We start from the raw sequence: 288,358 nt of genomic DNA, 5'->3' as shown, positions 1-288,358 counted from the left end.
GCAATGATGGGGCACCCATTTTGCTGGTGCCATTGTATTGCACGTGGTATGTTTCTGGAACTAATAGCAATAATAATGGCTTCCTGATCGTGGCAATAGTGACATGGTTCTGGAGCCATAGGTTTCCTGACCTTATGGAGACACAGCAACTCTTTGATGGCTTGGCTTTGTGATGTGGCTTTGAGAGTCATTCTTGAAGGCTCAGCTTAGCATCTGTTTCTACAGCTCTCCTAAATGATTCTCTAAGCCATTTTATACCCTGTAATAAATTGCTTTCTCCTTAAACTAGCCAGAGGGGCTTCTGTTCTCTGAAACTGAACCCTGACCAATAAAGAATGTAGTACCAGGAGTGCTTAAAGGCAATAGCATTTCAAGAAAGTGGGAAACTCAAGAGTTATTAGATAGCCTGATTGCATTTGAAAGCAGTGATGATACTGTTAGTATTAGATGGGATGTTGGTAGTCTATGGAGCATAATGGTGAACCAATCAAATTATCACAAATGGGCATCTACAATGAAGTGTCTTGATGGACCAGTTAGCTGCTACTACAGATTATTTTGGCATTAATGATAAACCCAAAAACTGTGGAGTGGGATTTCTAACTGTGCTCTAGAGGTTTAAGAAATGAAATGGCAATCTCAGGATTTAAATTCTAAGCTCAAAGAACAGAGGACTATGAGTTTCTGTTCTCTATGTCAATCTCCTGTTTGTTGACATAGAACTGACATAGCTGAAAATTAAAGTCTGACCCTTTGGGTTATTAGATTACAACATATGCTGAACTCACAGTCTTGTCAGGTCACTTTTATGAAAGTTAAGGGTATTTGATCACAGGGAGACCCCTAGAATAGAAATGGGGATATTTGAGTGAGTTCAGATGACTCTAGGTACTTCACCAATGAGCCTTACTTGCCAGTGGAAGTATGCTATTTGATGAGGCTGGTTCTGCCTTGTTTGAACATCCTGAAGCTTCTTGCAAGGGGATGTCAATTTTCATCAGGTACCACCCCTACCATCTCCCATTGCTTCGAGACCTATAACTAGAGTTAAATCACAGAAGGCTCCAAGGGTACAAATACAAGTCTGAACAGGGAGGAAATAATTGCAAACTTTTGCTAATTCATTATGGCAGAAATCTGCAGAATATGTGTAGGAATGTATTTTGAGGAAACTATACCTTGGAGGAAGGGATGTAATTTTACATTGGGACAAATTGATCAACACCTGAATACTTACCAGAGATTCTGGATTCAATTACTAGCTTGCCCAGTTGGAAGTGGCTCTTTTTTTGCTCTGTTAACTGAAGCCAAGGCTGAAAATTAGCCCATATTAAATGAAGTTGATATGCCTTGGTCCTTGGTATAATATAGAGTAAATACTCCAAAAACTTAAGAAAATAGAAACATTGGAGTACATTTATGATATATGACCCACTAACCTACTCCTAACCATGTCCCCCAACAGGACCCAGGGGATGCTCTCTTCACCCAAGGCAGTGAAAAATATATTGATGAGAGGAGCCTTGTTGTTTTTGACACATGCTACAGCGGTAGTCTTCAGCAGACCAGGGATAAAGGTGGGAGACATGGCCAGTGAAAGGACTTTGCTAATTTCAATGAGAATAATGGGATTCTAGAATGGCAAAGACCAAGCAGCAACACTTAATGACAAGATATGGGGTGAGCATGGCTAACGTGATAGAAATATGGCTAGAGATGTAATCTGAATGTTTTGACCTGCAGAGAAGTTTGGTAGTGGCTAATTGTTCTTCAGTTTCCTTTTGGAAATAAATGAGCAGCCTACTAACTTTTACTTGATCTGTATAGCCAAAATATATGTCTGGAGAACAGAGATCTACTTTAAGTCATTGTGATGGAGATTCATGGCCTCCACTCAGTTTGCAAGCCTGAGTCAGTTCACATACCCAGACCCTTGAAGGGTAAGCGAGGTACACTTGAGGAAGGACACTGAAATACCATAAGCATTTAGTAAATGTTCTTTCTGGCCTTCCTTTTTCTTTCTAGCCAGAGGGGCCTGTGGCCATTTATTAGGGTAACCATGACTGGGCAACTGGAAATACCCATACTTTTCAAAGATTGGACACTGATGCTGAATTCACACTTATCCAGGGCCACTGAGAATATAATGTCATCCACTAGTCAGAGTCAGGGCTTACGGAGTCAAGAGACAGAATTTTATACTGAATCCATCCACAATGGGTCCAGTGGATCTGCAAACAATCACACGATTATTTCTTAATGAATGTATATTTACAATAGCCATACTCAGCAACTGACAGATCTACAACATTTGCTCCCTGACCAGTGTAGTAAGGGCTATTTATGGTAGGAAGGGCCAAGTAGGGTTTGCTTTATCTGTCAATACTGTATCCCTGGGGAAATCAGAGATGAGTGCCCCCCCCACACATGAAGGATGTGTGTGGTTATATGGGAGGTTGGAGAGGGATTTGTAGGACATCCTCATTTAACTTGCCTGTTTGGCTTGTGCAGAGGGTATATGGATCTTGGAGAATGAGTTGATTATCAAAATTTAATCATTAATCCAAAACAGGATTAAAAAAATCTTTTTATAGTTTATTTATCCTGAGAGAGAGATAGCATGAGTGGGGGAGGGGCAGAGAGAGATGGAGACAGAGAATCCTAAGCAGGCTGTGCTATCAGCACAGAGCCCAATGTGGGGCTTGAACTCACAAAACCCCAAGATCATAACCTGAGCCGAAACCAAGAGTCAGCCACTTAACTGACTGAGCCACCTGGGTGCCCCCCAAACAGAATTTTTTTAAAAATGTTTATTTATTATTGAGAGACAGAGAGACACAGAGCATGAGCAGGAGAGGGGTAGAGACAGGGGGAGACACAGAATCCAAAACAGGCTCCAGGCTCTGAGCTGTCAGCACAGAGCCCGACGCGGGGCTCGATCTCACAAACTGCAAGATCATGACCTGAGCCGAAGTCGGTCACTTAACCAACTGAGCTACCCAGGCGCCCCACCAAACAGAATTTTTTAAAAAGCTAGATAAATCATCTGCAGTATACTGTGAGAGGATTTTAAGCTGAGGAATGTAGCTACGGGGATAATTTGCTTGTGTTGCTTTGAGGGATCCAGTGCTACAGAGCTCCCAGTGTCACATGTATCAATCTTACTTTAAATAGCCAAAGAAATGGATTATGGTTGGTAAAAGCAGAAAAAAAAAACTTATTGAACTGTTAAGCTCATGGATCCACTATGAAGCTCCCCCCACCCAAAAGGGAGACTAAAGTCTGGGCATCCAAAAGCACTTTAAGTCCCACCTCAGAACCAGAGTGTTAATGTGAAGATGCCGCTACTGCCACCAGAATGTATTCTCCACTTTCCATCCTGCTCTGAGATAGATTAAGAAATTCCAGGCAGATGCACCTCATTAATCAATCCTTGGTCACGTGGCTACATGAGGTAGGGATTCTGGGAAAGTAAACATCTGGTCTTTTACATGGTGGGCAGAAAACAAGTGGTTGTTGGGTGGAGCGTGGATGTGACTATAAACAGCATGAGGGAGTTTTGGGGGACAATGGAACTGTTCTGTATTCTAATTGTGGTGATGGTTACAGGAATATATACCTGTGTTAAAATTTATAGGCGTGTACAGCAAAAATAAGTTAATTTATTGTATGATAATTAAAAGAAAACCACACAACTATGGCCTCATGACTAGTTGCAGAAATGAGGACTACATTAGCTACCCTTAGTTTCTCCCTTTTCCTTTAAGGTACACAATTATATATAACAATCAGTTTATTTCCCTACTTTTCCTCTACTGTTTTATATAATGTGAGTTTAATGGTAATTACCTTTTTAGTTCACATGTTACAGGATATCAAGGTGGGATCGGGATTGAATTAGGACAAGTGGATATCACTCATCTATGGATCCAAACGACCAATAGAAACTCGAAACTTCCCTTAGGAGACAGAATTAATGTATTTTTGTTTGAGGATTTATGTTATGACAGGCAGCAGCCTGCCATTGATGCTATTAGCTGTTATGTGTGAGTATTTGAAGAAGGGTACGATGCATGGTAAAGAGGTAGATAACACAGGTGCTTGTAGTGGACAGACTCTATGGTGCACTCCCTATGATCCCTGATTCCTGGTATACATGCCACTGTGTAATCTTCTCCCCTTGAGAGTGGGTAGGACCTGTGATTTCTCTTTAACCAACAGAATATGGCAAAAGGGATGAGATTATCACCACTGTGAGATTACATTATAGAAGATACTCTCATTCTAGAGACACTCTTTACTAGACTAAGTGGCCATTTTGGGAAAGCCAAGGCAAGGAACTTTGGGCAGCCTGAAGAAGTTGAGGCAGATGCTAGGAACTGCGTGAAGCCTCTAGTTGCTGAGGACAGCCTCTAGCTGACTACCAGCAAGAAGCTGGGGCTTCCAGACCTATAACCATAAGGAAATAAATTTTGTCAAAAGCCTAAGTGAGCACAGAAGTCAATTCTTCCCCAGTTGAGCCTCTACATGAGAACCAGCTTGGCTGACTCCTTGGTTGTAGCCTTGTGAGAGCCTAAACCCAGCACGTAGCTAAGCTGAGCCCAGAGTTCTAACCCACTACAATGGTGAGATTAATAAATGTGTGTTGTGGTAATTTGTTACACAGCAATAGAAAACAAATACGGTGCTCAACGTCCATTCTAGCCTCTCAATGTGCCTTCTTGTATTGCAGAGGCGAAAAAGCTAAAAGGGTATTTTCCAGATTCCCTTGCCACTAGGATTCTGGATACATTATAGGCCAATCACATGCATACTCGTGAGACTTGAATAGCTGAGGGGAGGTAAAGGCTATGCTTGCTTCTGCCATTTCTGCTGGTAAACATGGTTGTGAAGATGTTTTCTTGCTCTATTGTAATTTAGTCACTAGTTTGTGGGTGGTGAGAAGTGGGATGGTTGGCATCTCTGTTGCTGTGTAAATCATAGCAGGTGGGGCATGGATCTGTAAGTAGCAGCTGTAATGTTGGCTTTTCATCATGGTAGCAGGAAATAGTTTCCTAATTGTAGAAGAATTAGCAACTCCCTTGGTGGCCTGGTTCTGTGGTATAGTTTTGGAAGTTGTTCTTGAAAGCTCAATTTAGATCAGTCCTCTTGATAATTCTGTAAGCCACTTAATGTCTGGTAATAAATCTTTTCCTGCCTTAACTAAACTAATTAGAGTGAATTCTGTTCTCTGCAACCTAACCTTAACTAATAAAGGATAGAAGTCCTCAAGTGATAACTAAGTATAAACAAAAATACATCATAATAAATAACAGTAATATCTTTAAGCAAACAATTTTTCATGTTTACTGTAATAATTTGTAATATTTATTTTTATAAAGTAAAGCCACGTCATAACATTTAATTTAATGCATAAGGTATAATGCAGCGGTTCAGTTTAACACAACTACATAAGATTTTTAATATTAAGAACTCATTTTCTTAACAAGGTAGCAGCTATAAAACTATGTAGTCATCTTATTTCTCCTGCAGACTCAGAAAATAAATGTTTGCCTTTTTAACTTGCATTTATAATCATTTTACAATTCAAAAATCTAAGTATTCAATTTTAATGAATATAGGCTAAAACACAATACTAGTAATCTTTAATATTCTGACTTTTTAAAATCATATCAAATATTAATAACATATGCTCTTAGAAAGTATCTTTTTTGTAAATATAACTGACAAAATATTCAACAAAGTATGTGCAACAGTGCCTTTGTATATAAGCATAGAGCCTTATGTCTTTAGAGTCTATGTAGTATAATTTAACAATCATTGCAAAATAACAGATGTATGATAGTTTATGTATAAACTATTAACCAAAGTCTAAAATTTGAACACATTTCAGCAAATCATTTCTGAGAAAAGGCATAGATGCTTATTTACCAACTCTGTCTTTAGGTGATAATGTTCTAGAAAAGGTTAACCAAATCATTTTAAAGATAACACTAGTAAGTGTTTGGCCAAGCCCAATTTATGAAATTTTCAAAGGGTCAATTAAAATTCTTGAATCTCTTTGAAAATAACATATTCTGTGGTGATGAAACCCTTTGTGTTAGGCCTTGTTCACAGTGGACTCTTGTCAAAGGCTGACTTATACCAATTCCTTCCAGAAAGGGAGAATGTCTTGGGTTACTCTAAAGAATTTCTGCTCTTTTATTGTTTCACATCTGAAAAGTCAAAGGGCTTAAAACCAAAGCCTTTTGTGAAGAAAGAAGCTCCACTGGATAACTTCTCCCCATAATTTCCTAAGTCGATTTATTAATAAATTGCTCTTGTCAAAAACAGCACAGAAGATTGAACAGGTATGGTTTGCTTGTCTTTTTTTCTTTAAAATGCTAACAAAGCCCATTATCTCTAAATGGACTTTCACTGTAATGACTGAAATATAAGCAGCATAAAATACTGAAATTACACATCTAAATCAGATAGATGGTCAAAACTTTTTAAACAGACACCAGCAATTACCTTAACTATCATTAAACATAAGTACTTTATGAACTTGCCAGACTAAAACAGTAATTCAGTCTATCTTATGTAGCTTAAAACATGACTGGTGAAAATTCAAAATCTACAGCTAGAACCAAAGCAGTCACAGCTACTCTGAGACAAATGCCACAAACAGCAGTGTTTCAAGTAATTGCTCAGTCTAATGAGACACCTATATACTTAACTGAATTGTTTCTTAACCCTTCTGAAGAGACTGGCTTTATCTGGCTTAAAATTAAATCCAATATTGTTTCTCCTTATATGTGCCCAGAATTTTGGACTTGTTCTTGACTTGTTTTTATCAGTCAGCAGCTGCTGAACTGCTCAGGTAGGAAGAATGTAGAAGTTACTAAAAAAAACATTATTAGAAAAATGAATGAGATTAACTTCAAAAAGTTAATATTATTTCAGTTTGATAACTTGAAAATGAGGTCCCCATATGGTAATCACTTAGATAATTAAGGCTATAGATCTAAGAGCCTGGATTTCTAAAGCATCATAATAGGAACTGAGGCAATCTGGAAAGTAGGGTTTATCAGATGACATGGCAGCATCACTAACACTCAAACATAACATTACATTTTCAAAATCATCACTAATCCATATGTAAACAGCAGCACAAACTAGTAATTTTCTTACTAAAAGTGATACGGTAGTGCCCTCTGGTGGTAACATTTAGCATATTCCCCTGATACTACATATCATGTGAACTATAAAAAGTTCCTTTGTAATGGAGAATATCAAAAATTAGAGATTACCACAAAGAAATGAATCATTGTGCTTCCACATATCTTTTTTTAAACCTTAAAACATATTGGTAACAAGATAAATCCCTGATTCCTATTCCCAAGAATTAAGCTGAAAGCTACAGGAATCTTAGTAAACTTGTCTATGACAGGCAATTCCTGTTAAAAGAGATTTACATCTTGGTTCTGAAACTTAACTGAGAGGTTTTTGCATTTTCGAGTTTCACTTTTACATCTATGGGTTTCTCAAAAAACCTCACCAAAGCTGGTTCATTCAACAAAGACGCAAGAATCTGTTCAAATGCAAATGACCACTGAGGTTCTTCCCTCAGAGAGGAGGGATCTTTCTTCAAGTGGCTCTCTGTTTTCCCCTCACTGGGTCCTCCAGAAGCACAGGCTGTACCAGAGAATTCTTTGGCTGATGCTGTAGGGCTATGTAGTTTCCTTCCAACTTCTTCCATCCTGAGCAAAAGGCTAGTTACAACAGCAATGGCTTGATATAACGACTCTTCTTCAGGGTCCCCATGAAATAAGTTATACAGAGTCTTTGAAAACTGAATGAATTGTGACTGAAAGACACAAGTTAGAAATACCACGTTTGATATTACATTTAGCAAAAAGAAAGAGAACTTAGAAGTAAACAGTCTCTTTTTTGGAATTTGTACTATTTAACCTTCACCACAGAAGTTACAAAAACTAATGATTAATCTCCAAAAAAATCTTGGTTCTAGAAAGATGGGTATGAACCATGCAAGAAAATTCCATTTAAGTTTTCTTATGTGTTGCCTAGTAGCAGTACGTTGTATATGTATATTATATATATAATAATTCCTGGGCAACTTACCTACCAGTATTCCCTCAATGTTAGGTGGTTCTTAAATAGGCAAATTCTCCTATTTCCCCACATGCGAATCGTTCATTCATTGACCAATCTTTTTAAAAAATGTTATTTATTTTGGGGCACCTGGGTGGCTCAGTCGGTTGGGTGTCCGACTTTGGCTCAGGTCACGATCTCACTATCAGTGAGTTCGAGCCCCACGTTGGGCTCTGTGCTGACAGCTTGGAGCCTGGAGCCTGCTTCAAATTCTGTGTCTCCCTCTCTCTCTCTGCCCCTTCCCTGCTCGTGCTCTGTCTCTCTCAAAAATAAAATTAAAACATAAAAAAAAATTAATGTTATTTATTTATTTTTGAGTGAGACAGAGAGCAGAGAGGGCAGAGAGGGAGAATCCCAAGCAGGCTCCGTGTTGCCATCACAGAGCCCAAGGAAGGGTTTGAACCCATGAACTGTGAGACCATGACTTGAGATGAAACCAAGAGTGGAACGTTTAACCGACTGAGCCACCCAGGTGCCCCAACCGATCTTTTTTTTAAGTTTATTTATTTATTTTGAGGGAGAGAGACAGTGCACGCAACAGCATGAGCACAAGTGGGGGAGGGACAGAGGAAAAGAAAGAATCCCAAGCAGGCTTCATGCTCAGTGTGCACAAAGCTATACACAGGGCACAATCTCACAACCCTGAGATCATGACGTGAGCCGCCGAAATCAAGAGTGGGATGTCTGACTGAGCCACCCAGGCACCCCTCATTAACCAATCTTAACAAAAGGCTTAAGGATGAGTTTTCCTTGATCTCTCCAAAGGGCTAGAATGGGCAGCTCAAGTAGGACAACAAATTATGGAAGAATGTTTTGGGAACTATGTAGTAGTACAAGGTAGTGCTACAGAGCCCATTTAGACATGTTTCTCTTTATGTATTATTATTATTATTCTTTTTTAATGTTTATTTTTTGAGAGAGAGAGAAAGAGAGAGAGAGAGAGAGAAAGAGAGAGAGAGAGAGAGAGAGAAAAGAGACAGAGTGCAAGTGGGGGAGGGACAGAGAGAAAGGGAAAATTCAAAGCAGGCTCCAGGCTCTGAGCTGTCAGCCCAAAGTCCAACATGGGGCTTGAACCCATGAACCGTGAGATCATGACCTGAGCCGAAGTCAGGTGCTTAACTGACTGAGCCACCCAGGTGCCCCAGACATGTTTCTCTTTAAAGGCTGAGGTGGGACCCAAGTAGAGAAATAAACTGGTTTGTTTGGTAGTTGCCCCTAGATAATCCATAGACGTTGCTAATAGATATTTGAGAATTAAAAAGAAAAACTGATTCTAACACAAGAGTTCCATCCTACTAGAAAAATCTATCTGTAAATAAAAAAAGCAAATACAAAGGATATACTTAATAAAAATAAACAGTACCAAACTTTTAAGTTTTATTTTTCTTCCTTAGTTTGTAGTACTATTTATAAAAAATTTTAGAATAAATACCATACTGATTCATTAAAAAAACTTATTTAGCTACCAAATTACCTAGTCCATGAGGAATACTGTTATTTGACAGTTCTTATTTTGGTAAAATTCTGGGGATCTTCAGTATATAAACCAACACATTGTAATTTAAAAAACATAAGAACATAAACTGAATGACCAGTATTTAAGATAGACATGGATTTAGAATTGTGTCAAGTAGTAGTAGTATTGTTTGAGCACATTCAAATATAAGATGATAAGACACCAGTGTGTGACCTATTTTATTAACTTCTTATCCCTAGTACCTAGCATTGGGTGTCATCTAGTAGGCACTACAAAAATGTTTACTGAATAAATGAATGCTTCTAATAAAGCTGGAAATAGGAAACACTGAAATATATGTTTATACATACATCTTTTCTATAGTCACAAATGTTGTCATAGCAGAGGAACTATCCTGAAACTAAATACATTTAAATGCTTAACGCAGAAAATCATTTTGGGGCGCCTGGGTGGCTCAGTCAGTTAAGCATCTGACTCCTGATTTAGGCTCAGGTCATGATCTCACTGTTTGTGAGGTGAGCCCCATGTAAGGCTCTGCGCTGTCAGCTGTCAGCACAGAGCCTACTTGGGATTCTCTCTCTGCCCCTCTCCCACTTGCATGTGTCTTCTCTCTCTCTCAAAATAAAAACATAAACATTAAAAAAATAAAGTAGAAAATCATTTAAAACTTTGCTCCTACTCTTCTGTGCTCATCTGAAACTTAGAGATGATACACAAATTATTTAACTATTTTTGTAATAGCATGTTAGCAATTTTTAAAGTTGGTTACACCCACATTCATAAAAAAACAAACAAGAACCTAGCATTTTTTCTCTTTGAAAATACTATACCTGATTCATTCTTGGTAAATCCTTAATGCTTTCTTCTTTTTTAGAAAGCTCATCTTGCCATTTACTTAGGTATGCTTGAATATCAACTTTTCCTTTGCCTGAAAGAGTGGAATAAAACCATTTCATAATGAACAGCCCACTGTATTTCCCCAAATCTCAGAAGGAATAACTATGATTGGAAGATATTTCATTGAGATATAAGATTCCACCTTTTAATAACCCAGGAAATTATCTGAATTTACCTTTTATTTCATCCACTGGCTTTCAGAATACGTATTCCATTTCTATTAAACTAAAACTTTTACTTTGGGAAGGCTGGGGACTAGGGAAGATGTGAAGAGAGACGAAGAAGGATGCATTTTAGATTAAACAGTATACCCTGGCTTGACAATGTAAATTTCATGTAGATGTTCTGATGCATACTATTAAGTTTAAAATAGCTTCTATATGATGTTCTTAATATGCAGATTCTGAAGTGTTATATGGTGGCTTTTCTTAAAAAAATTCAAAACACTACTTATCCATTCATTCCTTTGAAGAGTTTAATCACAGTAATTAATGTGACTATTAATAACTTAAGATCCATTGGAAAACTAGGTAGATATACAGAACCTTAGGGAAGGTGTCATAATTTAAATAGATCTTTGGCAACTCATTATTTTTTAACTAAATGTTACTCAAAAACATAAAAAGAATGATGGATTTTTTTAATGCATTTGACAGCCTTGATCAAAATGTTAAATGTGCATATTAGACATAGTATTCTCATACTTCTATGAATTTATCTATCCTAAAGAAATATGTATAAAAGTATCCTATAATGTATGTATAAAATGTCTGTTGCAACACAGTTTGCAATACAAATAATTGGAAACAACCTAAATGTCCATCAATATTGGGCTAGTTATTGAATTATGGCATGATCAAATCAAACAATGGAATACTCTATACCCATTAAAAAAGAATAAGACAGATCCAAATGTACTAACATGAAAAGATATCCATGATATATCACAAAATAGAAAAAGCAAATTGTAGAACAGTATTTATGGAATGTTTCTTTTTTTAATAAAAAAGAGAGGTCTATATGTCTTTGTGTATACATGGAAACAAGTCTGGAAAGGATACAGAACAAAATGTTTTCACATTTACTTCAGGGTAGAGTTCAGTGGGAATATAAAGATTTCTGTTTAAATTTCTTTTAGAAGAATTATCTATTACTCTTGTAATTAAAACTAAATATTTTCGGGGCGCCTGGGTGGCTCAGTCGGTTAAGTGTCCAACTTCAGCTCAGGTCATGATCTCACGGTCATGAGTTCGAGCCCTGCGTCGGGCTCTGTGCTGACAGCTCAGAGCCTGGAGCCTGTTTCAGATTCTGTGTCTCCCTCTCTCCCCCCCCGTTCATGCTCTGTCTCTGTCTTAAAAATAAATAAACGTTAAAAAAATTTTAAAAAAACTAAATATTTTCAAAATAGTAAAATTAAATGAATATGGGTTATTTACTATAACTTCTGAGACTTAAGTATCAAGACAACAAAGACTAAATTGTTAAACTGACATCAAAACAGCAAAAAAGCTCTCAGGACAAATCAATAGCCTTTAAAGGGAATCCACTTTGTGCCTTTGCCACTAACTATTCACAAAAACAGTAACTTAAACTAAATGATATTCCTAATCATAGTACCTTTTTCAGGGCTCTTTTTTAGTGATTCTGCTTCCTTCACATTTATAGGCTGGGAAACTAGAGGAAAGGAACACAATTGAATTTTTAAAAATATTTAATAAGTAAATACCTTTTGAAAGTAAAAGAGTATTTTATATAAAAAGGCACATGTTATTTTCTTCAATTCAGGAAACCAATTTTAGCTGCCATGACCTCCTATCATCAGAACACAAAGTATTCAAAAGCTTTTATAGTTGAAAGAACACTGGGGAGACTCTATACGAAAAAAAAAATCTAAAAGTATACCAAGTTTAACAAATATTATTTATTTCTGGGGGGGGATATTTTCTTCCCTGTGACCTACTTCAAACTAAACTGTATTACTTTTATTATTAGGGAAAAAAGCATGCTGGAAGTCAGAAGACTGAGCTACAGTCCTGATTGTAGCAGTAACTCATTGTGAAATCTTGCACAAGTCACTTCTCTCTGGGCCTCAGTGCCCCTATCTATATATAATTAAGGGATTTGACTAGATGATTTGTAAGGTCTCTTCAAACTTAGTGTTCAAACACTTAACATATAGTAACTATAAACATACATTAATCAGGACTTATCCCTCTGTAACACATTCATGTTTATGAAAAAGAAGCAAAGGACACAAAAATAAGTGCATAACACTTCCAAATTATGTCTTGGAGACAGATTCATCCCTGTCTCCTACACCTACAGTGATTTATAATAAGTATTCACTGTTTGAATAATAGCTATGACCTTCAATCATCAAAGATGCTATTGTCTCCACTGTATTTTAACAAGGCATGAAAATGATCTGATACATTTTAGAAATTTCTGCGATGTTAAGTAGAACAATTCTGCTACGTAAGTAGAAACAAAATGCATTTTCTAATCCTCCAGTAGAATAAACATTCCCTAAATGAAAACACACTTTAATCAGTCAAATATTTTGGGGGTATTTACCATGCATTTAGCACTGTGCTAAGTGTTATGGTTGCACAAAGGAAATATAAAGTACCATTAACTCATATTTTACTAATGGTAGCTGGGTAAAAAATACTTAAGCCAGGAAGATCTCTATGAGTGACTAATCGTCAAAACAGATAACATTTTTAACAGATATTTACCATGAAGCTGACTGAAATAAAGTAAGTCTTCTTTTGAAAGTTCATCTCCTTTTGAAGGGTCCTTAGATTTCACTTCAGTATAAGCTGAAAACAGATAACCCAATCAATTTACTAACAATAAGGGACAGCAGTGGGTCCTATAATGGGGTCAAGTAAATCTGGGGGCAGAGAGTTAAACAAAAGGTCTCAATAAGACAGACGTGAAGAGATGTGGAAGTAATACTACTCTATAGCAAATAATAAGAAGTTCTTATCACTTTTAGTTCTATTCGTTCTCTTACTTTTTAATAGTTTTCTGAGAGCCATTACAAGTTGAAATAAGAAAATGTGGCATTTTAAAATCTCTGAAAATGTGACCTCATTTAAAAACATCTTTGGTAATAAGGCAAACATGAAGTTGAGTGCTGTAACCTACACAGTGGTTTCTCTATTTTTGATCTTTCTACTGAAAGTATATTCATTCCATGGCAATATTAGACACTCTAATAATAATTTGACTTGACAATGCAAAGTTCTTAATAATTAAGTTATTAGGTGGTTTTTCTTTGGTGTTTAATGCTCTGATTGTGATAGGAGTGTGTAAAGGGTAAGAGGTGGCTTTTAGATTTTTGGTCTGGTAAAGAATGGTTCCTGGCTATCCTGGGAAGGCTCTCAAAGAAATCCCAGGTTTAGCTTAAGACAAGTTATGAGGTGCTGTTTGCTTGTGTAAATTATCCTTTCTAAACTAAATGGTACCTTTGCAATGTTCCTTTAGCTTAAAACTTAAGACTGTTTTCCCAAAATATGGATCAGGTTTGGGAAAGCCAGACTCTTAAGGTCAGTGGAAAACACTGAATAAACTGGAATGGTATGGTAACATTAGGGGAGTATGGCAGAATAGAAAGAAACCTAAGCTTTGGAGTCAGACCTCAGTTTGAATCCCAGCAGTTTATTAGTTATGTGATCTTTGGCCAATAATTTAATCTTTCTGAGCCTTAGTTTCCTTATCCTTGGAAAGATAGTACTTCTCAGGGACATTGTGAGAATTAAGTAAAAGAACACATGTAAAGTAAATGCGTCAACAGAGAAAGTGTTCAATAAATGGCAGCTTTTATTTTGCTTCCTTTTCCAAATGTTTAACATCCTTGCTGCCTAGTCTCATTTTTTCTGAATAATTTGTAGTATCCCACAAGTTTGGCAATTTGTCTAAAGTTAAATTCTACTCCCCAATAACAACATCACATGTCAGTATTATACCAATATTCAAATGATAGGTCGTTCTTACACATAAACTATCAAGTTGACCACTAACTGAGAGGAAGCTTATGGACCCTTCTGTTACACAGAATCTCTTCTACAGATTTCACTGTAACTACCTATCAGAAAAAGTACTAGATATATGATCCATGGGCCACAATGAAGCAATGACCTTAGATCATATTGAAAATTACATTATTTATTAAAATTGAGTATCTACCATTATATTTGTTAAAATGGAATCAATTGGAGCACCTGGGTGGCTCAGTCAGTTAAGCATCCGACTCTTGATTTTGGCTCAGGTCATGATCTCACAGTTGTGACATTAGGCCCCATGTCAGGCTCCATGCAAAGCTTTGCATGGAGCCTGCTTAAGATTCTCTCCCTCTGCTACTTCCCTGTTTGCACTCTGTCTCGCTCTCAAAAAAAAAAAAAAATGGAATCAACTCCTGTATATCATTAAAGACTGTTAAACTCTTACCTGGAGGAATATGCAGCTTAAAAAGCAGCTTAAGCTTATCAGTGAAACTTCCATTGTACATTGTATCTGTTTAATAAAATTCAATTACAAATAATCATGTTTTCAAAGAACATTCAATCAATTCCAGCAACAAAGATTAATTAAGATACAGGTATTAGCCAGTAATTAGGACTCAGAAACTTTGTCACTTAAACTAACAATTAAACAACCACCCAGTCAGCCAGATTCTCTCTTTCAAGCGTATAAGTAAAATATACTTTATCAGAGAAAAAATGCTCTCATGCTGATTTCCCTTCCCCCAACCTAAATCTTCTTTTTTTCTTTTTAATGAGGCCTTATGCCTCATTTGAGGAAGAGAATTCCTCTTTAACGGGCAATCCCTGATAAGAAAGTATGCTGGGGTGTCTGGAAAAGCAAAGGGTGTCTGGAAAAGCAATGTAACTGGTGAACTATCTACAGGCACAGCATGTTTGTTGGATATTTCTCTACCACTTTTCTAGGTTATGTGATTGGATTTTTACTGAGGGGGAAACTCCTCCTGAAGCCTCCATGTGCCTGAATGGGGCAAGATATGGATATTTTCTTCCCTTGTGTTAACCTTTAAAACAACTATATCTAACAGCTTGCTTTTCTGAGAAGACTGGGTCAAAATGAGACCAATATACTTATATTTAGCAAAAGGTCCACTTATTGCTCAAGTTGGAGATAATGTAACTCAGGCTGATAAAATCTGACTAAATTGGCACTAAAAGGCAGTACTAAGTATTTCTAGGGGTACCTTTATTTCTTGCTTTAAAAAAGAAAATTATTGTGGGCGCCTGGGTGGCTCAGTCGGTTGAGCGTCCAACTTCAGCTCAGGTTACCATCTCACAGTTCATGAATTCAACCCTGGCTTTGGGCTCGCTGCTGTCAGTGCAGAGCCTGCTTCAGATCCTCTGTCTCCCTCTCTCTGACCCTCCCCTGTTCATGCACTCTCCAAAATAAATAAAACTTAAAAAAAAAAGAAAATTATTGGACATCATCCTACCAATTGCAGAGGAGAATTCTTTGAAGTTTATAAGGCAGTCAGAGTTTTCATCCAACAATCTGAATGTCCATAAGGCTAGTGAGTCTTTGTTTGCAGAATGAGCCCAGGGACTCAACAAGTGATATAACACTCTGAACTGCTGGCAGTCAATCTGATACTGTTCCAAATATGGCAGACTGGGGTCATGGTACTTCAATACTGGACAACCCAAACACCAATAATAAGAAAAAAACAGCTCTTTCTATTAAAAACAAATAAAAAGAGGAAAGTCATTAAATCATAAAAAGCAATTTTATAAAATTATTTTCTTTTAAGCATGTCTACTAAAATAAAGATAAAATATTTAAAAGTGGTTGTGGTAAAATTTTGCTTAAAAAGTACTACTTTTCACTTGAAGAAGAACAACAGTACCTTAAAGATGACATAAAGTTCATCCAATTCATGAAGGCTCAATTTCACATCTTGTGATACAACACGCAACTTTAAAAAGATTAAAAGCAATTTATAATTTAACACTTCAGTACTAAAATTATTGAATCCATTTAGAAAAATCTCCCTCTGCAAGAATAATTTTCTTCTAACTTTTTAAAAGAATAACAAAGACAAATGTACAAATTTTGCCCTTTAAAAAGGTTGTACATAGGCTATAGTTCAATTATACTCTGATATGTACTTTGGTTCAACTCTGATATGTACTTTGATCTTCATCCCTTCATACCCAGAGATCACTGCCAAAGGACATCCATTTAATGTCTATAAATATAAGTAACAGTATTCTAAGTCTCATTCCATATATTCCTCTCTTGACACATAAACAATGTGTCAAAGTCATCAAATGGGGTTGTCATTAAGCACTTCAAAGACACTGGGAGAGGTGTGCATTCCCTATCTGTGCCAAAAAAACCTATAATCCAAGAAATAATAAGCTTAGAAAATATGTAATTTTATCCTACTCCATGAAGAACAAGCACCAATGGTACAACGATTTGGGTATTTAAGAAATTTAAAAGAGTAAAGATAAAATATAGAATTAATAAAATAGTGGAAATGAAAAACAACTCACTACGCTCAATAAATAAAACAAAAAGCTGGTTAATTTAAAAAAAGTAAAATAGACAAATGTGGCAAGTGTGATAAAAGAAAACACAAATAAACATCACTGAGAAGTAAAATTATAATATAAACATAGGTATAAACATAGGTCATTAAAAGTGTTCAGCACAGAGGTAGCATTAAATATCTATTGAATGAATTCTTTAAGCTTTATATCTATATATTTGAAAGTCTAGATGAAATGAATAATTCTCTAGGACAAAAATTACCAAAATTAACCCAGAAAGAGCAAATTCTGAAGAGACAGAACTGAAAAGGTAATAAAAATCTGTCATCTACCAAAAGGCAGCAGATCCAAATAGTTTCATAGGCTCAATTCCTCAAACTTTCAGGTAATTGTTAATTCCTGTGTGATCTAAACTATTCCAGAGCATAGTAAAATATAATTTATTCCAAAATTCATTCTATGACGTGAGCACAACTCTCATTAGAAAACTAAAGTTAGCACACACAAAGAAAACTGTAACCCAATGTCACTTTAACAAAGATGTAAAGAACACAGCTAAACTATTTAGCAAAATTATCAAAGCAGAATATTAAAATAATAATACAACATGACCAAACAGAATTCATTTCAAAAACCCAATAGAAGGATATTAGGAATTCCTTAATATAACTGACTACATTAACAAAGCAGAAAAATATATAAACTCAACATATGGAAAAATCTTTTGATCAAAATTAACACTCAATACTGATTTTTAAAAAAAGGTCTGAATCAATAAGGCTCCAGGTCAACAGGAGTACAGTTGACCCTTGAATAACATGGGGGTTAGGGGCGCTGACCCCTTGTGTACTCGAAAATTGACATGTGACTTTTGACTCCCCGCAAATTTAACTACCAATAGCCTACTGTTGACCGGAAGCCCTACCAACAACATAAACAGTGGATTAACACACATTTTGTATGTTATATATATTATATAATGTGTTCTCACAACAAAGTAAACTAGAGAAAAGAAAATATTAAGAAAACCATAAAGAACAGAAAATACATTTACGGCACTATACTGTATTTATATATATAAAAATCCATGTGTAAGTGGACCTGCACGGTATGAACCTATGTTGTTCAAGGGTCAACTGTACTTAAGTTTTGGGAAGTCAAAAGTTACATGTGGATTTTCATGTGCACAGTGAATCGGGGCCCTTAACCTCTGCATTGTTCAGGGTCAACTATATAGCATGTCCATACTATGGTATACTATTCAGTATGTTAAGAAAAGTGAGGTAGACCTATATGTACTGATATGCAATAACTATGATATATTTTTCAGTGAAAAAATTAAGTTGCAGAAAAAAGTAACTGGTATGATCTCATTTAAAAAACTGTATCAACCTCCCCCCCAAAACAGACACATTTATGTCTATAGATACATACTAAAAAGATCTGGAAGGATATATACCAAACAATTTTAATACTGGTTACTCCTGGGCTAAGGGACTTTTACTTTTTTAAAAAAAATTACTTATTTAAATTCAAGTTAGTTAACAATACAGTGTAGTATTGGTTTCAGGAGTAGAATCCAGTGATTCATTGCTTACATATAACACTCAGTGCCCATCCCAACAAGGGCCCTCCTTAATACCCATCACCCTATCAACAAAAGGCAACAAGAGCCCAAATATCCATCGACTGATGAATGGATAAAGAAGATATGGTATAAGATGTGGTGTGTGTGTGTGTGTGTATATATATATATATATATATATATATATATATATATATATATATAATGGAATACTACTCAGCAACCAAAAAGAATGAAATCTTGCTATTTGCAACAATGTGGATGGAATTAGAGGGTAGTATGCTAAGTGAAATAAGTCAGTCAGAGTAAGATATATGATTTCACTCATATGTGGAATTTAAGAAACAAAACAGATGAACATAGGGGAAGGGAAGGAACTTTTATGTTTTTACATTTCTGTTATGTTTAAGTTATTAATAGTGAAAATGTATTACTTATTTTTTAAGTTAATATATAAAACCCAAAACAAGGGGGCTCTATGCTATGTCACAGTAATATCACTGAATTATTTGAGAGCTAAACCCAGAATCTTCAGAAATGTTCATCTTCCCAGATTGGTATCTCTGAGGATGTGGCCATTAAGCAAGTAAGTTTACAAAAACAATACATGCTTATGATAAAAGCTCAATCAGTACAGAAGGATACATACAGCAAAGTAAAACTCTCACTCTTCCAACCAGCAATCTATTAATCCCATTAACCAGAGACAACCAATATTAACAGCTTCTTATGTAGACATCCAAATATTAAAAAGGAGAGTACTTAGAAACACAGTTTTATAGCTTTTTTTACCTTATCTTAGGTTTCTAAGGATAATAAAATATATTAACAGTAATGACTACTGACTATGTAGGTCAGCTGTTCGCAATGATGAAGCACGTCAAAAATATGTTATGCTTAAATGCCTGTATCACAGCATTCAATATTAAAGGTCAAATAACAAAACACTTTGGAGAAATCAACATAATTCCATTAGAAGAAAATAACTTACTTCCTCTCAAATTTACACTAAGCTAAGCTGTGGCAAGAATCTAGCTCAAAAGTTTAGTTATATTCATTTTCTTCACATGGAATGTTAATTTTTTAAAGGAAGTTGGAAAAAAATGTTAATCCAATTGGCTTTCCCCCCATAGGGAAGATACTCACCACATTCTGCTTTGTTGTTTCCTCTAGGGTCTGTATGACATACAACCTATTTCGACAGCGCAAGCTGTGTATATCTTCATAGCGAATATTACCATATTTCTGCAAAAAAATGATTTCAGCAGATACTCATTCATAATAAATATCTGCTTTTCTTACACCTGAATTTCATCAGACTCAATTCTCAGAGGCCTTGGTTCTATTTCTAGCTATTTTCCTAACTTGTTCAGTGGTTATGCAAATTTTCACCTCCCACGTTTCAGTTGTTCTATAGATTTACTGGAGAGAATTCAATCTACTATGTGTCTAGACTATGTATAAGAACATTGGAAAAATTCTTAGTCTCTAGGAAGAATTTTCACCTTTTTATATGGTGATAGATATTTATAAGTGGTCATTATCTGTGAAAGCAAGTGAGAATCATTTCATTTAAAGATAGCAAACTGAAGCAGGTGAGTCTATATGACCTAGGAAGAGTTGATAGAACTCATTTTTATACAATGGAGCACTACTTAGCCATAAAAAGAATGAAATCTTGCCATCTGCAACACATGGATGGACCCTGAGGGTATTATGCTAAGTGAAATAAGTCAGAGAAAGACAAATACTACATGATTTCACTTATAAGTAGAATTTAAAAAATAAACAAAACCCAAACTCATAGATGCAGAGAACAGAGCAGTAGTTGCCAGAGGAGAGGGGAGTTGGAGGGGGAAAAAATGGGTATGGGGGGATCAAGAGGTACAAAGCTCCAGTTATAAAGTAAGTCCATGGAGATATAAAGTACAGCATAGGGAATACAGTCAATAATATTGTATTAACTTTGTATGGTGACAGATGATAACTACACTTACTGTAGTGATCAGTTCACGATGTATACAATACAAATGTTGAATCAGTATATTGTACACAGGAAATTAATATAATATTGTATGTCAATTATACCTCAATAAAATAAACAAATGAAATTGGATTTTAAATTATATCTTTAGTTGTATTATCTTATTCTTGATATACCACTAGAGATATAACTATAGTACTGATCATTTAAACTATGCTATGTAATTATATTTGTGGTATAAAAAAAACTTACCTCATTTGACTCTCTAATCAAATCTGTAATATCCACTTTAATAAGACTGCTTTTCTCATCACTCACATTTGAACCCTGCTGAACACTTGAAGGCAATGGGCTATCCTTATTAGTGACACTGTCAAAGAACCTATCCAAAAGTGACAGTAATACAAAAATTAGTGGAAGTAAAATGCAGAGAAAATGATAGCTAATTTCTCCCTAGTTAGAGGTTAATGTCAACTGATAGGACAAAGGGTGGTCTTATGAAGAAGTGGAATCTGAAGATGGTTAGTAATTAGGAAGACAAGGGAGAGGGGAATGGGATGGTGAAGAAATTATTTCAGAGGCAAAGAGGAGAGCATGAGGAAAGCAAATAGGCTCAGAGAGTACTCAGCAAATACCACATAGCCTAGTAAGGATGGAATACAGGGTATGTAGAGGCACGTAAGGAGAAATAAAAAAGATACATTGAGGTCCTAACGTAGAGTGTTCTGAATGCCAGAGTGTTTATATTTTATTCTGTACAAAATGGTATTTGATGCACCCTTACAATAGTGACCCATTCATTTAACATATACGTACATAGTGTACATGTGCACGTGCGCGTGAGCACGCATGCGCGCGCGCGCACACACACACACACACACACACACACACACACACAAAGTGCTCCAATATAAAATAACATTCACAGAAAAAGTACTGGGAAAATAAGGCTCAGTATACCTGACTGAAATTACCTGAAAACCAGAATGATCTCTCCCACTGGTTTTTAACATTATCAACTATTCTTCCCCCTTCAAACTACTTTTACACAACAATACTTTATAGCTCAAACTGGGACTATGAAAGTCCCAGCGTACTGAATCAACAATATTAGTGTAAATGTGTATGTTACCAAGTGACTTACTTCAGAGGGATCTGCTCTTACTATATCTTATTTTGAAACAGAGAAGTGGACATTAGTCCTAGATTTTTCATACAACTAGCTTTGTGACACTGGGCAAATTGTTTAAAGCTTCTAGGGCTATTTCCTCATCTGCAAAACAAAGGGACTGAACAAGATCATCTCCAAGGGGCTCTCCAGATTTAAACGTTACGGTTCTGACAGTACCTGTTTAAAGTTGTCATAGCTTCAGCATCATCTTTACATGTGATCAGTTTGTCTAAATTATAGTCAAGTATTGCCAATCCCAGTTGTAAAATGGCCTTTATTCCATCATAGAAGAAACAGTCCACCACATTCACTGCACTTTCAATAGGCAGCACACTAATAAAAAGTGTGAGGAACCATGAGAGAGAAACTGAGGAAAAGAATGTCATATCAGTCATACGTTCTGTAAGTTGGGGAAAGTGATCCCTGATAAGTTCTTCAAAGACTGCCTGATCCACCAAGGCACCTGGTGAGCATAAAAAGAAGTTTAAAAATGAATCCCCTTCAAAAGGATTTGTTTCTGATACCTTCCCACTTACTAGTATGCCAATATATCTCATTTCTATTCCTTCAATTATGAACTTCTTTAGTGCCTTTCCTATATTTCATACATCTCTTTATCTGCTAGTAAAGTGTCATGAATCAAGAAGCACTTGAGAAACTCAGTTCAAATTCATTTGAACAGTAATTTATTCAATCTTTTGCAGAAACCTGTAATAGGCACCATAAGAGATACTCCAATTAATGAAATAGCCTCATCTTCAAAGAGCTTAATATCTAGAACTTCAGATCAATATACAAATAACTATAATGAAAGAACTTTAGATAAATACACAAATAACTATAATGAAAGAATGAAATGCAATCAATAACCCAGCCATGATACTGAAGGCGTATGAGTGTACAAAGTTGAAACCACCTACAGCTTTAAGGTAGAGTATCAAAATCTGTAAATATTTGATGACTGAAGAAAATATTATACAATTAACAAACTAAGAACTTGACCCTTCTTTTAAACCTTGAAAATATCAATACAATTCATATAAATGTAGAGATTTCAAGCTGGTTAAAATCTCTCTCTCATTAAGTAATTATTAAAAATGTTCCAGTAGCTCTGGATGCTTCAGATCACCACTGTTTTAGCAATACAGAGATAGTCAACTTAAAATTTCTATTTCTTATTAAGAAACAGACCAGGCATTTTATCTTAAAAAAGCAACATAAGGGGCGCCTGGGTGGCGCAGTCGGTTAAGCGTCCGACTTCAGCCAGGTCACGATCTCGCGGTCCGTAAGTTCGAGCCCCGCGTCGGGCTCTGGGCTGATGGCTCGGAGCCTGGAGCCTGTTTCCGATTCTGTGTCTCCCTCTCTCTCTGCCCCTCCCCCGTTCATGCTCTGTCTCTCTCTGTCCCCAAAAAAAAAAAAAAAAAAAGTTGAAAAAAAAAAAAAAGCAACATAATAAAAAAAACTTTCCAATCATATATTCAGTACAAAAAGTTCTTCTCATGAGCATATCAGTGAATGTAACATTTTGATACTGCTTACATTTTGTGTATTTCAAAACCTAATTGATCAGTTCTTCCACTTGATACATAAATTGGTACATAATTACAAGAGACATATAAATTGTTCAGAAAAAAATATGTGCTTATATATGGGATATGTATGTGTGTGTGTTTACCAATGATTCGACGGTTAAAATAATCAGGCAACATCCGTTCACACACAGCAACCAGAAGCCAAAAAGCTTCTTCCTCTTTTGCATACAGAAGCAACACTGAAGTTAAAATGTTCATTGCCTAAAATTGACAGAAAAATAAATAAATAAATACTGCCTGGGTGATGATTACATTTCTTTTTCAAACCCTAGTTTCAGTAATAAAAACTATGAAAAGTAATCATAATGGAAACATAAGCACTCTGAGCCAGTCTAAAGCAAAACAAGGTAAAGTCTGGCTAACATTTGCAATCAGTTACTTTATACAGTAAATTCAAAGAAAATGAAGCAGTAATATGAATATAGAACAAAATACGCAAAACCTCTATAATTTTACACTAAATTCAGTGAATAAAGTATCTTAATTATTGCAAATCTGGAAAAACACATAATTTTCAAGAACATATTAAAACTGGAGAAACAAACTTCATCTGTATTTTCAACTGCCTACAAGAGAACATCTCTTAAATATCAATCATCCTCAATTGTGTTCAAAACTAAACACCTTTTCTCATTAAACAGGATTCTCTTCTTTGCTATCCTAATTTTGATCATGCTCGAAACCCTTTATCTGCCACATCCAATGTGTCTTTACAGCCTAGTTTCTTCTTATAAAATGTCTTTTTGATCTGCTTTATCCTCTCCATTCCACCCTAACTTTCTCCTTATAATCTATCTTGCATACAAATGTCAGATCATTACTTTTACATTTAGCCACAGGAGCTTGTTATGAAGGTAATAAACCCTTAATGTATAGAATCTGGAAAGAATGGAAATGTATGAAGGAAATTAAATCTCCTGTATCCTACCTACCCAGAGACCACCACTGTTAATAAGTTGATGTACTATGTGTGTGCATATGTGTGCTTTCCTTCCTTTTTCCCCTTCTAAAGTTTGTTTTTTTTTTCACTTACCATCTTATTACACATTCTCAATGCCATTAAATAATTCTAAAACAGTGTATTTAATGACTATGAAATAATCTAGTAAGTTGAATATACTATAAATTATTCAACCATTCTACTATTGTTGGACATTTATTTTGAATCCAATTTTTCACTACTATATGTAACACTGCAATGAATGTCTTTGTATACAAATCTTCAAGTATGTTATTCTTTTTTCAGGAAAGATATACATAACAATGAAAGTATTCAAATAATACTATTTTTAAATGACATGATATTACTACCAAATTATATTCCAGAAAGACTGTACCAATTTATATTCCTGACCAACAGTGTTTGAATGTTTATTTCACTGCTCCTTTGTCAATACTAAATACTGAGAATTGTAATAATTACAATTGGTCCTTGTTGATTTGATGGTGAAAATGTTGATTTGATAGTTTTGAGTTTTTTGAGGCCAAACTTTCTCCTTTTTATACTTTATTAATCCATCTGTACTTTTGGTTCTATGACTAATCTTTTCATGCTTGTTGCTCATTTTTATATTTTAATACTTTTCTTATAGATTTGTGTATTAAGTATGTAGATTCCTTGCCAGATCTGGCACTGTATTTGACCTCAAGTTTAGTTTTTACCCCATCAATTTTCCTGTTCAAGAAGCCATAATGGCTTAGTCTGTTAGGCATCCAACTTCAGCTTAGGTCATGATCTCGTGGTCTGCAACATGGTTCAAGCCCTGCGTTGACAGCTCAGATCCTAGAGCCTGCTTCAGATTCTGTGTCTCCCTCTCTCTGCCCCTTCTCTGCTTGTGCTCGGTCTCTCTTTCTCTCAAAATAATAAACTTTAAAAAGTTTTTAAAAAGAAGCCATAATGGGAGGGGGGGTCAGTGAAAATGGCAGAGTAAGGCCCTCTGAAAGTGCTCTCCTTTATATAAGAAACAAGAACACTGGTTCGGGCGCCTGGGTGGCTCAGTCGGTTGAGCGTCCAACTTCAACTCAGGTCATGATCTCGCAGTTCGTGAGTTCAAGCCCTGCGTTGGGCTCTGTGCTGACAGCTCGGAGCCTGGAGCCTGTTTCCGATTCTGTGTCTCCCTCTCTTTGCCCCTTCCCCATTCATGCTCTGTCTCTGTCTCTCAAAGATGAATAAACATTTTAAAAATTTTAAAAAAAGAAACAAGAACACTGGAAAATACTGTCAGAATCAATTTTTCAGAACTCTGAAAATTAACCAAAATCTTATAACAACTCAGAAAGCATTTGTTTAATAAAATGGCTGAATCTCAGTAAAAACAGTGAGCTCTGTGGCATTTTAAATTGCCTGATACACATACCTCCTCCTCAGCTTCACATTAGCCTTAAAAACCAACACTCCAGCAATTATAGTAAAAACACCTAGCAGCCACTGCAGGGACCAGGCAGGGCTGGAGCTCCTTCAGAGCCCCATTTTCACATAATTGTCATTATTTGGCCTGTCTGGTGGTTTCCACATGAAGACTCCACTCACAAGGCTGTGTTTATTTGACCTGACACAGCGTTCATGGTAGGCAAACCCTTCTTTCAGTGTGTTTGTTGAAAACAATTGGAGGCAGTTGTTGAACATGCGGTTTGCTGAGGCAGTGGATAAAAGTTGGGTCAAATAATAGGCTAATAAAGGGTCAAAATGAAAAAACTGGGGAATGAGATACCCATAGGGGGCTTTGTAAGGCTCTGAGAAATTCCTGGGAACCTAGAAGGCCATGTGCACGATATGGCTTTATGCATGCCCAGAGCTGTGTGTATGCTCAGGAAAGAACAGAAAAGGCCCTAAGCTCTCACCTCTGGTTAATCTTGAAGTTCTACACAAGTAGGATGTGATAGAGAATAGAAAAAATAGGGAAAAATCAACACAACCAAAAGTTGGTTCTTTGAAAAGATTTTTAAAAATTGAAACAAACAAACCCTGAAATACCTTTAGGTAGCCTAACCAAAAAGATAAAAGACAGAGAAAGGGCTCAAATTATTAAAATCAAGAAACAGAAACAGAGAACAGTACTACCAATCTTAACAGAAATAAAAAGGATTCTAAGGGAATATGCTAACAAATGAGATAACCTAGATATAAAATGGTTAATGAGATAACCTAGATATAAAATGGTTAATTCCTAGAAAAACACAAACTACCGAGACCAACTCAAGGAGAAACAGAAAAATCTGAATAGACCTATAAGAAGTAGTGACTGAATTAGTAATGACATAATTTCCTGCAAAGAAGACTCTAGGAACAGATAGCTTCACTAGCAAATTCTACCAAACATTTAAAGAAGAATTAACATCAATCCCTTATAAACTCTTCAAAAAAATAGGAGAGGAAGAAATACTACTCACCTTATTCTATGAGACCCTGATACTAAAACCAAAGAGGTATCTTAACCAGATACCATTTTATTTTATGAATAAATGTAAAAATACTAAGCAAAATACTAGCAAACTGAACCCAATAACACATAAAAAGGATTATAGAGCCAAGACCCAGGGAGATTTATCTTGGAAATACAAGGAGGGTCAACATATGAAAATACATCAATGTAATACAGGACATTAACAGAATAAAAGTAAAAAACCACATGATTATCTCAATAGACAAAGAAAAATGGTTTGACAAAATCCAACACCCTTTCATGATAAAAACATTCAACCTAGGAGTATATAAGAACTTCCTCAACTAGTCCCATCAGCCATAATGAGTCAGTACAGTTCACATGGCTTTTTGATCAAAAGCAATAAAACCTGCTTATTAAATTCAGACTTCTTCTTGGCTTGAAAGATTCTCCATGATTTTGTCCTACACAAACTTATTTACTTCTTGATTCTAACATAAATCTAGCCAGACTGATCTCCGTGGTAGGCTTATTCTCACATGAATGGTATCGCTCATATTGTTACTTTAACTCAGAATAACTTTCCTTGTGCCCTCCATGTTTCTAACTTTGCTCTCATCTTTTAGAAGTCAAAAGCATGTGCCACCTACTTTGAAGGTGCCTCTACACTACTATATATAGATAACATTGCGGACTCTGTGAGTATAAGTTGTTTGAGAAAAGAAGTGCCACACTTTTTTTTTTTTTTTTTACCTCTCAGAGATCCTAAAATATGCTAAATATTGTAATTTAGGTGATCCATTCACTTAAATTGTTTTTCAAAAAAATTCTCTATTGATAAGATTTAATGGATAGAATTGATACATAATCATTATAAGTGCTCATCCCACTATAAAGGAATATGTGGCTGATAGTGCTAGCTATCCACCACAATCCAGTCTCCCTTCTTCCATAGTATCTGGATATATACATGCTCAGTCACACTATAATTTGCAGACTTTTTTGTAAACAGGTGTGGCCAGAAGACTAAGACCTTCCAACAGAATGTGGATGAAGTGATGTATGCGCATTCTAGGCCTACTAGCCAATAAAATCTATAATTGTTTCTCCATGCTCTCTCCGGTTTCCTGTGAATGGTAATGGCAATGAAAGAGCATTTTGGAAGCCATGTTTTGAAGATGACAGGGAGTGCTCCAGCCTAAGGCCCTGAATAATCTCATGAACGAGAGCTGCCTATTGACTTAAATACTTGCTCTTCTGTTTATTCCTTTGAGGAAACTTCTATTGTGTTTAAGCTATTACCTATTTGAGGTTATTTGTGTTAGCAGTCTAGCATCCCTAGTTAATATAGTGTGCTCCTAAAGGATTTTTTCAATGATTCCCCCACTGTCTACAAAATAAAATTCAAACTCCTGACCTCTCCCAATCTACCTGATATTTTTCCTCTATCTACTTAGCTTCATTCACCCTACATTTCTAAGAAACAAAACATGGTTCTACATACATTCTATGTTTACCTCTATCTGTGTTTGGTTACACTGATGCCTCCACCTGGAACATTCTTTCATTCCAGCTCCATACATCCAAAATTCACCAATTATCAAGACCTACAAATGCTACCTCTTCCACGAAGTCTTCTCAGATTCCTCCAGATGAAAATAATTTATCCCTATGATAAATCCTGATAGAACTTTACATTTCTTTAATAATTTGTCCCACTTGCTTTTTATTTGCCAATGAATATGTTTTAATACTTACTCGTTTGTATACTTTCAAGGGCAGGATCCTTATAGGATTCATCTTTATATAGTCTTAAGCACCTAGCACAGTATCTTTTACAGAGCAGGAATGCAATAAACACTTGTTAAATGTAAAAGAAAAATGAAGTAATGAAATATCAATTCTCTTAAGCATTCCCGCTACCATCTACTTAGATTAAAAATAAGCCCTTATCAATCTCAGCCCAACCTTTCTTATCACAATTTTCAAACAGAGCTATATTTGATATGACTTTACCATTTGGAATATGTACACAGATGGGCTCATACTGAAGTCATACCTGGCAGTATCCAATTTTGGGATTCCTGTATGCATAAGCAGTGAGTACCCGCCTCAGAGCAGATATGCCAGTGTCACTCTGAAAGGCTGGGTGTTCAGGCAGGGAGCGACGCAAATCACGTTCAATTTCTTCAGTAGCCAAGTTGCAGGTCCCTAAGGACTGCTCAACCACTTCAGCATAATAGCCAGGATTAGCAGCCATTTCATTAACAGCACCTGTAAAGACGACTGCATTAACATACAAAAGAAGAGGAATGTAATAAGGCCAACACTTGCATATATACATAAAGAATTGGATAACCTTTAAATTTAGCTTTATACTCAATTAATATCCTAGCACAAACAAAAGAAAAGGCTTCACTAGAATATAACATCAGGACACCAATTTAAAAAATATATTTATTTATTTTTGAGAGGAGGGTGTGAGGGAGACAGAATCCAAAGTCCGCGCAGAGCCCAAAGCGGGGATCGATCTCACAAACTGTGAGATCCTGACCTGAGAGGACACTTAACAGACTGACCTACCCAGGCACCACCCCCAGGACACCAATTTTATCCAACAGAATTTTCATAAACTGTTTTTTTTCCCCTTAACTTTCCTTTGACACTAGAGCTAGAGATATTACCAATTAGCCATATCTTGCCTAATAAACTAATTTGCTCAGACAATGGATGTGTGGATATATAAGTAAGTACACATAACTACCTTATTCTCTTTGACTAGTCTGAACTCATGAATAAGAGTTTGTTCTAGCCATCTTTGTAATTGTTTTTACTTAGTGCATAACTCCTAGAAGGGGCATGGCTAGTATCTGTTAGTAAAGTGAATAAATACCTGAAAAAAGCATCCACAGCTCTCCTCTTAAGGTCTCTGGAATCCCTCTTACAACCAGATCTCGAGTCTTTTTGGTCCGAAACATGCTAACCCCACGCCCACATTCTGTAAACAGGATGTTCCATGACTGTTCCTTCATTTTTTCTTTCAACTGTAACAAAAAATCAAAGCAACTAAACATGGTGACAAATGAACTTCTTTCAAATAACTTGAAAACTCTCTTCACTGTGAAGTAATACCCGTGGAAATCAAGAACAGAGAAAGTCAAAATCAGTATTCACAGAGAGGCCAAACACTGGAGCACTGTTCACAAATCTTTCAAATCCACGTGAGTCTAATAGATGTATTTTACTATTTTAATTCTTACCTAAACTCATATAAAAATGGGAAAAGCATTACACTTCAGAGGTAAAACTTTGAACCATTATTCTCCCCCACTCACCTCAATTTTAGAATTATTGGCAATCTATGCATATAAAACATGATGTTCAACTTTCATCGTTTATCTTAATTCTTGTTAATAGCCCTTTTTTTTTGAAAATAGCATTTTTATGTGATGGAATGAAATAAGTCACACAGTAGTACCTGCTGGAAAACCTTATCAAGCACCAAAAGAAGATTTCAGTTGTGGTACCTTCTAGTCTGCTCTAAGATTTTTATTTTTGATAAACTGTTTCAGTCCATAGATTTTAGTATTTTGTTTTCCTACCATTTTGGAATTAAGATTCTCCAAATTCTGAGGGTGAAATACTGTCATTAAGGCTTCGGTGTTCACAGTTTTACTGCATTCTCTCTGACATGTCAAAGACTGTACCTCAATATTATCAGATGGGTCTGTAGAATCAGAACTAATAGGAACCTAAAAAAGAAAAAATGTAATTGTCCCAAACGTATGCTTAAAAGTTTCTGCAAGAAGAAAAAGTGCTCATGTTTTATCTATCATTTATAAAGCACAATCTGTCTACATAATAAATATTGAAGCAATGTCTCAGAGAGACATTGTTTTTCTTTTGAAATTAGAGATAGCAAGAAATTAGTGTCTGGAACAGCAAACTCAAGACTTCAGTGAGCCCACTCCCCTGTAAAAACAAAATATTGGCAAAGAATTTTAAAAAATACAAGTTCAGAACACTGGAAATGAACCAAAGGCACAGAACGAACTGAAAAGCAGAGATACAACTAAAACTAATGAATCTCAATAGGACATCAGACTCTGTGAAGTTTTAACATGAGGCTATTCTCATCATCCCTCCCTCCCAAGCTCAGAGGTATGGTAGCCATGAAAGCCTGCATTAACACAGCCAAAGGATCTTCTGGAGCTTCACTAAAATCTCCATCCCCAGAACACAGTCAATATTTTAACCAGACTAGCAGCTCCCTAGAAAATCCCCATTCTCAGGGTATTGTTATCATTTGATTTAATTCAGAACTCAGGTCTGTGAAAAAAGCCCAGTCCCCAGGGTATTACAGATTCCTAAGGCTATGATTTCAGTTTGGGGGAAACTGGAGCCTGGCTAAAAATCTAAAAGGAAGATCTAGATAACCATAGGGAACTTTGAAAGATTCTAACATATTCTTGGGGATCTAGAAGTACGTGTAAAAGTACAGGGGTGTGAAACTGGCCAGGAAAGAAACGGGACAGGGGAAGGCCCCATTTGCTCAATTCTGGCCTATTTTAGAGGTAAGAAGTGAAAGATAAGGCTGATTTAAAAGCTTCCAGAAGTTTGAGGTATACCTTCACACAAAGATTTCCTTTGCAAAAAGTAGAAAACTTAATGGTTCACAGCATTTAAGGAGCTCACTGACCCATCACTGGCTGGCCACTAATTTATACTGACTAAAGGGGGTAATCAGAGAAAGCCAGGTTTAAAAATAAAAACAGGAACTATTTTTAAAAAGCAACCAACAGAAAATGTCTTTGAGAGGGCCCAGTTCCTAGATTTTGTAAACTAAGAATGTAAAGTAGCTATTATAAATATATTAAAAGAATGAAAGGAAATTATGTTAAAAAAAATAAGGACCCACTTAAAAAGTGGGCAAAAGATCTGAATATAGACCTCTCCAAAGAAGATAAAAAGATGACAAATAATCATATTAAAAAGATGTTCAATATTGTATCACTAGGGAATTGCAAATGAAAAAAACAATGAGATACTATTGGCTATTAAAATGGCTAAAATCCAAAACACTGACAAGAACAAGTACTTGCTGCTGAGGATATGGAAAAAGAAATTTCATTCATTGCTGATGGAAATGCAAAAATGGTACAGCCACTTTGGAAGATGGTTGGCAGTTTCTTACAAAGCAAAACATAGCCTTACTATGATATGATTGAGGAATTGTGCTCCTAGGTATATACCCAGCTAGTTGAAAACGTATGTCCACACAAAAACCCACATATGAATGTTTATAGCAGCTTTATTCATAGTTGCCAAAAACAGAAGGCAACCAACGTATCCCTATTAAAGGTGAATGGATAAACATTGTGGTATATCCAGACAATGAAATATTTTTCCGCAATAAAAACTGTCAACAAAACATAAAGAAATAAAAAAAATCTGAACTTACTAATAACATGTAAGGACACTGAATCTGTAATCCAAAACCCCCCACCAAATAAAAGTGCTGGATCAGATGGTTTCATGGGTGAATTCTACTGAACATTTAAAGAATTAATGCCAATCCTTCTCAAATTCTTCCAAAAATCTAAAGGGGATGGGAACAATCCCAAACAAATTTTACAAGGCCAGAATACCCAATACTAAATCCAAATAAGAACACAAGAAAAGAAATTATAAACCAAAATCCCGATGAATAGAGATGCAAAAAATTCTCAGAATCATACTAGCAAATCAAATTCAATAACACTTTAAAAGGATCATACACTATGATCAAGTGGGATTTATCCCTGGGAGGGAAGGATGGTTCAACATACACAAATCAATAAATGGCATACATCACATGAACAGAATAAAAAATAAAAAACATGATCATCCCAAAAGCCATCAGACAAAATTCAATGTCCTTTCATGATAAAAACTTTCAACAACGTGGGTATAGAAGACACATACCTCAATATAATAAAGGCCATATATGACAAGCCCACAGCTAACATCATGATCCATGGTAAAATGTTGAAAGCTTTCCCTTTGAGATTAGGAACAAGATAAGCCAGCCTACTCTCACCACTGCTATTCAAAATAGGACTACAAATCCTAGCTAGAGCCATCAGTCAAGATAAAGAAATAAAATGTATCCAAATAGGAAAGGAAGAAGTAAAATTGTTTCTGTTTGCTGATTAAAGGATTTTGTATACAGAAAACCCTAAAGATTCTACCAAAAACTACTAGAAGTGATAGAGGAATTCAGTAAAGTTAAATACAAAATCAATGTACAGAAATCTGCTTCATTCCTATACACTAATAATGAAACAGCAAAAAATGAAATTAAGAAAACAACCCCATTTACAATTGCAACAAAAATAATAAAATATCTAGGAATAAAATTAACCAAAGAGGTGAAAGACTTGTACTCTGAAACCCATAAAACACTGATGAAAGAAATTCAAGACAACACAAAGAAATGTAAAGATATTCCATGCTTATGAGTTGAAAGAACAAATATTGTTAAAATGTCTGTACTATCCAAAGCAATATATACACTTAACGTAATCCCTATCAAAATACCAACAGCATTTTCCACAGAACTGTAACAAACAATCCTAAAATTTGTATAGAACTACAAAAGACTTTGAATAGCCAAAGCAATCTTGAAAAAGAAAAACAAAACTGGAAGTATCATAATTCTAGATTTCAAATTATATTACAAAGTGGTAGTAATTAAAACAGCATGGTACTGGCATAAAAATAGACACACAGATCAATGGAAGAGAACAGGACACTCAGAAATAAACCCACAATTATATGGTCAATTAATTTTGACAAAGAAGGAATGAATACCCAATGGGAAAAAGACAGTCTCTTCAACAAATGGTGTTCGGAAAACTGGACAGCCATAGCAAAAGAATGAAGCTGTATCACTTTCTTATACCATACACAAAAATAAAGTCAAAATGGATTAAAGACCTAAATGTGAGACAGGAAACCATAAAAGTCCTTAAAGAGAGCACAGGCAGTAATCTCACATTGGCTGTAGCAACATTTTTCTAGACATGTTTCCTGAGGGAAGGGAAATAAAAGCAAAAATATGGTTTTAAGGTATGTTCCATCTATCCCTACTTTCTTGAGGGTATTTTGTCAAATGCTTTTTCTGCATCTATTGAGAGGATCATATGGTTCAGATCCTTTCTTTTATTAATGTGGTGTATCATGTTGATTGATTTCTGAATATTCAACCAGCCCTGCAGTCCAGGAATAAATCCCACTTGATCATGGTGAATAATTCTTTTAATGTACTATTGAATGTGATTTGTTAGTATCTTGAGAATTTTTACATCCAGGTTCATCAGTGATATTGGCCTTTAATTCTCCTTTTCAGGGGGTTTTCGAATCAAGGTAATTCTGGCTTCATAGAAAATGGTGCTGGGACAATTGGACAGCGACATGCAGAAGAATGAAACTGGACCACTTTCTTACACCATACATAAAAAATAGATTCAGAATGGATGAAAGACCTAAATGTGAGACAGGAAACCATCAAAATCCTACAGGAGAAAACAGGCAGCAACTTTTGACCTTGGCCGCAGCAACTTCTTACTAGACATGTCTCTGGAGGCAAGGGAAATAAAAGCAAAAATGAATTACTGGGACCTCATCAAGATAAAAAGCTTCTGTACAGTGAAGGAAACAATTAGCAAAACTAAAAGGCAACTTACAGAATGGGAGAAGATATTCACAAATGACCTATAGGATAAAGGGTTAGTATCCAAAATCTATAAAGAACTTATCAAACTTGGGTGCCTGGGTGGCTCAGTCAGTTAAACGTCCGACTTCAGCTCAGGTCATATGATCTCACGGTTTGTGAGTTCAATCCCCTCATCAGGGTCTGTGCTGACAGCTCAGAGCCTGGAACTTGCTTTGGATTCTGTGTCTCCTTCTCTCTCTGCCCCTCCCCTGCTCATGCTCTCAAAAATAAATAAACATTAAAAAAAATTTTTTTTTAATTTTTTTTTTCAACGTTTATTTATTTTTGGGACAGAGAGAGACAGAGCATGAACGGGGGAGGGGCAGAGAGAGAAGGAGACACAGAATCGGAAACAGGCTCCAGGCTCTGAGCCATCAGCCCAGAGCCTGACGCGGGGCTCGAACTCACAGACCGCGAGATCGTGACCTGGCTGAAGTCGGACGCCCAACCGACTGCGCCACCCAGGCGCCCCAACATTAAAAAATTTTAAAAAAAGAACTTCTCAAACTCAACACTCAAAAACAAATAATCCAGTGAATAAATGGGCAGAAGACATGAATAGATACTTTTCCAAAGATGACACCCAGATGGCTAACAGAGACATGAAAAGATGCTCAACATCACTAATCATCAAAGAAGTAAAAATCAAAATCACAATGAGATACCACCTCACACCTGTCAGAATGTCTAAAATTAACTTTGGAAACAACAGTTATTGATGAGGATGTGGAGAAAGGGGAACCCTCTTGCACTGTTGGTAGAAACGCAAACTGGTGCAGCCACCCTGGAAAACCATATGGAAGTTCCTCAAAAAAATTAATAATATGGGCACCTGGGTGGCTCACTCAGTTAAGTGTCTGACTCTTGATATCGGCTCAGGTCATGATCTTGTGGTTCATGAATTCCAACCCTGTGAATTCCACCTCTAGCGCAGAGCCTGCTTGAGATTCTCTCCCCCTCTCTTCCCCTCCCCTGTGTGTGCTCTCTCATAAAATAAACTTTGAAACAAATTAAAAATAGAACTACTCTATGACCCAGCAATTACACTACTAGGTATTTATCCAAAGGATACAAAAATGTTGTTTCAAAGAGGCACATGCACCCCAATGTTTATAGCTATATTAACAATAGCCAAAAATGGAAAGAGCCCAAATGTCCATCAACTGATGAATGGATAAAAAAGATGTGGTATATGTATACAATGGAATATAACTTGGTGATAAAAAAAAAGAATGAAATCTTGCCATTTGCAACAACGTGGATGGAACTAGAGTGTATTATGTTAAGAGAAATTAGAGAAAGAGGAGTATCATATAACTTCATATGTGGAATTTAAGAAACACAACAGATGAACATAGGGGAAAGGAAGGAAAAATAAGATAAAGACAGAGAGGGAAGCAACAATAAGAGACTCTTAGAGAAACTGAGAGGCTTGAGGGGAAGGTGGGTGTGGGAATGGGCTAAATGGGTAATGGGCATTAAGGAGGGCATTTGCTGGGATGAGCACCTGGTATTATATGTAAGTGATGAAATTAACACTACAATGTATGTTAATTAACTTTAAATAAATAAATTTTTTAAAAATTAAAAATTCTAAAAGGCCAAAATAAACTATTGGGACTATGTCAAAATAAAAGATTTCTGCACAATGAAGAAAGCAATCCACAAAACTAAAAGGCAACCTACTGAAAAGCAGAAGATATTTGCAAATGACATATCTGATAAAGATTAATATCTGAAATATATAAAGAACTTATACAGCTCAATACCCAAAAAACAAAAAATCGGAAACAGATAAAAAATGGGCAGAAGACATGAATAGACATTTCTCCAAAGAAGACAAACAGATGGCCAACAGACACATGAAAAGATGCTCAACGTCACTCATCAGGGAAATGCAAATCAAAGCTGCAATGAGATACCACCTCACACCTGTCAGAATAGCTGAAATGAACAACACAAGAAACAAAAGGTGTTGATAAGGATGTGGAGAAAATAGAGTCCTCTTGCACTGTTGGTGGGAATGCAAACTGGTGCAGCCACTGTGGAAAACAATATGGGGGTTCCTCAAAAAGTTAAAAACAGAACTAGTCTACAATCCAGTAGTCACACTACTGGGTATATTTACACAATAAAATACAAAAACACTAATTCAAAAGGATAAATGCACCATGTTTATTGCAGCATTATTTACAATAGCCAAACTATAGAAACAGCCCAAGTATCCATGGATAGGTGTATGGATAAAGAAGGTGTGTGGGTGTGTGGGTGTATATGTATTTACTGCAGCATTATTTACAACAGCCAAACTACAGAAACAGCCCAATTGTCCAAGAATAGGTGAATGGATAAAAAAGGTGCGTGTGTGTGTGTGTATGTGTGTGTGTTTATTATTTAGCCATAAAAAAAAGAGGAATCTTGCCATTTGCAACAACATGGATAGAGCTAGAGGGTATAATGCTAAGTGAAATAAATCAGCCAGAGAAAGACAAATGACATATGATCTCACGCATACGTAGAATTTAAGAAATAAAACAAATGAGCATGGGGGAAAAAGAGAGTGAGACAAACCAAGAAACAGACTCTTAACTATAGAGAACTGATGGTTACCTCAGGGAAGGTAGATGGGGGATGCGGCAAATAGGGGATGGGGATTAAAGAGTACACTAGAAACAAAATCCATTTCCTAGCAAACCCGTATACTGACTGGTATTTTGTACATATTCTTATTAAACCTCTAGAAATGGGTAAGAGAGACTAGAAAACCTTAGAACTCTGACATATATCTGAAAAGATGATAAACTCATTCTGAAACAAAATCCTTTCCTGATAACTGAGCATACCCAACTCCCAGAGGCACCTGAGAGTTTTCAGGGAAAAATTCCAGTTCTTTAGGTTTAAGACACACAGATAAATTGAAGAAAAAAGATAAGCAGTACATTAAATCTAACACACAGACTGAACCTGAAATGGAATGAGACAGGGAAAAAAGTGACATAAGCAAGAATATGGAAGCACTGGGAGAGAAACTATCAGGACTGATCAGATTTTACCTGTGTCCTGACATCAAACTAAGGAATATCCTGGCTGCACACCTGAAGAGAATGAAAGATTATAAAGTTGGGGCAAGAAAATTCTTGATGGTCAACATGAAGATTCTGTGTCTGGAACTGAGATATATTTTTTTTAATTACATGTTTTAATTGTGTTTTTCTATTATCAAAGAGAAAGCTAGTCTTATCAATACTGCATTATAATGGACTGAGCATATTATTTTTAGTCTCTACTACGGAGAGGTAAAAGCCTCTATAATCCAATCCAAATGAATAACATAGCCAGTAAAGCTAATGTTGATTTTTTTCTTCAAAGTTTTAATTAAAATACAATAGATATAATGTGATAAGTTTTATCAATCTATTAAAACATGAGTTTCCTAGGCATTAAAAATGAAAATTTGAATTGAAACTATCTACATTTCTATAAAGGACAGGGGCGCCTGGGTGGCGCAGTCGGTTAAGCGTCCGACTTCAGCCAGGTCACGATCTCGTGGTCCGTGAGTTCGAGCCCCGCGTCGGGCTCTGGGCTGATGGCTCAGAGCCTGGAGCCTGTTTCCGATTCTGTGTCTCCCTCTCTCTCTGCCCCTCCCCCGTTCATGCTCTGTCTCTCTCTGTCCCAAAAATAAATAAATGTTGAAAAAAAAATAAATAAAGGACATACTAAACATCAAAATCAAGCTTTTAACCACCCTTTGCCAAGAATATTTGCCTTCTCTAATACTTTACTAGTAAATAGCTTTGCCACTATTTTGCTTTGGGCTATATTGTGTAAGTAAGGCTGAGCTACTTGATATTAAAGATATTCAGACTGGTTTAAAATTGCAGTCTCTCTACAGCAGTAAGAGGAGAATCCTTTTCAAGGCCTTATTAAATTCTCAAATATAGTTTGAGTTATTAAAAGCCATGTTATGTGAAAGTACAAGATACGGTCAATAGTCAAAAAAGATCAAATGGTAATAATTTTTTTTTAGTGTTAGTTTTTTTTAATATGAAATTTATTGTCAAATTGGTTTCCATACCATACCCAGTGCTCATCCCAACAGGTGCCCTCTTCAATGCCCATCACCCACTTTCCGCTCCCTCCCACCCCACATCAACCTTCAGTTTATTCTCAGTTTTTAAGAGTCTCTTATGGTTTGCCTCCTTCCCTAACTTTTTTTTCCCCTTCCCCTCCCCCATGGTCTTCTGTTAAGTTTCTCAGGATCCACATAAGAGTGAAAACATATAGTATTTGTCTTTCTCTGTATGACTTATTTCACTTAGCATAACACTCTCCAGTTCCATCCACATTGCTACAAAAGGCCATATTTCATTCTTTCTCATGGCCAAGAAATATTCCATAGGAGTTCCTAAAAAAGGACGATTTTCACTTCTGCCTTATGGTGTGACCTACAAAATATAATTTCTTTGGTTTTAGTCTTTTTAAAAAAAAATAAACCTAAGTATGAATAGAAAAGATACTATGAATTCCTTCTTAAAGAATGGACCATACAAAACACAAAGTTTTATTAAACAATGATTTAATTGGTATATAATTACCTCTGTGCTAATATCATGATATGGAGCTGAAGCTGCTCTGCACTTGAGTCTGAATTTTGCCACCAGTTGCTCAAAGTCTTTAACTTCACTGAAGCGAAAAGCCGTCTTTCCTTTGATGCTAATGATGACAGTTTTGGTGGAATCATTTGTCTTATCTATAGCTAAGACCTGGGGGGTGAAAACATTATAAATGAATCACATTCTCCCTTGTTGCTGACACTTTCAGGCAAATATGTTTAGCTTACTCTTTTTGAGAGACGGAGACAGGGAGAAGAGGAGAGGGAGAGAGGGAGAGGGAGGGAAAGTGGGAACACACCTGTGCAGGTGGAGGAGGGGTAGAGGGAGAGAGAATCTTAAGCAGGTTCCACATCCAGCGTGGAGCCCAAGGTGGGGCTCAATCTCACAATCATGACCGGAGCCAAAATCAAGAGTGGGACGCTTAACCAACTCAGCCACCTAGGTACCCCTTTAGCTTACTCTTTTGAGACTAAAGTCTTGGTCCATGGTATGGCTTACTAAGAAATAGACTTTGTGGGGGCAGTGCCTGGGTGGCTCAGCCAAAGCATTTGACTCTTGATTTGGTTCAGGTTATCATCTCATGTTTCGTGAGACAGAGCTCGGAGTCAGGCTATGCACAGACAGCGTGGAGCCTGGTTGGGATTGTCTCTCCCTCTCTCTCTACCCCTCCGCTGCTCATTCTCTCTCTTTCTCTCCAAATAAGCAAAAAAAACAAGCAAAATTTTTAAAAAAGAGAGAGATAAGGGCGCCTGAGTGGCTCAGTTGGTTAAGCATCCAACTCTTGATTTTGGCTCAGGGCATGATCTCATGGTTTGTGAGATAAAGCCCCATGTCAGGCTCTGTGCTGACAGCATGGAACCTGCTTGGGATTCTCGCTCTCCTCTCTCTACCCCTCCCCTGCTCGCTCTCTCTCAAAAAATAAACTAATTTTTTTAAATAGACTTTGGGTACTAGTTGCACCACTGACACAGGTAACCTCAGTGCAAGTTACTTCACTTCTCAAGGAAAAGGTCTACTTAACGTGTAGTCTTTAAAAATGACAGTACAAATGTAAAAATTCAGTGCTATAATGCCGACAATTTATTCCTAACTTACATAAGAGCTATCAATTCTATTCTCTTTGACTATGTGTACCAAACCTAATAGTCTAAGTTTTGGTATTCATGTCATAAATGCCTGAGCATGCTCCACCTTGAGTCATCCTAAACCCTTATCTGATTTATAAATTTTTATTTTTTTTATTTTCACTTTTTTTTTTTCAACATTTATTTATTTTTGGGACAGAGAGAGACAGAGCATGAACGGGCGAGGGGCAGAGAGAGAGGGAGACACAGAATCGGAAACAGGCTCCAGGCTCTGAGCCATCAGCCCAGAGCCTGACGCGGGGCTCGAACTCATGGACCGCGAGATCGTGACCTGGCTGAAGTCGGACGCTTAACCGACTGCGCCACCCAGGCGCCCCTCTATTTTCACTTTTAATAAGAGCTCTTATTCTAGTACTCTTTTCCTTAAGAATGGTGCCCTTATCATGAAAAATAAACATGACTTGAAAACATGATTATGTAAAAATTAATAAAAGGATAGTGCATATAGAGGTTTTAATAACTTATAGAACGAAAGGATATTTCACTCTGTGAATGATAGCATTTCAAACTAAGAACTGATAGGTAACCAAATTTATATTACCTCTCGTAATGGAATAATTATACTACATAGACTGCCATCCTGGCTAGCAAAGCAGATATAGTTTTCTGAGATGCACATTTTTCCATGAGTGTTAAAGTGGCTGAATGGTATCCATAAGCAACATTCATGTACTTCTTTCAAAGCCTCTTCTTTGGGGAGCCTAAAAAAAGCACTGAACTGCTCACTGTGGGCTCGATTTTCCAGACCTCTGTAGACAAGAAAAAAGGGGGCTCAAATAATGACTTCTAAAATGTACACATGCCATATTGATTAATCTAAATGTACTTTAGAGCAGAAAGATTAAATACTACATGCTATGTTCTTCAACAAATTATGAAATGGAAGAAACATTGATTCATAACAAATTCATTTTTTTTGGTCCCTTTTCCAATTTTGTTCTACTACTAGATTACAAGGCACAAAAGTTAGAGATGACACAGGACTTCATCTGTTAAGGAATGATCTGAAGGATTATTATTATATTATTACACATCCATAATATGCAAATATGGCTAAAACCAACATTGGCAAACAATTTTTATATGTGGTTACCAGAAAATCAAGAGTCACCCAGTTCAAATAAAATAAAAATGAAAAACAAAAAATGAAAAAAGAAAACTTAAAAATGAAAATTTATGTGGCGCCTGGTGGCTCAGTCGGTTAAGTGTCCGACTTGAGCTCAGGTCATGATATCACCATCTGTGCGTTCAAGCTCCATGTCAGCCTCTGTGCTGACAGCTCGGAGCCTGGAGCCTGGAGCCTGCTTCGGATTTTGTCTCCCTCTCTCTCTCTCTGCCTCTTCCCTATTCACACTCTGTCTTTATCTCTCTCTCAAAAATAAATAAATGTTAAAAAAATAAAATAAAGAAAATAAAATTTAAAAAGTGAAAATTTATGGCATCAAAACTTACACAAGAAGAATAGTGTATAAAAGATAATGTTAAAAATTAAGTGAAGCAAACATTTAAATGAATGTTTTAAAAAATCCAAAGTAGAGGCAAGATAAAACAACACTGCTTGCACAGTATTGGGCAAAGGATAAGCATCAACAAATAAAGATGACTTGTTAACTGATATATAAATATATGAATAAAAACAATTGCTTAAAATAGTACAATTTTTCTAGAGGCGGTAAACACTTGTGTTAAGCAGCAATGCCATCTGGGGTTGTAAGTAAATTATGCAAGCTCTAACTCAAAGACAACAAAGTTAAAACCAAATTCATCATTCCAGCATATACTATTTGAATATGTGGTATTTCATCATGTCTTTCAAAATAATTCTGATGAACAGAAAGCCACATTAATTTTAACCTCACTGAAATTATAATTTGGTAGGTTATTTTATTATTTTAAAAGATGAGGTCTATTTATATAAATGAAAAGTGCCCATGATACATTGTTAAGGAGGGTAGAAACCAGACTGTGGAATAATATGTGATGTTTAGTCCCAATCATGTTTTTTGCAAATATTTTTTAATTAATGCATTAAAAAGCCTGGAAAGATATACACTGAACTTAACTATTGCTATTGTGCTTTTGTATTGTTTAAATTATAGAAGTAATACATATTTGTAAAAACAATAAGCCAAAACAATAAAGATATTCAATTTTAGAAAAAAGTCATTTGGATACTAAGTCTAAATAAGCTATTGTTCTTCTTAACTTACTAGAAACAAGGATTTAGATACGTATGATTTTCAATAAGCTCTCTTAAAATGCACATAGACAAAAATGAATATCCTAGATCTCATTTAAATAATACAGACTTGGAAAAAATAAAAAAAATAAAAAAATAAATAATACAGACTTGGTAATGAATAACTCCTTGATAGACGGCCATTTAGAGGATATTCTGAGGGAAATAAAATAGCTAAAAGTTTTATTTTTATGGTGGCCAATCAAGGAAGAAACTACAAAAACAAATGCTCAACTATAATATAAACAGGATTCCTAATCCTTATAGAGTTCTATTTATAAATCATACACATGAGGACCTGTAAAGAATTCACCACGGTGATCTATTTTCCAGAAAAGCAGACACGCTCACAAAGAAGTCCTCATGTATCCAGATTTTAGAAATGGTTTAGAAATAGGCAAGAAGAACAACTATACCCAATTAGGGCTACGTAGTAATCACACAACCCTCTAGAGGTCACTTGTTCTGGCCCATCCATAGGACTGCAGCTTAGGTTCCTCTCACAGTTTCCCATAGTCTACATCCTTGTGCTGGGAGCCAGAAGCTGCATTCACTAGCTGTTTCTAGATCCTCTCTTCTCTCCCTCCCCTTTGGCATGCACGTTTCAGTCAACTGTTCTAAGTGTTGAGCAGTACAAAAGGACTCTGGTCCATTTCAGCAAACCAAATATAGTGGCAAAAAGCTATCAGAGATATTTCTCATGCAGACATTAATAATGATTAACATTTATCTAGGGTTTTATATTTTATAAAGTGCTTTCACACATTATACTGTTCATTCCTCACAAGTGCTCTCTGAGGTAGAAATGATAGATGAGTAAGAACTAAGGTCCTGAGAGATAATGCCTTGTCCAAGGGTGGCTGTACTCTTCTAAAGTCCAGGCTTCACTGACTCCACTAACTTGCCTCTTCAAAAAAAATGATACTGTCTATAAATTATGTTTAAAAACAAACAATACATTTTTACAATATCAGACCTAAAGCTGTCTAGACTACTCATAGAGAAATTTAAACTAACTATGCATATAAAAATCTCTATATTTCTAAAAGCACTCCAGGGAAAATCCTACTTGGATCTCAATAATTTTCAAACCTAACTTCTATTACTTCTAAGGATTAAACTCAATGGAGGGGATACTACTTGTAAAATGCATCTGAATAAACTAAAGAAAACCCACACATCAATGATTCCAAAGAAAAATTATCATATAACATAGAACACTTAACTTTTAACAAATCTTTTTTTTTTTTTAATTTTTTTTTTCAACGTTTATTTATTTTTGGGACAGAGAGAGACAGAGCATGAACGGGGGAGGGGCAGAGAGAGAGGGAGACACAGAATCGGAAACAGGCTCCAGGCTCTGAGCTGTCAGCGCATCAGCCCAGAGCCCGACACGGGGCTCGAACTCACGGACTGCGAGATCGTGACCTGGCTGAAGTCGGACGCTTAACCGACTGCGCCATCCAGGCGCCCCAGAACACTTAACTTTTAATGATAATCAATGTTGTTATTCTTTGGTCAAACGATACTTTAAAAAGTATTAATTAAGCTTTGAATACCTCTTGGTGATTTGTAGAGGATCATCAAGGATAGGGTCATTAGCAAATGTTTCCTTATCAAAAAGTCTCTTTATAGCATAGTTTGCCAGCTGTTCCATAAGAAGGTATGTTTCATTAATATGCAAAAACATTGAAAAGTAGTGATTCTCTCCTTGGGAACACACATGAATACTCTCTGTTAGTATAACATTTGAAGTCTTTTCAAGTTTTGAGACTGCATCCCAGGAGATAACAAGTTTTACTGCAAATAAGAATTATAAGCAGGTATAATTAAATTTCTCAATACTGATTAATGCTTATCAATCACCTCTTTTAAGACAATAGCTAACCACTTGAAAAATGCTGCAAACTAAAATACTTTAGACTTCAAGATTAGTTCAAATTTTGAAGCATAACCATTACATACAATAATTGGTGATTCTAGGAAGAGATACAATTTTAAAGAATTTTTTAAAAAAATGTTCTGATTTTATATTTAAATCTGTTACTTTACAAAATTGCATTACCACTGATGCAAAAGCTATATGTGTGCTATGAACATTACTGTTTGATTCTTCTTTATAACTATGGGCCATTAGGTATTATGGCTACTACATTTATATTGCAAATTTAAAACATGGACTGCAGAAAGTAGATAGTTTAGAACAATAAAGGAGTTATATGCCAGGTCACCATCATCATTTAATATCCATTCACTTCCCACAATATGCAAGGCATTCCATACATACTTCTAATGGCTCCTATGTTAAGCAACCAGTTAAAAGGATTCTTTCTCCAGACGAAGTGAATTTTTTAATGTACAATTACTCTTAATATCAATCCTATTACTTTATATACAACCTAACAACATCACAGAGTTGATAGGTCAGTCAGCAAGTTCAAAGCCATGGTAAGCAACAGAAACCACTTACTTTCTGATCCCAACAAAAAAGAATAGAAGCTCAGAAAGTTGGTGCTAAGATAGAGCCAACCCTGACAAGGGACCCGTCCTTTCCAGTAACTGCATGAGTAATAGGTCACTAACTTCTCCTGCTCTGGTAAACCAAAACATTTTTCAAATTTCAAAAGGGCTTCTCGAAATTTCTCAGGATCATCTTCTTTTGCAAAAGAATGTTTTCCCTCTTCAGCAATTAATCCCTAAAGGAGACAAAATATTTTTTGAAAATTACTAGCTACCAACAAAAATACATTTTATATATTTAAACAGTTCATTGACTAAAACTGTGTACATCTACATAGGTACATATGTGTACACACATGCTTCTCTCAGGACAGAGGTGAGCAAATTTTCTTAAATTTTCTAATTAGTCTTTTTCTAATGCCTCACAAGGAGCTACCACAAATATGGGTGCTAAATATTTTTTTGAATAAGTGAAGGGTTCATTCAAATTCTAAATTCAAGAAATAATGATATGAAAATATCCCTAAGAGTACTCACAAGGGCACTAAAAACTAATCATTGACTTTTATAATTTTCTTTAGCACTGATTCTGACATTCATAATGTGTACTTCCGCCAATCCTGAAAGGTTATCAGTGAAACAATGACCTTTCACATAGTGTTTGATCCTAAAATAAGAGGGTCAAAGATTTTAGTATTCCATCTACAAAATATATCCATCACTTACTCTTATCTTTCCTTGTACAAAATTAGTAATATCTTCATTTGAATCAAACACAGATAAGGTCTTCATGATATTTTGTTCCAACCAATCCCAGTGTTTGGTTATTTCTTCTCTGTTGGCTCCTGATTCATAACGAAAGAGAATAAAAGACTGAAGGGAAACTTCACATCAAAATTGCTCTTGATATTTACAAGCTTACTTTAAAAAGAAATAAAAGTATATCTGTTCATTTTCAAAAATGATCATAAAGGAATAAAGATATTAATTACATTTATTCTCTATTTCATCTGTATATGTGGGGATAAATACTATTTTTCATTGTTAAGTGAAAGAATAAAATATTTAATGAGAACGGAAAAAAGTAAATACAACTCATGAGAAAAGACAAAATTCTGAAAACAAGATGCCAGTAACTGGTGCCCACAGGAACTAGTATTTTTTAAGAGAATATATAACGTGCCAGTAACATAAATATATATAATTTAATCCTTGGTCTTCACATAATACGGTTAGTACTGTGCATATAATCTGTGTGACTACAAACAGCATGCACATAATACTATGTGAAATGTGGATTTCAGCAGTGGCAACTCTACTTATATTAGAAGGTAAAGCCTTTGTTCAGTCACCCTTTTCATTAAAGGGCCTAGTTAACTTAAAGCAGTTTCATCAAAGAGGTTAGAAACCTTACTACAAGTAAGTAAATCCGTGTGACCTGCCAGATCAGTATTAGGTGGCTTGTTGAGAGTCAGATTAAATATTAGGCTCTGGGTACCTTTGGCTTGAAGAACATTTCAATATCTGTAAGTCTTCCCTGATTACTGCATAAAGATCTCACCAGCACTGTGGATTACAAAAATTTCACTCAAAAGAAACATCTTGACTTTTAGTATGTTTTATGATATATGGAAGTGACATATTAACAAATTTACTGAAACTGCAAAACTGCCCATTTCCTATAATCCAGTTAGAAACTGTATTCATGTTACTAAAGTCACAGTACCATGTGTAATAATTTTCTTTAAGGAATCACAAATACAAGCCATGGGAAAATTTTAAGTCTTTTTTGGGGTCCTTTAGGTCTAAAGAAAGCTTCATTAGTAGGTAATTATTTTATTTCTGCATCATGTTAATTTGGGGGAATAAGTGATATAATATCTGCCCCTTTTTGAAGTAGAATGGACATTTTTCCCTAAATAATTTCTACCAACCAGATTTAGAGTAGAGCTTACAAATGTCTCATGATGTCAGCAGGTATAATGTCTGAGAGCCAGGAAAGGGGTGCCTGGGTGGATCAGTTGGTTAAACATCTGACTTCAGCTCAGGTCATGATCTCAAGGTTTGTGAGTTCGAACACCACATCAGGCTCTCTGCTATCGGTGCAGAGCCTGCTTCAGATCCTCTGCCTCCCTCTCTCTCTGCCCCTCCCCTCCTCATGCTCTCTCTCTCAAAAATAAATAAAACCATTAAAAAAATAAGATCCAGGAGAAAACACTCACCAGCATCACTAAAGACAATATATAGTAAGATGCAAAAAACAAGCCACATATCTTTAAAAAAATTGTTACGCTGTATGTTCACACATATGAACTACCCAGAATCCACGTTTTATTTTTTTATTTTTGAAATATGATTTATTATCAAATTGCCTAACATACAGTATATACAGTGTGCTCTTGGTTTTGGGGGTAGATTCCCGTGATTCACCGCTTACATACAACACCCAGTGCTCATCCCAACAAATGCCCTCCTCAATGCCCATCACTCATTTCCCCTCTCTCCTGCCCCATCCCCCATCAGCCCTTAGTTTGCTCTCTGTATTTAAGAGTCTCTTATGGTTTGCTTCCCTCTCTCTCTGTTTGTAACTATTTTTTTCCCCATACTTTTTAAAAAGTGTATCTACTTGAGAAGAAAGGGAGGAAACAAAAGAAAGAAAAAGGCAGGGGCGCCTGGGTGGCGCAGTCGGTTAAGCGTCCGACTTCAGCCAGGTTACGATCTCGCGGTCCGTGAGTTCGAGCCCCGCGTCAGGCTCTGGGCTGATGGCTCAGAGCCTGGAGCCTGTTTCCGATTCTGTGTCTCCCTCTCTCTCTGCCCCTCCCCCGTTCATGCTCTGTCTCTCTCTGTCCCAAAAATAAATAAACGTTGAAAAAAAGAAAGAAAAAGGCAGTCTTTCAATATTAATAGGCCGGAAATCTGGGATTTTAATTTAAACCAACATCATAAAGGCATAATAAAAGAAGTAAACTATTAATGTGGGTTTTTACAAAAATCTTGAGTTGTTTTGTTAGGAAGGATATCCTAATTCATTTTCTATCTACAATATATATATATTTTGAGGCATTTGAACTATCTCGGCATGAATGAACATGTAGCATTACCTGTAAGACACCCCTTTTGTGAGAAAGTAGGTGTGTAAATAAAAATGTTTCAATTTGGGGGGCTTATACTCTCTTTGGGGGCAATTTTTAATTTTGCACTTGATTCCCTTAATCTGAGTTATCAGAGAAAAAACGAAGTATTTCATGGGAAGTTCTCATCTTCTCAGCAGTTTGGTGAAGCAGATGTAAGTTGAAAAAAGGAATCATGTAGTAGGAGCACTGACCAAAATTTGCTGGAACACATGCTTCAGGTCCCTCACACTAATAGATTTTTTAAAAAACCGTAATAATCTATAATCCTGCTCTTGTCTCAATATAAAGTTGCACATTTAACTCATTTCTAAATCAAAACTGGGGAGTATAAATAAATGAAAATATTTAATTTTTAGTACCCTTATTTGTTTGAATTTTATGTTTTAAAAACTGTACTCACCACATGCAATTGACAGGTAAACTTGAGAATCGGGTGTCTGGTGTAGGATGCGAAATGGAGCAACTTTAGCAGTAGAGTCTAAGACTGAATCAAGAGTCCCAACCAAAAGCCCTGTTGTAATAAAGAGATTGTTGAAATAAAGATTTTACAATACATAAAACTAATATCACTTCATCTGACAAGCAACCAATGGATTAATCTTTTTTAAAATTTCTAGCCCAAAGTTTCCTTGTGAAGATTTTGCTTAAAGAAAAAATATACTCAGGACAAAGAGACTACTGTGCTCCAATGTGAGGAGTACTGGAGAAAATTATCTTCCAATAAAAAAATAAGTCCATTTCATTGTCCAAATCTCACTATATATTTATAGCACTTATATCCTCCATAAGATTATGCATACAGCAGATAAGAATGTAGATTCTGGTACCAGAGATTTCCTGAGTTTGAATACTGGTTCTGTCACTTGTGCCAAACTGAACCAGTTATAGTTAACTTTTCATCCTCATTTGTAAAATAAGGGGGTTAAAATGGACCTACCACAAAAGGTTGTTGTAAAGATGAAATGAGTTAGTATTACATATAAAAATTAGAACAATGCTTAGTACATAGCAAAACATTCGATGTTAGCAAATACTATTTATATTAGAAAATCTTGGATATTTAAACAAGATAAAACCTTGACTAACTAAAATGTATAGGAAGGGAATTTTCTTTTTACCAATTCTTAATTTTTTTTTAATTTTAGAGATAGAGGGAGAGCAAGTGGGGGAGAGGGGCAGAGGAAGAGAGAGAATCTTAAGTAGGCTCCACACTCAGTGTAGAGCCTGATCAGGGGCTTGATCCCATGACCCTGGGATCATGACCTGAGCCGAAATCAACAGACACTCAACTGACTGAGTCACCCAGGTGCCCCCTTCTTTAATAATTCTTAATTTCTCAATTTGGAATTCAAGGTTTTTGATCAATTAGTTCCAATTTAATTAACTGATTATATTTCCTACTCCTCCCTAGAACAAAGTTTGATGCTCTCTTTAACAATCAACTAATTTCTGTTAGAATCTTTGCTAAGCAGTTCTCTTTTTACCTATACATGCTAATACAAGTCTTCTAGCTCAGTCCAGCTAATCCAAATTCTACATTTTTTTTCAAGACCTACTTCCCATATAAAATCTTGACTGGCAGCTCCAAGCAATAATGTGTTCTCTTTCCCCTGATTACTTATAATGCTTAAAGTCTATACAACACAACCAGCATTTTGGTTATTAGGCTAGTTATTACAGCTATTTTCTAAATGCTTCATATATATTAACCTAGTCTCCTAACCTAGATTATTAGTTCTTTGAGGACAATAATCATGTCTTCTACTTCTGGGTTTGTATTCACCCTTTTAACATATTGCTAGGCACAACAGGAGCAAAATTTCAGTAGGATGGCTAAAATATCTAAAACTACCTTCCTTTTCTGGAAGCTTTGATTGGTTGAGTGTTGGTGTTGTTTTATAAGCAGTTCTCTTTAATTTAGCATACAGATTTTTGGGGAAAAATTTAAATCAATTGTAAAATAGGCTTTTTGCTATTTTCCTATCTTTACCCACTTAAAAGGAGTTAAGATTTCAAGCAAGCTTTGAATGAGAATATAGGTAGGTTGGCAGATGTGTGGTAGGAAGTTATTTATTATAAGCATTGAGGGAGGTAAATTAGAAGATTAGGAGATAGAATAAAGAGCTAGACATCTGCTCAGCTGAAAGGAAAGAGTAAGAGAATGAATGTAAGAATCAATAAAAAGTAAAAATAGGGGTCACAAATGCAGCATATCAATTAATCTGACAGAGGGTAAACTATTTGATAGTGGGGGTAAACTATCAAGAAAGATTTTGGCAATGGCAACAGGTACAGATTATAGACAGAAAAGTCATCTGATATCAAAAAATCTGGTATGAATTGAAGACTTAAGAAGTAGAAATAAGAAAATCCAGACAAATATTCTGAAAGAGGGGGTACTGGGGAAGAGAGAATGGGAATGAGGAGAGACAGAGGAAATTACTGTATTTCACCTAATAATGACAAAATTCCTGAAGGGTTTGTAGATAAAAGAAATAAATAATTCTATCACTTTCAGCCTGAAAAGGGGACTGTGAGAAATTAGATCTGGCTAAGAGATCAAGGATAAAGAAAAAAAAGTAGGAGCTAAACATTGCAGATAGCCTCTTCAGAGCAATATGATTGAAATTATTAAGGAAATGGAACAAAGGAGAATGTTCTCAGGTTGAAGACCAGAAAGTGAAGATATTCAAAAGAAAGGTAAAAGAATGAAGTAAAAGAACCACAAGAGGTAAATATCTTCAGGCTGAAAAACAAAGTCAAGTATATGAATCTCTATGTGTATAAATATACAAATAACAATGTGACAAAATTGTCAAAATAAAGGTATTATAAGTTTAAATAAAAGCATATATTAAACAGCATTGGTTTGTGGTGCCTGGGCGGCTCAGTCGATTAAGTGTCTGACTTTGGCTCAGGTCATGATCTCACTGCTCCTGAGTTCAAGCCCCACACAGGGCTCTGTGCTAACAGTTCAGAGCCTGGAGCTTGCTTCAGATTCCTTCTCTCTGCACCTCCCCTGCTCACTATCTGTATCTGTCTCTGTCTCAAATATAAAATAAAACAAAAAATAAAAATAAAAATATAAACAGCACTGGTTTAGCTGCTAGATTTGCCTTCTAAGAATTTAAAATCTAAAAATTTCAAAAATTGATTTTCAAATTTGTGAGGAAATCATTTATTTTGCTTTTACCACATTTTTAAAAAATACAATTTATTGTCAAGTTAGCTGAATACAGTGTATATAGTGTATACAGCATGCTCTTGGCTTCAGGAGTAGATTTTCATGATTCATCACTTACCACATTTTAAATAAAACTAGCTGAAATTCTATTTCCTTGTTTACACACAATAGAAAAAGTAGTATTAGAAGAATAGGAGAGGGACACCTGGGTGGCTCAGTTGGTTGAGCGTCCAAATCTTGATTTCGGCTCAGGCCATGATCTCAGTCCCAGACTGAGTCCCAGAGCAGGCTCTGTGCTGACAGCATAGAGTGTGCTTGGGATTCTCTCTCCCTCCGCCCCTCCCCTCCTCTCTGTCTTTCTCTATCTCTCTCAAAATAAACAAATAAAAAAATACCATGCTAAAAAAAAAAAAACAATGGGAGAAAGAGCAAACTGGTTTAAAAAAAAAGTTTGGCTTGGGGCGCCTGGGTGGCTCAGTTGGTTAGGCATCTGACTTTCGCTCAGGTCATGATCTCATGGTCTGTGAGTTTGAGCCCTGCATCAGGCTCTGTGCTGACAGCTCAGAGCCTGGAGCCTGCTTCGGATTCTGGGTCTCCTCTCTCTGCCCCTCCCCCACTCACACTCTGTCTCTCTCAAAAAAATAAGTATCAAAAAAAAATTTAAAAAAATAGTTTGGCTCAACTGAAAAATAATGGGTGGAGTGTGGATGTGTGAGGAGGCAGGAAAGAAAGGAGAGGCCAGCATAATCATTCTGAGTAACACAGTAATGATTAATTCTGATAGAAAGTGTGAGACTGGGGACAAACCAGTCAAAATCACTGGCAAGAAAGGTCATTTTTTGCAGCAGCAGCAGAAATATTTGCATTATAAGTGCCTTACACTATGTAGAAAGGAAACTGTTCCATTTTTGTAAGTGCATTAAATCAGCATAAAACTATACAACAAATAATTTGGAAGCTAGTGCTACAATACATTTTTAGTCACCTGGAAAACCCACCTCATTAAGCTATAATCATCATCAAGTCCCAGCAAGTCAATTAGGATTTAATATGTGCTAATGTCTGGGTTGTAAAAGTACAAGAAAACAAGCAGATAACTTGGGGTTACTTTTCTATGTACACACAGGTTTATTATCTGACAGCCTGAACATCCAAGGTCATGAATCAGACTACACATGGGAACTTCTACAGTTATAGTAAATTGGGAAGAAAACAGACACTGTCAGCTACATGACAGAACAAGAGATTTAAAAATATAAAGAAGTTCAAATCATCCTTTGAATGTCTATATTGAGTAAGGTACCACTGCTCCAGACCCTCGTAAATGTCTATGGGGTTTTGATGGCACCCAGCCATACAAGTAACACCAAACTTCCTAAGGATATTCACCATCATAATACTTTTTATTAAATGGCATAGGATGATAACAAAAAAGCAAGGTTCTACCATTTTTCAAAAATAGGCTATTTTCAGGTAATGATTATTGTTCACAAACCAATTATATATTTTTTTTAAAGTTTACTTATTTATTTTGAGAGAGAGAGTGAGACCGCGAGCATGAGCCAGGGAGGGGCAGAGAGAGAGGGAGAGAGAGAATCCCAAGTAGTCTCCATGCTCTGCACAAGCCCGCATGCAGCACGTTCTTAAAACTGCAAGACCATGACCTGAGCTGAAATCAAGAGTAGGATGCTCAACCAACTGAACCACCCAGGTGCCCCAACAAACTAGTTCTTTTTAGCTGGACAGAGATAATAGCACCACTGAGATGAAAAATATCCTAATAGGTTGCCTAGTCCAAACTCTAGCAAATTCATCTACTCCATAGTATCTCTGATAGAAAGCCTGGCTTACTCCTTTATAACTCCAGAAAGTTTACATCTCCCAAGGCAGCCTATAGCTTTGGTGGGACTCTCCATTAACTGCAAAGTCCTTTCTAAAATATGAAAGGATTTATATATCCAAATGTTACAGTCAGTACTAGCTTTATGGGCTTGTGACCTGTCCATAGGGCCCCATGCTCAAAAGGGCCCCTGCTTAGTTAAATGCTATGCTGTCACTGTCTTGAAATTCTTCATTTTTGAACAAAGAGCTCTGAATTTTCATTTTGCACTGGGCCCCACAAATAAGCTAGGTCATCCTAGTTGATAGTAGTTATCTCTGGGCTGCAGGATGATGGGTGATCATTATTTTACTTTATACCTGTATGTATTTTTGGAAACTTTTACAATGAATATTTAACCTTTCAGATAAAAAAAATAAGCCTACTTCTTACACACTTTTAAAAAGGAAAAAGGAAGGTGCTTCTCAGGATAAATAAATGCTATTTCCCTGTAGCATTTGGGGCAATGCAAAACATATACTTTATTCAACACGATGGGTCTTCAGACATCATAACTATCTTGTCTCCCCTTGCTTATTCTTCTCCTAGCTTAAAATATTCCTAGTTCTTTCCATTGTTTGTTTTATGAGATTGTCTGGGCCTGTTATTTTTTCTTCTACCATTCTCTTAACATACCTATTTCTCAAAGTTTCTTATAAAATGTGCCATTCAAACCTGAATGCCAGATATGGTCTGAACAAATGCAGGTTTCTTATACTGTGGGCTCCATGGTTCTATTAATGCAGTCTAAGATCATACTAACTTTTTAAGCCACTACATCTTATTATATTAAGCTTGTGACCAACTAATCTACTTTGATCTTTTTTACAAATATAAGCACCAACCTAGATAGTCTCTGTCCTGTACAGGTGATTTTAAAAAAAAATAACCTAAATGCAATTTACATTTATCCATGTTAAATTTTATCCCACTAATGTCAACTGAGCATTCTAACTTGTCCAGATCTTTCCGAATCTTGATTTTTATTTTCTATGACCATGATTCTCAACGAAAACTTCGAACTGGATTCATTTGGAGGAGTATTTGAAACTACTCAAGCTCAAGTTTTGAAACTACTAAAGCCAAGAGATTCTAATTCAATTTATCTGAGATATGGCCTGGGTACTCTATTTTTCCCCTTAACTTTAGATCATAAAAATTTTCAAATGTACAAAAATGGAGAAAATAATATATTGACATTTCTGTGTGCCTATCACTTAATTTCAATAATTATGAACATTTTGTCAATCTTCTGTCATTTATCCCTTCCTGAAGTCATTTAGTTTTTTTTAAATTTTTGTTTTTAATGTTTATTTATTTTTGAGAGAGACAGAGACAGAATGCGAGTGAGTTAGGGGCAGAGAGAGAGGGAGGCACAGAATCCGAAGCAGGCTCCAGGCTCTGAGCTGTCAGCACAGAGCCTGACGCGGGGCTCTAACCCACGAGCTGTGATATCATGACCTGGGCCGAAGTCGGATGCTCAACCAACTGAGCCACCCAGGTGCCCCTCATTTAGTTTATTTTAAAAGGTTCTTGGTTAAATATAACACACAGCCAATGCTGAGATAACTGACCTATGGTATTAATTGTCCCTTTCAATTTTTAGACACTTGCAAATTCGGTATACATTTCTCTTTTGTATTAGGTCAATGATAATGACAAATAGGTAGGACCCCCCCCCAAGGGCTGAATGTTGGAGACACTATTAAAACAGCCACAGCTTGGAGACAGTACTCATCACCAATGTACTAATTTATTTTTTTTTTTTTTTTTTTTTTTTTTTTTTTGACAAATGAAAGCTCTTTATTTTATCTCTCCAACATCAAAGGTGAGTATTTTGAATCTTTTTTTTTTTTTTTTTTTTTTTTTCTCTATATTTATTTATTTATTTTTTTATTTTTTTTTTTAAGTTTATTGCCAAATTGGTTTCCATACAACACCCAGTGCTCATCCCAAAAGGTGCCCTCCTCAATACCCATCACCCACCCGCCCCTCCCTCCCACCCCCCATCAACCCTCAGTTTGTTCTCAGTTTTTAACAGTCTCTTATGCTTTGGCTCTCAGTTTGACAAGTGTCTCTTTCTGCTTGTAAACTAGATTTAGGGCACTGTGTAAGGCAACACTGCTTTAGTGGCAGAAGAGTCATTTAAATGAACTTCTTAATTACAAGCAAGATTTATTTCCATTCTAAGTAAAATGTCTGGTTATAAATTTTGGCCATAGAAATGATTGCTAGAACTTTATAGTGGATTCTGTATCTTGTCATAAATTGCCATGTTTACAAAGCCAAACAAGTACTCCTTTACTGAATTTTTTATAATCTCAACTTCATTAAATGTTAATGACCAAACTAGTAAACTGCCAACACACTTAGTAGGAAATACATTCAAATAGGAGAAAGTAGTGTTTTCAGTAGAGGTTGTGGGTATTCTTGATTCTATTGCTTTTGTTACCAGATCTAAGTCGTTAAAACGGGACTGTGAATGCTTATTTTAGAATAATCCAATAGCCACAGTTGGCATTTTGAAAGCTGCCAACCTTATACTAAGAGTTTTGGAAAATTAATAAAAGTAACTCTTCTTTGTCCTATTTTCCCTCTCCCTGCATTCTTTTAAAGACATTTACTTGAAAACTAGGTATATGTAAACACTCATTTCCTTTCTCAACCAAAATCTTTGTTCATTAAAGGATTTCGTAATTTGTATAGGGAAGTAACTGATATCACAAATGACAGACTATAATGTCATGTGGGGAAAAAGAATGCATGAATTATCAATCAAATGGAACCACATTTCTCAAGATTAAAACATAGGGAAATGTGAGAAGTGTTACCATCTTTATTTACAGCACTTTCTTACACTTTAAGACTTATCAATATACAAAAAAAGAGTAACCCTCAAAAAATTAAAGACAATACAACATCTGAATTCCTAGATGCAAAGCAACAAGTAAGCATGGCAGCAAATGAATAAACTCATAAACAGTACAGCACTTTAAAAACATTATTTAGAAGACCTGAAGCTGACCATTATCTTGGTTAGTATAAAACAAAAGGACAACTAATACAATGATAAAAAAAATCAACAAATGTGATTATCCCTTGTTTTAAAACTTCACTTCTTTATAATGGAGTAAGGGAAGAAAAAAGACCATTTAGACTGGGGTAGAAAGAAGAGTGGAGATAAAAAAAACAACAAAGATTTAATTCTCAAGGACCTTTAATTTTCTATCTCAGGTTTTCCTATTCTAGAGATGAGGGCATTATTTTTCAACAACCTTTTCTAGTTGCTAAGGGCATTATATCTTGAGTCTCATATTTCCAACCACAGATAAATGAATCTGGAATACTTGCTGTGTCTCCAACGACTGCCCTCTTTTGCTTTTACACTATCAAATTATTTGTCCTGCTGAAAATGTCCTCCTCATTTCTCTCTACCAAACCACATCCCAGATATTATTAGTTCTCATAGATGGGTGATTTAATTCAAAAAACAATACAAACTGGTTTTTGACAAGATGTTCCTCAGATGCCACACTGGAATTATGCCACCAGAACACCACCTATGGTTATTAATTGCTGCTTTTAGGAAATCTTTGTATCATTTAACAGGGCATCTCAAACGCATACTTTACACCAGATCTGGCCTTGGAAAATTGTTTTGAGGGTTTCAAATACCCCTCATTCATGACTATAAGTCACCAAAACCAGGCTGATATTATTGCTGACTACCTCAGTAATTATACATTTGTTTGCTTACTTGTTTATTATCTGTTTATCCTACTAAGTTATAAACTCTGTGAGGGTAGGAACTATTTGTTTTATTCGCTATTGTATACCCAACACCCAGGACAGTAGCTAGCTACCACCCCATTTGTTTCCACCCAGGACAGTAGCTAACTGCTACCCCATTTCTGGTTTCCTTCACAGCAAAACTCCTAGAAAGAATTATATACATTTGCTCTGTCTCCAAATATCTGTTTGGCTTCATATGCTCTAGTCCCTCTGGTCCCTGCTCATAGGTTACCTTAAAGAAGCCTTCCCAGACCAAATTTATCTAAAACACCAACCCCTCCCCTCTCTATCACTGTAGCTTACTTTATTTTTCTTCATATGGCTTAACACCACCTGCAATGTCTTATTTGTGAATTTGCCTCTGCCAACTAGAATGTCAGCCCAAGGAGAATAAAGATTTTATTTTGTTCACTTGCTGTTATCTCTAGCACCTACAACAGTGCTTGGTTTTTAGAAAGTACTTGGTAAGTATCTGTTAAATGAATGTATCCTGTACAATCACATACAGGATTTATTCTTACCTTTTGTGCTTATACAGCAACAGCAAAAGGTCAAAAACTGGGCAGATTTTCTAACGTAAAGGTAATATAAAATCCATGCCATAGCTGTACTGCCACAGGGTAAACATTATAGTGCCATTTATTATTAATTTTTGGCTTACCTTACATCCATAGTCCTTCCACAACTGTCCACTAGAAACATGTTTTTACCAGCTGAATCATTTCTACTTGAAGTATCATGTTTTGAAAAATACAACTAAGATGTCTAAAGAGTACTAAATGTATTCTTCAATACCACTCAGTAAGACAATAAGTGATGCTTATATCTGTAGAAGTGCTGTTGAAGAACTTCCAGGTTTTGGGCAATCATAGATCAAAATAAAATGCTGTTGTGATATTTTATTCTAATACTTGTACGCCATTCTGGTTATAAATCATAAATGCATAATCACTCTCATACCAATATTATTGAATAACTATCAGTGTTTTACTTTTGTAGTAGTATGACTGCAAATTGGACATATTCAATGTTACTATTCCAAATTAATTTCTATATACAACATGGGAAAAGTAATTATTAGGGAAAATGGTATAAATATAGGTCCTCCTTTGGCCTTCAAGTACAGAAAATGGTACTTCATTAATAGATAAATGAATATCAGATGTTTATATCGTTGCTCACAAGTTTCAAAAACTCATGAGATTCACATAACAATGACATGAGGTGGGGAAGATAAGTTTTGTTACCATTTTACAGATGAGGAAACGAGGCCTTTATAAAACAATTAGAGCTGAATAGAGGCAGAAAAAAATATTAAAAAATCAGGGAAGACAAACAAAGTCGGGTTAATAATGCAAGTGGAATCACTGAACTCAGTGGTATACTGATGTATTTGTGGATGCTGGTTTGTAGCTGACTTATTAAAAAGAAAATCCCATAGGGTAACCTCTGGGGAGGGCAAATTACACTGTGTTCTGTTCCCTCCCTGGAACATTCTGACCCATGCAAAATCAAGTAAAAAATTACTTTTAAAGATCTCTTTGAATGAGAAAGGTCAGCTTTGTGGGAGGTTTTGAAAAATGAAGGTTGTTCAGGGTCATCACTTTATAGTCTTGTTTCATTAGAATGAAATCTGCTTGATAGCAATTAATACTAGTTTCCTACTTATATAATAAATCTCCAATACCTTAATCAAAAAAAAAAAACCCTCTTCCCATGAGAATTGAAGATTCATGCCCCTAAGTTGAAGTGGAGTAGCAGAAGTTTCCTGTCTATGTTTCAGGAAAAGAAGACCCCAGCAGCAAGCAAGGGAAAGGAAAAAAGAGAGAGTAGTGTTATTAACAGGTATCTTAAAAAACAAACAAACAAAGAAACAAAAAAACCCTGAGGCTTACAGGTATGCAGTCAATAATCCTTCCACTACTACCAAGAAAAACTGGTGACAATGATCATCCTTCATATCTTAAGACTTCCAATGAAACTGTCCTTTCTCACTCAAAACAACATAGATGGATCTAGAGGGTTTGATGTTAAGTGAATAAGCCAGAGAAAGACAAATACCATATAATTCTACTCATATGTGGAATTTAAAAAATAAAACAAATTAACAGATGAACAAAAAAAACCCCACAATTCTTAAATATATAGAACAAATGGGTGATTGCCCGGGGTTGGGGGAAGATGAGTGAAACAGATAAAGGGGATTAAGAGTACACTTACTGTGATGATCACTGGGTGATGTATAAAACTGCTGAATCACTATATTATACATTAAAACTAATATAACACTGTAAGGGCGCCTGGGTGGCTCAGTCAGTTAAGTGTCTGACTTTTCATCTTGGCTCAGGTTATGATCTCACGGTTGTTTTCCCTAGGGGTTGCTCTACGGGATTTTCTATTAAGTCAAAATGATATTTATTAATTTACAATATGTGTGTGGGTAGGGATTTGATATTTATCTGAAATGAAATGTCATGGTCACCATTTAGACACTCTGGTTCCAGTAATAAGGTACTTGGGAGACCAAAAATTTTATCAGTTCCTTTGTGAACATGGAATGCAGGCATATTTTGCTAAGAAAAACTTAATTGAGAATGTTTTCAAAGTTGGGCAACTTGAGTTGCGGGTGGGGAAAAAGGAGAGAAAGCCTTGTATTTTTGAGAGACGGTCACTAACAAGTTCTTTTAAAAGCTACCTTATTATGTATGTGTTTAATTATGACAAATCATTTCCACCATGATTTAAGTTTATATAAATATCATAAAACATTTTGAAATGGAAAGCTCATTTAAGATATTATTATGTTCTAGTTCATACATATGATTTGATTTCAAGGTAATGGTGCCAAGATGAAAGAGGAGAGAGATAGGGAAACAGACTGTCTTAAAACTTCTCCATTTTAATAAGTTTACTCTTTAGTCTCATTCTACAACCCCAAAACAAGGTCTACTGAAGGAGATGATCATTCTAACACACAATAACCTGCTTACACTATGCAGATATGGAATATTCAAAAATCAGATACTCTCAACAAATGATCTGAATTAAAGCTTTCTGATTGGCAGATCTTCCTAAGTCTGACACACTAGAATGTAGCCCCATAACTCCACTCATGCAGCACCTCAACTACCAAGCAAATTGTTGATTTGTGCTTAATGAGCCAAATATGCATAAATTATTTTCAATTACATAAAGACAGGTGCTAAATTGAGATGCTATAGAAAAGTCATTACCCTTATCAGCCAGGAAGATCAAGGGATAATGTAAGGTAACTGCAAAAGTCCAGAAGGGTGAATTACTCCACTAAATGAAAGAAAATCACTTTATCTATAAAATAACCTTTACATATAATGAAAATTTCCACAAGATATTCTACCTTACTGTGAACCAGGAAACTAAGATTAAATAGGCAAATGATAAGTAATCTACTAGATGTCTACTAAATGGGTTTCAGAAATTTAGAAAAGGACCTCAGAATTCTAACTTACAAGTTAATCTCCTGTGACAACCACCCTAGGGTTCTCTGTTGCCCCAATTCCATTTTTAGGAAAAATAATAGAGTCAACTAACTTTACTAAGTCCACAGCTAAAGTCATTACATTGCTGGTGGTTATTGCCAATTATCACATGGCAAAGAAATAAAATCTTAAAGAAAGTACAACTATTAACATTTCTAGATGGTCATTATCTCTTCTTCATTAAACAAAATGTATAAAGGAATCTTTTAAAGGGGTAGCACATAACACTGGATTTCAGCAAGCAAAACAGACAAAGGCAAGCTTATGCTGGCACCCAAACTCCTGTGAGAGGTAATCCAAATGTGGATTTGTGTAAAGCATAACAGAGCTCTTGGCTTCACAATTTTAAGTAAAAAAAAAAAATAGTAATTGAGCAGTCATAAAAATCAGCACACACTTATTCTGGACCAAAAGGAACCAAACAAACCTTAAAAACACCTCTGCTCCTTTCTGATCCATTTTGCTTAATTTACATGTAATAAAGTGGCAGCATTCGTGGAAATTTCAAGCATCTTGACAATACCACAGGTAAAATAATCATGCAGACATACACATTGACCACAATATGGGCCTATGGCTATTCTCAACATACATGTGTGGTAGAAATCTTGGTTTATTTCTGCAGACAAATCTCTTATTCTAGAGATATGGGCTTTTGAAGAGTACATGGGAGTGAGTGGAATAGAGAAACTGGTGCAATAGGTCTATGTTTTAAGAAAACATGTGAAATGAAAAACTAAACACAGAAAAAAAGGAATGATTATTTACAGGAAATTTGCAACAAGTAAACTCTTTCATACTCCATTACAGTGGTTTGATTCTCAAGAATCTGATTTACCTATTATTTTTCAGGAACACAGTTGTACAAAGTGAAATATACCTCCTTGGTAAATGTGGACAAGAACACCATAAAAATTCTGGTCAAGAAAAGTTATGGGGAACCAAAATATTATGCTGTAACACAGAGCTGTAAGATGTTTTAAATGTACTCTGAGTTGTTCTTAATGGACTAAAGAGGGTAAATAATGTCACTGGGTAATTATGAACATTGATTCTCAAATTTAATTTGGAAAATAGATGCATCTATTAAATGGAAAGTCTCCTCCGCAAAATAACACTTGTAATTTTTAAAACTCAGAAAATGACTAAATGTGAGTTTAACCAGGTAATTTTTGTTGCCATATTTTCAAGGGGGACTTTTTAGAAGCCAGATAAGATGAACAAGTCTTGCAAAATTAAAAAAAAAAACAAAAACAAAAAACTCCTGTAGAACCTCAGAATTCTCTCCAGCTTGGGGATGGCTTGGAAAAAAAGAGGAAATAAAGGCACATATCTGTCACCACCTTAACAACATGCACTGATTTGGCACCAACTACCTTTCATTTCATCCTCTTAACTCTATGAGGTAGACACCATTTCCTAGAAGAGGAAGAGCAATGCCATCTCCTCCGTGAATCTTTACACAACCTTTCAGTTATTTGGTTCTAATTAGAATTTGCCTGATTTACTAGTTACTGGTTATAAGTCCAATTTGCCTGGGTTACTGGTTACTTCCCCCTAACCCGACCCTCTCCCCCGTATCCAGATCAAGAGCAATTCAAGGGCGGAAAAGTGAATCTTAACTGTCTTCGTACACTAGCATTCCTTGTGGCACACAGCAGGCGTTTATGTGTAATAAATCAAAGTATCTGTCGAATGCCATTCAACAAGAGATGAGGATGGGGCTAAAATGTAGATTTCCCTACTCTTCCCTCTTCCCGCTACATCACGCTGCCTAAAGGAAGTCTGGTCCACCACTCCAAAGCCACCATACCAAACTACAAATGGTCACGAAAAAGAGCTCTGCGTCCCCCTACCAGCCGTGTCCAAAAGTTTGAATGCCCCTGCCCCACACGAGAAGTCTCCAAATTGTCTGGAGGCTTTAAACACGTGACCCAGGGCCAGTTCTGGATTTGCAAAATCAAATCACTGAAGCCAGGACGGATTCGGAGGCAAGAGTTAAAAACTTCCACTGGTTTCATAGGTTGGCTTACAATCGTGGCTTTGAAAGAAGGGGCACCGCCGCACACTCGAGAGGGAAACGAATTACGACGACGGTTACTCTGAAATAAGATCCCAGGGACTGAAAACTGGGTGGCAGAGCAAAAGATGCTAAATTGGGAGGGGTCCGCGATTCTGAGCCCTCCCCCGCAAGTCCGACCTCCCTACCCCCCGCCACTTCCGAATCTCTCATTTGAAGCCTTTCCCTCAGGATGTGACCGGGGCTCCTCCCTTTCTCCTCACCATCCTCCCTGCCCCCCCCCCGACTCTTACTTGCTCCCCCACCAGGATGGTGATTATCAAGAGGGGGTTTCGTGAAAAAAGTTAAGTCCACAACTGCCGAACTGGCCCCTGTCACCAGCCTAAACGCTACTTGTCGAGGTCTAACACTCGTCGTCAGCCTCTCCCCCGGGGGAAGCTACGGGGCAGGTACTCTGTCTCAGAAAGAACCCCTCCTCTGCCTCAGATTATTCCACCGCCTCGGAAAGGACCCCTCCTTCCATTCCCCCTCCCACCCGAAGCGCAGCGGCCAGTCGAGTGAGGTATTTTCGGGACTCAGGGGCGGCGACGGAAAGGTGGTGGCAGAAGAACCCGAGCCCCTTCGCCCGGGGCCGAGAATCGCGCGGCGGGTGGCGACGAGTAACTGTTTTCCTCACCGCCTTTTAAGTACCCGCGAACACGGCCCCGAGTTGGGTGGGGGGTGGCCACAGCTTACCTGTGAGACCCCCTCCGCCTTCCTCGCCGTAGCCCCGACGCCGCTGAAGCACGAAGTAGTCGTTGGACCTTTCCATCAGCCACAGCTTCAGTGCATTTTTCAGGAGCACTTCCTCAGGCTTCAGCCACATCGCGAACTTTGTGCCGCCCGGCAGCGGCGACCCAGATACCTTCCTCCCCTCACCCTCCACCTGTCTATTTCCCTCTACTTCTCCTCCCACCAAATCTCCCTCAAGCCAAGCCACGGCTTGGGTTCACGTTTTCCACACTTCCCCCAACCCTCCCTTCTCTCCCACGTAGGCAGCAAGATTGCCAATTCCCTCCTACAGCTCTACCGCCCGACTGGGAAATAGTCCCGCTTCTTTGCCTCCTGGGAGTTGTAGTTTCCTATTCGCCTTTCTGTACTCAAACAATGGGAGTGGGGGACTACGATTCCCATAATCCACTGGGGTGAGGACGGGGTGCGGGTGCTTTCAAAGTGCGTCCCGCCACCACTTAAGTGTATTTTGCCTACTTAAACTTTAAAGCGGTTTTTTTTTTGTTATTGTTCAAATAAATGAGCCCCAGGTATAATTATGTTGCTTCTTCTCATCATTTTACAGCCGAGGGTGTTAAACTGTAGAAAACAAAGTTTCTGGAATTTTGGAGTAAAGAACGGCCCCTTCTGGGAAGCAGCAATAGCGGCAACTGATATTAAATGAGCTCTTTGAAAGCTATTTCATAAACAGATCATTTCACGTAATTCTCACAGAAGTCTTTCGAAGTGGATATTATTCCTCACTTTGCACAAAAATAAAAGCGCAGACCGGTGAGGTGAGTTATCCAAGGTGACACAGTAAATGGAATCTGATAGAATTCTGTCTAATTTAAAATCTTCCTTAAACTGGAGAGTGTGATGCTAAGTGAAATAAGCCATACAGAGAAAGACAGATACCATATGGTTTCACTCTTATGTGGATCCTGAGAAACTTAACAGAAACCCATGGGGGAGGGGAAGGAAAAAAAAAAAGAGGTTAGAGTGGGAGAGAGCCAAAGCATAAGAGACTGTTAAAAACTGAGAACAAACTGAGAATTGATGGGGGGTGGGAGGGAGGGGAGGGTGGGTGATGGGTATTGAGGAGGACACCTTTTGGGATGAGCACTGGGTGTTGTATGGAAACCAATTTGACAATAAATTTCATATATTGAAAAAAAAATCTTCCTTAGACTAAGCTCTTTCTGCCCATACAGGAAGAATATAAAATCTCCAGAAGCCACATGATTTTATTCACGCCGTGGGCCCCTCCCTTCCCCCACTGCCACCCCAATCTATTTATTTAACTATTGTAATCAGCCACAGAAAAAGGTCTTCTCCAACTTTCCTTTTCAGGATCTAAACAATTTATAAACATTTCCCCCTTTATTAAACTCTTTAAGGAAAAAAAAATCCCTTTCAGGGCAGCCTTCACCTCTTTGTACCTTTGGCAGCTCCTTACACACTAAGGTGAATGAGGTCAGTGATTTGTATGGCATCGCAGTGAGGAATTATTTGAGGGACATTTTTATTTATTGCAATAAATGAGCCGATCAGAATTAAAGGGTGCACTAAAAGCAAAAACAAGTGTGTACAAAGAAAGGAGTTGGGAGGAAATGTACAAAAAACATGGAGCTCTAGGTGTGCTGTTTTGAGAACAAAGCCTCAAGGCCATTTCAATTAAAAACAAAAATGGGGTGGGGCACACCCAGATGCCAAGTCGTGGAGCCAAAGAACTCTGCCTTGGAGCAGTGTCTCTGGCTTAACCTTTCCAAGATGTGGGCCAGCTCAAGGGAGGCAGGTGTGTGCTACAACAGGGATTTTTCTTGGGGGTGAGAAAAGGGTCAATTTGGGATTAGCTTCTACTAAAAGGCAGTAAGTAGTACCAAGGCAGCTTCCTGGAGAAGATGGGAAGACACAATCATCCCAGAGCCCAAACTGCAATGTATCTTTGGGGAAAGCCATCCCAATTTGGATGTACACTACTTAAGATGATTTCTTATCTTCCTCATAAAAGCTCAGTGAATGTAGCAAATGTCGAAAGATGTGAGTTGTTCTTTTTACCTTTCCTTCTCTTTTGAATTTTCTTCCTCATCAAACCACATTGTTTTCCAACATCCTTAATGGTTACAGTAGTGACAAGGGCTGTCCAGAAGTGGATGGTTCCTGGGGTGCCTGGGTGGCTCAGTTGGTTGAGCATCGGACTTCAGCTCAGGTCATGATTTCACAGCTCATGGGGTTGAGCCCCACATCAGGCTCTGTGCTGACAGCTTAGTCTGGAGCCCGCTTTGGATTCTGTGTCTCCCTCTCTCTCTGCCCCTCCCCTGCTCATGCTTGCTCGCTCTCTCTCTCTCTCTCTCAAAAAAATAATAAAAAACATTACAATAAAAAAAAAGAAGTGGATGGTTCTTCTCTATAATATTGATTTAATCCTTATTTAAAAACTTGTATATTTTTACATCCTTACTTTATAGATGAAGAACAGGAGTCTCAGAGAAGTTAAATAACCTAAGATCACATAGCTAAATAAGTAGCAGAGTTGAGATTTGAATGTAGATTTTTCTCACTACAAATTATGACACTATACTACCTTTTGCATATGGTTAATCTATTAACCATATGTATTAGGACATCAAATACAACATGTCCAAAGCCAAACTAAATTCTCCAATATTTTCCCTGCACAAAGTTGTTTATCATTCTAGGTTCTCATAGTTTACAGCACCACTGTTACCAAGATGTTCAAACTAAGAACTTTGGAATAATCTTCAACTTCTTTCTCCCACCAACTTCACTGTCTCACACACATACCCTCCCCTCTACTTTTTTTTTTTTCAAAAGTCCATTCCACCCTATTACCACTTCAGATTGGCCTCACATCACTTTCCTGCTACACTGTAATAGCATCCCAACTCATCTTTCTGCTTCCAATCTTGTTTTCTGATTTATCCAAGCCACATATTTATGGACATAATGTTATACCATGCAGAGATAATACCTCATTTATCCAGCAATCTTTTCAGCTGAGTCAGCCTTCTAGATCATAGCCTGAAACATCTATGTGAAAAGGTAGTAGAAAACCACAAATAGCAGGGTCCCCGGGTGGCTCAGTGGCTGAAGCGTCCAACTTTAGCCCAGATAATGATCTCGCAGTCCTTGAGTTCGAGCCCTGTCGGGCTCTGTGCTGACAGCTCAGAACCTGGAGCCTGCTTCAGATTCTGTGTCTTCCTCTCTCTCTGCCCCTCCCCCATTCACTGTCTTTCAAAAATGAGTAAACATTAAAAAAAATTAAGAAAAAAAGAAAGAAAACCCCAAATAGCAATTCTAAACCCTGTGCCATTGAAGAGCTGAGGCTGGCAAAGATTCTTCTGGATTCTTATTTGAAACGAATTTCACAAGCTTAGTTGATGCTTGACAGCATGCAGCAGGTTTAGAAGCAGTAAAGATTCAAAACAGGTGGAGCACTGTGAGAGGGGAACCATTTAAACGTTTGCTGCTCAAAATGCGGACCCTGAACCAGCAACATCTGCATCACCATCTAGCTTGCTAGAAACTAGAATCTCAGAACCCATCCTAGACCTGCTGAATCAGAATGTGCATTTTAACAAGATCCCTAGGTAATTTGTTGGCACATTAAAGTTCTAGGTGCATTGATTTAAGCAAATTAGATATTTGAAAGTCAAACTCTACAACAAATTGGGGGTGATTAATCATGTTTCCATTAAGACCTACATAGGCATCTTTTAAAAGTAAGTCCTGTTAAAGAATTTTAGATGATTGAATTGCTTTTTCAAAAAGTTTATTTCAGGACATGCCCATTAAAATTTTCTAAGGCAGTGGTTGAAAATGGGTATGGGTTGGAGGAGAAATTGCCACTATTCATGCTAAGCCCTATTTATATATGCTACTAACCATCAAAATCTAGGTATGTCCACAAATATCTCACATTCATGATATGTTTTTGGAGACAAAAAGAACTAGTGGGTAGTGTTTTTCAATCTTTTCACCAAATTAACTCTAAGGTAGAGGACAGTGAACATTTATCTCTGGAGGTCAAAGTGCCCACCATACATACATAGTCTAAATTTTGTATTGTTTTTTTTTAAAGCTTAGAGAGAGACAGAGATAGTGCAAGTTGGGGAGGGGCAGAGACAGAGGGAGACAGAGAATCCCAAGCAGACTCTGAATTGTCAGCTTGGAGCCTAATGTGGGGCTCGAACTCATGAAACTGTGAGATCATGACTTGAGCTGAAACCAAGAGCCGGACGCTTAACCAACTGAGCCACCCAGGCACCCCGAAATTTTATATTGTTTAAAAATATTTTAGGGGCGCCTGGGTGGCTCAGTCGGTTAAGCATCCGACTTCGGCTCAGGTCACGATCTCGCGGTCCGTGAGTTCGAGCCCCGCGTCGGGCTCTGGGCTGATGGCTCAGAGCCTGGAGCCTGCTTCCGATTCTGTGTCTCCCTCTCTCTCTGCCCCTCCCCCATTCATGCTCTGTCTCTCTCTGTCTCAAAAATAAATAAACGTTAAAAAAAATTTTTTTAAATAAAAAAAATAAAAAAATAAAAAAAAATTTATATTTAAATTTTATATATGTTTAAAAATATTTTTAAAATTCACTCCAAACAGAAGAGGCAATGAGTAAAGTAAAAGCCTCAGTATTTGTTATAGCCTAGGGTGATAAAATTTCTCCCGATGTTACAGAGCTTAATTAAACTACTTAGTAAATGATCAAAAACTAGATGGGGGGTGGTGTGGGGAAGGAATGTTCCTAGCATTCCAACCTAGTTTTTAAATGCCTGGGAACCATGTACATTCTTATTTGTAACATAATACAAACTGACTCCTGCTAAACTTACATATGAACTCTCGGAAAATCCCTCCCAAAGTTGGAGACTCCCTATACATATATATCTACTGCCACTGTTAATAAGTTCATATTTTGATTATGTAAGAGTAATAAAGTCTGTTGCTCAAACTATCTTTTTGTTACCAATATAGGAAGAAAATGAACAAGTGACACGGAAATATGACGAAGAGAATTGAAACATACATCTACACAGACTTGTACATAATTCATAGCAGCATCATCCATAATGGACAAAAAGTAGGAACTGTTCATTAACTGATGGATAACCAGATGTGGAAAAATGGAATATCATCAATGAAAAGGAATGAGGTGCTGATGCATGCTTCAAACATGAATGAGTCTGGAAAATATTATACTAAGTAGAAGAAGCCAGTCACAAAAGATCACACGCATATTGAATGGTTCCATTTATATGAAATGTCCAGAATAAGTACATCTATAGAGATAGAAAGCAGATCGGTGGCTGCCTGAGGCTGGGAATGGGAGCAGAAATTGACTGCAAATGGGTATGAGGGAACTTTTTGGGGGTGATGGAATGTTCTAAAACTGGATTGTGGTAACAGTTGCACAACTCTGTACATTAGCTAAACATTGTGGAACTATACATTTATAATGGGCAAATTTTGGGTGTGTTAATTATACTTCAATACAGATGGAAATTTTATTTATTTTAATGTTTATTTATTTTTGAGAGAGTGAGAGATGAGTCGGGGAGGGGCAGAGAGAGAGGGAGATACAGAATCCAAAGCAGGCTCCAGGCTCTGAGCTGTCAGCACAGAGCCCAACGCGGGGCTTGAACCCACAGACAGCAAGATCATGACCTGAGCTGAAGTCGGACGCTTAACCGACTGAGCCACCCAGGCGTCCCAAGATGAAAATTTTAAAAATTATAAATTTTCCGTAAAAAGAACCCCCCCCACACACATAAAACAAGAAGAATATAGATCAAGAGGTTGTTTATTATGGGGCATCACACACATGTACACCTGGCATATTGCCACATAAGACATATGTGTACCCAAGACATATGTGTGCCTTGGTTTGATAATCAGGGCTCTGAGGTGTCCCTGTTTATTAATAAACATCTGTTTATTCTTAACAAGTTTGACAAAAGAGTTAACTCATTAACAGCATCCCAACAACCATACTGCCAAAGAAAAGGCTGAAGGAAAAGAAAACTTTAATAAAGTGGTTTTATGTCTTGGGTAGTATAAAGATGGACTGGCATCAAGGTGTTTTTCTAACCTTATATTATCAGTGATCAACCTCGTTATTTACCTTGCTGACATTGAAAAATGACTCAGGGGGGTGCCTGAGTGGTTCAGTCGGTTGAGCATCCGACTTTGGCTCAGGTGATGATCTCATGGTTTGTGGGTTTGAGCCCTGTGTTGGGCTCTGTGCTGACATCTCAGAGCCTGAAGCCTGCTTCAGATTGTGTGTCTCCCTTGCTCTCTGCCCCTCCCCCACTCACACTCTGTTTCTCTCTCAATAATAAACATTAAAAAAAATTAAAAAATAATAATTCATGGTACATTCAGTTGTATTAAAATGTCAGCAATTCCCCTCTCTGTAATGAAATATGTAAATAAATATCATACTAAAGTTTGAGTTTTTATTCATCAAATATATCAATGACTATTTACATCAACCATTTTTTTCCTCTCCCAAATCCAACCATATATGAAAAGTTAGTATAGGCTAACTGAACTAAACAGCAGATGCAAACTTCTACTGGAATATTTTATTTACATTTTATATTTAAAGAGAATCAATACAAATCGGGGAATATTTACAGAATTTCAAATAAGTGTACAAGAATGCAATGGTTTTGTCCATTCTACATTTAGCAAACAAAAATACATGTCTTTTCTGCTTTTGCCTAAATTCTGCTGGAATTTTCACTGGAAACACAACTTTAAAACCAAGATAAGCCACACAGAATACAAATAAAGTGCATTTTTAAATAGCTCTATTTTACTTTGGTGGATGAAAGCTTCAAACTTTATATTAAGGCACCTGGAATTCTCCCCCCCCCAATTCTTTTTCAAACACCAAGAAAATGCATTCACAAAATTTACAGCTATATGGACAGAATTTTAGTTTACCTAATGTAATTAGCCCATTTAGGTAAAATGTAAACTAAATTTTCAAAGTCAACATTGTTTGGAAAACATTTTCTGCAGACTAATTTCTGCAGACTTAATTCATACACAAGGATCAATTACCAATTTTTGTGTGACTTACTCATTATCATTTTCAAATAGTATGATACTTTACATACTCTGCTTTTGAAAATCCCATAACTTTGAGAAATAGTTACACAGCATTTTTATAAGGAAACTTTCTGTCTATAAACTTGTGTCAAATTGGTGTCATTAATATACCAATCAATCCAGTCCAGTCCATATTCTTTGACAAACTATGCTCCACACTCAAATGAAGTACATTTAGCTTAATTTTAAAAACAAGAAATAGTTAAAATGAATATTTTGTTTTAATCTTGTTCTATCAACTTAATGTAGCTTAAAAAGACATTTCATGAGGTACTAGCCTAAGTTTGCATTGCTTTTTACATTACAATTCCAGATCAATATAAGCACCTGGAGAAAAACCCTGACACATATAGCCCAAGCTAAAATAGTAGTATTTTTAATTAAGATACTATCATAAAATAAAGTGATCACAGCTACTCCACATTTTAAAAGCAACATGTTTTTATAACAAAATTGTTGTAAATGAAAAACATGACTACTTGAAGAGAGTTTTAAATGTTTAAAAATGTTGCTATCACTATTGAGAGGAAACTTGCCTATGAAAAACATTATGAGTTTGTGGAAAAAAGTTAATAGATTAAATATTTTACGTAATTTAACTATAGCATAATATTTGTCATCTCAGCACTTTCAGTATCTTTCTTATTTAAGTTTATCCAGTTCATTAATAGTAAACTAAGCCTTGATTGGCAGTTCTGTTGTTATTACTAAAGTTTCAAGTTTTCTATTGACACAGATTTTAGGATTTAATTTCTCGAACTGCAGTCTCTTGATCAGGAGTTTCATCTTCTTCAAAAGTTGGGTTGTCAACATGAGGAACAACATCCACTGCCACGGAACTTGCCTCATGGTTTACCAGCTGTAGATTTTCATCTTTAAAAAGAAATGACAATTTTAGGATGATTTCACCCCTCTCTTCTTTAAGACAAAATTCAACACTCATGTCTAAGAAGCTTTTCTTGTCTAATGCTATCATACTCTGATTATTATACTCATTCCCTGGTTCCTTTAATAGTTACATGATTTAGGCTATGTCTTACATAAGGCACATATGACATTATTATATTGATTTACAATTACTCTTTTATTTTTAAATTCACATGTGTGCTTACTTCTACCTAGATTAATAGCCTCCTTAAGAGCAAAAGTTCTGTCTTCTGCTTTTCCATCCTTAAACCCGGCTTCACATTTCAATCACCTGGGTGCTTAAAAAAATTACCTATACCTTTTCATATGCATAAATAGACTTAAAACAAACAGGAAGGTAGAGAGAGTTCTTCAAATGGAGTACAAACAGTAACAGATGAGCATAATTATATAAAGAGGAAATATATAAACATCCTGAAAACAGTGGGGAAGAAAAGAACTAACCTAAGTAACTTTGGAAAGCAGTATTTTGACTATATCCTGTAAGGCTAAAAATAAAAAGGACTACATTAGTTAGTGAAATGTTGAGTTACAAACAAGGAAAGGGGAAAGCTAGAATAAACTCTGTGGTATTTGACTAGAATCAGGTGTATCAGTATTAAGTTCACTGTTTTTTCAGATAGATAGATATGTAGACGATACCCCCATAGCAATGAGCATACCTAGTGCCCAGATCTTGGTTCTGAAGTACTATTTTCCAAAAAAGCCCCTCCCCCCCAAAAAAAGTGGCTGATTCTAGGGCGAGGGCAAGGAGAGCACAAGATTAACCCCTTGTAGCTTAGGGATCAGCAAACTATAGCCTGCAAGTCAAACCAATAGCTAAGAGTGGTTTTCACATTCTTAAAAGGTTGTAAGTCAAACACCCCCCCTCCTCACTGTGCCAAATACAGCAGAGACTCATGGCTTTCAAAGCCTAAAATATTTACTATCTGACTCTTTACAGAAAAAGTTTGCCAATCCCTGGCCTAGAACATCCTGTGGTACCAGAAAAGTAAGGAAGTGCTCAAAAAAAAAAAAAAAAAATGAGGCATGTTGAAAGAACACAGGAGCCACCTTGAGAGAGTTCCCGATGACCAAATCTAGGAGAATCTAAGCAATTAATAATTCATGAGAATAATTTTACAGAATAAAAGAAATATCTATGAGTCCATACTATTATAAATGAATAATTGAATAAATAAATAGATAAAGGATAACTGTTCCTTAAAATAGAAGCTTAATTAATGTAGAAAGAAGGATGGAAATAGAAAATTACCATTTGGCACACATTTCAGTAATAATTATTGCAAGGAAGAAGCATCAATTGCTAAAATTAGTGGGTAAAAGCATGATGAGAAACAGAACATTTGCATAGTCTCTAAGTGTCTCCCTGTAATATAATAATTACAAAGGGAAAAATAGTAACTTTAAAAGAAGCTTGGCAGACACTATCTTAACCAAGTAAGCAACATTAAAAACCATCAGTAATAAGATATGAACATCATGTGCCTCATTATATGAGGCAGAGAAGAGCACAATATTATTTCTCTGGTATTCTTGCCAGAAACAGACAGTGAACAATGAATTTAATCATTGGGAAATAACAGGTTCAAAGTGAGAGACATTCTACAAAATAACTGACCAGTAATTTTCAAAGTGTCAACATCATATATGACTGAGACTAAGGAACAACCACAGATTGGAGATGAAGATACGACCATTAAATGCAATGTGGACCACTCAACAAATTGGGTAGAAAAGGAACATATCCAAACATAATAAAGGCTATTTATGACAAATTCACACCTAACATCCTCAACAGTGAAAAGCTAAAAACAAAACCTTTTTCTCTAAAATCAGAAACAAGACAAGGGTACCTACTTCTACCACTTCTATTCAACATAGTACTAGAAATTGTAGCCAGAGCAATTAGTCAAGAAAAGAAAGGGCCTCAAAATCAGAAAGGAAGAAGTAAAATTATATCCACATGACATGACCTTATATAGAGAAAATGATTAAGACTCCACCAAAAGATTAGAACTAATAAATGAATTCAGTAAAGCTGCAGGATACAAAATCAACATACAAAAACCAGTCACATTTCTATACACTAACAATGAAATATTTGAAAGAGAAATAAAACAATTCCGTTTATAATAGCATCAAAAACAATAAAATACTTAGGAATAAGTTTAACCAAGGAGGTAAAATATCTATACTGAAAACTTTGATGAAAGATATTGAAGAAAATACAAACAAATGGAAAGATATCCTAGGTTCATGAATTAGAAGAATATTGTTAAAATGTCCATATACCCCAAATCCATCTATAAATTCAATGCAATTCCTATCAAAATTCCAATGGCATTTTTCACAGAAATAACAATCCTAAAATGTATATGGAACTGCAAAGACCCTGGATATCCAAAGCAATTCTGAGAAAGAAGAACAAAGTTGGAGGCATCACACTTTCTGATTTCAAACTATACTACAAAGGTATAGTAACCAAAATAGTATACTGGCATAAAAACAGACACATAGACCAATGGAACAGAATTGAGGGCCCAGAAATAAACCCATGCACATGTAGTCACCTAATATTTGACAAGGGAGCCAAAAACACTCAATGGGGAAAAGCCAGTAAGTGGTGTTGGGTAAACTGGATATTCACATATGGTAGAATGAAAATGGACCCCTATCTTACACCACTCACAAAAATGAACTCTAAATGGGTTAAGGACTTAAACATAAGATCTGAAACCATAAAATCCCTAGAAGAAAACATATGGGAAAAGCTCTTTGACACTGGTCCTGGCAATGATTTTTTGTATAGGACACCAAAGCACAAATCAACAAGGGGAACTACATCAAACTAAAAAGCTTCTGCACAGCAAAAGAAACAATAGAGTGCAGAGGCAACTTACAGAATGGGAAACAATATATAATATCGTATTTATGTATTTGCATATCATATAAAGGATTAATATCTAAAATATATAAGAAACTCATACAATGTAGCAACAAACAACCCCCAAATAATCCAATTAAAATAGGCACTGAAAATAGAAACTGAATATATTTTCTTTTTTTTAAGGTTTATTTGAGAAAGAGAGAGAGAGAGAACACCAGCGAGGAAGGGACAGAGGACCCGAAGTGGGCTCTGTGCTGTTAGTACAGAGCCCAATGTGGGGCTCGATCTCATGAACCATGACATCATGACCTAAGCCAAAGTTGAATGCTTAACCAACTGAGCCACACTGGAGCCCCTGAATAGATCTATTCTCAAAGAATATGTACAAATGGCCAACAGGTACATGAAAAGATGATCATTATCAGTAATCATCAGGGAAATGCAAATCAAAAACACTAATCACCTCATACTTGTTAGAATAGTTACTATCAAAAAGATAAGAGATAAGTGCTGGTAAGGATGTGGAGAAAGGGATCCCAGTGCACTGTTGGTGGGAATGTAAACTGGCACAGCCACTATGAAAACAGCATGGAGGTTCCTCAAAAAAATTAAAAGTATAAGTACCATATGATCCAGCAATTCCAATTTGGGGTATATATCCAAAGGAAATGAAATCACAATCTTGAAGAGATATCTGTACCCCCATGTTCACTGCAGCATTATTCAAAATAACCAAGATATGGAAATATCCTAAGTATCAGTTGACAGATGAATGGATAAAGAAAATATGATACACACACATACACACACACACACACACACACACACACACACACACAGGAATATTATTCAGCCAAGAGAAAGAAGGATGGACCTTGAAGGCATTTATGCTAAATGAAGTAAGACACAGAAAAACAAATACTGCACAATGTCATTTATCTGTGGAGTCTTAAAAACTCAGAAACAGAGAGTAGAATGGTGGTTGCCAGGGGCTAGGAGCAGAGGAGATGGGGAAGTGTTGACCAAAGGGCACAAATGCTCAGCTATAAGATGAATAAGTTCTGGAGATCTAATATATGGCATCATATCTACAGTTAGCAATACTGTATTACATACTTCTAAAAGTTTATATATCATGCTATTTTAACCTTACATGTAGCTACCATCTGTCACCATACAATGTTATTACCACATCATTGACTATGTCCTTATACTGTGTCCTTTATTCCCATGACATATTCATTCCATAACTGGAAGCCTGGATCTCACACTCTCTTTCCTCCATTTTGCCCACCCCCCTGGCTTCTTCCCTATGGCAACCATCACTCTGTTTTCTGTATTTACAGGTCTGATTCTGCTTTTTGTTTGCTTATTCATTTGTTTTTGTAGATTCCACATGAGTGAAATAATATGGTATTTGCCTTTCTTGGTCTGACTTACTTCATTTAGCATAATATCCTTTTGGTCCATCCTTGTCACAAATGGCATCATCTCATCCTTTTTTATAGCTGTGTAATATTCTATTTTATTATATATACCATATCTTCCTTATCCATTTGTCTATTAATGGACACTTAGGTTGCTTCTATATCCTGGCTATTGTAAATAATGCTGCAATAAATGTAAGGGTGCACATATCTTTTGAATTACTGTTTTTGTTTTCTTTGGGTAAATACCCAGTAGTGGAATTATTGGATATACCTGAAAGTTGCTAAGAGAGTAGATCTTAAATACTGTCACCAAACACACACACAAATTTGTAATTATGTGAGGTGGATTTGCTAACCAACCTTACTGTGGTAATCGTTTTGCAATATACAGGTGTGTCAAATCATGCTGTATACCTTAAACTTACACAATGTTATGTGTCAAATATATATCAATAAGTCTGGGGGAAAAAGAGTAAAGGGGAAATGCAATGTGGGATCCTGAGACAGAAAAAGAACATTAGTGGGTCAATGGGTGAAATTTGAGTAAGGTCTCTCATTTAGTTAATAACATTTTATCAGTTAATTTTCTGGTGTTAATAATTATATATGGTTATAGAAGGTGTTAACATTTGAAGAAGTTGGGCAAAGGGTATATGGGTATTATTTGTACTATTTCTGAAACACTTAGCCTGAAACTGAACCAAAATTTAAATTAAAAATTGAAAAACAAAACCTGTGCTTGGGCCCCACCCTTCATGGATTCTGATTTAACCATTCTGGTGTAATGTCCAGGCATCAGTGATATTTAAAGTTTCTCTGAGTGAGTTTTTTAAAAAATCTACTGATTTAAGTTAATTTATTTTGAGGGAGGGAGGGAGGGAGAGAGAGAGAGAGAGAGAGAGAAACAGTGCACAAACGTGGGGGAAGGGCAGAGAGAAAGGGAGAGAGAGAATCCCAAGCAGTCTGTATAGTACAGAGCCCGACGCGGGTCTCAAACCCACAGATTGTGAGATCATGACCTGAGCCATAGTCAAGAACAGGACGCTCAAACAACTGAGCCATCCAGGTGACCTCTGAATGATTTTAATGTGCAGTTAGGGTTAAGAACTAGGGCTTTATTTAGTGGTTCTCAAAGTGTGGTCCCTGGACCAGCAGCCTCAGTATCACCAGAAACAAAACTTCTCAGGCCCTATTCCAAACCCACTGAGTCAGAAACGGGTGGTGGTCCATCTGTTTTAACAAGCCCTCCAGGTGACTTGATGCATACTTTAGTTTTAAAACCAGTGCTCTAATAGAACTTAGTGCCACGATGGAACAAATGGACATGAACTAATCAACTATATGTTTGCAAAGTTATTTAAACCACTATCACCACATTAATAAGTGGCTGATAGGCAAGATACCCACACTAGTAATACATAATCATAGATAAAATTAAATCTATTCTATCTGGTCATTCATTCAACATTTGAGTATCTACTGTGTGCCAGGCTGTTCTAGGTGCTGGGTATATGACAGTGACTAATAAGACACTGTCCCTATCCAAATGTTTTAAAAGTTTTAATACAATTCAGTAAAATAAATGCAATGCCAGAAATTCTGTGAAAGCAGACGGCAGGGCCATACAGGTGAGCCAAAGGAGGCTTTTCAAAGGGGGGTAAGTTTTAAAGGAGGACCAGGAGTTAGACTGGGTTCCCCAATTTCTTGGGAGGAAGAAGTGTGAAAGGAATGGGCAGAGAGAAAACAGTGGCTCAAACTATGACTGTGGAATTAAGGTTGGAAATTAGGAGATGGATTACAGAAAAGGGATATTGAATCAATAAGAAAGAGGAGAGGGAAGGATCTAGGGTCTCCCTAGTTTCTGGTTTGAGGCACCTGATTGGGTGTTACTACCATTTATCCAGATAAAGAATACAGGGGGAGGAATGTTGATCATCATTTCATTTGCTCGTCAAATTCTCTGCAAAAACCGTTCTGCTTACCACCTTGCCTCACAAGAAGAACAGAGCACACAGAGAAGTTGACTGGACCTTTTTAACAAGCCTAAATATAAACTGAATTATCCTGTACACTCTCCCTTATCATCACTGAATTCTATTATCACACAGTTGTGGAAACAAAAAATCACCTGGGGCAAATAGACAATGATTCTCTATTATAGGTAGAATAATCCACTATTAAGGTTCTTATGACTACTCTGTACTCCAAGAAATGTCTTAAGATTAGATTACAAGAAATACAAAGTGCACATTTTGCGTGATGGCACTGCTCTTGACATCTTCAGGAATGATGTCTATGGCACTGATAAGCCTACAGAGGATAAAGGTTTAAGTCATAGGAAACTGAAACTTTGATTAATCATATTAACATTTCGTTTTCTTCTACTTTTAATGCCAGGATTAGGTTATTTCAAAATGAGGATTGAGAACCATCAAACCAACAAAAACCATGAAAAAGGTAGCAGTTAAAGAAAGAAAAAATAATTTGTATGAGGGTCTTCTCTTTCTAAGGGAAAAAAGTAACAAAATTCCCTAAAATTTCTCCACTGGACGGACATTACCAAGTTACAGTATTGATTCACGTGAATTTTGAAAATATATATTCAATTTTAGTTTCTATGGTTTGTTCATTTCATGGTAAATAATCAACAGGTGGCAGCACATATTCTTATACACAGTTTCTAATCTGTGCAAAACATGGGTTCCTGCGAAATCAAGCTTTTGTAAACTGAATTCTATTTTATCATTTCAGGACCCCTCTACCTTAATTTCTGATTGCTCCACAATAAACAACGGCTTCTAAAGTTTGAAGTTTCTCATCAGCCTCTGTAAGTTAATAGCCAATACTTAAATCCATCAGAGAGAAGCTATCCAATAAAAAATATTTTTATTCTGTGAATAATCCTGATGCATTTCATCTGTTTCAGAGACATTTGAATATGTGCATATTGAGTTAAAGTAGGGGTGTATCCTGTACTGCATCACTGTTACTAGAAAAAACCTGGAATGTATTTAATGAATGAAAGGAACAAACACTAAAAAGCAGGAGCACTCTGCCAGGAATATGATCCTCAATGGATCATTTGTGGGGCCCTCCTTGCCCCTCAGCATGGTGCTTACTTGCTGACTGCACGTGTTCTTCCAAAGGTGGCTCATCTGCTCCCTGAACAGAAGCATATCCAGACGATGCAGTCTCACTGCGATTATCCTCTTCATGAGGAGAGGCACTATTTGATATTTCATTGGATACAGGGACTTGTAAAGACACTGGTCCATCTTCAACATCCGCCTTTGGAAAGCATTTGAACTAATTAAAAGACGCTCAGAGTACATGCTTTTCCCTGACATATCATTACAAAGTTTCTTCATAAGTGACTTATTAGAGCAATGCTTCTTAACCTTTTAAGCCTATAATCCCTTTTGATGATCACAAAAATCTCTTGCTGGCCCCAGCCAGAGCAGTTGGAGTAACTGGGTTCAAAATGGGATGAAAGAAGTTATAGGCAGATTGCCTTCACATCTGATGTTCATTTGGGTGATCCCAACACTTCATAATATAATGGCTGGTACAAGGTAGGTACTCCAAACAAAAAAACCCAGAAAACCACTCTGGGTCAAGTTCACCTCCAGCAGTTTCAAAAGGCAGTTTGCTGGCAAAACTCAAAGTCTGATGTTTAGTTAATAGTAATGACTCAATGTCAGTTTCTCACTTTTGACATATGTACCACAGTAATGCAAAATGTTAACAATAGTAAAAACTGGTGAGAGGTATCTGGGAACCCTCTGCATCGTCTTTGCAACTTTTCTGTAAATCTAAAATTATTCATAAATAACAACAACAACATCTCATGCTGTCCCCCAGGGGAACTCAGAATCGGTATCATCTATGTATCTTCTAAAGTCAAGAAACACAGATGCTCATTTAACTACAAGTTTGGTGGCCGTGCAATAATAAGAGAAAAAAATGCAACAGGTATCACAAGCCATCACTTAAAATTCTGACCAAATAATAAGAGGGAAGAAGAAGAAAAATGGAGGTGGTCCAAAATGGCACCTCACTGTCAATATGATGTAAAATAGGTCCAATTTTTGGTATAAATCACAAGTCTGGCATGTTATGTAGCTAAAAATTAGGCATGTTATTTTCCTGAAGGCCCAGGTACATAAATAACTTAAGTTCCTTCACCTAAATAGTTAAATAGTTCAGCAATATTTACCTCAATTCCCAAAGCTTTGAGTATGTCACATTTGCACATGGGGCAAGTTCTGTGTTCTAACAGCCAAGGGTCAACACATGTCTTATGGAAAATATGGCTAGTGAAAGAAAAAAGACACATAATTTGGTTATCAGTTGTGAAATAGCAACAACACTTGGCCTAATATACTAACAGGTTACCCTATATTTTTATTTAGTTTTTCTAACAGATGACTTTTTTCTTTTAAACACACTATTACAGCATTAAAAACTATAAAGGAGCCACAGAAACAAAACTTGGAAATTTCATAATATAGAAGTTTTAAATATAAAAGCCTCATTACCTTAGTTTCAAAAAAACCCCCACTATTTTCAATACTTACTACTTCAAAACTGGCTAAGACATTACCTGACCTAAGACTTGTTCAGTATTTCAGATCGCTATTGTCTTGTCATTCCTTAACTATAAAAATGGCACAGTCATTCTCAATAATAAAGTATAGTACAGAGCACAAGATAATGCTGATACTTTAGGCCATGTGATAAGTTCTAAGAACATCACCATTTAATAGCTAAAAGAAAGAGTGTTAAGAACAGTTTCCAGGAGACGGATAATGAAAAACTAAACAATGAAGACTTCCAAACAGGTGCCCATTGAGATGAATTTTTTTCCTTCAACAGGACTATTAAAATGACTTTAAATTAAATAATCCAGTAAAATACACACACACACACACACACACACACACACACACACACACACACACACTATGGTTATGGTGCTGGCTAGGTTCTTAGTTTTATATGGAACTGGTTTCTAAATTATACCAGATTGTGGAAACTTTATATAATTAGCCTTATACCTATTTCAATGATATTAAAATATAAAGCATTCACCTATATTTAAATGAAAATAAACGCTCTTTCCATACTTTGGCTATTGTTGATAGTGCTGCTATAAACATGGGGGTGCATGTGTCCCTTTGAAACAGCACACCTGTATCCCTTGGATAAATGCCTAGTAGTGCAATTGCTGGGTCCTAGGATAGTTCTATTTTTAATTTTTTGAAGACCCTCCATACTGTTTTCCAGAGATTAGTCAGTCAGAGAAAGACAAAAATCATATGACTTCACTCATATGAGGACTTTAAGAGACAAAACAGATGAACATAAGGGAAGGGAAACAAAAATAATATAAAAACAGGGAGGGGGACAAAACAGAAGAGACTCATAAATAAGGAGAACAAACTGAGGGTTACTGGAGGGGTTGTGGGAAGGGGGATGGGCTAAATGGGTAAGAGGCATTAAGGAATCTACTCCTGAAATCATTGTTTCACTATATGCTAACTAATTTGGATATAAATTTTAAAAAATAAAAAATAAAATTAAAAAAAATGAAAATGAATAAAAAATGAAAATAAACCAAATACCTCAATTTGGAAACATTCAAAATAGTTTCCCCCATTATAATCATTTCAATAAACCAGATATTTTTACTGATGATATAAAAGAAAATCAAACTTACTTGCAGGTTAAGATGCGCACCAAATCATTTGGTTTATATAGTTCAATACACACAGCACAACTATCTCCATCAGGGCCAATTTCCTATGAGCAAATAGTTATTGTTACTCTGATGGATAAGAAAAAATACATTAAACTACAGAGCAAGATCACAATATATATGTATTTAAATTGCATAGATTCTTTCAAAAAGTGATTTAAAATTATTTAGACTTAATTGGAATCTAAAAATGGTCAAATTTATAGAAACAGTAGAAAAGTGGTTGCCAGGAGCTGGAGGATGGGGGAAATAGGGAGTAGATGGTAAAACGTGTACAAACTTTCAGATATAATACGAATAAGGTCTGAGGATCTAATGTAAAACATTGTGACTATCATTGATAACACTCTTATACAATTGAAATTTGAAAATAATTTAGACTTAAAAAAGGTAAGAAAATAGAGTCAACCAAAAGAGGAACAGTACAAAGAGGAACAGGTAGCAGTGATTTGAACAAATGCATGCTGTTAATTGGTGTTAGAATTCAAATGTCATTTGTACAAGTTCTAAAGCTATGCTCCCAATTTCAGAAAAATGAAGGTATAATTCACATGCAGCAAAATTCGCAGTTTTTAGTATAGAGTTTTGCAAGTGTGGACAAATATGCCGTCACTTAATCTTCACCACAATCAAGATATAGGATACTTCAATTACCCCAACAAATTCCTCTATGTGTCTTTGTAATTAACTGCTACTTTCACTCACCCCCACCGTCTGGCAAACACATGGATTTTTCAGTTCCTATACTTTTTTGCTTTTCTTGAGTGCCATATAAATGGAATCGTGTATTATACTGCCTTTTAATTTGGCTTCTTCCACTTAACACAATACATTTAAGACTCATGCATATTATTGTATCAATAGGGTCCTCCCCCACCACACACACACCCTTTTTTACTGCTAAATAGTATTCCATGATATGGATGTGCCACAGTTTAGTTATCCATTTACCATTTGAAGGACATTTGGGTTCTTTCCAGTTTTTGGTAAATATGAGTAAAGCAGCCATGAACAATTATGTGTAAATTTTTATTTGAACATGTTTTTTTCCCTCTAGGTTAACTATCTAGCAGTGAGATTGCTGGGTTCTTCAGAAAGGGTTATTTTTTACTTCATAAAGAACTGCCAAATTGTCTTCCAGACTAGCTATACATTGTATTCTTACCAGCAAATCCGTAAGAGTTCAGTTGTTCCACAACTGGCCAGTGCTTGGTTATTGTCAGGTGTACTAGTTTTGCCATTTTAATGAATGTGTTGTAGTACCTCATTATGATTTTAACTCACATTTGCCTAATGACTAATGATATTGAGCATCTTTTCATGTGCTTTTTTGCCATCCATATATTTTCTCTGGTAAATGTCTGTTTCACCATTTTTCAGTATGCTGTTTGTTTTCTTACTACTGACATTTGAGAGTTCTTTATATATTCTAGATATAGTCCCTTATCAGCCATGTAATTTGCAAATATTCTGTCTCAGTCTGTGACTTGTATGTTCATTCTCATAACAATGTCAAAGAACAAAGGTTCTTTATTTTGACAAAGTTAGATTTCTTTCTTTTCTTTAATGGATTTGTTTTTGCTGTCTTATCTAAGTAATCTGTGCCTAGCCCAAGTCTTGAAGATATTTTTCTCCAAAGTTTTCTTCTAAGAATTTCATGGTTCTAGGTTTTATATTTAGGTCTGTGATCCATTTTGACTTAAATTTTACAGACAGTATGAAGTATGAATTGAGGTTCATGGTTTTTGCATAAAGATACCTAATCATTGCATATGGAGAGCCAACAATTGACTACCCTTGCTTCATTGAAGTGCCTTTGTAACTTTGTTGAAAATCAACTGACCATATACATGTGGGTCTTCTCCTGGACTCTCTTCTATTCCCTTGATCTAAAGGTCTAGCCTCTCTCCAATACCACACTATATTGTCTATTGTATCTTCAAAATAATTCTGAAAATTAGGGAAATGTGAGTCATCCAAATTTGTTCTTCATTATAACGACTGTTTTGGTTATTCTAGTTCTTTTGCTTTTCCATATAAACTTAGCACCAACTTGTCAATAAATACAAATGATCCCACTAGGATTCTGATTGGAAGTGCACTGAATCTATAGATTAGTTTGGGGGGATTTGACATCTTAACAACAGTGAGTCTTCTGACCCATGAATATGGCATATCTCTCCATTTTTTTGGTCCTTTGATTTCTTTCATTGGTGTTTTGCAGTTTTCAGCATATAGATCGTGTATGTATTTTGCAAGATTTATACCTAAGTACTTAATGGTCTGAGTGCTATTATAAATGGTAATTATTATTTCAATAAGCTCTATAGTTATTTTTATAGGTATCTTTGATATATGTTTTACACACCAATGGCAGTTTTAACTGTCCTAAATCTAAAACTGTTCAAGTAAAGTTGCACTGAGGAATTGTGTTAGTTCCCTGTTTTTGCTATAAAAAATTATCATAACTTAGTGTCTTAAAATAACACAAATTTATTTTTTTATTGTTCTGGAAATCAGAAGCCTAAAAGTCAATGTTTTGGCAGTGCCATGTACCTTCTGGAGGCTTCAGGGGGATAATCCATTTCCTCACCTTTTCTAGCTTCTAGAAGCTGGCTGTATTCCTTGGCTCATGACCCCTTTCTGGCATCACTATAACCTTTTTGCTTCCTTGGTCACATATTCTACTGTACTGCAGTCCAATCTCCCTTTTTCTTCCTCTTATAACAACACTGTGATTATGTTTAGGAGCTACCTGGATAATCCAGGATAATCTCCTCATCTCAAGATCCTTAACTTAATTTTATCTGCAAAGTCCTTTCTACCATATTAGGTAATATTTACAGGTTCCAAGGATTAAAACCTAGATATCTATGGAAGCCACTGGTCATTACTCAGCCTACTTCAAGTATCAAATAGATTAAAAAAAGTCAATAAGATTTATAAATTCCAATGAAAAGCATACTTCGGAAGAACATTTTGTTTTAACAATAACTTGGTAGCATTGCTTTAAAACAAACAGGATTTAAAAGTCATAAATGTACCTTGTCTCCTTGTTTCAGTGTACGCAGTTGAAGCCTTCCAATAGCTTTTTTAGCATCTGCCTTTAGTTGTCTCTGCAATATAAAAATCATATTAGAAAAAATATTTTTAAAAGAAATATGGTGAAAAAGGGAGAGAGGATTAATAAATATTTTTCAGGTACAATTATAAATAACATTTTTAATGATAATTTAATTATCCATAATAAATGTCCCACTTATCAGGCAGAATTTTCAAATTACTGAAACTTTTCACTTATGTTTCCCTACGTTCTTAAATAGTACCTTTGGATTACAATGACAAAACTACTATTGCAATAACCCAATGACAAAGCTACTATTGCAAATGGATTCAGATGTATGAATTTTCAAAGCACTTCCTATTTTCAACCTTAGAGTATCTTAAAATGCATCTTTTCCCATTTCTTTTTTGAATTGTGTCTTATTTGTAAAAAGTGTACAGGATTTGTATTCAAATGGACCTAGATTCAAAATATGACTTTGTCACTTACTAAATGAATAGTCCTGGACAGGTGATTGATTAAATCTTTAAACTTGTTTAATCACCTATACCATGCAGATAATACCAATCCTTACAGTGTTATTTGGTATTAGGGGGAAAATTGCTGTTTATAACCACTACTGCCTTATAAGAAGGGTAGAGTCTGATAAAGTAGTAGTAAGTCTTTCTTGTTTCACTGAACATATATGTACCTGAGTCTAGATATGAGAAAGCAAGCCCCAGACTCATTTAGGGACTAAGGACTAAAATATGCATACTTGGATCAGAAATGAAATTGGGAATTCAAGATGGTAGCATAGGAAGATCCTGAATTCACCTCCTCCCATAGACACAACAAATTAGTTGTATGACATATGGAATAATTTCCTTCGAAAAAGAGCTGAAAACTAAATAAAAAGAGCCCCCACAATAAAGGATAAAAGAGTAGCATCAAAATGGGTGAGACAGAGACATAGTCTCATCAAAAACGGACAAAACAAAACACAACAAAACAAAACCCACCCCAGATACAGTGATCCACAATTGAGAGGAATCTCAAACATATGGAACTTTTCCCTAAGAAGCAAGGGGTCTATGCTTCACATCAGGCACCCCAGCCCCTAGATCTTGCATAGGCAAGACAAGCCCCCAAAGTGCCTGGCTTTGAAAACCAACAGGGATTAGTTTCAGGAAAACCATTAAAATAGAGAACAGAGAACCCTCTCTCAAAGGGCTCAATGCACAGACTCACTTACCATTTGAACCATTGTAAAAATATCAGCTTTAAGTGTGTGCCAGAGAGCCAGAAAATTTGTTGGGACTCAATCTGAGGATGGAGACACTGGCAAGTGCCATTTTTGATAACTCACTCTAACTTGCTAATGCTGGTACTGGCAGTGACATTTTAGAACTCTTCCTCTAGCCTGTTGGTGCTAGATGGTACACCCCACTGAGGGCCCTGCCCACCCCCATGCCAGAGCTGTGGCCCCACCAAAGCAAGCAGTAATGCCCAGCTCACACAGGCATCGTCCCTCGAGCCTGGTGGAGGTGGCCAGGGGGATAGCACTGCTGAGCTCTATGGGACATCTCCTACACAAGATCACTCCATCAAGTCTGGGAAAGGTAGTTGATTTGCATAATACAGAGAAATAAATACAGAACATCAGGCAAAATGAGAGGAATATGTTCTAAATGAAAGAACAAGGTCCAGGAACCCCAGAGAGTTCCAAATAAGACAAACACAAAGAGATACACACCAAAAACAAAACCAAAACCAAAACCACTATAATTAACATGGTAAAAATTAAAGAGAGAATCTTAAAAGAGGCAAGAGAATAACCAACTTGCTACCTACAGGGGAAGCCCCATAAGTCTACGAGCAGATTTTTCACCAGAAACTTTGCAGGCCGGAAGGGAGTGGTATGACATATTTAAGTGCTGGAAGCAAAAAAAATTTCCAAGCAAGAATTCTCTACCCAGCAAGGTTATCATTCAGAATTGAAGGGGAGATTAAGAGTTTCTTAGATAAGTAAAAACAGAACAAGTTTGTCAACCATTAAATCAGCCTTACAAGAAATGTTAAAGGGACTTCTTTAAGCTGAAAAGAAATGGCACTAATCAATAGAAAATTTACGAAAGTAATAATCTCTCTGGAAAAGGTAAGTACATGGTAAAGAGAGCGGATTAATCACTTATAAAACAAGTATAAGATTAACAGACAATAGTAAATTTAAGACTATAGTAATTATTTAAGGGTTGCATAGAACAAAAAGATGTAGAATGTGACAAAGACATAAAATGGGGGGGGGACTAAAAATGTGAAGTTTTGAAATGTGTTCAAATTTAAGTTCCTATCAACTTAAAACCTACCATTATATACACATTATGTTACATACAAACATCATGGTTACCACAAGGCAAAAACTTTAGTAAATACACTAAATAAGAAAGAAACCTAGGGGCACCTGGGTGGCTCAGTTGGTTGAGTGTCCAACTCTTGATTTAGGCTCAGGTCATGATCTCATGGTTTGTGAGATCAAGCCCTGTGTCCAGCTCTGTGCTGACAGCACGAAGCCTGCTTGGGATCTCTCTGCCCCTCCCACACTTGTGTGCTCTCTTCCCTTCTCTAAACAAACAAACATTTTTTTTAAAAAGAAAGAAAGAAATTTAAATATAACACTAAAGAAGCCCTTAAACCACAAGGGAAGAGAAAAAGAAGAAAGAGAAGAAACTACAAAAAAGCCAGAAAACAAGTAACAAAATGTCAATAAGTCAATATCTATCAATAATTACTTTAAATGTAAAACGGACTAGATTCTAAAATCAAAAGGTACAGAGTGGGTGAGTGGATAAAAAAAAGACCCAACTTTACACTACCTACAAGAGACTCACGTCAAAAGTAAAGAGACTGAAGGTGAAGGGACAGAGAAAGATATTCCATGCAAATGGAAATGAAAAGAAAGATGGTGTAGCTATACTCATACCAGACAAAACAGACTTTAAAACAAAGACTGTAAAAAAGACAAAGAAGGACATTACGTAAAGGGGCCAATCCAGCTAGAAGATATAACATTTACAAATATATATATATATATATATATATATATATATATATATATGCACCCATCACAGAAGCACCAGCATATATAAAGCAAGTATTAACAGACCTAAAAGGAGAAATTGACAGCAATACAATAACAGTAGAGGACATTAACACTCCATATACATCACTGTATAGATCATCCAGAGAGAAAATCAATATAGAAACATCAGCCTTAAACAACACATCAGACCAGATGGGCTTGATAGATATATACAGAACATTCCATCCAAAAGCAGCAGAATATACATTCTTGTCAAGTGCACATGAAACATTCTCCAAGATAAATTACATGTTGTATCACAAAACAAGTCTAAAATTCAAGAAGATTGAAGTCATATCAAGCATCTTTTCCAACCATAATGGTTATAAAACTAGAAATCAATTAAAGAAAAGTGGAGGGGCGCCTGGGTGGCTCAGCTGGTTAAGCGTCTGACTTTGGCTTGGGTCATGATCTCACGGTTCATGAGTTCAAGCCCCACGTCGGGCTCTGTGCTGACAGCTCGGAGCCCTGAGCCTGCTTGGGATTCCGTGTCTCGCTCTCTCTCTGCCCCTCCCCTGCTCACACTCTGTCTGTCTGTCTGTCTCTCTCTCACAAATAAACATTTAAAAAAATGGAAAAAACACAAAAATGTAGAAATGAAACATACTACTGAACAACCAATGAGTCACTAAAAAAAAAAAATCAAAGAAAAAACATACCTAGAGACAAATGGAAACAGAAATACAACATACCAAAACCTATGTGATGCAACAAAAGCAGTTCTAAGAGGGAAATTCACGGTAATATAGGCCTACTTCAAGAAACAAGAAAAATCTTAAATAAACAATATAACTTTAAACCTTAAAGAAACTAGGGAAAAAAAGGAACAAAGACTAAAATTAATAGAAGGAAGGAAATAATAAAGATCACAGTGGAAATAAATGAAACAGAGACTAAAAAGATAGTAGAAAAGATCAATAAAACTAATAAAACTTTTCAGAGACGTTTCTCTGAAAAGATAAACAAAACTGATAAATGTTTAGCTACGCAACCAAGAAAAAAAAGAGAGAGGGCTCAAGTAAATAAAATCAGAAATGAAAGAATTTACAACTGATACCACAGAAATACAAAGGATCATAAGAACTACTACAATTATATGCCAGAAAGTTGGGAAAACCTAGAAGAAATGGATAAATTCCAAGTAACACACAACCTTCCAAGTCTGATTATGAAGAAAATAGAAAACCTGAACAGACCAATTCTCTAGTAAGGAGATTAAATCAGTAATCAAAAACCTCCCAACAAACAAAAGGACAGGACCAGATGATTTCACTGGTGAATTCGACCAAACATTCAAAGAATATTTAATACTTATGCTTCTCAAACTCTTTCAAAAATTGAAGAGAAAGGAACACTTCCAAACTCATTTTACGAGACCAGCATTACCCTGATACCAAAACCAGACAAGGATACCACATAGAAAATTACAGGCCGATATCTTTGATGAACACAGATGCAAATATCCTCAACTAAACATTAGCAAAGTGCATTTAACAATACATTAAAAAGATCATTTAGCACGATCAAATATGACTTACTTCAGGGATACAAGAATGGATCAACATCTGTAAGTCAATCAACATGATGCACCACATTCATAGAATGAAGGATAAAAATCATGACCATCTCAGTAGATACAGAAAAAGCATTGACAAAATTCAACATCCATCTGATAAAAACTCTCAACTAAGTGGGTATAGAAGGAATGTATCTCAACATAATAAAGGCTATCTATGAGAAACTCGCAGCTAACATCATACTCAATGGTGAAAAAACTGAAAGCTTTTCCTCTAAGATCAGGAACAAGACAAGGATGCCCACTCTCGCCACTTTTATTCAATGTAGTATTGGATGTCCTAGCCACAGCAAAAAGGTAAGAAAAAGGAATAAAATGCATCCAAATAGGAAAGGAAGTAGGAAAACTGCAGATGACATGATACTGTATATATACAACCCTGAAGTTTCTCCCAAAAAACTATTAGAAAAAATGAATTCAGTAAAGTTGTAGAATATAGAATCAATATACAGAAATCTGTTACATTTCTACACACTAATAATGAACTATCATAAAGAGAAATTAAGAAAGCAATCCCATTTACAATTGCATCAATAACAATAAAATACCTAGGAATAAATTTAACCAAGGAGGTAAAAAAACCCTGTACACTGAAAACTATAAGATGAAAGAAGCTGAATAAGACAAAAATAAAGGAAAGATATCTCATGCTCTTGGATTGGAAGAATTAATATTGCTAAAATGACCATACTACTCAAAGCAACCTATAGATTCAATGCAATCCCTATCAAAATTCCAATCCATTTTTCACAGAACTGGAACAAATAATTCTAAAATCGGTATGCAACCACAAAAGATCCCAAATATCCAGGGCAATCTTGAGAAAGAAGAACAAACCTAGAGGTATCACGCCCTCAGAGTTCAAACTATACTACAAAGCTATATAGTAATCAAAACAGTATGGTATTGGCATAAAAACAAAGATCAATAGAACAAAATTGAGAGCTCAGAAATAAATCCATACATATGCAGACAATTTATGACAAAGGAGCCAAAAATATATAATGGAGAAAGGACCTTCTCTTCAATAAATGGTGCTGGAAAAATTTGACAGCCATATGGAAAAGAATAGAAACTAAACCACTATCTTACACCATACACAGAAATTAAAATAGATTAAAGACTTGAATGTAAAACCTGAAACCATAAAATTCCTAGAAGATAGCATAGGCAGTAAGCTCCTTGACATCAGTCTTAGTGATATGTTTGTAGATCTGACTCCAAAGTTAAGGAAAACAAAAGCAAAAATAAACAAATGAGACACATCAAACTAAAAAGTTCTGCACAGCAAAGGAAAGCATCATCAAAGCAAAAAGGCAACTTACTCAATGGGAGAAGATATTTGCAAATCACATATTTAATAAGGGGTTAATAGCCAAAATAGAGAAAAAAGTTCTACAATTGAACAATAAAAAACTGAACAACCTAATTTAAAAAGGGAACAGAGGTTCTGAATAGACATTTTTTCCAAAGAAGACATACAGATGGCTAACAGGCACATGAAAAGATGTTCAATATCACTAATTATTAGAAAAATGCAAACCAAAACCACAATGAAATATCACCTCACACCTGTTACAATGGCTATTATCGAAAAGACAAGAAATAAATGTTAGAGAGGATGTGGGAATATAAGCTGATGTAGCCACTAGGAAAACAGTATAGAAGTTCCTCAAAAAGTTAAGAATAGATCTACTGTAAGATCTAGCTGCTCCAATTCTGGGCATTTATCCAAAGAACACGAAATCAAATCACTAATTCAAAGAGATACATACATCCCTATCTTCAATGCCACATTATTTACAATAGCCAAGATATGGAAACAACCTAAATGTCCATCAGTAGATGAATGAATAGAGTATGTGGTTGGTACACACACACACACACACACACACACACACACACACACACACAGGAAGACTATTCAGCCATAAAGAATGAAATTTTGGGGCGCCTGGGTGGCTCAGTCAGTTAAGCGTCTGACTTCAGCTCAGGTCACGATCTCACAGTCCGTGAGTTCGAGCCCCGCGTCAGGCTCTGGGCTGATGGCTCAGAGCCTGGAACCTGCTTCCGATTCTGTGTCTCCCTCTCTCTCTGCTCCCCCCTCTGCCCCTCCCCGTTCATGCTCTGTCTCTCTCTGTCTCAAAAATAAATAAACGTTAAAAAACAAATTAAAAAAAAAAGAATGAAATTTTGCCACTTACAATAACATGGATGGATCCTGAGAATATTATGCTAAGGGCACCTGGGTGGCTCAGTCAGTTGAGCGTCTGACTTTGGCTCAGGTCATGATCTCACAGTTCAAGAGTTTGAGCCCAGCTTCAGGCTCTGTGCTGACAGCTCAGAGCCTAGAACCTGCTTTAGATTCTGTGTCTCCCTCTCTCTCTGTCCCTCCCCTGCTCGTGCTCTCTGTCTCTCTCAAAAATAAACATCTAAAATTATTTTTAGAAAGAGAGAATATTATGCTAAGTGAAATAAGTCAGGCAGAGAAAGACAAATACCCTATGATTTCACTCATATGTGGAATCTAAGAAAAAAACCAAAATAATATAAAAACAAACTCAGATACAGAGAAGAGATTGATGGTTACCAGAGGGAAAGGGGTTGGGCAAGATGGGCAAAGGGGGTCAACTGAATGGTGATGGATGGTAACTAGGCTTTGGTGGTGATCATTTTGTAGTACATACAGATGTCCAATTATGTTGTACACCTAAAAGTTAAAGTTATATACCAATTTGACCTCAATAAAAACACAAGAAGTGAAGTTAGGGTATAGGGGGAAATCTAAAATGTAAGGGAAAGGTAAGAAAGAATCAATGAAAGGCTGTCCCTCTTTGTGGGGTGAACAGCTAAAAGGAAAAAAAATCCCAGGTAGTAGGAGATATTTGGTGTTAATTTAAGATTACTTGTAATCCTGCAAATAAATCCTTTCTTCCCCTTCAGTAAAATCTACTACATACATGAATGCCTCAAGTGAATATAATACATGAGTAAATTGAATAAAAGGCTAGGTTTCACACTTGGGTGAATGCTGTTTGGAACAGAGACACAACATGTGCAGCATGGCAAGATGATAAGCAATCTTCCTATTTTCTACTGTAAAATGAACTTAGTAGAAATTCAGCAAACAGTAGGTACTCCGAACCAGAGATCATTGTGAATATGTACCTCTATCCCCAGCAGGGAAACCCCCAGCTAACATGAAGAATATGTGGAAATCAGAGATAATGTAAGTTAAGAATTCAGTATAATGTCTGGCATATAGCAGACACTAAATAAAATGTTGATTAAATGAAAATATAAACTACTATTCGTCAATAAGTCTAACAGGTTCTTGTAACATATTTATAAATATCTGTAGCAAATATATTTTGGAAAGGAATAATCCATGAGTAAAGGTATATATGAGGACATTCCTTAATGCCTAAACCTGCCTCTATATAAAGTATTTTGTGAAAGGTATTTGGCTTAATGCCAAGGAGATTCCTAGACAAACTATTTCTTTGCTGTCTCAGGAACAGCTGAAACTTCTGAGCTTGTTACCTGAGTAGCAGATCTAGCTTAACAGAAACAGTTAACAGGAAGGCCTAGCTAGTCCTTTGAAGGAAAGATGGTAATCAAGACCATTTCACTCCCACTTTGGGACTTAATTGTGAGTTAACTCAAAAGGGCAATTCAGTGATGGTACTTTATTTTATGCACACATATTTTCTGTCCTGTTACCTGCATCATAAGTAAATAATAGGGGGACAGTGAAAGTAAATGAGGTACACTTAGGATCTTTAGAGCTGGAAGAACTCTTAGAAATCACCTACCCTGATATCTGATGGATAAGAAAACTGATGTCTACTGCCTTGCTCAAAATCTCAGAGTTGGTTAGTGTAGGTCCCATTGAAGCCTGGAGTTAAGTGTTCCCTTCCCTAATATCAAGGTAGTTGTCTTTTTTTTTTTTTTTTTTTTTTTTTACCGTAGCTTGCACTAGGAAGCTAGTACTACTATTTCCTTATATTTATGTAGTTATTTTATAATTTAAAAAGTTATTTTATAATTTAAAATTAAAATCTGTTACCTCATTTAATCCCAACAACTCCTTGAAGGAGATTAACATCCCCATTTTAGAGATGAGTAAATGGAGGCTTGAAAAAGTTAAATAACTCATCCAAAAGGGAATGCAACCTCTAAATGATAGAGCTGTTACTGGGACTTTGCTCTTCATACTTCAAGATTCCATTACAATACGTCTACAACTCAGCTGCTTTCTGAAGCTTTTCCAACACCTGGATTCTAAGATCTATGAAACTGTGGCCAGTCCTTATAGTGAACAATCAGTATGCCCAAGGGTCCTGGCACTGGCCTAGACTTCCAAACATCAGTACTTTCTTTTCACATAGATCATAAGCTATTTAGAAACCTAGATGTGAACACTGCAAATGGTTAAAAAAAAGAGCTAACAAGAAAAACAGGCAAAGAAAAAAAATGTAGTTGATGATAAGTCTTTGACAATCATTTTGCATTTTGTCTTTAGAGCACTTCTGATTTAAACAAGCTCTGTGACACAATCAAGGAATTGCACTCACTAGGAGGTGATACATCTCTAGAGTATTTACTTGAGTCTACGTAGTCTGTTTTCTCATTCCAAAATATTCAACACAATATAAATGCTTGAGTCTCCAGTGTGAGTGCTTATTAATTTATTAGGAATGAATGTTAAATATATAACTTTCTTTAACCATATCAAAGACTAATGTAAATTTGAGGGATGGCCTCAAAGGCAAGCTCTAAATGTAATGTCCAAGTCTATGCTTATGAGAATAGAACTCACATTATAGAGAAATGCTAAAAAAAAGTTGAGGGACTATAAAAATACAGGGCAAAATCCAAGATGCCAGAGGATCCTAGGCAAGGGACTTGATTTTGAAGGATCTGTAAAAGACTTGCATAATAGTATAAACCCATGTTTATTAAAGCAGCTCTGGAATAAAAACAAGTCCTTTAAAAGGAAATGTGGGTAATTCCAATAGCTCCTACTGAGCTTTTATAACGAAAAGCAAAGCCATTTTCTTTAAACATGGATGTGAGAATCATCATTTTGATAAGAAGCACAAACTATGTTTTAGAGCCTGAATGAGGGTCACTCACAAAACTGCCAGTCCTCAAAATAGTTCAGTCACACTGACAGCAAGAGTTTCCAAGATACATTCATTCCTCTAAAAACTGAAATCTGAGAACAACATTAAGATCAAGCAGTTTATGTTAAATACATATGTTTGGATATATTACTTAAGTCAAACTTCTTGGGTGCCCAAATATGTTTCCACATTTAAAGACAATGTGCCCAATACTAACTGTAATTTGTATTCTATTCCTTAAAAAGAATTCCTTAAAAAGAACTTTAAGCATGTATCTAGTTTTTTATACAAATTTCTCTGGACACTTTTTAAATGTCTTGCCACCATTTCAGAATTCCCTCCTACCTTATAAATTCCAATAGCTCATTGTTTCTACCTCTTATCATATTCTGTAATTGTACTATTCATGTGTCTTTCCTACTAGGTTGTGAGTAGCTGGAGGAGTGGGGCTTAAACATTTAAAAATTTTTCCATAAAACCTAGTAATTGCTCAAAGAATAGCTTCTGAATTTACAAAATCAAAACAGATTGTCGCAATTTTCTCATCCAAGTCACACTTGTACTCATTAAAAGCCTCTACTCTGCTAAATTTGGGAAAAGAAAGGTTTCAGGAACAGGTATTAGCCTCTACCGTGTGTCAGGTGCAACCCTAAGCTTTTTACATGTGTCATCTTGTTTAATCATTAACAGCCTTATGGAATAGGTATTTTAATACCCAAGTTTTATAGACAAGAAAAGGTTCAGAAGCTTGACTAAAGTCCAGGCAGCTGGTTAGTTGCAGAGCTGTGATTTAATTCAAGCCCAGGTTCTATCTGGCTTTAAAGCCCATGACCTCTCCACTATAGTACACTGCCTCCATTGTGTAATAGCAAAGAAGCCTTTAAAAAGGCTTCACATTCTTTGTGAAGAAGATAAATGAAAGAAAAAAACCCTCAAAGTCAGCTATTATCCAATCTTCAAATCCTTCCTAAATTCACTACTTACTGTGATTTGGGGAACTTTTTTAAGCAAATATTTTATACCAACAGACTCTCCCTGCCTCCTCTCCAATCCTAAGAGATACCTGGTCTAAGAATATTTGGCAAGAGACGAAGACTAATCCAAAAAAGCTTGGTTGTCAGCCATTTTTCTTAACAGAAACTTAATGTCATTACTCTATTCAAAAACTGTGATCGTTCTAGTCACTGAAGAATCTCATCTATATAGTTTTCTTAGTTCTGAGTGAGACTGTATTTGGGCTGGAAATGAAAAGCCAAGCCAATTATCACCAGATATTCCAACATTCAATTTTTAAAGTGTAAACTCAAAGATATCCTACCTAGTTTATTTGTGTATTTACATCCAATTAAGTAAAATAAATGTTGCAGGCTGGTGATTGATTTGTCAGCCTGGCTTTTGGTCCCAAGGCATTCAAGCTTTTAGCATAACTGAAACCCACATGAATAACACTAGGCATGGAGTCAAACCTAATTACTTGATGGGGGGGCAGGGTGTGCAAAAGCAAGAAAGGAGAGTGGATGTAAGCAAACTAGATTTTCCTGCTTTAAGTCATCACTTCTTTTAAATAAAATTTTTCATAAAAAGTTTGACTCAGAATTTATAGAACAGAATACTTAAAATCAAGAATTATGGTAACAGGATTCTTTTCCTCAGATCTATTCCTTTGAACAAAATCAATGTCTGAGTCATGTGGCTATTCAGATATATGAGAACTGAAAGACTCTATTTTTTCAATGAAAATCTATGCATATTGTTTTAATGAAGTATTCCTAAAGGAAAGAGGAGGTACAGGCTATAAAGCAGTTTCTTATAAGTCTATGGAACTATAGAGATGGGGATAAATAGGAGTACAGACTACTTGCCTGGAGGTGATCACTGTGAACAGTGTGAGGAAATGCACTGTAAGGAAGAGTGGTGAGGAAATGGGGAATTTGACCCAGTAGATAGGTTATGACTCAGATTATTGCATTAAAAAAAGGCAATCAAAACCTTTAGAATTAGTGATATAAAAATAAAATTAGAGAAAGTGAATATAAAATAATCCTGAGACCCATTATAAGAGCTTCCTTTTGTTCAATGAGAGCTAGAGAAAGTCTATAAAACTAAGTCCTACTGAGAGAATAATTTGTTTAATCTGCTCTTCTAACATAAAGCCAAACAATGGTTTTGTAAAAGGCTCTAATAAGTCTTCAGGTAGGAACAGATACATACAAACACACCCACTGCAAATGTGTGTATTGACAGTGGTACAGTATGCGACACCTGATAAGTCTTCCAGTTTACTTCATGAACTAGTAGAGAAAACCTAATGTAACCAGAAATACTTCAGATATTTTTAGTCATGCTTTAAGTTGAAGGACAAATTTTAAGATATTAATGTAGCTTAGTGAGACCACATGTGAGTCCACAAAGGAGTGCTATCTCTTTGGTAGCAAACTACAAAGACATGTGTGACATATCTTTGCCCAGGGAACCAACTGGAGTCTCAGGGTTTGAGACTCAGATTGAGGCTGGTCACTAGGTAATCCTGCTAGTAACTGGCCATGCTGCCTGACACTCAGGACCCCAACAATGAAAATAGGTGCATATCATCCATCTTTACTGCCGTGCCTGGCAACCATGACAAGCTGGCACAACATGGTCCATTGCTCCAGGTGTGTATAACAAAATCATCAATAACGAACATAAAGAACACTTTGAGGGCCACATTCCCAGGGTTGGCCAAAGGCCAATCATGGTTCCCTTGGAGACTGGCAAGGAGTAAGCAACCAGATGTACTATGCTATTTCTTACTTCATAATCCATCCCCTATCTCTTGATCAAGGTCTTTTTAATAACAAAATAGTCATAGTTATTTGGACTTCTGCAATTAGTACAGCATTTATACATAAGGTGCAGTAAGGATAACAGAAGCACACCTAATACTTGCAGAAGCCAGTGAAGGGTGTAAATAGGATTCTTTTAATGTATAAGACAATTTCAGGCATCTTTATGTTGATGTGCCAGTTTAATTATCTGTTTACTTCCTTATTCTATGACTACTTGAACTTTGTGATAAACTTATAGTGTCATTTAATGTAATAATGGAATTAAATCTAATTCTTCCTCAGGCTAATCACTCTCCATTGGTATCATATCCTTTGGAGGTTTTAATTCAGTTTCCCAATACATATGACTATCACATGATTTATTTATATCAGGTAGTTGAATTTCACTAACAATACTGGTATTACACCATATCACAATATGGTTATGATGCAGTTAGGTTTGGTCACAAAATAAACCAGGAAGTATCACTGAAGTGTTTACTAAACCTTCCTAGAAGAACTGCTCTTTGCCCACATATTAGATATTATTATGGACAAGTGTTGTCACCAGTGAGGATGATTCTGTCATTTCTAGGTTCCATGTTAGCTGAGGACAAAGTCAATCATTTGTCTCACTTCACAGTATTATATAGTTATAGGTTCCCACTGACTGCTGTGCAGCAAGGCCATCTCCCTCTCCTGATGAGAGATCATTTGATGGGTATCATTTGATATTATTCCTACTAGCTCATCTTATTTTGGTCCATCCCTTTAGTCAAGATAGGTTAGAGATCAGCAATGTAATTTCAATTTCACTCAAAAAATTTCCATAAGTTTGGGATCTGTATGTGTCTCAAAGATGCTCTCCCTGAGCTTCCATAGCTAAAAATGGAAGGCCATTATATTGCCCCATGGTTACTTGGGGGCCTCCATTTGTATTAAGATCGTTAGCAGGCCCTGTTGTGTCAGATATATGCTCTTTCCCAGTGTTAAGTGCTAGCATTCTCTAGCATTATGTATTGGGTTTGTGTGGCCATATTATCAAGGCTTTATCATCCTTCCAAGTGGATTCCCATTTTTCCCTCCTCCTAGAAGATGATCCCTTCCAATGTGTCTATTTCAAAGAATAAATTATTTTCTTCTGAAAGTCAGTCTTCATCAAAAGTTAATTCAGCTTCTTCCATTATACCTAGGCCAGCTTCTATTTCACCTACAGCTCTCTTTCATTTCACCAGCCAATGTTCACTCCAGCACACACCTTGTTGGTACTGAGTATTAACTGCTTAAAGTATGGTTAGGGTATGTGCACCAAACCACAAAATTCTGGGTATCTCATGCTTGAGTCAAGTTTATTGTGGTCACTCCCAAATTCAATTTAGTCTGAGCACACCATAAGGTTTTCCATAATCTTCCTTGTCTCGGGTTAGGGTTGTTCCCAGTGTGGACACAAATCTACCATGTAATGCCTAATATGTTAATTTTGTTCACAATCCATTGATACTTTTGTTTAAAAGCTTTCACTGCACGGAAACAGGGATGATATGTATTCTCACACAGCATACTATGACATATCAAGCATGTGGCCACTATATACTGCCCAATATATTTGGGCATCTTGGCCATCAAAATTTATGGTTACACATTTATCAGTTTGACTGACATTGTATATTATGCATTATAATAGTTCAGAGAAAAGACATTCCTGAATACTCTAATGAATTCCTAATATTCTAATGAAGGTAAGTTTCCATAACTCAGTTTCATTACCATTTATACCTGTAAAATGGGGTTAATGCAGTAAAGTATTTAGTGATAGTTATAACCATCATATGCATCAAGCTCTACCTTTAAAAAAAAACAGGAAGTCAGGAAAACTAAATAACATGTAAATGATATCGTAACACTCAAATATTTATAAGCAAAAGGGATTACCAGTCATATATTTAATCCTTTAGTCACCAAAGGATACATAGATATAGCCTACTAAGTTGTGAAAGAAGCCCTTTCCAAAGCCTTCTCTAAAAGGTGAGAAGTTTTAATGTTATTCTTGACCATTTTTATAGAAGTTAATTTTCATAAAATATACTATAAACTATGAAAATTACTTAAATGAATGATGAAACCAGAGTTATATATTTAAATTTTTTTTTTCAACGTTTATTTATTTTTGGGACAGAGAGAGACAGAGCATGAATGGGGGAGGGGCAGAGAGAGAGGGAGACACAGAATCGGAAACAGGCTCCAGGCTCTGAGCCATCAGCCCAGAGCCTGACGCGGGGCTCGAACTCACGGACCACGAGATCGTGACCTGGCTGAAGTCGGACGCTCAACCGACTGCGCCACCCAGGCGCCCCCAGAGTTATATATTCAATGGAACTTATGCAACACCAGGCCATTCTTTATAAACTGTATTACTTTCTGACTGGATTTAATGCCATATTAATAGATTTATTATAGCACTCAGAATATAGGAATTCATGCCCCACCATGAACATACACAAACCAAACACTCTTGTCATTGTATCCATAACCTTTAGTACTCATACTAGATACCAATTTCTCTCCCACCTCAGAGATAAAACAGCACAATATAGAAATGTCAAATATTAACACAGTGTGAAACTATTGAATGGCTTGGCCTAGGAATTTTAAACACCCTTTTGACCACAGCTAGTAACAGGCTGAACCTGCCACCAATGTTCTATGAGGAACAGAAGTCAATTAACTTTAAACATTGAGATAATCATCACTCATTACCATATACCGGTGTCTAATTTTTATGAAGGTTTTGTAATAAGATTTCAATTTCTCATCTGTTCCTAAATTCAATGAACTTTCTTGCCATATAGAAATCTTCACTGCTCCCCCACTCACAAATAAATTGGGTTCATTTTTGTTTCTTGGAGAAAGAGTACATGAAGTGGCCAGAATTTCATTGTCTTTGGAGGAACTTCTCAGTGCATATAGAAATATATTCTTGCCCTTACTATAATGATCAGCTGAAAACATTAAATCCCTACTGAGCATTCTGGAGAAATAGCATACCACTCTGCAGCTGTGTTGAGAATACATACTTGAGAGGGGGAGGAGTTAAATGATGGTGGCTTGCACCAGGGTGGAAGCAATGAAGTAGTGAGAAGTAACTGGATTCTGGATATACAACAAAGGTGGAACCAATGATATTTGCTGATAGAGGTTATATGGGAAGTGAGAGGTAAAAGAAGAATAAAGAATAACTCCAAGATTTCTGGCCTGGGGTCAGGAAAAGCTCTTTTGAAAAGGGAAGCAGTAATAGCATGTTTGTGTGTCCACAGTAACAGAAGACAAGGCAGAGGACATAGGATATAGACAGTCACAGACAGATGCGTAGATGTGGTGGTAGCATGGAGAGGTACTCTTTTGATCAATTTCCTCAGTGGAGTAAGATCCAAATGCCAAGTTGAGAGTAAAGCTGGAAGAGGTGTTGGCAGTTTAAGGAGAAAGGAACATGAATGATTAGTTACCTGTGAAAGCAGGGGGGAAATGCCTAAGAAAAGATAGTATGGTTGTCAGGCCACATTAAAGGCTCTCAGTTTGTGGTCATAGACTTAAAGAGAGACCAGTCTGTACTGATGTCAGTGTTTTCCTGTTACTTCAAAATAGACACAGAGTAGGGAGGAATTAGGATTTAACCAGGGTTGGATTTTGACAGCAAGTGTAACAAATAGAGGGGCCAAAGGAACTGAAGATGTATACATGGCAATGACCATGGAAGTGAAGCTGGGTAAGAAGAGAAGGGAAGATATCAGGTGGATGAGGAACAGTTTAAAAGTGGTGAGGTTAATGGCATACAACCACCCTGTTCAATGATGCTTTTGTATTTTTGCTCTATTACTTCTATACTTTGTACCTATTTATATGTCAGTTAAAATATGATAGAAATTATGAATATGTGACTCTGTTTGGAGCCTAGCACTATATCATGCACAATTAGATATTCAAATCTGCCTTCTCATGATATTCAGCCTAGTCTCCCTTCCCAGTCCTAACCCCACATGCAAATACATGCATCCACAGGCACACACATACATGTGAAATAACAGTAGTTAACTTTGGGTGGTGATTACAGTTTTTTTGTTATATGGTGTTTGAGTGAGTTTTTTTCCATTGTACTTTCTGATTTCTCAATTTTCTATATTGAGCATGAAACACTTTGGTAATTTAGAAAGAAATTTAAAAGAACATATGTATTTATACCCATATATAATTAATTGCTGGCTGTGCTCCCTAATGAAGTGTCAGAAGATTTAATTAAGCAGGATTAAGGCCAAAGACAAATTACAAAAAATAAAAGTTGTGAGAGGATGGAAGCTGATATGCTTTTAAAAACTAGCAGTTTTCATAAAACATATGCATGGATCATTGTCTAGCAAGTGAAGTATATTAAAATGCATGACTCCAAAACTACAACTGAAAGAGTATTTTTAGATTGGAAGAAAGGACCATTACGGACCTGTTTCCTGCTTTGAGCTCTTGCATTCCGTAATCTTCGAGCAGAATAAAAGATAAAATAGCCTACAGTTGCTGCCGTAATAATAAAAAAGGACACAGAGACGAAGAAAATTGAATAGTGATTCACCCAAGGGCCATGTTTCTTCCCTACTTCGATGACCATTGTTACTTGTATGCCTCTTTGAATGGACTGTAGAATTTTTGTTCCTTTCAGATTGCCAATCATGATTGCAACAATGTCTCCTGCACCTGTAAAAGAAAAGAAATTCAGTTTTAGTTTTGGTAAGGCATTCTTAGTATAAAAATCCAATTGCTAAAGTGATTTTAAAGTATTCCCAATGAGACAATGAAAGAATACTCATTCATTCAATTAACATTTATTGGGCACCTACTATGCATATACGTTATAGGGGATATAAACATACTGAGACTTGGTTATTGATCTTAAGTAACTCATAAGTTTAGTAAGGAGCTATGATATTTAACAAATACCTCCACTCTCCTCAGATTAACCACCTATAACTCAACAGTATTGAATTTGGGGTCCAATTTACCTCTTACATGAAAGCTTTCTTAAAGACAAATAGTCCCCTGGATGGTAGAGAACAGGGCTTTACATCCTAGGGAATCTGAGATTTGGGAAAGACAGAAATACTTAACTATGTATTTTCCCAATTTATAAAGTGATAGACTATCTCACAAGATCACTACTAAAATGTACAAGAATTTATTGGGGTGCCTGGTGGCTTAGTCAGTTAAGCGTCCGACTCTTGGTTTCAGCTTAGGTCATGATCTCATGGTTTGTGGGTTCGAGCCCATGACAGTGGGCTGACAGTGCAGGGCCTACTTGGGATTCTCTCTCTCCCTCTTTTTCTGCCCCTCCCCTGCTTGCTCTCTCTCTCTCTCTCTCTCAAAAATAAACAAACTTAAAATGTACAAGAATTTACATATCAGGAGTAGTAATCTGAGATAAATGATGTCCACAAGCCCAAATGTACAATGTATATATTTATATATCTCCATGTGCACATTTTTCTATATCCCCAAAAGCAATATAAAATTTGTCCAGGGTACTCTAAGGTTTTGCATGGACCTAATCAGGTTAGCAATGAATAGAACATGAAAAATTAATAGTACTGTATGGTTCTACTCAACACCGACTAAAGTCAAGCCTGAAATTAGACTAAGCTTATTACTTAGTCTAATAGTCTAAATCTTAATCGAGAGGCTTAAACACTTCCCTCTCTACCCCCAACTATATAAATCTTGTGAAAAAAATAAAGGACAAACATTATCTTTCCCAATGTTGTGAGAACGTCAGATTACTCATGTCATTCCAATGCTTATCAAGGTTTATATTCCTTCTAGTTTATATGACCTGAGACCAATAATCTTAAGCAAAAGAATAGAGTTCTTTGAACGTTAAGAGATTACCGACCAGAGAAACCCCCACTGATACTAGGTTAAGGTACTAATCTTGGTTAATGATCAAACTTCAATCTGGAATAAACATAACTATACACAACCCCCCACCACACACACATACACATAAATCCCAAAGGCCCTTTAAACTAGAATTTAAACACAAAAGTACATTATTCAAATAGTACTCACTTTCAATGATCAAATTAAGAGTACAAACCTTAAATGGCAATGTACATAGCAGAATTACTACCCAAGTAATCCCTTAAATTTAAGGTCCCCCAGTAGCCAAAGTCTTCAAAAGTTCAAGATGACGTCCTTACTTGAAGTTACTAATTCAAAAAATATATTTACAGGGTAGGATTACAGACCCTTAAAGTTCCAAAGACACTATTTTTGTTTTTTACATATGATAGCCATCTAGTTAAAACCTTTTACAACTTTACTAATTTGCCACCACTCAGTTTGGTAGACAATGACTTACTCTCTCTTCTCATTTACATGAAGAAAATCTCTAAAGCAGTGGAGGAGTCTGAAATGGCTTTTGTTGTATCTTTTTCCTCTTTCAGTAAATGACCCAAATATCCCTTATGGATCTAGAGTATTGGCTATTTTGCAAGAGAGTGGCTCACTTTTCTATTTATTTGGAAGCTTTAAATTTCTAGCTTTGGCACTAAAAGCCAGATATTATTTCAATTCTCTTTTGTCACTATTTGTCTTTTCTCTCTAAGCCATCTGTCAGGAACATTTCTGGTTATAAAATTGCAATTATATAATCTAGCATTCATTTCTGATACTGTAACCTGTATAATCTTTGAAAGTAAAGATAATTATAAAAATTCACATTTTAGAATATCATTTCAAAGATTTCTTTTTAAATCTAAGATGTGTCCCTCTAAATTTTTTTGACTGATAGAAATAAGTTTTCATTCTCTCAGAAGACATGAGGTGGGTGGCAGGGGTGGATGATCAGGAAAATATGGACCATTGTAGTTAGATGGAGATTAAAAAGCAAGGACAGTAAGGAAATGTACTTTGTCTACACACGGCGAACAATGCTGTACTTCAAATGCCCCAAATTCATATTCATACATTGAATTAGCTTTGTATTAGCTTTGTAATCATATAAAAGGCCCATTTCTAAACATTATTATACATCTCTTCCTCCCTACACCTTTGCAACTATTCAAAAACTGCCCCCTCCTTCCCTTCCCAATCACAGTTAATGGTATCACAACCCTCTGGTCATCTGGTGTGATTACCCAGAATCCTGTCTGAATATTCACTGCTAACCTAGTCAGTCATGCAGATGCTACTTTCCTGGTGTCTCCCATTATCAGATCCTTCTTTCCACTCCTGCTGCCTATTCAATATAGGTCCTCATGATTTCCTTGCCTGAACTACTTCAGTAATCTCCTAACTTGTGACTCTGTATCCAACATTCCCCTTCCCTTAAAGCTTCATCAGAGTTTACTTTCCTGGTTGACTTTTGCCGTCACTTGGTTGCATCATGCCTCTTTCCGGCACTAAAGTCTTTAGGGATTCCTTGGCCTCACATTTAAAGCCTTTTATGATCTGGTCCCAACTGACCTTTCCAGTTTGATACATCCCCACTACACCCCCATCTCATGAACATCCAGATCCCAAGCACATGGGGTTGGCTATTGTCATTCACTTTTTATAACTCTCCTTTTGTTCATTCTGTTCCCTCAGACTAAAATTTCCTCCATCTGCTGACATTCCCCCCTCCTTCTCTGCCTGTTCATTACCCAAATCCCAGCTCAAATGCTGCCTCCTATATTATTTTCCCAAGTTCCAAGTGGGGACGTAAATGTTCCCTCTTTGTTCCCGTCACTTGGTTTTTAACCTTTATCTAATACTTCATTTTGCTTTTGCATTTCAATTGGCATGTCGTACTCCCTCCCTAAATTAAGAGCATTTTAAGGACAGAGAGTGTCTTTTAATTAACGATAGTAATGCTTTCCTTTAACAGGTATTGTCAGGGAATTAGGTATTCTATATAAGTAAAATTTCCAAGTAACAAAAAGTTTTACACAAATAATTAATTTTAACAATTTTGAATGGACATTTTATTTATTTTTTGAGGTGGTATAGGTTTATTGGTCCATTTATTAGGCTTCTTTTTCCTAATATTGACAGCTCTCCCCACTTAACTATAGTTTTATTTTTTATTGTGTAAAATACATACAGCATAAAATATACCATTTTAACCATTTTTAAGTGTCAAGTTCAGTGACATTAAGTGCATCTGCATTGTTCTGCAACTATCACCACCATCCATCTCCAGAACTTTTTCATTTCCTCCAACTGAAACTCTGTCTCCATTAAACACTAACTCCCCATTCCTCCTTCCCCCGGCCCCTGGCAACCACAATTCTTCCTGCCTCTATGAATTTGACTATGCTAGGTACCTCAAAGTGGAATCATACTATATTGTTCTTTTTGTGACTGGCTTATTCACTTAGCATAATGTCTTCAAGGTTCATTGGTGTTGTAGTATATATCAAAATGTCCTTCCTTTTTAAGGCTAAATCATATTCCTTGAATGGACATTTTAAAAATTAATCTATACTGTCCTATTTTCCTAACCAAGATATACTGATTAGGATTTATTATTAGCAGTGGATCACCTTTGTGAGCCATTATTTTACATGGTACTAGTAAGGTTATTTGTCCCTAAACTGTTATGAGTTTTCACCGAAGTCACTGATTTTTTGGAGCTATAATGGACCTTAGAAATCATACAGTCTGACTCATTTCTGAGTTCTCACTTTGGGCTATTTTCTTTCAGGGAGGGAGGTTCTCACTTGTTGCCTCTAGCAGTATCTCTCACCCCTTTGTAATTTTATACTTCAAATCTGCTCTCAACTCTGAAAAGTCAGTGAAGCTTTGGTCCAAAGAAAAAGCAAACAGGCTTCCAAAGAGAGCTTGAGGGCTTTAGTTGCAAGTACCCTCTGATATTTATATTGGTTGCTCGGTGACATTTTTGTTTGCTTCCTGAATCCTGGCTATGCTCTGCATAATTGAGGTTGCCAGATAAGATTTATCTATAAACTAGACTCTGTTCCAAGTGCTTTATATGCATTAACATATTTAATCCTCACATCAACCCTATAAGGTAAGCATTGCTATTATCTCATTAAAGATAAGATTGACTAACTTGCCTAGGAGAACACAAGCTAATAAGTACACAACTGGTATCTGAACCCAGGCAGTTTGACTCCAGTGTCTCTGCTCTTCACCACCATTCTACATCAGCTATTCTTTGACTGTAAAAATGAAAATTAAATAGATACATTCAGGATGGGGGGAATGTCATGGTAAATGTTTAACAATGAGGAAGCCTTGAATGGTAGTGTGTGCCAATTTCCACGGTGTAAATAATGCTCCTGTGGCCATATGAATGCAGAGTTGGGAAAATACGGGAACAATTATCTTGATAGCATTCACTCCATTCAATAAGGAATCCTTGAACTTGCTACTTAAAAATCATTAGTAACACAATGTAGATCAAGTTTTTTACATCTTCACTCTGCTACCTAAAATATTTTGGGAAAAGGGATAGATTAGGAATAGGTAACAATTAAGCAGAAGAAATACTCCAATTTCAAATGTTCAACAAAGAATAAAGGCTTTGGCCTGTGTCTAGCTTGGGAAAAAGGTAATGAACTAGACTGTAGCAACTCTTACTAATCTTACACAGTATCTTTCAATTAAAATGTTAATATAGGGGCGCCTGGGTGGCGCAGTCGGTTAAGCGTCCGACTTCAGCTCAGGTCACGATCTTGCGGTCCGTGAGTTCGAGCCCCGCGTCAGGCTCTGGGCTGATGGCTCAGAGCCTGGAGCCTGCTTCCGATTCTGTGTCTCCTTCTCTCTCTGCCCCTCCCCCCTTCATGCTCTGTCTCTCTCTGTCTCAAAAATAAGTAAACGTTAAAAAAAAAAAATAAAATGTTAATATAAATAAAGCATGTCGACCCTTGGCACTACTGGTGAAAAACACTTTCCAGTTCATAACATGGAGAAATTTGATCTAGGATTCTGCTGGTGGCCAGCCCCTTTCATGTCCTTCGAAGAGCTAATGCTATTATGGTTATGACCTAATCTTATTTATGAACACAAGTTCACTGAATATTTATTGAGTATAAACTATGTACTAAGTTCTATACTTCTGGACCTCCCCCCCACACATACATTTAAATATTAATGTGTCAAAATGCAAAATAAATTCAAAAGCATTTTACAATATATGAAATATTCAAAGTATAATGATGGCGTGCTTCCAGCACCTTGGTATTCAAACACAAAATACAAGGAGGTGTGGAAAGCTGTTCCAGTATCATTTTCAACCAGTATTCTACTTTTAATATTAGAAAAGAGAGTGTCTGCAATGAGTGACTTACAAGTAATAAGTAAGGGCAACTGAAGGCCAAAGTACCTCTTCCAAAACTTAGTTCACATTCAATACTGCCCGACATTCTGATAATACAATGAAATCAGCACTTCTGAATTCACTCATATGTACAATGAATAAGATCTAGGTGTGAAGAAGTCCAACATGATTCTCCAACAAACATTTCCTCCATTAGAAAATCTGGAACTGATTCAAGTGGACTTCTGAATATTCATTTTGTTCACAGTAGCTTTCAAAGGCTCAGTTTCCCCCCACTATACCAACCAGGGCAGGTCAATGTATTTCAACTTAGGGCAAGTAGGGATGGTGAATGTATTTCAAAGAGGAACACTAAAGGTCATAAGACCAAGGAGTCCTAAGTGGCATTTTTTTAAAACCAGTAAAAAACAAACAAACAAGCAAAAAACCTAAACATCTGAACTTTCAGGTCTGACTAGCTTATCTTTCTTCAAATTCCCATTTTGTGACCTTTTTTTGGCCCCCTTTTGATTGCCAGCCACAGATGAACCGAATTTAGGTTTCTTAAATTGACTTCTTCACATCAGCTCTCTTGATTAAAAAAATAATTCTACCATTGTACCACAAAAAAATACAAATGATTTCTCAAAGGTATTGGAAATATATGTCTGTGTTTCACTGGGAATCAGACAAATCAGTACTGCATACCTCTTTAATACACCAGTATGCTCCTAACTAGCCTTAGTTAAATTCTACTATGTTGCCAGATATGAAACAGGCATTAGTACAGGTCAGCTGTTGGGTAAAGCAATGTTTCTTAACATATTGTATTGTTAACAAATTATCTTTTGGGGGGGGAGGGATGGTGACAGTGAAAACAACCTAAATCATCTTTTATTATCATTATTTTATGCCAAAGGAATGACGCAGAGGTAGACAGTCATGTAAAGAACAGAAAGTTGCCTTTCTCTCTGCCAGGAACCCACAGATACTTCTGCTATAGGTTGTGGAGATGACAGTATGTTACGGAATGGGTCTCAGCTTTGATATCACACCACAAAATCTCTGGCAGTTGGGAGTCCTCAGAAAACAGCATATTAAAGACACTACAGAATTAGAAACATCACTGTTGAAAAGGTCATATTTGCCTAAGTTGTGGATGACAGGTCATATTCAGAGGCAAACAATTCTTAGAATTATTATTTAAAAATACCTAGCCCTTATTTAAAAATACTACTCTGATTCCCATTAGGGAATGTTTAGCACATTGTTAAGAAACAGAGGGCTAGATCAGCATTTCCCTTAAGTTTTTAGTCTCAAGACCCCTTTATACTCTAAAGTTACTGAGGAATCCAAAGAACTGTTGTTTATGTACATATAGTTAGCATATTAGAAATTAACACTGGGAAATTTAAAAAATATTTATTCACTCATTTAAAATAGCAGTTGTAAATAAATGTTAATAGACTTTTTAAATAAAAAATATTTCCCCCTAAAAAATGTAATAAGCATGGAATTGTCGTTTGTGTAAACCTCTTTAATGTCAGACTTAATAGAAGACAGCTGGATCTTCAGATCTGCTTCTGCATTAGATCTATTGTGATCTGTTCTTCTGGTTTAGGTATATTAAGGAAATCTGTACTCATGTAGATTTATAATTAGAAAATTGTATTTACAACATTTAATAGCATTTTGAAATAATTGTAGATATTCTTCTTTGATACTACACCAAAATTAAATGAGTGGTAATTTCTTTTTCTTTTTTCTTTTTTTTTTTTTTTTTACCATTTATTTATTTTTGAGAGAGAGACAGAGACAGACAGAGTGTGAGCAGAGAAGGGGCAGAGAGAGTGGGAGACACAGAATCCAAAGCAGACTCCAGGCTTTGAGCTGTCAGCACACAGCCTGATGAGGGGCTTGAACCCACAAACCACGAGATCATGACCTGAACCAAAGTCAGATGCTTAAATGACTGAGCCACTCAGGCGCTCCATCAAGTGGTAATTTCCTAAACATTAGGTACAAGGTATAATTTGACACCACATCAATGAACTCTTTGTACTTGGTTAAATAAAAATGCATTGATCTATCTCACATATCAAATAGACCCTTTCCCATGCATGGTTTTATAATATCATACATTGGTCATTTGGAAAGTACTGGTTCACTGAGTTATGCAGATTTTACAAACAGTGATTCAAGATTATACAATATCAAAAACTCATGGTTCAGGAAAAGTCTAGAAAGCCTCCAAATACATGGTGGTTAAAGAACACCCTACTAAAGAATGAATGGGTCAACCAGGCAATTAGAGAAGAAATTAAAAAATAAATGGAAACAAATGAAAATGAAAATACAACAATCCAAACGCTTTGGGATGCAGCGAAGGCAGTTCTGAGAGGAAAATACACTGCAATCCAGGCCTATCTCAAGAAACAAGAAACATCCCAGATACAAAATCTAACAGCTCACCTAAAGGAAATAGAAGCAGACAGCAAAGTCACCCTAAACCCAGCAGAAGAAGAGAAATAATAAAGATCAGAGCAGAAATAAACAATATAGAATCTAAAAAAACTGGAGAGCAGATCAATGAAACCAAGAGTTGGGATTTTGAAAAAATAAACAAAATTGATAAACCTCTAGCCAGGCTTCTCAAAAAGAAAAGGGAGATGACCCAAATAGATAAAACCATGAATGAAAATGGAATTATTACAACCAATCCCACAGAAATACAAGCAATTATCAGGGAATACTATGAAAAACTATATGCCAACAAACTGGACAACCTGGAAGAAATGGACAAATTCCTAAACACCCACACACTTCCAAAACTCAATCAGGAGGAAATAGAAAGCTTGAAGAGACCCATAACCAGCGAAGAAATTGAATCGGTTATCAAAAATCTCCCAACAAATAAGAGTCCAGGACCAGATGGCTTCCCAGGGGAGTTCTACCAGACGTTTAAAGCAGAGATAATACCTATCCTTCTCAAGCTATTCCAAAAAATAGAAAAGGAAGGAAAACTTCCAGACTCATTCTATGAAGCCAGCATTACTTTGATTCCTAAACCAGACAGAGACCCAGTAAAAAAAGAGAACTACAGGCCAATATCCCTGATGAATATGGATGCAAAAATTCTCAATAAGGTACTAGCAAATCGAATTCAACAGCATATAAAAAGAATTATTCACCATGATCAAGTGGGATTCGTTCCTGGGATGCAGGGCTGGTTCAACATTCGCAAATCAATCAACATGATACATCACATTAATAAAAGAAAAGATAAGAACCATATGATCCTGTCAAATGATACAGAAAAAGCATTTGACAAAATTCAGCATCCTTTCTTAATAAAAACACTCGAGAAAGTCGGGATAGAAGGAACATACTTAAACATCATAAAAGCCATTTATGAAAAGTCCACAGCTAACATCATCCTCAAAGGGGAAAAACTGAGAGCTTTCCCCCTGAGATCAGGAACACGACAGGGATGTCCAACTCACCGTTATTGTTCAACATAGTGTTGGAAATGCTAGCATCAGCAATCAGACAACAAAAGGAAATCCAAGGCATCAAAATTGGCAAAGAAGAATTCAAGCTTTCACTTTTTGCAGATGACATGATATTGTACATGGAAAATCCGACAGACTCCACCAGAAGTCTGCTAGAACTGGTACATGACTTTAGCAAAGTTGCAGGATACAAAATCAATGGACAGAAATCAGTTGCGTTCTTATACACTAATAGTGAAGCAACAGAAAGACAAATAAAGAAACTGATCCCATTCACAATTGCACCAAGAAGCATAAAATACCTAGGAATAAACCTAACCAAAGATGTAAAAGATCTGTATGCTGAAAACTATAGAAAGCTCACGAAGGAAATTGAAGAAAATATAAAGAAATGGAAAAACATTCCGTGCTCATGGGTTGGAAGAATAAATATTGTTAAAATGTCAATACTACCCAAAGCTATCTACACATTCAATGCAATCTCAATCAAAATTGCACCAGCATTCTTCTCGAAGCTAGAACAAGCAATCCTAAAATTCATATGGAACCACAAAAGGCCCTGAATAGACAAAGTAATTTTGTTTTTTTCTTCAATATATGAAATTTATTGTCAAATTGGTTTCCATACAACACCCAGTGCTCATCCCAAAAGGTGCCCTCCTCAATACCCATTACCCACCCTCCCCTCCCCCCCCACCCCCCATCAACCCTCAGTTTGTTCTCAGTTTTTAAGAGTCTCTTATGCTTTGGCTCTCTCCCACTCTAACCTCTTTTTTTTTTTCCCTTCCCCTCCCCCATGGGTTCCTGTTAAGTTTCTCAGGATCCACATAAGAGTGAAAACATATGGTATCTGTCTTTCTCTGTATGGCTTATTTCACTTAGCACCACACTCTCCAGTTCCATCCACGTTGGTACAAAGGGCCATATTTCGTTCTTTCTCATTGCCACATAGTACTCCATTGTGTATATAAACCACAATTTCTTTATCCATTCATCAGTCGATGGACATTTAGGCTCTTTCCATAACTTGGCTATTGTTGAGAGTGCTGCTATAAACATTGGGGTACAAGTGCCCCTATGCATCAGTACTCCTGTATCCCTTGGGTAAATTCCTAGCAGTGCTATTGCTGGGTCAATAGGGTAGGTCTATTTTTAATTTTTTGAGGACCCTCCACACTGTTTTCCAGAGCGGCTGCACCAGTTTGCATTCCCACCAACAGTGCAAGAGGGTTCCCGTTTCTCCACATCCTCGCCAGCATTTATAGTCTCCCGATTTGTTCATTTTAGCCACTCTGACTGGCGTGAGGTGATATCTGAGTGTGGTTTTGATTTGTATTTCCCTGATGAAGAGCGACGTTGAGCATCTTTTCATGTGTCTGTTGGCCAGCTGGATGACTTCTTTAGAGAAGTGTCTATTCATGTTTTCTGCCCATTTCTTCACTGAATTATTTGTTTTCCGGGTGTGGAGTTTGGTGAGCTCTTTATAGATTTTGGATACTAGCCCTTTGTCCGATATGTCATTTGCAAATATCTTTTCCCATTCCGTTGGTTGCCTTTTAGTTTTGTTGGTTGTTTCCTTTGCAGTGCAGAAGCTTTTTATCTTCATGAGGTCCCAGTAGTTCATTTTTTCTTTTAATTCCCTTGCCTTTGGGGATGTGTCAAGTAAGAGATTGCTACGGCTGAGGTCAGAGAGGTCTTTTCCTGTTTTCTCCTGTAGGGTTTTGATGGTTTCCTGTCTCACATTCAGGTCCTTTATCCACTTTTGAGTTTATTTTTGTGAATGGTATGAGAAAGTAGTCTAGTTTCAACCTTCTGCATGTTGCTGTCCAGTTCTCCCAGCACCATTTGTTAAAGAGACTGTCTTTTTTCCATTGGATGTTCTTTCCTGCTTTGTCAAAGATAAGTTGGCCATACGTTTGTGGGTCTAGTTCTGGGGTTTCTATTCTATTCCATTGGTCTCTGTGTCTGTTTTTGTGCCAATACCATGCTGTCTTGATGATGACAGCTTTGTAGTAGAGGCTAAAGTCTGGGATTGTGATGCCTCCTGCTTTGGTCTTCTTCTTCAAAATGACTGGCTAACCACAGAAGGCCCCAAATAGCCAAAGTCATTTTGAAGAAGAAGACCAAAGAATGGATAAAGAAATTGTGGTTTATATACACAATGGAGTACTATGTGGCAATGAGAAAGAACGAAATATGGCCCTTTGTACCAACGTGGATGGAACTGGAGAGTGTGATGCTAAGTGAAATAAGCCATACAGAGAAAGACAGATACCATATGGTTTCACTCTTATGTGGATCCTGAGAAACTTAACAGGAACCCATGGGGGAGGGGAAGGAAAAAAAAAAAGAGAGGTTAGAGTGGGAGAGAGCCAAAGCATAAGAGACTCTTAAAAACTGAGAACAAACTGAGGGTTGATGGGGGGTGGGGGGGGAGGGGAGGGTGGGTGATGGGTATTGAGGAGGGCACCTTTTGGGATGAGCACTGGGTGTTGTATGGACACCAATTTGACAATAAATTTCATATATTTAAAAACAACTGATGGTTATTTAGTATCACCATTGATCTTATCAGAAAAGTCTAAGTATTAAGAAATTGTGAAGTTCACATGGTAGATAAAAATTTTCCAAAATTCTAATTTTTGCTTGATCACTTACTTTTGACCATTAGCATCACATGCTGTTATTTTTTTCCTCAAAATGACAGGCTCACTTGATTCAATTTTAAGAAAAGTTCTTCCAAATACCCCAGTCTAAGTAACCTGTTTGTCAGTAATACTTTTAAGTTAAAAAGGAACTATTTAGGGGTGCCTGGGTGGCTCAGTCGGTTAAGTGTCCAACTTTGGCTCAGGTCATGATCTCACGGTTCATGAGTTCAAGCCCCGCATCAGGCTCTGTGCTGACAGCACAGCAGAGCCTGGAGCCTGTTTCCGATTCTGTGTCCCTCTCTTGCTCTGCCCCTTCCCCACTCATTCTCTGTCTCAGTCTCTGTCTCTGTCTCTCTCTCTCAAGAATAAACATTAAAGAATTTTTTAAAAAAGGAGCTGTTTAAAGAAAGCCTTCTTCAGCTCACAACTCAGTTATATAAGTGCTTTTCCTTCAGACAACCATCATACTTTGGTATGCTGCAAAAGTGCTTTATGCCTACTTCCCACTTCATCACATAGAATATTCAAAAAAGAGTTGTGTATGACAGGGTAGAGATTTCATAAAATTAATTATGCTTACTGATTCATCAAGCACATTCTTAAGTGAAACTGGAATTCTTTTACTGTAAATGCATAGAGATATAGTATACAATAGTTTGATGTCTCTGTCTTAATGTCTGCTAAGGTGCCAGCAGTATTTTCCTACTAACATAAACATCAACACAGTGAATATGGCAAATTATGCCTACGTATTACTATGGGAACAGTTTTCACCTCATGGAACCCTGAAAAAGTCTGAGGGACCAGTGGTCCCAGATTATATTTTTTAAAGGTTTCTTTTTAAGTTTATTTATTTTGAGAGAGAGAGAGAGAGAGAGTGAGTGAGCAGGGGGAGTGGCATAGAGAGAGGGAGAGAGAGAATCTCAAGCAAGCTCCATGCTATCAGCACGGAGCCCGACATGGGGCTCAATCTCACAAACTGTGAGATCATGACCTGAGCCAAAATCGAGTCGGATGCTTAACTGACTGAGCCACTCAGGCGCCCCCAAGATTATATTTTTAAAACTGTTGGGCTAATTTCCAGCAATGTGGATGGAACTGGAGGGTATCATGCTAAGTGAAATAAGTCAGGCAGAGAAAGACAGGTACCATATGTTTTCACTCATATGTGGATCCTGAGAAACATAACAGAAGACCATGGGGGAGGGGAAGGGGGGGAAGTTACAGAGAGGGAGGGAGGCAAACCATGAGACTCTTAAATACTGAGAACAAACTGAGGGTTGATGGGGAGTGGGGGAGAGGGGAATGTGGGTGATGGGCATTGAGGAGGGCACCTGTTGGGATGAGCACTGGGTGTTGTATGGAAACCAATTTGACAATAAATTATATTAAAAAATAAATTAAAAAAATATAAAAATGTGCTGTCAGATTAAAAGAATTAAAACTGTTGGGCTAGATTAATGACCTTCAAACTTTAAAATGCATGACAATTACCTGAGAAACTTGTTAAAACACTGAACTCCCTGGACCCATTCCTTGATTCAGTCGAGGCCAGACTTAGGAATCTGCAGTTTAACAAGTTCCCTGGGTTCTTTTGTTGCATGTGGTCTGTAGCCCATATTTTCAGAAATATTGGGCTGGAGTTTGAATTATAGTTTGATGTTATGTTCAAGAAGTTTCAAGATAATGGTCCTTTCTGGACAGATCAATGTCAATCCTTCACTCTGCATAGAAAATATCTGCCAATAGAATAATTTTGTTTTTGTATGTACTTCATACAGAGACGTCTGAAAATAGGCCACATCAGAAACAGGTCTATTCCTTTCCTGTTATAATACATCTCCATTGCCTCTCCATTGTTTCTTACCTAAGTCTCTACAACAACCTCTAACTGGTCTTCAAACCATCAGTATTAGCCTCCCATTCATTCTTCTCACAGCTACCAGACAAATTTTTCTAAAAGGGAAAAATATTCATATTGTTCCTTTGCTAAATGCCCTTAAAGAGCTCCATTTCACCTACAGAATAAAGTTCAACCTTTTATAAGATCTTGACCCATCTGGGTTAGGTATTGTTTTCACACTGTCTAGTGCAGACTTCCCTTGAAGTTATCTGGTTTATTTGTGTTTCACTAACTATGAACTCCTGCAGGTTAGGGACTGAGTCTTTCATCACTGTATCTACAACATCTAGCAGAGTGCCTGGCACATAATATATGTCAAATAAATGTTTGATAAAGCAATTTTAAGTATGCTATACTTAATGATAATGTGAATCTTGATTCAATCTGAAAACAAATTTATCCTTAAAGATAATTGTAGAAAACAGAGTCTAAGGTGTGCCTCCTCCCTACAGTCAAAGACCACATATCTTGACAGGGCATGCCTCCCCACAGAAAGGATGTATTATAGACACACAGATAAAAAGTTAAACACTAATTCTACTCCATAGACTTTGGGTTTAATGTGACGCTTACTGCCACAGTGCTGATCCCCCTGAAATTACCATACTGGCAGAGTAGTGCTAATGGTGGCAATAATCCCTCTCCAACCTGGGGCTTGACTATGCCTGTTTCCCACTTAAATTCAGGAGCTAGGACAGGTGCCATTTCAGCCCCAAGCTCAAGTTAGAACACAGTCATCCTGGCTCACTAGGAGACTGGTAATTTAGACGCTTATGAGGAGGTTCAGAGGATATAAAAGAGAAGTCTTAAAACACTTGGAAGAGGTTGAATGTCTACACACCACTTGGAAGAGGCTGAATGTCTACACAACTCTAAATTTGTGCTGATGCTGAGGAAAAGAAAATAAGATATGCTATTACAAGGCCATGTACAAATTGTAGCATACATGTTATCTAATTAATAGGGTATTCTGTAATTGTATTAAAATTTTTATGCTAAAGGTCTATGGTCATAGTTTTTGTTTTGGGGTAGCAACGTTTCTAGAAAGCAAATTCAACATTTGGTGTTGCTGTATGTTGCTATATGTTAATGCTAAACATTAATATATGTTAATGTTTTCTGGAGGAATGTCAGTCGGTAAACTCTACAACATCAATGTACTTATTCAATCCTTTGGGATAATAAATTGTGCAATATCCAGAGCTGTTCAGAATCTGATAAGAATATTTGATGGTGCAAGGTGAAGCAACTACTGACTAGCAACATATACACAACAGGCTAATAACAATTAGAACGATATTTGTTGGGCAGTGTAAAAAGATAAACAGGAGATTTAGGGGTTTGAGGCAAAGAAAACTTATACAAATGAACATAAGAAATTTTGGTGACCCTTTGTCCTTGTGTTAATCAGTTCTGTTTTCCTATAACACGAGACCTTGGGAAGGAGAATTCCAGTGAACAAAATGTTGCTGTATCCAGGGGGAAAACATGAGCACAAAAGCAAGCCATAGCCTAGACCTACAATGAAATTGGGACATGGTCTGTACCACTTGCCACTTTACCTGCAACCTTTCAGACCAGGTGAAACTGGTCCAAGAATGTATGGAAGGGACATGCACTTTGTACCTTAAATACTTTCAAACTCTAGTGAGTGCCATTTTTGTGTAGATCTAAAAGCCCCATCTATTCTTTTTAATGTTTATTTTGAGATAGAGAGAGAGTGCTAGAGTGTGAGTGCACGTGAGCGGGGGAGGGGAAGGGGGGCTGGGAGGGGAGGGGGGAGAGGGAAAGAGAAGAGAGGGAGAGAGAGGGAGAGGGGGAGAGAGATTGAGAGAGAGAGAGATTGAGAGAGAGAGAGAGAGAGAGAGAGAGAGATAGAGAGAATCCCAAGCAGGCTTACACTGCCAGTGCAGAGCCCATGAGGGGCTCGAACTCACAAACCTTGAGATCATGACCTGAGCAGAGATCAAGAGTCGGTAGCTTGGGGCGCCTGGGTGGCTCAGTCGGTTAAGCGTCTGACTTCAGCCAGGTCACGATCTCGCGGTCCGTGAGTTCGAGCCCCGCGTCGGGCTCTGGGCTGATGGCTCAGAGCCTGGAGCCTGTTTCCGATTCTGTGTCTCCCTCTCTCTCTGCCCCTCCCCCATTCATGCTCTGTCTCTCTCTGTCCCAAAAATAAATAAACGTTGAAAAAAAAATTAAAAAAAAAAAGTCAGTAGCTTAATGGACTGAGCCACCCAGGTGCCTAAAAGCCCCAACTAAGTTGATATTTCAATGTCAGACTAAAATGTCCTTAGTTAAAAAAATGCAATAAGGCCTGAAAAGATGAGGTTCCCTGGAAGGAAAGGACCATGTCATTGTTTATCTTTAGCTATTCCCTTCTCACTCTTTTACTACCACAGCATCCAGTACAGTGCTGGGCATAAAGGGTATTCAAATTTTTGCTGAATTTGGAACTTTTTGTATGCATTCTCTTCAGGTATAGATTGTAATAGGGGGATTACATTGGAAAATTCATTAATCATTAAAATTAGGAACAACATTGTGTTTAGGGATAAGGTATTCATTTTGATCTGGCCATAAGAACCCAAGGGTACAAAAGTTACAGGTGTCCCATTAGTATTCTATGAGGTATCTGGATTAGAGAAAAAGAGAATTTGGTATGCCTCTGCAGAAATTTTCGTATCATTTAGTATAAAAAAATTCATAAATAAGAACAGTGTACTAACTGAGAATATTAAATTTCCTCCTGTATGAAGTATTACAAAAGTTAACTTTTGTACTAAGGTCCACACACTAAATATAAAAACAAACATAAGGGGCGCCTGAGTGGCTCAGTCTGTTAAGCATTGAGCTTCCGCTCAGGTCATGATCTCCTGGTTCTTGAGTTTGAGCTCCCTGACTCTGTGCTGACAGCTCAGAGCCTGGAGCCTGCTTTGGATTCTGTGTCTCCCTTTCTCTCTGCCCCTCCCCTGCTCATGCCTGTATCTCTCTCTCTTAAAAATAAAATAAACATTAAAAAAAATTTTTTTAATAAACATAAACCGTGTGATTTTACACTTTCACAATAAATTGTTTCTGAAAGTCAATAAGGAAAATAAATCTAGCCTGTAAAACTACACTTTGAAGTTACATTAGTTTGATATAAAAAGTACCACATTAGTACAAAGAAATATAACTAAAATGCTTGTTATCACAGTCAAAAACATTCTGTTCTTATCATAGTGAGATAACTAGTTCCTTGACATTGACAATAGATACAGTTAAAGCCTGAGGCCAGTCTGAAAATGAGGCAGGAGGAGGGAAGGAAAGAGAAGCTATCAAGTGCATGGTAATCAGTGTTTTCCAAATTCTATTTCAGGTGTTAAGTATTTTAAGAGAAAATGAGTCTATAGATAAACAAATTTAGAAAATATTTCATTTAACAGTGTTGAACAGTACTTCTTTAGCATATCAGAGGCTCTGAGAAGCCCTGCAGTGATAGGCATTGTCAGTCTCCAAAAAAAAGTGCTATAGATGAGGGTGAGGAGGTGGTTAAAATATCCTTTAATGAACCAGGCTGTATACTTAGTGCTTTGTATATTATCTGATTTACCCCTCACAATAACCCTATGAGGTAGGTACAGTTATTACCATCACCCCCTCCCCCCACATTCTATAGACGAAAAAACTGAGTCTTCAAGAGGTTAATTTGGCCAAGGTTATAAAGCTATTACACTACAGTGTTGGGATTCAAATCAAAATCCATCTGATTCCTAAATCCCCTCTCTTTATCACTGTGCCATCAAAAGGTCCACAGCCATTTCTATTGTTAGGGATGAACATCTTGATTTTAAGGAGTTGTTGCTCCTTAAAATGAAAATGCACATGGAGAAGAACAAGATAGTTGTTTTAGTTTCTTGATTATGTGATTTCTCCCTGAATTTCTCAAAACCAGCCCAGAAAACCAGAAATTTGGATGGCATGGTTTTTTTCCCCGCGTTTACATCTAAAACAATTACATATCTCAAAATGTAGTAGGGAACAGCTGTAATAACCAAAGGAGAAACAGCACGTTTAGTAATAAAAAACGTTAGCAAAAGATTCAAGAGAACTAACATTTGCTAAATGCCCACTCCATGACAAACACTTTATTTACAACATCACAGAAAATGGGCATTATTATTCCACTTTTTATGAACAAGATAAATGAAGTCCAGGTTTCACAACTCGTCCAAGATTACATATTTATTAGTTGGTAGAACTAAAATCAAGCTAAGCAGTCAGACTCAAGGACACCCATTCTTCCACTGTAATATGCTATCTCTCAATTTCAAATAGACCACATTCATCTTTGGTACAATATACTGAAATAAAAATAGAGCAATCATGTAGCTTTCCTTATCATCAAAGAATAATCCGCTTGTCTTTAATTACATTACTCAAGGTAAATCAATATGCTCCTCTTCATCAGTTCAACCAAAAGGCATCAGTCAAATAGGAACAGCAAAAAGGGTTGGAGGTTGGGGGATTAGGGTAAGGGAGGTGACTGGTGAGCTGGCACTAGCCAGTTTTGGTCTCTCTTAAACATCCTGTCCTCTTGCCAAAATGAAATGATGGTGGTGGAAAACAGGAATTTGAAATACCATTACAACTCAAATCATTTTGGGGCAATGTTAAATATAGGTTGCTCATAGATCTATGAATGACAACCGCAATATAATCACATTTTCTAGCCTTCATCTAAATGCCTGTTGAAATCCTCTACAATGAGAAAAGATGTACCAACTTGAAAATGTATTAATGGCTAACTGATTTACAAATCAGTTACGTTCTTAAAACTTTCACGAACATTACAAATGCTATTAAAATAAGCCAACTTCTGAGATCACCATAGGTTAGGAAAACAAAATGCAGAGTCCTCAAGGTGAAACACACAGAAAAGGTGAGGTAAAGCTTGAATCGACATTACAAAGACACTAAATAAGCAGAGAAAATTCTAAACCAGCATAATCAGGAATAATATAATAAAGTATATTTCACCAGGCTATCATTATGAACAAAAGCTACAAAGGTAACCCTAGTGGGTTGTGTTTCACCTATTCACTTGTAAGTCAGCTGTTGGGAAGTAAAGGCAGCATATTTTCCCATAGTAATGTGCTAAACAGTGTTTGGGTTCCTAAATGAGCCTACAAATGATTACATGTGAAAGGTGTTGAGAACTAAAAACTGCAAAGCAAATTATGAACTATTATTTAGCCCATACTTGTAATAAAACTTTTCAGGAAGCAGGATCACAGGAATAACTAAAGCAAAACACACAAAAGCACTTCAAACTTATCTTAAATACCAGGACATAAGAAAATACATATATATTCAGGAGGATTACATGGCTAATGGGTGGTTTTTGTGGAGATTGTGGGAGTAAGTTATGGACACATTCAAGGTTGTTAAATACGAGAGTGCTGACTTGTTATGTTAAATTTCACTTCAAAAGAAGTGGAACCCCACAGAAAGAAGCTCAGATTTTTTAAAAAAGAACATGGGGCTCCAAGAGGGTGTGAGGGTATGTGTGTAACATTATCTAAGGTAAAATTAATCATGCTATGAAAGGCAGGGGAAGAGGGTGGAAACGTAGGATACAAAATCTGCTCTCAGAAGGAAAGAAGTGGTGTAGAAGGCACCCCTGAATAGGAGTTTCTGTGCAAACTGCCAACTGGTAGAGTTTTGTATAGTGGGCTATCATTTCAAGGGACATGCTAATTTTAAAAACAAGTAATTCGATTTTAATGATGTCTTAAATATCATCTTGATTGAGCTTGTATGTTCTGCATATCATTAATAAGGTGTAACATAAGAATATTATGATTCTCCTCCGCCCTTACTCTAATAAATTTTCCTCTTTCCTAGAGTGACAAAAACTACTGTCATCAGATGAACCCAGTGTGTCATAAATGAAAATTGCCAATATATTTGATTCTTCATACAAAGCTGTTAAACTTAGCACTATTAAGTACTGACAAGAACAGATATTGAAGGGGGCAAGTGAGGGGAAGCAGGATTCTCATGGGAAATAAGCAAAAATACCAAGAAAGGTAAGAGGTGGGTATGTGTGTAAGGGGGGAAAGAAAAAATATATGTAAATAGTGATATGAAGGGTAAAGAGAAATTTTTCACATTAAAATAGGAAAAAATTAGTCTTTAAAGTTCTTTAGTGTTCAAGGTTCATTTTACATATGAAGAAACCACTTAGTGTTAACAAGAAAGGACGACATTAACAATCATACAGGTTAGATATATTCAAAAGGCCAAAACAATTCTTTAAATTCTCCTAATAGTCTGTAAGTCATTTCTATTATCAGATATGATTTGTTCCTGTTGTTGCTATAGTCACATTATTAATGCTTCCTTTAGGATTTATCAATGGTATTGGAATATTTTGGGTTTTTAAAAAATAACAGGGGCGCCTGGGTGGCTCAGTCGGTTAAACATTCAACTTAGGCTCAGGTCATGATCTCACAGTTCGTGAGTGCAAGCCCCACATCCGGGCTGTGTGCTGACAGTTCAGAGCCTGGAGCCTGCTTCGGATTCTGTGTCTCCCTCTCTCTCTGCCCCTCCTCCTCTCATACTCTGTCTCTGTCAAAAAATAAACGTACAAAATTTTTTTTTAAATAATGGATTTTTTTCTGATTACAAGTATAAGACATACTCATTATAGGAAATTCAGAAAATACAGAAAAACATAATGAAAAGAACAATAATCACCCATAATTTTACCAACCAGAAATAACCAACGTTAACATTTTGGTGTATTTTCTTCTTAAAAGCTAAGACTTTTTATTAGTTGAAGGCAGCATTTAATTAACTAAGCTACTTCAACATTTTATCTGAAATGATAAATGTCTTGAGAAACACACACATCAACAAGGGAGTTCTAGACCATCTTCTTTCAAAAAAGCAAAAATAAATAGGGTTAACTCAAAATCACTGATTTGTATCTAACTTAAGCATTCAAGCGTTAAAACCAAGTAAATCACGACTAGGTCCTGATCCTAACAGCCTCCATGATGTCAGGCATGAATCACCAAACTTTCTTTTCAAAAGAAATGAATACTATAATAAGTCTATGGGTAAATTCAAGCAGCAAGTATATGCCATGATATATAGAAAGACATGCACATACAGCTGAAAGAGGAAAAAAGAACAGGAAATACAATAATAACAAAGAGCCCTTGTACTCTGCTTTGCTCATAGGGCTCCAAAGTGGGTGTTCACAGCAAAATGTGGCAACTCTGAACTGGCTTGGTAACTGCATCAAAAAGTGCATGTACTCTGTGCTTGGAAATAACTCCCTACACTATATAGTTGAGGAGCGTCACAGTTAACTAGCTCCGGAGCAGTGAAAGAGAGCGTTTCTGTGGGTGACTGAGTTCCTACCACATGCTGCAAGAGGTCACTCCCTGAAGAGACAAAGTTCAAAAATTCTTCATCTTGGGGTGTGAGGTAGTCTTCTAGGGTTCTGGTACTGTTCTGTTTCTTGATCTAGGCTCTGGCTACACAGGCATGTTTACTTTGGGAAAATTCACTGAGCTATATACTAATGATTTCTGTACCTCATTGGTATGTATGTTATACTTCAACAAAATTTACATATACAAAAAATTTTTTGTCCCTAAGATAATATTTGTGGTACCCTATCAAGTAAACTCTGGGGAAAACCCCAACCAATAATTTACAGTTCAGTGGTTGTCATGAAAACGAAAAGCGATCTTAGCCAATGAGGTGCTACTTCACCAAGCAACAAGGAAATTAATTAGGTGCAAAACTCATTTGTGACAAAGACATCACCGATAGGAATATTATGGGGAGAAGAGAAACTAAAGGTACAAATGGTGATCAAACCTTTCAAAAGACCAAGTACACAATAGGTAATGCATATGGGTTAGACCAGATCACGTTTATGGCCAGAAGTATATATATTTACATAAATCTCTATAGAGCATATTTTTGCTTTAAAAAATTTTTTTAACATTTATTCATTTTTGAGAGAGAGTGACAAAGCGTGAGTGGGAGAGGGACAGAGAGAGAGAGAGGGAGACATAGAATCCGAAGCAGGCTCCAGGCTCTGAGCTGTCAGCACAGAGCCTGAAGCGGGGCTTGAACCCATGGACTGCAAGATCATGACCTGAGCTGAAGTCCGATGTTTAACAGACTGAGCCACCCAGGCGCCCCATTTTTTAAATGTACCAATTCATAATCCTCCCTGTCACCATTTCAGCACTTCCTTTCTGCCAGTTAATGAAAGAGAAGCTCGATCCCTACCCCCCTCAAAACTTACCCCATTCAACTTGTAAGGGAATCCTCTATTTTTAATTACATAGGGAAATGCTTACAATAACAAGCTGGATACAAAACTGTACATACAATATATAATTATAATTCTTTAAATATATATACAGAGCAAAAGAAGAAAATAACAAAAATACCCCAAAATGATAAAATGCTTCTATTTATGGATTTTTATATTTTCCTTTAAATTTTATTTTCTTAATACATTAATACTTATAAAAAATAACCATTATGATAAAAGTAGGATATAAAACCCTATCTACACATGAAAAAGAAACATGAAGGAATATTAATGGTATTGTGGAATTATGCATAGTTTTTTAAAAAATTTTTTAGCATTTATTATTGAGAGACAGAAAGAGACAGAGCATGAGCAGGGGAGGCGCAGAGAGAGAGGGAGACACAGAATCTAAAGCAGGCTCCAGGCTCTGAGCTGTCAGCACAGAGCCCGACATGGGGCTCGAACCCACCAACTGTGACATCATGACCTGAGCTGAAGTCAGATGCTCAACAGACTAAGCCACCCAGGCGCCCCAGGAATTATGCATAATTTTTAGTTTTATGATTTTCTGTGTTTTCCAAGTTTTCTGCAAGAAGCAGGATTAACTTCATAATCAGAAATAACAGAAAATGTCTTTGATACTCTGTTTATTCCATTTAAGGCTGGGAACAGATTAAATATGGCATTCTGTAGGAGATAACACATCTTCCAGGGACTGAGGGGGGCATGGAGTTCTTTATGTGCTTAGAAAAACAATATCTGAGGTGCCCGGCTGGCTAAGTCGGAGAACATGTGACTTTTGATATTGGGTTGTGAGTTTGAGCCCCACATTCAGTGCAGATTACTTAAAAATAAAATCTTAAAAAAAAATAATTTGCTGATCAAGCTATTTTTTAAAGGTTTTTATGTAATGGAATTCCACATATCACCAACAAATTCAGTGGAAGCATTTTAAGTGGAGACATAAATTGAATGCTGGTGTAAATCAAGCTTTTAAAACAAAACAAAAAAACAGAACAGGGAAAGTTCAATGTAAATACTCATTCTCACTATCTCTTTGTTACATAAGTCATTTTGCCATTAAAAATACATAAACCATACTTATGACCCAAGCTCAGCAACCTGGAGAGTGAGGATGGACAACCAGAACAGATGACAGGGTGTGTGGAATCCAATGACGAGAGCAGAAGTTGCAACTTTCTGTTGTATTTCCATAAAATCAATCTCTAACAATTTTTATGAAATAATGGAATACAGAACAATGAAATCATTACTTGTCCACTGTCTTTTCCTTTAAAATGCAGAATGTTTGTGTTCATAACTCTCTCTCACGGTGCTTGGAACAGAGTAGGCACTCAGTAAACATACATTGCGTGAATAAACTAGTGAAGGCATAAAAAAATAAAAAATGGATAAAAACCCATTAACTGGCCCATGATGGTGATTACCATAGAAATTAAGGAGCCTGCAATCTGGAAGAATTTGTACACTCTTATTCCTCCTAATTTACCTTATTTTGTATATTCAGGTAAGAAGCATAGTATGCACACAATATATCCTTGATAAATGCTCAATGAATTGGATTTCAATCCCCTTCCCCACTAAATACTTTTCTAATGAATCTTATGACCCTCTGGCATTCTTTTCATTCTTGGGTATTTTTTTTTTCATTCTTGGGTATTTAAAGCAACTCGACAATCATTTTCAGAGCACACACAGTACAAAGGTTCCCATGAGGAATATGAAAATAAAATATTAAAATAACTACAATCCAGTAGGAAGGTAAAACATATAAACACATAACTACCAGTAAAATGCAAAAAGTACTATAAGACACGGAATGCCATGGGAGCTAAAACAAAAGGATTATTTTGTTTTTGGTGTGGACTGTGGTGGGAAGAGTAAAGGAAGGAATTGACAAAGGCTTCAAAGATGAGACATTTGTGTTGGGTTTTGAAGGATGGGTAAGTTTTTGGCAAGCAGAGCTGGGAAAAAAAGGGTATAGAGGCAAAAGAGAAGTATAAACAAAGGAATGATAATGGGAAAGGACAGAGGGCATTTAGGGATCAATATGAGAGAAGAGGTACATAAAGCTTTGAAAGTATGTTGGGACCAGATTAAGAGTCTTGTATCCCATGCTGGGAAATGGAGTGTAAAATCTGTAAGCAATGGCTTTTCACACAATGGCATAGATGTGATCAGAGCTGTGTTCCAGCGGCAATGTGGAAGATCTAGAAGGAAGAAACAACCTATCAGTGGCAGGGAGAACAATTAGGAGGCTAAGCATTTGTTCCTATGAGAAGACACAGGAACTAAAAGCAGGGTAATAACAGTTGCAAGGGAGAATGGGACATATGTGAGATTTAAAGTGATAGAATCAATTGGATGTGGCATTTACTGGAGGCAAGGGTGGTGGTGGCCCGGGTGTGAACACCAGGAAGAAGAGGTGTTAGATGAATGAATTAATAAAACAACCAAAATGAAACAAAAGAGAGATAAGAGAAGTAAAAGACAGCTTGGGAGAATTTCAGAGCAGTGGTCAACAGTGTTAAATATGGTACAGCAGAAATATCAAAAAGGATGTATCTAGAAATGGATTTTGAAATGGTTCTTTACATTGGTAAACCATCACCACCCAGTCTCTTCTCATCCTCCTTTGAACCTCTCTATTGAAAAAAGGTTCTCTTCAAAGTCAACATCCTAGGAAAAAAGCAGAATAAAAATTAAATGTCAAGTGGTTGAGAAGGGATTGGGTGGTGATAAATCAGTACAAAATATTATCTTGAAGTCCTTTGTGAATGAAAAGATTGGTAGCTTGAGGGTGGTAGAAATAGTTATTTGAAAAAAGAATGACAAACACAGGTGGGCCCAAAGATGACTTTCTTGTGAAGAATTCAGTCTACTCACCCTATTCCTAAAGTGTGAAAGTTAGGATTCCAAGTAATGTGGATTTAGTACTCTAGGCTATTCATTTTCAAAGTATGTACTACAAACATCAGACTCCATTTTTGTTTTCTAAAATACATTTATTTAACTATCTTGATCGTGATAAAAAAATATTTCAGGAGCTTCCTTATATGCCAGGCACTGTGTTAAATACTGTATTTGTATTATCTCATTTAATCCCAGCAACTTTATGAGGAAAGTGTATTATTAAGACCATCCTAAACAGGAGAAAACAGGCACATAGAAAAGTAAAATAACTGGCCTAAGATTTTTAAAATACAGAAAGTCCCTGACTTAATAATGGATCGACTCAATGGCTGTATCAAAGTAAAACACATCCAGTAGAAACTTTGGATTTGGAATGTTGATCTTTTCTGGGGCTAGCAATATGCAGTAGTGAGGCCAGCAGTGATGCTGGGCAGCGGCAGCGACCTGGCACTCCCAGCCAGCCATGCGGTCGTGAGGGTAAACAATCTACATTTACATCCATTCTGTACCCTACAACTATTCTGTTTTTCACTATCTGTACAGTTTTCAACCAATTACATGAGATAGCCACATTTTATTATAAAACAGGCTTGGTGTTAGATGCCTTTGCCCAACTGTAGGCTAAGGGAGGTGTTCTAAGCATGTTTAAGGTAGGCTACACTAAACTATGATGTTTGGTAGGTTAGGTGTATTAAGTGCATTTTCGACTTACTGATATTTTCAATTTATAATGGGGTAATCAGAGGTGTAACCCCATCCTAAGTTGACCAAAATCTCACCAAAAATCTGAAGTAAGTGGCAGAGCCCAACCTGTTAATATGTTCTACTGTCTTTCAACAATGTATACAAGCAACTGTTTTATACATCTCATTGGAGACCACCAAATCATTAACTTAAACTGCTTGGTTCATTCACTTTTTTACAACCCTCAGGAATAACACTTACCCTGTCATGCCTTGGAATATGTTTCAAGTTCCCATAAATGTGTCATGGATTATGAAGGTTGTAGCACTGCTCAGGTCTTTCAATTAATTCATGCCTGCACATGTTTACTCGAGGAAAATTGTACAAGCAGGTACCTACAGCACTTCAACCCGTTGGCTGTGCTCAATTAGATAGCATGCAAGGTTCAGGCCCATCTGCCCAGCAAAAGCAGAACAGTCAGTTGCACAATAACATATGTAACGTGTCTCATCATGACAGTCCTACATTTTACATGGCTTTAGTGCTTACTCTAAGTTTTGGCTGCTTATCTCATTTTCATATTTAAGATAAGATATATGAATAGTGATTAACCTTGGAAACCAAAATTTTCTCCTAATTCCCTTCCAGGACTCTGGATCAATGTGGTTGAAAAATATCCAGAGACTGTAAGACAAGCTGTTAATAAACATCTATCATTTGCAATTATTTATCTGTGTAAATCAGGATTTTTCTGGATACTTTGCAACCCAAAACAATAGACAGAAATAAACTGCATGGGTTGATGCAAGGCTATGACTACCTTTTGTGAAATTTCGGTATACATAAAAACAGCCTCATTTTCCTGACTGATTGCTCTTTATATAGCGGAGTTCCTCTACAATAAACAAAAGTGTTAAAGCAACTGCTCTAAACCAGTTAGTTCTGTTCCTTGAAACAAATGGGTCTTCATGTTCCCAGGACTGTGATAGGGGAGAGTATGGATGTTCATCCTAAATTCAAAAGGCAAACAATTCAAGCACTCCTGTGAGAATGGCTAAAGAGAGGTTTCATAAACAAAGACAACAGCAATGGCTTTTCCACATTTGGTGGCCCTTGGGTAATTCAAGACAATACATACTGAGTTAATCAACATTTAAACCTCAGTCCTACCTCTTTGCCACTAAGATCCCAGATAAGTTGTTTCTGACCAGAGATTACAATGAACCCTAGCCTAGGCTAACTCTCAGGAATGAGCAAAGCAAACAATACAAAACTTTGGGAGCAAATATTCAACAACACACGTGCATGAAATGCAAAGTGATTTTGTCCCCTGTGTTGAAAAGAAGCTTCTCGAGGCATTCATGGAAGAAATGTGATTCTATACTTCAAGTAACTAGCTAGCTTTTTATGGCTAGTTAGCCTAGTGGTAAAATTTGCTGTAGTTATCATCTCAGTAGTAAAATTTTTAAGTCTCAAAATACCTTTCTGAGTGTCAATTAAGTGCTCAATATTTAGGCCTTTATTTCTAGACAGTATCTTGAAATAAAACAGCCATGATTTTGGGGCACCTGGGTGGCTCAGTCGGTTAAGCGGCCGACTTCGGCTCAGGTCATGATCTCGCGGTCCGTGAGTTCGAGCCCCGCGTCGGGCTCTGTGCTGACAGCTCAGAGCCTGGAGCCTGTTTCAGATTCTGTGTCTCCCTCTCTCTGACTCTCCCCTGTTCATGCTCTGTCTCTCCCTGTCTCAAAAATAAATAAAACGTTAAAAAAAAAACAAATAAAAACAGCCATGATTCTATTTAAACTGACAGCTGCATAAGCATCTATTTGTATGTTTTCTGCATCTTGCTGGCTTTAACCTACTGTAATAACCAACTTTAATTGAGTGTGATTATTATCTGCTAGGTGGTTTACATATATTATCCTTAATCCTAGCAACGTAGGGGCACCTGGGTGGCTCAGTCGGTAAAGCATCCAACTTCGGCTCAGGTCACCACCTCATGTTTCCTGGGTTCACGCCCGGCACCAGGCTCTGTGCTGACAGCTCAGACCCTGGAGCCTGCTTCAGATTCTGTGTCTCCTTTGCTCTCTGCCCCTCCCCCACTCGCACTCTGTCTCCCTCTCTCTCAAAAATCAATACACATTAAAAAAGTTTTTTAAATTACAAAAAAAAGAAGAAAACAATCCCAGCAACATAAGTATCTCCATCTTACAGATGCAGAAACTGAGACTCAGTAAAGTTACAGAACCTGATCAAGGGTACAAAGCTATTGTGTGCTAAATCCAGAATTTGACACCCGTTCTTGACTATGATGCCTGTGCTTTTTGTAGTACACCATATTGTCTCTGAATAGCATATAAGTAAGATGTATGTAGACTGCTTGGCACTTAGTGGGAGCTCAACAAAAATTAATTTTAGTGTCCCTTAAAACTATCACATAAATATAAGCTTACATCCTTAACAGAAAGTAGGATAAAAGTGATCTAAATAGGAACTGTCTTACTAAAGAGTACTCTTCAATTTCAAATCATTCATGCAAACGAATCTCACTTGGAAGAGACAAAGTTAAACTTTTGCATTTAGATAGCCAATTGAAACATAAGGACTTTAAAATTTACCAAATCCTTATTCTTCATTTTTATTAGACTTTAAAACATAATTTCATTCTAATCAATGACTTATCAACCAGGAGAGATACACTTGCTCCTTTAATCAATATTAAAATCTAAGAATCGCAGCATTTTAGAGCTGGAAGGGATCTTAAGAGTTCATCTCCTTCGCTTTTGTCTCTGCACACTCTGCCAATTTGGCCTCCACCTCCTAACTCTATACTATCATTTGGCTAGTGAGTAACTTGTACAAGGTCACAAAGCTGCTAGGGGCAAAGAAGGGACTAAAAGAACTCCGATCTCCTGAGTTCCAGTTCAGTGCTCTTTCCATTTTACCACCCAACCCTCGCAAGTGCTCTCTAGGGAGGGCCAAACCCACCGCTTTAAGAAAAACACAAAGCCTCTAGTACTGAAATAAGCAGATTCATCTCTCCAGTGACTCCTCAAAAGGCTAATCCTATCAGCCTTTACTGAAAAGGATGGTGTATTAAAACTCTTTACAGGCGTTAGTTCATTTCATCCTCAAGGCAAACCTGTGGGAGTAGTTTTTCTTAGTTCTTTCCCTTTTGATTGATGAGGGAACACAGACTCGTAAGACTTCAAATAAGTTGCCCAAGGTCACAGGACTAGTTAGCAATGGAGCTGGAATTTAACCAAGGTCTGACTTGGGGCCCAGCTCTCGAACAACTATGATATACTGCTATTTTGTGTCTCTTCCTTTTTCTCCATTTTTTTTTCTCTTTGTCCTTTGGGGCTTCGGATCATACATACACTGTCACTACCTAATCACAAATAGGGAGAAGGTCTCTGGAAGAATCACCCAACAGGGAAAAACTGTAACCCACACCATCTCCACAAATTGAAGACCCACCTGGACTATTTTTCCCAAAGTCTAGGCCTTTGCCATCCTCTTCCACAAAGCTTTTTTTTTTCCAGTAACATTAATCACCTGTTTGGCCACTCAATAACCGAAATCAGATGTTTCAAAGGCAAACGAAAGCACTGATACCGACAGTCGCTTGGGACCCGAGACCCCGGGGCAGAGAAGAGCCCCCAAACTAGGCAAAGTTTCCACCCAAACTGCAATGAGGTTAACAGGGCACAGTAACACAATCTCGTGTACTTGATACTAGGAAACAGGGAGAGAAAAACTGGGAGAGAGGAGGGCAAAACCTGCCTCGGGCCTGAGGCTGTTAAACAGGAAAAAGAGTGAGGAAGGGATTTCCAGGCCGCCTGCACTCCAGTCATTTCAAAGCCAATGCCCACCACCAAAGCAGCCAACGCAAGGCACCCTTGTGGAACACCAGGAAAAGGCGACCCAAGGAGCCCAAACAGTCCTTCTCGACTTGCCAGCCTCCGCACTCCGTTGGTCTTACCCTTTTCCACCAGACAGGCACATTCTGAAGGATTTTTTTTCGCCCCACTCCCCACGCAGGGTGAGATCTCGGGAAGGAGAAGACCCTGCCTCACTTGGTAGGGACAGAAAGGGCACTCGTTTTCCCAGCGATGCAAGGGGATAGGGGAAAGACAGCACCGAGCAAAATAGGAGGAAAAAAAAAAAAAAACTGGCCTCGGAGGGGGGTTGATGGGGCGCAATGTAGTAGCTGCACTCACCCGGGTGAGACATGGGGATGACCTCATTGCGGGTCCCCGGGAAGTTAAAGATGACGGCTCCAGACGCCCCTCTCTCGTAAGCCAGATGGATCTTGTCTGCGAAGGTGCAGCCCCCGCCGCGCTGGATGAGGGCCAACCAAGAGACCTGCACGGCGCTTCCCCAGTCCCCCGGGACCGTGGGCACCGTGAAATTCGTGTGCGGGTTACAGGCGTTGAGCGCCCCCGGCCCGTCGGGCGGCACCAGGACCCCGGCCACGGGCTCGAGCGGCGAATCCTGGCCGTACACGCCCTCCTCGCTCAGCTCCCACACCGTGCGGTTCACTCCGGTGTGCGGAACCCGCCAGGACACGTTGAGGTACGCGGTCCACACAGCCTCGGCCCCCCGGGAGCCGGGGGCTTGGGGACTCAGAGCAAGCAGGAAGCACCACGCCAGCAATCGGGAAAAGCCGCAGCCACCGCGGCACAAGACCCCGGCCCCGGGCGGCGGCCCCATGGCGCGCGCGCTCTGCGGTTCCCGAGGGGCCCCTGGCACGCGCCCTCCTGGCTCTCGGCGGGACCCGGCCGGGCCCAGGTGCGCGCCAGGTGGGAAGGAGGCGGAGAGGGGCCGGCACGCGCCGGAGCTAGGTGGGAGCCGCGAGGCACGTAGAGTCGGCGAAGTGGCTGCAGCAGATGCAGCTCTTCGCAGCTCCGGTCCTCGCCGCTACTGCTGCGGCCGCGTCGGGCTCTGGGGCTTTAGCTGGAAGCTCCGCCCAGAGGACTGGGGGTAGAGGTGGCTGGGAGGGAGGAAAGGACACTGCGGGATCCGCCTCTTAAAAGGGTAACAGGATGGGCAGGCTAGTTAGAGTAGGCTCTGAGGCTGTGTGGCCAGGTGTGTCGCGTCGCGTTCTAAAAAATGGACAGGCCAGGAACTATATACCATCTGCGACCGTAAAAACTCTCCAGTAGGAGAGCCCGTTTGGGGTTGCAAGAATAGGTTTTTTGCTCCAAACATTTGCCTAAAGGCCTTTTCTGGCTTAAGGTTCCAGAATGTGAAAGTACTTCTGGAAAGCGCGAATCAGAAGGGTCTGAGTTGTAGTCAAGGGAATTCGGATGGGTGGGTGGTGTCCGGAGAGGGGGCAGGCAGGCTGTTTATTGATTCTCTGGAGGGGGAGGGGCAGGAAAAGCGCATTGTTACTTTTTTTTTTTTTTAAAGCTTTCTCCTTTCTTGCTCCAGACAAGCGTCATACTGGGTATTTCCTTCTGACGCTTACCTCGTGCTAAATAGACTGCATCAGAAGCCCCTTCTGAAAGTAATCTTAGTCCTCAGAAAAGAATTACCGTTTCACACACATCAAAACTAAGTCTCTTCTCTCGTCTTCCACAAACAGGTTTACTCGAATCTATACATCTGCGCCATTCCTGACCTTAGCTATATAATCTTTGCCCATTTCCCACCAACTGAAGGGAGCCTGACTCACCTTGGTGATTCATGCATGGCACTATTGCATTATGATTCCTCCTTACTTTAAGTGTACAATTTTTATCTGCCCTGTCAATTACTGCATTTAAGAGGTGCTTAAGAAATATGCATTGGACAAAAGTGAATTAATACACCTGTTGTATAACAGTTATGGATAACTTTTTACCTTGGGAAAGTTACTTCTCTGTGACTCAGTTTCCTCATCATCTGTAAAATGGGGATAGTAATATCACCTACCTCATAAAGTTGTTCAGACGATTAAATGAGTTCATACATGTAAAGCACTTAGAACAGTGCTTAGCACAGTGTAAAAAATATATCTGTTAAATACTATTATTAGTAAACAGGGTCAGGGAACCCATAGCTTGTAAATAATCTTAAAGTTGTCACTTTGAGATAATAATCAGAGACAGTGATGTTCAGGATTTTCAGTTTTAGCTACATTTTCAGTTCAAAGAGACAATTCACTTTATCCAGCCCAGCATTTGTTAAATTCCCAGTCACACTCCCCTCCGTCCCTGGCCCAACATTTACTTAATCAATATTATTCCCAAAGATTAAGCAATGGGACAATTTTTCACTTGATACACTCATGGCTTGAGACAAACCTAAGGGAAAATTCACACCATAACTAAACAGCACTAGAATCCAAATTAAATGGGCAAATCTGTGAAACATGAACCCTATTATACTAAAAGGAACATAAGAGATCAAAGTGGGTATGTGAGGCCAACAGCATGACACCCCCAACTACGCATGATGTTTATCTCTGAGATAAAAATTACCTACAGAAAAAGGAAAGCGTAGGATCAACCATCTCTAAGAAATAGTACAATTCTAGAAATTGTCTGAATTTGTTGAAGAACACACAAAATTCAATAACGATTACCTGTGTGGCAATCGACTATGTTGTACTTTAAAGAAACAATGTATTTAAAATTAAAGAGATCTTTGGGGCACCTGGGTGGCTCAGTGGGTTAAGCATCAGATTCGGCTCAGGTCATGATCTCATGATTGGTGAGTTCGAGCCATGATTGGTGAGCTTCGGATTCTGTGTCTCCCTCTCTTTCTGTTTCTCCCATGCTAGCACTCGGTCTCTCTCTCTCTCAAAAATAAATAAAGATTAAAAAAAATAAAGAGATCTTTTATAAGGCATCTACAAAAATGAAGTTTGGAGAGACATTTGTTAATATTCATTCTTAAACAAGTATTTCTTGCACATCTACTATATGCCAGCCCTCAACTAAGCACTGGGGTAAAAAGGAAAAAAAGCAAATAAGACATTAACTCTGCTCTCAAAAAATTCATAAATTAGTTTCAATGGGACAAACAAGCAAACTTATTATTGCAGTATAGAGAGCTATATGTGTTTAGTGTGAGTGCTGTGACAGAGGTGTGCACAGGGCAGTAACGGGTAATAGAGAAGAGGAACCTAACCCAGGCTGGGAAGTAAGGAAAAGCTGCCCACAGGAGGTGACACCTGTCCATGCTGAGTTTGAGAGGGTTAGCCTTCCTAGGCAGAAAACAATACAAGGGAATGCGCTGAGGCATGAAACTGAAAATGTTGGGAGACAAAAAGTACTACAGGCTCTATAAACACAAAATGGTTGGAACCCAAGAGTACAAGACACAAAGTTCTATGGGTGCACAGAGGTCAGTTCTCAAGAGTCCTTTCATCAAAGCTGAGGAGTTTGGACTTTATCCAAAAGCAGGGAGTAATACAATCAGGGTTTACACATGGAGTAATATAATCAGCTCTGAATTTTAGAGATCATTATGGCTCCTCTGTGGATAATAGACTGGAGGGGACAAGATGAGAAGGAGTGGGCCGAGATAGAAGATTTTCAGGAGTGCTCCAGGTGAGAGAAGAAGCTGGCCCAGCCTAGACAGGTAGCAGAGATAAAGAGAGGTGGACAGATTGGAAATTTATGTTGAAGGATGAAAGAGAGGGAAGAGTTAGGGTTTGCTCTGAGGTTTTTGGCTTGGAAGACTGGATGACATTCAGTCAGGAGGATGGCTTTATTTATTTTTTTAAAGTTTATTTATTTTGAGAGAGAAAAAAAGAGAGCACGAATGGGGGAGGGGTGGAGAGAGAGAGAGAGAGAGAGAGAGAGAGAGAGAGAGAATCCCAAGAAGGCTCCACAGGGTCAGTGCAGAGCCCAAAGCGGGGCTTGAACTCACAAACCATTGAGATCATGGCCTGAGCCAAAGTCGGAAGCTTAAACAGACTGAGCCACCCAGGCACCCCAGAGGAGGGGTGTAAATGGGCAGAAGCGGGTGGAAGAGAGATGAGCTCAGTATAGACACGTTGATTTTGAGTTGCCTATGATGTAACTAGGTAGAACCCTCTGGTGGGCAGTTGGATTTTCTGATTATTGAACACCTACCAAGTGCAAGCCACTGGAGAGGCATAGGTATACAGAGACAATAAAAAAAGTCCCTACCCTCAATGAGTTCACAGTTTAGTAGGAAAGTCAGAGAGGTAGACGATAATAGTACAGTTTAATAACTGTTATGACTGAGAAAAACGTAGGGTGCTATGGCAACATCGGTGTGGCTGAGTCTTTAAGAACAAATAGAGTTAATCAAGCAAAAGGGAGTAAGTATATTCAGGCATAGGCAATAATATATTACATGAAAACACCAGGAGCATTCAGGGAACTAACATTAAATAGTTAAGTATGGCTGGGATGCAAGTTGCAAAGGGAGAGCCAGGGAAAGTGAAGCTGGACAAGTAGGCTGTGCCAGAATATGAAGAGTTTAGAAAATTGTGTTAAAGAGTATGGATTCAACACATATGTGCATACAGGCACACACACACATAAAGTAAATATGGCAAAATGATAGCAATTGTTGAGTCTAGATGGTGGGTCTATAGGTACTCACTGTACTATTTTTTTCAACTTCTCTCTATTTTTTAATTTTTAATTTTTTTGTTTTTAGAGACAGCATGCATGAGTGGTTGAGAGGGGCAGAGGGAGAGAGCTAGAATCTTTTTTTTTAATGTTTATTTATTTTTGAGAGAGAGATTGCAAGCATCAGCAGAGAAGAGGCAGAGAGAGGGAGACAGAGCATCCAAAGCAAGCTCTGTGCTGATAGCAGAGAGCCTGATGCGGGGCTCAAACCCACGAACTGGGAGATCATAACCTGAGCTGAAGTTGGATGCTTAACCAACTGAGCCACCCAGACGCCAGAGAGAGAGAGAGAGAGAGAGAGAGAGAGAGAGAAGAATCTTAAGCAGGCTCCATGCTCAGCGTGGAGCCCGACACAGGGCTTGACCTCAGGACCCTGGAACCATGACCTGAGCCAAAGTCAAGAGTTGGACACTCAACCAGCTGAACCACCCAGGTGCCCCTTGTCTCTATGTTTTAAGCATTTTGTAATGATGTTTTAAACTGTGAATTTATATTGAAGTCAGTGGAACAAATAAATGATTATTATCATACCTAGGCTCAAATAGATCATCTGGATTGTATGAAGACAAGACAGGAGGCAGAAAGACTAGTGAGGAAGCTAACATCTGCAGCACTGTTCTGGAGGTCTAGCCCAGTTGTGGAGATGGAGATATCACACTATTATAGCTTAAAGACATGTAACTGTTAAAATCATCCTATGAACTCCCCTTGCTATGAGTCCATCCTCGTCAAGCAACCTTCTTATTATCAGCTAGCTCCCCATGTAAATATGCCTATAGGGAGATAATGCACTGATCAGCAAACAATAGTATCTGGTCCACTTGGAAGTTATACTTCTCATTATAAATTAATCAGTTGGCATTCTGGCATGGATATTGGTCTCTTGTGAATTTGGTTAAATGTGAGTCAGTCCCCAAGAGCCCAATCTCTAGTTATACTACCAATCAAATCTCAAAACCTACAAAGCTAAGAACCAGACTGCATATCATGACTGCATCAAAGTCCTTCCACTCTGTGGAGACTTGTCTGGGTAACTCTGTGGCTTTGCCCAATCATATCCCTCTGTCTGTGATTTCTTTTCAAACTGCAACAGAGCCTTGCTCCTATGAATAAGACCTGTTGATCAGGAGCATCAGCATCAGCAGGGAGCTTGTGAGAAATGAAGAATTTTGGGTCCCACTCCAGACCTGCTGAGTCAGAACCTGCATTTTAACAAGATCTGCAGATGATTTGTACACATGCACACAAGTTTCAGAAGCCCTGGGGCAAACTAGGGTATTGCTGATGGGTAGCCAGCACCCAGGCTCTGCTTGAACACTCCTAGTGTCAGAGTTTACTACCTCACAGAGCATCGCATCCTGAATAGTACTACATTTTGCTTGTTGGAAAGTTCATGAAAGTGTAGTTTGACTTTGCTTCAGTCCTTCCACTTCCTCCTACCCAGCTCCTGCAAGCCCGGGTCCCTAGAGTTTCCTTGCTACTCATGGCTATATTGCCACTGCACCAGGACGTTTGCTTTGAGCAATTTTCCTGTACCAAACTTCACCTTATTCCCAACCCTCCAACCAAATGGACTAGCCATAGAAGTATTCCCTAGAAGTCCTACTGTCTGTAAGGCTAAATAACAGCTACTGCTCATTGAGCATTCACTATGTACTGTACATGCACTCTCATTTAATTTTTTTTTATTTTTAATGTTTATTTTTTTTTTAACGTTTTTTTTTTCAACGTTTATTTATTTTTGGGACAGAGAGAGACAGAGCATGAACGGGGGAGGGGCAGAGAGAGAGGGAGACACAGAATCGGAAACAGGCTCCAGGCTCCCAGCCATCAGCCCAGAGCCTGACGCGGGGCTCGAACTCACGGACCGCGAGATCGTGACCTGGCTGAAGTCGGACGCTTAACCGACTGCGCCACCCAGGCGCCCCTTTAATGTTTATTTTTAACAGAGAGAGAGAGAGACAGAGAGACAGAGCATGAGTGGGGGAGGGGCAGAGAGAGAGGGAGACACAGAATCTGAAAGCAGCTCCAGGCTCCGAGCTGTCAGCACAGAGCCTGATGCGGGGCTTGAACTCACGGACTGCGAGATCATGACCTGAGCTGAAGTCAGAAGCTCAATCGACTGAACCACCCAGGTGCCCCTATTATCTCATTTAATTTTCACAATCATCCACTATTATCCCCATTTTCAGAAGAGGAGACCGGCTCAGAGAGAATTTACAACCTGATTGAGGTCATATAACTAGTAACAGAATCAGGATTCCAATGCAGTCCTGACTCTAAGTGTTAATAGCTGATAATGACTCCGTATCTTCCTTTTGGAGAGTGGATTTCGCACTTTAACATGGCCTTATACCAAAATAAGTTCAAGTGAAATGTTTCTCATATGCATTTCAGGCACTGTAACCAGTGAGGGAGACACACTTGGGCCAGGAACCTTTTGGGATTTCTCAAATCCTACCACAAAGGCTAACCCTGCTAAATATTTGTATCAGCAGTAGTGAGCCAAAAGGTGCCTTGAGCAGTGTGCCATCTAAATAATGAACTAATAAGCAGAGAAGCATCATGCAGAAGCAACAGCAGGGCACCATTGTGACCAATTATGTTTCCAATCACCCTGAGTTTCTGCAGAGGTGCAGAGATGGACAACAGCATTCAGCCTTTAATATGTCTGCAAGAAATGAGACATCACATCTGGCTTCTTACCATTAAATAAATGGCAAAGCACCATCTGGGACAAATAGTGTCTTGACAACTAAGCAATGTCGTGGCTACACAGCTCATAATATAGGTGTAGAAAATGTGTAGAGAGGGGATGGCAACAATTTTCTGCTCCAGGCAGCTGTTTTGTGGATAGCAAGAGGGAATTGATGGGGGTGTGGAGAGAGTGAGCAGCCAAACAAAGCAAAAAGCCCACAATGTGATGGTGCAGCATACTTTCAACTAACATCATTTCTGAGTGCAGGTAAACTTCAGTCAACTCAAGTGGGTATGCAACTATTAGAAAACAGGGGATCGTTGTTAAACCAAGCTTTCCTGCACTCAAAGACAAGACAGAATTTCAAAGAAGTGATCTCCAAGAGTGGGTATGCTCTTTCTGAAACAGTCTTCTCACATCCATAACATTAATAGCTACCCCTTTTTAATTAAAAAAAAAGTTTATTTCAGGCAAAAACCTCTTTGATCTTGGCCACAGCAACTTCTTACTCAACACGTCTCCAGAGGCAAGGGAAACAAAAGCAAAAATGAACTATTGAGACCTCATCAAAATAAAAACCTTCTGCACAGAGAAGGAAACAATCAGCAAAACTAAAAGGCAACCGACGGAATGGGAGAAGATATTTGCAAATGACATATCAGATAAAGGGTTGGTATCCAAAATCTGTAAAGAACTTATCAAACTCAACACCAAAAAAAAAAAAAATTCAGTGAAGAAATGGGCAAAAGACATGAATAGACACTTCTCCAAAGAAGACATCCAAATGGCCAACCAACACATGAAAAGATGGTCAGCATCACTCATCATCAAGGAAATACAAATCAAAACCACAATGAGATACCACCTTACACCTGTCAGAATGGCTAACATTAACAACTCAGGCAACAACAGATGTTAGCAAGGATGCAGAGAAACAGGATCTCTTTTGCATTGCTGGAAGGAATGCAAGCTGGTGCAGCCACTCTGGAAAACAGTATGGAGGTTCCTCAAAAAATTAAAAATAGAATTGCCCTGTGACCCAGCAATTGCACTACTTGGTGTTTATCCCAGGATACAGGTATGCTGTTTCAAAGGGACACATGCACCCCAATGTTTATAGCAGCACTATCAAAAATAGCAAAAGTATGGAAAGAGCCTAAATGTCCATCGATGGATGAATGGATAAAGAAAATGTGGTATATATATGCAATGGAGTATTACTCAGCAATCAAAATGAAATCTTGCCATTTGCAACTACGTGGTTGGAACTAGAGGGTATTATACTAAGCGAAATTAGTCAGTCTGAGAAAGACAAATATCATATGACTTCACTCATATGAGGACTTTAAGACACAGAACAGATGAACATAAGGGAAGGGAAGCAAAAATAATATAAAAACAGGGACGGGGACAAAACATAAGAGACTCTTAAATATGGAGAACAGAGGGTTACTGGAGGGGTTGTGGGAGGGGGGATGGGCTAAATGGGTAAGGGGCATTAAGGAATCTACCCTTGAAATCATTGTTGCACTATATGCTAACTAATTTGGATGTAAATTTAAAAAATAAAATTAAAAAAATTAAAAAAATAAACAACAAAGGAAAAAAGATAAATAAAACATTAAATAAATAAATATAAAAAATTACCAAAAAGTTTATTTATTTATTTATTTAGAGAGAGAGACGGAGAGAGAGGGAGAGAGAGAGAGAGAGAGAGAGAGAGAATCCTAAGCAGGCTCCATGCTGTCAGTGCAGAGCCCGATGCAGAGCTCAAACCCACGAACCATGAGATCATGACCTGAGCCAAAACCAAGAGTCAGACGCTTAGCTGACTAAGCCACCCAGGAGCCTCCATAAGGATAGCCCTCAGCTATCCTTGAGAACCTACTATAGGCCAGGTACTTCTACCTATGAGATAAGTATATGCTACATCATACAGAAGAAGAAACTGAGGATCAGGTTAAGTAACTTACTGAGGTCACCCATGGTAACCAGATGGCAGAATTGGAATTTGACCCATCTTAAATAAAATCTACACTTGTTCCGGGGTGCCTGGGTGGCTCAGTCAGTTAAGCGTCTGACTTCAGCTCAGGTAATGTTTAATAAACATTAAAAAAAACACTACACTTGTCCTATTATACCACATTCCACTCTATTCAATAGTACTTTCAAAAATAACGGTAGGACGGCAACATATTTATTGCAAACCTACTATGTGCCAGATACTTTACATGCATGAATTATATATATCAGTCAACTCTTACAACAGGTAATAAAATCCTATTATAATTCCCTTTTTTTTTCAGATGAGGAAAATGAGGCTCAGAAAAGTAAAGTATCTTGCCAAAGGTCATACAACCAGTATGTGGCAGAGTTGGAATTCACAGTAGGAGTATGACTCCAAATTCTATGCCATTTTCACTCTCCTATACCACCTCTCCACTTACATAGTAAGGAAATTATGACAGGGTGCAAAGAATGGGTGTTTTACAGTACATCCAGTAACATATTTTAGCATTCTACGAAGCCCCTCACCAGAGGGCCCAGATTTCCTGCTTTGCAGCCTCCAAATTCCTAAACATATTATGAAAGTACATTTAGTCAAGTGCTTCATCATCATTTATAAATGCTTACATCTTCAGGTGAGCACTCTCACTCCCATGAGTGTGTGGCGAGCAGTGCCTGAACACGTGTGTGTTATGTGCAGAAAGGGTGTTTTACGTCCGTGGATGAAAATGAGTACAGAAAGGAATTGTATTGATGGATGACAATGCAGAAAATTTGTACTAAATTGTGTCAATTTGGTTGCTACTGGGGATTAGATTAGCTATCGAGTTTGGGGAGATGATTGAGGAGATCCCAGATTGCTAAAGAGGAACAAGAGTGGGGAAGGGCCCAAGATATGGGGAACAGGAATGGCATTGGCAGAACATTGGGCAGGGCCAGTGCTGGGGTGAAATGATGGACATGGCACGATTGATTTTTACCTTCCCTCCACTGCCGGCATCAGGACAGCCTACTTGGGAAACTCATCTGGTCTCAGGCAGTCTCCTCTCTTTCCTTTTCAGGTTTCTAGTAAGATGAAGATTCCAAAAGAATTAAATCTGTGACCACAAGAGATTTATGTATATGCTATTGAAAGAAAGAAAAGTAATTACTTGGGGAAAATGAGTGAGAACAATGTTTTTAATGAATTTGCCCTACAGATATGAAAACATGTGAGATTTAGTTCCAATCCATTAATGCTACTCACTAGACTAGATCCACAGAGCACCCCACTCCAGCCTCTGCTGTTATTTTTTTTAATTTTTAATGTTTATTTATTTTTGAGAGAGAGAGAGAGACAAAGTGTGAGTGGGGGAGGGGCAGAGAAAGAGGGAGAAACAGAATCCGAAACAGTCTCCAGGCTGTGAGCTGTCAGCACAGAGCCCTATGTGGGGCTTGAACCCACAAGACATGAGATCATGACCTAAGCTGAAGTCGGGCGCTCAACCAACTGAGCCACCCAGGCGCCCATCTGCTATTAGTTTTAGATTTACTGTTGACTGGATATTTGACACTGAGGAAGTTTCTCTTTCTTCTTCTTTTTTAAAATGTTTATTTATTTATTTTGAGAGAGAGAAAGAGAGCACATGCACAAGTTGGGGAGGGGCAGAGAGAGAGGGAGAGAATTCCAAGCAGGCTCCACACTGTCAGTGCAGAGCCTGATGCAGGGCTCAAACTCACAAACTGTGAGATCACAAACTGTAAGCCACCCAGGCACCCCAGTTTCTCTTTCTTCTTGCTCAACTATAAAATGGGGAAAATAATAATGAAAAATTATATAGCTATATTCTGAACCACTTAATGTTCCCTCAAATTAAAGCCTAACAACTCAAATAGTATATCTGAAGAAGTATCTATGATCTTGCCACTGCCTAGCACAAATGATAGAAGAGCTATAGAGGAGGGTGGGCCTGGCAGGCATAGATCAGATCAGTTTACTAAATTAGGGAGGAGTTGAGTTCTTAAAAATGTACATGGACAATGGGTGTTTTTTTTTAACCTACAGACAGAATGGGGTTAATTTTAATTTTAATTTTTTAAGTGTATTTATTTAGAGTGAGCATGTAAGTTGGGGAGGGGCAGAGTGACAGAGAGAGAGAGAGAGAGAGAGAGAGAGAGAGAGAGAGAATCCCAAGCAGTCTCAGCTCTGTCAGCGCAGAGCCCGAAGTGGGGCTCATGAACCGTATAGATCATGACCTGAGCTGAAGTCGGATGCTTAACCATCTGAGCCACCCAGCTGACCCAGGGGTTCATTTTTAATGGGAACATAATTTGATAATTCCTAGTAAAGCTGGGATTTCTGAAAAGCAGTTTAAGAATAAACATACTTGTATTAGAGTGCGTAATCACAATCACCTACTGAGGCCAAGGCTTGCCCTTTAGAAGCTCAGGTCTGCCCAAGTGTGGGCAAAGGCAGCCTTTGTATTCCAAGGGGCAAAGTCACAAATTCACAGCTGCCAGCTATATGCATTAGGATTATCCACAACTGGCCAGGCTCAAAACTGATCAATAACATGTAGTAAACAAGTATTTGGCATTAAGTGACCAGGTGCTGTCACATAGTTGAGACAGCTGAAATCAGCTGGCTTACCACTTGTAATTCGCACAGTAATTAAGTTTTGTCACACCAGAATTAGATAAGTGTTATGGTTATATTGGTCACAGGAAACAGGCAAGGGGCAAGCAGGCCTTCAACAAAAGGGTATTTTGTGGCTACAAAAATTACTTTGGTTTGACTTCATCACAAATCATGCAATGTAAAGGCATAGGAACTTTAATGAGGAAAAATACTAAGGGGAACATCCAAGGGAAAAAAAGTGTCCCGATCCACTGAACCACAGCACACTCTGGAATCTATAAAATCACTTCTCCCTTAGCTGACAAACCTTCAAATAGCAGGGAGTAGGTACACTTTTTTCTAAGTTGTCTCTGTGTAACTTTGGGTGCAGATAGCGTCAGTATACTTCATGTTCTTCATAGCAAACTAGTTCAGATGCAGAAGTCAGTGACTGCTTAATATTCTGGATGTTGTCAACTCTGGAGCCACAGAAAGCCTTTCACCAGAGGCAATGAAGTGGCTCAGCAATGTTTGCTCTTTGGTAAAGAGAAAAAAAAAGAGCAGAAATTGAAAGCCTGAAGCTCTTGTGTGTTTGAAGAACAGGCTCATCAAGTTTACCTTCAATAATCCCACCAAGTTCATTAAATGCCTTCGTTTTTCTTAGGTGAGGATAGTTGAGGTGTTTAGGGACCTGATGAGAGCATACGTTTGGGCCCTACATGGTGTTTACAGCATAGCACTCTGCTGGTTTTTGGACCTTCTATTTGGTTAGATTCAAGGCAGGATGAAAACGTCACACGTTTCAAGAAGGCTATCTTATATCAGTGCTTTCAATTAGGCCCCTTATAGGCATTTTCAGCAGACGTTTTCAAAGTTTCAAGACAGAGGCCATAGTTAAAAAAAAAAAAAAAGAAAAAGAAAAGAAAAAGAAAAAAAGAAAAAGAAAAAACAGAAGTGTATTTATAATGCCTGCTGTTATTCCATTTTCTTTTTCACAGAATCTTACCCCTGTCACTGAAAATTGTGTTAGGTAGCAATGAGCAAAGAAGAAGCAGACTTTCTGGGGGGAAAAGTGCTAGACTAATTCCACCTGATCACTTCAATCTGTATACAAATTTAGGAATAAAACATTTTTACTAACCTTTACCCTCTGGGCTGTTTGACATACAAAATTGTAAGCAGTTAGTGACATCGGGCATGCAGGAATTATAATTTTCTCCTTTGGAATTTCAGTAATTTAAAAGAAAATTCCCCTGTTCTGTAATTTATTCATTAGAATAATAAACATTTTTTAGAGCTTCTAATATCTGCAAAGTCTTATGATAGTTGCTGGGGGAGATAAAAAATCAATGTTGGGGCACCTGGGTGGCTCAGTTGGTTGAGCATCTGACTCTGGCCCAGGTCATGATCTTGTGGTTTGTGAGTTCAAGCCTCGCATCGTGCTCTGTGCTGACAGTGCAGAGCCTGGAGCCTGCTTTGGATTCTGTGTCTCCGTCTCTCTCTGCCCCTCCCTTGCTCGTGCTTTCTCTCTCTCTCTCTCAGAAGTAAAATAAAAACATTAAAAAAAGGATCAATGCAACATGATCCCTCCATTAAGTATGCCAGTCTACCGGGGGTAAATTGTAGCAAGAAAAATTTTGTGGGCCCTCTGTTTGTTTTTGCCTACATGCATCTGGATTATTAGCCATACAATCTTTAATTGAAAGCTTAGTCCAATCTCAATCGTCTACTAATGGGGAAGTAATATTAATTTTCTCTTAGACTATTGTAAATAGCTTTCTAATTGACCTCCTTGCTTTTTGTCTCTCCCCCGCCTCCAGATCATCCTTCATATTAACTGCCATATTACACTTACGAAAACATAGCTACGATTATGTCACTTCTCATTGCATATTGAATAAAATATAAATTTCTAAACTTGGAAGGATAGCCCCTCCACAATCTAGGTCCATATGACCACTCCTTCCATTATGCCTCCAATGTATCTGACATATGCCTGTGTTATATATAGCATCTTTTATACCCTGCTGCATTTATTTACCTGCATACCTATCACCTCCATCAGAGACTGAGTTCCTTGAGAGGAGGAGCCACATATTTTTCTTCTTTGTAGCCCCAGCTCTTAGCCTGGCACATTACAGTACATTTGAAGAACAAGTAAATGGATGGCCAGAGCTAAAGGGCAGGTTGGCTGGCTGGTATAAATTCTTCTCATTGTTTTTGTGAAGGTGTAATTTACATGCAGTAACATTCACCCTTTTTAGTGTACAGTTCTGTAATTTTTGACAGACATACAGTTGTGTAGCCACTACCACCATCAGGACATAGAACAGTTCCATCACCCCCCAAATTCCCTTGTGTTATGCCTTTATAGTCAAACCCTGCCCCCCACCCTTACCCTAGTAACCCTTAGTCTGTTTTCTGTCCCTATGGTTTCGCTTTTTCCAGAATGTCAGATAAATGGAGTCATTCAGTATGTAGCTTTTTGTGTCTAACTTCCTTCACTTAGCAAAATGCATTTCAAATTCGTCCATGTTACTGTGTTGGCATGACAGTTACACAAAAGGGTGGTCAGAGAGATGGGTGCTGTAAGGGGGTTCAAAGTTCTGTGTGAGTACAAAGGCAGGAATGTTTGATTCTGACTCAAGGAATTAGAGGAGATTTCATGAAGAAAGTAACATCTAAGCAGGGCCTTAAGGGATAGATGGTGAGGGAAGAGATTTCAGCAATGGATATAGTAGGGACAAAAGCTCCAAGTCAGGAAAGAGCAGAATGGATTTAGAAAACATTGTTTCAGTTTGGTTAGAGCACAAGAGAAGGAGTGGGAGAGCAGAAAATGTAGGTTAGGGCTTTATTGACCTTGAATATATATTTAGGAATTTGGTCTTGATTTTGTTAGGCAGTGGTCTGTCATTGCAGGTTTTTGATTCAAACCCTTCTTTGAAGGGAGTAGTAGTTCTGCTGACAAGTAATTATGCTGCCCCGCCAGAGCTGAAGTAGACTGGTCTCTGTCAGGGTGAGTATACAACAGTGACTCTCAGAACAGGGCAACAAACAGTATCCAAATATATCTAAAGCATACCAAAAATATAAAATATCTGCACTACCGGTACTTGCTAGAAAATGTATTCATCAAATGACTGAATCCAATACCTACAAAAAGCTCTTATCTCTCTATTCATTTGTATTCTCTCAATTCTCTCTATAGTCAAGGTATCAAAAAGCCAAGTATAGGGGCGCCTGGGTGGCGCAGTCGGTTGAGCGTCCGACTTCAGCCAGGTCACGATCTCGCGGTCCGTGAGTTCGAGCCCCGCGTCGGGCTCTGGGCTGATGGCTCAGAGCCTGGAGCCTGTTTCCAATTCTGTGTCTCCCTCTCTCTCTGCCCCTCCCCCGTTCATGCTCTGTCTCTCTCTGTCCCAAAAATAAATAAACGTTGAAAAAAAAAATTAAAAAAAAAAAAAAAGCCAAGTATAGTTCCTGGATCCCATTTTCCTAGTTCTCCACAGGAGTACTTGCCAAGGAATTTGGATGTTTTCTTATGACATTAAAAAACAATGTCTTCACAGGGGTAAGAATTAATGTTAGGGCTTCTATCTTATCCAATAAACAAGTCCCAACTTAACAGCATTAGTTTCTTTTATAAAACCTTATTACCCACCAATGTCACTCAAATTTCTACATAAAAAGAACCCCTTCGTATTTTGGATGCTTTTTCTCTGAGACAAGAACAGACATCTGACCAAAGAGGAAATGGCAAATAAGTGCATGAAGAGATGTTCAACATCGTTAGCCATTAGGGAAATGCAATTAAAACCACATGTGATATCACGGTGTGCCTACCAGAATGGCTTAAGAAAAAGTGGTGACACCAAAGGTGATGATGAGGATGTGGAGAAACGGGATCACATATACACATACATTGTTGATGGGAATGTAAAATGGTACAGCCAATCTGGAAAACAGTCTGGCAGTGTCTCATAAAAATAAACATGCAACTACCATATGACTCAGCAATTCTAGTCATGAGCCTTGACCTCAGATCAATGAAAAATTATGTTCACTAAAACCTGAATACAAATGTTTATAGCAGCTTAATTCATAATTGCCCCAAACTGGAAACAACCCAGGTGTTCTTCAATAGATGAATGGTTAAGCTGTGGTACATCCATACCATGGACTACTACTCACTAATAAAAAGGAATGAACTATGACTATATGGGACAATCTGGATGAATCTCCAGAGAATTATGCTGAGTTAAAAAAAAAAAAAGGCCAATTCTAAAAGGCTATGTACAGTGTGATTCCATTTATATAATGTTTTGGGGATGAAAAAATTATAATAATGGAGAACAGATTAGTGGTTGCCCAGAGTAAAAGAGAGGGTATGGGATAGAGGTGCGTGTGGCTATAAAAGGGCAATATGCGGGAGCCTGTAGTGATGCAATTATTCTGAATCTTGACTGTGGCCATGGCACGTGAACCCACACATGTGATAAAATCACATAGCACATGCAAATGAGAGCATTAAAAGTAGTAAAATCCAAATAGGGTGAGTGGATTGTATCAAGGTCAATTTATTTATTTATTATTTATTTATTTTTATTTTTAAAATTTAAATCCAAGTTAGTTAACATATAGTGTAATAATGATTTCAGGAGTAGAATTTGGTGATTCATCACTTACATGTAACACCCAGTGCTCATCCCAGCAAGTGCCATACTTAATGCCCATCACCCAAGTAGCCCATGCCCTCACCCACCTCCCCTCCAGCAACCCTCAGTTTCTTCTCTGTATTTAAGAGTCACTTATGGTTTGCCTCCCTCTCTGTTTTTATATTATTTTTCCTTCCCTTCCCCTATGTTCATCTGTTGTGTTTCTTAAATTCCAAATATGAGTGAACTCATATGATATTTATCTTTCTCTGACTGACTTATTTCGATTAGCATAATAGACTCTAATTCCATCCATGTTGTTGCAAATGGCAGGATTTCATTCTTTTTGATTCTGGGTAATATTCCATTGTGTATATATATACCACATCTTCTTTATCCATTTGACAGCCAATGGACATTTGAGCTCTTTCCATAATTTGGCTTTAATGTCAATTTCCTGATTGCTATATTGTACTATATATAGTTATTTAAGATAATACTATTGGGGGAAACTGGGCGAATGGTATACGATATCTCTGTTTCTTAAAACTGCATGTGAATTCACAATTTTCTCAAAATAAAAAGAGTTTTAAAGGGAGGAATAGTGTTGGTTATAGAAATGTATGATATATTACTTTAATTAAATTTAGGAAATTATTTTTGTTTTCTTTTTGCCAAGGAATTTGGATGTTTTCTTATGACATTAAAAAACAACAACTATGCTAAGCGAAATTAGAGAAAGACAAATATCATATGACTTCATTCATATGTGGAATTTAAAATACAAAAAAGATGAACATAAGGAAAGGGAAGCAAAAATAATATAAAAACAGGGAGGGGACAAAACATAAGAGACTCTTAAATACAGAGAACTGAGAAATTGCTGGAGGGGTTTTGGGTAGGGGAAATGGGCTAAATGGGCAAGGGGCATTAAGGAGGACACTTGGGATGAGCACTGGGTGTTATATGCAGGGGATGAATCACTGGATTCTACTCCTGAAATCATTATTGTACCAAATGCTAACTAATTTGAATGTAAATTAATATATATTATATTTTATATATATTATATATATAAAAGTACCAGAGAATATCGTCCATGCTACTGAATTTCTAATGTGTGGAATTACAAAATTTTAATATCCCAATACATTTTTGACATCTGGGATTCATGTCCCATTTGCACAAATTATATTTAATGCAATATGATATCAACTTACATTTAAGTCTACTGAAAAATTAATGTGGATAAGGAATGCCTAACCTAGAAGACTTTTCTCATTCCACATCGCCCCACCCACCAAAGTCTCCTCAGAATTACCAACAACTAAAACTGGAGAAAAAAATTACCATCATGGAAGTGTGGAATTACCATCATGGAAGTATCTTTTACATGGTAATCTTTACATGGTAATCTTAATTACCCTCTGCATCCCCTTATTCAGCACTGTCAGAGCTGTAAGACTCACTATTTATAGCCTTTTACCCATTGCCAGTGAGCTTCCATACCTACTACTCCACTAATAGCCCAGCTTTTGATACTTATACTCCCTTTAAAGTGACATTTGAGTGCTGTTAATAATTGTTTTCTCAAAAATTCTCCCTTGCCTTGTATCTCACAAATCCAATCTTTCCTGGTCCTACTTCTCTGGCTGTTCTTCCAACTCTGTGTTCTTTTTCCCTGCCAGCTATTTAAATGCTGATCATCCTCAGGGTTCTCTAGCCTCTACTTTTCTAGAGATGTACAAATTTCCCTAGGAGTATATTTCCTACACCCTTCACTACTTTGGTTGATGACTCCCAAATCTGTCTCCCTCCATGCAGATGATTTTGTTGCACTCCAGTTTGTTTCTAACTGTCCTTTCTACTACATCACTCTACCTGGTCTCCTGGTAGATTGCCTCTAGGCAATGTCTTCCACATTATCACCAAGACTGCTCCTCGAAAAACAAAGATCTAACCATGTGATTCTTTTGAAATCTTTTGGAACTCCTCACCACCAGTCCTAAAGGAAAAAATAGCATAACATTAAAATCCTTCATGATTTTAGGGGCGCCTGGGTGGCTCAGTTGGTTGAGTGACTGACTTCAGCTCAGGTCATGATCTCACGGTCTGGGGGTTTGAGACCTGCATCGGGCTCTGTGCTGACGGTTCAGAGCCTGGAGCCTGCTTCAGATTCTGGGTCTCCCTCTCTGTCCCTCCCCTGCTCATGCTCTCTCTCTCAAAAATAAAAACATTAAAAAAAATTAAAATCCTTCATGATTTGATCCTAAACTACTTTTTCTGCCTCATCTTCTCTTCCTTCCCTCATATTATGTTACACAAAATCACTAAAAGTTTCTCAAACAAGGGGCATCTGGCTGGCTCAGTTGGTATAGCATGAGACTCTTGATCTCAGGGTGGTGAGTTCAAGCTCCATGTTGGGTGTAGAGATTACTTTTTTTTTTTTATTTTTTTAAAAAATTTTTTTTTCAACGTTTATTTATTTTTGGGACAGAGAGAGACAGAGCATGAACGGGGGAGGGGCAGAGAGAGAGGGAGACACAGAATCGGAAACAGGCTCCAGGCTCTGAGCCATCAGCCCAGAGCCTGACGCGGGGCTCGAACTCACGGACCGCGAGATCGTGACCTGGCTGAAGTCGGACGCTTAACCGACTGCGCCACCCAGGCGCCCCGAGATTACTTTTAAAAAACAAAGTTTCTCAAACAAGCTACCTATTTTCTTTCCTTCATGCTATTAACTCATGCTATTTATTGATGTTTCCTAAAGTGTACTTCCCCCTAATTTGCATGCTAAAATCTTGTTCTTCTTTTAGGACTTGTTTTAGATGTCACTTCTGGTGACATTCTGTTCCCTTCATTGCCTTATTAATTGGTCATTCTAGCCTCAACATTTCTACTGCAGTAATAGCAGCTCTCATAGAAATTATTTCATTGTATTATTGTAATTATCTGTATACATGTCCTCTTATTTAGAAACACTGAAGGCAGGGATCACCTCTTGTCACCCCTGTATCCCTGTCTACTTGCAAATATGCCATACAGTAAATGCTTAATAAAGAGATGCTCAATAAGCAAAATCAACAACAACAACAACAAAAAGCAACCAACAATAAAATTCACCATGTTTCTAGTTTCAACTATGTTGTCAGGAAATGCAGAGTCCAAACAGGAGCAACTACCACTGCTTCTGCTATAGTGGTTCTAAACCTTTTTTTGGAGTCAGAGCTACGTCTGAAAATTTGATGAAACCTATGTACAGAATAAATGAACACACACAATTTTGTGCCCAATTTCAAGGGGTGTTATGGGCCTCATGAAGCTTATCCAATGACCCTATGTTAATGTTTATCTGCTGCTATACTGTTCTATATGGTCGCCAGTAGCCTTATATGGTTATTTAAAATTAAATAAAATAAAAAATTCAGTTCTTCAGGTACATTAGCCACATTTCAAGCACTCAATGGCCACAGGTGGCTGTGGCTATGTATTGGACAGTATAGAGATAGAGCTGAATGTTCTATTGAACAGAATTGCTCTGGAACATTTAGGACAAGATTTACTTTATTTTTTATTTTTACTTTTTTAATATTTATTTATTTTGAGAGAGAGCAGGTAGGAACAGAGAGAGAGAGAGAGAGAGAGAGAGATAAAGAATCCCAAGTAGGTTCTGCTATGTCAGCATAGAGCCTGACGCAGGGCTCGATCTCACGAACCATGAGATCACGACCTGAGCCAATATCAAGAGTTGGTCACTTAACTGACTAAGCCACCCAGGCACTCCCACTTTATTTTTAAAAAATCAACTCCCTGTACTTAACTTCAATAATACTTCATTTGTATAAAGACCCTGTGCAGCCCACTTGTGCACCTCCAAGGACCCCAGCCTAAGAACCTCTTCTTTAGATGGATGCTATTTTATCCATAATTGTTTTCTTTTGTATCGGGTTTAATCAAGGGACTAATTTAAATCCCCTTTGAATTAGGTAGACTATACACCAAAATTATCATTTCAACAATTATATACAATGGCAGAAGAAGACAGGGCTGACATTTGCAAGTAGGGAGCATTGTTTCAAGTGCATGAAGTACTTTTGGAGGAGAATAGATACAGATGAATAGATATTAAGAGATAGTCAAGGGTCGGGCTCATCTATATAATACCAAAACAGTTGGTTAAAAGTGGAACATTCAGTTGCTTTGTTCAACTAGTATCTTTAATTTATTTTAGTGTCATGTAAACACATATGATACTGTGGCAAAGGGTTATTAAAATAGAAATAGAAGAACAAGATTTTAAATGTTGTGATGGGAAAATAAATAGCCAAATTGAATGACATTTTAGATGTGTAGGCAGAGAAAAGGTGTAGAAAATGTAAGGGAACTTGTGTCTTGCAATAAGTAGCTTTCTGGTTCATTGTAATTTGTCAAGTATTTAGGAATGGAAGGCATTCATGCTTCAAGTGGTAGGCATTTACCGAAGCTCTGATGATCTTTCTCTTATTAGAAGAATTATATTCTTAAAATGTAAACAACATCCTTCTTGGTTTTCTCCTTCAAATATTGAAATCATTAAAAATTTTAAAAATATTTATTCATTTATTTTGAGAAAAAGCATGCACATAAGTGGGGTAAGGGACAGAGAGAGGGAGAGAAAGAGAGAATCCCAAGTAAGCTCCACACTGTCAGTGGGGAGCCCAACACCGGGCTCAGTAGTCCCACGACTGTGAGATCATGACCTGAGCCGAAACCAAGAGTCCAACACTTAACTGACTGAGCCATCCAGGCGCCCCTTGTTTCTTTTTTGAATTGAATTTCAGTTTCCACCTAAAGCTAAGTACACACCAGAATCATTATTTGAAGGTATAGTTTTCTCAGGTCATTGTCTATTAGTCCTCTATAAAAGAATTGAGTTAGAATTCAGTTATAGATACTAGTAGGTGGGAAGCGGTGATGTAGATGATACAAAACAGCAATCAAAAGACCCCTGGTGTTGGCTTTGAAATGCATTCTTCAGCACATTTTCATTTTATGTTTTACTCAGGCATTCCCTCCAGACCCCTAAGGGGTGACTCTGAAGTAGCATGAATGATCAAAGACAGCCTCTGATTTCAACATTGCAAGTGGATTTGCTGCATGCAAGTAATTAAATTAATGGTATAACTTAGCATATTTATATTCTGAATATCGCCTTACTCCCATGAGCATGTAAGCAACCATTAAAGAGAATCTATGGACGCATGGTTCTTATTCATTCCAGGAATTTATTTACATCTACAAGGTGCTTGGTTTTAAAGTAATCGATTAGATTGATTTTTGTTTTATTCAAGTCTATTTAGCTGACCTTGACTAACTGAGCATCTTGGTGTTTTCTTAATTGAAAGAGTTGCCATATGGTGTCAGAAGACATTGGCAATTTTGATTCAGATGCCAATATAGCACGTTACTGTTTAAATATGCTTAAGTACCAAGGTGTTTGTATTAGCCATAAAAATGCTCAACATGCCCTCTGCTGGGCCTTTCTAAGGTTGGAACAGAAAAATGCTGTGTCATCTAGTTATACAGTGGGTTGAGAAAAGGAATTCCTCTGTAACTATCACATGCAATGAATAAACGATAAATACCAATTCACAAGTCGTTCTGGAATGGATACGTCTGGCTCACTTAGTTTGAAAAGGAAGATTTTAAAATGCTGTCTAGACACCAAGAAAGTAAAATTTTGTGATGTGCCTAGGAACTCTCCTGTGTTTTATGAAATAAAATAATTTTATCATCAGATCATCTGTCCATAAATATGTAAACCAACTAAATAATTTTACCATTATTACATTGTTATATAATTATTACATTATTATGTAAACCAACTCAATAATTCTTCCATGAGAGGACATCTGTGAAGAGGTGAATTTTAATTGAAGATTTTTGCAGAGTTTGCAAAGAGTCACTTCCATTCACTGCCCCCATCCCTGTGGTTTTATCTGAGGCCCAATCTTATAAATCATATTCCTATAAATTAAGTGGATGTTTTGCTTATGGAGAAGATTGGAGAATTAGAGTAAATGTTTTCTTTAGCAAAAGATATTTATACATTTTTCTTGGATCAAAATATTTTTTAACATCCTATGTGGTAAAGTAAATATTCAGCAAGTATCTTCCAGACAACTACTTTCACAATCAGTGGGGTTGTATGCAATTCAGTTGTATAAACTGTACACATAGCCTCATTTTAGTTGACCACACATTCCTGCTTATAGCTTCAAAAGAAGCAAATCATGAAACTACAGGGAATCTAGAGAGACTATTGTTTTTACTCTCCCCAGCGCCAACTGGCACTCAAAAAATAGAACTGGCCAGAATATAGCTGGCTATTTTCTTTATGAATTTCTCCCTAAGGCACAAAGATCAGCTTCTCATACCCCTGGGAGTCAAAAAGATTTTCATTCTATCAAAGTGAAAATTCTTCTGGACTGTTTCAGTCAATGCCCTCAAATCATTGTTCTCTGAGTTTTCTAAAACATTGTTCCCAATTGCTTACACCATTATTAAATAATAACAGGTGCAAAATTAATGCTTGGAGCACTAAGTGAAATTTGCCTATTGGTGTGTCAGTCGTCACCGCTTTTCTTTTGTTATGGATGTTAGTGGTGTGTCAAAGGCAAGGGTAACACAGACTCAAGGACAGAAACACAAATATATTTAAAGGAATTGGGATTATGTATTTTTTCATATTTCAATAGAATGTCATAACTTTACTGTTTAGCTTCTCAGAAATCAGAATACAATCTAGGCAGTAATTAAGGGTAACAGTTTTATCTGTCTGTTTTTGCCATTTTGTTTGGCAGAAGGCAAAGAAATCTTGAATAACCCTTGTACTCTGAGAAATAGTTTGTCTAAAGAGCAAATAGGGTATGTGAGTTCAGAAGACATTTTTAGAAGATTCACTCTCTCCATGATCTTAGATCTTACTGTAAAGAAATGGAGGGGCGCCTGGGTGGCGCAGTCGGTTGAGCGTCCGACTTCAGCCAGGTCACGATCTCGCGGTCCGTGAGTTCGAGCCCCGCGTCGGGCTCTGGGCTGATGGCTCAGAGCCTGGAGCCTGTTTCCGATTCTGTGTCTCCCTCTCTCTCTGCCCCTCCCCAATTCATGCTCTGTCTCTCTCTGTCCCAAAAATAAATAAACGTTGAAAAAAAAAATTAAAAAAAAAAAAGAAATGGAAGTATCCCCATAAGAAGTTATACCATAAATGTCCCAAATGAATGTCAAAAAACCCCACAAACCACCACAACTTCATGTTTTTAAGATGTAATTACAGGGGCGCCTGGGTGGTTCAGTTGGTTAAGGGGCCGACTTTGGCTTAGGTCATGATCTTGCAGTATGTGAGTTCGAGCCCCGAGTTGGGCCTTGTGCTGACAGCTCAGAGCCTGGAGCCTGCTTTGGATTCTGTGTCTCTCTCTCTCTCTGCCCCTCCCCTGCTCATGCTCTGTCTCTCTCTGTCTCTCAAAAATATATAAACGTTAAAAAAATTTTTTTTAAATGAACAAGTAAAATGTAATTACAGGTTAAGGGCACAGGCCATTAAATGGGAGCCGAAAGTACCAGGTTTGTAATGTATGACTGCTGGAAGGAGACACCTTTTGTCAGTATTTACCACTTCACTAACATTTTAAGTATTCATAGAGTGAGGATTAATGTGCTGTGGACAAGTATTTCTTTAGAGAAGTATTAATAATATATCCAATAGTTTAAACAGTTTTCACAAATAAACAATGTGGATATTCTTTTAGGTTTAACTTTTTTTTCTCATTGCTAGAAGTATAGTCCAAGCATACAGAGTAAAGACAGTAGAACTCTACTTGCATTATGAAATTGTTTTGCAAATAGAGTAAAGCCTTACTAAATCAGACTTGCTTGAAGTTGGCAAGTTCTATCATTGCAATTATACAATATAGAAAGATTTTGTTACTTTGGAGGAAGGCTAGGACTCCTTATATGATGAAAGGAAATTTATGGTGTATATAAGTTCTGCACTGGGAGCAGTTACCTTGAATGAGAAAACCAATTTTTCTAGTGCCTTAAGAAATACTCATTTACATAAAAGCAATTGGACTATTAATTAAAATCATTTACATTGTTCTTTGAAGTAGAGTTCTAGAGTTCATTAGCTTTGATTACATTACTGTATATGTCAAAAAAAATATTTTAAAAAACACTCTTCCATAGTTCATTGATTTCCTGTCAGGCCTTCCTCTTAAAGTTTTAACAAAATACAAAATGCAGCTTTATTATTTTCAAGTGATACAATAGCACAAATGAATTGCTGCTAAAATCATGCCAAAGAGAAGCACTGCTGGATATCCTTTAATGAAGGCAAAGATTGCAGGAAAAGAGTTGCTTTTATGTACTGCTTAAAAAGAGTTTCTATTCTCTGAAGGCACTTAACTGTCTCCCCACTCCTTTAAGTTCCAACCCCATATTTTTAACTTAGATTAAACAATGGTGAGAATTAATGAGGTTTCTATTATACTCTTCCCAAATTCACATAGTACAATGCAGGTTACCACATCTACAATAGCTTTATACAAATAAGTGAAAGAGTAATGTTAATTCCACAGTACTGCGCAGTGACACAAGGCTTGAACTAGAATCTGGGTCCTTCACTCCATGACCCTGTGTGGGTGTAAGCTCTCTGTGTAGGTGTGTGAATCACTGGTGGTAATATAGGCAGTTCCTATTGCCAGAGCTTTATATAGAAACAGCCTAACAAAGAAGTCATGTCCCCGACTGCCAGCTGAAGGTGAGACACCAAATAGCTTCAGGGAGAGCCAATAGAGAGAAAAAGAACACTGTTAATAGCCAGCAAGGCTGTCATTAAGCTGAAAAGCCCCAATATTTCTGGTGTTACCACACTCCATTGGCTATACATAGAATTGTGAAGTGGGTAATATTTATTTGAAAGGGCATATACTCCCCTCTTCAGCTTCATTCATTCTTTCGTCAGTGAGAGCCTAGGGTTCGTCACTGTGCTGAGTGTTGTGTGTACTCAGATGAATGAAAAAGCCTCCTGGATCTCCAGCTGTCTAGTACTGCATCCAGGTCACACCTTAGCCTAACTGATATTTTGTGCTCAAGTCACTATCAACGATGTAGTCGCTACTGTGATATCAGTTGTTAAGGTTAAGATGTTACCTTTCCCAGGAGCACGTTCCTTTTAAACAGGGACTCAAAAACCCTATAGCTTTTAAACTCCAAAGGAATGCTGCTTTAATGATGGATGGAATTTCAGATATCATAGGGAGGAGGATATTGTTGGGCAGGGGAATTCCTGGGACCCAACAAGTCACATCACGCAGGTGACTGGCTCCCACATCCTCTCCAAGACTCAAAAAGTAAAGTCATTCTCAAAAAGCAAAGGCAATTCCCCCTCCCCATCAATGGGGGAAAAAAGATTGTAGTAGTAAGAAACATTGAAATTCAACTTTGCCATGAGTTAAAAAAAAAAAAAGTCAATACCACTGATTGAGAATTGAATGGATGATATAAACTAAGTAGAAGACAATTTCATGTAGTGAACAGTTTAATCCTAGAGCAAGCCTAAATTAAACCTATATTTAGTCATATTGTTCAAGAGGGCACAACTAAGAATAATGTGTGAAAGATAGAATGAGGTACATTTTGGTGTAGTTTGAAAAACTTAAGTTCCTGGAAACTTAAGCTGTCCAGCAATGAACTGAACAGCCCTTGTGAGATGAAATCTTGTCCCTGAAAGTGCTCAAGTTGTGAATGGATCACAGTTCTGCCATCAGACAGAACTATAGGTGAAGGGGTTTGTGATGTACATGGAAGATTTATATTCTTTTATGTTTAGCCTCTGACTCTATTACTATATGATAATTGGGAACCCAGGAAAGACACAAATAATACATATGAATACATACAAATGGGTAAGGAGCAAATTATTACCCATGTTTGTAAGTGTAGGATAGATGCCAAATAAAGGAGAGCTCAGGGCAAACTGTTAGTCAAGACAGGCTTCTAATAGGACGTAATTTTTGCCCAAGATTTTAAAGTGAGAAAGAGACATGGTCAGGCAAAGAAGAAGAGGTAGAATAAATCAAGGGGGATGATTTCATCAGCATCATCTTACTACTACGATTTTTTTGAGAGTCTACTACAGAATAGGCACCATGCTAAGTGCTTTTTTTTTTTTACATGTGTTATTTCATTTAATCCTTACAACCATCCTGTAAAGTAGTACTGTCATATCCCCATCTTACCGATGGGGCGACTGAGCAGAGAAGACTGGAATACAGAGAGGTTAAATAAATTGTCCAAAATCACACAGCTAAAAAACGGAAGATCTGATATTCAAACACAAGTCCGCCTCCCTACAAAGCCCATGCCCTCAATCAATACTACATTCACTGCTTTTCATTAAACACATGTTCTCAGAGAGAGAACTATGAAGTGTGAAACGTGGCAGGGCAGGACAAATAGCCCTTAATAAATATTTGTTGAGTGACTAAGTATACCATTGCTTTTTATTTATTTATTTTTTATTTTTTTAATGTTTATTTATTTTTGAGAGAAAGAGAGAGCGTGAGTGGGGGAGAGGTAGAGAGAGAGGGAGATACAGAATCTGAAGCAGGCTCCAGGCTCTGAGTTGTCAGCACAGAGCCCGACACGGGGCTCGGACTCACAAACTGTGAGATCATGACCTGGGCCGAAGTTGGACGCTTAACCAACTGAGCCACCCAGGTGCCCCAAATCCTTGCCTTTTAGATGAAAAAAAGAAACACACATTTTTATGTCTTCTTTTATTCCCATTTGGAAAACCCAATTGTCAGGCTGAGTTTGACCTCCTAACAGCTTACTCACTGCAGAACTTCCCTTGGTCCAGGGTTTGGCTATGTAAACAAGAACAAATAGCTCTCCAGGGCTTTATACCCTAGGGTTTAACCTCAGGTATCCTGTAGTAATACGCATCAGGTTAGAGCCCTAGTATCTCTCTCCAGGACTTCTTTAGGTTTCTCTTGTTGAGTCAAAGGGCTGCAGTTTTCAGGGGAGAAAAGGATGTGTGTGTGTGTGTGTGTGTGTGTGTGAAACTGTCAGAGAAACTGCACATCTTCCTTTAGCCAACATGCAACTTACCCCTCTCTCCATCTGAGTTCTGTTCCAAAAATTCTGCACAAAGCCCTTTGGTAAATAATGGCCTTTTTGTATATCCTGGATTTTTGACAAGGCTAATTTTTTTTTTAAAGAGCATTTGCCTCTGTGTTTGGAATGGTACTAAATGTCTCAGAATAAACCACTGTGGCCTCCGACTGCAGCTAATTTTACCATGTATAAGTTACTGAGCATTTCGATGCTAGTTATGTCCTGTATGAGACTAATAAAAATAGTGCAAAAATTATTTTGAAAAATGGTATTTAGTCTATGCAGATGTTTTTAGAGCTAAAATAATGTCAAACATCCTATTTGACTGATTATACACTCCTTCTCCTCCTCCTCCTCCTCCTCCTCCACTGAATTTGAGGAAAAGAACTCAATTTGCATTTCATTTAAAAGCTAAAAATATACACAAGCAAATGTAGATTGGATTTAATTCAATTCTGGAATGTGGGGCATTCAGGCATTTAATGATTGCAATTTTGACATCCTAAGGCCTTTACTAGGTTTCTGTCAGTTTTTACTAAAATCTTAATCTCCTCAATGCAGAGATAGGGAATTAGCATTAGTCATAACAAACAGATCATTTCCCAGGACGTTTTATTTATTAAAATGGCCTAAAAGAATTTTGTTGTGTTTTCATTCTTTATAATGATTTCATATGTTCATGCAACATCCTCCAGATACTCAGGTAACACTCAAGTCAAGCCCCAACTTGCCCCTGATTTAAGACTTTAAAGCAGTTCCATTTGGAACTTTACTGCTGGTTAGTTTTACATTCAGGTCATTCAGCACTTATTACTTTCCACTGTATTACCCCTTCCTGCCCAGACATTAACAGGCCCCTCCTTCATCCTTGTAATCTACAATCGCACCTCTAGGACCCTTCTGGTCTAAATTCTTCCATATTTTTATCTCTACCATATTCAGCTCTGCCTCTCTCAGCTCCTCCAACAGTGCCTGCTTTCTTGTGAGTAATTCTCTTACATTTTGTGTACACCACCAGCCTTCTATACCAATCAACCAAGTGCTCTACTTGTCTGAGATAACTTTATTCCAGAATTTAGTTTGAAACCTTTACACTAATGCCTCCCTGGTCTCCCATTCATGTCATCCTTAGTTGTTATCCCAAATGGAAGCTAATTTAGTTCATATTCACTTCTGTTCTCCCCACTCTATACTGCTCATTCTTCTTCCACTATTCTCCTCCCAGAAGTTTCCACAGTATCTTCAAGATTTCTGGTTACATGACACATGCATAACAGGTAAGATTTTCTTTCTCATTCCTCCTCACTGAGGGTTATACTAAGGTTTATGACATTTCTCTTAACCCATCTTAACCCTGAAGATACCACTTCTTCAGCTACTTTCGGTAGAGGCAGCCCATCATTCTGTACCCCACATATTTCTGGGCTATAGGGGGTTCTTTCACTCCCACATGGTTTCCTGACCACTTTCCTCCCACCTTCACAAATAAAACCCCTGTTTCTTGGAGACTTGTGGTAGTCAAGAAACTCATGGCATTTGGTTTTACCATCCTCTCTTTCTTCCCTGCTTGTTTAGTCATGGACCAACATCCCAGTCATTCTCCCACATATATGAAGACTGTCATTTGAATCACAGTCATCCCCTCCACCCTATGTCCTTCCATCATCCAACACTCTCACCTCATTGTGATACAACTTCAGGGAACTTTGCCACCTTAGTCACCCAATTGCCATGGCCATACTCAAGACATTAGTGTCATCCTGATCTGCTCAACTTCTGAAATCCTTTTTCTTTTGTCCATGAAACTAAAGTTTATTTTCTATTTTTTAAATATATTTTATTGTCAAATTGGCTTCCATACAACAGCCGGTGCTCATCCCAACAAGTGCCCTCAATGCCCATCATCCACTTTTCCCTCTCCCCTACCCTCCATCAACCCTCAGTTTGTTCTCTGTACTTAAGAGTCTCTTATGGTTTGGGGCACCTGGGTGGCTCAGTCGGTTAAGTGTCCGACTTTGGCTCAGGTCATGATCCCACGGCTTGTGAGTTCAAGCCCCATGTCGGGCTCTGTGCTGATAGCTTGGAACCTGGAGCCTGCCTCTGATTCAGTCTCCCTATCTCTCTGCTCCTCCCCTGTTCACGCTCTGTCTCTCTCTTTCAAAAATAAATAAACATTAAAAATTTTTTTAAAAAAGAGTCTCTTATGGTTTGCCTCTGTCCTTCTCTGTAACTTTTTGCCCCCTTTCCCTTCCCCATGTTTTTCTGTTAAGTTTCTCAAGATCCACATATGAGTGAAAACATATGGTATCTGTCTTTCTCTGACTGACTTATTTCACTTAACATAATACCCTCCAGTTCCATCCACGTTGCTGCAAATGGCAAGATTTCATTCTTTCTCATTACCAAGTAGTGTTCCATTGTATATATAAACCAATGGCCAAATTATGGAAAGAGCCTAAGTGTCCATCAACTGATGAATGGATAAAGAAGATGTGGTTCAACTTCCTAAATCCTAACAGAAGTACCCCACTTTCTGTTGGCCTACCCTGTTGCTCTCCCTTTCAATATGCCCACTACTGATCTCTGACTTCTCTGCTAACATCTTCCATAATTTTAACATCCATGCTGATGACCCTCCCGGCACCCTGGCCTCATAATTTCTTAATCTCTTCAGCTCCAATAACCTTTACACTTCTATTACAGTGTCATATTCTGCCTTCTACTAGTTATATAAATATCAGTTCTCCCTACATTTTCCTCCTTGAGGGCAATTATCATATTTTTGTGCCATTTTTGTACAGTGCTTTGCATAGTATATGCTTACTAGAGAGGAGGTATCATGAACTAAATGAGATCACAGACTCCAGAGTCAGGATATTAGGGTTCAAATCCTGGTTTTGCAACCTATGAGATGTATGACCATGGGGAAGTTAGTTATGCCTCTGTTTCCTTATATATAAAATGAAGATACTAACACTATGTGTCTCATGGAGTTGTTGAGATGATTACACTTAGAAGAATGCTTGGCACAGGGCTAATAAAATACTATTAACAATTGCCTTCATAAAGGGCAAGGGAAAACATTTTAATAGGAATTAGGTACAATAGTGAAAGAAAACAGAGCTCCAATTATTAGGAATAATGATACTGAGAGACAGTCATTTAAAAGAGAAATTGAAAGCAAATGAATTATTAAGCAAATTTTCATTTCTATTTGTGCTTTCCACTGAGAAGAGGCCAATGTATTTATTGATTTTTGCCAGAGACTTGTTTATTTGACCACATGGTGTCACTATCATTGCATGGTGAAGTCATTAGAAGGTCACACTGAGACTATATATATTATTAAAAATTTGGATAAAAATATGCTATACATAAAAAATCCAAAAAGTCATAACTAACATTGTTATAATGTTAAACTTTGGTGTGATCATGGAAGGTTCTGAGTGTAGATGGAATAGGTTGTTGCTTACATGATGTAATGAGGGAGAGTCTAACATACCATTTTATCAAATTTACTGTTGGATGGTTCTGTCAAAAGTCTTGTTATTATCACCAGCTGGAAATCAGGTTTCTTCATTCAAGTCATTTCCAGGTGCAACAAGTAAAGTTCCCACCTGGATACTCTATCAAAGTAGTTCCTGCATATCTAACAATTCCCTAAATGAGTAGGACATAGGACTTGCGAGTTTAGATGGAAATGGATACAATTTACTTACATGAAGTCCTTGCTGCCTAGGGAAGGTAGGCTTGAGTAAAGGAAGAGGGGTAGACTGGGGTAAGAGGACTTAGAAACCAAAGATTGCTGAAAAGAGAGGGAAAGGGTACTTAAGAGGAACGAGCCTATTTGTACAATTCCACTCAGGCATTTCTCTGTATTCACACACAGACACACACGTGCATGTGTACATTCTTTCCTAATAGTTATCAGTAATTTAGGGGGAAATATGTGTCCACAACAAATCATAATATAATCAACAAACATTAAAAGTTTTGGAGGAAGAGGCCAAGAGTTAAAGACTATGTTAATGAACAAAAAAACACGTGTTTAGACTCTTACAAAATATTTCTTGATTTTAAAATGGAGAAAAGGGAGATAAAATGTACATTAAAGAGCTCTGGGGTACCTGGGTGGCTCAGTCAGTTAAGCATCCAACTCTTGATTTTGGCTCAGGTCATGATCTCATTGTTTGTGATTTCGAGCCCTGAGATGAGCTCTGAACTGACATCATGGAGTCTTCTTGGGATTCTCTCTCTCCCTCTCTCTCTCTACCCCTCCCTCACTTGTGCTTTCTCTCTCTCAAAATAAAGAAATAAGCATTAAAAAAAGAGCTCATAGTGAATGTACTCATTTTGTTTTTTTCTGGAAACCAGCATCCAGAGGTTCTGTATCTTTAATGACCTTATAAAAAGGTAAACTCTTATGTGGTTATACATGTATGTACTTCTATGGAGTCAGGGGAAGGGAGACAGAGAGAAAGAGAGAGATAGAGATCCTTGGGAATATATGAGACAGAGGTACTAAAATACTGTTAGTGTAAGCTAGGTTATATTAAGGCTTGTGATGTTTGCAGTTTCATGAATTCTAAGCACAGCTGAGGTATTTTCCAGACATAACATGTTATGTATTTGTTAGTACATGTCACGATCATACCAATTTTTATTTTTTAATTACTTAATTATTTTATTTTTGTTATATTTATTTATTTTTCACTTCAGTCTTGCCTTTTATTTTTTATTAATATAATTTATTGTCAAATTGGTTTCCATACAACACCCAGTGCTTTATGTTTATTTATTTTGAAAGAGAGAGATACAGAGTGTGAGCAGAGCAAATATATCTGATCTATATCTACATTGATCTACACATATATGTATCAATATACATATACATTTATATTCTAGCTTGCCAATAAGAATAACAAGATTCAAAGGCCTTATTGAAGTCCTGAAACTTGATAAAGAGTATCTCCCAGAAACTTCTTTCAAACAACACACTTAATAGTGGAAGAGTGGGAACATTTTTTACTAAAGTCAGGATCAAGTCAAGGATGTGTACTATTATCCCTACTAGAGCCCTAGATAATGGAATAAGACCACTGGAAAGAATTAAGAGATATAATTAATATAAAAGATGAGGCAAAACTTTGTGGAGAAAATTATCATTTATCTTGAAAATTCAGGTGAATCAATGGTCAAACTATTAAAATTAATAGAAGTTCAACAAGGTGATCAGCTGCAAGATCAATATCAATAGCTTCCTTGGGTATCAGCAATAATTATGTTCATCAAAGTAGAAGAGCAGAGTTGAAAACAACCCAAATGTTCATTAATAGGGGAGTGGTTAAATAGATTATGTGTGTATATACACTACGAAATATTATGCAGTACTTAAAAGAATTAATTAGATCTAAATGTAAACATATTGACATGGAAATAGCCCAATCCCTATGGCTGAGTAACAAAATCAAGCTGCAGAATAACTTCGTTAATGTTAAAAATAAAACACAAGTTGGAGCGCCTGGGTGGCTCAGTCAGTTGAACATCTGACTGAAGGTCATGATCTCATGGTTCATGGGTTTGAGCCCCATGTTGGGCTCTGTGCTGAGAGCTCAGAGACTGGAGCCTGCTTTGGATTCTGTGTCTCCCTCTCTCTCTGCTCTTCCCCCATTCACTCTCTGTCTCTCTCTCTCAAAAATAAACATTAAAAAAAAAAACACAAGTTGCCTATATATTCTATACTTTATATGTGAAAATCAATAGAAAAAGCTTGCAAGGTTACCTACTGGATGAATAGCAATGGCTATTTCTTAGGAGAGGACTGAGATTGGGGGTGGAAGTCAATGGGGACTTTAATCTCTAGTGGTGTATGTATATATGTATGTATTTACAGATCGAGCAGGGGAGAGGGTCAGAGGGAGAGAGAGAGAATCCCAAGCAGCGTTCACTCTTGTGTGGAGCCCGATGCAGGGCTTAGTCCACGACCCTGGTATCACAGCCTGAGCCGAAATCAAGAGTCAGACACTCAGCCAACTGAGCCATCCAGGCAACCCTCAATTGTTGTTTTTTTTTTCTATTTTTTTGAAGTTCATTTATTTTGAGAGAGAGAGTGAACACAAGCAGGGGAGGGGAGAGAAAGACACAGAATCCTGAACAGGCTCCACACTGCCAGCACGGAGCCACACACGGAGCTTGAACTCACTCACCTTGAGATCATAACATGAGCCAAAATCAGGAGTCGTATGCTTAACTGACTGAGCTACCCAGGTGCCACACTAGTGTTTTGTTTTTTAAAGGAGAAAGTATTACTTGTATAGGTAAAAATGAAAACAGTTTTAAAATGCAACAGCTTGCTGAATTCATCTAATAAATGTCATTTAAATTTGCCCATCTTTTCTTTCTTTCTTTTTTTTTTGAATGTTCATAGCAGCTTTATTCAGAATAGCCAAAAAACTGGAAACCACCCAGATGTCCTTCAACGGGACAAGGAGTATATCAAGGAATACAATGCAGTAATCAAAAGGAATGAACTACTGACACACGCAACAACCTGGATGTATCTCTGGAGTATTATGCTGAGTGAAAAAAACCAATCCCAAACATACTGTATGATCTCACACACCATTCTTGAAATGACAAAATCTTAGATTAGTGGTTGCCAGGGACTAGGGATGGAGGCCAAGGGGGTGGGTGTGGTTCTAACAGGGTGCCCGGAGAGAGATCCTCGTGGTGATGGGGTAGCTCTATTTAGGCTGAAGTGATGGTTACACAAATCTATTTGTGACAGAGAACTGACACCCACATTGTGCCAGTGTCAGCTTCTGGGATTTGATACTGTATTATAACTATGTAAGAAGTAACCATTAAGGAAAACTGGGTGAAGGGTACCTCTAACTTTGCAACTTCCTGTGAATCTGTAATGGTTTCAAAATAAAAAGTTAGTTAGGAAAAAAGTAAGCAATAATTCTAAATGCAACTTGGTATCCTGGATTGGATCCTGCAACAGAAAAAGGACATTATTGGAAAAACTGATGTAATCCAAGTAAAGTCTGTAATTTAATTAACAGTTTTGTACCAATGTTAATTTTTGTTTTAGTTCTGATAGGTGTACCAAGGTTATGTAAGATGCTAACATTAAGGGAAAGGGTATATAGAACGCTTCTGGGAATCTAAAATTATTTCAGGGGCGCCTGGCTGGCTCAGTCAGTAGAGGATGCTAAATTTGCCCATCTTTTCTTATGTAAAAGGGAATTGCTTTCTAATTGCTTAAACTTTGATTCATTCAACAACTAGTGAAGACCATGAGCTATTCTTAGTACAATTGATACAATGACAAGCATGACAGACATGGTTTCTGCCTTCCTGGAACTTACAGTCAAGTGGGAGAGGCAGATAATAAACAAATAACAAAACAATTACACATTATAAGACATTTAAAAAGAAATGAGCAGTGGGGTTTGATGGAAAATAATATGGTTGAGGGAGAGCTCCCAGAATAAGAGACATTTAGATCACATATTACTCCACAAAGCAAGCCTCAACAAATTCAAGAAGACTGAAGTCCTACCATGCATCTTTTCTGACCACAATGCTATGAGACTAAAAGTCAACCACAAGAAAAAATCTGGAAAGACCACAAACACATGGGGGTTAAGTAACAAGCTACTAAATAATGAATGGGTCAACCAGGAAATCAAAGAAATAAAAAAGCACATCGAACAAATGGAAATGAAAACACAATGGTCCAAAACCTCTGGGATGCAACAAAAGTCATTCCAGGAGGAAAGTTTATAGCTATACAGGCCTACCTCAAGAAGCTAGAAAAATGTCAAATAAACAACCTAACCTTATACCTAAAGGAGCCAGAAAAAGAACAATAAACAAAACCTAAAAACAGCAGAAGGAAGGAAATAATAAAGATGAGAGCAGGAATAAATGATACAGAAAGTAAAAAAAAAAAAAAAAAAAAGAACAGATCAATGAAACTAGGGGCTGGTTCTTTGAAAAAAATCAATAAAATTGATAACCTCTAGCCAGACTTATGAAGAAAAGGAGAGAAAGGGCTCACATAAATAAAATTACAAATGAGAGAGGAGAAGTAACCAACACGACAGAAATACAAAAAATCAAAAGAGAATATTATGAAAAACTATGTGCCAACAAATTGGACAATTCCTAGGAATATATAAACTACCAAAACTGAAATAGAAAGAAATAGAAAATTTGAATAGAATGATCACCGGCAAAGAAATTGAATCAGTAATTAAAAAAAACTCCCAGAAAACAAAAGTACAGGACGAGATGGTTTCACAGGTAAATTCTACCAAACATTTAAAGAAAAATTAATACCTATTCTTCTAATACTATTCCAACAAAAAAAGAAAGAAAAAGAAAAAGAAGGAAAACTTCCAAATTCATTCTATAAGGCTGGCATTACCCTGATACCAAAACCAGATAAAGAGACCACTAGAAAAGAGAACTACAGGCCAGTATCCTTGATAATACAGATGCAAAAATTCTCAACAAAATACCAGTAAGCTGAATTCAACAATACACTAAAAAAATTATTCACCACGATCAGTGGGGTTTGTCCGGGGATACAAGAGTGGTTCAATGTTTGCAAATCAATTGATGTGATACCACATCAATAAGAGAAAGGATAAGAACCATATGATCATTTCAATAGACACAGAAAAAGCATTTGACAAAGTACGACATCCATTCATGATAAAAACCCTCCACAAAGTAGGTTTAGGGGGGATATTCCTCAACATAATAAAGGCCACTTATGAAAAATCCACAGCTAACATCATCCTTAATGGGGAAAAAACCTGAGAGCTTTTCCCCTAAGGTCAGAAACAAGACAAAGATGTCTACTCTCAGCACTTTTATTCAACATATTACTGGAAGTCCTAGCCACAGCATCAGACAACAAAAATAAATAAAAGGCATCCAAATTGTTAAGGAAGAAGTAAAACATTTATAGTATTTTCAGATGACATGATACTATATACAGAATACCTGAAAGTCTCCATCAAGAAATTGCTAGAACTGATATACAAATTCAGTAAAGTAGCAGGATCAACAAAGATAAATCTGTTGCATTTTAAAAATATAATTTATTGTCAAATTGGCTTCCATAACAACACCCAGTGCTCATCCCAACAAGTGCCCTCCTCAATGCCCATCACCCACTTTCCCCTCTCCCCAACCCCTAACAACTGTGTTCTCTGTATTTCAGAGTCTTTTATGGTTTGCCTCCCTCCCTGCCTGGTTGTAACTTTTTCCCCCTTCCCCTCCCCCATGGTCTTCTGTTAAGTTTCTCAAGATCCACATATGAGTGAAAACATATGGTATCTTTCTCTGACTGACCTATTTCACTTAGCATAATACCCTCCAGTTCCATCCACGTTGCTGCAAATGGCAAGATTTCATTCCTTCTCGTTGCCAAGTAGTATTTCCATTGTATATATAAACCACATCTTCTTTATCCATTCATCAGTTGATGGATATTTAGACTCTTTACATAATTTGGCTATTGTTGAAAGTGCTGCTATAAACATTGGGGTATATGTGCCCCTATGCGTCAGCACTCTTGTATCCTTTGGGTAATTCCTAGGAGTGCTATTGCTGGGTCATAGGGTAGTTCTATTTTTAATTTTTTGAGGAACCTCCACCCTGTTTTACAGAGAGGCTACACCAGTTTGCATTCCCACCAACAGTGCAAGAGGGTTCCCGTTTCTCCACATCCTCTCCAGCATCTATAGTCTCCTGATTGGTTCATTTTGGCCACTCTGACTGGCGTGAGGTGGTATCTCAGTGTGGCTTTGATTTGTATTTCCCTGATGAGGAGTGACGTTGAGCATCTTTTCATGTGTTTGTTGGCCATCTGGGTGTCTTCTTTGGAAAAGTGTCTATTTATGTCTTCTGCCCATTTCTTCACTGGATTATTTGTTTTTCAGGTGTGGAGTTTGGTGAGCTCTTTATAGATTTTGGATACTAGCCCTTTGTCCGATATGTCATTTGCAAATATCTTTTCCCATTCCGTTGGTTGCCTTTTAGTTTTGTTGGTTGTTTCCTTTGCTGTGCAGAAGCTTTTTATCTTCATAAGGTCCCAGTAGTTCATTTTTGCTTTTAATTCCCTTGCCTTTGGAGATGTGTCAAGTAAGAAATTGCTACGGCTGAGGTCAGAGAGGTCTTTTCCTGCTTTCTCCTCTAGGGTTTTGATGGTTTCCTGTCTCACATTCAGGTCCTTTATCCATTTTGAGTTTATTTTTGTGAATGGTGTGAGAAAGTGGTCTAGTTTCATTCTTCTGCATGTTGCTGTCCAGTTCTCCCAGCACTGTTTGTTAAAGAGACTGTTTTTTCTCCATTGGATACTCCCTGCTTTGTCAAAGATTAGTTGGCCATCCATTTGTGGGTCCAATTCTGGGGTCTCTATTCTATTCCATTGGTCTATATGTCTGTTTTTGTACCAATACCATACTGTCTTAATGATTACAGCTTTGTAGTAGAGGCTAAAGTCTGGCACTGTGATGCCTCCTGCTTTGGTTTTCTTCTTCAATATTACTTTGGCTATTCGGGGTCTTTTGTGGCTCCATACAAATTTTAGGATTGTTTGTTCTACCTTTGAGAAGAATGCCAGTGCAATTTTGATTGGGATTGCATTGAATGTGTAGATAGCTTTGGGTAGTATTGACATTTTAACAATATTTATTCTTCCAATTCATGAGCATGGAATGTTTTTCCATTTCTTTGTGTCTTCTTCAATTTATTTCATATGCTTTCTATATTTTTCAGCATATAGATCTTTTACATCCTTGGTTAGGTTTATTCCTAGGTATTTTATGGTTCTTGGTATAATTGTAAATGGGATAGATTCCTTGATTTCTCTTTCTGTTGCTTCATTATTGGTGTATAAAAATGCAACCAATTTCTGTACATCGATTTTGTACCTTGAGACTTTGCTGACTTCATGTATCAGTTCCAGCAGACTTTTGGTGGAGTCTTTAGGTTTTCCATGTAGAGTATCATGTCGTCTGTGAAAAGCGAAAGTTTGAATTCTTCTTTGCCAATTTTGATGCCTTGGATTTCCTTTTGTTGTCTGATTGCTGATGCTAGCACTTCCAACACTATGTTAAACAACAGCGGTGAGAGTGTACATCCCTGTCGTGTTCCTGATCTCAGGGAAAAAGCTCTCAGTTTTTCCCCATTGAGGATGATATTAGCTGTGGGCTTTTCATAAATGGCTTTTATGATGTTTAAGTATGTTCCTTCTATCCTGACTTTCTCGAAGGTTTTTATTAAGGAAGGATGCTGAATTTTGTCAAATGCTTTTTCTGCAACGATTGACAAGATCATATGGTTCTTATCCTTTCTTTTATTAATGTGATGTATCACACTGATTGATTTGAGAATATTGAACCAGCCCTGGAGCCCAGAAATGAATCCCACTTGATCATGGTGAATAATTCTTTTTATTTGCTGTTGAATTCGATTTGCTAGTATCTTATGGAGAATTTTTGCAACCATATTCACCAAGGATATTGGCCTGTAGTTCTCCTTTTTTGTTAGGTCTCTGTCTGGTTTGGGAATCAAACGAATGTTGGCTTCATAGAATGAGTCTAAAGTTTTCCTTCCGTTTCTATTTTTTTGGAACAGCTTGAGAAGGATAGGTATTAACTCTGCTTTAAATGTCTGGTAGAATTCCCCTGGGAAGCCATCTGGACCAGGACTCTTATTTGTTAGGAGATTTTTGATGATTGATTCAATTTTTTCACTAGTTATGGGTCTGTCCAAATTTTCTATTTTTTCTTGTTTGAGTTTCAGTAGTTTGCGTTGTTTAGGAATTTGCCCATTTCTTCCAGGTTGTCCAGTTTGTTGGCATATAATTTTTCATAGTATTCCCTGATAATTGCTTGTATTTTTGCGGGGTTGGTTGTAATTAATCCATTTTTATTCATGATTTTATCTATTTGGGTCCTCTCTCTTTTCTTTTTGAGAAGACTGGCTAGAGGTTTATCAATTATGTTTATTTTTTAAAAAAACCAACACGTAGTTTCATTGATCTCTTTTACTGTTTTCTTGGATACTATATTTTTTATTTCTGCTCTGATCTTTATTATTTCTCTTCTTCTGCTGGGTTTGGGGTGTCTTTGCTGTTCTGATTCTAGTTCCTTTAGGTGTGCTGTTAGATTTTGTAATTGGGATTGTTATTGTTTCTTGAGATAGGCCTGTATTGCAATGTATTTTCCTCTTAGGACTGCCTTTGCTGCACCCCAATGGGTTTGGATTGTTGTATTTTCATTTTCACTTGTTTACATATATTTTTAAATTTATTCTAATTGCCTGGTTGACCCATTCATTCTTTAGTAGGGTGTTCCTTAGCCTCCATGTTTTTGGATATTTTCCAGACTTTTTCTTGTGGCTGATTTCAAGTTTCATAACATTGTGATCTGAAACTGTGTATGGTATGATCTCATTTATTTTATATTTATTGAGGGCTGTTTTGTGACCCAGTATGTTATCTATCTTGGAGAATGTTCCATGTGCACTCAAGAAGAAAGTATATTCTGTTGCTTTAGGATTTAGAGTTCTAAATATATCTGTCAAGTCCATTTGGTCCAGTATATCATTCAGGGCCATTGTATCTTTACTGATTTTCTGTCTAGATGATCTGTCCATTGTTGTAAGTGGTATTAAAGTCCCCTGCAGTGATCACATTCTTATCAATAAGATTTCTTATGTTTGTGATTGTTTTATGTATTTGTGTGCTTCTGAATTTGGTACATAGATGTTTATAATTGTTAGCTCTTCCTGATGGGTAGACCCTGTAATTATGATATAATGCCCTTTTTCATCTCTTGTTCCAGCCTTTAAAGTCTAGTTTGTCTGATATAAGTATGGCTACTTCAGCTTTCTTTTGACTTTCAGTGTACTCCGTCCCCTCACTTTCAATCTGAAGGTGTATTTAGGTCTAAAATGGGTCTCTTGTAGACAGCAAATGGATAGGTGTTATTTTTTATCCATTCTGATACCCTATGTCTTTTGATTGGAGCATTTAGTCCATTTTCATTCAATGTTATTATTGAAAGATATGGTTTTAGCATCATTTTGTTATCTGTAGGTTTCATGCTTATAGTGATGTCTCTGGTACTTTGTGGTCCTTGCAACATTTCACTCACAGAATCCCCCTTAGGATCTCTTGTAGGGCTGGTTTAATGGTGATGAATTCCTTCAGTTTTTGTTTGGGAAAACCTTTATCTCTCCTATTCTGAATGACAGACTTGCTGGATAAAGGATTCTTGGCTGCATGTTTTTCCTGTTTATCACATTAATGATTTCCTGCCATTCTTTTCTGGCCTTCCAAGTTTCAGTAGACAGGTCTGCTACTACCCTTATGTGTCTACCTTTGTATGTTAAGGCCTGTTTATCCCTAGCTGCTTTCAGAATTCTCTATTTAGCCTTGTATTTTGCCAGTTTCATTGTATGTCATGCAGAAGATTGATTCAAGTTATGTCTGAAGGGAGTTCTTTGTGCCTCTTGGATTTCAATGTCTGTTTCCTTCCCCAGATTTGGTAAGTTCTCAGCTATGATTTGTTCAAGTACACCTTCAGCCCCCTTCTCTCTCTCTTCTTCTTCTGGAATCCCTATGGTATGGATTTTGTTCCATTTGATTGTATCACTTGGTTCTCTAATTCTCCCCTCATGATCCTGGGGTTTTTTTTAATCTCTTTTTCTCAGCTTCCTCTTTTTCCATAATTTTATCTTCTTATTCACCTATTCTCTCCTCTGCCTCTTCAATCCGTACTGTGGCCACCTCTATTTTATTTTGCACCTAATTTATAGCATTTTTAAATTCATCATGACTATTTTTTAGTTCCTTGATCTCTGCAGCAATAGATTCTCTGCTGTCTTGTATGCTTTTTTCAAGCTCAGCGATTAATCTTATGACTATTATTCTAAAATCTTGTTCAGTTATGTTGCTCATATCTGTTTTGATCAATTCTTTAGCTGTCACTAATTCCTGGAATTTCTTTTGAGGAGAATTCTTCCATTTTGTCATTTTGGCTAGTTTTCTGTCCCTTATGAATTTTAAAAGCTTGTTATGTGCTGTGCACCTGCAAGCACTGCTATATTAAAGGGGGTCATACACTGTCCAGGGCCTGGACCTTCAGGAGGTGTTTTCTGGAGAGTGTTATTGCTGTCTGGTGTTGTGACTTTGGTTATTTTATTTCCCTACTTGTAGTGATGTTTTGGACCCTCTACCAGGTGTGCTTTGATTTGTTCCTTGAAGTAGCCCTGGAAAGGAAAACAAACAAACAGAAAACAAAAACACACAAACACACAAATAAAACAAACAAACAAAAACAATCCAAAAGCAAAAAACCAGAACCACCAGGTACAAGTAAAGAACAAGTTGGATGCAGTGCTGATGTAACAGCACATATAAGAGAGAAACGACAGGGGCAGTGAAAAAGAAAAAGTAAACATTGACCAGGCAGAGAGACCAAATGGCTTAATCCAGATAGAAAGAGAAAGGAAAATAAAGAAGGAGGCGGGGAAAAAGAAACCAAGATAAAGTTACCCAGAGAGATTATATGGCTTGATTATTCCAGAGAGAGAGAGAGAAAGGAAAATAAAGAAGGAGGTGTAGAACATGTATGAAGAGAATGGATTAAATATGTCTGCTTAAACAAACCAACAACCAGAGTAACCAGACTAGAGGAGGGAAGAGATAAGAAGGTGAAAAGGGAGTAAGAATATATCTAAATAACAAGAATTGTCTGAGAATTAATCCAGCCAATGCAGCAGTGCACAAACCCTCTTATTGACATGGCCCATGGTTTCTCATGGTGCACATTCTCCCTTTGCTGCAGCAAATAATAAACCCAACTTTTTCAACTACAGGTCTGTTCCCAGTGGTTTTTGGTTGGAAGTCATTGACATCAGTGAGTGAAGAGGCACAGCACTGTGGAAAAGCTACTAAGGCCTAGCATGGAAAAATGGGACTGAAGGAATGGAGGTAGCTGAAACAGGGAAAGAATGAAAGGGTTCTACAGCCTTGAGCGGGCTAGGGTGTGGTTTTCTGAAAAGGTGGTTTTTAGGGGTGATAAAAGATGAGGTGATGGAGATGAAGCCATGAGCTTTTGTAGGAGGAAGAGGAGTTGTAGTGTGCTTAAACAAAACAGAACACTAATGAAATGTTAGCAAATACTAACAAAATTTTGGCTTATGTTATAAAATAATGACTCAATTTTTAATGGTCTAGAAGTTGATCATAGAGTTTTTGTATACACACTTGCTTCCCTGTTTGTCAACTGCATCATCTAATAATTTCTACATAAAGGGAAATTTCTGGGAGGGAAGAACTCCAGTAACACACTAGTTGACAGGTCTTATAACTTCAAAACACTAAACTTACAATTTTATTTTATTTTATTTTATTTTATTTTATTTTATTTTATTTTTTAACGTTTTATTTATTTTTGAGACAGAGAGAGACAGAGCATGAACGGGGGAGGAGCAGAGAGAGAGGGAGACACAGAATCGGAAGCAGGCTCCAGGCTCTGGGCCATCAGCCCAGAGCCCGACGCGGGGCTCGAAGTCACGGACCGTGAGATTGTGACCTGAGCTGAAGTCGGACGCTTAACCGACTGAGCCACCCAGGCGCCCCTAAACTTACAATTTTAATTCTTTAGGGTTGAGATCATTCAATGTTAAAGATCAATATTTATTAAATAAAATAAAGACCCTACAACAGTGCCTGACATATAGTAAATGGCAATAATTATAAACTATTACAGCTATTATCATTATGCTATCTTTTTCAATGTGCTTATTTTAAAAGAGGGACAACGCAGTAGTTTCAAAATACGTTTTTGATCATGTATCAAATGTAGCTTCTTTGTTTTTAATACTCTGCTCAGGTTCATGCATTAAAATGACTGCAGGCATGCCTTTTGGTGAGATTTACTGTAAGTGACCTCTGGTAAATCTTTTAAAATCAATGGTTGGGTACCTACATTCCACTAGATGTTGATGCCTACTGCATGTTGCAAAGCAATTTTTGAAAAGAGGACTACTATTCAGTTTGGTACTATTTATGCTTTAAAGATAGCAGGGGGTGAAAAGAATGTGATTGTCCATGTAAAAGGAAACTAGAGTACTCAGAATCTAAGTTGAAACATAAGGGAAATAGGTTCTTTAGAACAGGTTTAGTTTCTAACTTTCATGAGAAGGCTGTCTCTCTTTATTTCTACAAAAATAAAAGTCACTTGTGAAAATACTAAGAACATGCAGGGAAGGCTTATGAAGTACTCTGAGCTTCAAAATAAAACAATTGGCAAGGAAGAAGTCAAACTTTTACTCTTCACAGACAACATGATACTTTACATGGAAAACCTGAAAGACTCCACCAAAAACCTGCTAGAATTGATTCATGAATTCAGCAAAGTCGCAGGGTATAAAATCAACATACAGATATTGGTTGCATTTCTATACACCAATAATGAAGCAGCAGAAAGAGAAATCATGGAATCAATCCCATTTACCATTGCACCAAAAACCATAAACCTAACCAAAGAGTTAAAAGATCTGTACGCTGAAAACTATAGAAAGCTTATAAAAGAAATTGAAGACACAAAGAAATAGAAAAACATTCCATGCTCATGGATTGGAGGAACAAATATTGTTAAAATGTTGCTACTACCCAAAGAAATCTACACATTCAATGCAATCCCTATCAAAATAACACAAGAATTCTTCATAGAGCTAGAAAAAACAATTCTAAAATTTATATGGAACAGAAAAGACCCTGAATAGCCAAAATAATGTTTAAAAAGAAAACCAAAGCTGGAGGCATCACAATTATGGGCTTTAGGCTGTATTACAAAGCTATAATCATCAAGACAGTATGGTACTGGCACAAAAACAGATACATAGATCAAAAGATCAGAATAGAGAACCCAGAAATGGATCCACAAGCATATGGCCAACTAATCTTTGCCAAAGTAGGAAAGAATATCCAATGGAAAAAAGACACTTTCTTCAGCAAATGGTGTTGGGAAAACTGTACAGTGACATGCAGAAGAATGAACCTTGACCACTTTCTTACACCACACACAGAAATAAATTCAAAATGGATGAAGGACCTAAATGTAAGACAGGAAGCCATAAAAATCCTAGAGGAGAAAACTGGCAACAACCTGCAACCTGGGTCGCAGCAACTTCTTATTAGATATGTCTTCATAGGCAAGGGAAATAAAAGCAAAAATGAACTATTGGGACCTCATCAAGATAAAAAGCTTCTGCACAGCTAAGGAACAATCAAAACTAAACAAACTAACTAAACTAAACTAAAACAAGCAAACAAAACTAAAAGTCAACTGACAGAATGGGAGAAGATATTTGCAAATGATATCAGATAAAGGGTTAGTATCCAAAATCTATAAAGAACTTATCAAACTCAACACCCAAAAACCAAATAATCTAGTGAAGAAATAGGCAGAAGACATGAACAGACACTTTTCCAAAGACATCCAGATGGCTAACAGACACATGAAAAGATGCTCAACGTCGCTCATCATCAGGGAAATACAAATCAAAATCACAATGAAATACCACATCATACCTGTCAGAATGACAAAAATTAACTACTCAGGAAACAACAAATGTTGGCAAGAATGAGGAGAAAGGGGAACACTTTTGGACTACTGGTGGGAATGCAAACTGGTGCAGCCACTCTGGAAAAGAGTATGGAGGTTCCTCAAAAAATTAAAAATAGAGCCACCCTATGATCCAGCAATTGCACTAGTAGGTATTTATCCAAAGGATACAAAAATGCTGATTTGAAGAGGGGCACATGGAGCCCAATGTTTATAGCAGCACTATCAACAATAGCCAAATTATGGGAAGAGCCTAAATGTTCATCAACTGATGAATGGATACAGAAGATGTCATGTATATATATACATACATACATACATGCACACACACACAATGGAACATTACTTGGTGATCAAAAAGAATGAAATCTTGCCATTTGCAGCAACATGGATGGAACTAGAATGTACTACGGTAAGTGAAATAAGTCAGAGAAAGACAGATATTATATGATTTCACTCATACGTGGAATTTAAGAAATACAACAGATAAACATAGGGGAAGGGAAGGAAAAATGAGATAAAAACAGAGAGGGAGGCAAACCATAAAAAACTCTTAAATACAGAGAAAAAACTGAGGGTTGCTGGAAAGGTGTTGGGTAGGGGGATGGACTAAATGAGCGATGGGCATTAAGGAGGGCACTCATTGGGATGAGCACTGAGTGTTGTACGTAAGTGATGAATCACTAAATTCTACTCCTGGAACCATTGTTACACTATATGTTAACTAACTTGGATTTAAATAAAATTAAAAACAATCCCCCCACACACCAAAACCAAGCAATCAAACAAAAAAGATTAAATAAAGGAAAATGGAACTGAAGATACTGAAAGAGATTCAATGGACCCAGAGGAAAAGAAAGAAATCAAGAGTAGGAATGGGGAAGAGGGGACAAATGGAAGTTAGGAGGAGAAGGGAGGAGAGTAGAAAAATAAGGGAGACCAGAAATAAATGCACACTAAAAAAAAAAGGGAAAAAAAACTACTGGGAACGTCCAGTAGTGAGGGGAGTTTTCTACATTTACCATAATTTTGTACTGTTGAAAGACCATGTTACCTGCTTTCTGATACCCAGAGAAAAAGCTACTTGTTGTTCCAGTATTACTACTAAACTGCCATGCCGCAAATTTGATTTTCTTTTACAATTCTAAAATACGTTTACTTTGCATTAATTTTCTCAGAGGCCAGACTGAGTGGTGATAACCAATTATTCTGATATTGTGTTCTTTCAGCTCTTACCCTGTTTGAAATTAAATTATTATCAGTTTTTTCTTTTCAGCCATCTGGGGCTAAAAACACCCCTACCCATCCATGGTATAGAAAACTTGGGTCAGGAAGAGGAAGATGGCAGCGTAGGAGGACGCTGGGCTCACCGCGCGTCCTGCTGATCACTTAGATTCCACCTACACCTGCCTAAATAACCCAGAAAACCGCCAGAGGATTAGCAGAATGGAGTCTCCGGAGCCAAGCGCAGACGAGAGGCCCACGGAAGAGGGTAGGAAGGGCGGCGAGGCGGTGCGCGCTCCACGGACTGGCGGGAGGGAGCCGGGGCGGAGGGGCGGCTCGCCGGCCAAGCAGAGCCCCCGAGTCTGGCTTGCAAAAGCGGAGGGGCAGGACGGACGGAGTGTGTTCTGACAGCAAGCGCGACTTAGCGTCTGGGAGGTCATAAGTTAACAGCTCTGCTCGGAAAGCGGGAAGGCTGGAGGACAAAGGGAGGGAGAGCTGCTGAGCCCCCCCGACGACAGAGCTCAGTTTGGCGGGGAACAAAGGCTCTCACCAGCGCCATCTCCCCCGCCCATCCCCCAGCCAAAATCCCAAAGGGAACCAGTTCCTGCCAGGGAACTTGCTCGCTCCGCACAAACACCCAACTCTGTGCTTCTGCGGGGCCAAACCTCCGGCAGCGGATCTGACTCCCTCCCGCTGCCACAGGGCCCCTCCTGAAGTGGATCACCTAAGGAGAAGCGAGCTAAGCCTGCCGCTCCTGCCCCCGTGCACCTTGCCTACCCACCCCAGCTAATACGCCAGATCCCCAGCACCACAAGCCTGGCAGTGTGCAAGTAGCCCAGATGGGCCACGCCACCCCACAGTGAATCCCGCCCCTAGGAGAGGGGAAGAGAAGGCACACACCAGTCTGACTGTGGCCCCAGTGGTGGGCTGGGGGCAGACATCAGGTCTGACTGCGGCCCCGCCCACCAACTCCAGTTATACACCACAGCACAGGGGAAGTGCCCTGCAGGTCCTCACCACTCCAGGGACTATCCAAAATGACCAAACGGAAGAATTCCCCTCAGAAGAATCTCCAAGAAATAACAACAGCTAATGAACTGATCAAAAAGGATTTAAATAATATAACAGAAAGTGAATTTAGAATAATAGTCATAAAATTAATCGCTGGGCTTGAAAAGAGTATAGAGGACAGCAGAGAATCTCTTGCTACAGAGATCAAGGGACTAAGGAACAGTCACGAGGAGCTGAAAAGTGCTTTAAACGAAATGCAAAACAAAATGGAAATGACGACAGCTCGGATTGAAGAGGCAGAGGAGAGAATAGGTGAACTAGAGGATAAAGTTATGGAAAAAGAGGAAGCTGAGAGAAAGAGAGATAAAAAAATCCAGGAGTATGAGGGGAAAATTAGAGAACTAAGTGATACACTAAAAAGAAATAATATACGCATAATTGGTATCCCAGAGGAGGAAGAGAGAGGGAAAGGTGCTGAAGGGGTACTTGAAGAAATAATAGCTGAGAACTTCCCTGAACTGGGGAAGGAAAAAGGCATTGAAATCCAAGAGGCACAGAGAACTCCCTTCAGACGTAACTTGAATCGATCTTCTGCACGACATATCATAGTGAAACTGGCAAAATACAAGGATAAAGAGAAAATTCTGAAACCAGCAAGGAATAAACGTGCCCTCACATATAAAGGGAGACCTATAAGACTCGTGACTGATCTTTATTTTGAAACTTGGCAGGCCAGAAAGGATTGGCACGATATTTTCAGGGTGCTAAACAGGAAAAATATGCAGCCGAGAATCCTTTATCCAGCAAGTCTGTCATTTACAATAGAAGGAGAGATAAAGGTCTTCCCAAACAAACAAAAACTGAAGGAATTTGTCACCACTAAACCAGCCCTACAAGAGATCCTAAGGGGGACCCTGTGAGACAAAGTACCAGAGACATCACTACAAGCACAAAACATACAGACATCACAATGACTCTAAACCCGTATCTTTCTATAATAACACTGAATGTAAATGGATTAAATGCACCAACCAAAAGACATAGGGTATCAGAATGGATAAAAAAAAACAAGACCCATCTATTTGCTGTCTACAAGAGACTCATTTTAGATCTGAGGACACCTTTAGATTGAGAGTGAGTGGATGGAGAACTATTTATCATGCTACTGGAAGCCAAAAGAAAGCTGGAGTAGCCATACTTATATCAGACAAACTAGACTTTAAATTAAAGGCTGTAACAAGAGATGAAGAAGGGCATTATATCATAATTACAGGGTCTATCCATCAGGAAGAGCTAACAACTATAAATGTCTATGCGCCAAATACCGGAGCCCCCAAATATATAAAACAATTACTCATAAACATAAGCAACCTTATTGATAAGAATGTAGTAATTGCAGGGGACTTTAACACCCCACTTACAGAAATGGATAGATCATCTAGACACACGGTCAATAAAGAAACAAGGGCCCTGAATGATACATTGGATCAGATGGACTTGACAGATATATTTAGAACTCTGCATCCCAAAGCAACAGAATATACTTTCTTCTCGAGTGCACATGGAACATTCTCCAAGATAGATCATATACTGGGTCACAAAACAGCCCTTCATAAGTTTACAAGAATTGAAATTATACCATGCATACTTTCAGACCACAATGCTATGAAGCTTGAAATCAACCACAGGAAAAAGTCTGGAAAACCTCCAAAAGCATGGAGGTTAAAGAACACCCTACTAACGAATGAGTGGGTCAACCAGGCAATTAGAGAAGAAATTTAAAAATATATGGAAAAAAACGAAAATGAAAATACAACAATCCAAATGCTTTGGGACGCAGCGAAGGCAGTCCTGAGAGGAAAATACATTGCAATCCAGGCCTATCTCAAGAAACAAGAAACATCCCAGATACAAAATCTAACAGCACACCTAAAGGAAATAGAAGCAGAACAGCAAAGGCAGCCTAAATTCAGCAGAAGAAGAGAAATAATAAAGATCAGAGCAGAAATAAACAATATAGAATCTAAAAAAACTGTAGAACAGATCAACGAAACCAAGAGTTGGTTTTTTGAAAAAAATAAACAAAGTTGACAAACCTCTAGCCAGGCTTCTCAAAAAGAAAAGGGAGATGACCCAAATAGATAAAATCATGAATGAAAATGGAATTATTACAACCAATCCCTCAGAGATACAAGCAATTATCAGGGAATACTATGAAAAATTATATGCCAACAAACTGGACAACCTGGAAGAAAAGGACAAATTCCTAAACACCCACACTCTTCCAAAACTCAATCAGGAGGAAATAGAAAGCTTGAACAGACCCATAACCAGTGAAGAAATTGAATCGGTTATCAAAAATCTCCCAACAAATAAGAGTCCAGGACCAGATGGCTTCCCAGGGGAGTTCTACCAGACGTTTAAAGCAGAGACAATACCTATCCTTCTCAAGTTATTCCAAGAAATAGAAAGGGAAGGAAAACTTCCAGACTCATTCTATGAAGCCAGTATTACTTTGATTCCTAAACCAGACAGAGACCCAGTAAAAAAAGAGAACTACAGGCCAATATCCCTGATGAATATGGATGCAAAAATTCTCAATAAGATACTAGCAAATCGAATTCAACGACATATAAAAAGAATTATTCACCATGATCAAGTGGGATTCATTCCTGGGATGCAGGGCTGGTTCAACATTCGCAAATCAATCAACGTGATACATCACATTAACAAAAAAAAAGAGAAGAACCATATGATCCTGTCAATCGATGCAGAAAAGGCCTTTGACAAAATCCAGCACCCTTTCTTAATAAAAACCCTTGAGAAAGTCGGGATAGAAGGAACATACTTAAAGATCATAAAAGCCATTTATGAAAAGCCCACAGCTAACATCATCCTCAACGGGGAAAAACTGAGAGTTTTTTCCCTGAGATCAGGAACACGACAGGGATGTACACTCTCACCGCTGTTGTTTAACATAGTGCTGGAAGTTCTAGCATCAGCAATCGGACAACAAAAGGAAATCAAAGGCATCAAAATTGGCAAAGATGAATTCAAACTTTCGCTTTTTGCAGATGACATGATATTATACATGGAAAATCCGATAGACTCCACCAAAAGTCTGCTAGAACTGATACATGAATTCAGCAAAGTTGCAGGATACAAAATCAATGTACGGAAATCAGTTGCATTCTTATACACTAACAACGAAGCCACAGAAAAATGAAGAAACTGATCCCATTCACAATTGCACCAAGAAGCATAAAATACCGAGGAATAAATCTAACCAAAGATGTAAAAGATCTGTATGCTGAAAATTATAGAAAGCTTATGAAGGAAATTGAAGAAGATTTAAAGAAATGGAAAGACATTCCCTGCTCATGGATTGGAAGAATAAATATTGTTAAAATGTCAATACTACCCAAAGCTATCTACACATTCAATGCAATCCCAATCAAAATTGCACCAGCATTCTTCTTGAAACTAAAAGAAGCAATCCTAAAATTCATATGGAACCACAAAAGGCCCCGAATAGCCAGAGTAATTTTGAAGAAGAAGACCAAAGCAGGAGGCATCACAATCCCAGACTTTAGCCTCTACTACAAAGCTGTCATCAAGACAGCATGGTATTGGCACAAAAACAGACACAGAGACCAATGGGATAGAATAGAAACCCCAGAACTAGACCTACAGACTTATGGCCATCTAATCTTTGACAAAGCAGGAAAGAATATCCAATGGAAAAAAGACAGTCTCTTTAACAAATGGTGCTGGGAGAACTGGACAGCAACATGCAGAAGGTTGAAACTAGACCATTTTCTCACACCATTCACAAAAATAAACTCAAAATGGATAAAGGACCTGAATGTGAGACAGGAAACCATCAAAACCTTAGAGGAGAAAGCAGGAAAAGACCTCTCTGACCTCAGCCGTAGCAATCTCTTACTCGACACATCCCCAAAGGCAAGGGAATTAAAAGCAAAAGTGAATTACTGGGACCTTATGAAGATAAAAAGCTTCTGCACAGCAAAGGAAACAACCAACAAAACTAAAAGGCAACCAACGGAATGGGAAAAGATATTTGCAAATGACATATCGGACAAAGGGCTAGTATCCAAAATCTATAAAGAGCTCACCAAACTCCACACCTGAAAAACAAATAATCCAGTGAAGAAATGGGCAGAAAACATGAATAGACACTTCTCTAAAGAAGACATCCGGATGGCCAACAGGCACATGAAAAGATGTTCAGCGTCGTTCCTTATCAGGGAAATACAAATCAAAACCACACTCAGATATCACCTCACGCCAGTCAGAGTGGCCAAAATGAACAAATCAGGAGACTATAGATGCTGGCGAGGATGTGGAGAAACGGGAACCCTCTTGCACTGTTGGTGGGAATGCAAATTGGTGCAGCCGCTCTGGAAAGCAGTGTGGAGGTTCCTCAGAAAATTAAAAATAGACCTACCCTATGACCCAGCAATAGCACTGCTAGGAATTTATCCAAGGGATACAGGAGTACTGATGCATAGGGGCACTTGTACCCCAATGTTCATAGCAGCACTCTCAACAATAGCTAAATTATGGAAAGAGCCTAAATGTCCATCAACTGATGAATGGATAAAGAAATTGTGGTTTATATACACAATGGAATACTACGTGGCAATGAGAAAAAATGAAATATGGCCTTTTGTAGCAACGTGGATGGAACTGGAGAGTGTGATGCTAAGTGAAATAAGCCATACAGAGAAAGACAGATACCATATGGTTTCACTCTTATGTGGATCCTGAGAAACTTAACAGGAACCCATGGGGGAGGGGAAGGAAAAAAAAAAAAAAAAAAGGACGTTAGAGTGGGAGAGAGCCAAAGCATAAGAGACTGTTAAAAACTGAGAACAAACTGAGGGTTGATGGGGGGTGGGAGGGAGGGGCGGGTGGGTGATGGGTATTGAGGAGGGCACGTTTTGGGATGAGCACTGGGTGTTGTATGGAAACCAATTTGTCAATAAATTTCATATATAAAAAAAAAAACAAAAACAAAAAACTGAGAACAAACTGAGGGTTGATGGGGGGTGGGAGGGAGGGGAGGGTGGGTGATGGGTATTGAAGAGGGCACCTTTTGGGATGAGCACTGGGTGTTGTATGGAAACCAATTAGACAATAAATTTCATATATAAAATAAAAAAAATAAAACAATAAAATAAAATAAAATGCAAAAAAAAAGAATATCACCATAAGCAATCGAATGGAAATAATTTTTCAAACAAAAATAAAATGCCAAAGATACGTTTTTAATATTTAAAAAAAAATTTTTCTCAAAACTATCCTACATTTACTTTTAATATTTACTCCTGGTAACTGTGTATTAATTACTTGCTATAATAAATTAACACTTTATCTTAAAATAAAAAAAAAAACTCAGAACAAACTGAGGGTTGATGGGGGGTGGGAGGAAGGGGAGGGTGGGCGATGGGTATTGAGGAGGGCACCTTTTGGGATGAGCACTGGGTGTTGTATGGAAACCAATTTGACAATAAATTTCATATATTAAAAAAAAAAACTTGGGTCAGAAGTCTACTTTACTAGTTTAAAACTATTTATTTGGAAAGTGGCACTCTTTTACAAAACAAAAACAGTGATTCTTGGAAGTAAATTCCAATACAAATTTAATAAATTAGATGATTATATTTACTCAAGAAGTCATAAGTAAATACTTCTAAGGGAAATGTTTACTTTTAATGTAAATTCCAGTGTGATCCTATTTCTACCATGCTTTTTCCAACGTATAATTTTTTTAGAGAGTAGTTTTATATGTATTAGTCCCACAGATTCACATCTCACATGCATATAGCAGATAGTTGAATTCTCATTTCTGTAAACATTTTGCATACTTACAATATGCTATTGTTTACTCATAATAATGAATTAGTTTTGTAGCTACCACATAACTTGAATACATACAATCCTTTCTGTATGAGAAAATGAATCAAACTGAAAAGTGCAAATTAAAAATGAAATTAAAATATTTATGATTCCTTTAGGTATGGTACATTTTCTTAAAAAAGCAGTTATTTAGGGGCGCCTGGGTGGCTCAGTCGGTTAAGCGGCCAGCTTTGGCTCAGGTCATGATGTCACGGTCCGTGAGTTTGAGCCCCGCGTCGGGCTCTGTGCTGACAGCTCAGAGCCTGGAGCCTGTTTCAGATTCTGTGTCTCCCTCTCTCTGACCCTCCCCCGTTCATGCTCTGTCTCTCTCTGTCTCAAAAATAAATAAACGTTAAAAAAAATTAAAAAAAAAGCAGTTATATAATAAACAGTGAGAAAACTAATACAGCTAAGAAAATCATGAAAAAAAATAGGGCTCACTTCATGAACTTCTTTTGTCCTTGGAATAAATTAATTACAAATATTAAGTAATAAAGAAATTCCAAGTAGTGCTTGGCAAAAAAAAAAAAATTAAGTAAAATTGTTTTACAACATCATTGCCAGATCCTAGAGTAGTTCTAGATGGAAATACCATTTTAAGATAAACAAAGACATAAACCCTCTTTGGGTCTTGGTCATTACTTACCAAAATTTGCCATCTGTATTGTCTGGTTGCCAGTGTCTGGAACATTGTAAATCACAACAGCATCTGCATTTCTTCTGCCTGCTGCTTGAATTTTTTCTGAAAATGTACAATTACCTCTTTCTATCAGCGCAATCCAGGGACTGTTAGTATTAGTAAACTCAGTGTTGTAGTCACAGGCTTGGTAGTTATTGTTCTTAGGGATGCTCACCACCCCCATAGCAGTAGCCACTGGCGAAGCTAATCCATAAACACCACATTCACACGTCTCTATCGAAGTGTAGTTGCTGGTTTCGTTGTAGTAAGTCACAGTCACATAGGCATTCATTGAAAAAGACACTGTGATTCTAAATAAAAAGGTACAAATTATAAGCAACCAAAAACAACTGGACTTATTCTCCTGGTTCATTGCTTGTTCATTTGAGCATAAAATTTAAGATGTCTGCTGATATTTCCAGCTATCAGTCAACATTTGTCCACTCACGTCCCTGCTAAGCAGAAGTTTGAAATTTCAGTTGCAAGCTGGTAACTGATCTCCCCTCTAGCAACATAAGCTCTGAATACATCAGCTCTATTTCACTTTAGTTATCTACATTCTCCCTTGTCTGCTCCTCCTCCAACTGTACACACGTAACTTTTAACGAGGACTACCTTCGCAATAAATAACACCATAAACTTTATTCTACATGTCAACTTATCAGGATTGGATGACTTCCTGCACTGAGATTTTTTTTCTTAATGTTTCAGCTAATGCAGTTTAATAAACATGGAGTGGATTGGAATGAGGAACTGGACTCTTGGGAACCCCACGTGACCAGGCTGAAAGTCACCTCTCTCAGAATATCTAAAACACAAAACTGGTTTTCCAAGCCCTGCTGAAATATGTTATCAACCAGTTCTGCCAGAAATAAGTGAAGATCCGTAAGTTTAACTGCTATGGTAGCAGTAGAATTGATTTTAAAGCCCTTTACCCTCTTATTTCTTTGTGGAATTTTTCTTAACAGGCTCCCCAAGGAATATCTTCTGCCACTTTGTTCATTGAAAAGTAAACATATGTCAGTGGCTAGGGACCCTTTCAAGTACAATGCCTTGCCTGTGGTAGGCACTCAAATATTTGTTGATTGCCTGATACTTGAGTTGCCACATTCCATTAATTTTTATGTCCCATGTGTTATACTGTAACAAAAGATCAGTCAAGGTTTAATTTTTAACACTAAGTATTTTAAATTCTAGTTCTTTCAGATGTATAAACAGATTTATTTATGCCATTATTTCCTTTATTGTAAGCTCTGCTTTTAATCAGGAGGGCACTGATAAATATTGCTGAGGGTCAATTGGTTGAGGCAAGTAGCTGGGGTAGGGAGATTCCAATATGTGCTAAGGGCTGGTGAAGAAGTAGATAAATGGACAAGACAGAGATATCAGGAGTCTGGGCCAAGAGTCAGCAAACAAGACAAACAGGCATCAGGCTGTCAGAGAAGCAGAAGGACACTGGGTCAAAAGGAAGGCAGGCATGATGGTAGTCTGAAGTCCAAGGAAAGTAGTCTGGAATCAGACCACTAGAGTCAAGGGAACAGGACAACAGAAAACAGGAAAATAGGAGACGTTGTTTTTTTTAAATTAATTTGTTTTATTTTTGAGAGAGACAGGCAGTGTGAATGGGGGAGGGAGGAAACGGGAGAGAGAGAGAGAGAGAGAGAGAGAGAGAGAGAGAGAAAATCTTAGGCAGACTCCGCACCGTCAGCACAGAGCCCAATGCGGGGGCTCGAACTCACAAAACTGTGGGATCATGACCTGAGCCAAAACCAAGAGTCAGCTGTAACCTACTGAGCCACCCAGGCACCCTGGAGACACTATTGAATGAGATAATCAATGAAGCTATTTCTTCCCCTACTTCTTATCTGTCTTTAGGCATCTGACATAATAGTGTTGGAGTTGTCCCTGTGGGTGGGAACCAAAAGTGAACACTATTCAGAGGAGGGGAGGAGTTCAGGAAATCTGTAGTAGAACCTGATGAATAAAATCCCAACAGATGCACAATACAAATATAAACATTTCTATCATATTACAGCTGTTTATTACTCATCTGCATATCCTCCTTCCCCATATCTATTATTATAAGCACCTTACACATAGTAATCAGTTAATAATTATTCATGGAATTGAACTGAAAAGTTTAAAGGTCTAGGTGTATTAGCTTGTGATCTACTTAAGAATAAACTCAAATAGTTCATTATTTCGCTATTAGCACTATGATTTTGATGGTCAAATTCATAATAAAGCCTGTACTCACTGGACAAAGAAAACTATCAAATTGAAAACAGAAGTGTTATTATTGCCAAAAACCATTAGCTTTCTGATTGCTGGTAGACATTTATGGTAAATGCAACATCAGCATTCAACATGCAAATAATTAGTCAAGTCCCAGAAGTTTGATTTCACTTTTCCTACCAGTTATTGAATTGTTTCCAAAGGAAAAACTTCCCATGAAATAGTTTAAAAACAGATTAGTGAGAAGTGAGCTAAATCCATTAGAAATTTTGTTGGTCTTAACATACTAGTTACAGGTCTTCACATTATAGTTTTTGCTGAAGTCAAGTCATTAAAGGCCTTAAAAATGACAACTTCCCCATAACACCATGTGGCAGTGCTGGTGTATTAAAGAGAATTTTACTAAACTATTTAAAATCACTCTCTGGAGTGCCTGGGTGGCTCAACTGGTTAAGCATCTGACACTTTATTTCGGCTCAGGTCATGATCTCATGGTTTGTGAGACTGAACCCTGCGTCGGGCTCTGTGCTGGCAGCACAAGACTGCTTGGGATTCTCTCTCCCTCTCTCTCTGCATCAAAATCAATATGTAAACTTAAAAAAAATAAAAAAAATAAAATTTCTCTGAAGGTTGAAGTGCATGACTTTATATGGTAAAAGTATATATAAAGTGCATGACTTTATATGGTAACCAGCATTATATTCCTTGTATATAAGTGCATTTGTTTCCTTTTATGCCTTTAAGAGAGTTGCAACTGACAATCTTAGATTGATGTAGTTTTTCTGTTAACTCTTTTTTAAAGTTTATTTTTGAGAGGAGGGGAGGGGCAGAGAGAGAGGGAGACAGAGGATCTGAAGCAGGCTCTGTGCTGACAGCTGCGAGCCTGATGCAGGGCTCGAATTCAGGAACCATGAGATCATGACCTGAGCCAAAGTCGGACACTTAACTGACTGAACCACCCAGGCTCCCCTCTGTTAACTCTTAAGGTAATTTGCTGGGGCGTGAGTGGTCTAGTGCTTATTCAGTGATTTTAAAGTTTAGTTTATGGAACACCTACATTATACCCACTTGGAATTTTATTAAAAACGAAGGTTCCTGGGTCCTACTCCAAGTCATACTGAATCAGAATCTGAGGGAAATATCTAGGAATCCACATTTTAAATAAGCTCTCCAGGTAATTCTTAAGCACTTTACAATTGAAAAACTTTAGATCATACAACCTGGACATGATGAAAATCATATAGAATCTAGTTGTGGTTTTGACAGACTCACTGACATCTTTTTTTTTTCTTTTTTAAGTAGGCTTGAATGTGGGGCTTGAACTCATGACCCTGAGATCAACACCTGAGCTGAGATCAAGAATCAGATGCTTAACCGACTGAGCCACCTAGGCGCCCCATTTTATTTCAACCTCATTGTGCTTCAACTTCCAATCTATACTTGTCTTATCTACATATTGTACATTTACTCATTGTACAATCTATATTCCTATGTTTATCTGTATTTTAGGTGATATTCCGAACATTTTTGAAGTATATTACAAATCAAAAGTTTGCACAAGTGTTGGCTCTGCAACATCTAACTATTATATCCTCAGGAAAAGAAAAACCTCTCTGGGGCTTTTTGTTCGTTTACACAATAAAGGAGGTTGGATTTGAATTTATTTATCCGTAAGGCCTTTCCTAGATCTGACATGCCAGAACTCTATGAAAATAAAAGTTGTTTAAAAACTATCAATTTTTAAGTTTTCTTTCCTCTCAACACAATTCACGATGACACTGCATTGGGAGTAGCTGAATCCTGTAGTACCTAAACTGGAGGTCAAGGTATTGGGTAAAGCTTGAGCTCTAATAAAACTGACAAGTGCTTTTACACAGTACTGTATAGGGGCGCTTGGGTGGCTCGGTTGCGCATCCAACTTTGGCTCATGATCTTGTGGTTTGTGAGTTCGAGCCCTGCATCGGGCTCTGCACCAACAGCGTGGAGCCTGCTTTGGATTCTCTCTCTCCCTTTCTCTCTGCCCCTCCCCTGCTCACGCTCTCAAAAATAAATACACATTAAAAATTTTAAACAATAATATATATCGGTGTTTATCAAAATTGTCTGCACATTAGAATCACCTGGGGAGCTATTAACTACCTTGATGCTCAGGCTACACCCCAATCAGAAACTTGGGGGTGACACGTAGGCATAGTAATTTTTTTTTTTTTAAATTTTTTTTTTCAACGTTTATTTATTTTTGGGACAGAGAGAGACAGAGCATGAACGGGGGAGGGGCAGAGAGAGAGGGAGACACAGAATCGGAAACAGGCTCCAGGCTCTGAGCCATCAGCCCAGAGCCTGACGCGGGGCTCGAACTCACAGACCGCGGGATCGTGACCTGGCTGAAGTCGGACGCTTAACCGACTGCGCCACCCAGGCGCCCCGGCATAGTAATTTTTAAAACTTGCCAGGTAATACCATTAGGAAGCTGAGTTTGAGAACCACTGCTCTACATTATTGTTCAAACATTTAATATTATTGGACTTTTTCAATTACTTGCATCTTAACTACCTTAATAAATGTTATGTATCTTAGCAAAGGTACATTATCAATATTAATAAAGGCATAGAGAGGGGAATTATTCACCTCTTAGGCAAAGAACATTTCAAATTTCTCCATATGATTGAACAACCGTTATGGCAAACCCAACGTTTTAAAGATGAGGAATCACAGAACTGTGTTTCTAATAGAATACAGGTAACCCTTGATTACCTGTTGCACACTTCAAAATCTGTACTCGGTGATTCTAACTTGGTGTATGTTTCAAATGAATAAAAATTAATTTTAATATTAGCCCACACTGAATAAAAGAAATAACTGAGATCTGATATGACAAAACACTTGATGTCCAAAGTCAAATATGCCTAGGACTATATGACAGCAAAGATACATGAAAATCATCTACATTTTACTTGGTTACTAAGAAATTGCCTTTGTGATTTTGGGGAAGGGTGAGGAGAATTTTTTGTGTTAAAATTTTTTTTTTCTTTCAGTAAGAATTTGTTAAGAACTGGACCAATAGAATCAGGCAAGATGCCTGAATCTATATTTTAAGGTTATCTCTGAAACTTATAAGGACTATATCCACCTCTATTGATATCATTTATCATTCAGCCGGTCCCCTTGCTTTCACTTCTGCCTCCTGCATTAGTAGTATACACACTGGGCTGTTGGTCAGAGACCCAAAATAGTGGTGACATAAATGAGACAGCTTATTTTTCTCTCATGTAACAGCCCAAACAGGTAAGAAGTACAAAGCTGGTATGGCCTTGCCACGGGCCTAGTCTCCTACTAGCTGGTTGGGTTGACATCCCTAGAATGTTGGATCCAAGATGTCTCACTGTCATGCTCACATTTCAGCCAGCAGGAAGGGTGGGGCGGGGGGGGGGGAGGATGGAAAGGGAAAAGAGAGCATTCCTTTACAACCTTTGAGGAAATGGTTTAGTAATTGTACAGATCACTGATGCTCATTCCTGAACTTAGTGAGAACTTAGTCACAAGACCACATCTAGTGACAAAGAAAGCATGGGGAAGTATTCTTTATTGTAGGTAGCCATGCACCCAGCTAAAGATGGACAGATATATTACTACAGAAGAGTAGTTATTAGGGTCCAACTAGGAGTCTCTGGCAACCTCTTTATATCTATTCTCCTTCCAGGAGACAGTGACTGTTCCAAAACATAAATTGAATCATGATGTATATTGGCCATAAACCATTTAACGGCTTCCCAGTGCTCTGAAGATAGAAACTAAAAAACTAAAATCCTTATTATGGCCTATAAGGTTCTGCATAGCTTGCAGGAGCCTTTGTCTATTTGCTGGTCTCATCTTGTAAGCCACTTTCTGCACTTCAGCCATATGAGTTCTGACTCAAGTGCTCAAACACACATCCACTCCTTCAGGAAAAACTTTCACGGTGCACACCCCACTGCCCAACGTGGTTTCCTTTGCTTAAAAGATCTAATATAAACCACATATCTTTCCTTTGTAGCACTTATCTCACTTTTTGTGCAATTATTTGAATGTCTTTCTCCTCCACAACATTGTAAGCTGCATGACAATAGGGGCCATGTGTTTTTGCTTGTATAGTGCTGTGTTCCTGGTGCTAATCCCAGTGCTTGCCACAGAGTGGGCATTCACATACTTGGAGGTATGTTGCAATAGTTTGGCTTATTATTTTATGAGCCCCAGGATATGGAGAAGTTTATCTCACAGTGATTTGGTATACTACATGAAATTTTACTATTATTCAGACATTTTATTTTATGCACAAATGAGAGTTTAAAGAAATAAACCTTGAATTTATAAGCCTAACCCTATAATTTAATTGCTTTGGCAATTTTACATTAAATCATTTAGTCTTTTTCTGTTTTAGTTCCTCCACATACAAAATAGATATTAAAACCTTGCTAGGGGCAACTTCTAGAGCCTAAGCTACTAGGAGTCAGATACAATAATCTCAGAATCACATAAGGGATATTCAAATTCTTGAGAAAGTGTTGCTTTTCAATGAAGATGTGCCTATCATTTAAAAAAAAGCTAACATGGGGCGCCTGGGTGGCTCAGCCGGTTAAGCATCCAACTTTGGCTCAGGTCATGATCCCACGGTTCATGAGTTTGAGCCCTGCATCGGGTTCTGTGCTGACAGCTCAGAGCCTGGAGCCTGCTTTGGATTCTGTGTCTTCCTCTCTCTCTGCCCTTCCTCCATTCATGCTCACTCTCTTTCTCTCTCTCTCTCAAAAATGAATAAACATTAAAAAATAAAAAAAATAAAGCAGCTAAAATATTTTAGATTTCTTTTTTGAAAAAAAATCACTGAAAGGTGACAAGTTAGGAAGAACACTAGCAGTAAAAAAACACCTGGGATTAAAATACTTCAATTGTTTTTTGTTACAATGAGCTGCTATAATTGACAAATGGTCTAATCATATTAAAATGCTCTTCATAGAAAATCACATCTTCATGAAAGACATAGAAATAACACAAACACATTTTCAGTGTTCTAATAACTATATTAATAGACCCAAAGAATCGTAGAATTGGATGGGACCATTATTGTGCAAATTTTACAAATAAGGAAATGAAGGCCAAGCAGTTTAAGTGGCTTTCCTTAAAATTTCACAGGCACTTAGGGACAGACCCATGGCTAGCTTTAAATCTGTTTTTTCAAAATCTACTTTTTGTTTCTTATCATAAAGGAAAACAAAAACTTAGGGCTACAAGTGGTATCAACATAACAATGTAAGAATGAAGATAATATAATAAGTGGTAAGACCTGGACCAAGAAGTAAGTTTATATGCAATGTTCTTATTTTGGACAATAGACACAAATATAATATGACTTGACTAGAAAATAATCTCAAAGAACTGAAATCATCGGATAATATCCAAATCTTGTTTTGCTGATCATTTTTAATCTTTTTTTCCTAAAATTTCTTTACTAAAAGTAGTTGATTACTAAAATAATCTGGACCAAATAATACATATTTCACCTCCCATCAATTTACCTGCTAATTCTTAGGTAGCAAAGCTTAAAAAAGAAAAATAAAGGAAATGTAAAGGAAACCAGTGAAACAGTAACCAGTATGAACCATACAAATGATTTTATTTTAAGAGAGAGGGAGAGACAGAATCCCAAGCAGGCCCAACACCAGGCTTGATCCCACCACTGTGAGATCATGACCTGATCCTAAATCAAGAGCTGGACACTTAACCAACTGAGCTACTCAGGCGCTCCACAAAATGACTTTAGAATAACAGAATTCGTTACAATCAGCAGTCCATATTGGCAGAGGGTATATAGCTAAAAATATCAAATGTTATTAGTGTCACCCTTATTTGGTGATAAGGATGAGACTAATTTCTTAAAAAACCCTTTCTTAATAAGAATAAAATGAATGCAGGCTAATTCCCTGAAGAAAAAAAATGGCAGAGAGAACGTGCTCAAATTCTTTTTTTTTAATGTTTATTTTTGAGAGAGAGAGAGAGAGAGAGCAGGGGAGGAGCAGAGAGAGAGGGAGACACAGAATCTGAAGCAGGCTCCAGGCTCAGCTGTCAGCACAGAACCCGACACGGGGCTTGAACTTGTGAACTGTAAGATATGACCTGAGCCAAAGTCAGACGCTTAACCAACTGAGCCACTCAGGCACCCCTCAGATTGTTTCTTTAATAGCTTACCAAAGGATTTCAATGTGTATATCTCATGGTCCATCTAAAGTTAGAGACTGTGGTCCTCCAGTAGATTAATATTTCAGAATTTACTAATTGATTTATTGACATGAAGGTGACATTACAGTAATATATTTGTGTGTCTCTGGAACTAATGAACACATATTGTCATTTAAAGGTTAAGTTCTTCTGATGGTAGTTTGGTATTTTTCTTTGGAAACTGCTATCATAGGTATCCAATTTTACAACAACCAGAAATGTGGACACAGATGTTTAACTTCAAATATAGATAGAAACACTGCTAGAATATAAAATAAATCGCCAGGGAAGTTGTTTTTAAAGATCCTAAAACTTCAAAAATAGCCATATTTCTCATTAAATATGAGAACAGAAATTGTACCTGTTAAAGTGTGTAGTTTTGAAATCTCAGCCTGAGGTTTTTAGTCAATAGCTATTTAAGTATTAATTTTTTCCTTCCCCAACACTTATATGTCAGTAAAATTGAATTGCCTTTTAAAGTTTATAATGGTTTGGTGCACCTGGGTGGCTCAGTTGGTTGAGCATCTGATTTCAGCTCAGGTCATGATCTCACTGTTTGTGAGTTCGAGCCCCACATCAGCCTCCCTGCTGTCAGTGCAGAGCCCGCTTTGGATCCTCTGTCCCCTTTCTGCCCCTCCCCGGTTCATATTCTCTCTCTCAAAAATAAATACTTAAAAAAATTTTGCAATAGTTTCATACAAAAACCCAGATTCCATCTGATAAGTCTTCAAACCATATGGAAGAATCATATTGGCTATTTGGCAAGTACATGTAGGTCTGTTATAGGCCAAAAATACAGAGGAGAGACATCAAATACATTCAAAATGAGACAAGAGACCAGAAAAGTTATTGTGTTTTAACTTTAATAACACACTCAAAATTTTAACACAAGAAGGATTCACTATTTTAATTACCATTTAAACACAATTATAAAGAACAAAAGGCTGAACACATTTATGAACAAAGTACAACATCTATCTTTAGATTTGTGAGCTGCACAAAAACATTTAAAGTATACAGCATATGAAGTCACTGAATCACAGGGCTAGAAGAAAACCCCACAATTTAATTGCTGAACTACAATCAGATTGATCTTGACACTAAATATTTTTTCTCATGTGATGGTCATTTTGGCTCATCCACTAACCACATAGATGTCAACCACACGGCTTTGCAAATGTGGAATGGCAATTTATAGCTAAGATGAAGTAAAACAGATAACCAGAATAAAATCAGTTCCCTTAGTCACTGTTTTATATTTTCAAAATGCATACTTAAAATGTTAATATGAGATAAATTTTCACAAAACTCACATTACATGTACGAAAACTACAAATCAATACAGCAAGAATAGAGGCATATGTAGCCTCTGGCTTTAACCTCACACACTGGTCAAAATACTTAGAAATTCAAAGGATATGAGGTCACAATAAAGAGTGGAAAGCCTTAAGACAATTTAACACACTCATTGTAAAGTTCACCAAACTGAAGACCAAGGCAAATGAACCATAACAGTCCATGTGTGCTTTTAAAAATGACAGTAACTACCATAGTTGTGAGAAATGCAGGTTGACCGCTTTAGGAGAATTTAATCTTCAAATAAGCAATGCAAAATTTCCCATTATAGGTGAATAAAACTGAAAGCATGTTAAATGTTCAAGAGAAGTTACTTTTGTAAGTCAGGATGCCTTATGCTGAGGCTTTTGAATAAAGGAACACCACAAATAGAACAGTGAACACAAATTAGTACAAGTCAAGATAATAGTTATATAGAAGGTAAATTTTCTTGATACACAAAATCGGTTTTAATGAACTTTTCAGTAATGAACTTTAAATGAAGTGCATTAGCTCCAAACACAAGATGAACATGAAACCACTTAATAACTTTAAAGCTTATGTAATATTCTTGTCGAAAAACAGGTACTAAAATTACCAACAAAATGACAGAGTATCTTTAACGCAGTGCCCTCGTTATAACCTGTAACCAATTCATCTGCCAACTTTTAAGAAGTATTAGTTGGACTATAAATTTTGTGCAAGTAGACTTCTACCTTATTGTTACCCAAGTTACAGATATCCAAGATACCAACGATGTGCACTTTATCCAGTTTAGTTACAGCTTTGATAATATCACCTGAAAGTAAAAAGCAGATGGTATTGTAAAATACTTAAATATTTACTTGGATTTAGTATCACATAAGCTGACTTTCTCTTATTATAACATTAACACTGTCCCTCATCTTCTCTCTCTTCCCTCCAAATTATCACACAGTCATCAAAGTTACGTTATGCTAACTTCTGCACACAAAAGTGAATATATCAAACAGATGCCACTAATAATGTCAAGATACAGGCTGGTATTCCAAAGTCATATTTAGTTATTTACTTGTTAAATTTTTTTTGGTAAAGTCAGTCTACATGTTTTCAAGGTTATTTATATGGTGCCAAGTCAACAACTTATTGTTACACTTCAAGGAAGTACAAAAATAATTTTTTATATTTTGAAACATAATTATCAATTACTTACAAAACTTACAAGATATAAAGCAAAATATATATATGAAATTCAAGTTTCTTTTAAACTATATTTCCTTTGGGGGCACCTGGGTGGCTCAGTCAGTTAAGCGACTGACTCTTGATTTCGGCTCAGGTCATGATCTCATGGTTCATGGGTTCCAGCCCTGCGTCGGGCTCTGTGCTGGCAGTGCAGGGCCTGCTTGGGATTCTCTCCCTCTGCCCCTACCTCACTTGCTCTCTCTCTTGAAATAAATAAACTTAAAAAAATAAAAGAGATCTGGTTTGAAACTTAGCTTATTAAAAAAATAATAAGGTATATTTCCTTTGAAGTAGCTTTATTGACTAACACTTAGCATTGGATACTCTCAAGAAGCTTTATCAAAAATGGGTCAGGTGAGTGACACTGCTATAAATGGCAGAGTAGGCAATTTCAGGGCTGGGTCCCTCAACTAAAGCAACTCACAGGCTGGCAAAAACTCTCAGATCAACTTCTGCAGAACTCTGGAATCTATACACAAACTTAAAATGATGGGGGAAGGATTAATAAAGAAAGAGCTGCTGCACTGTGGTAAGAATGTGGTGCGGTACTTTACGTTGCCCACCTACTACCTGTATCAGCAGCAGCCATGAAGATGGCAGCTGGCTGCTAGTACCAGATAGTGCGATGCAGAACTTATTCTCAAAGATGTAGTTGTGTGTTTTGCCCTGTAAGGCAGCTCGCTCAAGGAGACATGAGGGCTTGCTTTCATTTCATCTGATTTGGAGCATTCCCATGACTGGGGTAGCTTCCCCAGTGGCTTTTGTTGAAAACACATTAAGACAAAAACATTAGCCAGACTAAAAAAGCTGGGGAGGAAGGGGCTGGGGAAAAGATATGTGGGGGAAATAAGGGCTTTTAAAAGCTTCTGTATACACTGGGGCATCAAGAAGGCTATATGTACACTCAGTGCTGGACGCATGCTCAGAAAAGACCTGATAAAAACTCCAATTGTTCACCTCTGGCTGATCATCAGGCTCCGCACAGCAGGAAGCGAAAGCTAAGACAGAGTTGTAAACAGCCTGGGTAAGCACTGAAGGGGTGCCGTGACACAGATCCAACTGCAAAAACTGGAGATAATGTTTTCCTTGGTTTCCTTTCTCGCTTCCAGGTGTTTAAGGAAACTCTTTCAAAACACTATCTGACAGCTACTAAGCTAATGGATCACAGACTTCAGTGGCTAGATAAAGACTTGATTTTAGATATGAAAAAATGAAATCATTTAGAGGTTAAGTAACTTAAGCAAAGTCACATGGTGATTCTAATGTACACAGTCTGGCTTTGAGGCATGTGATCTTAACCTTTGTATACTAGGGTTACATCTCTGAAATTGTGCCTTGGGGCACCTGGGTGGCTCAGTAGGTTAAGCACCCGACTCTTGGTTTCGGCTCAGGTCATGATCTCACAGGTCCCTGAGATCCAGCCTTGTGTTGGGCTCTGTGCTAATGGGAGTGGAGCCTGCTTGGGATTCTCTTTCCCTTTCTCTCATGCCCCTACCCTATTCATGCGCACATGCACGCTCTCTCTCTCAAAATAAATAAACATTAAAAAAAAAAAAACCCTGTGCCTAAAAGCCAGTGTTGGATCTAGGTTTTGTGGGACCTGAAGGGCATGCTGTTTATGAAAAATAATATAAAATACAAAAGAGTACCAAAGCAAGTGAGGGCTTTTCAGGCCTAGGCTTCAAGAGTATCACAATTAATTTTTTTAATGTTTATTTTTGAAAAGGAGGGAGGAAGGGAGAGGGAGAGGGAGAAAATGTGAGTGGGGGAGGGGCAGAGAAAGGGAGACACAGAATCTGAAGCAGGCTCCAAGCTGTTAGTACAGACCCCAATGTGGGGCTCAAACTCATGAACAGCGAGATCATGACCTGAGATGCTTAACCGATTGAGCAACCCAGGTGCCCCATGAGCTTCACAATTAAAGCCACCTCTGCTTGACATGTCACAAAATCTGATGAATGACTTAAAACTGTGCAAGTTCACTAATGCACAATGAGTATAATAACAACTGCTGCTACTGTATAACTTTCTTCTTCTTTGAAGGGGATGGACTTTAACCTAGATGCTTTGGAAAGATTTTGAGATGTCAAGATTTGATGCCAACAGAAACAACCCAAACCTTAATAATTCTAATTGTTATCATATATTGACCTTTATAAATAATGACTTACAGAGTGCCTGAAACATGAAGTCTAAGTAAATCTACTGTTTAGGTGAGGAGCTCTGCCTACTTGTGTTAATACTTTGAGCAAATGACAACCTCTCAATCTGTTCATCTGGTACTATATCACAGAATGTTGTGAGGATTAAATAGACTGTAAAGCACTTAGGATGGTGGGTGATGCACAGCAAGCACTCAAATTATCATCAACAATCAGTCTCTACTTAAGAAAACCTAGTATGAAATGAGGATGTTATTATTTACATCACATAGAGATTCTTTTAAAAGGACTACAGATTTTTACCTAAAAAATGAGTTTTTCTAAATTTCACTTTAAATTGTTAGTACTGTTTACAAAAATTGTACACTTTTAGAAATGTCACAAATACAAAAAAGTGAGACAAAGGCAGTGGAGTGTTCACTCCGTTTTCTTATGGGTGATCACGTGGGAAGACAAAGTGTCCTGGCATCTCTTGTTGCTAGGATGGGATCATGTAGGTAAGCTCTGGGAAATGAGAATGTGAGTAGAAATGATATGTCACTTCCACTCCAATGTAATTAAAAGCTAGTGTCTCCTTCATCTCTTTCTTCCTCTGCCTAGACAACCCTAGAAGCTACTTGTTCCTGCTGAAGCTGCAACAAGATGTAAGCAGACTGGATTCATGAATCACTGCTGAGAAGAAAGCTAATGTCTGATTGCATCAGACTCAACTTGAGCAAGAAACAAACATTTATTGTGTTAAGTCACAGAGACTTTGAAGTGGCTTTGTAACTGCAAAACCATCTAACCTATCTTGTAATACAGTACAGTATTCTTGCCTGTAAAAATAATATGGGAAACCCTGATTACATAGGGAATAATAAAATTGGTATTTTTACATGTGTTAAAGCTCTTCCATATCGTGTTTCTGAAATGTTTATCAATGGAGAAGTTAACTCATGCTTTCAAATAGGAAGAAGGTGTGTATGTATGTGCATATATATATGAAATGTTTATGTGCATTACATACACACTTTCTTCCTATTTGAAAGCATTGAGTTAACTTCTCCATTGATAAACATTTCAGAAACATGATATGGAAGAGCTTTAACACACACACACACACACACACACACACACACACACACACATATATCCTTGTAGCTCATAGTTAAAGATGATACCAATTAGGACATTATAGCAGTAAGCATTATTCAACACATGATTTGGGAAATAGAGCTAATTACTTGGAAAAAAATAAAGCTAGGTCCATTATTTCACTTTCCATACCAAAATAAATTCCAAATGGATTAAAATTTTAAACTATAAAAATGAAGACATATTTTTTTATATATATATATGAAATTTATTGACAAATTTGTTTCCATACAACACCCAGTGCTCATCCCAAAAGGTGCCCTCCTCAATACCCATCACCCACCCTCCCCTCCCTCCCACCCCCCATCAACCCTCAGTTTGTTCTCAGTTTTTAACAGTCTCTTATGCTTTGGCTCTCTCCCACTCTAACCTCTTTTTTTTTTTTTTTCCCTTCCCCTCCCCCATGGGTTCCTGTTAAGTTTCTCAGGATCCACATAAGAGTGAAACCATATGGTATCTGTCTTTCTCTGTATGGCTTATTTCACTTAGCATTACACTCTCCAGTTCCATCCACGTTGCTACAAAAGGCCATATTTCATTAAAAATGAAGACATATTAACAAAACCCTAAACAACCCAATTCAAAATGGTCAAAGGACTTGAATATACACTTCTCCAAAGAAGATATGGCCACTGAGCATATTAAAATATGCCCAACATCATTCATTATTAGAGAAATGCAAATCAGAACCAAAATGAGACACCACTTTAGGATGGCTGTTATTAAAAAACAAAACAAAACAAAAAACAGGGGCATCTGACTTCAGCTCATGATCTCACAGTGTGTGGGTTTGAGCCCTGCATTAGGCTCTCTGCTGTCAGTGCAGAGCCCACTTTGGATCCTGTTTCCCTCCCTCTCTCTCTCTCTCTTTCTCCCCCTCCCACGCATGTGTTTTCTCTCTCAAAAAAAAAATACACATAAAAAAATAAAAAAAACAGAAAATAACAAAGATTGGTGAGGATGTAGAGAAATTGGGATCTGTATGCATTGCTGGTGGGAATGTAAAATCGTGCAGCTGGTGTGGAAAATGGTTTGGTGGTTCCTCAAAAAGTTAAATACAGAATTACCATATGACTCAGCAATTCCAATCCTAAATATGTTCCTAAAAGAACTCAAAGCAGGGATTCAGATACTTATACACCAATATCCATAGCAGAATTATTCACAATAATTATTCATAATAGCCGAGAGGTAGAAACAACCCAAATGTCCATCAATAGATGAATGGATAAACAAAATGTGGTATATAGACACAATGAAATATTCTTCAGCTATAAAAAGGAATGAAATTCTGATATTACACACATGGATATTACATTCTGTATATTACAACATGGATGACCAAGTGACATAGGTCAGACTCGCAAAGACTATATGATTCCACTTATATGAGGCACCTAGAATAGGCAAATTCATAGAGACAGAAAGTAAAATAGAGGTTACCAAGGGCTGGGGAGAGGGGGGCAATGAAGAGTTACTATTTAATGGTACCAGAATTTCTGTTTGGGATGATAAAAAACTTCTAAAAATGGATAATGATGATGATTGCACAACACTGTCAGTGTACTTAATGTCACTGAATTGTACAATTAAAAAATGGTTAAAGTGGTAAATTTTATGTAAATTTTGCCATAATAAAGGTTATATGAGTACAAAAATGAAATTATAAAAGTACCAAAACCCACAGTGAATTAAAAAAATAATCTTGGACTAAGTGATGCCTTTCTGAGTATGACATAAAACCAGCAGTCACAAAAATAAAAGATTGATATATTTGAGTATATAAAAATAAAATTACTTAAAATACCAAAGGAAGCCTCCCACTGAACAAATTTAGTCAAAATGTGTAAAATTATTTGCAACACACAATAAAGGGTTAACTCTAATATACAAAGAAAACCTACAAATTAATAAGAAAAAGAACACTCACAGAAAGATGGAAAAATAAAACTAGCATACAAAATTCATAGAAAGAAGAACTATAACTGACAAACATTATGAAGATATTCAAGCTTAGAAATAAGCAAATGAAAACAATGATAATAATAACTTTTTGCCATTAGTCTGCCAAAGACTAACAAGAACAATAATACCTAGCATTTCTAAGGGTGTGAGTAAAGTGGCACTCTTGCCTTTGGTAAAAGTGTAAATTGGCATAAACTTTTTGGATGACAATATCTACAAAAATTTTAATGCCTACATCTTTTGAGTCACTGATTTCTCTTCCAAGTATTCATCTTACAGATATGTATGTAAGTACACAAAGATTATATATACATACACACGGAAAGATAGATAGATACTCACTGCAGTACTCTTTGCTAAGAGCCAAAATATTTGGAAACAATCTCAATGTTCATCACTAGGGGATTAAGTAAATTTTGGTACATCCACGCAGTGATGTATTTATAGGTATTAAAATGAATGAAGTATCTCTCTATATACTAAATATGAAAGATATCCAAGATATATTGTCAAGAGGAAAAAGGTGGTTATGGAACTATATGTTTACTATAATTCCATTTATGTGTATTTCCTTAAGACTGTGTGTGTGGGTGATCAAGTGAGATTTATTCCTGGGATGCAAGGGTGGTTCAACATTTGCAAATCAATCAACGTGATGCATCACATCAATAAGAGAAAGGGCAAGAACCATATGACCATTTCAACAGACACAGAAAAAGCATTTGACGAAGCACAACATCCATTCACGATTTAAAAAAACTCTCAACAAAGTAGGTTTAGAAGGAACCTCAACATAAATGCCATATATGAAAAACCCACAGCCAACGTAATCCTTAATGAGGAAAAAACTGAGAGCTTTTCCCCTAAGGTCAGAAACAAGAGAAGGATGTCCACCCTCACCACTTCTATTCAACATAGTACTAGAAGTCCTACCCACAGTAATCAGACAACAAAAAGAAATGAAAGGCAACCAAATTGGTAAGGAGGAAGTAAAACATTCGGTATTTGCAGATGACATGATACTATACGTAGAAAACCTACTAGAACTGATAAACGAATCGCAGGATACAAAATAAGTGTGCAGAAATCTGTTGCATTTCTATACAGTAATAATGAAAGCAGCAGAAAGAGAAATTAAGAAGACAATCTCATTACAATTACACCCAAAATAATAACGATACCTAGGAATAAACCTAACCAAAGAGGTGAAAGACCTGTACTCTGAAAACTATAGAACACTGATAAAAGAAATTGAAGCCAACACAAAGAAATGGAAAGACATTCCATGCTCATGGATTAGAAGAATACTGTTAAAATGTTTATACTACCCAAAGTAATCTACACATTTAATGCAATCTCTACCAAAACACCAATAGAATTTTTCACAAAACTAGATGAAAGAATCCTAAAATTTATATGGAACTGCAAAAGATCCAGAACAGCCAAAGCAATTTTGGAAAAGGAAAGCAAAGCTGGAGGCATCACAATTCCAGACTTCAAGTTATATCGCAAAGATGTAGCATTCAACACAGTATGGTACTGGCACAAAAATAGACACACGGATCAACAGAACAGAACAGAAAACCCAGAAATGAACCCACAACTATATGGTCAATTAATCTTTGACAAAACAGGAAAGAATATCCAATGAGATAGAGACAATGTCTTAAACAAATGGTGCTGGGAAAACTGGACAGCTACATGCAAAAGAATGAGCTTGGACCACTTTATTATACCATACACACAAATAAACTCAATATAGATTAAAGGCCTAAATGGGAGACCCGAAATCATAAAAATCCTAGAAGAGAGCTCAGGTAGTAATGTCCTGACATGGGCCATAGCAACATATTTCTAGATATGTCTCTTGTGGCAAGGGAAACGAAAGCAAAAATAAACTACTGGAACTACATTAAAATAGAAAGTTTACACACAACAAAGGAAACAACAAAACCAAAAAAGCAATCTACTGAATGGGGAAAAGACATTTGCAAATGACATATCCAATAAAGGGTTAGTATCCCAAATATATAAAGAACGTATAAAACTTGACAGCTAAAACTCAAATAATCCAATAAAAAATGTACAGAGGACATGAATTGACGTTTCTCCAAAGAATACCTATAGATGGCCAACAGACACATGAAAAGATGCTCACCATCACTCATCAGGGAAATGCAAATCAAAAGTACAATGAGATATCACCTTACATCTGTCAGAATGGCTAAAATCAACAACACAAGAAACAACAGGTGTTGGTAAGAATGTGGAGAAAAAGAATCCTTTTGTACTGTTGGTGGGAATGCAAACTGGTGTAGCCACTCTGGAAAACAGTATGGAGGTTCCCCAAAAAGTTAAAAATAGATCTACCCTACGATCCAGTAATTGCACTACTGGGTATTTACACAAAAAATTGAAAAACATTAATTCAAAGGGATATATGCACTCCTATGTTTACTGCAGCATTATTTACACTAGCCAAATTATGGAAGCAGCCCAAGTGTCCATGGATAGATGAATGGATAAAGATGTGGTATATATGTACAATGGAATATTACTGAGTCGTAAAAAAAGAATGAAATCTTGCCATGTGCAACGACATGGATGGAGCTAGAGAGTAAAATGCTAAGTGAAATAAATCAGTCAGAGAAAGACAAATATCATACGATTCCACTCATATGTGGAATTTAAGAACCAAAGCAAAGGAGCAAAGGAAAAAAAGAGACAGGCCAAGAAACAGACTCTTTTAACTACAAAAAACAAAATGATGGTTACCAGAGGGGAAGTGGTTGGGGGGATGGGTGAAATAGGTGATGGGAGATTAACGAGTGAACGTGTCATGAGGAGCACCAGGTGATGTAGGGGATAGTTGAATCACTATATTGTACACTTGAAACTCATAGAACACTCTGCTAGCTATACTGACTTTAAAAAAAGTGTGGGGTGGGAGAAATATATACTGTTATATGCAAAAATAATATTTTAAAGAATTCAAAGAATACTGATTATCTCTAGAGAGGAGATGAGTGAGCTGGCAGCAGGGGATGGGCCTGCCTAGGCAGGGAGGGGAACTTTCACTTTTACCCTATAACTTTGTGTGCTGTTTGAATTTTTGAATTGTGATCATATATAGCTTGTATAGTAAAAAAGAAAACAGGCTATAGAAATGTTTAAAAGGTGATACAAATGTTATACTATTAGCATTTAATTATTCTGTACTTATTTTTATCTTTCAGTTTGGAGTTATGGAAAGAACAAAAATATTTTGAATCTGACAGATCTGAGCTGAAATGATAGCTGTTACCCATGCTGGTGAATCTCTCTGTTTTTCATTCTAGCCATCTATAAATAGGGGATAATAATGTTTACCTTTCAAGGCTCTTAGTAGGATTATTTGTAACTTATGTAAAATGCCCAGGCACAATGCTTGGCACAGAGCTAAATGGATACTATTATTATTAATAATTCATTGTCATGAAAAACATGACATATTCTACTTGAAACAAATCAGATTTCTTTTTTTTTAAATATCAAAATTCTATTTTTTTATTTTTTATTTATTTTTTGAGAGAGAGAGCAGGAGAGGGGCAGAGAGAAAGTGGGAGAGACAGAATTCCAAGCAAGCTCTGTGCTGTTAGCACAGACCCGACACAGGGCTTGAACTCACAAACTGTGAGATCACGACCTAGCCAATATCAAGAGTTGGACACTTAACCAACTGAGCCACCCAGGTGCCCCATTTTTTTATTTTTCATTTTTTTTTAGTTAGATTGCTTTTGATTTTCTTGCCCTTCATGTCTCAAGTATTAACTGCTTTGGCAGAAGGGTACCAGGTTTTTTCATTTGACCATGTTAGTAACTTCTGGAGAAAAACTGGCACTAGCAACTAGTAAGTAGCTGAGAATTTTGCCTTGATATTTCATGCCAATAATAACATACATATAGCAGAAGAAATTTAATGGAAGTAGATGTTGTATGAAGTAAGAAAATGAGTATATAAATATTTAAACCATGTATTAGGGCACTAATTAAGAAATCTGGAATTTCTGGAAATCTAAAGAGCTGCATTGTAGGAAGTAATACTGCAAGTCAACTAATAAACTATTTCTAAAAATGAACTGAAAAAAAAATAAGACTCTTGTCAAATCAGATATTCAAGCTCAGTTTGCAGTAACCATTATTGCCAAGAGTTACTTCATCAAAAGGCATAGCTCATAAGACTTGTTGAAAAACAATATACACTCAAGAGTTTCATCAGCTTACAAAGACCCACCGCAAAATCCCCAGATAATAATGGCTGTCTTAGAAGCTCTTTTAAATGTAATATCCTTGTAAGCTCAGTGAAAACTGCTAGCAACTTTACTACATGCTTAGGAAGTACAAATGACAACAGGAAGTAGATAATTATAACTGGACACATAATTTCACAGGAATAGAGAAGTAATTTAAAGTTCAGTTTGTTATGTAGCAGCCTAAACAATTGGTTGGTTGAAGGGTTTCACTATTGGGATTACATAAGCTCCTAGCAGTCCTCAAGGAATCTATTGCATAGCACATGAATAACTAAACATTTATAAGAAAAAACAACCACACTATATTATGCTATGGAGGTATTAAAATTTCAGGCAATTTTAGGTGAAAGGACAAATCATCTCACCTGAGTTAAAATAAGAGCTGAATTTGTACTGCTCCATGTTCATACCACTTAAATCTAATGAACACTTACATTTAGAAATCTAGTATAAGAGAAAATTCTTAATGTATGCCTGGAATAAAAACCATTAATTTATATAATTTTATTTAAAAATATATTCTTGGGGCTCCTGGGTGGCTCAGTCAGTTAAGTGTTCAACGTTGGCTCAGGTCATGATCTCGTGGTCTGTGAGTTCGAGACCTACATCAGGCTCTGTGCTGATAGTTTGGTGCCTGGATCCTGCTTCAGATTCTGTGTGTCTCTCTCTGCCCCTCCTCTGCTCATGTTCTGACTCTCTCTCTCTCAAAAATGAATAAACATTAAAAAAATTTAAAAAAATATGGGGAATCTGGGTGGCTCAGTCACCCAGTTGACAGTCACCCAGTTCAACAGTCACCCAGTTGAACAGTTAAGCGTTCAACTTTGGCTCAGGTCATGATCTTGTGTTCATGAGTTCTAGCCCCGCGTTGGGCTCTGTGCTGACAGCTCAGAGCCTGAAGCCTGCTTTGGATTCTGTGTGTCCCTCTCTCTTTCTGCCCCTACCTTGCTCATGCTCTTGCTCTCTCTCTCTCAAAAATAAAAAAAAAAACATTAAAAAATTTAAAAAAATAAAAAAAATACTCTCATATATAAGTCTTGGGGTACCTTTGCCAAATAACCCTTTAAATTATATTAAATGTTAAGGCTGTAACTGGTTACATGGTAACATCTTAAGATTGGAACTGTTTACAATATTAATTTTGTTTTTGGGGTGAAAGGAATACTGAGATGCTCTTACCTGCAAGTGCTCTTGGCAGTCTGTCATTGCCAGGTGTTTCCTGTGGATACACACAGCTGTAGTTCATGCAGGTTAGTAATGTGTCGATTTGAGATGTACGGAGATCTTCTGGAGAATACATGGGCAGGAATGCAACATCGATTGCTATCTCATGGTTCAGTCCTGTTATAGAAAAACCAGTTTTTTAAAAGTGGGTTAATACATGAAGCTAACGAGGCCAGGTTTGCTGGTTTGATCCTGACATGTGCCAAACAGCTTCACACCTATAAAAGCATGATTTCAAATCTAGGAACTAAACCCTTTGCTGTGCAAAACTTTACAAATACATGCTACTGGTTGAAAGAGAAGACACTTCAGTGCAGTTTATCACCACTGCTGAAAATAACTATCCAAAATGTTTTACCTACTGATAGAAGGTTACAATTTTAATATCCAGAGGATGGCCTGGTCACATAAATGAAGACATGTAGAACACTTTCTTGGTTATTATGTGAGGGGCCATTACAGGATAGAACAATTCAGAGATAACTACTGGTTCCCTTATTGCCATTTGGACTTAGGGATGTATGACTCAAACAAAGCCAGGATGGTAGTGACAGGGTCCCATGTGTCCTCAATTATACATTACAAACTTCAATTACTCACAGAGGTCTAGAACAGGGGTCAGCAAATTATAACCTGGGGGGTCAAATCTTGCTTGCACCAGGCTTTGTACAACCCATGAGCTCAGAATGTTTTGTTTTTAATCTTAAATGGTTGAAAAAAATCAACAGAATATTTTGTGATACGTGAAAATTATATGCAATTCAAATTTCAGTGTCTATAAATATTTATCCCCAAAGAGCATGCACATTCATTTATATATTGTCTATGGCTGATTTCACTCTAAAACAGCAGAACTAAGTAGTTCAGACAGATGCTGTATGACCTGCAAAGCCTCAAACATTTACTACTTGGCCCTTTACAGGACAAATTTATTCCCTTGTACAGAACACACTTAAGGTTATCTTTTGGTTTTAGGATCTTATCTTTTAACAAATAGTACAGTATTAAGAGATGTAATCCTCTCTTCTGAGTCCATTGCTCATGCCATGCTTAAAATGGACAGGCCATTTGGTCTCATAACACAACTTTGGTTTCATACTTTTACAAAAGGTATAATCAATTCACCACCTTCATATCTGATATTCACCAGTTATTTTAACCAAAATCTGGGAATATGTATACTTCCAGTGCTATTAGGAGAGAAGTATTTCTCAATCTTAATTCCACTGTTGCATACTTCACAAGCTGGACACACTGTTGTCATTGGCGCTAGTGTAGCTGTGAGTCTCCCTTAGGTAGGTAAGGGAGACTGGATGGGCTGCTTCTCTGGAGTATGCCAGAATTTTAAGGAGTGTGGTAAGGTCTCCCCTCAGATGATTTTGATAGGTTACCTCCTCCTACCAAGATTCCATAAGAATCAGTGAATCACTATCATTTATATTAGTTCTCTAGATTTCATTTCTGTATTAAGTTAAAGCATTAGAGAGCTAAATTCTTGGATTACGTAATAATTAAGGCGAAAATATACTCCTTTACAGAAATGTCTTACTAAGATTTGACTATTATACTGATTATATATTATAAGGTTGATGTAAGACTCAATTATCTGAAGAGCAATTCCACATTTTAAAAAGGAAAACTATAGTTGCAAATATCCATACATTTGTTATTCTGTGCTATTTACACAAGAACTTCATATGGTAAATTCAGACTTGAGTTTTGATAGAGGAAAAAAATAACAGGCTTCCTATATATGAGTGTTTGTTTTCTCTGAAATAGAAGATACGTTTAGAGACTCAGGAGACATGATTTCTAATCATGGCCTGGGTTTTATCTAGCCAGGGGGTAGGACTAAATGATATCCAAACTTCTTTTAACTTTAAAGTTAAATACCTTATCAGGAATCCCCTTTATTTCTTCTTTCCAGAAAGCTCACAAAAAATTACTGCCAAATGGTAATTTAGTTGTTTGCAAGTACCTAATAAAACATACTTTTTCTGTTTCCTTTTAAACATTGTTTTGTTTTATCCATCTGTGGCTTATTTTTCCTTGTATTTTATCCCTGTAAACCACCGTAAGTCCTTGAAAACAGGTAGGATATAAAACAGCATGAAAATGGGTAGGATATAAAACAGCATAATTCTAATATAGATTAGAGATGACTGGGCAGAATGACAAATTTGCCCTCTTCACATTTGATTCTTGCTTTTAAGTGACACAAAGAGACCAAGTAATGCAGTCTAGTAAAAAAAAAAAATTTGAAACTTAGGTCTGACATGTCTAACAGAGTCAGCGGAAATTCATTACTTTTCATAGATTATTCACACATGCACAATCACATGTATGCACATACTTATGTGTGAGGAGGCAGAGAAGAGAGTGGGAGAGAGTAAAAAGGAGGAAGAATCTTGATAAAGGTCAAGGTAATGCATTCCAGTGCTGTAGATACAAAAATCTTTGAAATGAATTTTCTTTCAGCCATTAATTTACTAATGACTTTTCCTCATTCTTTTATTTTAAGGTAACATGACCTTCCCTTAAGATACAAATACAAATAAATTTTTTTTGTTGTTAACTATGAGAATAGCTTATTTTGGCTAAGATTTTATTTAGGAATTTTTTTTGTGTGTGTACATTTTTCATTCATCGGAAACAAATGTAAAATTAAATGTAACTTTAAGAATGTGTTGACTTTTTAAAAAGTTTTTATATAAATTCAAGTTAGTGAACATACAGTGTAATACCAGTTTCAGGGGTATAACATAGCGATTTGACACTTCTGTACAACACTCAGTGCTCATCAAAACAAATGTCCTCCTTAATCCCTGTTACCTATTTAATCCATTCCCCTCACCCACCTTCTCTGTGGTAACCATCAGTTTGTTCTCTTAAAAAAAAAAAGTGTTGCCTTTTAAATTTCTGTAAGTTTTATAGCTACTTCTCAGTTTTGAACTTCCTGAGAAAAATCAGTTTATTTTCCCTTACAGACCAGGGAAGTTTTTTAAGTAGCTTCTTTCTGTTACAACCTGAGTTAGTTGAGAATTTTATTTTCTTCAGGGGCTAAACAGATCTCTGTTCATAGAAGCCTCTCTAGATTAGTATGATTGGTACCTTTTTTCTTTAACTTACATTTTACCTTTCAATAGTTCAGATACACCAAGAAAGAGACAGAAAACATGAGCAAGAAAGTGGTGGCTAAAGAAGAACAAAATCAGTTTTAGAAGTAGTCAGGTTGTCAGGGGTGAGGAAAGTTCCCTTGGTTCCCATTCTCTTCTGCCCAAATACTTTCCTAGGACTTGCCAATGTTTAAAAGCCCACAGAGCTTAATGTATTCCAGAGTCAGTGCTCCATTCCTTTGGTTTGAGCCAAGCAGGAGCGTTCCTTGGACATTATTTCTTTTGGAGGGGGGAGCATAATTTCTTAAAGCAAAATAGTATCATCTATATTGAAAATATATTAAATTAATAATTTTCAAAGAAAATAACACTTGACTTACCTAGGATGGTTACTTCGAAATGTCCAAGGCTTCGGGCGCTTTTAAAGTCCTCAAGTTTTGGAGGCCTTCCCTCTGGTGGTATGTATTTTGCAGGCTGAGAATTAAACTGCTCAGTGAGAAACTTTCTCTGCTCGAAAATAAATTTCCGTGGAATACTTTCAGGATGAACACAGCTATAATGCAAGTGATCTATTAAGCCAAACTTTTTCTCTCTCCACAGAGGACTTTCCCATCTATCGCTTATAGTTTTTCTCGCTTTCCCTTGGACACCAGCGCTTGTGCTTTCTCGACCTGTTAAAGACACAATGAGACAGACACAATGGACCTTATTTATAAATCAAACAAATTAAGTCGTTCAGTACAAAAAAGCACAGATTAAGGAGGAATAGTTTAGTCAACTTTAACAATCAAACCACTTATAAAATATAAATTGAATGTCCAAGAGATAATTGTTATTACAGTGAAAACTAAATTCATTTTCAAAATAAACTTTTACTGCAAAATATTAAACACTGATATTATTTTCTCTGTTGCTTGGATTATGAAGATTTGTAATTACCTTCCTTATACTTTTTCTGTATTTTCTAAACTTTCTTAAATAAACAAATATTTCTTTTATATTCAGTGACAAATTCAAGTTAAGTCAAATTCAAAACTGTTAGATATGGGACCACCACTCACTATTGGTGGAATTTAAGCTTAAAATAAAATTTTGTTAATCTTTGCTAAAAGCAGCTTGAACAAATACAAAATACAGTCTTTTTCATGGATATAACTCTGCTTCATGAAGACAATTTATTACATATGACACTCCTTTTAGATATAAATAACATGGAAATCAAAGAGGGAACTAAACTCAGATGACAGACCCCTTCAATTTTTTTTTTAATGAAATTTATTGTCAAATTGGTTTCCACACAACACCCAATGCTCATCCCAATGGGTGCCCTCCTCAATGCCCATCACCCACAAGACCCCTTAAATTCTTGTTTGTTTTCTATCATCAAGTCAGTTTACCACTTATGTACAATTTATCTAACACATTTAATTTTTAAGGCAGAATATAATTTCTCCCCTACACATTATGACATCCATTGATTCAGCAAATAATTACTGAGCACTTATTATATATATTCCAGATACTGTGCTGAGGACTTTGGTAAAATAAAATTTTAATTGAATAATACACCCTGGGACCTGAAGACATATGGCAGAATCAGAAAAAAAAAAGGTCTGGAACAAGACTGTCTTGTTATCAGTTCTGGTAGCTCAGACAAGCTGATAGCAACTCGGTTTCAGAGTTTACCAAGGTTGCTGAATTGCTTCCTTGCAGGTGGCCTATGCCTTGGTGTTCATTATTATTCTAGCATAAAAAACCTTGCTGAGGCCGAAGGGGGTTCTAACAGAAAGATTTCAATGTGGTAAATATATCATTTCTGCTTTTGAAACATACCCTATTCCCAGACTACTTTCTTAAGCTTTTCAAAACCTAGCCAGAGACTTACCAAAAATTTATTATGAGGTAAAATACTAGACTGCGTTGTAAGAGAAGATGAAATTGAATATGTAGTTACTCACCAAGAATTCAAAATACTGCAATATTACAAAAGAGTTTTTTATTTCAAAATTCAGATGATGAACACACTTAACTTCCTATAATAATGCTTGATAACAAAAGGATAAAAAATTTAACTGCACATGAAAAAAAAAAAAGGAATCAATCAAAGCCAACAGGAAAATTCAGTTAATAGGACTAAACTGAGAACTGTATAATGACTTAATATTTTTATTTTCTAAAATAAATCTCCTTTCCCTAAACTTATACAAATACATAATTAGAATAGCAGTTAAGTAGCTATTACAATATTCAAGATATAGTGAGCATTCCTGACTTATTTGTTCTAAAATACAGCATGCAAAGAACAAATTATAGGCTATTCCAAATTTTAAAAATTAAATAATTACATCTGCTTTACAGAAAAAAAATCCTATGACTGACCCTGACAGAAATAAGTCAGAATATTTTCTATGCTTGTTTTGAGTGTTGATATCAAGGACTGGTAAGATACAAATTTTTATTTGAAAAATTCCTCTGAAAAATCCCACTTTGTTTTTATCGTAACTTGGGATTGTAACTACCTACTCCAATTATATGTTCACAATTATTACAAATGGGTATGAATTCAATACAAGAGATATTGGCAGTCACTGGTTGTGAAAAGCAAGATTTCAAAGGCAATAATTAGGAGACATAGTTCAGGTTTTTCTAAAGATATGATGGAAAATTATGAACTGGAATTCTTTTTAGTTTGAATACTACTAAAATTACCATATGAAACACATGTTTTTAAGCCTAATGCACAACAAAGATACAGGTTAATTACCTAGCTAAATTGTGTGTGTGTGTATGATTATATGTTGTAACTTATTTTAATGATTCATTTTACCCTAATTTCTGGTGAGAACAGAATCATGTTTTAATGGGGAGAAATTTCAGGAAAAGACCACATTTTGGTTGTGAGGCAAACAAACAAACAAACAAACAAAAATAAGAAAACAACCACATTATAAATGTATGGATATAGGCATGGTGATTTTGTTTCCTCACAAAATCTACTCTGAGCATTTCTCATTCTATAAATAAAAGTGATGGGCAGGGGTGTATGGAAGCATTTGGGAGGGAGAGGAGCTATTTTCTTTGCCTCTTCCCCCCTTGCATCTACTAACTCCACCTTGGTGTAAGATCTACATGGCTAGAAAAGAACAGGGTATTTTTCACTCACTAGCAAGTATAAAATAGACTTTTTTAAAAAGTGTGTAAGAGCTACCTGTAGTATTTTGTGATCTCAGTAATACTGTTATTGTCATACTCAACAGTGAAAAACTGAAAAGCATTTTCTATAAGATCAGGAACAAGACCAGGATGCCCTCTCTTACCACTTTTATTCAATAGAATATTGTAAGTCCTAACCATAGCAATAAGGCAAGAAAAAAAAGGCATCCAAATTGGAAAAGAAGTAAAACTGTCACTATGTGTAGATGACATGATATATATATTCCCAAAGTTTCCACTTAAAAAAACCTGTTAGAGCTAAAAAACAAATTCAGTAAAGATGCAGGATACAAAATAAATATACAGAGATGTGTAGTATTTCTTCTATACACTAACAACTATCATATTCTTCTATACACTAACAACTATCATAAAGAGAAATTAAGAAAGTAATCACATTCACAATTGCACCAAAAAGAATGAAATACCTAAAAATAAATTTAATGAAGGTGGTAAAAGACCTGTATACTGAAAACTATAAGACAGTGATGAAAAAAATGAAGATGATACAAACAAATGGAAAAATATTATGTGTTCACAGACTGGAAGAATTAATATTGTTAAAATGTCAATGCTACCCAAAGCAATCTACAGATTCCATGCAATCCCCATCAAAATTTTAATGGCATTTTCCATAGAACTAGAACAAGTAATTCCAAGGTTTGTATGGATCCACTAAAGATCCTGAATAGCCAGGACAGTCTTTATTTTTTTTTCAATATATGAAATTTATTGCCAAATTGGTTTCCATACAACACCCAGTGCTCATCCCAAAAGGTGCCCTCCTCAATATCCATCCCCCACCCTCCCCTCCCTCCCACCCCCCCTCAACCCTCAGTTTGTTCTCAGTTTTTAAGAGTCTCTTATGCTTTGGCTCTCTCCCACTCTAACCTCTTTTTTTTTTTTCTTCCCCTCCCCCATGGGTTCCTGTTAAGTTTTTCAGGATCCACATAAGAGTGAAAACATATGGTATCTGTCTTTCTCTGTATGGCTTATTTCAGGAGTACTGATGCATAGGGGCACTTGTACCCCAATGTTTATAGCAGCACTCTCAACAATAGCCAAATGATGGAAAGAGCCTAAATGTCCATCAACTGATGAATGGATAAAGAAATTGTGGTTTATATACACAATGGAATACTACGTAGCAATGAGAAAAAATGAAATATGGCCTTTTGTAGCAACGTGGATGGAACTGGAGAGTGTAATGCTAAGTGAAATAAGCCATACAGAGAAAGACAGATACCATATGGTTTCACTCTTATGTGGATCCTGAGAAACTTAACAGGAACCCATGGGGGAGGGGAAGGAAAAAAAAAAAAAAGAGGTTAGAGTGGGAGAGAGCCAAAGCATAAGAGACTGTTAAAAACTGAGAACAAACTGAGGGTTGATGGGGGGTGGGAGGGAGGGGAGGGTGGGTGATGGGTATTGAAGAGGGCACCTTTTGGGATGAGCACTGGGTGTTGTATGGAAACCAATTTGTCAATAAATTTCATATATATATAAAAAAAAGAAAATTAAAGAAAAAAAAAGAAATTGTGGTTTATATACACAATGGAGTACTACATGGCAATGAGAAAGAATAAAATATGGCCCTTTGTAGCAACGTGGATGGAACTGGAGAGTGTTATGCTAAGTGAAATAAGCCAGGACAGTCTTTAGAAAAAGAATAACAAATCTGGAGGTATCATACTCCCAGATTTCAAACTATACTACAAAGCTATATAATAATCAAAACAGTATTTGGCACAAAAATAGACACACAGATCAACTGAACGGAACTGAGAGCCCAGAAAGAAACCCACACAGACAATTGTATACAGACAATTAATTTATGGTAAAGGAGTCAAGAACATACAAAGGATAAAGGACAGCTATTTCAACAAATGGTGCTGAGAAAACTGGACAGCCACATGCAAAAGGATGAAACTAGATCAGTAACTTAAACCATACACAAAAATTAACTCAAAATGCATTAAAGATTTGAATGTAGACCTGAAACCATAAAATTCCTAGAAGAAAACATAGGCAGTAAGCTCTTAAGGCACTAAGACACTGGTCTTAGTGAGGTGTTTCTGGATCTGACTCCAAAGGCAAGGAGAACAAAAGCAAAAATAAACAAATGGGACATCATACTAAAAAATGTTTGCATGGTAAAAGAAGCCATCATTAAAACAAAAAGGCAACCTACTCAATGGGAGGAGATATTTGCATATATCTGATAAGGGATTAATATCCAAAATATAGAAAGAACTCATACCACTCAACAATTAAAAAAATCTGATTAAAGAAAGGGCAGAGGATCTGAATAGACATTTTTCCAAAGAAGACATACAGATGGCCAACAAGCATATGAAAAGAAGTTCACCACTGCTAATTATTAGGGAAATGCATATAAAAACCAGAACAAAATATCACCTCACACCTGTTAGAATGGCTATTATCAAAAAGACAAGAAATAACTATTGGAGAGGAAGTGGAGAGAAGGGGAACCCTCATGCACTGTTGTTGGGAACTTAAATTGGTGCAGCTGCTAGGAAAACAGCGTGGAAGTTTTGTTTTTTTAATTAAGAATAGATTTGCCACATAGATCTAGCTGTTCCACTTCTGAGTATTTATCCAAATAATACAAAACACTAACGTGAAAAGATACACACGTTTTTATCTTCACTGTCACATTATTTATAATAGCTCCAATAAACATCTTAGAGCATGTCTCCTTGTGCACCCAACACATAGGTCAGAGGGTATAATATATTTTTAATAAATTAGGTATTGTCAAATTACTCTGAAAGGTAGTTGTACCACTTTTTATCTAAGAAAGGGGAACATGACTCTTTCTCTCTTTGAAATACACACATATCTGCTTATATTATAAAACAAACTGGAAAAATACATCGTATAATCAATTAAAAAGTTACCTACAGTGGGCGAGAAGGAATAGGATGCAGGGAACAAAAATAAAAACTAAACTTCTTTAACTATATGTTCTTTTGTGTATTTGACTATTGAACCATGAAAATAATTTACAAAATTAAATGTTTATTTAAAGAAAGCAATCCTTAAGCATCAAAATAAATGAACCTAAAATATATCTATCCAGTTGGTAGTATAACCACACAGAAATAAATATCACCAGTGATTTTAAAGTATAATAATTCATACATCCTTTGTGGGCATATTCAAAAGATAAAATCACTGCAAAACAAACAAACAAACCTTAACTGTTTATAGTAATATTGTTCATAGAAAGGTTAATGTGATTATTCTGAAACTGTTCTTATATGTGGTGAGTGAAAGCAAACAAATTACTATGTAATATTCTGATTATATCATCTCCAGGGTCTTCAGAGCCAGGATTTTTGCAGTGGAAAAAAAACCTCTCTTCTGTCTTTATCTCCTATGTCAAAACTCTGTAGTTGTGAATTTTAATTGAAAATATAAAAACAAAATCATGACATATTTTGTCTTAACTGCGCAACCAACTAGTGAGTTGAGTACATTTTCTAGTTCTGTCTACTGTAAAGGTCTAGAAATAATAATGAGACCAGTATCAGTCAACACCCATAATGCCTAATGTGTAGTCTTCAAATACCAGAGCTCTGTGGAGAAATAGCTGATTCCATGTCTGGGGCAGAAAATGTTCACAGTTGGTTGGCATGGATATACTTTGTCAAATCAGATAGAAAAAAGCTATTGCAAACTATTAGAGTCATATCAAAAGGACTTATAAATAAATTTGAAGAGTTTCCTACTAGCCAAAGATGAGACAGTGTGGCTAATAATAAGGATGGCAACTGCAAAAGAAAAAACACATCAAGTTTGTTTGTTTGTTTGTTTGTTTGTTTATATGAAATTTATTGTCAAATTGGTTTCTATACAACACCCAGTGCTCATCCCAACAGGTGCCCTCCTCAATACCCATCACCCACCCTCCCCTCCCTCCCACCCCCCATCAACCCTCAGATTGTTCTCAGTTTTTAAGAGTCTCTTATGGCTGTTGGTGGGAATACAAACTGGTGCAGCCGCTCTGGAAAACAGTGTGGAGGTTCCTCAAAAAATTAAAAATAGATCTACCCTATGACCCAGCAATAGCACTGCTAGGAATTTACCCAAGGGGTACAGGAGTGTTGATGCATAGGGGCACTTGTACCCCAATGTTTACAGCAGCACTTTCAACAATAGTCAAATTATGGAAAGAGCCTAAATGTCCATCAATATCACGTATATTTAAATCCATGTTCACATTATTTAAAACACCAAAGGCAAAATCTAATTGGTGATCTTTGGAAAATTCTAGGGATCCAACTCATTATTTTGAAAATTGATAAAGAGAAAGAATCAAGCATGTGTCCTGTCTTTTCTCAATGAACTGTACATCTTAGTAACCAAATAATAAATTAAAAGAAGTTCCTCCTTATAAAGCTGTATCAGCTACTAAATGAAGAAGGAATGACAGAATTAGGGTATGACTGTTTTGCAGCCCCTTACAAATTAATGGTCCTAAGCAGGTTATCAACAGCCACTAACAATATCAAGAAACAAGAACACTTTATGAGTTGAGGAAAAGAGCACAATAGGCAACTCAAAGCTTCCATTCCCTACCCCGAAACATTTAAAAATAAGCAGAAACTGTCAGAAATGACTTTGTCAGAAATCTACAAAAACAATCAAATGTTTACAGCAACAAAGTGAATACTGAATCAAGAAAGAGGTCACTTAAAAATATTAGGAAAGCTTTGTGGCATTGTTTTCTTGCTTTTTACCCACTCGCTCCCCAGCAGGGTAGCATTCTTTAAGAAGACAACCTGCATTCCTAGCATGGGACCCTGGTCCAAGGTTCTGGAGGGAGCAGAGCAGATGTTATTCACAAATTATTGTGTGGATCTTTTCTAACTTGTCTGAGGCTTTCTGAAGGACTGATACAAGACTCCTGTCTCTGTTTCACCTAATCTGGAACTCACCCAGGATGGAAAAGCAGTGGGCATTACTGGAAAACATTAGAAGTTAGACAAACAACTCCCAGATACCTGGAGCAGAAGATTACACTGAGACATAAACTGCCTAAAGCCAGAGAGGAAAAGCCAGGGACAAAGTTTTATTGGGAAACTGATGCATTCCAAATCATTCCTGTATCTTGGGAAATTTAGAAAGCCAAGTGCACATTCAGGATGAGATGCATACACAGAAAAGACCTAAGACCGTAAGATTTTCACCTTGGGCTGATTCCTAGGCTTGGTGTAAGTCTAGCCAAGTATTGAAGGTGAGCCTGAAAATAGAGCCAATCTGCCAAGGCTGGAAGGGGTAGTATCTCAGTTTTTAGTTCCTGTTATTCAAAGAAATTCATGTCAAAAAATAGCTTAATACATGCTAAGTAAAAGAAATTTCAGGGACCACACATAAGAAATAGCCTCAGAAATTTTTGGGAAAAGTCACTACACCATATTAATATACAATTTACATTCCCACCACAAGCACACAAAATTTCCTTTACTACAACATAGAAAGTATCTTCTATGAACACAATGGAATGAAACTAGAAGTTAATAATCGAAGGAAAACTGGAGAATTCACAAATAAGTGGAAATTAAACAATACCCTCGTGTGTGTGTGCATGCGTGCAAGCGTGGTTTGTGTGCACAGTCCGCATTGCCCACCATTATGGCTCTAACCTCTAACTTGAAAATGGGCAGTAATTGCACAGTAAACCTGCATCAAATGTGGATTTCTTTAAAAAACACACTATTAAAGTAACTAATAGGTCAAAGAAGAAATCACAAGGGAAATTATAAAATACCTTGAGGGGCGCCTGGGTGGCTCAGTCGGCTAAGTGTCCGACTTCAGCTCAGGTCACGATCTCGCAGTTTGTGGGTTCGAGCCCCGCGTCGGGCTCTGTGCTGACAGCTCAGAGCCTGGAGCCTGTTTCAGATTCTGTGTCTCCCTTTCTCTCTGACCCACCCCGTTCATGCTCTATCTCTCTCTGTCTCAAAAATAAATAAACATTAAAAAAAAAATAAAATAAATAAAATAAAATACCTGGAATGAAAACAAAAATACAACATAAATCTTATAAAATGCAGTGAAAATAGCCAGCAGAGGGAAATTTATAGCTGAAATGGTAACATTAAAAAAGAAGAACTCAATTCAATTACCTAACATTATACTTTGAGGAACGAGAAAACTAGAAAGCTAAACTCAAAGAAGGAAATAATTATGTTTAAAGCAGATATAAATGAAATGGAGAACAGAAAAATAGATAGAATCTATGAAATCAAAAATTCATCCTTTGAAAGATCAAGAGAATTGATCTTTACCTAGACTAACCTCCTAAAAAAGAAAGAAAACACAAATAACCAACATTAGAAGTGAAAGTGGGATTCACTACAGAAATAGGATTATAATAGAATACTATGAACAGTCATATGCCAACAAATTTGATAACCCAGATGAAACAGAGAAATTGCTAGAAATAAATTACCTAAACTCACTCAAGAAGAAATAGAAAATCTCCATATATCTATAACCAGAGATTGAATGAGTACTTAAAAATCTCTCAACCAAGAGAAATCTAACATCAGATGGCTTCAATGGTGAATTCTATCAAATATTTAAAGAATTAACATCAATACATCTCAAAAATCTTCCAAAAAAATAGCAGATGAAAGAACATTTCCAAACTCATTTTATGAGGGCAGTATTACCCTGATACTACTAGAAAAGAAAATGATGGGCCAACATCTCTTATTAATATAGATGCATAAATACTCAACAAAATGCTAGCAAACCGATTACCATAACTTCTTAAAAAGATTATACACCATGACTGTGGGATTTATCCAAGAAATGAAAGGGTGGTTCAACAGAAAATATCAGTAAACACAATGCATTGTATCAATAGAATGAAGAAAATACCAGAGAATCATTCTATTTGATGCCAAAAAAGGCATCCAAGAGCCTGAGCTAGAAGGTGCATGTGGGAGGAGCATTCCCTAGCTAAACAGACATCCTGTCCCAGGACAGGCTAAATTATCAGAAACCAGGAAGGTTTCTGGTAAGTTCCAGCAAGATAAACAATCTAGAAAGGAGGAAGAAGGTAACAGTAGAGTAGGAGGACCCTAGGCATATTTTATCCCATGAACACAAATAGACAACCATAAAATCATCCTAAATACTGGAGAAATAGACCTGAAGACTGACAGAATAAACTCCACAACTAAAGGGAGAGAAGAGGTCACATCAAGGATGGAGCAAGAGACATAACTGGATTCTCTAACACAGAGAAGAAGGCAGAGACTTAGACAAAAATGACAATATGGAGGAATTTATTCCAAATGGAAGAACAAGATGAGGCCACAGCCATAAATCTCAGCAAAACAGATATAAGTAACATGCCTGATGGAAAATTTAAAGCAACAATCATTAGGATATTCACTGAGCTTGAGAAGAGAATAGAAGACATCAGTGAGACCCTTGCCAAGGAGATAAATGAGTTAAAAAGAATCAGAGATAAAGAATGAAATAAATGAGACTGGAAACAGGCTTGATGCAATGAACAGTGGAATGGAAGAAGCAGAGGAACAAATTAGTGACCTAGAAGACAAAATAATGGAAAATAAGCTGAACAAAAGAGAGGGAAAAAAGAATCATGTAACAAGAGAACAGGCTTAGGGATAACATTTGTATTATAGGAGTCCCAGAAGAAGAAGAGAGAGAAAAGGGGGAAATTTTTATTTCAAGAAGTAATAGCTGAAAATTTTCCTAAAGTAGGGGAAGAAACAGACATCCAGATTCAAGAGGCACAGAGAACACCCATCAAAATCAACAAAAGCAGGCCTACACCAAGACATTGTAATTAAGCTAGCAAAATATAGCGATGAACAACAAAATCTTAAAAGCAGCAAGACAAAAGAAGCCCTTAACCCACAAGAAAAACTCATAAAGCTGGCTGGAGATTTCTCAACAGTAACTTGGCAAGCCAGAAGGGAGTGGTATGATATATTCAAAATGCTGAATGGGAAAAATCTGCAGCCAAGAACACTTTATCCAGCAAAGCTATCACTCCGAATTTAAGGAGAAAGTTTCCCAAGCAAACAAAAACTAAAGGAGTTTGTGACCACTAAACCAGCCCTGAAAGAATATTAAAGGGGACCAAATCTTTGAGTGGGAAGGAAAGACCAAATGTGACAAAGACAAGAAAGGAGAAAAAAATCTCCAGAAACAACAAAAAAACAAGTAATAAAATGGCATTAAATATGTATCTATCAACAATTAGTCTGAGGAGTGCCTGGGTGGCTCAGTCGGTTGAGCGTCCAACTTCAGCTCAGGTCATGATCTCACAGCTCATGAGTTCAAGCCCCGTGTTGGGCTCTGTGCTGACAGCTCAGAGCCTGGAGCCTGCTTCGGATTCTGTGTCTCCCTCTCTCTCTGCCCCTAACCCACTCGCATCCCATCTCTGTCTCTCTCAAAAATAAATATTAAAAAAAATAGTCTGAATGTAAATGGACTAAACACTTCAAATACATATCTATCAATAATTAGTCTGAATGTAAATGGACTAAACACTTCAATCAAAAGACAAAGGGTTCCAGAATGCATAAAAAACAAAACCCATCTATATGCTGCCTACAAAAGACTCATTTTAGACCTAAACACACCAGCAGATTGAAAGTGAGAGGATGGAGAAACACGCAAAGCTTCTTTATTAAATACTAGCAAACACAATCCAATAGTACATTAAAATAAATCATTCACCATGATCAAGTGGGATTTATTCTTGGGTTACAAGGGTGGTTCAATACAGAAATCAAAGTGACACATCACATTAATAAAAGAAAGGATAAGAACAATATGATCCTTTCAATAGACATAGATAAAGCATATGACAAAGTACACATCCATTCATGACAAAAATTCTCTGCAAAGTAGGCCTGGGGGAACATACCTTAACATAATCAAGGCCATACATATAAAAACCCACAGCTAACATCATCCTCAATGGGGAAAAACTGAAAGCTTTTCCTCTATTGTCAGGAATAAGACAGGGATGTCCACTCATCGTTATTTAACACAGTGCTGGAAGTCCTAGCCTCAACAATCAGACAACAAAAAACAACAAAAGGCATCCAAATTGGCAAGGAAGAAGTCAAACTTTCATTATTTGCAGATGACATGATAAAATATATAGAAATCCAAAAACACTCCACCAAAAAAAAAAAAAAACTGCTAGAACTGATACATGAATTCAGTTAAGTTGCAGCTACATGAATTCAGTAAAGTTGCAGGATACAAAAATCAACATACAGAAATCTGTTGCATGTTCATACACCAATAATGAAGCAGCAGAAAGAGAAATTAAGGAAATCAATCCCGTTTCCTTTGCACCAAAACCAATAAGATACCTAGGAATAAACTAACCAAAGAGGTGAAAGACATGTCCTCTGAAAACTACAAAACACTGATGAAAGAAACTGAAGATGACACAAACAAATGGAAAGACATTCCATGCTCATGGATTAAAAGAACAAATATTGTTAACATGCCTATACCACCCAAAGCAATCTACTTATTTAATGCAATCCCTATCAAAATGCCAATGGTATTTTTCATAGAGCTAGAACAAACAATCCTATAATTTGTATGAACCACAAAAGATCCAGAATAGCCAAAGCAATCTTGAAAAAGAAAAGCAAAGCTGGAGGCATCACAACTCCAGACTTCAAGTTATATTACAAGGCTGTAGTAACCAAAAAATACGGTACCAGCACAAAAATAGATAGATCAACAGAACAGAATAGAAAACCCAGAAATGAACCCATAACTATATGGTCAATTAATATTCAACAAAGCAGGAAAATATATCCAATGGGAAAAAGACAGTCTCTTCAACAAATGGTGTTGGGAAAACTGGACAACAACATGCACAAAAATAAACCTAGACCAGTTTCTTACACCATCAAAAAATTAAAATGGATGAAAGACCTAAACATGAGACAGGAAACCACAGGCAGTAACCTCTTTGACGTCATCCATAGCAACTTCTTTCTAAATAACTCTCCTGAGGCAAGGGAAACAAAAGCATAAATAAACTATAGAGACTTCATCAAAATAAAAAGCTTCTGCACAGCAAAGGAAACAACCAAAAAAAACTAAACAGCAACCTATAGAATGGGAGAAGATATTTGCAAATGACATATCTGATAAAGGGTTAGTATCCAAAATATATAAAGAACTTATATAACTCAATACCCCCCAAATGAATATTCCAATTAAAAATGGCAGAAGACATGAATAGACATTTTTTCAAAGAAGACATACAGATGACCAACAGACATGAAAAGATGCTCAACATCACTCATCATTAGGAAATGAGAAATTAAAACTACAATGAGATACCACTTCACACCTGTCAGAATGGCTAAAATTAGCACAAGAAAACAACAGGTGTTACCAAGGATGTGGAGAAAAAGGAACCCTTCTGCACTGTTAGTGGGAATTCAAACTGGTGCTACCATTCTGGAAAATAATACAGAGTTTCCTCAAAAAGCTGAAAATAGAACTACCTTATGATCCAACAATTGCACTACTACGTATTTACCCAGAGAATAAAAAACATTAATTCAAAGGGATACATGCACCTCAATCTTTATAGTGCATTAGCTACAATATCCAAATTATGGCAACAGCCGAAGTGTCCACTGGCTGATGAATGCACAAGGAAAATGTGATGTATATATATTTGCTATGTGTATACATATAGGTGTGTGTGTGTGTGTGTGTGTGTGTGTGTGTGTGTGTGTATACAATGGAGTATTACTCAGCCACTAAAAAGAATGAAGTCTTGCCATTTGCAAAGACGGATGGAGCTATAGAGTGTTCTGCTAAGCGAAGTAAGTCAGTTGGAGAAATATAAACACCACATGATTTCACTCATGTGGAATTTAAGAAACAAATGAGCAATGGGGAAAAAAAGAGAAAAAGAGGCAAATCAAGAAAAGACTTAACTATAGAGAACAAAGTGATGGTTATCGGAGGGGAATGGGGGTGGGTGGGTGAAATAAGTGATGGGGATTAAGGCATACACGTGTTGTAATGAGCACCAGGTATTGTATGTGTTGTAATGAGCACCACGTACTGTATGGAAGTGCTGAACTGTTATATTGTACAGCTGAAGCTAATATTACACTGCATGTTGACTAACTGGAATTTAAGTAAAAAGTGTAAAAAATGCATCAGACAAAATCCAACAATCATTCATAATAAAAGAACACAGAAAACTAGGAGCAGACAGGATTTTCCTCAATATGAAAATGGGCTTTTACAAAAACGGCACAGCTAACATAATACTCAATGATAAAGTACTGAAAGTTTTCCCCCTTAAGATGAGAAACAAGACAGGGATGTCCACTTTCACCAATGCTATTCGCCATTTTACTGGAAGTTTTAGTCAAAGCAATTAGATATGAAATAGAAATAAAATGAATCCAAATTGGAAAGGAAGAAATAAAATGACCTCTGTATACATATGCCATAATCCCATGTATAGAGAATCTGCAAGAATCTACAGGAAGGCAACTACCGCTAATAAACCAAATCATCATATTTCCAGGTTACAAAATCAACACACATCAGTTAGGAGAGTTTCTACAAACCAACAATAAACAATATGAATCAGAAATTAAGAAAGCAATTCCAATATTTTGAATTTTTTTAATGTTTATTTATTTTGAGAGAGAGAGAGAGAGAGAGAGAGAGAGAGAGAGAGAGAACACCAGCAGGGGAGGGGCAGAGAGAAAGAGAGAGACACAGAATTCAAAGCAGGCTCCAGGCTCCAAGCTGTCAGCATAGTGCCTGGTGCGGGGCTCGAACTCAAGAACTGTGAGATCATGACCTGAGCTGAAGTCGGAGGCTTAACTGACTGAGCCACCCAGGCGCCTCAAGCAATTCCAATTATAACAGCAACAAAAAGAATATAGGAGTACATTTGAGCAAGGAGGTAAAAGATTTGTGTCCTAAAAACTAAAACATTGCTGCAATAAAATAAAGCGTACCTAAATAAACAAAAGACACCACATGTTCATGGACTGGAAAACAATATTATTAAGATATCAATACTATCTGAAGTAATCTATATAACCAATGCAATACCTATCAAAATTTCAAAAGCCTATTTTGCATAAATGGTAAAACCTGATCCTCAGATTCATATGGAATTACAAGGAGTCCTGAATGCTAAAGCAATCTGGAATAAAAAGAACAAAGTTGAAGGACTCACACATCCCAATTTCAAAACTCAATACAAAGCTACAGTAATCAAAATAGTGTGCTACTGGCATAGGGACATTTAGACTAGTGGAATAGAACTGAGAGTCCAGAAATAAACACATGCATCTATGGCCATTTGATTTTCAACAGGAATACCAACTCAATTCAGTGGGGAAAGAATTGTCTTTTCGACAATTGGTATTGTGAGAACTGAATTTCCCCATACCAAAGAATAAAGGTGGACCCCTGTTTCCTGCCCTATTTGGCAACCTATTTAGGTTATATTCTTATATTTAAGACCAACAACCTAAAATATGAGCTAAAAACCATAAAACACAAGCAAACAGGAAAGAATCTTCATGATTTTGGATTTGGCAATGGAATATTAGATATGATACCAAAATCATGAGATTGAAAGAAATATTTAACAAAGTATTGATAAAGTATATAAAGAAAAAGAAAAAAACTGATAAATTGTAGTTCATTAAAATAAGAGTAAACCAAGAAGGATATATTTTACCTTGCTAATGAGTTTGGACTTTAAAATGTTTTAAGCAAGAAGTATGAACTGGTTAGTGTTTTGAAAAGATTGCTTTGATGTCAGTGTGAAGAACAGATTTAAATGTCTCTTCTTATTATTACTGAAGTCTAGGAATTTTTATTCCATCAATATTTTATGGTTTCATTGCCATAAATAAGTAAACATTGATATGTGCAAAAAACAGTTTTGTGCATCAAAGGACATTATCAGGGAAGTGAAAAGAAAACCTATAAAATGGAAGAAAACATTTGAAAATCATGTATCTGATGGAGATTTAATATCCAGAATAAAAAACTCCCCAAATTGAATAAAAAGTCAAACAACTCAATTAAAAAACAATCAAGGAGGGGGGGTGTCTGGGTGGCTCAGTTGGTTAAGTGTCCAACTCTTGATTTCGGCTCAGGTCATGATCTCACAGTTCATGAGGTTGAGCCCCACATCAGGCCCTGTGCTGACAGTGTAAAGCCTGCTTGGGATTCTCTCTCTCCCTCTCTCTCTGCAATTTCCCTGCTTGTGTGCTCTCCCTTTCTCTCTTTAAACTAAAAAAAAAAAAACAAGCAAAGGAAGTCAATGCACAACTCTTCAATGAAATCATACAAATGCCTAAAAAGCACATGAAAAGATGCTCAATATTATCAGTCATCAGGGAAATACAAATCAAAATCACAATGATATATCACTTCTCACTGACCAGGATGGCTATAATAAAAAATAAGAAAAAAATAAAAGAAGTTCTGGCAAGGATATGGAGAAGTTAGAACCCTCATACATTCCTGGTGGGCATGTAAAATGCTGCAGCTGCTATGGAGAATAGTTTTGGCAGTTCCTCAAAATTTAAACAGAAAACTATCATATAACCCAGCAATTCTACTTCTAGGTATATACTCAAAAGAATTGAAAACGGGGATCCAAATACCCGTTGACCAAAGTTCATAGCAGCAGTATTCACAATAGTTCAAAGGTGGAAACAACTCAAGTGTCCATCAATGGATAAATGGTTTAACAAAATGTGGTATGTACATATATATACATTCATACTTACATATACACACGTATATATGAGAATAGTATCCAGCCACAAAAAGGAATGAAGTTCTGATACACACTACAACATAGATGAATCCTGAAAATATGCTAACTGAAATAAGCTAGACACAAAGAACAAATATTGTATGATTCCAACTTATGGATTTACCTAAAATAGGCAGATTCACAGAGTAAGTAGATTAAAGGTTACAAAGGGCTAGGGGAGAGGAAAATGGTGGTTACTGCTTAATGGGTACAGCGTATTTGGGGTGATGAAAAAGCTTTGGAAATGGATAGTGGTGGTTGCACAACATTGTGAATATATTTTATGCCAGTGAATTGTACAATTAAAAATGGTTAAATTGGCAAAATTTGCTATATATATTTACCACAAATACAATATTTACCATAATAAAAATATTTAAATAGTCCTCTTCAAATATTTGGTAGAATTCACCACTGAATATTTAAAATATTTACATGAACCTCCTGATGCAAGAAAATAGCACCTATGAAGTAGTCATGACCCCAACAAATTATACCCAAGTATCACCAAGTCTCTAGGTCCAACTATCAAATTTCAGAAAACAAATAAGACTGAGCACCTTAACATTGTAAGCATGAAGTTGGCAACATTTAGACTGTGGGAAAGTCTACAGAAAACTGACTTGGTTACTTTAACAAATACATTTTATTGAAAAACAAAATAGATGGAAAGGAAGCTACAGATTAAGAACCTGTAAGAGATTTATCAGTCATTTCCAACAGGAGGACCTTATTTGGATCCCAAATAAATGCAAAAAATTCCCTTGAGATTCTTTCTCTCCCGCTCTCTCTCTGCTCCTATCCTGCTTGCATGTGTACTCTCTCAAAATAAACTTAAAAGAAAGAAATTACTGCCAATTTTTAAGGTATGATAATGATATTGTGGTCATATTAAAATAGTTATCTTTTAGAGGTAATACTAAAATTTTACAGATGAAGTGATATAATATCTGTGTCCAAAAAATGTGGGATGAGTGGGTGTAAGTATAGGTGAAACAAGATTGGTCTAGAGTTGATAACTATTGGGAACTGAGTGATGCATAACATTGGTATATTATCCATGTGCTTTTTTTTTATGAGATACTGTACTTCGTACTGTATTTTCCCCCATCAGTTTATTACGAAAAATTTCAAATATACAACAAAATTAAAAGAATTTTACAAGAACACTTTATATCCACTACACTTAGATTTTCCCATTTTAATGCATGAGCTATGGCCATCCTTATCCATCTATTAATCCATTTTATTTGTATTCTTTTCAAATAAGGACTTCTGTTTCCTTTTTGATAAAAAGTTTCAGCATGCATATCATTACCCGGTTTAATATTTGTTTAAAATATTGTAATATAAAATTTACATGAAATACACACATCTCAGTTATGTGCACTTGACAAATGTATATACTTTAGGTAACCAAAACCCCTCTCAAGATATAAAGCACTGCTATCACCCAGAATTTTCTTTCTGCCCTTTCCCAGTCAATCGCCATACATCAGTTCAAACTCTATACTAAGACAACTACTGTTCTGATTTTTCCACCAGAGATTAGTTTTTCTTGTTCTGGATCTTAATATAAATGAATTCATACAGTATGCACTCTTTTGTGTAATATTTCTATCTTCATATTATTTTAGAGTTTCGTCTATTCTGTTACAATGTTTTGTATATTAGCAGTTCATTATGTCTTGGACACCAGTCCTTAGATATATATCTTGAGAATATTTCCTCTCCATCTGCAGCTAGTCTATAGATTTTTTTTCAGTTTCCACTTTTTAATATTCTAAATGTTTATTTATTTATTTTGAGAGAGAGAGAGAGAAAATGTGAGTGAGTGGGGGGAGGGGCAGAGAAAGAGGGAGAGAGAATCCCAAGCAGGCTTTGCACTATCAGCATGGAGCCTGATGCAGGGCTCAACTTCACAAACTCTGAGATCATGACCTGAGCCAAAATCAAGAGTCAGATGCTCAACTGACTGAGCCACCCAGGCACCCCATTTTTAATATATTTAAATAAAATTTATACACATTTAAGGCTTACAACAGAATGATTTTATATACATACACATAGTAAAGTGATTACTACAGTTAAACTAATTAACGTATCACTCCTCACATACATGATGGGCACCTGAAATCTACTGTTAGTGTATTTCCAGTATTCAATATAGTATCAACTATAATCATCATGCTGTACATTAGATCTTTAGACTTATTCATCCTTCATAACTACAACTTTGACTGACATCTCTCCATTTCCCCCACCTCCCTGCCCCAGAGTAACTACCATTTTACTCTCTACCTGTATAAGTATGACCTTTTTAGGTTCTATATACAGGTGAGATTATGTAGTATTTGTCTTAACCATGTGTTTCTGATGCTTTGGCATCTGGGGCTTTGGTGACCCTGGACAGACTCCTCTCTGGGCTAGCCAATTCTCAGAGACAGAAAACAACTTGCCTTGGACCTTTCATATGCAAATCAACCATCCCAGAGCCCAGAGCCTTTATAGGGCTTCTCATACTTTGAGTCACTAATTCCCCTACCCTAATGACCCTAGGACAGGGACCAGACAATGAAGGTCAGTCCTTATACCCCTGAGCCTGCTGAAATTATTTAAACTAGTCAATTCTAAATCTGTTTATCTGCCTTGCTCGTTTGTTTCCACAGAAACCACAATAGAGGCTTGTGCTGGAGCCTGGGTGGCTCAGTCGGCTGAGCATCAGACTTCTGATTTCAGCTCAAGTCATGATCCCAGGGTTGTGGGATTGAGCCCTATGTTGGGCTCCGTGCTGAGCATGGAACCTGCTTAGATATTCTCTCTCTCTCTCTCTCTCTCTCTGCCTCTCTCCCCGCTCACATACTCTCTCTCTCTAAAATTAAAAAAAAAATGTCTCATGACCATGTTTTCCCATCACTCACTCTGCCTCCTGACTGACCCTGGTGCTACCCATGGCATGATGTATCCCTTCCTCTGGGGATCTGTGAATATAATACCTATCTTTTCAATGCCAATTGTCTCCTGATCTGATAGACTTGCCATACCTAAGTAATAATAAAACCTATATTTAAAAATGAGGGTTTGTTATACTACTCTGTTCACTTCTGTATATATGTGAATTTTTTCATAATAAAAATTTAATCTCTTAGTTGATAACATTGTTGCTCTGAGCTGAATTGTGTTACCCAAAAATTTATATTTTGATTCTTTAACCCCCCAGTACCTTAGAATATGACTATATAAAGAAAATACTTTAAAGAGGACATTAAGTTAAAATGAAGCTGTTAGTGTGGGTCCTAATCTAATCTGACTGGCATCTTTATAAGAAAATGTGGATATACAGAGAGACACCAGGGATGTGTATGCACAGAAAGACAATCAGGTGAGGACACAGCACAAAAAGATGACCATCTGAAAGCTATGGGGTGAGGGCTCAGGAAAAGCCAAACTTGCTGACACCTTGATCAGGGACTTGTAGCCTTCAGAACTATAAAAAAAAAAATTTCTTTTGTTTAAGCCATCCAGTTTGTGGTATTTTATGGCATCCCTGGCAAACTAATACAACTGCCTACCCAAACTAGAATACTGAGTCTGTCAAATTAAGACAAGGAGTAGGTAAATGAAGCACCCCTGAAATCATTTCCCTACTCTGTTTTAGTCAATACCTAGATATGGTTGATTGTATTTTCAAATTTTTCTCTTGTCTCTTCCCTTACTCTTTTTTCTTTATTACCACTGCTCTATCCATGGCCTTTATCATCATTTACTGGCGTCTTTGGCTCTAGAGTTGTGTCCCTTAAACCCATCCCCCACATAGCATCAGAATTAACTATTAACATGCAAATCAGGATTCCGGGACCCATGAGCAGAGAGGCGTGTGGGACATTCCGGTCGGCCCTGGCAGGTTGATTTTACTGAGAGAGGAAGATGGCGGCATAGGACGATGCTGGGCTCACCGCATTCTGCTGACCAGTTAGATTCCACCCACATTTGCCTAAATAACCCAGAAAACCCCCAGAAGACTAGCAGAATGGACTCTCTGGAGCCAAGCATAGACGAGAGGCCCATGGAACAGGGTAGGAAGGGCGGAGAGGCGGTGCATGCTACATGGACAGGAGGGAGGGAGCTGGGTGGTGGAGGGGCAGCCCGCCTGGCAAGGCAGAGCCCCTGAGTCTGGCTTGCAAAAGCAGAGGGGCCAGAGAGAGTGTGTTCTGACAGCCAGCGGGACTTAACATCTGGAATGTTATAAGTCAACAGCTCTGTTCCGAGAGCGGGAGGGCTCGAGGACAATGGGAGGGAGAGTTGTTGAGCCCCGGAGGACAGAGCTCAGCTTGGCGGGGAACAAAGGTGCTAGAAAGCAACATCTCCCTTGCCCATCCCCCAGCCAAAATCCCAAAGGGAACCAGTTTCCGTCATGAAACTTGCTTGCATCGCGCAAATACCCAATGCCGTGCTTCTGCGGATCCAACCCTCCAAAGGGTCTGCCTCCCTCGTGGTGCCCTAGGGCCTCTCCCGAAGCAGACCACTGAAGGCAAAGCGAGCTGAGTCTGCCCCTTCTGCCCCTGTGCACCTTGCGGATCCATCCTAGCTAATACGCCAGATCCCATCGAAGCAGCACCACAAGCCCGGCAGTGCGCAAGTAGCCCAGACAGGGGCAATACCACTCCACAGTGAGTCCTGCCCCTCGGAGAGGGGAAGATAAGGTACACACCAGTCTGACTGTGGCCCCAGCAGTGGGCTGGGGGCAGACATCAGGTCTGACTGAAGTCCCGCCCACCAACGCAAGTAACTCCAGACAGCACAGAGGAAGAGCCCTGCAGTTCTGCGCCACTCCAGGGACTATCCAAGATGATGAAACGGACGAATTCTCCTCAAAAGAAACTCCAGGAAGTAGCGACAGCTAACGAACTAATCAAAAATGATTTAAGCAATGTAACAGAAAATGAATTTAAAATAATAGTCATAAAATTAATCGCTGGGCTTGAAAAAAGTATAGAGGACACCAGAGAATCTATTACTACAGAGATTAAGGGACTAAGAAACAGTCAGGAAGAGCTAAAAAATGCTAGAAATGAGCTGCAAAATAAAATGGAGGCAACCACAGCTTGGATTGAAGAGGCAGAGGAGAGAATAGGTGAATTAGAAGATAAAATTATGGAAAAAGAGGAAGCTGAGAAAAAGAGAGATAAAAAAAATCCAGGAGTATGAGGGGAGAATTAGAGAACTAAGTGACATAAATAAACGTAATAATCTATGCATAATTGGTATTCCAGAGGAGGAAGAGAGAGGGAAAGGTGCTGAAGGTGTACTTGAAGAAATAATAGCTGAGAACTTCCCGGATCTGGGGAAGGAAAAAGGCACTGAAATCCAAGAGGCACAGAGAACTCCCTTCAGAACTCAACTAACTTGAATCAATCTTCTGGACAACATATCATAGTCAAACTGGCAAAATACAAGGATAAAGAGAAAATTCTGAAAGCAGCTAGGAATAAACATGCTCTAACATATAAAGGGAGACCGATAAGACTAGTGATGGATTTATCTACTGAAACTTGGCAGGCCAGAAAGGAATGGCAGGAAATCTTCAATGTGATGAACAGAAAATATATCCAGCCGATAATCCTCTATTCAGCAAGTGTGTCATTCAGAATAGAAGAAATAAAGGTTTCCCCAAACAAACAAAAACTGAAGGAATTCGTCACCACTAAACCAGCCCTACAAGAGGTCCTAAGGGGGATCCTGTGAGACAAAGTACCAGAGACATCACTACAAGCATGAAACCTACAGACATCACAATGACTCTAAACCCATATCTTTCTATAATAACACTGAATGTAAATGGACTAAATGCTCCAACCAGAAGACATAGGGTATCAGAATGGTTAAAAAAAAAAACAAGATCCATCTATTTGCTGTCTACAAGAGACTCATTTTAGAACTGAGGATACTTTCAGATTGAAAGTAAGGGGATGGAGAACTATCTATCATGCTACTGGAAGTCAAAAGAAAGCTGGAGTAGCCATACTTCTATCAGACAAACTAGACTTTATATTAAAGGCTATAACAAGAGATGAAGAAGGGCATTATGTAATAATTGCAGGGTCTATCCATCAGGAAGAGCTAACAATTATAAATGTCTATGTGCCGAATACGGGAGCTCCCAAATATATAAAACAATTACACACAAACATAAGCAACCTTATTCATAAGAATGTGGTAACTGCAGGGGACTTTAATACTCCACTTACAACAGTGGATAGATCATCTAGACACAGGATCAATAAAGAAACAAGGGCCCTGAATGAGACACTGGATCAGATGGACTTGACAGATATATTTAGAACTCTGCATCCCAAAGCAACAGAATATACTTTCTTCTCGAGTCCACATGGAACATTCTCCAAGATAGATCATATACTGGGTCACAAAACAGCCCTTCATAATTATACAAGAATTGGGATCATACCATGCATACATTCAGACCACAATGCTATGAAGCTTGAAATCAACCACAGGAAAAAATCTGGAAAACCTCCAAAAGCATGGAGGTTAAAGAACACCCTACTAAAGAATGAATGGGTCAACCAGGCAATTAGAGAAGAAATTAAGAAATATATGGAAACAAATGAAAATGAAAATACAACAATCCAAATGCTTTGGGATACAGCGAAGGGAGTCCTGAGAGGAAAATACATTCCAATCCAGGCCTATCTCAAGAAACAAGAAAAATCCCAAATACAAAATAACAGCACACCTAAAGGAAATAGAAGCAGAACAGGAAAGACACCCCAAACCCAGCAGAAGAAGACAAATAATAAAGATCAGAGCAGAAATAAACAATATACAATCTAAAAAAACTGTAGAGCAGATCAATGAAACCAAGAGTTGGTTTTTTGAAAAAGAAACAAAATTGATAAACCTCTAGCCACGCTTCTCAAAAAGAAAAGGGAGAGGACCCAAATAGATAAAATCATGAATGAAAATGGAATTATTACAACCAATCCCTCAGAAATACAAGCAATTATCAGGGAATACTATGAAAAATTATATGCCAACAAACTGGAAGAAATGGACAAATTCCTAAACACCCACACACTACCAAAACTCAATCAGGAGGAAATAGAAAGCTTGAACAGACCCATAACCAGCGAAGAAATTGAATCAGTTATCAAAAATCTCCCAACAAATAAGAGTCTAGGACCAGATGGCTTCCCAGGGGAATTCTATCAGACATTTAAAGCAGAGCTAATACCTACCCTTCTCAAGCTATTCCAAAAAATAGAAAGGGAAGGAAAACTTCCAGACTCATTCTATGAAGCCAGCATTACTTTGATTCCTAAACCAGACAGAGACCCAGCAAAAAAAGAGAACTACAGGCCAATATCCCTGATGAATATGGATGCAAAAATTCTCAATAAGATACTAGCAAATCGAATTCAAAAGCATATAAAAAGAATTATTCACCATGATCAAGTGGGATTCATTCCTGGGCTGCGGGGCTGGTTCAACACTAGCAAATCGAATTCAAAAGCATATAAAAAGAATTATTCACCATGATCAAGTGGGATTCATTCCTGGGCTGCGGGGCTGGTTCAACACTCGCAAATCAATGTGATACATCACATTAATAAAAGAAAAGATAAGAACCATATGATCCTGTCAATCGATGCAGAAAAAGCATTTGACAAAATTCAGCATCCTTTCGTAATAAACACCCTCGAGAAAGTCGGGATAGAAGGAACATACTTAAACATCATAAAAGCCATTTATGAGAAGCCCACAGCTAGTATCATTCTCAATGGGGAAAAACTGAGAGCTTTCCCCCTGAGATCAGGAACACAACAGGGATGCCCACTCTCACCGCTATTGTTTCACATAGTGTTGGAAGTGTTAGCATCAGCAATCAGACAACAAAAGGAAATCCAAGGCATCAAAATTGGCAAAGATGAAGTCAAGCTTTCACTTTTTGCAGATGACATGATATTATATATGGAAAATCCAATAGACTCCACCAAAAGCCTGCTAGAACTGATACATGAATTCAGCAAAGTCGCAGGATACAAAATCAATGTACAGAAATCAGTTGCATTCTTATACACTAATAATGAAGCAACAGAAAGACAAATAAAGAAACTGATCCCTTTCACAACTGCACCAAGAAGCATAAAATACCTAGGAATAAACCTAACCAAAGATGTAAAAGATCTGTATGCTGAAAAGTATAGAAAGCTTATGAAGGAAATTGAAGAAGATATAAAGAAATGGAAAGACATTCCCTGCTCATGGATTGGAAAAATAAATATTGTCAAAATGTCAATACTACCCAAAGCTATCTACACATTCAATGCAATCCCAATCAACATTGCACCAGCATTCTTCTCGAAGCTAGAACAAACAATCCTAAAATTCATATGGAACCACAAAAGGCCCCGAACAGCCAAAGTCATTTTGAAGAAGAAGACCAAAGCAGGAGGCATCACAATCCCAGACTTTAGCCTCTACTACAAAGCTGTCATCATCAAGACAGCATGGTATTGGCACAAAAACAGACACAGAGACCAATGGAATAGAATAGAAACCCCAGAACTAGACCCACAAGAGTATGGCCAACTAATCTTTGACAAAGCAGGAAAGAGTATCCAATGGAAAAAAGACAGTGTCTTTAACAAATGGTGCTGGGAGAACTGGTCAGCAACATGCAGAAGGATGAGACTAGACAACTTTCTTACACCATTCACAAAAACAAACTCAAAATGGATAAAGGACCTGAATGTGAGGCAGGAAACCATCAAAACCCTAGAGGAGAAAGCAGGAAAAGACCTCTGACCTCAGCTGCAGCAATTTCTTACTTGCCACATCCCCAAGGGCAAGGGAATTAAAAGCAAAAATGAACTATTGGGACCTCATGAAGATAAAAAGCTTCTGCACAGCAAAGGAAACAATCAACAAAACTAAAAGACAACCAACAGAATGGGAAAAGATATTTTTAAATGACACATCGGACAAAGGGCTAGTATCCAAAATCTATAAAGAGCTCACCAAACTCCACACCCAAAAAACAAATAATCCAGTGAAGAAATGGGCAGAAAACATGAATAGACACTTCTCTAAAGAAGACATCCAGATGGCCAACAGACACATGAAAAGATGCTCAACGTCGCTCTTTTGAAATACAAATCAAAACCACACTCAGATATCACCTCACGCCAGTCAGAGTGGCTAAAATGAACAAATCAGGAGACTATAGATGCTGGAGAGGATGTGGAGAAACGGGAACCCTCTTGCACTGTTGGTGGGAATGCAAACTGGTGCAGCCGCTCTGGAAAACAGTGTGGAGGGTCCTCAAAAAATTAAAAATAGACCTACCCTATGACCCAGCATAGCACTGTTAGGAATTTACCCAAGGATACAGGAGTGCTGATGCATAGGGGCACTTGTACCCCAATGTTTATAGCAGCACTCTCAACAATAGCCAAATTATGGAAAGAGCCTAAATGTCCATCATCTGATGAATGGATCAAGAAATTGTGGTTTATATACACAATGGAATACTACATGGCAATTAGAAAGGATGAAATACGGCCCTTTGTTGCAACATGGATGGAACTGGAGAGTGTTAAGTGAAATAAGTCATAGAGAGAAAGACAGATACCATATGTCTTCACTCTTATGTGGATCCTGAGAAACTTAACAGACGTCCATGGGGGAGGGGAAGAAAAAAAAAGAGGTTAGAGAGGGAGAGAGCCAAAGCATAAGAGACTCTTAAAAACTGAGAAGAAACTGAGGGTTGATGGGGCATGGGAGGGAGGGGAGGGTGGGTGATGGGTATTGAGGAGGGCACCTTTTGGGGTAAACACTGGGTGTTGTATGGAAAGCAATTTGACAATAAATTTCATATTAAAAAAATGAAAAAATAAAACTTACCATTTACTTATGTTAAATAAAATAAAATGCAAATCAAATTATGCCATACTGCCTCTTAATGTTTTCCAAAATCTCTCCCTTAGTGACTAAAGGATAAATCCAAGTTTCTTCATATGGCATACTAGGTCCTCCATTAATGTCAATCTTTAATATTTCTTCAGCCATTAGACTACTCCCTGTCTTACACTTTATACTCTATCAACACCACAACAGTTGGTGGTTCCATGAGATTTCCATGAAATGTCTTATCTTTGTACCTATGCTAAAACTCTTGTAGGCTTATATACACTTAGCTAATTTGACAAACCTCTATTCATCTTTTAAGAATTAGTTCAAGTATCACCTGTATACTCTAGTGTTTTAAACTTATCTTTTATTTTTTAGACAGAAAAATTGGAAAAATACATAGAATACCATAGTAAATACCAGTATATCCAACACCCAGAATTCACATTTTCAGACTTATATTTTGCCATCTTTGCTTCAAATACTGTCATGTATTTTACTGTATAAGTTTTAAAACATCAACAGTAGGTAGGAGAGTAAATGAATCCCCATGATTCTACCATCCAGTTTTAACATTTATCACCACATGGCCACCCTTCTTTCATGTATATTCTATGCTACTCCCAAACCTACTGTTCTTTTTAAAGCAAATCTTTGAGATATCATTTTACCCATAAATAATTCAACGTGTATCTTTAAAGGACTTCTTAAAAAACATGATATCATAACACTATTAATAATAATAATTTTAATGTATTATCAAATATTGTGGTCAAATTTTTCCATGGTCTCATAAACTATTTGAATTTGGTTTGCTCACATCAGGATGCTTCAGATAAAATATAATAAAATAATAAAATAAACAGAACACTTAAGATGAGTTTTAAATCACCTTTCTTTACCCTTCCTGGCCACATTCTCTTCTTTCCTCCCCTAGAGACAACTAATGTCATTAATTACCTATATATCTTTCCATTCCAGAATAGATTCCTATATATGTATCTATGAAAAATAAATAGTTTGGCTTTGGACATTCTTAGAAATGTGCACAAATTAAATTATAATACCCTCTTGTAGTTTTAAAAACAGTTATAAGTTTTATATTCTTTCATTACTACAACTGTTCATTTGTAGTTTTCTTTTTAAATTTTTTTTTAATTTTTATTTATTTTTGAGACAGAGAGACAGAGCATGAACGGGGGAGGGGCAGAGAGAGAGGGAGACAGAATTGGAAGCAGGCTCCAGGCTCTGAGCCATCAGCCCAGAGCCCGACACGGGGCTCGAACTCACGGACTGTGAGATCGTGACCTGAGCTGAAGTCAGACGCTTAACCGACTGAGCCACCCAGGCACCCCTGTAGTTTTCTTTTTTATTCTTGGTCAGTATTGCTAGAGATTTCTCTACTGTGTAAATCTCTTAAGAGAACCAGCTTTAGGTTCCACTATTCTCTTTTTTGTTTTATATTTCACTAATTTGTTTGTAATTTTATTCTCATATTTTACTGACTCTAAAATGGTATAGGGGTGTCTGGCTGGCTTAGTCAGTAGAACATGTGACTCTTGATATTGGGATTTGAATTACTTAAAAATAAAATATTTAAAAATACAATAAAATGCTTCAAATTTTAAAACATGTCATTATTTCATGTGCCACTAAAAAAATAGATTGCCAATTAAATAATGATGTATAATTCATTTTGGAATGTGCATCCCAGTATCAGAGATGTTAAAATATGCAAAAATGGATATCTTGGAATTGATGACATATAGATTTTCCGTCTGTTTAATTTGGGTTTGATTTTCTCCATTAGATTTTTTTTAAATTTTATTTAAATATAAGTTAGTTAACATACCATTAGATTCCTTTAAACATATTGAAACTTTTTTTATGGCCACAGTATGGTTAATCTTGGTAAATGTTCCATGTGTACTTGAAAAGAATATGTATTCTGCCATTATTAGGTAGAGTGTTCTATAAATATAACGTCAAGTTGGTTGATAATGTTATATATTCTTACTGATTTACTGTCTAGTTTTTCCTATCAATTCTTGGGAAAGGGATGTTAAAGTCCTTAAACATAATTGTGGATTTGTCTGTTTCTCCATTCAATTTGTCAGTTGCCATTTACCTAGAAGCTTTATTGTAAGGTATCTACACATTTAGGATTGGCATGTTTTCCTCGACAATTGTAAACAGTATAATATTCTTCTTTACTCCCTGCTCTGAAATCTACTTTGGTAAGTATAGCCACTCCAGTTTTCTTTTTCATGCTATATATATATTTTCCATCTTTTTATATTGCGTCTTTAAATTTAAAGTGGGTCTCTTTTAGATAGTATATAGCTGGCTCTTACTTTTTCATCCAATATGATAATCTCTGCTTCTTTATTGGGTGTTCATACTATTTAGTTTAATGTAATTAACAATACAAGGCTTAAATTTGTTATTTTGCTATTTTTTTCTATTTGACAAATTTCTTCTTTATGTCCCTTTTTCTCTTGTCCTGCCTTCTCTTGGATTGAATATATTAAAAAATAATTCCATTTAGCTCTAACATTGACTTATTAGCAATGCCCTTTTTTAGTGGTTGCTATAGGGTTTATAACATACAACTTTAACTTATTATATCCAAGCAATGTTATGCCACTTCATGCATACAGTATAAGTACTTCATAACAGTATTATCTCCATATCCCCTCTTGCCTCTGAGATCTTGTGGTCATACATTTTACTTCTATATAAACTACGAAGTTTACATTTTTGTTATTTTTCAGTGAAAACATCAAAATTGAGAATATATATAAGTTTATATAATATATATATAATATATATGTATATATATTTTATATATAAGTTTATTTTGACAAAAAAGAGCACATGCATGGGGAGGGGAGGGGCAGAAAGAGAGAGAGGGAGAGAGAGAATCCCAAGCAGGCCCTGCAGAGCCTGATGTGGGGCTCAATTTCATGAACTGTGAGATCATGACCTGAGCTGAAATCGAGTCAGATGCTCAACCGACTGAGTCACCCAGGTGCCCCAAGTGTGTCTCTTATATGCAGCATATAACTAGATTAATTTTTAAAACTGATGCATGAAAGCTTAACATGTTTTCATTTGTTGAAATTGTTGGTGTATTTGGAATTATTTGTGCTATATAATTTTGTGGTTTTTCTTAATCATGCGTTTTCTTTCCTTCTTTCCTACCTTCCATTGTCCTGATCAAATTTTCACAATTCCCCTTTTTTTCTGTGCTGCTTTGAAAATTATACCCCCTATACCTATTCTTTCAGCATGCCCTTAAAAATTTAACTTTCATGTTTGAAATTATAAAGCCTACAGTTCACCAATCACTTCCTTTCTCCATAAAGAAAATGACCTAACAATGCTTTCTCATCTTCCCACCTATCTTATTTTAAATAGTATTTTAGTTTTACTTTGTTTCAAATCACATGAAATTATTTACCATAGTTATTAATTTTCACTGCCTATTTTTAGTTATATTTACCAATATTTCACCAACTTCTTTCCTCATAAATTCTTCTCACATTTGGATACTTATTTGGTTTAATTCTTTAGTAACTCTCATTGAGACAATGAGTAATAACTCTCACAGTCTCTGAATATCTAAAAGTATATATATTTCACCCTCAAAGTTTGTTTAGATAGACATAGAATTCTAGGTTGGAAAACATTTTCTTTCAAGATTTTGAAGACATTTTCCATTATCTAAGGCATCTATTGTTGCTGGTAAGAAATCTTCCAGTCTAATTATATTTCTTTTGTAGATGAATATGTGTTTTCTTTCTGGCAATTTAAGATTTAAATTTTTTTTAATTTTTATATCTGAGAGAGTGAGCGAGCAGGGAACAGGCAGAGAGAGACAGAGACAGAGACAGAGAATGTAAAGTAGGCTCTAGGTTCTGAGCTGTCAGCATAGAGCCCGACATGGGGCTCAAACTCACAAGTCATGAGATCATGACCTGAGCTGAAGTCAGACGTTTAACCGCGTAACTGACTGAGCCACCCATGCGCCCCTCTTTCTGGCAGTTTTAAGATATTTACTATCTGTGATGCAGTGCAGGTTCACTACGATGCATCTGCATATGAATTTAATTCTTCTGCTCAGGATTCATTGTGATCCTTCAACCTAATGATTAATATATAATCCTTAATTTTGAAAATGTATCCTTCAAATATTGATTCTTCTTGATTATTCTGTCTTCCTGGAACTTTTATTAGATATAAATTGAACCTTCTCACCCTATCCACCATGGCAGTTTCCCAGATGTTTACTAATTAATTACACACATTTCAATAATATTGGGAGTGTGATCTTTGTTCGGTTACATACATTATTCTTTTCTTTTACCTTGCCAAACTCTTTAACTATCTCTGGTGTGATTTCCTCTGTACCTATCTTCCAAATGTACTAATTCTCTCTTCATCTACATTTGCTTCCTCTTCAACCCATTGTAAATATATAACTTATGGTTTCTATTCACTCCTTTAACCTTTTAAACATGTATTTACTTGAAAGCCTCTTTCTGATTGGTTTCGTATTTCTAGTTCCTAGGCTATAAATTTTCCCTACAGATTACATCTGATCACATTGCCTCAAAGTAGTTCATTTTCTTGGCAAATCTGTAATTTTTTAAATCATGAATTCTCTACATTTTCTATGGGAGTCCCAAATACCCTAGGTTATAAGATGCCTCTTTGAGGCAGTTTCACACCTACCCTTGTCAAGACCTTAAGGTTTTCACTGATTTGAGATCAGATATTACTGTTAACTCCTTAGCTCAGTGTCCTCACCATCATAGTCCATTGAACTGTGACCACACCTCCACGTTGCACAGGTCTAAGATTCCAATTTCTCCCAGGTGACTTTTTCCTAACTATTGTCCAGAGGATAAAGAAAGCTCCTTGATACTTCCCCACACCAATGGACATACTTTCTCTGGTCCTTCATAACCTTCCAACTTTATTTTAGTTCTACTTCACATGCAGGAGGCCTGTGGTCTGGACTCTCCTTGCCATATAGTTATTATACCTCAGCCTATAATCATTCAGGCCTCTATCTAGTTCTGAAATGCCCAAGAGCAGTTTTAATTTTAGTTCCTACTCACTGCTAAATTTAAAATGTTTTATTTCTAGCACTCAAGGATTTTTCATTCTTGCTCTGAGCTTTGTCATATATTTATAGTATAATGATTTTCCCCTTATTCTCTATGCTTTAATTTTTGGGGGGGATGCAGACTTCAGACCCTTTCGTGGGCTTTTAATCTGCCAGACTGACAAGAAATCAACCGCAAAATAAGAGTAACTCAAGGGGCTCCTGGGTAGCTCAGTCAGTTGAGCGTTCGATTTCAGCTCAGGTCATGATCTCATTGCTTGTGAGTTTAAGCCCCGCGTCAGGCTCTGTGATGATAGCTCAGAGCTTGGAGCCTGCTTTAGATTCTGTGTCTCTGTCTCTCTCTGCTCTTCCCCCACTCTCACTCTTTCTTTCTCTCTCTCTCAAAAATAAACAAACATTAAAAAAATAAAGAATAACTCAAAAAGCACGAAAGACAAAGTGTTAAAAAGTCTAGTCCAGCGAGATGAGCCCTTATAAGACCAGATTTAAACCAATCACTCTGAGGCACTAAATTGCCCTACAAAATTACTTCAGAAATGAGCCAAATATTCAAACCAGTCAACCCAATAGCAAAGAAAGCTTTACCTATATTTATTTAAGCTTTACCTATATTTATTTTCAAATAAAATTTAAACTTCCTACTTTATTCTTCTGGCAATTAAAAACAGTATATCTGACAGGACATACTGTCAAATAAACAAATTGCTAAGTATAGGTTTGTTTACATTTACTTCCACTTTGGTGATGATACCAAATTATTTTAAAGTTGGGACCAGGATTTTGACAAGGACCTAAACTAATATAAATAAAAAACAAAAGAAAAACAACTATCTATATATCTATTTAAAGTACTTCTATCGTGCTAAACATAGGCATGACACAAAGAATGCAGAATCAAAGCAAACAGTAATCTGTATATAATAATGTTCCATAAAGATTTCAAAAATAATAATCAACATCATCAAAGCAACATACGTTGGAAAATGTTTGGTGTGTCAGGTCTATTTCCTCTTTGTGCAGAAGTTTCTGGCTGAGGTACAGGAATTCTACAAAAGATAAAAAAAGGATAACCAATAGTTACAAAAAGAGACTTGAATGAAAAAAAAAACTAATTGGTCCATTCAGAATTTATTCCAACTCAAAAAATTTAGAAATTGTATAGGTTTAGTTTCTTAAAGCACTGCATTAAAAAATTAAGGAGCATATATTCATATTATGAATAAACATGCATATATAACATAATTCAAATACTTCAGTAGATTTAAATATTCTTTTAATAAGGAGAATCCCACAAAAGGAAGTATTTACCTTTGTTAAATTTCAATGAAAGATGGATATATATATATATATATATGTGTGTGTATATATTTCATTCTTTTGGACAGAAATTTAAAAATTAGTTCAATGGCCTATTTTCATGGTTGCTTTGTTCAAATATTCTGGGAAACCATCTGGCCTAATTCTCTAGCTTCAATTCAAAGTTTTCTACAAGGCTTACGCTCCTTCCAGTTCGTATTCCTCTTTCGAAATTTAACTCCAGCATTATTTCCTAAAAGAAGCCATCCTTGATCTTTAGTCAAGACTCACTGCTCCTTGTACATGCTGTCATAGCACCAGAAATAAACGTCTATCATAGCATTCATCACCTTACAGGCTTATGAGTCTGTCTTTCCCACCAGATTCTGCTATAAGCTCTGCTATAAGGTCTACAAAAGTATAGACTTTATTTATTTTTGTATCTCTATAGAATATCTACTCAATAACATTTTATTGAACTGAAATAAATGGAGGAAAAGGGAAGTATCTTATTTTGAAACTGAGGAGAAGCCTACTTTTATAAGGAAAGATTTCCATCTTGTGGGCTATTAGCATATTCCTGTGATGAGATTTTTCTATTGTTTTATTTCCACAACTAAAAGCATAAAGTAAAACAGAAATGTCATATTGTTGAATGCCACCATAATATTGCTCAACGTATTTTATCAATGGATTTTTTTCTTACAATGGTAGTATTTGTTACTTTGCTAGTGAGATATATTAATGAACTAAAAAGAAGCAGCTTTCATGAAGGAAGAACGCACCCATTTCTTTACCTTTAAACCCCAGCAAATAAAGGCATAATTATAGTTGTAATTTTACCTTTTTTTAATCATCAAAAATTTGGTATCTCCAGAAATTAGAAAGCTGAAAACATCAACTGTGAAAGTAATCTAACTAAAAAAATAGTTAAATTACATGTATCTTAAGATCCTTTAACAGCATGTATCTACTTTTTAATACATGTGATTAGGAAGTGACTTTTTCCATCTGAAACAAATTAGATGAAATAGTTTCCAAAACCCTAGTAGCATTATTATATTGTACAGAAGTTTTAAAAAAGTGGCTTAGGAGATTTTTACTGGAATATGTAATTTGTATGACATAAATGTCTTAAAGGTGAGGGGCTAAATGACAGAAGTGGAGGTATACAATATCAATGGGTATCAACTGAGGAAACAAAAAAAGAGAAATGAAAAGTGAAAAGATAAAAAGTATAGAAAAATAAACAGAGGAAGAAAGGGAAAAGAGCTAAAAGAATAGAATACTGCATATGCTGGGTAGGGGCAGAATAGTATAGAATTATGTCACAGGCTGAAAGTTATACTCTAACCTTGTCCTTTTCATGAACTTATCAACCTTAGATAAAAGTCATGCAGATGCTAAAAAATGCCATTCCCTCATCTGCGTAACAGGATTATAATTAATATTATTGAAGTCTTAGAAAGTGTCTCATGCAAAGAAATTAAAAGTACTTAATATACATATGCACATGTATAAATGCTATATTTTATCTTTTCTGAATCTTAGATTCCTCCAAGTCAAAAATAATTAAAATGGTTATAAATGGAGTTAAAGTGTTCTAAGGTTCTAGCATTATCAGGAATATAGGAAAATAATTTGTATTTAACTACAATAAATTAAGTGTTCAGACTGTAATTTATAGAGCAACCACTCAACAACATGTAACCAAAAGAAGGGAAACTGAATAATTAAAACTATTTGATTAAGCAGTACAAAAATTGATATAAACCCAAATATATCACTAATTTCACTAATACAGGGAACAAATAGTTTAAGTAAAAGACAACGATTGCTATATAAGATTAAAAAACCAATTACATGCTACTTAAAAGTGACAACCTTAAATGCGAAGACACAGGTTCAAAGTAAGATGGATGGAATATACTGTTAAAGGCCTAATAAAAAGGCAATTGCTACAGGTATATTAGCATTAGACAAAGCAGACTTTGAGGCAGAAAACACTGTGAGAGATAAAGAAAATTTCATAGTAACAAAGAGAGCAATCTATCAGGAAGATACCACAATTCTAAATATGTATCCAGTAACATATTTCCAATATATATTAAACAAAAACAGAACAGGAGAAATATATCTTTAATCATAGTGGAAGATGTTAACACACCTGTCTCAGTTGATGGAAAAAGCAGACAGAAAATAAGTAAGGATACAAAAGATATAATCAACACAATCAATATCCTTGGACCTAATTTACATAATAGAACACTGTATCCAACATTGAAAGAATTCACATTATTTTCGGGTACATATGAAGCATTTACCAAAACTGACCATGTGATCAATTTAAGGAAAGTCAACACATTTCGAGGGATGAAAATAATCCACAATATTTTCTCTTTCCAGAGTGGATAAGCTGAGGTAAATAACAAAAAAGTTAACTAGAAATCCTCAAGTGACTAGAAATTAAACTATACACTTCCCCATGAGTCAAAGAAGAATCACACGGAAAACTAAAAAATGTTTTTAATTACCTGAAAATTGAAGTAGTAGGTAGCTAAAGCAGTGCCTAGAAATATACAGCATTAGATGCATATATTAGAAAAGAAGAGCCAAAATTCAAAGACTTAAGTATCTAGCTCAAGTAGCTAGAAAAAGAATAGCAACACTGATTCAGAAAAAAAGAAAACACAAATTACAAGTATCAGGAGTTAAAAGGGGACATTAATATAGATTGTACAGAAATATAAGACAAAAAGATCTTATGAATAATTTTATACCAAAAATATTACAATGTAGAGGTAAATATCAAATTCTTTGAAAAATAAAACTGATAAAGGAATAGAAAATATTAATATTCTAAAATCTATTAGAAAAATTAAATCAGAATCTTCCCAAAAAAGCCTCTGATCCAGATAGTTTCATTGAACATTAATTCTAAACATTTAAAAAAGTAGTAACACTCATTCTAGGAATGCATGGATGATCCAATACTCAAAAAATTAATTTAATTACCTACATGAAAAGAAAATAAAACTCAACAGATCAACAGATTCAGTATAAACATTTGACAAAATTCAACTCACATTCATGAGAAAAATTTAGAAAGCTAGGATTAGAAGGAAACTTCCTTAATCTTTGTCTTGGTTATCCTTCTACTTTAGAAAAATCAAATCTGTTAATCATTTATGATTCATAGTGGATGAATTTTATATAGGAAAGATTCATGCTTAGATAACTGGTGGACAAATGTAAGCTGTAATATTTTAAATTCAAGTAAAATACTTAAAATGTATTGTTTGTAATTCCTCCTTTTAAACTCATTGTCACTTAGCCCATGCCGAGTGTAGCAGGTAAGAGGGCTTCTGTTATGGGTTGAATTGTATCTCCTCCAAATTTCCTGTTGAAGTCCTAACTGCCAGTACCTCAGAATGTAATCTTATTTGGATATAATTTCACTGAAGATATAAATTAGTTAAGTTAAAGTCATACTGGGGTAGGGTAGACCCCTAATCAAATGTATATGATGTCCTTTTGAAAAGGGAGAATTTAGACATAGACACAGATTGGGGGTGATATTTCTACAAGCCACAGAATGACAAAGATTGCCAGCAAACCAACAGATGCTAGGGGAAAAGCAAGGGGTAGATTCCTTCTCAAAGTCCTTAAAACAAACTGACCCTGTGGACACTTTGATCTTGGTCTTCTAGCTTACAGAACTGTGAGACAGTACTTTTCCATTGTTTAAGCCATACAGTTTGTAGTACTTCATTATAGCAGCCCTAGAAAATTAATGCAGATTTTGGTTACCAGCACTACCACCAGTACAGTGGAGCACTACTGTAACAAATAATTTAAAATGGGGAAGTGGCTTTGGGATTGAGTATTACCTGGAGGCTGAAAGAGTTTTGAGGTGAATATTAGAAAAAGTCTAGATTTTCTTGAAGAGAATGTCGGTAGAAATATGGATTTTGAAGGAGACTTTGTTGAGGGCTCAGAAGGAAGAGAGCTGTAGAGAAAACTTGTTGTCTTGGAGAATACATATATCGTTATGAACAGAATGTTGCTAGAAATATGAATGTAAGAAGTACTTCTGGTTAGGTTTCAGACAGAAATGAGGAATGGGTTATTGGAAACTGGATGAAGGGTGATCCTTGTTATGAAGCAGCAGAAATCTTGGCTGAATTGTGCTGAATGGCAGGTGAAACTTGTATGCAATGAACTTGCATATTTAGGTGAAGAAATTTCTAAGAAAGTGGTGAAGGCGCAGCCTCGTTTCTCCTTATTGCTTACAGTAAAATACAAGAAGGGAGAGAGAAATTGAAAATAAAATTAACAAAAAAGGAACCAGAGCTTTGATATTTGGAAAATTCTCAGCTTATCTATACTGCAAAAAATTAGAAAGCTTCCTCTGGAGGGAACACCAAAGGTATTGTTGGACAGTCCTTTGCCCAAGAGATTAGGTTTGTGATTTGTGGATCTAATCAATCATCTCAGTAGGCATGCTACTAGCTTGGACTGAAAGGGACGTAGGTAGGATGAAATGAAGAAAGGGCTGTCTAGGATTCTATTCAGGAAATGAGTTGATAAGAGATATTCAGCTGTGATCATGTGTTATCCTTCAAGAAATGGGACAATGATCCTGAGGGTAAAGTCCTGATACTACTAGGCTTTCAATTTGCTTGTGACTCATGACCCCCTTCCCTTCCAACTTCTCCCTTTTGAAATGGGAATGCTTATCCTATGTTTGTCCCATTGTTGTGTTTTGGACAGATAAACAGGTCTAGTTTCACAGGCTCACAGATGCAAAGAATTTTGCCCCAGGATGAATCACTCTGCACTTGATCCGTATATGATTTAGATGATGCTTAGATGAGAGTTTAGACTCAGAGTTGATGGTGGTATGGTTTAAGACTTTCTGGGATGTTATTATGGGTTGAATGTATTTTACATGTGAAAAGGATATGGATTTTTAGGGACCAGATGGCAGACTATTATGGGCTGAATTATGTCCCTACTAAATACCAGTAGGACTAATATATAACCAATTACATTTTCAACAACCCTCAGAATGTGACCTTATTTGGAAACAGGATCATAGAAGATATAATTGCTTAAGATGAGATCTTACTGGAGTAGATCAGTACTCCAGAGTACATCCCTAATCTAATATGGCTGGTGTCCTTACAAGAAGAGAAAATTTGAACACAGATACACACACAGGGGAAAATTCCATGTGAAGGTGAAGACAGAGATTGGAGTGATGCTTCTAGAAGCCAAGGAATGCCAAAGATTTCCAGTAACCACCAGAAGCTAGGGGGGAGGCATGGAACAGATTCTTCCTCACAGCCCTCAGAAGGAAGTCACTCTGCCAGTATCTTGATCTTGGAATTCAGCAGCCCTAGAAAACTAATACCACTTCTAGTATAATTGGTCATTTTACAGGGTAGAAATAAGCCAAAAAAATTAATATGCTATGTGTATACTTAATACAAATGACTTACAATTTGGCACATGGCCCTTGCAGAATTCTTTTTTTCTTGGTAGGGCTCAAACTTTCATGTGTAGCTGGAAAATACTGAGAGCCCATAGGATCATCATCTTGATATTGTTTATTATTATCTCTTTCCTGACTTTGATTTTCTCTTCTAGTTGCTTGGGATGTTGAGGGTCGGTTAGCATTCTAAAACCAAAAATTCAGAGAAAACATTTTAAACTAATTAAAAAAATTATTTTTCTTAAAAGACTGTATAATTTTAGTTTACCCATTTTTTTATAATCTTAAGATTTATGACAACATTTTACAACATAAAAGTGCTTTTTATAAAGCTAATTTATAGATAGGATTATATTTATCCTAATTAATGCAACTGGTATTAAACATTTTTTTAAAGGAAGATAAACAAAAGTTTTTCTTATGCTTGTATAACTGAAAAATTGAATTCAATACTTATTTCCATGAATATAAACCTTAGAAATAATTTTTACAAAGATAAATTCAGGGAAAAAATTAACTTATTTGTCTTGATTGTGCCTAGATTCCAGTAGTAGCCTTTTCTACTAGAACCTTTATCATACCAAAGTCATTGCTACCTCTTACAAAATCTGGGTGAGACTGCCATGCCAAATATAAAGGTAAAAACTTCCTGTGAAAGTGTTCCTATAGTTCTCTGGCCTGGACAAAAGGAATGGAATAATCATATATACCACCTGGGAATTTAAATAAAGAGAATCACAATGGGATTCAATTATGCACAAAGCAAAAACAAGACACCAAGTTTTGAGGGCCTTGGCAAATATCAGAGGCTGCGACCTTTAGCTCAGCCTGCTCCAAAATAAATGATAGAAAAAGGAAATAAACAAAAAAACATAAATGATTTTTTTTCTGAGGTTTACCATCATTAAGAGTCAATACATGTGAGTTCAGAATAAAACGTACAAGGTACTGATTGTAATTTTGAACACAGTGCTTTCAAAGATATACTATTAATTCTCTGGCACCATACCCGAAGTGTTTCTGATGCTGAGGCATTTTCAGTTGCACTGGCATGGGGGATATACTTTATAACAGTAATTATCCCCTGAATTGCAATGCGCTTTTGTTCCCTATACTGCAAGTCTTCAATCTCCTTCCTCACTTCACTTATAGCTGTCAAGAGCGACTCAACTGCAAAAGAATAATTCCAAAGAAACTGTAAGTTTTAAAGAACTGAAATAATAAAAATAAGAATTAGATTTGCAATGTCATTTTACAGTATGGAATCATAAACTTGCTACATAAGTTAAATTTGTGAGATTTCTTTTTATACTTGGCATCATCCCTTATGTAATTTTTATAAAATAGGCAAAATATACTTATCAGTTAAACTGTGATACAGTTTTCTGGCCTGGAGTCTTGATTTTAAACAGAAATTTTACATACTGAATGGACAGCTGACCCTTGAACAACATGGGAGTTAAGGGAACCAAATCCCATGCAGACCAAAATCCATGTATAACTTTTGACTCCCCCAAAACTATACTAATAGACTACCGTTGACCACAAGCCTTATTGACAACATACAGCTGATAAGCACATACAATAAAGTAACTTAGAGAAAAGAAAATGTTATTTAAAAAATCATCAGAAAAAACATTTATAGTACTGTATGTATATTTACTGAAAAAGTTGCATAGAAGTGGATCTGTATAGTTCAAACCTGTGTTGTTCAAGGGTCAATTGTAATTTACATATTTCAAGCTATAAAGTGCACAGAAACACACATTTTATATATATATATTTTTTTTCAACGTTTATTTATTTTTGGGACAGAGAGAGACAGAGCATGAACGGGGGAGGGGCAGAGAGAGAGGGAGACACAGAATCGGAAACAGGCTCCAGGCTCTGAGCCATCAGCCCAGAGCCTGACGCGGGGCTCGAACTCACAGACCGCGAGATCGTGACCTGGCTGAAGTCGGACGCTTAACCGACTGCGCCACCCAGGCACCCCAGAAACACACATTTTAATATATACAACCATATACTATGTATTGCTGGCATAATGAAGTACAAGATGATGCCAGTATTTAGATGATGATAGGTTAGTATTTTAAAGTTTCTCTTTTTTTCCCCCGAACCATGCAATTATCCCACAGCTTAAAAAAAAGAATGCATTTATTTTAAACTTTTCAACCATCATATCTAATTCTTCTAAAATAAATTAATGTTAGGCCTTTTATCAGTACTTGTTCTGCATCTAATTTATTTTGGTGTCATTTTTATTTAAAGGTAGTGCTCAATTGTGTAACATCCAATATGTATCATTCCACAAGAGTAACATAATACAGTGTCAGTATCTTGACATCAAATTATCCAGTGTCTCCTTTGATATCTTTCGTCTCTCTATGTAATGTCCTAGGAATTGGGATCTATTAAAGTCAGATTTGATCTCAGTAACATTAAATCAAGATATGATGCCCAGTTAGTCATCATCTATGTTCTCCCTTATTCTAATCTAATAAAATCCAAGTATTAACCTTTAGGAGTCACCACATGTATTTTTAGGTCTTAATAAAGACAAAATTTTTATCAGTGAGTGTTGTTACACGTTATGGTATACATATACATAGCACATAAACATATACATAACTAGCAATTACTTAGTACCTTTGACAGAATTACTATACTTCGAAAATGTCTCTGGCACTGGTGGATAGGGGTAATATCCACCAATAACAGTAGTCCTCACTTCCTCAGAATCAGTCCTTGTTTTAATCCAATGAATAAAATTTTTTACCTTGATATCGTTGGTGTATGGCTGGCCTCTGTGACCTTTTGTAAGAAGGGTAAAACCAAAAAATGAGAAAAAAAATTGCTGTAATAAAGGATTTTTTTGTATAAAAACAGTTTAATATTACAATAGTCTCTTATGTCACCAAGAAAAGAAGTCAAGTTCACTTATTCACTGTGTAGCAGATTATACTTGATATGTATACAAAAATTATCAGACACTAAACCAATCCTAAATTGAGAAGGAAATCAGACATACTAGAGTTTAAGTGGACTAAAGTGTAGCTATCTATAGGATACTGAAAAGTCATAACAAAAAAAACTAATAATCTGGATTTTTCTAACTATCAAAATGGTTGGCGTCTTCTTAAAAATTGATTTTTAAATCATGTATTCACCTAAAGGTATGGCATCATGTTGAAACTGAATAGCCTATAATATAGGTCAGCATTTAAATTCATGTTCTTAAAACATACTTAACAGTGCCATTTATATCTGATATTGTTAGTATTTATAAAAGGAAGTATTGACAAAGACGTGTATTACATCCTTCCTAGGATTCTTCTATTGACAAATTTCTTAATGATTAACACGGTAGTATTTTAGTAAACACACCACACTATTTCTTTACTCATTTGGAACCTTTTATCTTTATTGTTTTGACCCTGTTATCAGAAAGAATAGAGAAAAATAATGTACTTGTAGACAACTAGTGAGACTTCTTGCTATGTAAGTAAAATTTGAGATCAGGGACCAAAATCTGATTCATATTTTTAGTTAGTATTTAAAAACAGTTAATTGTATCCATATTGTGATATAGGGCCTAACAGTCTTCAATCTATCAAGCAATTAATGATTATCTACCTTACAACAGGTAGGAATTAAAAGTTAACCAAAGGACATCAAAGCAATTCTCCAGTGAGTCAGAAAATCATTGCTTCAGTCATAAATAATTCAGAAGCAATATATTTCATGGGCTAAATATTCTTTGTTAAACCATTCTCGCAATGATTAAGGAAATTAAAATAAAGCTATCTTGTGGTCAAATGTTTTAATGTAAAAGTTAACTTAGTCAGTAGAAAATATATTACATCTCCAATAAAATATAAACAAATTGCTCACCAGTAAGAAACACTCGGCTCTCATTTGTAGTGGTTAGGTAAAGCAGTTTAGGTACTTGAGCATCATTCCTGACAAGTTTCAACTGAGTACACACGAAATATGTCACTGTAGAAAATGGAAACAGTTAGGAAATAACTTCTGCATTTCAAAGAGAACATATCAAGATCAGGACCTAAACAGTGCCTCTCAAACCTTAATAAACATAGGAATCACCTGGACAGTTGTTAAAATGCAAATTAAGAATCAGTAGTTTCAGAGTGGGGCCTGCGATTCTCTACTTCTAATAAGCTCGAGGTGATACTAGTGTTGCAGGTCCTGTGACCACACTTGGAACAACAAGGATCTAACTGTTAACCTTTTCCTTTAGATATGGGATCTAACACTTACTTTTCCTTTAGAAAGTACAATGGCTGCACCTAACTGAAGTCACTGCCTGCTGCACAGTTGAAGACTGCAACAGTCTTTCTAATCAGGCACACAACTGAGTATGAATAGTTATTTCCTACAGAGAAAAAAAGCTTAGTTTCTCCAGGATGCTTTTACTGATTAACCCAATATAACACTGATCCCTGAATTACTCTCCTTCCACCAGATAGGGGTATGCATTATTAACTTAAATTTGTTTATGCAGGTGTTTATCTTAATTAGACCTTAAGCCTCATGACAGGGCTTATACAACCTATTCTCTTCTATTCACCTTGCTGAATTGTTTTTAACTGTCTGTCAGTTACTTAGGTAAAGTTTCTTAAAGCCAACAACATTTAAAATTTTTTTAACTCATTACATACCCAAACAGTTATGGTCTTATGAACTAGGAAATGAGGAAATAAATGTAAATACTTATAATCTCACAATAACGGTTAAGTTCTCATTTGAAATAAATATTTCCCTAGAGTATGATAATAACTATAAACTCATTTACTATATCTAACATTTCCTACTTATTTGGGCAATAAAAATAAGGGAAATCTGTTGAAATGACTAAGAATAATTCCTACTTTATATTACTGTCCTTTATTTAAAAACCATACAAATACGTCACTATTCATGGTTAAAGATGTTGATATAAGAATATTAAAGAAACGTCTACTTCTCACTTCATGACTGTTAAAAACCAGACATTCCGACCCGACACCTTTTAGCTGTCTGACATCCAGGAAATTACTTAACCCTTCTGGACCTTTGTTTTCTCACCTGTAAATTTGTAAAAACATCAACTTTTAAAAAGGTAACTAGGAGCACAAAATGAGAGAGCATCGACAAGCATCTGGTACATAGTAAACAATATTAGTTCCCCCTTAGCTCTTCAGTTTCCTTAATCAAAAGTGAAAAAGATGCTCTACTCCCAAAGGATTCTGGTATTATTCCAGAAGACAGTTGGTCATGTTCCCCTTCATAGGCCTGAAGCCCCCTTAATACTCATCATTCATTTAATAATTTTTTTCATCTTGGTCAAAAGATGAAAATAAATTGTGATTATTGTCAACTATTGTGCTAGAGTAAATCTCACCAAGGTCACCTTTCTTAGAGAGATGCACTTCACATTATCATAAGAAACAGAACATGCATACTTGGCAACATTTCTGTGAAAAAAACAATTATCTGAAAGTTATGCCAGCTTGTTTGAAGTGGCTACAAAGAGAGAGGCTCTGGCCATAAAACCTACATAAAACGAGGTAACAGAATTGTCATCAGAAGTCATCACTACCAATCACTTATGCCCTGAGAGAAGTTTCATGAGAAATCATAGCCCAGCTCACCTTGGAAGCTCATGCCTTGGTTTAGCAAAAACTCTTTCTGCCCTCTCAACAGCTGGGGTGAGGTTTAATTCTATTCAGATATATTTTAAAGTTTTAATTTCACAAGCCGATGACAGAATCTAATAAGATAATATCTGAATGGTGTGTAATGCTGTTTTGCAACAGCCACTAAAGGGGTAGCACAACAGCTCTGTATATGGTCTCTAGATATCCTGATGTTCTACAATTTTTACCTTGTTGACGATTTTAAAAATTACAGGTGGTCAAAATTGGAAGATTTCCCAACGTTGGCAAACATTTCACAATCAGTATTTTATTCATATATAAAATAGTATGAATGAAAAATAGTAAAATAGTAAATAGTACTATTTTAGTACATGAAAAATATAGTACATGAAAAAATAGTACATGAAAAATAGTAAAATAGCATACGGTATCTATAATAGCTTTATGCTACAAGTTGATACAAGGAAAAATTCATTTAATTTGCTAAAAAGTATTAAATATACTTCTTTTCTTATCATAATAGATCAGAAAACTAACTTGTTGTATAAAATATATAGTAGGGCATACCTAAAATGTTTTCAAATGAATAAAATTAGTGGAAAAAATACCTAAATATCTGAATAAATGCAAGGAGGAAAGGTCAACACCAAAGTGAAACACTGACCAGCTGCTAAAATACCACCAATCTAACATTAATTTAAAACTCAGGGGCGCCTGGGTGGCTTGGTCGGTTAAGCGTCCGACTTCGGCTCAGGTCATGATCTCACGGTCCGTGAGTTCCAGCCCCGCGTCGGGCTCTGTGCTGACAGCTCAGAGCCCGGAGCCTGTTTCAGATTCTGTGTCTCCCTCTCTCTCTGACCCTCCCCCATTCATGCTCTGTCTCTCTCTGTCTCAAAAATAAATAAACGTTAAAAAAAAATTTAAAACTCAAATCATACTTACATTGTCCTTACTTAATTACACAAAATGTCAATCCCCTACCAATCAATTCTATACTAGTAAAGTCTTCGTTGTCTTTTTTGGGGTCTACTTAGTCAATTTTTCAAATGGATACAAAGGGAATTGAGTACCTATGCTTTAGTTTCACTGAATGTTAAGCTTTTATGCCTGAAATGCTAATAATGAGCATTGATAAAAGCACCTGTTTTCTGAAAAACTGGTTTCAATCCCAAATCAACTCTGAATAGAAAACCAGAAGGTGGTTAATTTCTGTAACACCAAATATAATAATATAGAAAAAATTTAAACATGCTATCACACTGCTTGAATTTGCTAACTCAGTATCATGCTCTTCTGTAAGTCAGTACACTGTAACATTTTTTTTAAGTCAATGCCCCCCACTTCCAAAAATAAAAAGATAAAAATATTGGACTGAATACTTGGGTAAATATTTTCAAAGATTTCTGGCTGAGAAGTAGAAAACAGCTCCACTATAAATGGTTGTTCTGAAGTCCCGTCAGCAATGTGAATCCAGCGATATGACCAAAAGTCTTCACGGCTTTCTATATGGATAGAATATTAGAATAAATGAAGGTAACCAATTATGCATGTATGAACACAGAACTATTCACTGAAATGCTGTCATGACTTTCAAGTTTAGAAGCTTACCTTTCTTTTTTGACCGCTGGACCCTTCCTACAAAAACTAAAATGCCAATAACATCACAGATATGATTTTCTGGCATATCATCCAATTCTGACCTAAAAAAAGGAAAATTATTAAATACTGTATCTTTAAACACTGAAAAAGCATTCTAAAATTATGACTGTGAAAATGTGTATCTATATAATCGATAGGGCATAATTTGGGGTAGATTTTGAGCAACAATAATACATTGTTTCAGTGTCTAACGTTAAAAATTAATACTTAAGGTATTTTACACAAGGCCATTTTACCTTGTGATAAAGCGGTGATTTAATTTTGGCAATCTCCATTCAGGTTTCACCTGCTTTTCTGGAATGATAATTATGTTAGTTGGAGGATCTCGGAGGTTGAGGCAGATTTCTGAAAAACAAATATATTACTTTAATATGACATTTGATACAGATAAAAATACACAAGTGTACAAATCACACAGCACAATATTAGATTGAACTCTTTGGAGCCCACCACTAACCTTCATCAAAAGCTTTCTTCGACTTACTCCTACATTAACGTATCTACTTATCTCTCCACCAAAAGTTAGCCATTCTTTAAATTTTATCATTTTTCTTTTAAAAAAAGGTTTTTATCACTTATATTTTTTGCCCAAAATACTGTTTATCTTTGTTTTTAAAATTTTTTATGCTTTTATTTTAGAAAGACAGAGTGCAAGTGGGGGAGGGGCAGAAAGAGAGGGAGACACAGAATCCCAAGCAGGCTCCAGGCTCTGAGCTGTCGGCACAGAGCCCCACACAGGGCTTGAACTCAGGGAGTATGAGATCATGACCTGGGTTGAAGTCAGATGCTTAACCAACTGAGCCACCCAGGCATCCCTGTTTCTTAACTTTATATGGATAGACTCATACCACATCCAGTGTTCTAAGGTTACACTTTTCACTCAGCATTATGGTCCTAAAATTCATCCATGTAGCTGCATGGAGTGCTTTTATTTTCTTATTCCCACTGCCGAATAATGTTCCAGGGTGTTGACATATTACAATTTTATTTACCCATTGTTGTGTTGATCAACATTTGGATTATTTCTTGTTTTTTGCTATTACAAACAGGGTCACTATGAACTTTTTGTACATGTCTCCCTGTGCACACAGGCAAAACTCTTCTAGGGTATTATACCCAGGAGGGAAACCCTGGATTGTATAATGTGAAAATGTTCCACTCTACAGGCTAATTCCTATTTTCAAGTAATTAACCTATTTATAGTTCTACCAGCAATGTGTAAGAATTCCATTGATCAACATCCTCTCCAAATTTTGCTACTGTCAAATGTATTTTTTGTCAATCCAGTGACACAAAATGACAATTTGTGGTAGTCTTATTTTGCACTTCCCTTATCATTAATCATGTTGAACATTTAATATACTTATCATTCATTCATGCATTCTCTTTTGTGAAATACCTGTTTGTGTCTTTTTCCCACTTTTCTATTGGATTGTCTTTTTCTTATTTATTTGAAGGACTTCATATATATCGAATACTAATACTTTGTTGATTATATTATTGCAAATATATTCACCCAGTCTGTGGATTGTTTTTCATTCTTTTTATGGTGTCTTTTGATGAAAAAAAGTTTCTAATTTCAATGTAGTCAGGTTTAATAATCATTCATTTACAAATACTATTTCCTGTATCTTATCCAAGAAATCCTTCCTTATCCCAAGGTCAAACACATATTTCTTACAAGTTCTTCTAAAAATTTTGGCTTTTACATTTGATATATCTGGAATTGGCTTTTTAGACGGTATGAGATAGGGATATAATGTCATGTTTTCCCCAATTTTTAATTATTCCAATACTATTTACTGAATAGTTCTTCCTTTCTTTATGATCTGTACAGCACATATACCCTATCAAAATTTTGTGTGTTTAGGGCTATTTCTCAATTGAATTGTGATTTTCTGATCATTCTGTTCATACCTATACCAATATTACATGGCCATCAATTCTTTTATATTAACTTATGATATTTGTAGGACAAGTCTTCACTCACTCTGCAGCTCTCTACTACTTTTCTTCAGAACTGTTTTGACTACTTTTGATAATTATGTGCCTTCATATAAATTTTAGAATCAGTTTGTCAGTTCCAGGAAAAAAAATCTTATGGAATAGGACTGAATCTGCAGATCAATTTGGGGGTACTTGACACACTTACAAAATTGAGACTGACTTCCTACATGGGATATTTCTCCATTTATTTAGATAATTTTTAATGTCTTTCAATGAAGTATTATAATATCTCCAAACAGGTCTTACTTATCTTCTGTTAGATTTATTTCTAGATACTTTGTAATTATTGTTGACAAAGTAAGTTATTTTTTTTTAATTGCAATTCCTAACTGTTATTGTAGTACACAAAATCAACTGACTTTGGTATACTGGTCTCATAGCTAACTTTGCCAATATCTTACTATTTTTATTTAATACTTTGTGTTATTTTGTATATTCTTTGTAGAAAATCTAATTTGTTAATAATGACAGTTTTGTGCTTTTCCTTAAAATCCTTATGATTTTAATGCATTTTATCTTCACTTTGGCTAGGGCAGCCAGTATAACAAATAAAAACAGGAATATGAGACATCCATGTTCTCCATTTGAAAAAGGAGTGTTTTTAAATTTTCCCTACTTAGAGGTGTGTTTGTTTTGTTTTTATTTTGAAAACATCCTTTATCAGGTTACGGAAAGTTCCTTCTCTTGCTATTTTCTTTTTTAAATTTATGAATTGGTGTAAAAATTTCACAAATTGTGAAATGCCTCTTGTGCCTCTATTAGGATGACCATTATCTTCTTTAATCTGTTGATGTGAGGAGTGACACTACAGATTTTCACATGTAAAATCAACTTTGCATTGCTGGAGAACGATGCAACTTAGTCACACTGAGTAATCACTTTTTACATAGAAGTGAATTCAGTTTGCTAATATTCTATTTAAAATATCTGTATATATATATTCAAGGCTGAAGCTAGCCTTTAATTTTTCTCTTTCATACTATTCTTTAGTTTTATCAAGGTCATATTGGTAGCAAAGAATGAGTTAGTATGCCTTCTTATTTTATTCTCTGGAATAGTTTTGTATTGATATATTCCATGAATTTTGGGTAGAATTTGCCTATAAAATGACGTATGCTTTGTGGAAAGATTTTAAAACTTTGATTCAATTTCTTTAATAGTTATACAGCTATCTGGGCTTTCTATCTCCTTTTATGCAGTAGGAAATATTTTCTAAGAATTTGCTGTGTAGGAAACAAAGATTAAAACAGGACAAAGACACTTAATTTTTCATCCTGCCTATTACCAGCCATGTGACTAGAAAATTCATTTAAACTTTATGAGTTTTAGTCTTTTCGCATATAAGTGAGGAACGTTTGTGTTACATATTACCTTGCACCCAGACAACAGTCTGCATTTTACAAAGCACTTTCTTTTTTTTTTTTTTTTTTTTTTTAAATTTTTTTTTTTTCAACGTTTATTTATTTTTGGGACAGAGAGAGACAGAGCATGAACGGGGGAGGGGCAGAGAGAGAGGGAGACACAGAATCGGAAACAGGCTCCAGGCTCCGAGCCATCAGCCCAGAGCCCGACGCGGGGCTCGAACTCACGGACCGCGAGATCGTGACCTGGCTGAAGTCGGACGCTTAACCGACTGCGCCACCCAGGCGCCCCTACAAAGCACTTTCATAGTCATAGTTACTTGATTATATTTAAGTTCCCTCCCAGCTACAAAATGCTAGGGTTTTTAATGAAATAAACAGCCCCTTCCCACCAAAACCCAAAATACTTATCTCAATAGGTATTATACAAAACAGTCTGAAAAACTCAAGATTTTTAGATGTTGGATTACTACTTGGTGATCAAAAAGAATGAGTGGAGGAGCCAAGATGGCGGAACAGCATGGAAGTTTTTTGTGTGTCTCGTGTCCATGAAATATAGCCAGACCAACACTAAACCATCCTACACACCTAGAAAACTGATTGGAGGATGAACACAACAATCTGCACAACCTGAACCACAGAATTCAGCAGGTACGTGGCATAGAGCGGTGAACATGGGGAGAGAGAAGCTGGCAGTGGGCAGGGAGCCATCTTTGAAGGCAGAGAGAGGACAGAGACTGGGGCGGGGGAGAATACGGGAAAAGCACCCCTTCCCAAAAGCAGCTGGAGAGAAAGTGGAAAATTGGAAACAGCCACAGGGACTAAACTAAAAAGGGAGAAAGGAGAGGGTTTAAATTCCATTAAGACTGTAAACAAGGGGAGCGCAAAGTCTGCAACTCTGCAGCTCGATACCTGGCAGTGCTCTGGTGGGAAGGGTGAATCCCCAGGAACAGAGGGGGGGTCTGAGAGGTTCTCAGGCCACATGGGGAAAAGCGGTTCCAATGCTGGAAGGGCATTTGGTAGAGACTGTTGAAGCCACCTGGTCCCAGCAGACCCCAGAAACTGACCACATTCGCTGGTGCTGGAACAAGGTCATTAAGGGTGAAGCCTGGTGCTAGATGTGTGTTGTGATTTTCCATACCCTGAAATGCTGCTGCTACACCATCTCGCAAACTTTTTCTGGGGCGGGCTGGCACCTGGCCGCAGTCTTGGGGCACCAGCAGCAGCAGGGTCCAGCAGGTGTTCCTGGGTGCAGCAAGCATTTGGCCATTGCTGGGTGAGACCCTCCCACAGAGGGGCGGAACGGGTCAAAGCCGCAGTCCTTCAGAAGTAAGGGGCCGGGGAAAACAGCCGCATCTGAGACAAAACTTGGGAGAGAGGTACTGCCTGGGGCTTGGTCACGGACAGTGAAGAAGCAGGAAGAGGATGAAAGCTGAAGACAGAGGACGAGTGTCCAATTGCTGATTGGAAAGAACGGTTCCCATACTAGAGACTGGGTAGCTGGGTGATGCCATTTTTACAGCTCCCACGCATACACACCTACCGGCACTGCAACAACCCACCCCAGTAGGCTAGCGGCGCCATCTAGTGGAGAACAGAGCCGTTACACTGAGCCCCGCCCAACTGGGCCAACCTGGCTCTTCAGGAATACAAGTATCCTCACCTACTTAGTTTATGGACTATAAAGCGCTACATAGTCTGACTTCTAGGGGAAAATGAAATCATCTCAGTCCTATTTCAATCTGTTAGCAGGTCCATCTTATCAATTTTCTTTCTTTTTCCTTTTAAACTATTGTTTTTCTTGAATACAGAAGGAGAAAAAATTCATTTTCATTTTCAATTTTTATTAAAAATATTTTTAATTTTTTTACTATATTTTTAACTTTTGTGTAAATTCTTTCAAATTCTATTTTACTCCCATCATCTCATTTTAGTCTACTTCAGTGTATTCATTTTTTCAAATTCTCAAACAATTTCTTTTTTTTCTTTTTCTTCCACCCTTTTGTTTTCTCTAATCTGTCAAACCACTTTGAACATCCAGACCAAAACACACCTAGGATCTAGCATCATTTATTAGATTTTTGTGTGTGTGTGTTTTTAAATTTTTAATTACAATATTTTTTAATTTTATTTTTTTAATTTTAATTTCTCTACCTCATTAATACCTTTTCTCCTTTAAAAATGACAAAATGAAGGAATTCACCCCAAAAGAAAGAGCACGAAGAAACGACAGCCAGGGATTTAACCAACACAGATACAAGCAAAATGTCTGAACCAGAATTTAAAATCATGATAATAAGAATACTAGCTGGAGTTGAAAACAGATTAGAATCCCTTTCTGCAGAGATAAAAGAAGTAAAAAAATAGAATGAAATTAAAAATGCTATAACTGAGCTGCAATCATGGATGGATGCAGCGGTGGCAAGGATGGATGAGGCAGAACAGAGAATCAGCGATATAGAGGACAAACTTATAGCGAATAATGAAGCAGAAAAAAAGAGGGAGATTAAGGCAAAAGAACACAATTTAAGAATTAGAGAAATCAGTGATTCATTAAAAAGGAACAACATCAGAATCATAGGGGTCCCAGAAAAGGAAGAGAGAGAATCAGAGGTAGAATGGTTATGTGAGCAAATCATAGCAGAAAACTTTCCTAACCTGGGGAAAGACACAAACATCAAAATTCAGGAAGCACAGAGGACCCACATTAGATTCAACAAAAACCGACCATCAACAAGGCATATCATAGTCAAATTCACAAAATTCTCAGGCAAGGAGAGAATCATGAAAGCAGCAAAGGAAAAAAAGTCCCTAACCTACAAGGGAAGACAGATCAGGTTTGCAGCAGACCTATCCACAGAAACTTGGCAGGCCAGAAAGGAGTGGCAGGATATATTCAATGTGCTGAATCAGAAAAATATGTAGCCAACAATTCTTTATCCAATGAGGCTGTCATTCAAAATAGAAGGAGAGAAGAAAAGATGAATATTTATATATATATATATAAATATATATTTTTATTTAAAAATCTTTATAAAATATATTTATCATATATAAAATATAATGATATATAATACGTATTATATAAAATACAATATATAAATAAATATATAAATATTTATACACACACACACACACACACACACACACACACCAAAAGCAACAAAGATTAGAAAGGACCAGAGAATACCACCAGAAACTCCAACTCCACAAACATCATAATGGCAATAAATAAATATCTTTCAGTACTCACTCTAAACATCAATGGACTCAATGCTCCAATCAAAAGACATAGGGTAACATAATGGATAAGAAAACAAGATCCATCTATATGCTGTTTACAAGAGACCCACTTTAGACCTAAAGACACCTTCAGATTGAAAATAAGGGGATGGAGAACCATCTATCATGCTAATGGTCAACCAAAGAAAGCCAGAGTAGCTATATTTGTATCAGACAGTCGGGACTTTAAAATAAAGACTGTATCAAGAGATGCAGAAGGGCATTATATCATAATCAAAGAGTCCATCCACCAAGAAGACCTAATGATTGTAAACATTTATGTGCCAAATATGGCAGCACCCAAATATATAAATCAATTAATCACAAACATAAAGAAACTCATCAATAGTAATACCATAATAGTAGGAGACTTCAACACCCCACTCACAGCAATGGACAGATCATCTAATCAAAAAATCAACAAGGAAACAATGGCTTTGAATGACACACTGGACCAGATGGACTTAACAGATATATTCAGAACATTTCATCCTAAAGCAGCAGAATACACATTCTTCTCCAGTGCACGTGGAATGTTCTCCAGAATAGACCATATACTGGGACACAAATCAGCCCTAAGTAAGTACAAAAAGATTGAGATCATATTGTGTGTATTTTCAGACCACAATGCTATGAAACTCGAAATCAACCACAAGAAAAAATTTGGAGAGGTAACAAATACTTGCAGACTGAAGAACATCCTACTAAAGAATGAATGGGCTAACCAAGCAGTTAAAGAGGAAATTAAAAAGTATATGGAAGTCAGTGAACATGATAACACCACAACCCAAAACGTCTGGGACGCAGTAAAGGCAGTCATAAGAGGAAAGTATATACCAGGCCTTCCTAAAGAAAGAAGAAAGATCTCAGATATACAACCTAACTTGACACCTTAAGGAGCTGGAAAAAGAACAACAAATAAAACCGAAAACCAGCAGAAGACAGGAAATAAAGATTAGAGCAGAAATTAATGCTATCAAAACCAAAAAAAAAAACAGTAGAACAGATCAATGAAACCAGAAGCTTGTTCTCTGAAAGAATTAACAAAATTGATAAACCACTAGCCAGTTTGATCAAAAAGAAAAAGGAAAGGACCCAAATACGTAAAATCAAGAATGAAAGAGGAGAGATCACAACCAACACAGCAGAAATAAAAACAATAAGAGAGTATTATGACCAATTATATGACAATAAAATGGGCAATCTGGAAGAAATGGACAAATTCCTAGAACATAGACACACCAAAATTGAAACAGGAAGAAATAGAAAATTTGAAAACACCCTTAACCAGTAAGGAAATCAAATTAGCAATCAAAAATCTGCCAAAAAACAAGAGTCCAGGGCCAGATGGCTTTCCAGGGGAATTCTACCAAACATTTAAGGAAGTTAACACCTATTCTCTTGAAGCTGCTCCAAAAAATAGAAATGGAAGGAAAACTTCCAAACTCATTCTATGAAGTCAGCATTACCTTGATTCTAAAACAGAGACCCCACTAAAAAGAACTACAGACAATTATAAACATTTATGCATTTCCCTGATGAACATGAATGCAAAAATCCTCAACAAGATATTAACCAACCAGATCCAACAATACATTAAAAAAATTATTCACCACGACCAAGTGGGATTTATACTTGGGATGAAGGGCTGATTCAATATCCGCAAAACAATTAACGTGATTCATCACATCAATAAAAGAAAGGACAAGAACCATATGATCCTCTCAACAGATGCAGAGAAACCATTTGACAAAATACAGCATCCTTTCTTGATAAAAACCCTCAAGAAAGTAGGGATAGAAGGAGCATACCTGGAGATCATAAAAGCCATATACGAACAAACCAATGCTAATATCATCCTCAATGGGGAAAAACTGAGAGCTTTCCCCCTAAGGTCAGGAACAAGACAGGGATGTCCACTCTCGCCACTCTTATTCAACATAGTATTGGAATTCTTAGCCTCTGCAATCAGACAACACAAAGAAATAAAAGGTATCCAAATCGGCCAGGAGGAGGTCAAACTTTTACTCTTCACAGATAACATGATACTCTATATGGAAAACCCTAAAGATTCCACCAAAAAACTGCTAGGATTTATTCATGAATTCAGCAAAGTTGCAGGATATAAAATCAACGCACAGAAATTGGTTGTATTCCTCTACACCAACAATGAAGCGACAGAAAAAGAAATCACGGAATTGATCCCATTTACCATTGCACCAAAAACCATAAAATACCAAGGAATAAATCTAACCAAAGAGGTGAAAAATCTATACACCGAAAACTATAGAAAGCTTACGAAAGAAATTGAAGAAGACACAAAAAAATGGAAAAAAGATTCCATGCTCCTGGATAGGAAGAACAAATATTGTTAAAATGTCGATACTACCCAAAGCAATCTATATATTCAATGCAATCCCTATCAAAATAACACCAGCATTCTTCACAGAGCTAGAACAAATAATCCTAAAATTTGTATGGAACCAGAAAAGACCCCGAATAGCCAAAGCAATCTTGAAAAAGAAAACCAAAGCAGGAGGCATCACAATCCCAGACTTCAAGCTATACTACAAAGCTGTAATCATCAAGACAGTATGGTACTGGCACAAGAACAGACACTCAGATCAATGGAATAGAATAGAGAACCCAGAAATGGACCCACAAACGTATGGCCAACTAATCTTTGAAAAAGCAGGAAAGAATATCCACTGGAATAAAGACAGTCTCTTCAGCAAGTGGTGCTGGCAAAACTAGACAGTGACATGCAGAAGAATGAACCTGGACCACTTTCTTACACAATACACAAAAATAAACTCAAAATGGATGAAAGACCTAAATGTAAGACAGGAAGCCATCAGAATCCTCGAGAAGTAAGCAGGCAAAAACCTCTTTGATCTTGGCCACAGCAACTTCTTACTCAACATGTCACCAGAGGCAAGGGAAACAAAAGCAAAAATGAACTACTGGGACCTCATCAAAATAAAAAGCTTCTGCACAGTGAAGGAAACAATCAGCAAAACTAAAAGGCAACCTAAAGAATGGGAGAAGAAATTGGCCAATGACTTATCAGAGAAAGGGTTAGTATCCAAAATCTATGAAGAACTTATCAAACTCAACACCCAAAAAACAAATAATCCAGTGAAGAAATGGGCAAAAGACATGAATAGACACTTCTCCAAAGAAAACATCCAGATAACCAACCGACACATGAAAAAATGCTCAACATCACTGATCATCAGGTAAATACAAATCAAAACCACAATGAGATACCACCTTACACCTGTCAGAATGGCTAATATTAACAACTCAGGCAACAACAGATGTTGACGAGGAGAAAGAGGATCTCTTCTGCATTGCTGGAGGGAATGTAAGCTGGTGTAGCCACTCTGGAAAACAGTATGGAGGTTCCTCAAAAAAACTAAAAATAGAACTACTCTACAATCCAGCAATTGCACTACTAGGCATTTATCCACGGGATACAGGTGTGCTATTTTGAAGGGACACATGCACCCCCATGTTTATAGCAGCACTATAAACAATAGCCAAAGTATGGAAAGAGCCCAAGTGTCCACTGATGGATAAATGGATAAAGAAGATGTGGTATATATATACAATGGAGTATTACTTGGCAATCAAAAAGAATGAAATCTTGCCATTTGCAACTACGTGAATGGAACTGGTGGGTATTATGCTAAGTGAAATTAGTCAAAGAAAGACAAAAATCATATGACTTCACTCATATGAGAACTTTAAGAGACAAAACAGATGAACATAAGGGAAGGGAAACAAAAATAATATAAAAACAGGGAGGGGGATAAAACAGAAGAGACTCATTAATATGGAGAACTGAGGGTTACAGGAGGGATTGTGGGAGGGGGGATGGGCTAAATGGGAAGGGGGCACTAAGGAATCTACTCCTGAAATCATTGTTGCAGTATATGCTAACTAATTTGGATGTAAATTTAAAAAAATGAAAAATAAAACAAGTTAAAAATAAAAAACTAATTAATTAATTAATTAATACATTCTATAGGACTTTATCTAAATAAAATTACCTCATTTCTAAGGTGTCGTCTACTGGGTAAAACATTATTCATTTTTAAAATCAACTTTATCCACATAATTTACCTGTCATTCTAAGTGTTTAGTTTTATAAGTTTTGACAAATGAGTGTACCCATGTAACCACCCTGGATTATCAGTTTTCATAAAAGAGCCTACTGGGAGTTTGTTTTGGACAGCATTGTATGTATAAATAAATTTCAAGATAATTGTACACCTTAATAATAGTGAGTCTCCCAGTCCAGGAATATGATTAACTTTCTCCCAATATGTGTTTTCTTAATTTTTCTTAATAATGTCTCATAATTTTCAGAGTGTAAACCTTATATAAGTTTGTTATATTTATCAATTAGTTTATTTTGTTATTTTTGACGCTGTGATAGATTGTAGTTTTAAAAGATATATTTTCTAATTGTTGTGATTAAATAGAAATACATATTGAGTTTCACTGTAAAAAAAAAAAGAATGAAATCTTGCCATTTGCAACAACGTGGATGTAACTAGAGTGTATTATGCTAAGAGAAATAAGACAAAAAAAACAAACAAATGATTTCACTCATATGTGGAATTTAAGAAACACAGCAGATGAACATAGTGGAAAGGAAAGAAAAATAAGTTAAAAACAGAGAGCAAGGCAAACCATAAGAGACTCTTAAATAAAGAGAACAAACTGAGGGTTGCTGGAGGGGAGGTCGGGGGGGGGATGGGCTAAATGAGTGATGGGCATTAAGGAGGGCACTTGTTGGGATGAGCACTGGGTGTTACATGGAAGTGATAAATCACTGGGTTCTACTCCTGAAACCAATACTACACTGTATGTTTACTAACTTGAATTTCAATAAGTAAATTTTAAAAAATAAAATGTTTATGTGGGTATGCTAGGTGAGTACTATTTGATAAAAGGTAGGACTTCTGTGTCCCCCCCTCTCTCTCTGACCCTCCCCAACTCGTGCTCTGTCTCACTCTTTCAAAAATAAATGTTAAAAAATTTTGTAAAAAATATAAAAGGTAGGACAGAATGATATGCAAAATGGCAAGGACAGAATGATATGCAAAATGCCAATCTCCAAAACCACACATTACCAGCAAATATGTCCTGTGCTTTACAACACATTTATTTGGTCTTAAAAAATATTATCTCTCCGTCTCTGTAACTTGGAACTACACATGTAAATATGAAAAGATAAACCAAGATAATTACCCCAATAGTTTGTCTTTCAACATCAGCATCTAGAAAGCAGTGATGGTACCACAAATCTTTATTCCCTTACTGTCCAACACCAGCCCCCACTACATACTCTTTCTCATTTATCCTAGTCATAACACTTAAACTACCCTGATACTATTCCTAACCTCCACTTACACTTTCTCCCATCCAACTCATTCTCCCACTCTCCCAACCATTCATTCTTTCCTCAACTACATTTCTGTTCATTTACTCTCTCCTTTTGTTCATCATACCTTCTTACTGTTTACTGTCATTAATCTTTCATTTTACTGTAATCTGTCCATTTTACTAATCTGTTACCGTCAGACTAATTTTTTTCAAATTTTTATTTAAATTCTGGTTAGTTAACATACAGTGTAATATATTACCCTGCTAGACTAATTTTTTTAAAGTAGAACTCTGTATTACCTATCTTTCTATCTCCTGTGTCTAGAATGGTTTACGGAACTGTCATTTCTCTTCAAAAGATTATTAACACATTTGAGCTTTTTAAAGATCATAAATCAGTAGATCTCAACTGTAGCTGCATATTAGAATCACCTGAAGAATTTTAAAGATGCGCCAATGTCTTGGTTCCCTCCTCAGAGTAATTAAATCAGAATCTCAGAGGGTGGCGTGTCTACGGTTCTTTAAGGCTCCCCAAGTCCCTAATGTCCAGGCAGTGTTGAGATCTGCATATATGTATAGGCTCAGCAAACTATACTCTGCAGATAGATGATTGTTTTTGCAAATAAAGTTTCACTGTAACACAGCGATGCCCATTCCTTACATATTATCTCTGCCTTCACTCTATAAAAGCAGAGCTGAGGTGGTACCTAGGTGGCTCAGTCAATTAAGCCTCTGACTCTTGATTTCAGCTCAGGTCATGATCAAGCCCTATGATGGGTTCTGTGCTCATGGAGTAGAGCCTGCTTGGGATCCTCTCTCTCTCCCTCTCTCTTTTTGCCCCTCCCCTGCTCATGCTCTCTTTCTCTCTCTCAAACATTTTTTAAAAAGGCAGAGCTGAGTATTTATGACAGAAACTGTATCGCCTGTACAGCCTATAATATTTACTATCTGGCTATTTACAGAAATAGCTTGCTAACCCCTGATAAACAGGGGAAAAGTCCTATTATTTATCAAAAAGGTATGGGATAGGGGCGCCTGGGTGGCTCAGTTGGTTAAGTGTCCGACTCTTGGTTTCAGCTCAGGTCACAATCATCTAGTTTGTGAGTTCGAGCCCAACATCAGGCTCCGTGCTGACCACTTGGAGCCTGCTTGGGACTCTCTCTCTCTCTCTCTCTCTCTAAAGAAATAAACAAAATTGGGGCGCCTGGGTGGCGCAGTCGGTTGAGCGTCCGACTTCAGCCAGGTCACGATCTCGCGGTCCGGGAGTTCGAGCCCCGCGTCAGGCTCTGGGCTGATGGCTCAGAGCCTGGAGCCTGTTTCCGATTCTGTGTCTCCCTCTCTCTCTGCCCCTCCCCCGTTCATGCTCTGTCTCTCTCTGTCCCAAAGGTAAATAAACGTTGAAAAAAAAAAAAAAAAAATTAAAAAAAAAAAAAAAAAAAAAAAAAGAAATAAACAAAATTTTCTTAAAAGGGTATAGGATAAAGTAGACTGATGCTAATACTGATAAAAAATAAAACTGTTTAAAGACTAAAAGAACCATTTTCAATATATTCTCATCAAGACTCCCATTTGAAAAAATAATTTCTGTATTTACAATTATTTGCTTGAAAGTATAAATAACCTCTCATATCTTAAAGAGTTTCCATATGAAAATATAGCCCTAGAATTGTATATCGTAGAGGTAGCATAGTGCTTGATTCAATTTCAGTGTTAAGTTTTAGTAGCTGTTTATCTATTGACCACATGCTGTCTATTCTTCTACTTTCCATATGTTTTTAAAGTTTAGAAACAGCTATTAGTGCCAGACACATTTCTAGATTGCCCACAGCCATGTAAAAATTGTAATTTAAATTAATTCTCTTTACACCAGGAAAACAGTGTATCTCATAAAAAGAACACTAGGTTAGGTATTAGAAAAACTAGGTTTTCACTATGCCAGTGATTTATCATGTGACATCAACAAAGTCACTTACCTTATCTCTTATTGGCAAATGTCTCAATTTTTTTCACCTAGATATGCTTGGTTGTGGAAAGAATTTACAAATTGATAGAAATAATAACACATGTTGCGAATTTGCTTCTTTTTGCCAGTTTTTACTGTATTTTTTCAAGTAAGTCCCAACATCAATATCAGTGTAACTTCTCAACTTTATGATAAAGAGTAATGATAATAGACTAATTGTGTCAAACTACTAGGCAATAACTTGTTAATCCAGAAAGACATGATTGATGCCTACCAAATCCTTAAGATTTTAATAAGGAATCATATGAGATTCCCCAAATAAACATCTATCTAAGGAAACAGTGAACAAAAGCTATATTATCTGCACATTCTCCAAGTAATTAAGCTTAATCTATCAGTAGGGAATTCAGAATACAAAGAAATACAGGTCCAGTATAAAACTATTATGAGCCAATAACAATACCTAAACTTGTTGAGTGATATAATCTACAATTCTAAAAATAGAAAGGCAAAAAATTCATATCCATATCTGAAAGCAATCACTTAATATATTAATTTTAATGCTCCAAAAATATTTAGTATGATGCCAAGATGTCAAAACTTTTGTTTTAGTACTAATTAGGAAGAGCAGCAATTCAATTGCACTTGAATATTGACCACAGCTTAGATAACATCAGTTTATCAATTTTAAATTTGCTGAATTTGTAACTGAACTGTGATTATAGAATAGAATGTTCTTGTTCTTAGGAAATAAACATTGAAATATTAGTGAAGTATTTTGAGGTAACGGTATGTGTGATGGCTGCCACTTACTCTCAAATATATACAATATATGTATATAAATATTTGTAATGCATATACATATATATTTGTAATATATATATGTATTTAGATTTATGGAGTCAGGGAATGATAAAGTAAAGGTAAATGTTAACAACTGTTTTATCCATGAAAAGGGTATATGCGAGTTTTTTATACTATTCTTTCAACTTTTATGTAAGTTTGAAATTCTTTCAAAATAAAATGCTGACAAAGCCCTTTCGAATAGCACCTTATAGTAAAAGTATATTTAAGTCATTAATTTAGTATTATAATACAAAAAAGAAAACAGATATAAGTACATCCTAAGTGGTGCTCATTCATAATCAACAATAAATAGATCACATATTTTTTCTTAATAAATGTATTCATAAATAAGTATAGTTATTAAGTGATTGCTTAAAAATGTTATAAAGGAACTTAGAAGTTTACCAGGTTCTAACAGATTCAGCAATTTTTTTTAATGTTTTTATTTATTTTTGAGACAGAGAGAGACAGAGCATGAGCAGGGGAGGGGCAGAGAGAGAAGGAGACACAGAATCCAAAGCAGGCTCCAGGCTCTGAGCTGTCAGCACAGAGCCTGACGCAGGGCTCGAACTCACAGACTGTGAGATCATGACCTGAGCTGAAGCCGGACACTTAAACAACTGAGCCACCCAGGCGCCCCAGATTCAGCAACTTTTAACAGCCTTTGGCTGATACGGTTCTTTTCACATTTATACAAACAAAATAGCCATAAAACAAGAAATTTATTGAATACTTAACCCATTGTAGAAATTAGTTTGATCTGTGGATCCACAGGGAGAGGCTGCATCCTGAATGGATAACTCTTTTTAACAGAATAATCCTGAAGCAGAAGAACTAAACCAACCCGCAGACTTTTATACCACTCAGGACACAGGGCATTCCACATGATCACTGACACTGTGCCTGAACTGTCAGCCACTTCCAAAAAGGTCTAGAAAAAAAAGAGTAAAAAAGCACATGCGTATTTGTTACTTTTATCTACAGGGTATTCTAATTTTAAGAATGAGAAAGCAAAACTACAGGGGAATGACTGAATAAGTTATTACATGGTACAATCTATAACTATGCAAAGTTATGAATGAAGGATTTTTAGTGATAGAAAATACTTAAGGAAATGTTAAATAATATAAAATTGTATATACAATATGATTTCCATTTTGTAAGATAATTTATCATATAGTCATGCAATATATTATATGCATACATATACATATAGATGTGATCTATATTACATACATACGATATATGTGTGTAAACGTGATATGTTCATATGAAAAAAGGGGATGAAACACACTTTAATATTAACAGTGACCCTCTCTGGTAGAATTTGGGGTGATATTTTTTCAGCTTTATTTATACTGCTTTCTACATTTCCAAATTGCCTCCAAGTATGTATAACTTTTATAATGAAAGCTTAATAAAACACCTAAAATAATTCTTGAAAACATGTGAAAATACAGTAAAACGTTAGGTAAAAAAACAAACAGGACAGAAATCAAGGAAGTAGTTCTCATTGGCATTATAGAGCACAGAGAGTCAAGATAACAGAAAAGTATCAGCTACATTTGACAATTAAAAGGTCTCTAGTGAGTGCCCAGCTGAAGAAAAAAGCCAAACCAATTGTGTTGAGAAGTAAATAGGAGACAAGGAAGTGAAAATATCTAGTGGAGACTACTTCAAGGAGCCTACCAGAAGAAAAGGAGAGAGGGAATAGAGGAGTCCTGAGGTCAAAGGAGATTTTTTCTTTTTTTTAAATGAAAGTCCAGAGTATGTCTATATGCTGGTGTAGAAAGCATACTAGTGAAGAAAAGGGTGAAGATACAGAAAAAAGTATGAAGTAGACCAACTGAATCAGGGAACTAAAAAGGTGCCAATACAGAAAGAATTTCTTTTTGTACAAGAAATTACATAAAAATAATACCCTGAAACACACATTTATGTAAATTATAAATTATTAAATTACATTTATAAAATATAATTTGAACATAAATTATCCTAATAAGGAGTCAGGTCTGTAAGCTATATCCTATAAATGTTACATTAACATGTCATATGTTAATCATGATTTATACCTGGTATGGCTCAATCATCTTTTTATCAGGTTTTCCATAGTATCGCAGTTTGGATTTATGCAAGATTCTCACAAGCAATGCAGGAAAATTCCTTCTGTTAGACCAGGTCATCTCAAGGTGAGAAAGTGAAATTATTTTGGTATCTAGAATAAAAAAAAATAGAATAGAAAAAAATCCTACTTAATATGTCATGGTAATTTAAAATTTCTGTTTTCATGGTTAAAAATGGTAGCGACATCATCCCTAAAGCAACTCCTTCTCACCAGCTAAGCCAGTCTATATACTTCTCATATAGAACTTAATAATACCCATTATCCTTAATAATAATAGCTAATATATAAATATGCCTTACTATATGCCTGGGACAAAGGTAAATATCTATATTAACTAACATAGTGTTCCATCTCGAATGCCCTCCACTTTGTCAAACTGGGTAATTGCTTCCTGAAAGACCTGAATCTAAACTCATCCCCCACTAGGTGGGGGGAATGGGTGAAACAAATAAAGGGGATTAAGAGAACACAGATCCTGATGAGTATCAATAAATGTACAGAATAGTTAAATCATTATATTGTACACCTGAAACCAATATAACACCATATGTTAATTATACCTTAATAAACTCATCTCCCTTAAGAAATTTTGTGGGAAAAACTCAATACCATGGAATGTTTTCCCACTACTAAGGACTTACATATTTAACTTATACAATTGTTTCATGACATATTTCTGTATTGCCCTCATCGTGGTTTCATGTGTAAGTTCTATATTTCCCAAACATGCCAGACATAGTCCTGCATTAGGGCCTTTGCATTTGCTGTTCCCTCTGTCTGGAATGTCTTCTTTTTAGACACCAGAGTGACTTCTCTCCTCCTCTCCTTTAGGTTTTGCTCAAAGGTCACTTTCCCAGTGATGTTATCCCTTACTACTCTACTGTAAACTGATCCCTTTACTTACTCCCCTTCCCATCTTATTTTTCTACATAGCACTTATCTTCTCATACGCCATACAATTTACTTTGAAATTTTAATCTCCATGCCTGCTGGCAAGTACAAAAATTGCTTAAAAGCTATTCACCATCTTTAAAGATTAACTTGTATTTTTAATTTTATTCTTGAGTTAAGAGAGGTTCCATCTGCATTCCTCTCTACAATTTTGCTCCCTTACAGGCCAGTCTCAATTTTTAAAACTTGAATTTGTATTTGTTCAATATTTTATTTCACAAGGTACCCCCACTCCATTTTTATTTACATAATATATCACTCAACATTTTGGCATGAAACCGTACTTGTAATTTCTTTTTAATAAGAATTTAAATGGAATGTTGTAGTTATACCTGTATCATAAAAAATACTATTTTTAGAGTTAGGCCATCTTGTATAATTTTCCTTGTAGATTCTTCCAAAATATTAATAGCCCAGAATCATAGGTCCCAATATTTGAACTGACATTATTAAGTGATTTCCTTTTTAGTTAGATCAGACAAATTGTGGATCAGATGTGAATTATCTGGAATGTATGTAGAACACTCTTGATCAAGGAAGGCACATATACCTTCACCGATTAGAATAAATTCAAGAGTTATATGCTTTTGTAAACCAGAGTTCTAAGAGCCCCTGCTTCTGCTATAATTGGGTCCAGAGAGTTAGCTGTGATCAGACATCTGCCTGATTAATGTTTTCCCAGTTTGGATTTTTAACTCGCAAACTCCATAGAATATACATATCTCTCAAATCCAAAAAGAAATTACAGGCTATACATAGACAATGAAGAATCTGTATAAATTCATAGAAATGTGTTCATTACAAAAAGAATGAAAATAAATAGATACCCAATATAAAATGTTAGATAGTAAGCAATATAACAGTGATTCTCAAACTTTCTGGTCTCAGAAAGCTTTTACATTCTTAAAAATTACCGTAGCCCTCAAAAAGCTTTTATTTATGTGGGTAATATCTATCAACATTTGCCATATTATGAAGCAAAACTAAGAAATAAAAAATTATTCATAACTCCTTTAAAATAACAACAAACCTATTATGTATAATACATATGTATGTTTACACACACGTGACTATTTTCTAAAACAGAAAATGTAGTGAGAAGAGTGGTACTGGTTTACATTTTTGTAAATATTTTTAGTGTCTAGCTTAATAGAAGACAGCTGGATACTCCTATTTCTTTGGCATTCAGTCTGTTCCAATGTCACATATCATGTAGCCTCTGGAAGACTCCACTGTATACTTTCATAAAATTAGAGTGATAAAAGGTAAATGAATATCATAAAAATAGTTTTGATGTTGTGAATACCTTGAAAAGGTCTTGAGGGATACCTCTCAGGGTCCTTAAACCATACAATGAAAATCACTGCAAAAGAACTAACCTAAGGAATGACAAAAGGAATAAAGATAAAAGCTGAAAATAAGGTATTAGAAAAAAGAACTGTTAAATCCAATTCGTTGGAAAAATTAATGAAAAGGTAGATCTCTGACAAGTGCAATCATGACGAAAGAAAACAAAAATATGTTTGAAATGTGATCAACTATAAATCTAGAGAAAAATATTGTTATATATGATTATATATCACTAAACTTGAAAATACCAGTGAAATAGATAATCTTCTAGGAAAATCTGAATTATCAATATTGCCTCAAGAAGCAGAAGAAACCTAGAATACGTCAATAACCATGGAAGAAAATGAAAAAGTTCACAAATAATGACCTCCAAAAATGGCACCAGGTTCTAACAATTCATTTTGAAAACATAGATAATTCCTGAAAAATTATGACAAAAGTAGTACAAAGGGAAAAAAAAACTATAAATCCAAATCATTTATGATGGCAAATATCCTAAATCAAATACTTTCAAATCCAATATAGCAGTATGCCAAATTGCTTCATGACCAAGTAGAGTCCTAAACACCTTGTATTGTTCAGGAGGAAGATACAATAAGTTGTGAGTAATCCTGGAGACTGGCACAAAAATCTTAAGTTTAAATAATTTTGTTAAAACATTAAGGGAAGCCACTAGGAAAATACAAATTAATGGATAACTTCTAAAGCACTAGAAGAAAAAAATTTTAATCTTGCAAAAGTAAAAAAAAAAACATCATAAAGCAAGGTGTACAGTAAACATAAAGTAGTTTTGCAAGAACAGGTACAAACATCAGTAATGACTTTAAATTTAATTGTGGATTAAATTTATCTCTTAAATGAAAAAGAACTGTTTTGGGTCAAAAACACAAAATCTTAGTTATATATTTCTTTAAAAAGACAAATGTAAAACAAAATAGAAATAAAAGGATGGACAAAGATACATACACTAGGTCAGTTCTCAAAATGTGGCATTTGTACCACCAGTGGATGGTGAGGCCCTACCACAACCTACTCAATCAGAAACTGGTTGGGGGGCCAGAAATCTGCATTCCAAAACACTTCGGAAATGATATGGATGCCTATTCATGTTTGAGAACCACTGAACCAAATGTCAACTAAAAGACAGCAGTAGTAAATAGATCTATCAGACAAATTAGAATTCAAAACACAAAAAAAGGACAAAGAGACAAACTGCAAACTGATAAAGGGTAAAACCCACCAACAAGATATTACTATGTTATGAAATGAACATTGTAGTAACGCCTAAATCAAAAATTTTTAGAAATACAAGGAGAAATTAACAAAATCACTGTCAAAAAGAGAAGTCAATATTCCTCTCAAAGAAATGGGCAAGTAAAATACATTTAATAAGAATATGGAATACTTCAATTAAATTTTTAAAACTTGGTATAATAGGGACTTCGTACCTAATAAGTAAACCTTTTCTAAAAGTTTGAGGGTTGAAGAGGAACTCAAATTTAAAATCAGAAAATATGAGTAATGAGTGAAAAAAAACCTCTACACTTCAAAACCTGGGGTATACAGCCAAAGCAATATCCATGGGAAATTTCAGAATTTTAAAAAGCTTTTCAAAGAAAGAAACAAGGAAATAAATGAATCAAGCATTAAACTCAAGAACGTAGTACAAAAAAAATATGAACAAAGGAAAGTAAAAGATAGCAGAAATAAAGTAGAAAATATCTCCCGGATATACACTTAACTAGTAAAGCCCAAAGTCTTTTTTTAAAAATACCAATTAAACACACAAGCCCCTGGCAAGGCTGATCATAAAAAAGGTGAGCACACAGGGTCCCCTGGGTGGCTCAGGTTAAACGTACGACTTTGGCTCTAATCATGATCTCACAGCTTGTGGGTTTGAGCCCTGCATAGGGCTCTGTGCTGCACAGCCTGGAGCCAGTTTTCGATTGATTCTCTGTCTCCCTCTCTCTCTGCCCCTCCCCTGCTTGTGCTCTGTCTCTCTCTCTCTCAAAAATAAACATTAAAAAATTTTTTTAATAAAAAAAGGTGAACACACAAACATGAGGAATGTAACAGAGGATGAAACAAGAGTAAATATTTTAAAAATATAAACTAAAATTTAAATTATATATGCATATAAATTATATATATATTAAATTTAAATTAAAGTGTAAAACTACTGCATACAATGTTGAGATCTAGTGAAATGAAATTTCCTAGTAAAATATCAACTCTCAAAAATGGACTCAAGAAGAAGCATTATTGATTTCATGAATTTTTCTACAAGAAATTGAAAAGGAGTCATTCTTCTAACCCCCAATACTGGCTCAAGGCCCCAGGTTCAAATAGTTTTAGGGGTAAATTCTACCAAACCTTCAGTGAACAAATGATTTTAAGTAGCGAAAAATAGGCAAGTTTCCCAATTCATTCTACTAGGCTAATATTAATTATACCAATATCAATATTGGACTAAAATAGTAACCCCTTTTAAAAATAAAATCTATGGAACAAATTTGCTTTAAACATACAGATGTAAATATAACAACCATGACCAAGTAGAGATATAAAAGTGGTTCAACATCAGAAAATACATTAATGTAATTTATGCATTCTTTTATTCAACACTTCCTGAATGCCTACCATGTGACACTGTTCTGGGTATAAGAGAAATGCCCCAGAATCGTGACAAAAAGAAAGTCCTTACCCTCATCAATTTCATAAACCAATGGGAGAAAAAAGGAAAACAACAGATATAATAATTTCAGTGTTATCAATTCTATGAAGAGCATTTCCGTGGTGATGTAATAAGTGGGGAGGGAATACATATTTAAACAGCCCTTTTCTAACCTGTTTTATAAATTTGAGTTGAAACCTGAGGATGGAAAGGAACTTTCCAGGAGGAAAAAGCAGGAGCAATGTACTTGATGTACTTGACATACTTGACGCAGGAAAGAGTGAGGAGGTTTGAGACCAAAATGAAGGCTAGTATTTCAGAAACAAAATGGTGGAGGGGAGGGGTTAGAGAGGTGAGTAAGGGGGTTCCGTAGGGCCGGGGTCTGCAAACTACAACTCATGAGCCAAATCCGGCTTACTGCCAGTTTCGGTAAATAAAGTTCTATGGTAAAACAGCCAAACCCAATCATTTACATATCACCTATGGCTGCTTTCCCTATACCAGGGCCAAGTTGAATAGCTGTGACTGGAGACCACATGTGTGGCGAAGAAAAAAAATTTACTATGTGGCTATTTAAAGCAAGTTTGCTGATGCTGCATGGCCTCGTGCATGCGCTAGGAGGTCTGGATTGTCGTCTAACTGCAATGGGAGACACTGGAGAGATTTAGGCAGGAGTGACATTACCTAACTTCCATTTTGAAAAGCGGTCTTTAGATCACATTATTTGTTACCTTTGGAGTAAGGTATTGACCAGGAGAGGGCATGAGGGAGACTTATGAAATGCTTCAAATGTTCTGGATCTTGATCTGGGAAGATGGTTATCAAGCTTTACTTTTAAGCTGTATTTTTTTTTTTTTTTTGGTATTTCAAGCTGTATTTTCAAGACTTTTCCACTTTACTCTGTACACATCATGCCTTAATATAAAAGTTTTAAAAAGCACAAAAAATGCACTATAACCAAAGTTAAGAGAAAAGGGACAGAGTGTGAGAAAGCAACTTGCAATATATAGCACACAAAAAACCTCAATACCCATTACAAAGAAATGAGAAAAATCAAAAGATATAATTTAAAAATTAGTACGATATGGGGAAATGGGCACTCATATATATGTTAGTGGGAATGTAAATTAGGAAAACCTTTTCAGAAGATAATTTGTCAATATCCATTAAATTAAAAAATGTAAAATACTCTGTAACCTAGCAATTTCCCTTCTAGGAATCCATCTATTTAACAGATATACTTGAACATAATGAGCAAGTATGTGTATATCCTAATGATGTTCAGTGTGGATCTAAAACAGAAAAACCAGTAACTGCCTAAAATTGATAATTACCTATTCACATTGGCATGATTATATAAATTATGGTACACTCATCCAAGGGAAGTATATATATGCAGATGTACATTAAAGACGCTTAATGTGTAAACACCAAATCATGCCATGCCACAGAATATTTTTTTTTCAATGATACATACCAAACTGCTGAACGTTTGGAGTTTTAAGAGGAAAGTTGAAGGCACTGGAGGAGGTAAAGGGGTCATTCACTCCACCCCAACATTTTATTATTAAAAATTTCATACAGCAAGCCTGAAAGACCACCAATATATACCTACTTCTAAATTTTGTCATCAAAATTTTACTATACTTGGGTCTTGCATTTTTAATACAATATACGTTTTTATGTTTATACAAATAATGGACTTTTAATATTATCTTGTGCAAATGCGTTTGCTTTTCAGTCTATAATGATTTTTTTCTAGTCAACAATATACTTTTAAATATACAGTTTGGCTTTTTAGCACATGGACATTGCCTTTTGTAATAAAAATATGGTTTGAATAATGAATAGATATTACTTTCAAGAAAAAGATTTTTACAAATTATTATTCCCCTCTTAATTCTTCTAGACACCAATTTTTCATTTATATATTCCATCCTAAAAATAAAAAATGATAAGCACTTAAGAGGTAGTAATGCACTACTGTCTTATTCCATACTTGAGATAAAATTCATTCCATTACTGCATCCCTGAAATGACTATCTTGCTTTTAAAGCTTAAGTTATTTAAATCACCCTTGTCTACACATTTCTGTATTTTCCCCCTTATAATTGGATATTAGTTTAACTGCCTATTTTTGACCCACCTTTTCACTTTCAAGCCTGTTGCTGTTACACGTCATAGTAAGATCATATATGAGCTAGTATTATGACTGCAATGTAAAAAAAAAACCTGAAAAGCAGTAAATGTAGAAAATTATCATCTATCTTCCTCCAGTACTTGCACTTTTATTTTTTTGTGTATTATTTGTTCCCCATCCCATACGTGTACATGCCTATAGTACTATCATTCCCCTTCCATCTCTGATAAAATATGTTTTACATCAGTTGCTGATGATGAACAGGCATTTTCACGTTAACTGCCTACTTCTGGTACTGAAGAATTAAACTTCTCAGTATTGTCTGTGATACGTAATAAGAAACATAAAAATGAAAATTCCAAGCCTGCCCACAAAAATCACACGCTCAAAAAAAGCAATATTTACATAACTGCTACAAAGACATAAAGATGGCGTTTCATTAATGCAAATTATTAAGGAATAAATCACGGAATATCCGTTTTTGAATCACGGTTAAAACGCACAAACCCACAAATATTTATGCCTTTCATGCCAATTTCAAATTTACATACTCGCCAACCAACACAGTGAGTACTATTTCCACAAATGGAACGAAACGAAGATTAAACCGTAGGCAAACGCACACACGCTATGTGTGCCAGATTAAATTTGAGATGTATTCAGACACTTCCTGAATGGCCACTTGAACAATCAAAGCAATGACGGGTTGCGCAAATTTTCATTAAGCGAGTGCCAATCTGACACTGACGAAAACTTGTCTATTTCCACTCGCGGCTTGAAATGAACAATACCAACGCACCCCCGTTTTCTTTCCCATTAACGCAAGCTCCCGAAAACTATTTCTTAACCCCTCCGTCATTCCCTCCAATTACTTACTGTTAAAATTGTGCTCCTCAGGTTGCTTGTTGGTTAACCAAATATCTCCATATGGATCTTCGTTATTCCACAGGGCCAGGTAATGACTCTTCCCGCCTCTTAAAGGCCTCTCGGGTACCTCCTCGTGCGCACTATTTCTGAATGGAGTTTCTAAAGAAATATCCTCTAAGGTCTCCCCACAGTGGACGTTATCTATGCACAGGATCCCTTGGCCTAATCTTTTCTCGTTGTAAAGACACGAGACTCTGGAAATTTTCATTTCTATGCCGACTTTAAGAATATTTTTATACACGAGAAAGTTCAGGCTGGGGTCCAGGTAGCACTTCTCCTGGTATACCCCGTCTGAGATCGTCACATCATAGCAGTAAAGGGGAGGTTTTGGTATTGTGTCGCGTGGTTCATCCTCTAACAGGTATCTCTGGACAGCCAGCACAGCGACAGGCACCACCTCCGAGGGGGTGACCCACTGCAGAGGTGAATCCGTTATTTGCTCAAGAACCTTTTGGATCCAGGACCTGCGCCCTTGGGCACCGGCCCTTCGGATCACCCCTCCCGGGACCCCAGCCCGATTTCTCTCAGGGTTCGGCAAATCTAGCCCAGCATGTGAGGGGCCGGCCTGAGGCTGACCTAACTCACCAGACATTTTTAGGTAACTGCGTACGCTCCTTACTCCCCAAAGCTAGTCTGTCCAGTCAGAAGCTGAGAGACCAGGAAACCGCGCGCTAGGCGACGATCACTACTCTGATCCCGCCGACTGGTAAGGCTCCGCCCCGAAGCCAGGCTGCGAAGACGTTCCGCGCGCGCGCGTCAGCCCTCTAGCCCCACCCCTCTCTCGGCTAGCTTCCAACTCACAAGCGCTGCTACTAGGCAATCACACGCGCGGTTACGTAGCAGATCCTCCCACCTGGTGCTTGCCTGAATGTCTAGGGGGAGGGGAGGGAGGGGGAGAAAGCGTTGGTCGCCATGGTTCCCAAAATGTAGCAGGAGGGAGGGGGAGGAGCGCTCTGAGCTCTTCTAGAAAGGAGGGTGCTGAGAGGCAATGGAAAAGAGAAAGTGTCTGGAAGCGGGCTATGTAGTCGTAGCTCAGGTGTTTGGGGGTTTGGGCCTTGGGCCAGCTACAGAAAGTAAATTAGAGTTCATTAATATACATGAATGTGATACCACAAGTCTCGTACACTATGAACGGAACCAGATAATGTATGCACAGCCTTCAGGAAAGACGCTCGCACAAAAAGTCCTCCCTAAACCTTAGTTGCTGTTGCTGTAAGCATTATTAGCATAATTGTCTGTAGTGACTCCCTAAGAGCAGGGTTGGTGAATTAGTGATTAAGTGCAAATGAAAACAGAAAATTATAGAACTGGCTTGGTAAAGAGCTGTCTTTAGAATTCTTAAAACGTATTTATGTTTTATACAATAACTGGTGTAACAGAGGGCTAGGGTATAGAATGTCAGAAACTGCATTTCTAAACTACAAGGAATGTATACAGAATGAATGTAAAGTGAAAAAGCTGATAACAATAGTCCAAATTAAAAATAAGATATTTATTACATGTCCCCACATGTGCTAGTATAAAGGCATAACTCTAAGATGTTTCAGGTTTGGTTCCAGACCACTGCAATAAAGTGAATATCGCCATAAAGTGAGTCAAATGAATTTTTTGGTTTCCCAATTCATATAAAAGCTGTTTATACTATACTGTAGTCTAGTAAGTGTGCAATAGTATTATGTCTAAAAAGAACAATGAACATACCTTAATTTAAAAATAGTGCTAAAAATTGGGAGGTGCCTGGGTGGCTCAGTCAGTTAAGCGTCTGAGACTTGGGCTCAGGTCATGATCTCACGGTTTGTGGGTTTGAGGCCCCTGTCAGGCTCTACACTGATAGCGTGGATGGAGCCTGCTTGGGATTCTCTCTCTCCCTCTCTTTCTGCCTCTCCCCTCCTCTCCCTCTGTCTCTGCCCCTCCCGTGCTCTAGCTTGCTCTGTCTCTCTCTGTCTCTCAAAATAAATAAATAAACATTTAAAAATTGCTAACCATAATCTGGGCTTTCAGTAAGTCATAATCATTTTGTTGATTGCCTCATTGTTGATGGCTGCTGACTTCAGGGGTTAATGGTTGCTGAAGGTTGGGGTGGCTGTGACAATTCCTTAAAATAAGACAACAATGAAGTTTGTCCCATTGATTGACTCTTCCCTTTCATGAATGATTTCTCTATAGCATGAGATGCTGTTTGATAGCATTTTACCTACAGTGGAACTTCTTTCAAAATCAGAGTCAATCCTGTCAAACCCTGCCACTGCTTTATCAACTAAGTTTATGTAATATTCTAATTTTTTAAGTGTTTATTTATTTTTGAGAGAGAGACAGAGCGTGAATGGGGAAAGGCAGAAAGAGAGGGAGACACAGAGTCTGAAGCAGGCTCCAGGCTCTCAGCTGTCAGAACAGAGCCTGATGCTCAACTCCAACTCATCAACCGTGAGATCATGACTCAGCTGAGCAGTAGTCGGACACTTAACCAACTGAGCCACCCAGGCACCCCAAGTTTACGTAATATTCTAAATCCATTCTTTTTTTTTAAATTTTTTTAACGTTTATTTATTTTTGAGACAGAGAGAGACAGAGCATGAATGGGGGAGGGTCAGAGAGAGGGAGACACAGAATCCGAAACAGGCTCCAGGCTCTGAGCTGTCAGCACAGAGCCCGACGCGGGGCTAGAACCCACAGACTGCGAGATCATGACCTGAGCCGAAGTCGGCCGCTTAACCGACTGAGCCACCCAGGCGCCCCTGTAATATTCTAAATCCTTTGTTGTCATTTTAACAATCTTCACAGCATCTTCACCAGGAGTAGAGTCCATCTCGAGAAACCACTTTTGCTCATCCATAAGAAGCAACTCCTCATCCCTGAGAGTTTTATCATGAGACTGCAGCAATTCTATCACATCTTCAGTCTCTTTCAGGCTTCTAATTCTAGTTCTCTTGCTATTTCTACCACATCTGCAGTTACTTTCTCACTGAAGTCTTGAACCTTCAAATTGTAAAAAACAGAATACTTGTGAAGCTCATAAAGTGAAGTGCAATAAAATGAGGTATGCCTGTACACAGAATGTAGTAATTGTCCTAAAAATACTTTGCAAAGGTGGCTATAGGCTTGTTTTGATTGTATTAATCCCCTTTTACTATTTCATCACTATTTATTAACTCTTTATGAAGTCCCTACCATGATGCAGGCACTGTTCTAGGCCACTGGGAATAACCGTAGTGAGGATCCTTTAGCCAAGCTTCTTCTCATTGCTTGGGTTGAACACCCCTGACATTATTTAACCAATTCATTCATTCTATACATATTTCTTGAGTATCTGCCCTGGGCAGGGTACAATCTTGCTGTGGAAACCAAAAAACATAATAAGGGGAAAGGGAGTGGATGGGCAAGAGTTAATATTTTATTTAGAATATGAAGATTAGGGAAGGGCTCTTTATGAAAATACAGACTGAACAGAGTGATGACCTACAGGAAGTGATGGAGTAGATGTGTGGATATCTTTGAAAAGTACATTTGAATCAGAGGGAACAGCAAAAGCAGATTCCATAAGACAAGAGGATGCTTGATATTTTCAAGGAAATGCTAAAGCCATCCGCTGGAGTGGAAGGGGGAGGGAGAGAGTGGTAGGAGATGAAGTCAGAGAGGTAGCAGGTCTCTGTGGGCTTTCCTCTGCTTTGAGCAGGAGAGTGACATACTTCAGCTTAAGCCCCACTTCCTTCATGAAGACTCCCATAACTAATTCATTCTAGAATGATCTCTGTCTCTTATTGGTATCACCTGGTGTGTATCACTTATTTAGCATTTATCATCTAATACCTTGTAATTAAAAACAAAACTTCTAATGTATGTAGTTTGTCCCTCTAACTCAGGGTTCCTCAATCTGGACACTTTCGACATTTTGGACCACAGAATTATTTGTTGTGGGGGTGTCTTGTGCACTGAGGGATGTTTAGCAGCATTCCTCAGCTCTACCCACCTACATGCCTGTAGAACTAATCTCCCTCCCCTGCCAACCAAAAGTATCTCCAGATATGGACAAAGATCCCATGAGGGGTAATATTACCACTGGTTAGGAACCACTAAGTTAACTAGACTGTAAGCCTTTTAAGAGCACAAACTGATTTATTCTTTTTTTGTTTTGCCTAGTTCTTTCATTACTGTCATGCATAAAAGGCACTCAAATATTTTAAATAAATGAAACTTGTAACTCCTACCACCTTTCCACCAAAGTGAATATACATAAGTATGCCTCTCTATAAACAAATACATTAAACAATCCAGACGTACAAAACACAAAATAATTAAGCTCCCAGAGTACTTTGTTATGTTTGCTGCTGAATCCCCAGTGCCAAAATAAGTATCTAGCATATAGCAGGTGCTCAATAGTATTTGTTAAATGAATAAACGACATTTTGGATTTTTATTGGATTTACTGCAGGAGACATTAAATATCAGCCATCTCTATTATTTATCCAGGAGGAATTGTTCAAAATCTTTCATATTTGATCCATTAGCACCCCCGTAACTATATACTCAGTAAAGTTTATGCAGAATAGTATTGTATCATCATTTTCTAAGTCCTTCTAGCTAATTCATAAAAGATAAATATTGGCAGTGGTGCTCAGTGTTTCAGTAATTAGTGGAATCAGGAAAAAATAGCACCTATGTTTTTTTCTTTTTTTTTTGCAATACTACACACAATAAACATGCACAGTGACTATGATAACACATTTGGAGTCTTGTATTGTTCTACTGACAATCTGCTGACAGTACATCTCTCTAAGAATTAAGGTACCTACTTGGGTAGTTATCATACCTATGTATAAATGTTCCCTGTTGTGGCATTAGAAGTGTCTGTTTTAGGGTTACTTACACAATAACAGAAAAAGTAAGAGAAATGACTTTTAGAGCCAATAATGGATATCATTTAGGTTATTGATTTTTTTTCTCCCCTCAGATCTGGATGATCTGTTATAGTGCCCTCCAGAGTGTAAAATAATAAAAGCAGGCAAGATAATATTTTATTTTATTAAATGGTGATATTCTAAGATATTCAAAACATTTTAAATACATCATGAAATTAATTTTGGTAGACCACCAAATTTGGTATGCAGATAATAGCCCATTAATTTTTCTTATCTTTAAAATTGGACTAATGAAATAGTCATGGTTGTTGAAAAATTAAATAAGTTCATATGGATGAAGTGCCTAAAGCAGTTTTTGGCACATACCTAGAATTCAATGAATGGTAGTGATTTTTAACATTATTTTAAAAAGAAGATATTGGCATAACATAAAATCATAGAATGCTAGAACTGTAGGAGCCATTAGATAGCCACTAGTTCGGTGTTCTTCAAACTGAGCATTGTGAGGCATTAATGAGGCCATGAAGTCAATTTATTGGGTCACACGCAGCAGTTAAAAACATGAAAAAGAATAGAACAGGGTTGCCTGCGTGACTCAGTCGTTAAGGGTCCTACTCTTGATTTTGGCTCAGGTGATGAGTTCGAGCCCTGCATGGGGCTCTGAGCTGCCAGTGCTGAACATGCTTGGGATCCTTTCTCTCCCTCTCACTCTCTTTTCCTCCCCTGCTTGCAACCCCTCTCTCTCTCTCTCTCTCTCTCTCTCTCATTCTCTCTCAAAAATAAACATTAAAAAAGAGAATAGAACAGAAAATGTCAGAGTGCATCACACAAAGTAAGGGTAAGGATTGTTTTGTAAAATTTTTGTTTCAGATTTGTTGGTGTATGTGTATACTGGGTTGTGATGTAAAATGATTTCCTTACCATAGATTGTGGCCAGAAAAGTATAAATACAACTGCTATATAGTACAACCCCCTTTTATTACAAATGACGAAATTTGGGCCCAGAAAAGGGAGCTAACATGACCAAGACCACCCTGTGATAAGTGATGGAGAATTAGAACTGATAGCCAAGTCTCCTGATTACCAAGCCAGTGTCCTTTCCATGACATAAAGTTAGATCCTGGATTAAACCCCAACTATATCAAGTTTTTTATTTGAAAAGCCTTAGTTTGTTTATTATAATTTTAGTTATTTTTCTTTGAATAACCTTGTTTGATCTTCTCATTAATTTAACCGTCCTTTCATTTATTTGCAATAGGGAGGTTAATCAAAATCATTTCCTGGCCTGAGGCATTGGGCATTGGAGGTACACTTGTCAGTTCATCTAATATGTAAGATTCTGTCAGTGTGGGTAGAGATGTGGGGGAGGAAGAAAAAGAAGTGTCATGACTAGCTGGTGTTAAAGGGATGTGGAGAGTTCGGATGATATCTCAAAGAGTATTTAGGTAAGCTCTCCAAACATCACCACGGTAACCAAAGAGGGCCTGAGGGTGGCTGCTTGGCAACCAGAGCTCTACAACCTCCGGCTCAGCGCTGCCCTTTACCAACATCGTTTGTTTTTAAGGCTGATCTTGATGATTTTATTAACCAAATTTCCTCTGCATACAAGGATGAGTCTGCATAGCTTTTAATACCCCCTACCTCATT

At 36.9% G+C, this 288,358-nt stretch overlaps 3 protein-coding genes across 5 annotated transcripts; all 3 read right to left on the bottom strand.

Annotated features, from left to right (window-relative positions):
- Positions 1-7,453: 7,453 nt before the first annotated feature.
- On the bottom strand, positions 7,454-63,390 carry TBC1D8B (TBC1 domain family member 8B). The gene is made up of 21 exons (XM_047082113.1): positions 63,261-63,390; positions 48,533-48,643; positions 45,725-45,843; positions 45,009-45,234; positions 44,098-44,338; positions 40,841-41,048; positions 39,137-39,304; positions 30,388-30,537; positions 29,679-29,829; positions 28,845-29,059; positions 23,486-23,603; positions 21,988-22,273; positions 20,892-21,021; positions 19,802-19,900; positions 16,422-16,490; positions 16,011-16,251; positions 14,984-15,049; positions 13,267-13,350; positions 12,146-12,202; positions 10,462-10,559; positions 7,454-7,849 (listed from the first exon to the last, which is right to left on the bottom strand). The coding sequence occupies exons 1-21, from the start codon at positions 63,388-63,390 to the stop codon at positions 7,454-7,456; spliced, it is 3,363 nt and encodes a 1,120-aa protein (XP_046938069.1).
- Positions 63,391-71,155: 7,765 nt separating this feature from the next.
- Positions 71,156-186,007, bottom strand: RNF128 (ring finger protein 128). Of its 2 annotated transcripts, none has more exons than XM_047082142.1 (7): positions 185,602-186,007; positions 101,611-101,858; positions 84,466-84,537; positions 81,383-81,465; positions 79,880-79,976; positions 78,783-78,951; positions 71,156-71,289 (listed from the first exon to the last, which is right to left on the bottom strand). In XM_047082142.1, exons 1-7 carry the CDS (start codon positions 186,005-186,007, stop codon positions 71,156-71,158), a joined length of 1,209 nt encoding a protein of 402 aa, XP_046938098.1. The 2 variants fall into 2 exon arrangements, with proteins under 2 accessions (XP_046938098.1, XP_046938097.1); XM_047082141.1 differs by lacking the exon at positions 185,602-186,007 and adding an exon at positions 131,652-132,144.
- Positions 186,008-195,778: 9,771 nt separating this feature from the next.
- RADX (RPA1 related single stranded DNA binding protein, X-linked) lies at positions 195,779-282,447 on the bottom strand. Of its 2 annotated transcripts, XM_047082084.1 has the most exons (14): positions 281,805-282,447; positions 273,761-273,903; positions 272,427-272,619; positions 257,069-257,177; positions 256,782-256,873; positions 256,553-256,675; positions 253,408-253,512; positions 252,163-252,327; positions 250,523-250,683; positions 249,521-249,699; positions 243,696-243,766; positions 210,951-211,241; positions 207,410-207,571; positions 195,779-196,252 (listed from the first exon to the last, which is right to left on the bottom strand). In XM_047082084.1, the coding sequence occupies exons 1-14, from the start codon at positions 282,445-282,447 to the stop codon at positions 196,122-196,124; spliced, it is 2,568 nt and encodes an 855-aa protein (XP_046938040.1). In that variant the 3' UTR covers positions 195,779-196,121. The 2 variants fall into 2 exon arrangements, with proteins under 2 accessions (XP_046938040.1, XP_046938041.1); XM_047082085.1 differs by lacking the exon at positions 250,523-250,683 and having other exon boundaries at positions 252,293-252,327.
- Positions 282,448-288,358: the final 5,911 nt, after the last annotated feature.

This window comes from Lynx rufus, unplaced genomic scaffold (genome assembly GCF_022079265.1).
Source record: "Lynx rufus isolate CCGP_SWC_20201006 ecotype Redwood Valley unplaced genomic scaffold, mLynRuf1.p SCAF_19, whole genome shotgun sequence".
In the NCBI taxonomy this organism is placed as follows: Eukaryota; Metazoa; Chordata; class Mammalia; order Carnivora; family Felidae; genus Lynx; species Lynx rufus.
This window is presented reverse-complemented; position numbering and strand designations above follow the sequence as displayed.

What these genes read in the sequence shown, in the direction of transcription:
- TBC1D8B (XM_047082113.1), bottom strand. Translation starts at nt 63,390, where the DNA reads ATGTGGCTGAAGCCTGAGGAAGTGCTCCTGAAAAATGCACTGAAGCTG. An exon ending in AGGCGGAGGGGGTCTCACAG is followed by an intron (nt 48,644 to 63,260) that starts GTAAGCTGTGGC and finishes TTATTACAACAG; the next exon opens with GGCTTTTGGTTGGGACTCTT. An exon ending in AACTTTATGTCATCTTTAAG is followed by an intron (nt 16,252 to 16,421) that starts GTACTGTTGTTC and finishes TGTTTTTAATAG; the next exon opens with AAAGAGCTGTTTTTTTCTTA.
- RNF128 (XM_047082141.1), bottom strand. Translation starts at nt 132,144, where the DNA reads ATGGGGCCGCCGCCCGGGGCCGGGGTCTTGTGCCGCGGTGGCTGCGGC. An exon ending in CATCCCCATGTCTCACCCGG is followed by an intron (nt 101,859 to 131,651) that starts GTGAGTGCAGCT and finishes TTTCTTTTACAG; the next exon opens with GTGCAGGAGACATTGTTGCA. An exon ending in TCAAAGCTTTGGGAATTGAG is followed by an intron (nt 78,952 to 79,879) that starts GTAAATATTGCT and finishes TGCTTTCCAAAG; the next exon opens with GCGGATGTTGAAGATGGACC.
- RADX (XM_047082084.1), bottom strand. Translation starts at nt 282,447, where the DNA reads ATGTCTGGTGAGTTAGGTCAGCCTCAGGCCGGCCCCTCACATGCTGGG. An exon ending in TTTCGAAGTAACCATCCTAG is followed by an intron (nt 207,572 to 210,950) that starts GTAAGTCAAGTG and finishes TTTCTATAACAG; the next exon opens with GACTGAACCATGAGATAGCA. An exon ending in ACTGCCAAGAGCACTTGCAG is followed by an intron (nt 196,253 to 207,409) that starts GTAAGAGCATCT and finishes TTTTACTTTCAG; the next exon opens with GTGATATTATCAAAGCTGTA.